Source organism: Erythrolamprus reginae, chromosome 5 (assembly GCF_031021105.1).
Source record: "Erythrolamprus reginae isolate rEryReg1 chromosome 5, rEryReg1.hap1, whole genome shotgun sequence".
NCBI lineage: Eukaryota > Metazoa > Chordata > Lepidosauria > Squamata > Dipsadidae > Erythrolamprus > Erythrolamprus reginae.
Window position 1 is genome coordinate 71,174,150 of NC_091954.1, and position 238,184 is coordinate 71,412,333.

Consider the following 238,184-nt stretch of genomic DNA (forward strand, 5'->3'; position numbering starts at 1 on the left):
TTCTGTAAATAATCTGGTCCAATGCCATGTAGGGCTTTATAGGTGATAACTAATACCTTGAATTGCATTTGGAGACTGATCGGCAACCATTGCACTCACGGAGTGCTGGACTGATATGGGTGTACCTAGGTACACCCAACACAGCTTGCACAGCTGCATGCTGGATTAATTGAAGCCTCCGAACATTCTTCAAGGGTAGCCCCAAGTAGAGTGCATTGCAGTAATCAAGCCTCGAGGTGATGAAGGCACGAGTGACTGTGAGAAGAGACTCCCTGTCCAAATAAGCCTGCAACTGGTGCACCAGGCGAACCTGTGCGAAAGTCCCCCTAGCCACACCTGAGAGATGTTGCTCTAACCTCAGCTGTGGATCTAGGAGGATTCCCAAGTTGGGGACCTGCTCTGAGGGGGGGGGCAAAATCCCCCTCAAGAGTGATAGATGGACAGTCTTTGGAAGGCAAAACCCACAGCCACTCAGTCTTGTCAGGATTGAGCTTCAGCCTACTCATGCCCATCCAGATCCTCACAGTCTCCAGGCACCGGCACATCATTTCAACTGCTTCACTGAATTGGCACGAGGTGGAAATGTACAGCTGGGTATCATCAGCATACTGATGGAAACTCACCCCGTACCAATGGATGATCTCGCTTAGTGGTTTTATTTAGATATTACATAATAAGGGGGAGGGAAACAACCCATGTGCCACCCCACTGCGAATGACCGAAGAGCTAGGAGGAGAATCACCACTTTCCATATTTGGTTTTATATTTTGCATTAAATGTAATATTCTGGTTAGAAATGCTCAGTTATTTCATGTTCAGAATCTGGGATATATGAGAAACCTTTGTGGTGCTTGCACAAAAGATGTCAGTATTGCAAGCATTTTGCAAATGGTATTTGCTATTGCCTTCTGCCTAGAGCTCAGAGAGATTGACTGGCCTAAATTCATCCAATGGTGTCTAAGACAGCAATAAAACTCATGGTCTCCTGCTTTCTACCTGGTGACTTAAGCCACAGCACAAACTTCTGTCTTTTATTTTAAAAACGAAGCATGCTATTTTTTTTATAATCACAGATTGTAACCAGATCTGAACTAAAATATAATTTAATTTACATATGGTAACCTGTACCTAATGCTTATTTCTGGTTTGTCCTATTGCAGTTTCTGTTTGCAATAGTGTTAAAATATTGCATGCCATTCTGAAATTAAGTTAAACTAATGTAAGTAAAGAAAAGAGTATATCGAGATCAAAACTTCCAATATACAGTATATATATCTCCAGCCTTCGTCAGATAAGATGTGACTAAACAAGAGCATCTGTCATTTGAAGGCAAGGGAAACTGTATCTGTGAAGTTGCAAAGACAATTTTTGAATGTGCCACAAAGTCACCAGGATTGGGATTTGAAGAACCCTATCGAGGATTGGGATTTGAAGAACCCTCTCTTTAAATAGTAACTCTACATAATTTACTAAATATAAACAGGAGAGATTATGGCAATTCTGAAATGAGTCAGGGAAGACTATTTTAATACAGAGCATAGAACTGTGATTACATGCTTAGGGAACAATGAGAAACAACCTTGAGAATTAGCTTTACTGCTGTGGCAGCTAAAATGTAGTGGTGGAAGCTTTTTCAGAGGATATCAGTGGGAAGGAATTAAATTGTCTTCTGGACATTTCCTAGACTTGCTAGACTGGGAATGATGGGAAGGGCCCTGGGCCTTGCTTAGAAACATGACAGGTGGAGATCTGTGTTTGCTTTGCCCAGGATGGTCTCTTAACTATTAACTATTACAGGAAATTGCTGTTGTTTTTACAAGAAAGATAGATACAAACACAGTAGCAGTTCGTAATACCATATGGTAGCGTCTAAGAAAAAGAACCACCTATCTTTATCTTTCCTTCTCTTATCTTTAATTGTGAATTTAAACAGGAACTGCCAGTGATTCAGGACAAGCAGGATGGGACTTTTTCTTTCTTGCCCTCAATCAGATTCTCATGCCTGTCTTTTCCCTATGATCCAAACTGTCTTGGACTCCTTACAAGAGCCTGCACATCTGCAGCAATTTCAATATTTGCTCTTCTTTAATCCTATTTTTCCTTGTTGCTATTTCTGCTCTTGTCTTAATATATATCTCTACAAATATGGAGACATGTATGATAGATGTTGGTTTCCAGTAAAGCTGTAATCAGTGATTTGCAATGCCATATTTTTCACTTTTTGTTATTTTTAATCTGGCACTGGGAGACAGGAAGTGAGAAATGGAGTGAGAGGTTTTTTCCCTTCATTAAAGCTCCACTTTGTCTTATTTAAAGTGCTGTGAACAATTTGATATAACAAGTAAATGTAGGCTTGAAGAACTGCTTTGGGGTGATTGAATAAATCAAGAACCCCACTCTATACGAATGGTCCTCAACTTAGGGCCATTTATCCAGCAATTCTTCAGAGGCACAGGGGTGCTGAAAAAATGGACGGAGGGCCAGCCCTCAAAGTTCCAGGCATCATGGGATTCCTGAAGTCACATGATTGCAATCCGAGTGCTGGTGTGCCTGGCTTGCAACTCTAGTATTGCAGAGATCCAGGGTCATAATCCCTGGATAGTTCAATGGATTTGCAGCTGGCTGAAGCGTAGACATCAGAGAGTTATTGTTAACGGCGAGTATTCTGAGCAGAGTCAGGTTACAAGCGGTGTGCCACAAGGGTCTGTTCTGGGTCCTATTCTTTTTAATATGTTTGTGAGTGACATAGGGGAAGGTTTGGTAGGGAAGGTTTGCCTATTTGCCGATGACTCTAAAGTGTGCAATAGGGTTGATATTCCTGGAGGTGTCTGTAATATGGTAAATGATTTAGCTTTACTAGATAAATGGTCAAAGCAATGGAAACTGCAGTTTAATGTTTCCAAATGTAAAATAATGCACTTGGGGAAAAGGAATCCTCAATCTGAGTATTGTATTGGCAGTTCTGTGTTAGCAAATACTTCAGAAGAAAAGGATTTAGGGGTAGTGATTTCTGACAGTCTCAAAATGGGTGAACAGTGCAGTCAGGCGGTAGGGAAATCAAGTAGGATGCTTGGCTGCATAGCTAGAGGTATAACAAGCAGGAAGAGGGAGATTATGATCCCGCTATATAGAATGCTGGTGAGACCACATTTGGAATACTATGTTCAGTTCTGGAGACCTCACCTACAAAAAGATATTGACAAAATTGAACGGGTCCAAAGACGGGCTACAAGAATGGTGGAAGGTCTTAAGCATAAAACGTATCAGGAAAGACTTAATGAACTCAATCTGTATAGTCTGGAGGACAGAAGGAAAAGAGGGGACATGATCGAAACATTTAAATATATTAAAGGGTTAAATAAGGTCCAGGAGGGAAGTGTTTTTAATAGGAAAGTGAACACAAGAACAAGGGGACACAATCTGAAGTTAGCTGGGGGAAAGATCAAAAGCAACATGAGAAAATATTATTTTACTGAAAGAGTAGTAGATCCTTGGAACAAACTTCCAGCAGACGTGGTAGATAAATCCACAGTAACTGAATTTAAACATGCCTGGGATAAACATATATCCATCCTAAGATAAAATACAGAAAATAGTCTAAGGGCAGACTAGATGGACCAGGAGGTCTTTTTCTGCCGTCAGACTTCTATGTTTCAAGTGATCACCATTTGCATCCTCCCCTGTCCTCTTCCTACAATCAAATTCAGTTGGGAAGCTGGCAGGGAAAGTTGCAAGTCACCTCAATAAGTCGCTTCCATTTTTATTTCCTCCTACAGCACCTCCCTGTTGATACATAATCTCTGCTGGCTCTTTCCTGGCCTCCTGTGATTCTCACATTCGATTTGCGCCAGTCTCTCCTGGCCTCCTGTGGCTTCTGTATAGCCTATCTCAGTCTTCTCAGACCCACTCTTGGCTTCTCCCCACCGCTGGTATCCCTGCATTCCCCCTAAATTCCATGCCTGTAACTTTACACCTCTTCACTTTTAAAAATTTAAACTGTCTTGAGTTATGATGGCAATCGGGACTGCCTGGGATTGCTGTCACTAAGTGATGTGTGTTAAATCACTGCACAGGAGAGTGCGGCAAGCTTGGTTTGTAGTGTGGACCATGCGACAGCTTCTAACGTGTCTGGGTCGATCAGCATGGAGGCTAAGCTATAAATTGTTGGTCCGCAATAATTTAAAAATAGAGCTCGCTTTCTGTCGTTGTCAGCATCCTGCAGGTTACTTGCTTGCAGAAAAATGTGAAATTTGGACATGTAAGACGTCCATGGCTCTGTGTCCGGATTGTAGAAAGGCGGCGGTTGAGCCATGACCGAGCTCATGGTTGTTCAGCGGGAGTTCGACTTCCTCATCGCCACTGTTAAATCACTGCACCGGGGACTGTTTCAATTCAAACACATTTATTTCGGAAGGCATAACATCGAACTGGTCCTCTCAACAATCAACTCCTAACAAGGGCAATGGCTAATCCGTTGCCCTATTTATATCTTTTCTTTAGCGCGGGAACTTTTCTGACAACCGTTTATTTTTGGCTGCAACCTAAACCTAGCCGCGTCTTAACCAATCAGTGATTTTCCCTTTATTTCTTTTAAACGAACATAACAGTATGGTCATGTAATGTTGCCCTTTACAACTGCATTGGTTAGCGATGGCAATCCTGGTCCCTATTTCTGTTATAATTCAAGGACTACCTGTACATCAATTTTGCATTCATATTTTTAAATTATTTGACTCTTTCTTGCCTGGTATTTTCCTTGGGTCCACGGGCATGTAAGCACTGTTTCCAGTAAATTGCGGATCAGCCCTTATTAAATCCATTTAATTGCAAAAGAAGTCACAAGTGAAAAGAAAGCAGTTGGAAAGTATATTCTGTTTTTAATCATTGCTTAGAAAACTGATATATTCCTTTGGAATTATGCCAGGGTTTATCGGTATCACATAAATAGACGCCTGTTAAAATACTATCTGAAAATTGCAAAAAAAAATTGCTTTTTAAGGACTTGCCAAACAGGTTGGAGATAAGACTAGAGTATATGAGGAAGCTAGCACTTAACCTTTTCAGTAAATCTTGATATTGGGCTAACTGCCAGTGACAGTAAGTGTACACTGTAGCAGGTTGAATTATTTTAAATCAACATAAGTAAGGAGAGAAACATTATTGCATGATGATAAAAATGACTATATCGCTGATGGATTAGTTTAATTATCTAGATATCTGTTGAATATCAAGTACAGGAAAAAAACATGAATCACCAGGATTTCCTTGCGCTAAACAGGAGTTATTTAATGATGCAAAAAATAGGAAGACAAGCTAAAAGAGAGATTACTCAGGTTCTTGTACCATTCTGGCAAGGAGGAAATGACCAAGAATGTGACTATAATGGAGATGGTGTGGAAAGCCAGCTAACAATTACATGAATTTACAATTTAATTATTAGCATGTGAAAATATTTTTGCAATTATTCTAAACAATTACATTTAAATTTCTTATCAGTATTCTGCCCTTGGGACCATGCCAGGAGCGTATATTTAATCCTCTTCTGAAAACCCGAATAAGTTTGATTAAATCTTACTTTAAAATATACCTGTCATATTCTGACCTCACATATTGACATTTTATCCTAGTGTTAATTCTTACTTCAAGGGAGTGATGGATTTCTTTTATCTCACTGGAATATTTTTAGAGGCATATAAATTGCTAACATTAGAATTAAAAATTCTACAGTTTGTTTCATAACTATGCAATTATGTAAGAAGCTACTTTATATAACATGTTACCCATAGTTAACCATGATTTTTTTTAAAAAAAATCTAATGTTTTGGGTTTTCATAAGATGCTATGCAATACTCCTAAACCATATGATTAAGTTCACACATTTACCAACATTAAAATGTGGTTAGCTAGTTTGTGGTTCAGTGCAGCTGATGATTGTTAATATTTTTATATGTTAAAGTTCTTCTGAGTGCCTTACAAAATTCCGCATGTGATATATAAAATTCTATAATCACTTAATTCTAGACTAGCCTCTAGACAAGTTGAGCAGCACACATATCTAATAAAGAATAATAAAACAAAATAAAATTTGTGGTGTGCTTGTTACTCTTTGACCTTGTTGGTTTTCTTGCAGATGTTTCATTACCAAGCTAGATAACATCAGCAGTGCACTGAAACTTAAAAATCACACATTTATAGGGTACATTTATAATTTGCAATTTTTGAAATATTGTTAGTTTTGTGCCAATTATGGCATTCCAACATTTTTTCAGTATATGGTTATACATAGTGCATTTCTCAACTACAGAATATAATGATGACAAGTGTCATATAGGCAATTATATTTAGCTGTTTGATGCTGTCATTGAATGTTAACAAGGATTTTGAGTTGTTTTATGTGTGATTGGAAGGGAAAGAGGGAATGCATCCCTGTTGCCATAGCAACTAGGGCATTCTTTCTTGCCTTGCCATTCTGTACTGGTAGCTTCATTGCTGGGAGCAAGACTTTTGTTTTGATTCAGTTCTAGATATTGATAGTTTGCAATAGAATGCAAGTATGTCTTCATGTTTGGACATGCAACCCATGAAGAGCATTGCATTCTAAATAGATAATTTTTCCTTTCAACATGGAATTATATGCAACCTTTATCTCAATCCAGAAAGTTTATTTTTGTGTACTGAGACAGTGTAATGCCACAATTATATCTAAAAAGGGTTATATGAAAATATTATGTGTGTATGTGCATGTGAGGCTGCTGAGCGAGCTTATTCATTGCCATGAGGTGAGATGATGATGCCCATGTAAATTAAGCAATAGTGTGAACATCTTATCCAGGTATCTGAAGGATCTGAATGGGCAGAAATTGATTAAGCTGAATTCTGATCCTGTAAGCAATCAAGCTTGAAGACCAGGTGGCTGTCATGCTTAGGAAGGTTTTTGCACAGCTTCAGGTCATGTATATATTGTGACTACTGCATGATGGGACTATCCTTGAGTATTCAGAAACTTCTGCCTGTGCACAATGCAGCATACAGTTATTTGTGCTCCTAAGAGAGCTTATATAAACCTCTGCTCTGTTCTGTGATTTGCATTGGTTGCCAGTTTGCTTTTTGGTCCAATTCAAGGAGCTGTTTTCATTTTTAAAGAGCTTCATGGCATAAGGGGCTTGCATAAGTGCACTAATAATAATAATAATAATAATAATAATAATAATAATTTATTAAATTTGTATGCCGCCCCTCTCTGAAGACTCGGGCGGCTCACAACAATAATCAAAAACAATATAACATTGCAACAAATCTATATTAAAAAAGAACAATATATAAAACCCCGACAATTTAAAACCCATGCAACAATTATGTGCCTAATGTCCCTGTCCTATTGTCTTATTATCCTTTCTATTACTACGTTCTACTTATAGTACTATAATACTATACTTGTTTGACAAATTAGATAGAAAGAAAGAAAGAAAGAAAGAAAGAAAGAAAGAACTGGGTGGGGACCACCTCTCCCCAATTATATTAACACATCCCATTTTATGGGTCCCAAGAAATAGGCCTTCTTTGTACAGTAGTGGGTTCTTGCTACTGGTCAGGTGCATACTCGTGCCCACTTGGGCGGGTGGACAGAGCCTCCCGGTGCTGACACTACCAATTCACAGAACTGGGCCAAACCGGGAGCAACCTACTGCTTCTGCGGTACCTGCCTTAGAGAACTTCCCTCCTTTTCCAACATTAAATTAGTTCTATCTCTTTTGATGTTCTGGAAGTCCCTCATGAAATGTGCAGCTACATGAATTGGATGGATGGACGGATGGATGGATGTAACTATGTCCAGCTATATTAGGCAAATATGATTCACATCAACTAACTCAATGCGGTAATTAAATAAAGGGCAATGTTTTAATGGTATTCAGAAAGGGAGAACTAGCTCATGTTTCAGTTTAGTACCGGTTATTTAGGATGGTTGTGCTGGAGTAAATCAAGACACCTTCCATTCTTGCTATCCATTTCAGAATTTTCCTTAAATGTAATTGAAGTGTTAAAGAAATGTGACATACGGTTAATATATATGTCACCGTTCAGACTATAAGATGCACTGGAGTATAAGACGCACCTTAGTTTTGGCGGAGGTTAGTTTCCTTAAACAGATTGGAACAGGTATATTATCCTTGCAAAGCTCCATTTGAGAGGTTGTTTTTTCAGCCTTGCAAAGCTCCATTTCAGAGGCTGTTTCTTTCAGCATCCCAAAGCTCTTTTTGAGAGACTGGGCAGTGCTACATTCAATGCACCAAGATTTTCAGCCTCTTTTAGGAGAGAAAAAGGTGCGCCTTATACTGTATACAGTAAATAATTTTCTGAAAGGGGTAGCTTGGAGAAACTTCCCCAATTATGAGCAATCTTATTTAATTTGTCTCTCAGATGCTTTGCTGATTCATTTTGTCTATTCTGTTATGAAACAGTATTCCCATACTGGAACTATCTGTTTTATGTGAATCCATGATAATTAAAAGCTGGCAATAATGCTAAAATGGAATGTTTATCTTTAGTCTATTTCATACAGCTTCTTTTCATAAGTTATGTTTTTTTCACTGTTACAACACTGCTATCATTCCCCTTTCTCTTTCAATTAAAACCCATGTAATTCTTATCCATTCACACAGTGACATTTTTTTTAAATTTAAAGTGTAATGAAAAACACTAAACAACAGACGTTTTGTATCCTAAGATTATATCTGATTTTGAAAATATTTTCAAGTTGTAAGAAAAAGTACATTGCTCTTTTAGAGCTAGAGAATTTGATTCAACTGCTTAAAAGTTCCTAATATGATGTTCTGTTTCATCTGTATAGATGAACATCTAAAGAAGTCTATGAGACTGGCTACAAGTGTAGATAGCAATAGCACTTAGACTTATATACAGCTTCACAATGCTTTACAGCTCCTTCTAAGCGGTTTACAGAGTCAGCACATTGCCCTCAAAAATATGGGTCCTCATTTTACCAACCTTGGAAGGCTGAGTCAACTTTGAGCCTGGTGAGGTTTGAATTGCCAAATTGCAGGCAGTCAGCAGAAGCAGACTGCAGTACTGCACTCTAACTGCTGTGTCACCACAGCTCATGTCAATCACTGGGCCCGAATAACAGTCTTTAGAATCTACATATTTATTCCAGTATGCATAAACCATGCTAGCAAGCTCTCATTTCTTCTGCCATTATTTATATGGGTTTTTTTATATATACAGTATATTTTTTCCATTGCTTTATATTCTACTGAAAGCAGCTGACATGGTAGTGAATGAAATATACTGTATACAGAGATTTGTTAAATTTTCCCTATCCCTCTGATAAAACTAAGTTAACTAACAATAATGGAGGGTTTTGGAACCATGACTTTATAATATAGTTTTGGAATTCTCCTACAGGCTATGTTTGAACTGGTCACTTCAGAAGCCTCATACTACAAAAGTTTGAATTTATTGATATGTCATTTCATGGAAAATGATCGACTGAAAAAGATTTTGCATCCTTCAGAGGCTCACATCCTCTTCTCCAATGTTCTGGATGTCATGGCAGTCAGTGAACGGTAAATCCTTAAATGGTTCTTATCATGGGTAGAATTGTTCTCATCTTCTGAAAGAGACAGAAATTATTAATAAAGTTAGTCAAATGTATAGTAGTGTTCAAAATTGCTTCTCTGACATAGTAAGATTGCTAAGTCTTATATCTTTTGCATCAGAAGCAAACACATTTTAAAAAACTACATCAGGTGAGTCCACTTTCTTGCTGCTGTAGAAAAGTTTGGATTTAGTATGTTGTGGAAATTATGGATGTTACTATGATGGTTGGAACCTCACTGCTTACTTCCACAGTCCTGTATCTTTTTGAACTACTCCTGTAGGCACTGTCAGAGGAGGCAATGTGTTTAAGAATAGCCCTGTTTATCCCATATATTATCTCTAGAATTAAAGACAGTGTGTCTTTTCAGTTGAACATTGTGGAAAAACAATGTTGGATTTGATAGATATCTCATTTGTCAAGGGTTAGATTCATACGACATAAATAATTCCAGAGTAACAATGTTTCAAATTAATTCGAACTAGAAAAAGCTATAGATTTTCTGGCTTTCTCAACCTTGGATTTACCAGATTTACTGCAGTTGTTATGTGAATATCAGTCATTATGTTATTCCTCATTATACAGCTACACCTCTTCCTTGGAATCAGAGGTCTAGCCCTGGATATGTGATTATGTATGCATGCTATTCCCTCTACTCATGAAATGAGGGCAGAAATCTTTAAAAAACAAAAATAAGAATCACTAAATTATTGTCACATTATTTTTTCACAATTTGTCTAGAACTTAGTTTGTCTCAGTATATTTTGCTCACATTTTGTAATAAATTAATTAAACTAAATTAATCAGATAAAGTAAAAATGATTAAATAGTCATGTTTTAGTTTGCACTGAATACTGCTTTTTTTTAAAATACAGTAATGAACTTTCAGATATAATATTCATATGACTCAAATGTGGTATAAAAGAAATAGAGATCTCCTTCAGCAATGCAAATAAAAATGAAAATATTTTAGAGATTATATTTTACAACTTTCTTTGCCTCTTGCTGGAAATAATTGAAGCAAAATACAAAAAAAAATATCTCCCTCTCTCTTTTTATATTCTCTGTATTGATCTTACAAATTTTAGTGTTTTCTTTTCTGTATTAGAAAGACTTCTATTTTGAGCAGGGCAATTGTAGCCCCTGTATATGTTCGATGTTTGTTTGTTTTGTTTGTCTTTTTATTAAAAATTAATAAAAAATATTTTAAAAAAGGGACTGAAGCGAAATATAAACTGAAGATTCCGTCATTTTCCCTCTTTGTTGACTATATGGAGTTTTTTTATATTTATTTGAATGATTATTATTTTGTTTAGATTTCTCTTAGATCTTGAGAAACGAGTAGAAGAGAACATTGTAATCTCTGATGTCTGCGACATCGTCCATCAGCATGCTGTTAGCCACTTCTCAGTATATGTCACTTATGTGTCAAACCAGACCTACCAAGAAAGAGCTTACAAGCAAATTCTGTGAGTGCAATTTCTCAAGCATGGCTTTGCTAATGAAACAATTTAATTCCAGCACAGCAACTGGATAAACTTCAGGATCTAAATAGTTAGCTCACAAGGGGAATTTATTTTGCTCAGGCTTTAGGTACTCATGTCTTTGTTAAGTTAAACAACACAGCCAAAAGACAAGCAGAAGTAGATGCAAGCATTTTGTATTGACTCATCAATATCTACATTACAATGACATGGCTTCAAATATAAGATCTAGCAAGAGCATTACTTAAGCCTATAACATATGCAGAAAAGCAACCAATGGCAAACCATATGTCCATGGGAGGCGTAGATTGACATAAAACCGTTTCTGCACACATAACAGGGACTTCAAATGGCAACCATCTCAACAAAACGCAGGAGTTCTGATGGCAAAGTAACACTTTATACGCAGAGTTTTGATCCACTGATGATCCGTAGATAATAAGTGTCTCACAATGGTTGAAGAAAGCATTTTATGGCCATGATTTGCTACTGTTGTTGGATTACTCAAGGCTGTTTGGACCCATTTCAGAAGATGCTCCTTTATTCTGAAAGCCAAACACCTTTGAGTTCTGCGGATGTAATTGTCTCTGCAATTACAAACGAATAATTAAGTGCTAAACACGAGGTTCATTTCATACCAGAATAAAAGACAAAAGATACATACCTTATCAGAAAGAGAGATATTTATTTATTTATTTTATTTATTAATCAGATTTGTATGCCGCCCCTCTCCGCAGACTCGGGGCGGCTCACAGCAATAATAATACAATGTAAACAAATCCAATATTTAAGTTTAAGTTACTTTAAAACCCCAATTTAAAAACCAATCATACATACTAACATACCATGCATAAATTTTATAAGCCTAGGGGGAGGGAAAGTCTCAATTCCCCCATGCCTGATGACAGAGGTGGGTTTTAAAGAGCTTATGAAGGGCAAGGAGGGTGGGGGCAACTCTGATATATGGGGGGAGTTGGTTCCAAAGGGTCGGGGCCGCCACAGAGAAGGCTCTGCCCCTGGGTCCTGCCAAACGACATTGTTTAGTTGACGGGACCCAGAGAAGGCCAACTCTGTGAGACCTTACGGGTCGCTGGGATTCGTGCGGCAGAAGGTGGTCCTGGAGATATTCTGGTCCGGTGCCATGAAGGGCTTTATAGGTCATAACCAACACTTTGAATTGTGACCGGAAACTGATCGGCAACCAATGCTGACTGCGGAGTGTTGGTGTGACATGGGCGTATTTAGGGAAGCCCATGATAGCTCTCGCAGCTACATTTGGTTGTTCTGTACCTCAGTTTGCATGGCACCATTTTTATAAGAGAGAATTAAGCAGGTGGAGAGAGGGGAATACACCTTAGTTGCCTCCCTTTAATCTTGGCAGGATAGTTTTTCTTCATACCTGCAGTATTGATGCAAGGACAGAATCTCTTTTGAGCAGTGAACTGATGAAATTATGAGATCCTTTTCGTTGTAAGCCTTTTTTGTGACTGATAATACATCTGATTTTACTACATTACCAATTAATGAAGATTGGTTCAGAACAGATATCTCTAATCTTTTAGGGGGGGGGAAATCTTTATTATATTAAGAAGTGAACTAAGAATTGTGACCACGCACATACAAATAATGATAAAAATACAGCTTGTAGGTTCCCCAATAATTACAGCAACTTGCTCCCCCTGAACCAAAATGTATCCTGATAAGGTCAGGAACATTTTTACCAAAGTCATTTAAGGAACGTTATGCAGAATCACATTAACAGTTAAAAATTGAATTATTCCTTTTGATTCATGCTGACGTCCTCTGTACCAAATTTATTCTGTAAAGATGGTTTTGTATTTCAGAAATTAAGTCAAATTAAGGTCCAGAGGAGGGTTAATAAATTATGGCCACTCCAAAATTATGCCTGCTTCCATGGCCAACTTGCTCTCTTTCCTCAACAACATATTTGCAGCTCATAGTCTACAGCGACCCAGCAGGATGGGATGGGGAGAAGATAGGCGAGGGATCCTTACGGGTTGGTCATTAGGGAAGATGAATTTGTTGGTTTGTTTTGTTCAGATATGTTGTAGCAGCTGCAACTTCAGGCAGGGGTTGTTAAATCATTTCATTCAGCACCATCGTAATTTTGAACGGTCACTGAATGAATGGTCTGAAGTAGAGGACTATCTATACAAGCAAACGTCTGTTTACTGCCATTCTGACTAAAACTTATTCCTGTGATTCAAGGTTAAATTGTTTCTTAGCAAGTACAGTGATACCTCGTCTTAAGAACCCTTCCTCATACAAACTTCTCGAGATACGAACCCGGGGTTCAAGATTTTTTTGCCTCTTCTTCTGAACTATTTTCACCTTACGAACCCACCACCGCCACTGGGATGCCCCGCCTCCGGACTTCTGTTGCCAGGCAAAGGCTCCCCTCGTTGGGAAACCCCACCTCCGTACCTTCCGTTGCCAGCGAAGTACCCGTTTTTGCACTGCTGGGATTCCCCTGAGGCTCCCCTCCATGGGAAACCCCACCTCCGGACTTCCGTGTTTTTGCGATGCTGCAGGGGAATCCCAGCATCGCAAAAATACTGAAGTCCGAAGGTGGGGTTTCGAGGACTTCAGTGTTTTTGTAATGCTGCGATTTCACTGAAGCTCCCCTCGCTGGGAAACCCCACCTCCGAGCCAGTGTTTAGGGTTTGCGTCAAATGTCTTCCAATGATGATTGCGCAGCCTGTTTGAACTTATAAACCTTTAAAATCAATCAAAAATCCCTGATAGGCTGGGATGCAGTTTTCAGAGATGTCCAAATTGTTAACAAATTGTAATTTTCAATTTGAACTAGGAAAGAAATTAGTAAATGCACAATTGAGGAATAAAGGCTTATCTGTACCTACTTTTACTTACATTTAAACATAAATTAAGTTTTTCTCCTAGTCCACCTGCTATTTTTTTAGATTCTGGCTTGTGACATAGGAAGTGCAGCCCCCACTGGAAAGAACTGTTTTGTGCTTTGGCTGTAAACCAGTAATTTAGATTTCATCTTTTTATTCCAGAGGCTTCCCTCTATTGTTCATTATGAACACAAAGTTCCCTTCCAATGCTGCCTTTTCTTGGCTGTGAGGAATCCAATAACATGACCTTCCTTGCAACATAAACAAAAATTGGAGCTGCTTTTCTGTACCACTGAATGACAGTAGCCATGTCACTGACAGAATATGCCTGAGCTTCCCATCTAGTGCATTCTTCATTTCAATATTTCCAGCAAGGTTTCCCTCAGTCAAAGCACCTTATAGAAAGTCGTCTTCTTTGACTATATGCACTTCACCGTACCACAATAATCTGACTGTGTAAAATGTATAATTAAGTCTCTGACTCAACTGCTTGGACACACTCTCCATTCACATACACCCCCACACACAGCATAGGCATCTAAGTCTGTGTATGTTTCACAAGGGAAGCCATTACTTTTGCTTGCACATAAAAAGTCTATTTTTCCATTCCCCAATACTATAAATAGACTCAACCATAAACCAGCATTCAGAGCTCTAATATTGTTTGCACCACAATTTTCAAAACAAGACCCAAGCCAAAGGCCAAGAGTATTGAGAAAGGTAGTGTCATGGATTAAAAGAATAACACAGAGCAGATCAGTTACTCCTACAGGTTTAAAACAAAAGGAAATAACAAATACTTCTCTCAATCTGTCTGTTTTGGCAGCCAAGACAAGCCAGGTTTCCGGGAGGTGATCTTACAGTTGGAACTGGATCCAAAATGCAAAGGCCTGCCTTTCTCCTCTTTCTTGATCTTGCCTTTTCAAAGAATCACAAGGCTGAAACTGCTGGTACAGGTACAATAAATTTATGTTCTTCTTTTTATTGTTATGTGGGTGCCACCAGTGAAGGAGATGACGTAACATTCAAATGGGAAATGGAAAATCAATAAGAAACATTTACGGGTATTTGATCCCAGCAAATCCCAGCGACCGATTAGGTCCCACAGAGTGGGCCTTCTCCGGGTCCCGTCAACTAAACAATGTCGGTTGGCAGGCCCCAGGGGAAGAGCCTTCTCTGTGGCGGCCCCGACTCTTTGGAACCAGCTCCCCCCAGAGATTAGAACTGCCCCTACCCTCCTTGCCTTTTGTAAACTCCTTAAAACCCACCTTTGTCGTCAGGCATGGGGGAACTGAGATATCTCCCCCGGGCCTATTCAATTCAATTTATGTATGGTATGCTTGTATGTATGTTTGCTTAATAATGGTTTTTTTTTTAATATTTTAAATTGTAAATTACAGTGATACCTTGTCTTACAAACTTAATTGGTTCCGGGATGAGGTTCTTAAGGTGAAAAGTTTGTAAGACGAAACAATGTTTCCCATAGGAATCAATGGAAAAGCGATTAATGCGTGCAAGCCCAAAATTCACCCCTTTTGCCAGCCGAAGCGCCCGTTTTTGCACTCTGGGATTCCCCTGAGGCTCCCCTCCATGGGAAACCCCACCTCCAGACTTCTGTGTTTTTGCGATGCTGCAGGGGAATCCCAGCATTTCAAAAACGAGCGCTTCGCTGTCAACAGAAGTCTGGAGGTGGAGTTTCCCAGCAAAGGGAGCATCAGTGAAATTGCAGCATCGCAAAAACACCAAAGTCCTTGAAACCCCACCTCTGGACCTCTGTGTTTTTGCGATGCTGCGATTTCACTGAGGCTCCCCTCGCTGGGAAACCCCACCTCCAGACTTCCGGTGCCAGCGAAGCGCCCGTTTTTGCGATGCTGGGATTCCCCTGCTGGGATTCCTCTGCAGCATCACAAAAACATGGAAGTCTGGAGGTGGGATTTCCCATGGAGAGGAGCCTCAGGGAAATCCCAGCAGCACAAAAACGGGTGCTTCACTGGCAACGGAAGTCCAGAGGCAGGGCATCCCAGCGGCAGTGGTGGGTTTGTAGGGTGAAAATAGTTTGTAAGAAGAGGCAAAAAAATCTTAAATCCTGGGTTTGTATCTCGAAAAGTTTGTATGATGAGGCGTTTGTAAGATGAGGTATCACTGTATTAGATTTGTCATGAACTGTTTTATTGTGTTGTGAGCCGCCCCGAGTCTAATAAACAAACAAACAAACAAATAAATAAATAAATAAATTTGGCTGTGAACAGAAGATTAGCACCAAAGTCTTACACCTGTATTCAAGTAGTATTGTTCAACAATAATATCAACTTAACAATACATACAGTATGTACAGACAAACAGACAGATAGACAATATTTGATCTGGAATTAGAACACATAAAATCCCTATTAAAAATATTGTACTGTATGTATGTATATATAATATAATAATATAATAATATAATAATATTATATATATATATACACACACACACACACACACACAGTGATCCCCCGATTATCGCGAGGGTTCTGTTCCAAGACCCCTCGCGATAATCGATAACTCGCGATGTAGCGGCATGGGAGTAAAAACACCATCTGCGCATGCGCGCCCCTTTTTCCATGGCCGCACATGCGCAGATGGTGGAGTTTGCGTGTGGGCGGCGGGGAAGACCCTTCGGCCGCCCAACAGTTGATCTGCTCCGCAGCGCGGCAGCAGCGAGGAGCCGAAGATGGGGTTTCCCCGTTGCCCAGGCAACGGGGAAACCCCATCTTCGGCTCCTCGCTGCTGCCGCGCTGCGGAGCAGATCAGCTGTTGGGCGGCCGAAGGAACCTTCCCTGGGTCTTCCCGCCGCCCAGGCAAAGGGGAAACCCCAAGATCGCTTGCCGCTTGCCCGTCACCCGCTCGCCCGGCTGCTCGCTTGCCGCTTGCCCGTTCGCCCGGCTGCTCGCTTGCCGCTTGCCCGTTCGCCCACCCGGCTGCTCGCTTGCCGCTCGAGAGCAAGAGGGGGAGAGATAGAGAAAGAGAGAGAAGGAAAGAAAGAGATGAGAGAGGGAGGAAGAGAGTGTGAGAGAGGAAGAAGCAAGATAGAGAAAGAGAGAAAGAAAGAGAGAAAGAAAGATGAGAAAGGAAGGGAGTGACGTCATCGGGTGGATAAATCGCGATATAGCGATTCGCAATGATCGGGATCGCGAAACTCGGGGGATCACTGTATACACACACACACACACACACACACACACACACACACAGTACCTTATAAAATATAAGGTTTCTATAAAGCAAGTTAATAACATTTCCCCTGGTCTTTGTGCAGAATATCCTGAAGAAAGTGGAAGAAAAATCTGAACGTGAAGTCACTGCTCTTGAGGCTCACAAGGAACTGGAAGTAGTAAGCTTGTTTAGGGTTTTCATTTTCTCTTTTAGGCAAATGCATTTTTTAATGGACTGAATCAGGAAAATGTCTGATAAAATATTCACTTCCTTTAGAAAACCAATCAAGCAGGTGTCTAAGCGAGAGTTGATTAGTATTGAATTGAAACACCTGTGAGGATCATTAGAGGAAATGCTTTTTCTGAGGAAAAACTAATTCAAACTTTCAGATCCAAAGCTTTTGTCAAACACTTGAAGGTGATAAAAATCCATGGAGAGCAGTTAATTTAATTAGCTGCCACTATTCAAAGACTGTTAATAGGTCAGATTTGCATCTAGAAGTGCAGAGTTACTTTTATGATTCCAAAATTGTTGAGTCACGGCATATATTTTTTAAAGTGTTTTATTTCATTCAAACTCCATTTTAGGAGTCCCCTGAGCATGTGTCCTTTCTGACTAAATGCATATTTCTGGGCTAGGCCAAATTACACATTTACTATTAAACTGAACCAATATATGATAAGAAATGAAATATGAAGGTACCTGCCCTCCCTTGTCTATGCAGGATGACAACTCTGCCTCTGGTTTAGTAGTCCATCCAGGTATACATATGGCCTACACATATAGAATAGAATAGAATTTTTATTGGCCAAGTGTGATTGGACACACAAGGAATTTGTCTTGCTGCATATGCTCTCAGCGTACATAAAATAAAATATACTTTTGTCAAGAATCATGTGGTACAACACTTAATGATTGTCATAGGGGTCAAATAAGCAATGAGGAAGCAATATTAATAAAAATCTTAGGATATAAGCAACAAGTTACAGTCATACAGTCAACATGGGAAGAAATGGGTGATAGGAATGATGAGAAAAACTAGTAGAATAGAAGTGCAGATTTAGTAGAAAGTCTGACAGTGTTGAGGGAATTATTTGTTTAATATGGGCAATTGGTTTGGGAAAGTGCTGGCCTAGACACTAGAAGACCCTGAATTCCGGTCCTGCCTTAGATATGAAAGCCAGCTGGGTTGTTTTGAGCCAGTCACATACTTTCATCCCAATCCAATCTAACAAGGTGATGGTTGTGGGGAAAATAGGAATAGGATGGAGTATAGTACTTTTGCTGCCTTGAGTTACTTATAATGTAATAAAGGCGGGATAAAAATCTAACAATAAATACAAATAAATAAAGAGCTAAACACATATTTCTATTTAAAACTTGCTATAAGCTTCTGTGTGGTTTTTACCATACACAAAAACCAATTATGACCTTACCTGGAGTGGGCGTACCTTATGACAGTGACTCATGTGCTTATCACCATTTGATTGAAATGCTACAATTTACTCTACATGAGCTGCTCTCAGAAAGCATCCGGAAAGTGTACTTGGTTCAAAACACAGCAACCCATGCATTAGCTAAGATGCTAGGCCCACATTCCCCTTGTTCTGCTGGCATTACTTTGATTGTCAGTCAATTTCATGGTACAATTAAATGGCTTTGACTTTTAGAGCTCTAAATTGTATCACTGCATATCCAGAATTTTCTTTAACTAGAATTAACCTAGTTAAAACCCCCATTACAAGTCAGAAACCAGAAGAGGATAAATCTTGTTAGCATTATGAAAGCAAATTAAAATGGAGCTCTTTTGGAAAGCTTTTGATTAGTAGAATACTATCATGTCTTATATAGTATGCACTCTCTATTTCAAATTTGATAGAATTATTTTATATGTTACCGGTTTATACGCACATGCTACTGACGACTGTATGATTGGGTCACTATAAAAACTATATTTATTTAACAAATTTATCTAGCCACCCAAATTATATATTCCGACCTTGGCATGGTTTGATAATGAGAACTAAATTGCAATTTGACAGAATCCCAGTATGGTGAACACATAACATAACAAATGTCATGTAGCAAGTAAAAATATATTTGAAACCATTCAAAAATGTTTTTTTGATTAACCCTCAATATCACTGGGACCAGGATCTTAATAGCATAAAGTATTAAGTCTTACAGTCAAATATTTTAGAGCAATTGAATTGAATTAGTTTGCCCATCCTGTTTGAATGGAACATTACATTTTAGAGGCATTATAGATTTTTATATGTCTTTGCCCATTCTTTAAGGACATATAGTCAGAGAATATGTTTAAATAAGTACTATTTACACAGTGAAAAAGAGTGACCAATCTGTAGCCAATCTAGGTTAGAAGATTTCTTAAATAAAAATGAACAAAAGAAAAAAATAAAGTTTCCCTTGAGTTGAGCTTAACTTTTGGTGACTCATGAACATATCCTTGTTATTTGTTTAACAATAATATGGAAGAGATTTACCACTGCTTTCTCCTATTGAATGAAATGACAATGGGAAGAATTTGAGTGACAGGAAATCCTTACGAGATTTTAGGGAGTTTTGATATCACTCCACTCCTGCATGTTGAATAGGCTGGCAAATGTTCCTACAATTATAGTAAAGTCAAGTAAACAAAGACTTACCTAAATATAAATTAATGTAAGTACCGTATTGCTCTACTTAGATTACCCTGTGTTGTTTCTTTATTGCTGTTATAAAAGGTTAGAAAGCCCCCTTCATTTTAACTGGTAAGCTCCAAGGCAGAATCTTTGGACAATAAACACTATTTCTTCTCTTTCTCTTTTAGATAGTGAAGGCATGTAATGAAGGTGTTAGAAAGATGAGCCGCACAGAGCAAATGATCAGCATCCAGAAGAAATTGGAATTTAAGATCAAGGTATAAATATAAGCTGGTAAATCATGATGAGCAAACAATTAGGTTTTAAAGATCCTACAGAATTCTAAGGAAGCAGGTTGTTATCTGGAAAGTAGCATTTGGGGCTGTCTTTGCTTGATGAAGATAAAATAATCTGATGAATTTTGAGAAAAAAATCTGAATGTAAGTGTTCTAGTTTGCACTAAGTAGAACATTATTTAGATCTTCTTTTGGCTTATATTACAAAAGGACTAGCTAGAGTGAAATGGGTAACATTTATAATGAATAATGAATTGAGGATTCAAATCTTGTCTTATTATTATTATTATTATTATTATTATTATTATTATTATTATTATTTATTGGATTTGTATGCCGCCCCTCTCCGTGGACTCATGCTGCTTTGAGTTCCTAAAGGAATTAGGGAATACAAATTCAAACAACAGATTCAGGATATATTTTGAGGAATTAAAAATCTGTTGGGAAATTCTAGGGAAATGGACTCATCATAAATCCTCCAGAGGTCCCTGTTACTTGTTCAGATCTTTACATCCCTGCTTAGTTGGCTACATCCCATATAATGTATATCTGTGATGGCAAACCTATGGCACATGTGCCACAGGTAGCAAGGGAGCCATATCGAAGGGCACACGAGATTTTGCCATGTTTCAACTCCAGCACAGATAAGTGCGCTGCCCAACTGATTTTTGGCCTTTGGAAAGGCTGTTTCACCCTCTGGACACTTCCCTGAAGCCCCGGAGGCAAAAAAAATGACCCAATGGACAAACCGGAAGTTTGCAAAAACATACTCCTGGTTTGCTGTTGTGCTGTTTTTTTGTACTCTGTAGGGTTTAGGGAAGCTTCCTGAAGCCCCAAAGTGCAAAAAAGCACAATGGCAAAACAAAATCGCATTTTTCCAAACTTCTGGTTTGCCCGTTTGGGCTTTTTCTTTCATTTCCCAGGCTTCAGGAAGGCCTTGTCAGCGAACCAAATAGCATCTGAGAAATAAACCACTTCCACGCCTGTGCTTCTTGCAGGGTACGATTTATTAACAGCCATGTCTGGATTCGACTTGAATCATTCCAACTCTGAGTCCCTTAGATCAGTGTTTCCCAACCTTGGCAACTTGAAGATATTTGGACTTCAACTTCCAGAATTCCCCAGCCAGCGAATTCTGGCTGGGGAATTCTGGGAGTTGAAGTCCAAATATCTTCAAGTTGCCACGGTTTTGGAAACACTGCCTTAGATTACATCCGGGTCAAAACCCCATATCACATCCCCACACCCACAAATACAGCTATGAGGACCAATCCTATGCAGGATTATTGATTCCTTCCTGTGTTTGTTACTATGGCATTAGCAGAAAGGAATGTGTGGTGGCATATACCGTGTTTCCCCGAAAGTAAGACAGTGTCTTACTTTCTTTTTACCCCCAAAAGCCCCATTACGTCTTACTTTCGGGGTATGCCTTACATTGGAGGCGAGGGGCGCGCGGGGAGCTGCCGGAAAGGAGGCGGGCGAAGGAGGGCGCAGCTCCGGCCGCTCACCTCGGAGCCGGTCGGCCGCGCGCCCCTCGCCTTTGCCTCGCCGCGGCGCCACCGCCTCTTCCCCTGCCAAGGCTCGGCTGCAAGCGGCCAGCGAGGCCAACCGGCTCCGAGGCGAGCGGCCGGAGCTGCGCCCTCCTTCACCCGCCTCCTTTCCGTCAGCTCCCCGCGCGCCCCTCGCCTTTGCCTCACCGCGGCGCCACCGCCTCTTCCCCTGCCGAGAATCGGCTGCAAGCGGCCAGCGAGGCCGACCGGCTCCGAGGCGAGCGGCCGGAGCTGCGCCCTCCTTCGCCCGCCTCCTTTCCGCGTGCAACCGAGCCTCGGCAGGGGAAGAGGTGGTGACGCCGCGGCGAGGTGAAGGCGAGGGGCGCGCGGCCGACCGGCTCCGAGGCAAGCGGCCGGAGCTGCGCCCTCCTTCGCCCACCGGAAAGGAGACGGGCGAAGGAGGGCGCAGCTCCGGCCGCTCGCCTCGAAGCCGGTCGGCCGCGCGCCCTTCGCCTCGCCGCGGCGCCACCGCCTCTTCCCCTGCCGAGGCTCGGCTGCAAGCGGCCAGCGAGGCCGACCGGCTCCAAGGCGAGCGGCTGGAGCTGCGCCCTCCTTCGCCTGCCTCCTTTCCGGCGGGCGAAGGAGGGTGCAGTTCTGGTCGCTCGCCTCGGAGCCGGTCGGCCTCGCCGGCCGCTTGCAGCCGAGCCTCGGCAGGGGAAGAGGCGGTGGCGCCGCGGCGAGGCGAAGGTGAGGGGCACGCGGGGAGCTGCCGGAAAGGAGGCAGGCGACGGAGGGCACAGCTCCGGCCGCTCGCCTCGGAGCCGGTCGGCCTCGCTGGCCGCTTGCAGCCGAGCCTCGGCAGGGGAAGAGGCGGTGGCGCCGTGGCGAGGCAAAGGCGAGGGGCGTGCGGGGAGCTTGGAAGCGACGTCATCGGGCTCCCCCCCGGCAATACCCCCGTGTTTCCCCGAAAGTAAGACATATGTCTTACTTTCGGGGTACGGCTTATATTAGCCGACCCCCCTGAAACCCCCGATACGTCTTACAATCGGGGGTGTCTTACTATCGGGGAAACACGGTATCACTCTCTCTCTCACTCCACCCCATTCCTCTATCACTACTAACTGTAAGGCCAACTTTTGGCTTCACATAATGACTTTGGGCCTGACAGGCCTGTGCGCATGTGTCTGGGACAGCGCAAGGGGAGTGAACATGTTTGGGGGGGAGGGAATGGATGTGGGCTTGTATGTGTATGCTAGCACACCTCCAAACACACCCCTTTTGGCACACAAACCAAAAAAGGTTCGCCATCACTGCCCTATATCATTATTTCACATTTATTATAAAAATCTTTAACAAAGGGTAATAAGAATAGCAGTAATGTTAAAAACTGACACTGCATCTTCAGAGAGTGTACCTCTTGTTAATACAGGTCCCATCCATTCTAGGGTAGAGATGAGTAATAGTCCTTTAGCATCATTTTGTAGCCATAAAGACCACAGTCATGCTATTAAAATTTGGGAGCTAACCGATTTTTAATACAAAACCTCCAGATAGATCACACTTTCTGATTATGTTGTTATCCCTCTGTTATACCCTATTGTTATTGTGCCTGAGTTATACCTATGAATTTCTTCAAGGGCCATAATGCCCAACAGTCTTGGCCCTTGTTTTAAGGGGGCAGCTTTCCTTTCTTAGCAGTAAATTCTGCTTGATTATGATCTCTGTTTTCTTTCCATCATTAGTCTGTGCCCATCATCTCTCATTCTCGCTGGCTGCTAAAGCAGGGAGAACTCCAGCAGATGAATGGCCCTAAAACCTCCCGTACACTACGCACCAAGAAACTCTTTAGAGAAATCTACTTGTTCCTTTTCAACGACTTACTAGTACTGTGCAGACAAATCAATGGGTAAGTCTAAATTAGACAAATTTAACAATTCTGGGAGAAATTATTCTTCATTGGCAATTAATGTTTATTAATATATTAATTAATAACAATAACAATATATTAATATATTGTTTATTTACAACAATAATACACTGCTCAAAAAATAAGGGGAACACTCAAAGAACACATCCTAGATCTGAATGAATGAAATATTCTCATTGAATACTTCTTTACAAAGTTGCATGTGCACAACAGCATGTGAAATTGATTGTCAATCAGTGTTGATTCTTAAGTGGACAGTTGGATTTCACAGAATTTGATTTACTTGGAGTTATATTGTATTGTTTAGGTGTTCCCTTTATTTTTTTGAGCAGTGTATTTTAGAGCCTGTCTATCATACAAAGGATCTCATGCTACTACAGTCCTAGCTTTAGGCATAAAGTATTAGACAAATCTTTTTAGCACTTGTTATTGTTTTAATTAAATTTGGTCTCTAGAATGAGATCCCTCCTTGGAGATTGGGGCTGCTCTTAGTTTCCTGGTTCTCTGCAAATTGTTGAAAACCTGATTCTTCTTCCAGGCCTTTGGTTCTTTTGGTGTCTTTTTTGTTATGGGTTAGTTTGAGACGCTGGGTGTGAGCCAGGGGTTGAAAATGGAGTATAGGTAGTCCTTTACTTAAGACTGATCACTTAGCAACCATTTGAAGTTACGACAGACTGCTTATGAGCCGGTTTCAAAGTTAAAACCTCTTTAGTGCCTCCACAATCATTCCACCTTATGACCAAGGGTAAAAGTGTTGCAACACCCCCTGCCTATCTGTGTCACCATCCCACCCACCAGACCCCTGGAGGCCTAGCTGGATCATGATCAGCCACTGCTTAATCAGAACTAAAGAAGCTTCTTGGATGAAAAGCGAAACGTCTTCAAAGAAAAACCAAAAAGTCCCATTGCCTTTTGAAAAAGCACCTTTGGGACAACCATGACTTGGGTGACTGAGAATTTCCATAGATATTGCTGAATCTGTTATCCCATTCTAATGGAAAACCAAGAAATTAAAGGCATTTTAAGTGCTTTACGTTTTTGGAAGCTATATCATAAATAGGAGATTGGACTAGTTTCCCCAAACCAAATCAAATCTATGTTATGACATGATCAGCATATATTTCTCATATTCCCAATACAGTGATACCTTGTCTTACAAACTTAATTGGTTCTGGGACGAGGTTCTTAAGGTGAAAAGTTTGTAAGACGAAACAATGTTTCCCATAGGAATCAATGGAAAAGCGATTAATGCGTGCAAGCCCAAAATTCATCCCTTTTTGCCAGCCGAAGCGCCCGTTTTTGTGCTGCTGGGATTCCCCTGAGGCTCCCCTCCATGGGAAACCCTACCTCTGGACTTCTGTGTTTTTGCAATACTGCAGGGGAATCCCAGCAGGGGAATCACAACATTGCAAAAACGAGCGCTTCGCTGGCAACGGAAGTCCGGAGGTGGGGTTTCCCAGTGAAGGGAGCATCAGTGAAATCGCAGCATTTCAAAAACACCGAAGTCCTCGAAACCCCACCTCCAGACCTCTGTGTTTTTGCGATGCTGCTATTTCACTGAGGCTCCCCTCGCTGGGAAACTCCACCTCCGGACTTCCGTTGCCAGTGAAGCGCACATTTTTGCAGTGCTGGGATTCCCCTGCAGCATCACAAAAACACGGAAGTCCGGAGGTGGGGTTTCCCATGGAGGGGAGCCTCAGGGGAATCCCAGCAGTGCAAAAACGGGTGCATCGCTGGCAACGGAAGTCCGGAGGCGGGGCATCCCAATGGCGGCGGTGGGTTTGTAAGGTGAAAATAGTTTGTAAGAAGAGGCAAAAATATCTTAAACCCTGGGTTTGTATCTCGAAAAGTTTGTATGACGAGGCGTTTGTAAGACGAGGTATCACTGTAATTACCTACATTCAGGAAACCTTCCCCCACCCCAATTCCCAGAACAATACAAGGTGAATTGGGCTACTTTCCAAGCTATGGATTCAGTCATAAACCAGGTCATCTGATTCTGGCTTTTTATTGAAGTAACCCTCAAGGAGAACCTTGCAACAGAGGAGGGATCTTATTATGTCCCGGTCTCTTTAATTTATAACTGAGATTAAATCATTTATTCTTCTAACCTCTAACAAGTATAGTCTGTTTGTTTCTTTGTCCGTTTAAAAAGAAAATGTAACCCAGCCTATAATAACAACAACTGTTTATTATTTGTCCCAGTGACAAGTACCAAGTGTTTGATTCTGCTTCTCGGGGCCTTCTTCGAGTGGAAGAGTTGGAGGACCAAGGACAGAGCTTGGCCAATGTATTTATTCTGAGGCTGCTAGAAAATGCAGATGACCGTGAAGTCAGCTATATGTTGAAGGCATTATCCCAGTGAGTACAAGAAGTGACACACATGCAAATGTGTGCATTCTGTGAGTGAACCCGTTCAGTTGATTCCATCTTAATGGATTATGAACGTTTAGCTTTTCCAAGCTAATTAGTGAGCAAACTGCTTATATGCAGCTCAGCCATATTCCTTTTTTTTCATTCGTATGCACGCAGGCACAGAAATCAGTTCAGAAATTGCTCTGTGTATAAATCTTAGCAGAAACTACCTTGTAATTTATTTTTATCATTTAAATTAGCTCCCCTTAATGTAATTGCCTGTTTTACAATCCCCATGATTAGGCATAGAAAAATTTAGTCTCTAATTCTTGGGCAGAACAAGAATGGTTTAGTTTCCTTCTCCCCCAAAATAATGAATTAAGGATAGGGCCATGATTTCCCCCCCCCAATACTGAAATTAGACAACCAAATGAAATTGCACCCCCCCTCCCCACTTTCTGCAAGCTTTTTATTCTCATTCTAGAATACATGGTTACAGAACATTCCTAAAATGAATATAAAATGTGCTAAGCTGGGTTTTTTTCTCTTTTTGGCTACAAAACTATTGTCTGAGGGTATGTTATTTTGTGGACATCTTGTATGCAAACAGAGCTAATGATAATTGAATTTCAAAAGAAAGGGCACATTGGGATTTTTTGTGGTAACTCCTTTTTAAATTTGTTATTGCTTTTTGCTTTTATATATAAAGGAACCTATTTAGGTTCCTTTTTCTGAAAACATAAGTAAGCTTTGACTACATGGAATACTATTGATTAATATGTCCACTGCATCAGTAGATAATCATCTCACACTCAGAAAGTGAACACACATCATCAAACATATGTTTGGGCAGGGGGTTGGACTAGAAGACCTCCAAACTCATTTCCAATACTTTGATTCTATGATGTATGTAATCAGTGGCTAATACTGAGGTTACTCTGTCCTTCCAGTGTTGAAACATAATCTCCATGCTTGGTAATTCCATGTCTTTTGGGGAAGTGATACATGTGTAGCTACATTCTTAGAGTATATTAAAGGATGTTTATCATATTAACATGTTATCAATATTAAGCCAGAAGGGCAGCAGTGGGTCTCTCTCAGATTCCACTATAAATTTTAGCCTTATAGGTTAATGAGACAGACAGATTTTTTTTCTGAGGTATTTAATCAACATGGACAAAAGTCTTTTGTGGAATTAATCTCATTTTAATGTCATAAGGAACATACTTGAAGCTCTTTGGTCACCATATACTTATTAATATGAGATACTACAACACTTTATTTCAGTTTTTTTGGCAAGCTAGCGTTATCCAAAATAAATTTCAAAGCTGACAATAATTCAGGGGTTTTGGAAATGGCTAAAGCATGTGGACCAGTTTTTTCCCAGGCTAATTTGACCATTTAATTTGCTGATGTCTGCTTCAAAAGGCAGAGGGAACATATTATGAGGGTTGAGAAATCTTATAGATTTAGTCTCATAAACGTGGTTATGATTGTTTATGCAGTTTTGTAGAGTTTTGCTTTTCATGATTAATTTTCATGTATAAATTATAGGTTTATTGTATCCTGTCTAATTTGAACCTGGGAAATAAAAACAACTGCTTTATTTTCAGAAAATAATGCATACTTTAAGCAAGAATTGAAAAGTAAGAGGAGTATGTAGTGGAATTTACATTTTTGTAGCCTACCAAACATTTCCGAAATCTGCTCAGGTTTTCACAAATATTTGTAGAGCTGCACCACTTATTGCATTACATTCTGCAAAGCTTTATAACAAATTATTAAGTTATTGTGAACCATCCAGAGTTCCTTAAGATGGGTGGCCATATATATCTTTTAAATACATAACTGCAAATGAGTCGTTTTGCAGGTGCTTGGCACAAGAAGGAAAATTATAGAGTGTCTATATATTTACAAATATGTTTACATATGTTGAAGCATTCAGTATTAACAAGAAAACCTAATGCTGTGTATTTAGCAAGAAAAAATATTTTAAATGAAGGAATGATGATGATGATGTTGAAGGCTGATGTGTATGGTAGATTGATATTGCTGTACCAGAAGATGCCAGAGTCGAAGAAAAAGAACTGGAAAAAATTACAAAATATCGCGACCTGGCCATTGAAACTACACAGCTATGGATGAAACATGTAACGGTGATACCCATTGTCATCGAGGTACTTGGTACTATGTCGAAGAATTTTATAAAACACATCAAGAAATTGAAGCTTCCTGCAATAGCACCAGCAGAACTGCAAAAAACTGCGCTATTTGGAACATCATATATCTTAAGATGGTTTGAAAACCTAAGTTGATACCTAGGATGCTGGCAGCAACCCGTATCAACCATCAGCACCAGTGAATGATATTTGTAACATTTTTTTTAAAATATTCAGTTGACTGAGTTTCATGTTTAATGAATAAAAAAGATATTATAATAATAATTCTTGTATGTATTATGGTAAATGGACATAGAAAGAAGTGTTATTAGCTTTCTGATTCCTCTCTAAATAGAATAAAATATATATCTAAACAAAAGAAAAAGGTTCAAATTGGCAGGAACAATTAATTGTAAAGTTGCATGATTTTAACCTTTCCAAAAGCTCACGGAAAACTGACTGCTGTGATCTCTTCCTGTATATGTCACATAGAAGTGAAATGAAACGCTGGATGATTTTGCTGGCTCCAAATCGACGAGCCAAGTTTGTCTCCTTCACAACCAGGCTTACGGGTAAGTGAAAAAGAAGGTGCTATCCAAACCAGTTGGAAAAGGATGCTATGCCTTTCTTCTTTTGTTGGATTTTAGCAATGTCAGTTCTTGTAGACTTTAAATCAGGATGGGTGTCATTGATTGGGAAAGCCAGTTGGGTGTAGTGGTTAAGGCACCAGGCTAGAAACCAGGAGTTGCTGAGTCCTAGTTGTTCCTTAGGCACAGAGCCAGCTGGGTGATTCTGGATCATTTTCACTCTAGAACGGCAAACTACTTCTGGAAACATTGAGAGAGAGATTCCTGAACACTATGTTTTGCAGCAACTTTTTCATACAAACCAGGATTTCATTATCTCCTAATTCTGTTAAAAATACACATGCAGTTCCCTCTCCTAAAGGATTGGCAAGCTCAATTAATTTCCTTCCCTTTAACAGATTGCCCTCAAGTACAATGTGTCCATCCTTATGTGGCCCAGCAACCAGATGAGCTTTCATTGGAATTGGCTGATGTTCTCACCATTCTGGAAAAGACAGATGATGGTAAGGTCAACAAGACTCATGCAGAGTCATGTCCCAGTTCCATTACAATGGAACACTATTTTATATATATCATTAAGGATGGGAGACTGCAATATATTTGAGTAATCTAGCAGCCGTGGCCCAAGGAAATGAATATGTGTATACTTTGTCATGCTCTTATTTAAAATTGCAGTAATACTAAGGTTCTTTGAGTGCTAATGAATCTGTATCCTTACATTTCCTTTAGTTGTAACATCTGCTTCATACTTAATGTGGCATAGCCAACATCGCAATGCACTCTAATTAATAAAATACTTTCTGCATGTTGAATTATTAAGCCAATATGAATTTGATCTCTATTAGTAAATTTCTTCCACCATCACTATCTTGTCTTTTACTCTAGGTTGGATATTTGGGGAACGTTTGCATGATCAAGAAAGAGGTTGGTTCCCCAGTTCTATGGGTGAAGAGATTATGAATCCCAAGATTCGATCTCAAAATTTAAAGGAATGTTTCCGAGTGCACAAAACTGATGAAAGTCAGAGGAGGAAGATGGGCAGCAGGAATAAACAATGATCATTGCTTAGTCATCTGTTTTTCAGAAGCTATTTATGGCAGAGGCTGAGAATGAAATGTAGTACCATCTTTTGGCAAGCAATTCCTTTCACCTATGAACTATTGGGCTTCCTTGTATTCTCATTACAAGACAGAGAGTCTTTCTGAAGACAGACTGAAAAGAAGAGGGGCTGTCATCCACCTGTACAGATGTAGAAGCTGTAAATGTCTTTCCTAATGTACTGCATACTCTGAAGATTGTAAATTCATTAACTCTGCATGATGAAGAAACTAATCACTTGAGCAACTGGGAAAATTACGTCATGGCCCGCAAATCCAGCAACTTGGTTCTTTAGCACCTTATCCAATGGCACAAAAAAGTGCAGCATTTTATTTTATGGGAAGATAATGAAGTTGTGGATAATGCTACATTGAAAATTTATGGTATAAACGGTCAGCTTCCATATTTCTATACTTAGGAAGTTTCTCCTAGGAACTGAGTTTGAGCTGCTCATGTGATAAACTAGTTTCTTCTTGTGTTTTGGAAGAAAGGTGGAGGTAACAAAAAGATTAAGAAGTGCAATGTTATGTAGTTAAAATGCACCACAATATTTATTTACCTGGGTGTCTTGGTTATGAACTTCAAAGTTCTAGAAGGTAAGATTGAAGCATGCAAAGTACATTTTCTAAAATAAGAAATGAGCTGGTTGCAATTGGGAACGCAACACCTGTGTAGTCTACACGTCTCAGAATGATGTATGCCAAACCACATTATGTAGGGGTGATACTGAATCAATTATTCTGTTTTATAGGGACCATTACTCCCTGTCTAAGCAATCACTAACTCCACTTTCTTACCAAGCTCTGGTCTGCAGCTTAGTAGTGGATTATTTGGAATTGGGACATGTGAGTGGCTTGCCAGAACCCAAGTGGTGTGTTGGCAGGCAATCACATGCATGTGTGCTGGCCCACTGCTTGTTCAGGTCAAGCTGCGCCCATGCATGTTGGCCTACCACTTGCACTGGGGCTGCGTGTATGCACGCACTGGCCTGTCATTCACACAGTTCAGTTTCCCTCCCCAACCAAGCCACAAAGATTGGGGACCGTTTTATTAACAGATTTGTCCTAAGCAAATGCTGCACTGAACTGTAGGGGAGAATGCAATATTTGAGAGAATATCCTTTGAAGAGATTTCTCTGCTTAAGGCTCTTGCATTTGCATATGTTGAAAAAAGTAAAATAAATGCACAGCCAAATAAGCTACTCATAACATTCCAGATGGGTGCTACATCTAGGAAGCGTCGGGAACCCATTCGGGGTGAGGAGAATAAAGTTCTGTCTTTTGCTCCTTTGCGCTGCGATTGTGCACCAACAACAGCCAATGCCCATGCAAAGAAATTCACTGGACCTGAGGCAAAAGGGTGGATGCTTGTACTAAATGTCTCCAAAGTTGTATCAAAGTAATAGAAACGTGTTTTTACTCATTTGTTGTGCACCCTTAGCAAAGTGCATGAAGTCTCTACTTTAAACTTGTGTACAGGAAAGCCTTGAGCCAAAAGAACAAGAAATGTCTGATCATTTAATACAGCCATAAACAGCATCAAGTTCCTTTTAATTTTGGAAAAGCCACATGGTCAGCTATGGGCCCAAGCCTAGTAGATTAAAAGGTGGTAAAGCATTTTGCATATTAAAAATGTTACAGAAGCAATTATCAAGACGTATTTATTTATATACTCCTAAAATAATTTATTAAATGTCCTTTCTGCAAGGCACAAATATAACAAAGGGTTAATTTGCCCCAAAATGAAAGAGTTTTGAAGACATGAAACTTGTATAATATGAAAGGCGAGTGGTCTAAAAATGATTCCGTTCTATCCTTATCAGTAACACCAATTTCCAGAAGTAAGACTTTTCAGCTTGAAAGAGGCAGATAATGAATATATAATCATTTTGTAATCATTATTTTAGGAAAAAAACTCACCCACTCACCTGTTTCTAGCCAATGTAGTTGTGACCAGTATTATTAAAATATGGTGGTAGTATTTCATTGCTCCCAAAATTAGAGTTTTCCAAATTGCATTAAGATTTTTTTTCTTGAACTATACTGATACATGTCTAAAAATACCAAAGTGGCTGAGTTTTGGAGGGAAAGCATCCATTCCCAATGTTAATCTAATGCCAATCATGTTTTGCCTGTGCCATTGCTGTGCCTTTAAATAATTTACTTGCAAAATAATAAAGGAGATAAGATTGTATAAAAACATGAAACTATGACCTAAAAATTGTAGCAATGTACAAATCAGTTCATATAATAAGTTGAGCAAGTATGTCTTTATAAAAGGGTGGCCTGGTAATGTCAGCTGGACTTTATGGCGATTTAGCCCCAGAGACATTCAAAGGGGTCAGGTTTGGGAAGAATCGTGTAAGCAATAGAAGAAAGCCATATTTCAAAGGATCTCTGATATATTAATATTTTAGAGAAGGAATAAGGAACCAGAATCCGTGACAATTCATCAGACTGGTTGGAACTGGGGAAAATTCGGAGCTCAACAATTGCGATCCAAGTCAACACACTTTAAGAACAATTTAATACTGAATACTCTGAGAAGCTATTCCAATATCTAAGAGAGCATAGCTAAATCATGGCAGGGAAAGCTCTTCGTAAATGGAAAGAAGAGCGCACTTTAGATTAGATGATGTGATAAAGTATACAATTTAAGGAGGATTTCAATCAAATCTACCACTGGAAAGCGTCAACCTTTTTCAGCCTACCAAACATATACAACCGAACTCTGCAAAAAGCTTATCTTAAGTGGCTACATGGCTCATAGGAACGGCCAGTGTGGTTCCAACCTCACAAGCTAGTAACCAAGTACCCCCTTGACACAACTTAGCCTGGGACAATATGCTACTTCACAATGAACTCTCAAAACAAATTAACCATTTGAGATGTGAGTAGAGGTTCATACTGATGTTTATAGTAGTTGCACTACTCTGTCATATATTATTGGTCAAATAAATAGAAGTGCATGTTCATAAGGGTATGCAATAAATGATGCTGTTGTTCTACACAAAGGAAAAGTTTGTATAGTTTTTTTTTTAACCTCAGTGTCCTTCATCTCTCCCCAAAATTATATCTAATGTTAACAAAACTAACTTGGCTGCTTTAAAAAAAAGGCCAGGGCAAACATAGTATTTAAGGGGGGAAAGGCTTGTTTAATTATAGCAGAACAGTATATAAAATCAGGCCATCTGAAAATAAATACAGAACAGCTTGTTCTTACTCCCCAGCACTAGTATTTCAGGAATCAAAAGCTAAGCTGCTGGTTATGGTTTTATTTTTGCTTTAGCAATCAAGCCTTCATAATAATTTTTAATACGTGCCTTTAAATGCATGCATGACCGTCACGGGGCCTTTCAGTAATGCATGGGCTTCATATTTGGGGGTGCAAAGTATTGTCTTGTCAGGAACCTGATGCTTATAGCAGCTTCTTGGTCAGTCTAGACCAGTGTTTCCCATCCTTGGCAACTTGAAGATATTTGGACTTCAACTCCCAGAATTCCCCAGCCAGCATTCGCTGGCTGGGGAATTCTGGGAGTTGAAGTCCAGATATCTTCAAGTTGCCATGGTTGGGAAACACTGGTCTAGATATACCTCCCACCCAACATCCAACTGTGCAATTATTTTCAAGGCCTTTTGTCTGAAAGGAAACAGGCACCAGAGCCACAGTCCAAGGTGGCTTGAGGACAGGTTGGCCTCTGAAATGCAGGTGTACCTTTGTTCTTCCTATTCTCTCCCAAAATAGGTAAGCATGGAGGAAAGAGGAAGGTTCGACCAGAGCGTACTTGGGGAGGAAAGCACTTTTTATTCATTTTAGGAAGCAGAACATTTCCGTAGCGTGATAACGATCAAGGCCACAATCACAGACGTTCCCAGCAGAGCAGCAATCACTATGGCACCGATAGCCCCAGGACCCAGAGACTCTGCAGATGAGAGGAAAGAGAACACAGGAGCCCTTAGATTTGGCATATACAGTACAGCAAACGGTGCAATAATAAATTACGGTAGTTAAAAATGAGATACACTCAAAGGACAAAATAATTTAGTAGATTATGCCTAAAACCGCAGTTGCAGGAACAGAATACAATGCAATTGCTCAACTATATCGAATCAAAATATTTTCTAAATGAATGGCTGATACCTACATTTAAGGGTGGGGCTAAAGAGCTATGGCTTTTTCCCTTCCATTTTTATATTGCTTAAGACTATAGTTAGTGGGGAAAGAAAGTTTCAGTCTAGTATGTTGCATTCCTAGTCCTGGGTTACTACCAGGTGGTCCTTAGTAGAGCTAAAAAGATTAGCAGCTGCTGTCCAAGATAGGGAATCATTACTCCCTCTGCAAAGTATGCCCATTTATTTATTTATTTTATTTATTAGATTTATATGCCGCCCCTCTCCGAAGACTCGGGGCGGCTAATAACAATATAAAAAGACAATGTAAACAAATCTAATATTAAAAATAATCTAAAAAAACCAACCCCCAATTTAAAGAACCACTCATACATACAAGCATACCATGTATAAATTCTATAAGCCTAGGGGAAAGGGAAATTTCAATTCCCCCATGCCTGACGACAGAGGTGGGTTTTAAGGAGCTTGTGAAAGGCAAGGACGGTGGGGGAAACTCTGATATCTGGGGGGAGCTGGTTCCAGAAGGTCAGGGCCGCCACAGAGAAGGCTCTTCTCCTGGGTCCTGCCAAACGACATTGCTTAGTTGACGGAACCTGGAGAAGGCCAATTCTGTGGGACCTAACCAGTCACTGGGATTTGTGGGGCAGAAGGCGGTCCCGGAGATAGTCTGGTCCGGTGGCATGAAGGGCTTTATAGGTCATAACCAACACTTTGAATTGTGACCAGAAATTGATTGGCAACCAATGCTGACTCTGGAGCGTTGGTGTAACATGGGCATACCTTGGGAAGCCCATGATTGCTCTCGCAGCTGCATTCTGCACGATCTGAAGTTTCCGAACATGGTCCTTGGAGAGGGGCGGCATACAAATATAATATAATATAATATAATATATTATTATTATTATTATTATTATTATTATTATTAATAATAATAATAATAAATGATTTATTAGATTTGTATGCCACCCTTTATTATTATTATTATTATTATTATTATTATTATTATTATTATTATTATTTTAAAAGAGTGCAGTCACATGGTTATGGTCATCCTTTTGATCCCCTCCACAGACAACCCTGATCACCTGCGAAGGCAAGTACTTTAAAACAGACCACAAAGTTGAAAGGATATTGCAGAACATTGCAATAGCAAGCCACTTCAGCATCATGCCCAGATAACTGCTAATATTCAGGTGCTTTATTATTTAAAAATATATATCTTATACTCCAATTCAATCGGAGTTGTAATATGTTGCCTTCTAGCTCCTTGAATTCAAATTGGCAGACCAGACTAAATTTTGAAGGCTTAAACAAGAGATGAAATAATATAAAATTGATATATAGTCAATACATGAAAAATAAAGATAATTGGATGACCTTTTTTGTGTGTGTGTGTTTAAAGTTGAGTCATAGCAAGAGTACAGTTGGAGTCCCTGAGCACAGCCAGATTATGATCTGAATGGCAGAAGCCTAGCTTGTATTAAATGTGATTGCTTCCTGTTTTCAATTTCTCATGGCTACTTACTATGATTAAAACTAAATGCATTTTGATTTAGGATAATGCATTTTAAAATCAAGCCAAAATAAAGGACAGTATGCTATTTGTTGATCCATACTGAGATACAGTGTTCCCTCGATTTTCGCGGGTTCGAACTTCGCGAATAGCCTATACCACGGTTTTTAAAAAAATATTAATTAAAAAATACTTTGTGGGTTTTTTCCTATGCCACGGTTTTTCCCAGCTGATGACATCATACGTCATCGCCAAACTAATAATTTTTGCAAATAAATAACAAAAAAAATAATTATTGTTAATAAAGTGTCTTATTCAATGGTGAGTACCAGTAATAATGGTGAGTAAATGGTTGTTAAGGGAATGGGAAATGGTAATTTAGGGGTTTAAAATGTTACGGGAAGGCTTGTGATACTGTCCATCAGTGTTCCCTCTAATTTTTGGGGGGGTTGGGCGGAAAAGTATAGTGTCTGAGCGGCAGTCCCTCCGGGACTGGGCGGCACAGAAACAATAAATGAATGAATGAATAAACAAACAAACAAACAAACAAACAAAAAACCCACCCTGTTTTGCCTCAGAGAATTTCAAAATAAAATACTGTACTGTGTGTCTATAACAGTGAGCTCATAATAGGGCAACTCTATCAATATCAAAATGCCACTTAAATAGTTGAGCTAGTTTCAAACTAGATTTTGATTTTCTTTCTCTCTTCCTTACTCCCATTCTTTTTCTTTCTCTTTTCCTTCCTCTCTTTTTTCTATCTGTTTCTCTCTCTTCCTCTCTTCCTCTCTCTCTCCTTCCCTCTCACTCTTTCCCTCTCGGCTTCTGGGCAGGTTTGGAAAACTCTGAGTTGATGATGATTTTTAAGTGAGTGATTGCTCACTGCTCAGCTTAGAGGGAACTATGCTGTCCATAGCCAAAAATGGTGTATTTACTTCCGCATCTCTACTTCGCGGAAATTCAACTTTCGCGGGTGGTCTCGGAACGCATCCCCAGCAGAAATCGAGGGAACACTGTATTCAGAATAACTTGAATCACTTCTAGCCTGGACAATTCATTCCTGGAAAATTGTCAACTGGCCACTAAAAAGCCTGGTTTAGAAGAGGAACAGCCTGGGTCTGAACAAGAGATCTCTCTCGTTCTCCAGAACATGCTATTCCCAAATCTCTCCCATTTTGCTCTTGTCTATTAAGATGATATTGTGAGTGGTCCATGTCTGGCTCAGCTGGTCACGGAGTTTGAGGACCAGGAGATGGAGGAATACAGGCATTGCAAGCCAGTGTTCTTGCCATCTGAATCTGAGAGTGAGAGCGAAGGGGAATTGGAGACTGGGGAACCATCAGAGACTGTAGAATCCCCAGTTAGGGCATTGTCTGGGACAGAAGACGATGGGGACTTTGAGGACCCTCTCTTAGATGTGAGGGTCAGAAGAATGAGACCCAGTCATGAATATCTCTCTAGAAGGGGTTCTAGACATTGATTAGATCTATGGGACATTTAGCCACACCTTGTCTGTATACAGTATATAGGACAGGCTAATGGGAGAAGAGGTGGAGCAAGCAACATTCATCTTGAAGACGGTGCCTTGAGAGACTGCTTCTGATTCCATGGATTTTGGTTCCTACTTTTACAGAACCTGGCTAAGCCCTCAATAGTGAGTGAAATACCAGCGATACCTCATTAGGGAACATTTATGTGTTAGTTATGACCTATAAAGCCCTACATGGCATTGGATCAGAATACCTCTGAGACCACCTTCTGCTGCACGAATCCCAGCGGCCGATTAGGTCTCACAGAGTTGGCTTTCTCCAGGTCCCGTTGACTAAACAATGTCGTCTGGCGGGACCCAGGGGGAGAGCCTTCTCTGTGGTGGCCCCAGCCCTCTGGAACCAACTCCCCCCAGAGATTAGGACTGCCCCCACCCTCCTTGCCTTTCCTAATTTATTAAAAACTCATCTTTGTCACCAGGCATGGGGAAACTAACACACACACCCCAATTGTCAAGGCTGGTGTATGGTTTGATTGGTTGTGTTATTATTTTATTTTATTATAAGGGTTTTAAATTGCATTTAAATTGCCATCTTCGGAGAGGGGCGGCATACAAATCCAATAAATTATTATTATTATTATTATTATTATTATTATTATTATTATTATTATTTTAAAATTGGATTTGTACACTGCTTATGTTGTTGTGAGCCGCCCAAGTCCTCGGAAAGGGGCGGCATACAAATCTAATAAATTATATTACTATTACTATTACTATTACTATTACTATTACTATTATTATTATTATTATTATTATTATTATTATTATTATTCCTCAAGCTGGCTTGCATCCAGACTTTTATCTATGCTCATTAGACAGTAATGCTGTCAGCCTAAAATTCCTGAGAATTCACTTATTTCTTGCTGGACTTTGTGTTAATAATAATATTTTTTGCATCGATCCAAGTTTTAAGCATGTGTGGGTTTGCTTTCTAATTTCTGATTCAGACAGACAGAACCGATAACAGGTGCATATTTGCTGATGGGAAGGACACACAACCAATCAGTTTGGGCACCCTCTGGACAGATTTTATTATTATTATTATTATTATTATTATTATTATTATTATTATTTATTGGATTTGTATGCCGCCCCTCTCCGCAGACTCGGGGAGGCTAACAACAGACTCGGGGCGGCTAACAACAGATTTCCACAAGCACAACTAGGTCCAGCTTTACCCCATGTCTGGTCCCATTATCCAGCACGTAAAACCATGCCCCACCCCCACCCCATTCTGCAGAAAAACCTTTCTCCATGGAACCGATGTCCCTGAACCCAAAAGGTTGGGGCCACTGCCTTAAACCACTCTATACTTAATTGCAATATAGGAACAAAAATGATCCTAAAAGATCCCCATTGGATTTATATAGCCAGCGAATCAGTGGGAAAGAAAAGTGTTATATGTACAAGGGTCACTCAGAAAGCAATGCACCATATATATTTTTCTTAGCCTACAGTAATGGTACAGATGCGAAACTTTAGATATACATTATTTGAATTGTCAGGAGTGCGTGTGTAAATGTTGTGTTTCTTCAGACAGATAGCGTAGCTGCAGCAGTGTTTCAAAATGGCGTCTGTAAGTGATGTACGTTACAAGCAGCATGTTGTCACGGAGAAAGAAACTGTTGGGAACATTCACAAACGTTTTATGGAGAATCTTCAGTTGACAGAAGTATGGTTAGTCGCGAAAACGTTTTGAGGATGAGGAAGAGGTGATTCACACAGTGCAGAAATGGCTTCAGGATCAGAACAAGGAGTGGTACCAACAGGACATACACGCCCTTGTGTCTCACTGGAGGAAGGCCCTAGAATGGAATGGAGATTACGTGGAAAAATAGGGAGTGTAGTAGAAACATCATTCTTGCTTGTGTGTAAGTTTCATTGTGTTCAATAAATAATTGTTGAAGAAAAAAAATGTGGTGCATTATTTTCTGGGCAACTCTCATATATTTAGGACCCACTCAACAATAATACAGTGGTACCTCTACTTAAGAACTTAATTCGTTCCGGGACCAGGTTCTTAAGTAGAAAAGTTTGTAAGTAGAAGCAATTTTTCCCATAGGAATCAATGTAAAAGCAAATAATGTGTGCAAACCCCTTTGGGAAAGAAATAAAAGCTCGGAATTTGGGTGGGAGGAGGAGGAGGAAGAAGAGGAGGAGGACAGTCACTGCTGAAGGAAGAAGGTGAGATGAGGGGAATTTTAAAAAATCCAAAACTTTAAGGCTTAAAAAAAAAAAGAGGGACTCTGAGGTGGCGAGGAGAATGCTCCTCCAATACACCCAGCGTTAGGCTGCGTCCCATACACTGCGCCAGAGAAAGAAACCCAGGGGGAATGGCAGGAAACTGACCAGGCCTTCGTGCTGCTCTCAAATATTCTGGGAGATTTTCCTGGGCTCAGGTTCTTAAGTAGAAAATGGTTCTTAAGAAGAGGCAAAAAAAATCTTGAACACCCGGTTCTTATCTAGAAAAGCTCTTAAGTAGAGGCATTCTTAGGTAGAGGTAGCACTGTCCATGGTTTCATTCTTTCCTTGATAGGCAAGTGGCCTGAATGGGGGATTCTTCCACCCTTCATTAGAAGCCCTGACAAGATGTCACTAGGACCCGCCCAATCAGCCTCACAGCCGCCAAGCACAGATACCATTGTCATTTTCCAGCTGGTGGAGATGGGTTGTGTCCTCTAGTTCATAATCAGATGTGTACGATGGGAATCCTGTAGAATCTGAGAAGTGAGCAGGAGGGGTGGTTTCCAAGGCTCCTCCGCCTGATGGCAGCTCTGGTGAATCGTTCCACAATGTCGGGATTGGTCCTTGTGAATATCCTGCGGGGACAAAAAAAACCATACAAGTCATGTGGTCTTTTGGCAACCCAGAGCAGGCCAAAACCTGTGTTTAAAAGTGCTTAGTACAGCTGAGTGTAAACAAGCGGAGAAAATGGAAAGAACTGAATTTGTCCAAGGGAATAAGGTCTTCTCTAAAATAATACTTTTTGAAAGTAGCTGTCTCCTTGAGTAGCCCTTGCAGCAGAGCTACAGAAAAAAAACCCTGGGAGGACCCTCCTGATGAGGATTTCACTGGATTTTTTTTTTTTTAATAAAAAGAAAAGTCGGAAAATTTGCTCTGCCTGTCCAAGCCAAAGATCTCCAACCTTGGCAACTTTATGAGATGTGGACTTCAAATTCCAGAATTCATCAGCCAGCCAGCCATTTTTTTAAAAAAATTATTTATTTATTTATTTATTTATGTTTGTTTGTTTGTTTGTCAAACAATTATAGGGTGATAATTTGTACATATAAAACATTAGATGAGTAATGTATGCCGCCCTGAGTCTGCGGAGAGGGGCGGCATACAAATCCAATAAATGAATGAATGAATGAATGAATGAATGAATGAATGAATGAATGATAAAAAGTAGACAATAGGACAGGGATGGTAGGCACAATGGTGCGCTTATGCACGCCCATGCTGGCTGAGGAATTCTGGGATTTGAAATCCACACCTCATAAAGTCAGCAAAGTTAGAGACCTCTGGTCTAAGCCACAATCAGTAATGTTGTACCTCAACAACTTCCAACAGGAACTGCTGTAAAAAATAGAGAACACTGCCCTCTGCTGGTTAAAGTCTGAAAGGCTTTTATTAACTCAGCAACCGGTGTGCAGAAAGAGATGTATAACAGATGATAGATGATAGAATGATTGTTTTGAAGAGGGAAACGTGGCTGATACTCAAACCTGTTTGATTTGAAAGTAATTTTTGAACAATCCAATTATATTTTATGGAATGTTTATGTACTTTATATTTTCATCTTACTATTATATCTATCACATGTGGACTGCTTTAGATTAGAGTTGGCAAACAAATATATTAATTTTAAATAATTAAATGGCAATCTATCTAATAAATAACACCTTGCAACTTTATGAAATAAATCTTTATTAACGGGAAAGCAATCATGGGAAATTATCAAAATTTCAACACTTTTTTAAAATGGGAAAGAGGAATTCCTTAATTTTAATAGTGAATGAGTGGAATAGGAGCATTATTAGGTCATTATTCTGTTTTGTCAGCACAAACTCAGGAAAAACCAGTTACTATATGTTGTGGTTAGCTCTGGCCCAGATCCTGCCCCAAGGACTGTGGATGTGGGGGAGACATCCACATGCTGCAGGCCTGTTTTGCCCCCAGCCCCCGGTGGAATCTGCTGATGAAGGCTCCTCTGACCAAGAAGACATGAGTGATAGGGAGGAGAGTGTGGCAGACAGCTCAGAAGGAGATCAATTATCTAGCTCCTCCTTAGATTTAGAACAAGAGTTAATGATACAGCCATGCATGCGGAGAGCGATGCATAGGAGGCAACAACTGAGATTATTATCAAAGAAAATGAGGCCACCTGTGGTTGGGTGGGGCTGTGGTAATTAGTGAGGCTGCTATAAATAGCAGCCTGTGGGTTTGGCCATTGTGGAGGATTATCTGATTGTTGTGTTTCGTGACTGCTTTACTGACTTTGACCTTTTGACTTTGACCGGGTTGGGGGTTCGGGGGGGTGCTGGGAAGCCCCCCAGGCCGGCTGCGACCTTTTAAAACAGTCGCGCCGCTTCCCAGCTGAGTCCTGAAGCCAAACGCGGAAGTTCGCCTTTGGTGTTTGGCTTCAGGACTCAGCTGGGAAGCGGCGCGGCTGTTTTAAAGGGTTGCAGCCGGCCTGGGGGGCTTCCCAGCACCCCCGAACCCGAGTTGGGGGTTCGGGGGGGTGCTGGGAAGCCCCCCAGGCCAGCTGCGACCTTTTAAAACAGCCGCGCCGCTTCCCAGCTGACTCCCGAAGCCAAACGCGGAAGTGGTTTTTTTTTTTTTAATTAATATTTTTTTAAAAATCACGATATAGCATTTCGCAAAGATCGAGATCGCGAAACTCGAGGGATCACTGTACTTTGGAAGTTATCAGGCTGGGGACAGTTGACACAAAGGGAAGCAACATTTTCAAAAATGGCCATCACCGATAACAACTTCAATCTCAGTTCAGGCATCTGCAGTGGGGATTAATTTTCACTGCAGGGTTTCTGAACACAAACCCTTATTTCTCGTTAATGACCTGCAGTGTTTCTTTATTGGCTGTGCTAAGCAGGCATGTCTCTGATCTTTGCTTTCTTGGAGAACTCAAATGCAACCAAAGAGATTGTGACACAAATTTCTAATGAGTGGGATTTCCCCCCCCCCCTGCATGTTAGTGCAGTTCCTGTTCAACGCTGCTTTAAATCTCCAAAGAACTTAAGAAAACTTGGGTATTTCCATGCAAAAAGCTCATGGAGCTTCGTCCCCATACCTTTTGATTTGCTAGATTAGAGATATAATATTTAGTTTGATTTGATTTGCTCTCCGAAAGCCTGTGTTTGCTGATAATGTACAATTGGAAAAGCCATCTGGCCCAGGGAGACAGCAACACCGAGTACAGTGGTGGGCTTACTGAAACATCTGCCCTCACATTCTCTCCCCTCTTCGTAATGGGTCTTGCCTTGGACAAGCCCGTTCAACTGCCAAGAAAAATCAAGGCAGATGACAAAATGCTAGAATCAGGGAAGACTGGGGGGCAGAGTTCTCCTCCCCCTTTGCAATTATGAGGTGAGCGTCCAAGAAAATTGCATTTTCTATGATGCTGTAATTCATATCCACCCGCCCCCGCCCCAAAGCACCCCTGAAGAAACTTAAAAACCACTTGTGTTTATATTTGGGTAGACCCAGAAGGCAGGAATGAAAGCTCATTTTGTTGGGCAGCTTGAAACAGAGGCCGTAGCAAGAACGCGAGACATTCTACAGGGCCCTGTTGAAGCACTGGGAATATCACACCCAGATGAAAAACTGGAACCACCCTTAGGAACTACCTAATCATGTTACAAAACCTGTGTAAAAATAAAGGCCTGGACCAGACGTTTGTAGGAGGAGCCAAGGAACATCAACAAAACAGGAACACAGGAAGGAAGGAAGGAAGGAAGGAAGGAAGGAAGGAAGGAAGGAAGGAAGGAAGGAAGGAAGGAAGGAAGGCAGGAAGGCAGGCAGGCAGGCAGGCAGGAAGGAAGGAAGGAAGGAAGGAAGGAAGGAAGGAAGGAAGGAAAGAAGGAAGGAAGGAAGGAAGGAAGGAAGGAAGGAAGGGAAAAATTATTGTCCTATTTTTTTTAGGACTTGCTTAATATGCTAAAACACAATACGCTTTCAGTTGTTAAAGGTTCTCTAGGAAAAAAGTCTCCTTTGATGGTACAGTGATACCTCTCCTTACGAATTTAATTCGTTCCATGACTAGGTTCTTGAGTAGAAAAGTTTGTAAGAAGAAGCAATTTTTCCCATAGGAATCAATGTAAAAGCAAATAATGGGTGCGATTGGGGAAACCACAGGGAGGGTGGAGGCCCTGTTTCCTCCCAGGAGATTCCTAGCTATGCAGCCAAGCATCGTACTTGCTCTTCCTACCCCCCAACCACACTGCTCACCCATTGGTTTTGGGAAATAAGTAGATGTGCTGAATTTAAATGGACGAAGTATCAAGGGTCAGCTTTTGCTTAGTTAGAAGGGCACAATTGTGAATTGTGATTGTGTCTTCTCTGAATCAAGAATACAACTCTCTGCATACGTTAAGCTCACTTATTTTTAGGCAGCATCAAGCCTGTTTACTTCAAGCTGGTCTGTATTAGCCCAAAGAAAACGGATAATACAACTATTATTTTATGATTTGCTTTGACACACATTTGACTCAATTGCTTCCATGTCTCCTTTGGGGCTGAGTGGAATATCTCCTTGCTGTTGGATGACTCTGCTTCGAAAAGCCGAGCAATCGACACAGAAAAGCAAGGATCAAAATGCTCTTGGAAACCAACAGTGGGCTGTCTGGATCCAGGTAGCCACCATGGGCAGGTGGCCAGTGTGTGGATGAATGAAGCCCTTCTTCAGAAGCACAAGGGAAGATTGTGGCACAGTTCTCAGTGCTGGGTCAGCAGAGGCTGAACTTGTTAAACAAAACTTGTTTACAAGAAGTCTGTCTATAATGCCCATCTAGGCCACCGGGGGGGGGGTGTCCTCCCAGTTCGGACCAGATTGCCCAACTTGCTGGTGATTTCATTTATTTATTTATTGTATTTATATGTTGCTCACTCCAAAAGGACTCTCTGAGCGGCTAACAATCGGAATAAGTACAACAATAAAAACAATAATAACAATAATATAAAAAACATACATACTTACAATCAGCCTAATTCCAAGCCTGCCCAAAAAGCCAGGTCTTAACGGCTTTCAGGAAGACCAGTAGGGTGGAGGTAATGCGGATCTCTGGAGGCAGTTGGTTCCAAAGGGTTGGAGCCACCACAGAGAAGGCTCTTCCCCAAGGTCCCGCCAGCCAACATTGTTTGATGGACGGAACCTGGAGAAGTCCAACTCTGTGGGCCCTTACTGGCCGGAGTGAGGTATGAGGGTGGAAGCGGCCCCGTGAATAGGCCCTGAGCCATTTAGGGCTTTAAAGCTGATAACCAACACCTTGAATTGCATTTGGAGACCGACTGGCAACCATTGCAGTGCACGTAAAATTGGAATAATATGGGTGTACTTTGGTACACTTGTTATTGCAGGCGCTGCTGCATTCTGCACCAACTGAAGTCTCTGAATGCTCTTCAAAGATAGTCCCATGTAAAGCGCATTGCAATAGTCAAGATGGGAGGTGATGAGGGCATGAATGACTGTGTGGAGCGCCTCTTGGTCAAGGTAGGGCCGCAACGGGTAGACAACACAGACTTGTGCAAAAGCCCCTCTAGCCATAGCTGAGAGATGTTTTTCTAGCCTCAGCTGTGGATCTAGGATGATACCCAAGTTGCGAGTCTTATCCGAGGGGGAAATTTCTTCCCCTCTCAGTACCAAAGATGGACAGATCGTATCGCCTTTAGGAGGAAAGACTCACAGCCACTCAGTCTTGTTAGGATTGAATTTTAACCTGTTGACCCCCATCCAGACCCTAACGGCTTCAAGACATTGGCACATCACTTCCATCGTAATGCCAGAGACCAATTAGGTCCCACAGAGTGGGCCTTCTCCGGGTCCCGTCAACTAAACAATGTCGTTTGGTGGGACCCAGGGGAAGAGCCTTCTCTGTGGCAGCCCCGGTCCTCTGGAACCAACTCCCCCCAGAGATTAGAATAGCCCCCACCCTTCTTGCCTTTCGTAAGCTTCTTAAAACCCATCTCTGTTGTCAGGCATGGGGGAACTGAGATATTCTTTCCCCCTAGGCTTCTACAATTTATGTATGGTATGTTTGTTTGTATGATTGGTTTTAAAATAAGGGTTTTTAGTTGCTTTAGTATTGGATTGTCGCATGTTGTTTTTACCACTGTTGTTAGTCGCCCCGAGTCTACGGAGAGGGGCGGCATACAAATCCAATAAATAAATAAAAATAAATAAAATAAATGGTGTCATGGACCCGGTTCAGTCAGTGCCGGTCTGTGGGCACCACTATCTTTTTTTCAGATTTTTTGACAACTCTATTTGTTTAGATGTTGTGGGCCCCACCACCTGCTCCTAGGTTTAAACTGGCCTTTATTCCTTTGCCGGAAGCACATCTGATCAGCTCTTCAGCTGTGTTTCGGGCCAATTCCAGCTGAGCATGCATTGAAGCCAAATTGCACGAGGGAACGCGCATGCGCGTGCAAAAAGAGTGTGCACGTGTACACACAAGTCACAATACAAAGCGGTGGCAAGGGTAAGTGGAACTCACCCCTGATCTAGGTGTATCACCATGCTGGCCTTACCCTTCCCATCATTCTTTTTGAGCTAGGCAGCATTCCCCCCTTGTCCCCCAGAACCAAGCTGGAAAAATTCATTAAAAAAAATCAAAACATAATGGGCAAAAAATAATCTTAACACATACTATACAGGTAGCTGTCAACTTACAGCCACCATTGAGCTCAAAATTTGCTGAGAAATTTATTAAGCGAGTTTTGCCCTATTTTACAACTTTTCTCGCCACATTTGTTAAGCGAATCACTGCAGTTCTTAAATCAGTAACATGGTTTGTTAAATGAGTCTGGTTTCCCTTTTTGACTTTCCTGGTCAGGAGGGCGCAAAAGGAGATAGCATGTGTCTTGCATATTGCAACCGTCACAAATACAAGTCGGTTGTCAAGCATCCAAATGTAAGTCACGTGACCATGAGGATGCGGCAATAGTTCATAACTGTGAAAAACGACCGTAAGTCCCTTTTTTCAGTGCTGTTGTAATTTTGTAATTAATTTCATTTAATTTTATTTACCGTATTTAACTTTTAAGCCACCCAACGCCTTGCGGACTCTGGACGGCGTACAGTCATAAATATAGTATAATACAAAATAAACAAAAAGAAACAAAATAACAAAACAACAATAATATGAAACAGTTAAAAAGAACCCCAAAATATAACATTCATTCAACAAGCATTCATATCTCTTGGGCAGGGCTATTTGTTCAGCGCCCCCAGGCCTGCCAGCCGAACCATGTTTTCACAGCCTTCCAGAAGGCCAGGAGCAATATGGGTCCCTGGGGGTAGTTGGTTCCATAGATAAATGAGCTGTTGTAACTCGAAGACCATCTGTATAACCTAATTAAACTGATTATTACTACTCATATCATTGTTCATGAAGATGTGCACTGGTAAGGTTGAATTGAAATTAGTTAAATTAAAAACATGAACTGAAATTAGTTACGGTAAATTAAAAACAGCCAGTTGGTAAAGGCATGCTAATGATATTACTGTATTCAAATGCTGTATGAACAAAACAGGAAAAAAAACCTAGACACATTCATTTATTCCCCTACAAATAGAAATATTTTCCATTTGGTTGTGGAATCTTGTATGCAGTATTAAAACCTACAGTGTGCAGGAAAAACTGTGGAGCAGATCATAAACTGATCGGCCTAAGTACCTTGAAAACAATGCAGTTGCTTGCCAGAATTTAACCCAGATTTATAAAAAGCAACACTTGCCAGATTAGCTTGATCTGGGTTTTTTCCTTAGATAATTTTAAGATCTGTTACATATATTTCAGCATACAATTTCATACACACACAAAACATTTATTACAAAATTCTAACTCCTGTTTGATCAAGATTAGGTTTAGAAGCTAAGAAAGGATTTATACTTGGTCAAAACACCACTAGTAAATATAAAGGCTGTCAGCAATGGCAGACCATGCCCATATTGCTGTAAAGAAAATTCATGATTATTTGCCTTGAGTGTGAATCAGGGTGTCTTTCCTTAATGGAAACAAACAAAAATAACTTTCTTCTTGAGCATCTTGTAAATCATCCTCATATTTTTTTTTTCTGCTGCTGATATCCAGTTTTTAGAGACTTCCTGGGAAAACCCTAGTTTTCTTGGCAAGGTTTGTCAGAGGTCATTTACCATTGCCTCCTTCCAGAAGCTGAGAAAAAATGACTGGCCCAAGTTATGCAACAAGGTTTAGGCCTAAAATGGAACTAAATTCAGTCTCGTGGTTTCTAGCCCAATGCCTTAACTGCTACATCAAACTGGTTCCCATTCATTATCATGATTTTCAAATATTTAAGAAACATTTCACAAACAACTTTGTTTTTGTTTTTTTAAAATGTCATAATTGTACACAAATGAGTTTTTTGTGTTATTTTTCCTATGTGAAAAATAAAGATTAATCTTCTTTGCTGTTTAATAGAAAACTGTCCAATTTTTAAGAGTTCTAAAAATAGCAAGACAAATATACAATGCTGAATTAAAAACTAAGTTGCTTAACCTCTGTCGAGCTTTAATTCCAAATGACAGAAAAAAGATAGATCTCTTCAACTATATTTACTATGATATTCTGAAATTTCCTCCACTTCCATATCCTTCTCCCACTTGTACTTGTAATTGAAATAACATTTATTTACAGCCTATATTTTTTGCACTGGATGGAGAACCTTGAAATCAGAGTCTGCAACAAAATTCTCTTGGACACAAGAAGCTGCAAAGGACTATGGGTCAGTGGTACAATGCATATTCTTTTATTTAAAGATTTCAGGTGTGATTCCCACCAAATAATTCAAGTAAAGAAATCTCAAACATCAGTGCAAGAACATATTTTTGTCTAAAATCTCTGAGAACTATGTACTTCAAATGGGAGAGAGACAAGGCACTGGAGTTTGGTCACTAAAAGAGAACCCATTATTTCTCTGAACGTGAGTATTCATTTTGCTTGGAGGAATATTTTCCGCTATCCTTAATACTTTCAGCAGTTGTAATGGTTCATGGTTAAGATCTGAAAGCATATTCTATTCTACATTTATTTTCCAGGAACAGACATCCACATCCAGATACCTACATATAGAACCTTCTACTATTACTTTTTATAGTAATATGTTTCTATAAATTTTTATAATACTGAATCTCACTGATATTTGAATTATAACTTTCATAGTAAAAAAATTGGAAAAACTATTCCATCCACAAACCAGTTCTGCAATCTACTATTCAAACAAAGCATTCTGAAATATATCTGGCATCATAAATTCATAATTTTTTCTGCTCACCATGTGGAGATAAAAACCCCAAGAATGTCACAGAAACTTGCATGTGGTTCATACATCTTAGTATTAAAAGCTTCCATTAAAAATGGAATAATTCCCGGGGTAAAATATACCCAAAACCATGTCCTGTGTTTATATGATGACTTTTTCTGAACACACCCAAGTTAACTCTATCAATAAAGATTTAAAGAGTTCCAGCCTCTTCATCCAGAGTTTAAATCTGAATTATGTTCCAGCTGATCAAATTGAAACGAGTTACACAAACTTAGTCTCATAAATATGTAAATTTTAATCCTATTTTTTATTATTATAACAGCCTGTTAGTTATCCATATACTGTCCTTATAGAAAAGAAATCTAGAATTCTGAGAATGCACAGGGAAAGGAAAAGGAGGGAAAATGATATTTGAAATATAAATTTGGCCAGAAAGAAATTCAACTTACCAGTTTTTACGAAAAAAGAGATCAGGACTCCAGACAGTGTCAGTAGGATGAGGTGAAATGTCTTGGTATGGGGCATTGCCTCTTTAAAAAGTGAGACGCTTCTGAGAAAGCTCAAACTCTCTTAAATTCTTAATCAGGAATCAATTTTCTGAAGCTAAATCAAAACCTTGTCCAGTCAGTTCTCAAATCTCTAGACACATAGAAATACACACAAGCAGAACGGCCAATACTCTACAGCCTCATTTACGCATTCAGTCTGGCTGATTAAGTGATTTAAGTCAGAAGGCAGTCCCACCTTCTAACAATTTTGTCTTATTCCTCCACCCCCAAATTCTACAGTTGGCCCTTAGAAACTTAATCCTCCCCCAACAGAGTAAAGCATACATTAATTGGCAGTTAACTGCAAAACCCCAAAGGCTGCACTAGGGCTTCCAATAACTGGACTACATATTTTAAGTTTAGGATAGCAATGAATAACTCTATTCATTCAACCGTTCTATACTTAAAATAGGCATGTGTTTGCATAGGGTGTGAGAGTGCAAAACAGAAGGATGCCAATCACATAATGTTTAAAGTAACAGATGTTAGAAGTTTCTGAATGTTATCTACTAATTCCTGATTGAGGATAAAATATACCCCAGGTATCAGATCCATGTTTATTCACCATTCTCTGATTTAAATTGCAGATGTTTTGTGAAGGATCCTTTCCCGTTTGCTGAATTTCTTTAACCTGAAAGAATCATATAAACGATAAGGGGATATTTGAATCTTCCAGAAATGTTTAATGCCTTGAAAACCAGATTTCTTATGTTCAAATATATATCAGACAGTATTTTTGAATAAATTAGAGGTAGAAATCAAATTATCATTAGGAAGAAAATTGCTTCAGCATACTTATTGACATGAGCACTTAGAAAATCAGCTAAGGTGAGTTAGGCACTTGAAATTATTTGCAGCAACTTTACATTCAAACTGCAGTGAATGACTTTTGTTTAGCTCGATTTACTGGAAAAACTATGAATTGTTCAAATAACCTAGTTTCATTTTGGTGAAATTTAATTTCTGAATTTAACTCTATAATTTTTTGATGTAATTTTTTATAAAATGTAATTTGGTCGTCATTTGGGGCATATATAGAAACAATAGCAAGAGGTCTAGGTTCAATATTAACTTGGACAATAAAAATTCTACCTTCGTTATCACTAAATAATTGTTTGGAATTTATAGAACTCTCAACATACATTGCTACTCCTCTTTTCCTTTGATCTGCTAATGTAGCATACATATTTCCAATTTTAGTATTTAGCAATAAATTCCGATTACTTTTTTTTATATGTACTTCTTGAAGTATAACAATTTGAGCCTTTTGGTTCTTAATTTTAGAAAATATTTGTTTTCTTTTTTTTGGTTCATTTAGTCCATTAATGAACCAAAAAAAGAGAAAACAAATATTTTCTAAAATTAAGAACCAAAGGCTCAAATTGTTAATTATTGGAGATTTTAATGCAATAACAAATAGACAATTAGACCACTCAGGGGAGGGAAAAAAATAGTAAAAAGAAAAAGAAGAATTTATTACCCTCCACTTTTCAGAAAATGAAAGCAGAATTACTATTGAGTGATATTTGGAGGGAAAGACACCCCCCAAAAAGGCAATATACTTTCTATTCAAACCCCCACAAAATTTGGACTAGAATAGATATGGTGTGGGCTTCTAAAATAACAGCAGAATATATACAAGAGGTGGAAATAGATGTTAACACATGGGCGGATCATAACCCAGTTATAGTCTATATGAGAAATAGTAAAAAGCATTACAATTGGCAAATGAATAGAAACATTCTGAAAGAGAAAGAATACAAAGAATGGATTGAGAAGGAATTAAAAACATTTTTTGAAATTAATAAAAATACAGATACTACTCCCCAAAACCTATGGGACGCAACTAAAGCGTACATAAGAGGATTAACAATATCTTACACAGCAAAATACAACAAAGAAAATAAAAGAAAATATGAACAATTAACGAATGAATTAAAACAACTAGAATTTATATCACAACAAAATATGAAAAATAAGGATTTGGGGGGAAAAAATTTAATTAAACATAAAATTAGATTGGAAGAACAGAATCAAATGCTGGAAAAAATAAAAAGAGCTAAGCAACAATATTTTGAACATGCCAATAAACCAGGTAGATGGTTAGCATATAAACTGAGAAAACAGAGACAATCTAAATTAATTAAACAATTAGAAGATAAAGATGGAACAATAAAATATGACACAGAAGGAAAAGCAAATATAGTACAATTTTTTTTTTAAAGAATTGTATAAAAATGATGATATAGAGGAAGATGAAGTATTTAAATATCTAGAAAGTTCAGAATTACCCCAATTAACAGAAGAACAACAGGAGAGGATGGAGAGTCCCATAACAATGGAAGAACTCCTTATAACTATTAAGAAGCAAAAAAATAACAAAGCCACAGGACCAGACGCTATTCCAGCAGAGTGGTATAAAATAGAAAATGAAACATTAAGAAATAATATGCTGCAAATCTTTAATGAATGCAGGTTAGATGGCAAAATTCCTAAATCATGGTCTGAATCTTTGATAACTTTAATTCACAAACCGGATACAGCAATGGAAAAAATTAAAAATTATAGACCAATATCGTTATTAAACTTTGATTATAAAATATTTATTGCAATATATGCAGATAGGTTGAAAACGGTTATAAATAGTAAAATTCATTCAGACCAGAATGGTTTCCTGCCAGGCAGACAGATTAAAAACAACCTTAGAACAATTATTAATGTATTAGAATATTATGAGCAACATCCAGATAAAACATTATCATTAATGTTTTTAGATGCTCAAAAAGCCTTTGACAACGTTAATTGGACATTTATAAAAATGCAACTAAATAAAATGAGACTTGGCCCTAAATTTGTCAACTTAATAAATGCTATTTACTCAGAACAAACAACAAAAATTATATTAAACAATGAGCAATTGGAAGCGTTTAAAATAAATAAAGGAGTTCGACAAGGATGTCCTATTTCACCCCTCCTGTTCATTATGACCTTAGAAACACTATTAATAAAAATAAGAACAGATCCAAAGATAAAAGGGTTAACCGTTGGAAAAGAGATACATAAAGTTCAGGCTTTTGCAGATGATTTGACCTTTATAATGGAAGATCCGATAGTTACAGCACCAAGATTAATCCAGACAATAGAACAATATGGTAAGGTAGCAGGTCTGAAAATAAATAAAAATAAAACACAATTTATAACAAAAAACATGAATAAAGTACAAGAAAACAATTTAGAACGTATCTCTGGAATACAAATAGTTAAAAAAGTAAAGTACTTGGGAATATGGTTAACAGCCAAAACAATAACATTAAAAAATGATAATTATATAAAACTAATTAATGAAATCAAAAAAGATTTAGAAATATGGAACAACTTAAAAATATCTTTTCTGGGAAGAATTGCCACAATTAAGATGAATATCTTACCTAAGGTTTTATTTTTATTTCAAGTGATCCCAATAAATCCAGGGGCAATTTTTTAAAAAAAATTTAACAAATGTGGTTAGAAAATTTCTATGGCAAGGCAAAAAGGCAAGAATTAAGATAAATATGTTAGAAGATATAAAAGAGAGGGGAGGTTTTGCCCTCCCAAATTGGAAATTATATTACCAGGCAGCCGCCTTAACATGGATTAAAAATTGGATAACCTTAGAGGATAAGAGAACAATAAAATTAGAAGGACATGACCTTATGCTTGGCTGGCATGCCTTCGCATGGTATGATAAAGATAAAAACCATTCTTATTTCAAAAGACATTCACTAAGAAAATATTTATTTGATGTATGGAAAGATATAAAGAAAAAACACTTTTTAACAATTCCGGATTGGGTTGCCCCATTAGATGCAATAATACATCCAAATTCTATCAAGGATACAAGAATAATAAGATATAAAGACTTGTTAGACGATCAAATGAAATTAAAAACTAGAATTAAATTACAAGAGGAAGGGATACAAATTGATTGGTGGCACTATGCACAGATCACATCTAGATACCAGAAAGACAGCATACTTTATATATTTAATAAAAATAAAAATTTATTAAGTAACTTAATTACTATAAATCAAAACAGAGTAATTGGGAAAATATACAAATACTTGATTGCTCACAAGAATATTGATTTAACTTTAAAAGACAGTATGATACTGTGGTGTAGAAATATAGGCAAAGAAATAGATATAGACACATGGGAGAAAGTTTGGATGCACAACTGGAAAATGACAAAATCAGTTTCTTTAAAAGAAAATCAAATTAAAATGTTCTATAGATGGCATCTCCCACCAAGTAGAATAGCAAAAATGTTTCCCAAGACATCACCTTTGTGTTGGAAATGTAAGAAAGAAATAGGATCCTACTACCACCAATGGTGGACATGTAACAAAGCTAAAATGTACTGGAGAATGATAGAGAAAATGACAAAAGAGATAGTAAAGCAAAACATAGAAATTACCCCGGAGTTCTGCTTACTAGGAATTACTAACCAAAATTACAAAAAAGAAATTTTGTATTTAATTATACATATTTTCACAGCGGCAAGGATTATTTACGCGCAAAACTGGAAAGGGGAAAATATACCCAAAGAAGAGGAAGTTATTACAAAAATATTAGATTGCGCGGAAATGGATATGATGACAAGACGCTTAAACGATCAAGAAGAAATGAAATTTTATGAAACATGGAACAAAGTTTATGTATGGATAGATAAGGAAAAAAAATAATAGAAAATTAAAAATAAATATAGATGTTTTGGTTTAAATTTTCCTTTTTCTTTTTAAGAATAATACTAGAATTAGTTTATATACATAGAATTGATAAGACTGTTTGGTTTTATATTAGTTACAACTATTTTTCTTTTTTATAATATCAATTTTTCCTTATTAGATATCTTTGCATTAGTAGTATTGAATTATGTATTTAACTACGTATTCCTTTTTCTGTATCTGCATTTATACTTTTGAGAAAAGCGGGGAAGATACATCCCCACACTTTATGTTGAATGTTTGTAAGTCTGTGTGTTAATTTTAAGAAAATTAATAAAAAAATATTGGGGAAAAAAATTTAATTTCTGATAAAAGTGTGAAAAATTACTCTAAGAACTAATATACATCCTTCATCTAACTTCAGTTTATAGGAGTCAGTTTTGAAAAGTAGATTGTTGTAAATTGTTATACAAAGGCACAATGGTAGTTTTTAAATAAATGTTTCATTTTTTATTTATTCCTATTAAAGACCAATTATTTTGTTTTATAAAGTTCCATTAAGAGTTTTATAGGCATTTTCCTTATATATATATATTATATATTATTAAATATAATTATATTTCTTTCCCTTGCAAATTTTGCATACCAGTCCCAGTTCAATAGCTAAACTACTACACTGTACTAATAGTCAAAGAGTCACTGTACTAATAGTCAAATGATAAAATCACTATTACCTTCAAATGAATTTAAATTACTTCGTGCTGAATCATAATTTATTTATGTCAGTATGCATATAAATGCTTGGGTACTTTTGCAAGGAAAATTTTCATTGTGTTTCTCTGGTCAGTCTGAAATCCAAGCCTAAGATGCACTCTGCCATTTGAGTCACTCAAACTGCTTTGATTCAAATTATTTGCATGCGAAACTGTAGACTTTTCCATTTCATAGGTAAAACTACTGTTTCAAGCATTTTGGAAGTGCTTTGGATTTGAAACACTTCCAAAATCCTCAAAACAGCCTGTTTTGAACTCACAAAGTTTCAGTCAAAAAATTTCCACATTTCTAACTGCCATATTTGTTCCCCTGGCAAATACTCACTTTTATTCACACCTGACCATAACTGGAAAAATGTGAAAAGAGGTTTCTTATTACTTGGCACCAAGAAGACAGGCAACAGTTAGCCTAGCACAAGCTGCCACTGCTGTATGTTAGTTTGGTCAACTGATATTTTAAAAGGTAATACATAAATCTGTTTGGTATATTGGCACAAAATCAATGTGGCTTATAAAATTAAAAAAATGTAAAGAAATAAACAGTAGCAGCAAAAACCATAGCACATCCTACAATGCCATCATCTGAACATCTTCGATCGGGAGCATTGTTCCTTTTTTCAACAAAATAATATTTCTGAAATGAGTTGCATTAAAACTATTTAAATCAGGGGTCCCCAACCACCGGGCCGCGGACCAGTACCGGGCCGCGGGGCATGTTGCACCGGTCAGTGGAGTCAGCAGCTGCTAGTCCTCCTGCCGCCGCCCCTCCCTCCAGTGCTTCATCTCCCGCTGGGAAAGAGGCCTCGGGAGGCAGGTTCTGCCGGCCACAGGGCGATGGACGGGACAGAGGGGCGGGAAGGACCGGGAGGCTCAAGCCTCTTTTGGCTTCTGCCGTGGCACGCCTTTGCGTTTTTGGCTGGGGGGGGAGGCAGGAGGGCCGGCCTGACCCCCTCCCTCCAGCGCTTCACCTGCCGCCGGGCAAGAGGGTTTGGGAGGCAGGTTCTGCCGGCCACAGGGCGATGGCGGGAAAGAGGGGCGGGAAGGACCAGCACCCCCATGCTTAATCCCGCCCCCAACCACACCCCTTTCCGCCCCCACCGGGCCATAGAAAAATTGCCTTGCTGAAACTGGTCCCTGGTGGAAAAAACGTTGGGGACCACTGATTTAAATGACCCAGCACCATTGTAAATTGAAATACTACTTAATAGTTTTATCACACTTGCCAAGATTATTATAAAATGATTCAGTTCAAAGCTCTGTTTGTACCTGTTAAGGGAGAAACCTGCCTGTGTGATGAACATTATGTTAAGGTAATTAATTGGCATTTGGATAATTGTAACTACTAGTATTAATTCTGCAGAGAATTGACTTTAAACATTAAAATCTGTCCAAACTCAAATTCAAGAAGTTTCTAATAAATCACAGCTTATGACAGTCTTATCCATTATAGCAGAGTGTTCAAGTTGCAAACATTCATTTTCTTCAAGAATCTTAAGACCACCAACTACAAATGGTGGCTCGAAGAAAAATATTATTTTTATTAAATTATTAATATAATTTAGTTCCAATCCTACTTATTTTACATCTTTTAAATGTGCTATATTTTTATGACCTATTCTTTGTCTCTTTTACTTGCTCAGTATTGAATGTTGTATGTCTGTATGTTTATGCTTCTTACATGAATAAATAAAATCATTTGTTTGATTTGTAATATATTGGGTTTTTAGCTTATGTAGTTTTTAATTAATTAGATTTGTCTTTGTATTTACTGTTTTATATTATATGCTGTGAGCTGCTCCGAGTTATACAAATCTAATTAATAATAATAATAATAATAATAATAATAATAATAATAATATTAATCATCATCATCATCATCATTATTTTACTGGACTCCACAGGTTCATATAGTGGAATGTTTTGCATAGATAAGTATCAGTCTACTGTGTCTAATTTAAGTCTGAGATCTTTGTCAATTGACTGCAAATCAATTAGGTTCTATTTAGAGATCTCAATCTGTCATCCGTCTCTCTATGAATTACAAGATTATACAAAAGAAAGGCTATTATTATCATCATCAGTGTAGTAGTAGTAGTAGTAGTGATAGTATTCAAATAAGGCAGTTGTTTCCTAAGCTTCAAATTTTACCCATGCCAATTTTTACTAAAATTAATTCAATTTAGAATTGGCTTCTTACATACTTAGAATTGTTTATATACACGTTCTTCGATTAGCAAACTGATCTAACATAAGGACAACATCCCCATTTACACAATTTATTTACACTTATAAACCTCACTTTTAAAAAATTGAGGTTTACATGAAGACAGCAAATTCTAAGACACATATTTGGAAGTAAGTCTGATAAAATTTAAGAGGACTTACTTTTGAGATGAGATGCACAGAACTGTTCTATAGGACTCTATAAAAATATTCGGTTACACTAATCAGACTAATTGTGGGAAATGGAAATTCTAAAATGTTTATACAAAATTTGAAACATACCTAATCTGATTTTTTTTATTTCCAAAAACAGTTAAGAAGTGTAGACTTAAGTGTTAACTCTACATTTAAGAGTCACATAAAATCACTTCTGTTCCCAAAAGACAGCATCTTTTCCAAGTAGATTAGAGCGCCTTTTTTTTTTAGTTTGAAAAAAACCCAACAACTGCTGTTGGTACATTACTTGCCGTTTTGATCACACTGAGCTTATTAAAGTCTCTATTCTAGATGTTTACAACTGTAAAAGGAACTACACAGACTTGGTCTCTTGCATAAACAAAACAAGAGTGTGAATAAGCGAATGCCTTCAAATGGAAAAAAAGTGAAGAGTGAATCTTTGTCAAACATTTGCAGCCTTGATGTTTATTTCCACCTCTAAAATTATCAAGTAGAAAAACCAGTAACATTCCTCTAGGATTACAAAATAAAGCAACTGCTGTCTCTCCAGCTTCTGTGTACTCGCTTGTCAATTAAGCAAATGGGCATTTGTAGCACTTCAAGGCTGAGATAAGCACCACAAAAGATTGCCAAAACTGGCTTTGACAAAAGCAAATAATATGTGCAATAATACAACCAGGTTTTATTTTTTTTAAAACTTCTTGTCCCCCCATACACCCTCTTACTATGTAGAGTTCAGAGGGAATTTAAAATTCTATTGTAAACATAACGACCCTTCTCCCTGCTTCATAAGTGTACAAAGTAAAGGAGAGCAGATTTGTGACAGGTTTCTCTGTGCTAGTAGATGCAAAACTATTTACAAGTCTACAACCATCTCTATACAGTTATTGTACAAATTGGCATTTGAAAGGTGAGGAAGAGAAAGGAAAATCAATTGAAATAAAAATTAAAGCAACTTCAGTTGTTTTCTTCAGGGGATGACACAAAAAAATTCTTCACACAGCAAGTTCACTGCGCAAGTGGAAAATTGGGATGGGGGACATGGGTGGAGGTACCTAAGTGCACTGAATTCTGGAATATAATTGAGTGAAGATGGATGGTGTGGGCACAGTGAAAGTATTGGGAGAGTGTACTATGTAACAAAACCCAGCATACTGCATTTTATTCATGTGATTTTTCTTTTTTTACAAACATAGACACTGCCAATGCTTAAATTCCTTGTGTCATTTATTTTGCTTTGAAGACGACATCTCCTGTTCCTTGGCATAATGCTGCTGCAGAACTTACAAAATCCTGAATCACCATCATACGTAACCAGATGAATACCTGGCTACATTTCATGCTCCAAAGGTAGTGTCAAATCCTCATACAAAGCCAACTGATGAACATACATATGGTAAAGATCCTATGTGTCTCTGAAACGAGACAAATTCACAGCAGAAGGGTCCAAAATAACTGGCCCAATCACAATGGAGGAAAGAGAATTACAGGAGAAATTCAGCCTGAAGTAAGTGCCTCCTCCCACAACTTGAGTCCCCAATTGTTCAAGAAGGCTGGATGCGCCGAAGCCTGAACTCAAGTAGTGTTGACACCACCACTTAATGAAGGCAGACTTGAGCTTCCCCAAATGCAATGTGCTGAAGATAGGCTGACAGGGATGTGCAATGCCAGACCAATCCAAGCTCTGGATGCTGCCAAACACAAAAATTTTCTGCTGTTGGCAGTTTTACAGTTCATTTATGAATACACCTCCTGAAACTGGAAGGCATGGAAGTCAGTATCTGCATGGCATTTTGGTTCTGAATGACATGTGTTAACCATGAGCTCTCCACCATGATTGCACGGGCTTGTTTGTTGTGAAAGTAGTGACAGAAGGGAAGGTTACCATATGCTTTCCAAATAGCTTGGGAGAAAACAAAAATCACTCACAGTGTTTTGAATTCAACCTCTGAAAAAAAATCTTCTTTTCTACCCAGTACAAAAATCAAAAGACCAATATAAAGGAAGGTGGCTGTGCAATCCTGGGCAGAAAGCATTTGTTGAAGCTAAAAACAGCAGCCTGAGATGATTGATTCTGTGATCCATTTGCAAGGCAAAGATGACAGCAGTGAAGAGAAAGGACTCTGTCCGGCAGTGGAGAATGCATGGTTAACAGACACTGAAAAGCCCGGTGAGTGGTATTTACTCAGTAGTCATCCAAAGTCTCTATTTCTCCCATATTGAGCCGTTCTGATGAAGCATTGACTGAGAAACCTGAAAAAGACAGATCTGAGTTTACAGTTTATCAGTTCACAGATCAATTATGTTTCATACTTGCCAATTTACATGTAATTAAACAACCATATAAAATTATAGATTGTAGTTAAGAAAAAACAGTTCAGTACTTTTAAAACATTGCTTCGTGTAATAAAAGTATTATCGAAGAATTCTCTTGATAATCACATATTTTATAAAAACAATACATACCCACTATCTACTGTTTTTTAGGCATCTAACAAATCATCAGTATGGAGCACATGAAGTTTAAATGCACAGTAAGTACATAACACTTTAGCAGCTGGTTTTTTTGCATACATCTAATTGCAGAAGTAATAAAATAATCTGTGAAGCAAACTTTGGAGACTAAAAGGGTGTTGACTGATAAATAAAACTGCAATCTCAAGAGGAGAAAAAATAGTTATCATCAATTCTTCTATCTTAGTTTCTATTTACTGACCCCTCACATCCTGGACACAAACTGTTTCAACTCCTACCCTCAAACGTCGCCACAGAGCACTGCACACCAAGACAACTAGACACAAGAACAGTTTTTTTCCGAACGCTTTCACTCTACTAAACAAATAATTCCCTCAACACTGTCAGACTTTCTACTAAATCTGCACTTCTATTCTACTAGTTTTTCTCATCATTCCTATCACCCATTTCCTCCCATGTTGACTGTATGACTGTAACTTGTTGCTTATATCCTAAGATTTTTATTAATATTGCTTCTTCATTGCTTATTATTGCTTATTTGACCCCTATGACAATCATTAAGTACCACATGATTCTTGACAAATGTATATTTTATTTTATGTACGCTGAGAGCATATGCACCAAGACAAATTCCTTGTGTGTCCAATCACACTTAGCCAATAAAAAATTCTATTCTATTCTATTCTATGTTCTTTGTGGGACTCCATTTATTTAACATACCATATTCAATTTCTGTTTTATTACAGAAAAATGTAGATGTTTAGAGTAATGATGTTACATCGTGAGAGCCAGTCTGATGTGATGAATGTTTCAGGCTGAAAACTGGTAAATACCTGCCTTAGGCCCACAGACACCTGGATAACTTAAGGCCATTGCTCTCCCTTAGCTCTAGGAAGAGGGAAGCAGCAAACTACTTCCAAAAAGTTTTGCCAGGAAAACTGCAGGGATTAGTCCAGGCAGCTGTCAGAGGTTAAGGCTGATTTGAAGGCACACTAATGTTACAAATTAATTATAATTTGAAGGTTCTAAAACTCACCTAACAAGCTTGGATCTGCACGAACCATTTTTTGTTTCTTCTTCTTTTTGCCACTCTGCACTGCTTCAAAACTGGACTGCTGATTGTTGCTCTGATTAGTTTGAAAGACTGTATGCAAAGAACTATGGTTCATCTCCCATACAGAATCCTGGAAATAAAGGACAGATTTTAAGGTAAAATTAAGCTTTGTGAGCATGCCTAAGAAGCATTCCCCCTATTGTAGGAATGTACCAGAAGATATTTTCATATACTATCAGTTATCCCGATAAGATTTTTTCCATATGACCATGGTTTATTCCATTTACTTTTTATCTAATCGTTTTAAGAAAAGCTTCAAGATGAATAGTTTCTATATTAATTCATCCATGCTCAAACAGGTTCACCTTTTTTAGGAACAATTCCACATCCATCTAATGCATTTTTCTCTGCCTGATTAATATCAACTTCTGACTTAGAAATAGTTTCCCCCAAAACAGAAATATGAACCTGCTGCTGCCGTTGTTGGTTGGCTTTTTGTTTGGCACGGCGCTCAAGAAACTGCTTGGCAAATTCCTTGGCTTCAGGAGTGTCCCCGAGATAAGCTCTGATGTAATCATGAACCTCATAAGGAGATTCCACTTCTTTCAGGAAAGAAACAAATGTGGGAACTAGAACAAGAAGAGAGATTCAATTGTGAGAACTCTGTAAGGAACGTTAGGTAATGCAATGCAATGGACGAGAGCTTTCCAGTATCAACTATTTGATAAAAGGCTTTAAAAACTATGTAAAACGGTTATTTCTGCTTGAATAAAAAAAAAATGTGTTCCCATCATCACTGAATTTACTTGCTAATGAAAAAAATCAAACAGGCTACTCCCACTTAATTTAATTTTTCAGTAATGCAGAAAGTCCTATGTTAAGATCTATGATTCAAAAACATAAGTGGTATTATGCAACACAATTTATATATCCACTGCTCAAGGATACTGGCCAATGAATATTGGAACTTCTATAATTTTCTCATATTTATTTATACTACAAAACGGTACCCTGAATTTATAATGTAACTATGATACAATTTCCTGTAATATGTGGTTAGCATGCATGGTATATGTTGTAAGATTCTTGCACCTTTTACTACTGCTTACCATCCAAGTTGTTAGCTGTGTTGAGCGCATGAAGCATTTGTTCACACCACTGAGTGAATCCATCCTGAGATTTATTAGCTCCCTGAAACAATTTCAATAACTTTTCTTCTTCTTCTACCTTCTTATTATGTCTGCTTGTAACACCTATAGATTTACTGAGACAAAGAAAAACACTATCACTGCAGAGTATGAGGAATAGTATAGGGAGCATGTAACTCTAGAAAGCAGAAAACTTCAGTAATCTATCTATTATATTTAAAAAATCTTATGGGTGTACAATGAGGTATAATCTTAATAGATGCAGCCAGCTGGAGACTATCTATCCATTTGCTCCTACTCATAATTACTTGGCTCCATACTGGGCTGGACTATCCTTCTCCATCTGTTCAATGACTATCTTCCATCCAGAGGCGGGCTGCTAAGGTGGATCGGTGACGTGTGCTTGCCCCAGTGGCATGCGGAAGTAAAAAACCGTGTTGAAACATGGGTGCACCGAGGAAGTGATTAAAGGCCTAACAAGATACTGGCAAAATGAATTACAGATCAATGAAAACGAGATGGAAGAAGTAGTAGAAAATATATATAAGATAAAGAACACAAGAATTAGAGAGATGAGAAGGAAAATTTTACATAAATGGTACTTTACGCCAGTAAAACTAGCACACTTCCGGAGGAAAGGAAAAGGAAATTGCTGGCATGGTTGCCAAATAAAAGGAGTTTTTATGCATATGCTCTGGGAATGTGTTGAAGTTCAAAAATTTTGGAAGGAAGTACAGAATGAAATTAACAATATGCTAAACATTAATTGGATAACCACGAAAGAATTAGCAACACTAGTTAAATATGGGGAATTACGAGAATTTAAAGAAATCAAAACAGCAGCTTTGAAAAGCGCTCAAGCAGTAGTGGTACTAGGATGGAAGGATAGTAATAAATGGACAATCCAGAATTGGTACTGGTATATGGTGGACCACATCCACTTCGAAATTATGGAAATAAGTTTAAATAACTTTGATGAAAATAAATTGGAGAAGCTGATGGCACGATGGAATAAGGTGAAAAATTATATCTTAAGTAGAATTTATGATGACAATGTGAAAAATAAATTCCAATCACTTTTTGTATGTAAAGAAATGTAAACCGGAGCTAAGGAAGAAATTGAAATTTATTGGAAATAATTTAACCCCCTAAATGTTGGTGGGGTTTATTGGTGTTGGGCACTTTTTCTTTAACATTTGTTTGTTTGTTGTAATAAAAATTTAATAAAAATATTTTTAAAAAGAAAAAAAAAGAAAAGAAACACGGGTGCACCTGCATGTCCGTGCGCAATTTTGCTACCCACCCAAGTCCAGTAGCATAATTGCGCTGGACTCCGGTAGCACTCAGAGCCATGGAGGCGAGCACACTGGTCCACCTTAGCAGCCCACCCCTGCTTCCATCTTTTTATCTTGAAAAATGTGTGTTACAGGGAGGTAATCACGGCAGAAGTCTTGCCCCGTGTGCATCATCATGGATATTACTGAACTTAACATATATGCTAGAGCAAGTTGTAAGCCACCCAAAGTTTAGTATTAAGATGGGTGGCTATGCAATGTTTTAGGCAGGCAGGCAGTGCCTTGCTAGAAACCAGGAAAATGTGAATTCCAGTCCCATCTTAGTCATGAAAGCCATGAGGAAGGCTTTGGATCAGTACTGTCTCTTAGTCCAACTCACCTGACAGAGTTGGTTGGTGGTAGGAATATAGGATGAGGAAGGAAAATATGAGATGTTTTCTGCTTTGAGTTATTTATAAACATAATACAGGCAGAATAAATAAATATTTTTTAAAAGCTAGGCTTAATTTTTAGAAATGCATAAATAACTCCAGGTTCTTCTTAAGATAAAGCTGGATAGCCCACTGCATGTAATGGCCTTTTACCCTACCTAATGCTTTTCCCAGTTATTTATACCAGCTAACCTAAAGTATGATCAAATAAGCAATCCTGGCTGTGTTGTGGTTTGATAGAAAACTTTCATCCAATCAATCAGATTCAGGGTGGCTTACAATAAACAAGAATATTTATAAGAAATGCTGCAAGCTTTGGCATTGTCTAAGAGAAGAAAGAAAAATTCAACCACACACATCCTTACCTGATGCTAGCATTGTTCTTGTTCTTATTAGTTGCATTACGAGGGCCCACTTCTTTGATTGCGTCATCCCAGAATCCCATGTTTGAATTTTTTGTATCGGCATTACTCCAAATACTACTGACAAGATCTGATGCCCACTGGCTGCTATGATTTGTGCTTAGAGAGCCCCATACTGAATTGCCAATGCTGGTAGGCCGATTTGAATGTTGCTGGGGAACAAAAAGGACGAAGTATTTAAATCTGCCTTGGCGTAAATGAGAAATTAAAAAATATTAAAACGTAGGAACTACTCACTGTCGTGCTGCGGGGTCTGCTCTGCTGCTGTTGCTGCTGCTGTTGTTGCTGCTGCTGTTGTTGTTGCTGCTGGTGGTGTTGCTGCTTCTGCATCTGCCTAGCCTCTTCCTGCTGTATCTCCAAGAGAGATTTTGTAGTGCCGGCAGACTTGGCAACATTTCCCCAACCAGACAGCTTCTGTTGTTGCTGCTGCTGCTGTTGCTGCTGGAGAGCTTTCATTAGTTCACGCTGTTGACGCCTTTGCTAGAAGACAGGAAGTGCAAAACCTGATTGCAAAAGATCACAGGAGTGCCCTCTAGTAGCCACCACTCATATTAGCAAGCAACAGTAGATTTTTCAGAAGCAGGAAAAAATGGGTAATGTAATCCCAATGCACATCCCAAGCTGAAGGAAACAAATTCTGAAGTTCTCTCTCAGCAGCTACCCAAAACTATTTATTGTTCGAAAACATTTATAACATTTACCTCTTCTCGAAGTTGTTTCTCTCTCTCTTCTTCAAGCTTTTGGATTTCTGCTAATGATAATGTGGCCTGTGACTGACAAGCTCTTGAACTGGATTGCTGACCCCATGTTGAAGAAGAAGGGAGCTAGGAACAAATGTACACAGAAAAATCCAGTTAGTCTCCTAACAAAGACAAGAAATACATAAAAATGTAAAGAATAAAGAAAGGGTAACAACAAGACCACAGGTATTAACTTAACCACAACTTGATTATTGCTCACTTTTACTGTAAAATTGCAATCTTTTTCAGTGTGACACCCAAGCTTGTAGCTCAATAGAAATTTCATATTGTCGACAAAGAGAAATAGTTTCTACAGCAGTAAGGTTCCGACTAGAGCTTGAGGAAGAGAATTGTGAAAAATAAATGGATTTTATTTTTACATATCCTATGTAAACGAAGGGAAAGAGCTAAAGCAGTTGAAGAACCACCAGTAATTCAGAAGGGGAAGCCAAAAAAGATGTATTAACAAAAGTAAGATCATAGAAATATTCCTGAGACAGAGCCTTTGGACAAACTTTTTATTTATAATGATTAAATGTGAAATGATCTGCCCTACAGGGCAGCCTTGAAAAACAGGGGAAAATACCCCAAAGAACCAGTGTAGTATAGCATATAAAATACAGTATTGCTTATTATACACAAATAACTGACGCCCAGCTGTTGAGTGACTATTCACAGTGGCACTAAATGAAGGGACTTATGACTGGTCTGCCAGGTTATAGCTGTTGCAGTGCTCACATGATTCAAAATTAAGACAATTAGCAGCCTGAATCACTTAACAATCATAGGGATGCTTTACCTCCCGCAACTCACCTACCTATCCCTGGTATTTATATCCTTTTGACCATCTGCACTCCGTGGTCTTTACCCTGACCCTTCACAAGGCATCTGCTGGCTGCATGAGATTTTCTTTCCCAGGTTATACACAGCAGTTTCCTCATGAGACCTGGGATAGATCAACTCACGTGGTTGGAATTTGCTTAACAGCAGCAATGGGCAGTGTCAGGATTGCTGTTGCTAAGCGATGTAGTCAGATGACATCAAATGTTATGATTGCATTGCTTAGCAACAGAAATTCTGGACCCAACTTTGTTCATAAGCCACGGAATTCCTGTATTTGTTTTGCTGGAGTTGTAGATTTCTTTACTAGATTACTTTTCTTTAAAGGTAGCATAGATTCAGAAAAGAATTACAATCTGTCTTTAAATTAATCACATTCTGTAAATTATATAAGTTTGCATCTTTTGCGTGAACTATTCAGTTTCAGCTTCTTGTAGAAAAAAATACGGTGGTATTAAAACCTAGTGTTGTGACTGCTAGAAATATTGCACAAGTAGTCTTTCCTTATGAGCCAAATAGGGGCCAGAATTTCCATCGCTAAGAAAAGTGACTACAGGTGAAACATGTGACCATACTGCTTAGCAACAGCTGCTCCACTTGTTCCTGGTTCTGGTCATTAGACAAGGACTCAGCTGTTGTTAAGACAAGGAGCTCACATAGGTCTTAGTCTGCACAAATTACCAGTTCTATCCTGCTACCTTCTCCTCATCCAGGCCTGGTGAGCCCCCTTCAGTAAATGAGGTTCTGCTGTCCTGCCAAGCTTGCCTCTCATTCAGTTCCCTCCATCTGCCTATCTCCCCTGCATTTTTTAGATGTCCTCACCCCACCTCCCACCCACAGTTGACCTTCTGTGTCTTCTTCCTCCTGTTGCTACTGCAGGAGGCTTTGCTGAGGGTCAGCAGTTGCCTCAGCTGAAAGGGTCTTGTGAACAGCAGCAGGAGGAGGATGGCAAAGGTCAGCTGGGGGTGGGAGCCGAATGCAGGGCAAGGGGCCAAGAGCTGGATCAGCTGGGTGCCCTCTATCAGTAGCAGGAGGAAGAAGAGGGCAAAAGGTAGTTGGGGTAGCAAAGGGCAGAGCAGCAGAAATGGCAGAGACGGGGAGGGAGCGAAACAAGTGGGGGGGAGCTGAAGCACATGCTGTGGCTGTAAATGCAGGAGAGCTGCCAAATGTATGGATTTTGATCAGATGGTGGTGCGGCTGCCATAGGCTGATAATGATAATGATGATTTATTTATTTAGATGATTTGTATGCCACCCCTCTCCATAATAATAATATTGATAATGATGATGATGATGATGATGATGATGATGATGATGATGATAATAATAATAATAATAATAATAATAATTATTATTATTATTTATTAGATTTGTATGCTGCCCCTCTCGGGGTGGCTCACAACAATAATAAAACAGTGTGACAATGTAAACAAATCTAATATTAAAAAAAAAAGCATCTAAAACCCCCATCATTTAAAAACCATGCAACACAAGCATACCATACATAAAACTATAAAAGCCTGGGGGCGATGTCTCAATTCCCCCATGCCTGGCGATACAGGTGGGTCTTAAGTAATTTGCGAAAGACAAGGATGGTGGGGGCAGTTCTGATCTCTGGGGGGAGTTGATTCCAGAGGGCCGGGGCCGCCAAAGAGAAGGCTCTTCCCCTGGGGCCCACCAAATGACATTTTGTAAATGGTTCAATAGTTCACAGACAGACACACACGGGGGGGGGGGGGAGGAGAGGAGACAGGGATGGAAAAAGAGAGGAGAAGTGAGAGAGGGAGAAATGAGAAACAAATGAGAGAGAAAAGAGGGAGAGACAGGAGAGGTACCCAGAAATGAGAGTGGTAGAAATTTGAGAAGGGGTGATTAATTATTAAATATGGATTGACTATGGAATATTGGTAAAAGATATATTTAAGTGTTGTTTAATATTAGGATGTATTAATTTAAAAAATTGGATTAGAATTTTAAAACTATACAATTACATAGGTAAAATTAATGGAAGATGCATATGATAAACAAGGGGTTTATGATATGTACTGTATGATTTTATGAGTTTGCATTATGCATTTAAAATATACTTGGAAATGTAGAAGATTGATTAAAGCTAATAATAGTAAATGCTAAGTGCCTGAAAATTAATTGAGCTTGGAAATATTGAATGAAATTATAGAAAAGTATAATTTATGGAAATATATTAATTGATGCATTATTTTTCTATTGGTATTTTACTTTTTCATAGGTTTCTTTTATACTCCGGCCCTCCAACAGTCTGAGGGACAGTGAACTGGCCCTGTGTAAAAAGTTTGGGGACCCCTGGCCTAGATAATCGGCTTCTTCCAAGGACCGCTGGTGTGCCACCACCTTCTCAACAACCTTCCCCATAAAGGGGAGGCTGGAGACTGGACGGTAGTTATTAAGCATGGCTGGGTCCAGGGAAGGCTTCTTGAGGAAGGGGCGCACAAATGCCTCCTTGTAAGGAGCCAGGAAGGACCCCCTCCCCAAAGAAGCGTTGACAATCTCCTGGACCGAACTCCTTGTAATCTCTCAGCGGGCTGAAATCAACCAAGAGGGACACAGATCCAGTAAGCAGGTGGCGGAACTCACAGCTCCAATGGCCTTGTCCACTTCATCAGGTGTCACCAAGTCAAACTCCTCCCAGAGAGGTGGACAAGGACGGGCCCCAGTCACTTCAATTGACTCGTTGTCAGCTGACACTGCTATCCAATTGGAGTCGAGGTTCACCCGGATCCAAGCGACTTTATCAGCGAAAAACGAGTTAAACTCCAGTTGACCTTCTGTGTCTTCTTCCTCCTGTTGCTACTGCAGGAGGCTTTGCTGAGGGTCAGCAGTTGCCTCAGCTGAAAGGGTCTTGTGAACAGCAGCAGGAGGAGGATGGCAAAGGTCAGCTGGGGGTGGTAGCCGAATGCAGGGCAAGGGGCCAAGAGCTGGATCAGCTGGGTGCGCTCTATCAGTAGCAGGAGGAAGAAGAAGGCAAAAGGTAGTTGGGGTAGCAAAGGGCAGAGCAGCAGAAATGGCAGAGACGGGGAGGGAGCGAAACAAGTGGGGGAACTGAAGCACATGCTATGGCTGTAAATGCAGGAGAGCTGCCAAATGTATGGATTTGGATCAGATGGCTGTGAGGCGGCTGCCATAGGCTATAACTTCTAAAGCGCCATTGTGGCTAAGGTCACTAAAGTTAAAAACAACAACAATTCTACAATTTTTGCAGAATTAATAGGATGGATGCCTAATCTTGTTATGAGCGTAATTCATATTTCTCTGATAATAATAGTCATTATTCATTTGACAATAATCCAAAAGTTACACTTAGGAGCATTGGTACCTTCATCTGCGCAAGTTGCTGCTGCTGCTGTTGTTGCTGCAATCGGCGTAAAGCTTCCTGCTGCTGCTGCCTCAGCCTCATTATTTCCTTCTGGCGTTGGAGTTCCAGCTCTTTCCGCTTGCGTTCTTCTTCTTGCTGCTGCTGAGCTGCTTCTTCTTCCAGGCGCAGTCGATTTTCTTCCACCTGACGCTTGGCTTCTTCTTCCCGTGCCCATTTGGTGGCCTCCTCTTCCTTTCCAGTTCGGAAAAAAAAAAGCAAAACCTCTAAAGTTCTAGATTAAAATATTGACTTTCAAAGCAATTACACAGGCAGGTAGATATTCTCTGCTTCAAATGATGCAACTTGCTCCAAAACATAACTATTGGGTAGAATAGAACTAATTTCAAATAATTCAACTAAACAGTCCTCAAAAATGCATTACAGTGTTCCCTCGATTTTCGCGGGGGATGAGTTCTGAGACCGCCCGCAAAAGTCGAATTTCCGCGAAGTAGAGATGTGGAAGTAAATACACAATTTTTGGCTATGAACAGTATCACAAGCCATCCCTTAACACTTTAAACCCCTAAATTACCATTTCCCATTCCCTTAACAACCATTTACTCGCCATTATTACTGGTACTCACCATTGAATAAGACACTTAGTGATCCTGATATTTATAAACATAATTGTTTATTAACAATAATTATTTTTTTTGTTATTTATTTGCAAAAATTATTAGTTTGGCGATGACGTATGATGTCATCGGGCGGGGAAAAACGTGGTATAGAAAAAACCCCGCGAAGTACCGTATTTTTCGCTCCATAAGACGCAGTTTTTTTCCTCCCAAAGTAGGATGAAAAATCAGCCTCGTCTTATGGAGCGAAGATGCAGGCAGGGAGGGGGGGGAGGCTGCGAATTCGAAAGCGCCATCCCGCCGGCTGGCTGGCTAGCTGCTGCCTGGCCCACCGTTCCCCGTAAGCTACGCCCGTGAGCAGGCGTGCACCCCCAAATACACCCGAGCGCCCTTTTCCACAGGCGCGTGCTCCCCATCCCCCTGCCAGCCCGCGGGGAGGTGGGCGGGGGCAGCCGCCCCTGCCTCCCCACGGTGCCTCCGGCCAAATGCGCCCCTGGCTTCTCCACGCTGCCCTATTGCCCGCCCGAACCGCCTCCTCTGCCACCTCCTGCGTTTGGGCGCGATCTGCCTCCTCTCCTCTGCTGCCTCCTCCTGCCTTGGGGCGCAATCTGCCCCCTCTCCAACGTCGCTGCCTTCTGCCTTGGGGCGCGATTCGCCCCCTCTCCTCCTCCGCCGCCGCCTTCTGCCTTGGGGCGCGATTCGCCCCCTCTCCTCCTCCGCCGCCCCCTGCCTTGGGTGAGCAATCCGGGAGTCCGGGACAGGGTGGCTTTACGCCATGAAGAGAAAACGGCCGACTTTTCCCTGCTGCCGGAGCCGTTTCCTCTTCATGGCGCAAAGCCACACAGTCCCGGACTCCGGGATTGCTCGCCCAAGGCAGGAAGCGGCGGAGGAGGAGAGGGGGCGGATCGCGCCCCAAGGCAGAAGGCGGCGGCGGAGGAGGAGAGGGGGCGAATCGCGCCCCAAGGCAGAAGGCAGCCATCTGCCCAGACAGAAAGGAAACAAGAGAGAGAAAGTGAGAAGAAGAGAGAGAAAGAGGGGGGGAGAGAGAGAAAGAGAGAGGGGGAGAGAGAGAAAGAGAGGGAGAAAGAGAGTGGAAGAGGGGGGAGAGATAGCAAGAGAGGGAGAGAGAGAAAGAGAGAGGGAGAGGGGGGAGAGAGAGGGAGAGGGGGAGAGATAGCAAGAGAGAGAGAGAAAGAGAGAGGGAAAGGGGGAGAGAGGGGGGAGAGAAAGAGAGGGAGGGAGAGAGAGGAGATAAAGAAAGAGGAGAGAGAGAAAGGAAGAGAAAGAAAGAAAGAGGGATAGAAAGAGAGAGAGTGAGAGATGCTCAGTGAGCCTTTCTTTGAAGTTGCCTTTCTTTCTTTCTTTCTTTCTTTCCTTCTTTCTTTTTCTCTCTTGCTCTCTTGCTCTTTCATTCTTTTTTCCTTCTCTTGCTTTCTTTCTCTCCTTCCTTCCCTCATTCCATTTCTTTCATTCCCCCTCTCTATTTTTATTTCTCTTTCATTTTCTTTCTTTCTCTCTTTCTTGCTTTCTTTCTTGTTCTTTTTCTTTCTCTCTTTTACCTTCCCTTCCTCTATTTCTTCTTTTCTTTCTCCTTCCTACCTTCTTCCCTCCCTCCCTTCAGTCCTTCCTCTCTTACTCTCCCCTTTCATAAGTTTCCTTGCTTCCTTCCTCTATTCCTGTCCCTTCCCCCTTTCTTTCTTTCTTTCCTTCCTTCCTTCCTTTCCTCCCTCCATTTCTTGCTTTCCTTTTCCTTCCTCCCTTCCTCCCTTCTTCCCTCCCTCACTCCCTTCTTTCACTCCTTCCTCTCTTCCTCTCCCCTTTTTGGCTCAAAATATTTTTTTTCTATTTTCCTCCTCTAAAATCTAGGTGCGTCTTATCAGCAGGTGCGTCTTATAGAGCGAAAAATACGGTACTTTTTAATTAATATTTTTTGAAAAACCGTGGTATAGGCTATTCGCGAAGTTTGAACCTGCGAAAATTGAGAGAACGCTGTCTACCCTAGTGTATTTATATATTAGTTATATATCTCATCCATCTAACCCCAACTGGGTGACTTGAATGCAAAAACAGACACAACATTTGAAAAAAACCAGAGATAAACAAAAAGTAAACATGAGAGTATTTGTAACAGGGAGAAAAAAACACACTCAAACTAAAGAAAAAGTGCACACTAAGGGAAAACAGATTTTCAAAGTTCATTTAAATGCTTGTCCAATTGAGGTAGTATCTTCATTTATCAATTTTGAATTGCTAAAAATCTTGTATTTAATCACTAACCATCTCTTTTCTGTTTCATCTATAATGACCTATTAAAAATATAATAATTACTGGGGAAGGGAAATGCAATATCTATTGCCATGAAGGCAGCAGAGACCATCAGGTCTACTCAATCTAAACAAACCAGCATCTTTCTTTTCACCTGTTTGCGAAGCAACTCTTCTCGCTGCCGTCTTTCCTCTTCTTCTCTTCTCCTTTCTTCCAACCTTCTAAGTGCTTCTTCCTGTTGTTGCCGTTCCTCTTCCTCTCGCTGCCTCCTTAGTGCAATTTCTTGTTCCCGTTGTCGCCTGAGAGCTTCCTCCTTGCAGAAAAAGAAAAGTTAAACTGCACCATTAGTACCCAGTAAGACTGTGTAGCCATGCTTCTTTATTGGTAACATAATCATAAGATTTAAAGTATGAGACATCCTCCTAATCCAGTTGCTCATAGTCAAAGCTGAAGTGAGAAATCTTGGCTACTTAAAAGGCTGGTAGCATCCTGAAACTCTGTGTTGTTATGCATCTTTTATTGATTGCACCCCCTGCAATCAAGAAGGCACAACTGCTGGTGCTTGCTAGACAATTCTGTCTACTTCATCAAAGTCACTTATTTCAGGCAAATCTACAAAATCATGCTTTGGGCACCTTAATTAGTCTTGCCCAGTCAGATTCAATTCTGAGTGGATCTGAACATCTTTAAGAGTAGTAGATCCTTGGAACAAACTTCCAGCAGACGTGGTAAATCCACAGTAACTGAATTTAAACATGACTGGGATAAACATATAACCACCCCAAGATAAAATACAGAAAATAGTATAAGGGCAGACTAGATGGACCATGAGGTCTTTTTCTGCTGTCAGTCTTCTATGTTTCTATGTTTATCTGATAGATAGTTACAATATTCTTCAGAGTGGCCCTGAAGATGTTTCTATGGCTTTAATGATATAAGGTAGAAAAATGTAAGAATAAAATTAAATTCTACAATGTTTCTTTCTTACATACATGCACAATACTGCAAAAATTGCACCTTTTTAAACATGGCAATAATTATTGAACACATTTGAATTGTCACCTGCTTCCTACGAGCTAACTCCTCTTCTTCTCTTCTTTTTCTTTCTTCTTCTTGTCTCCTAATTAGTTCTTCCTGTTGCCTCCGGAGCTCCTCCTGCCTGTTACGCTCTTCTTCTTCTCTTTTGGCCCTTAATTCGGCTTCCCTCCGTTCCTGCTCTAGCTAAAATTCAAGAGCAATACTGGAAATATGACAACAGAATTATCTCTATAAATAACTGCATGATTCCTGCTAGTACATGATTTTGCCTTAGCATCCTTCCCTACAAGTATAGCAATGAATGTCTTCCCAATATTTTATCTTTATAATGTGCTAAATCAATATCTGCTCCAGAATTATCTATTTTTTAATGTTCAACCAAGAAAACAAATAGATCATTGAACAAATCAACCCAGAGTTCAAGCTCAAGGCAGAAATGACCAGGTTCAAATTATCCTACTTTGGACACATAACGTGACAATCTAATTCTCCCATAAAAGCTCTGATTCTAGGACAGGTGGAAAGAAAGAGAAGACAACCAGAGGAAGGTTAGGATAGATTGTCATGGAGAAAATCTATCTCTGTGATCACTAAGAGTCAACATCAATTTGAGCACATAGTTAATCAACCAATTGTAAATGTTGCACTCTAATTATGGCAAATAGAACTTGCCACATCACAGTAAACTGCTATAAAAAAATAAATTAGAGGTTGAAATAAAAACAATTTCACCCCATATAGTAAAATATACACTGCTTCTTACCTTTGCAACTTTGGCCTTTTCAAGCTGCTGTAACTGTTCTAAAGCTGGTCCCTGAGCTGCAGGTTCGATTGGGAGATCCCAGACACTACTTCCTTCCCAGACTTCAAAGCAAACAGAGAAAAAAATAGACACTGCAGGTATGTAATGTATATAACTCAGGTATATAAAAATAATAAACATTTAAATTGGGAATAAGATTAAGTTAGTACCAGTAGTAGTATATTCTCTAGTCAATTAATTGAATTTACAGTACATGGCTTTGCCAAATTCTTACATTGGACACCTTTTTTGTTCTTAAGGATTGGGTTCCTATGTAGTCTAAAGGTATGGGACATAAAATCCAGCTGGATTTCTCAAGGAAAAAAATGTAGAAAGTGGTTATTGTTGAGCAAAATGCTGAGACAAGGGTAGAAGTCAATCAGTGGCAACAAAAATGCAGAAGAAATCAAATCCAAATAAATATTTAGAAAGCATTTTATATTAAAAGAGACATACTAAAGCCAATCAGTTGAACAATATATTCAGTGATTCATTTTCTTTCTTAAACTACTTAAAATCTATTTATATAAATCTAAAACAGCACAGTATGTTACACTAGGTAACTTCTAAGATCACAGAATGCCTCAGTAACAATTTATTATATTATAATATAATAAATATATCCAAATCTCATAAATCATTGTTTCATCATTGCTTAAAATTATGGTTGAAGCTCTTGGCTTGCTATGAATTTCAAACCACAGCTTCAGAATTTATGTTACTGGCAATTTCACAACTTTAATTTATAAATAACTTTAATAATCAATCTAAATGCAGCCAATATAAACACATTCAAAAACTGTTTCCTACCAGTAGTTTGTGGAGCAGTTGACTGAAGTTCCCAAACTGAACTAGTGTCTGACATTGACCTTGTTACAGGTGGCACCATGTTCTGTTCAATTTTTCTATAACATAAAGACTGAGAGTAAACACACTCTCTCAAGACAAAAGTTATCTTGTTTTAATAAATTTGTTTTGTTTCCTTCCAGAAAGCCAGTTTTCAGCTGGAAATTAAGTACAAAATCTAAATTATTGAAAATAAATATATTGCAGGAAGATACAAATTAATATGAAATAAATGGTCCTCCAAATCCCAGATTTCTAGTACAGATTTCTATTCAGATAGTCCTTAACTTATGACCAGCCACTCAGTGAAAGTCAAAAAGACACTGAAAATGGGACTTACAACAGTTTAGTTATTAGAATTTATGAATTTACGTCCAGCAAAAACTGACCCAGAGTGAAAAATGAATTTGCTTAACAGCAATAGCAGCATTTGCTTACCAACCAGCATAAAAAAGTTTATAAAATCAGATCCAGTCTTAGGGGGACCTGCTTTATAACCATCAGTGCTGTAACTGCTGGTTCAATTACAGGAATAACTCAAGGACTACTTGTAAAATTTTACCCCCATTCCATTTGAGGAAACTGAAGAATCTTGAAAGTACATGTTACCCTGTGATTTGGTTCTGCACAGGCTTCAATGGAATAAGGATATGATATTCAGGAAGATCTCTTAACCACAGCCCCCTGAACACCAGAATATGAACTCTTTTGAGAGAAAAGGAATTCCAGGAAATTCTACCCATCCCATTTAGTGGACAAAATTATCTGCTGGATCAATAGGCATTCCTTTAATAGTATTGTGAGCCGCCCCGAGTCTGCGGAGAGGGGTGGCATACAAATCTAATAAATTATTATTATTATTATGATACACTGGTAACATACAAAGTAAATAATTTAAAGCACAAATGAGACAGATGGTTGCATGCAAATAAAGAGATGTATTTGTTGAAGAAAACACATCAGTGGCCTTAGAATCTGCTTATTTACCTCATTTTAAGTGCCTGGAATTGTTGCAAAAGGAGAGCCAGCTGTTGCTGCTGCTGTGATGAGATAGCTGCTTTTTGCTGTTGTGCCATCACCTGGGCATATTGTTGTCTTCAAAAAGAAATGCAAAAAAGTCATTCTAACTTACAAAATTAGTTTTTTAAAAACTTTTAAAACCTTCATTATACATTTGTTTATTTACTTATTTATTTATTGGATTTGTATGCTGCCCTTCTCTAAAGACTCGGAGTTGCTCACAACATAGCATACATGCACATATAGCACACACATGTAATCTGATTCTGCAAACATACAATGATCTGACTACGGAGAGAGGCTGCATACAAATTTAATAAATAAATAAGTAACTTAATTAATTATTTTTGCATCTCCCCTTTGCAGCCCTTAGAGAATCAAGAAAACCCTGATAAATGCTATGGAATATTGGGATGGAAGTCACGTTAACTGGTATCTTAAAACAAAGAATACTACATTAATGTAAAGACTAATATCAGATCATAGAACTATATTGGAGTTCTGAAATAGTCTGAAGTTTCCTTTTATTTATGATGTTTCTTTATCTCATTTCTTTATCATCATCTTTATATTTAACTGTCAAAAAATACATACTTGAAATAAGAAATTTTTTTAATTATTACAAAAGCTCAAGATGACTCTCCTCCATCTTATATATTTTTAAAAAATGTATTATGTATAACATATTGCATTGTATTCTTCGGTGTAAATAAAATTTTAAAAAATGAGGTCTATGTTATATGAATTGCGATCCCCAATTTTTTTAATAAAATAGGAGCAAAATGTGTACTTTCAAAGATTAACAATAAATGAGCTTACCAAAAATTACAAATTGGTCTGAATGAATAGATAATTAACAGATATGACTTACTGTAACAAAAATTGCTGGTACTGGAGATGCTGCATTTGATACATGGCTGTAAATTCCTGTTGTCTAGTCAGACGTTCTGGGTCCAACTCACCCTGAGGGTGTAAACAAATCCATTACAAAACTTGGAGAAAACTGTTTGATCATAAGGTAGTCCTCATTTAATGACCAATCTTTCAGTGACCATTCAAACTTGCAACAACTCTGAATGGATAGTATATTTGACTGGTCCCTAAAACTATGGCCTTTGCAGCATCTGGTCTGCAGAGGCACTTAAATTCTCTTCCTCCACTTATCTCTCTCCATCTCAGCCCTTTTCTCTCTGCACAGTGGCAATTTGTGGTGGCAGCAGACCCTGAAATAGAGGCCTGGGGTCTTCAACGATCTCAGTTGGCCTCCACTGATCTACTTCAGAACCACTGCCACCAAAGAGTGCTGCCTTCAACTCCGCACCATGGCCAGCCAGCCCAGTGCCACAATGTAAAGACCCAACTGCCTCCGCCACTCTGCTATGCACAACTGACTTTCCTACTGCTGATGAGGTGTACCTATCCTGGGCCTATGCAAAGCAGTTGCCATCATGTTAGGCTTTCGCCCCCCAAGGCCATTTACACCATTATTACAATGTTTCAGAAAGACTTTAGAAAGTTTCTCAGGTTTCAGAAGCATTATGAGAAAACTGCTTCCACAGTTCCCGCAAAGCTTCAAAAAGCTTCTGAAACATCACAAGAATGCTGCAAGAAAAGGCCTGGCACAGTCAGCAGCTGCCTTGTATAGGGCCAGATCAGGCACACCTCATCAGTAGGAGGCATATGGCCAAGGTCAGCAGAGTGGCAGGACCTGCGAAGCACAGGGCAGTGGGGGCTGGCTGCAATGTTTTGCTGAAGAGGTTGCCATGGCATGGAGATTGAGATGGCACTCCTCAGCAGTGGCAGGGGAGCTGGTTCCCACTGGGTGGGCTGCTAAGACTGCTGATGGGTGTGGGCTTCTATTTGAGCCCCAGCATCACTATTGCCAAGAAAGACCACTGTTTGTGGCAGCTGAAAGGGCAGAGTTTGGGGGTGGGGGGGTGAGAGAAATAGTCAGATGAGAAGAGTTCAAGAGGAGGCGGTCCTTTGCCTTGCAGGCACTAAGGTAGCAATAGAAATTCTGATCCCAATTACTGTTGTAACCTGAGAACTAGCTGTATTAAACATGAAATATTTAATAGAGCTAGAGAAGGAAGGCTAACTTTAGTTCATTTTCTGTGTATACATGTAAAATGATAAAGACATTCACAAATTAACAAGAGTTTTAGACATGGCAACTAAAATTCTTCAAGTAGAGTTAATAATAATAATAATAATTAATAATAATTTATTGGATTTGTATGCCGCCCCTCTCCGTAGACTCCGTAGAGTTGAATTGTGCACAGTGTATATATTAAGCAATTTAAATAAATATGCAAATATTTGCTATATCTGATTTAGATTAATGCAATGCTCTTTAATTGAACTTAATCTTGAACAGCATTCTCTAAAATCTGGTGGCCAAGTTGTTCACTCATTCACACTTTAGTGGAAATACGCTTTCTCTTATCAACAGCTGCTAATTTGTTTTTGGGTGCAAGCCACGTTTCTCAAATATTTGCTCATTTTAAAATAACTGTTTCATAGGGACTTTTTGAACATTTAAAGTAGGATTACACTGGTAGGAATAGGAGAAAGACATTTCTTTCAGTTGTAGCACAACTGTTGAAATTTTCCATTAATAGCATGGATCTACTTTACTTTCAAAAAAATTGTTAAAAGCAATTTGGTTCTAGGTTATTGTTTTATTAAACATTTTTAAAAAAATATAGTTGCATGTGAAAAAACAAAGATTGAGGTATAGGTTTACTCAGCAACAGTTTTTGAACCCATAGTCAATTCAGAAATACTTCTATAAAAATAGGAATATAAAATAAATATAAAATGAGTTCATTCAATGAAAAGTAGAAAAAAATGTAAATTATACCATGGTATTGCCAAGAAAACTACACTGGTATAATCACATAGTCACTAGGAATGATCAGGTAAAGTGCCATATCTGAACCCAGATAGGCTGTGTTTCCTACAACTATCCATATATCCCCTTCCTGAAAATTTTGACGAGGGCCATCATAATAAAGCTAGGAACACTGTACAAAGCTCAATGCCCTAAGTGTTCAATTTCCAGCACAGGCATTTGAATCACATAAGATATAATACAAATGTAATCATTGTGTGTATCTCATGAGTTCCCATATGGATAAAATCATATATTGCCTTGTGTTTTTCAGGTAATGTGTAAATCTATAAGAACATATACTGAAATGGTGCCCTCTCTATGGTATGGAATCAATCTCTAGTATGTGTGCATGTTAAAAGGGATCATTCTAGTTTGAGAGCCCAAATATGAATGATACATATCATTCATTGATATCCAAGGCAAACTAATTCCTGAAGCAATTTTACTTAAAAGCTTATTGAATAACAGCTTGGAAAATCAGTGAAAAGGAAAGCTGACTCTGCCTTAAATAGTAAGTACCATGCACATAACTCTCTTGCTCCACACGAGGCTTTTCTCACTTCTCTCTTAAAAATAAACAAGGAAAATTGAGGCAGTCTCCCTAAAGTTCACTATAGAGCAATTCCTACAATTGTCTTGTCTTGTCTAATTATTTTAATTCAGTTTATGAATTTACCATATGCAGAGGTGATGCTGGCCCTGGAGTAAAAGGGACCCTGCCCCATATTTTCATGATGTCTCCAAGGGGCTGAAAGCTGTCATCACACGCTCTTTTCACCAATAATGACATTGTGAAATATCCAGCTTGGAACCACTCTGTCATCTCCTGATTACTGAATGGACCTGCAAAATTCCCCACCAACATATATACAAAGTTGAAATCCACTGAAATAAGTGAGAAAATATACAATCAATGTTGTACGAACAATCACAGATGCATGCACATTTATTAAGGATCATTTTACCTATTCATTTACTGGGTGCCCTTAAGTCAGTTTTGACTCATGATGACTTTCTGGGTTACTAGTAACCCTTGACTTACAAATAGTTACTTAGTGACCATTCAAAGTCCTGACATACAGTATCTACCGGGAAAAGATGGGGGGGAGGGGAGAAGATACTTATAACCTGGATTCAAAGTTTTCATGGTCACATATTCACATATTTCAGACGTTTACATAATTACATTTTTTTAATGACAGTTTTGCCAAAACTGGCATTTATTTCCTGTTTTCAGCAAAACTGTAATCTTAATGAACTATTAGTTCACATAACTGTAGTGTTTGCTCAACAAGCACGGTGACTTTCTTAATAGACACCACAGAAAAGGTCATAAAATTAGATTGGCCATGTGAGTGATCCGCTTTATGACTATAGCAAGTTAAGATTGCGATGGTCAGGCTTCATTATGGTTGTAACACAAGGACTACCTGTATGCAGTTTTCTTGGCAAGGTTTTTTCTCAGAATTGGTTTGCTATTGCCGGCTTCCTAGAGCTGAGAAAGAACGAATGGCCTAACACAGCTTTAGAATACAGTATATGTATTTTTATCTTGACTTTTCTTCAAGGAGCTACTTACTTCATTTTTATGTTCACAATATTGTGAACCAGATTATCAAAATGCATGACTAATCCAATGTCATCTCCTAAACAGTATTGGCTGGAGTTTCAAACCAGATTCTCACCAGACCTGTTCTGATATTCTAATCACTACAACTACACTGGCTTTCAGAAATTGATAGACATGCCACATTTAATAGTAATAGTTGATCATCTTCCCAATGGAAAGTCTGTCCGTCCGTCCATCCGTCCTGTATGTGATTTCCCTCTTGTTTCTAACTAAACAAAATGAAATAAAATCTCCAAACCAAACCAAACTAAACCAAACCAAACCAAACCAAACCAAACAACCCCAACCCAACCCACTTACCCTGAATTTCTCCTTGAGGATCTTTATAGAACCATTTTTGCATGGACTCATGGTGTAGTGGTATTGAAGTACCCTTTCCTCTCTGCTGTTGAAGTTTGGCTGCTAATCTTTCATCATCCAAGGCACTATCTTGCAAATACGCTACCATTTTTTCGGCTTGCTATAATGAAAGAGAATTTGCTATGAGGAACATAGCTGGTAAGCAATCACTGAAACATAGTGAAAATACCTTTGTAATTAATAAGGTTGGAGATAGAAAAGAAAAAAAGCTATTTAAAATCCTTAAGACTTGTTTTATATTGTGCATAATTATACAGTATGTCATAGAAGTGAGTACACCTTCTCACATTTTATAAATATTTAAGTATATCTTTTCATGTGACAACACTGAAAAAATGACACTTGGCTACCATTGTATACAATTGTATATAACAGCGTAAATGTGCTATCTCCTCAAAATAACCCAACACACAGCCATTAATGTCTGCATGTAGACAACAAAATGTACAAAGAGTACACCTCTAAGTGATAAAGTCCAAATGGGGCCAAGAGTTTAGACATTATAACCCATCTCTGCCGTCAGGCATGGGGGAATTGAAACACCTCCCCCGGGCATGTTCAATTTATGCATGGTATGTTTGTGTGTGTGTCTGTTAGTATATGGGGTTCTTTTAAATCTTGTATAACTTTTAAAGTTATTTGGATTATTTATGATTTGTTTTATCTTGTTGTGAGCCGCCCCGAGTCTTCGGAGAGGGGCGGCATACAAATCTAATTAATTAATTAATTAATTAATTAATTAATTAATTAATGGCTGTGTGTTGCGTTCCTTAATCTCACTTAAGGTAAGTGAAGAAAAGCCTACTGAACCCTCATCTACCCAATATCAGACACTGGATTAAGGAAAGTTGGATCACAACTACTACAAATGCAAACTTCTATGAAAGAAGATGAAAGGATTGATAGCTGTTATTTTGACATCAGTTTAGGGTAAATTAGAGAAATAAGAGACTAGAAGAAATATTGTTGGGTAGACACAGACCAAGTCTTTCATGATTTATACAACTGCAGATTTATTTTAAAGAAATACCTTCCACTGGAATATAAAGGAGAAATGCTGAAAGGTATCACTTTGAAAGTTCAAATGTAAGAGAAATACCAAAGTGTATAAACCTGATAGTGAAGAGACCATGTTTAATATGATCTCCAAACAAACTGTTTAACTACATAAGAAATTTTTGTGGAAGACTTACAGGAAAAAAGAGATGATATATTTATCTGAGGCATAAGGGGTGCTGAGGCTAGACTGAATGGCAAAATGCAAATAAATAAAGATAAAGTAGAAAAAGGTATAATACATCACTATAGGATTATGAAACAAGCAAATTATAGATCAATAAATGAAAACAAGCAAGACACTTCCAGGAAGTAATTAAAATACAGATGAAGAATCATTGTAGATCTGAAGTCCCTTTCCTTTTGGTCAGAGTGGTGAGATCATTCCATTTTATGTAGCACAAGTATATATACTTTTTAAAGGCTATTAAAATGGCATAATCACAACTGCTATAAATGTAAAAATCACATTGAGCATGGGGGGCGGACATTCTCCCCAACTTTCTGAGTTAGCAAAACCTCCCTTTTTCGAGCTCTGCTATCTTCTCATATCGCCTAAATCAGTGATGGCGAACCTATGGCATGGATGCCACAGGTGGCACACTGAGCCATATCTGCTGGCACATGAGCTGTTGCCCTAGCTCAGCTCCAACCTGCATGTCTGTGCCCGCCAGCTCATTTTTGGCTCATACAGAGGCTCTGGGAGGTGTTTTTGGCTGGTGGCGGAGGTTGTTTTTACTGTACTCCAGCTCCAGGGAAGCCATTGGAGCCTGGGGAGGGTGAAACATGAGCCTACTGGGCCCACCAGAAGTTGGGAAACAGACCATTTCCGGCCTCCAGAGAGCCTCTGGAGGGTGGGAGAAGCTGTTTTTGCCCTCCCCAGGCATTGAATTATGGGTGTGGGCACTCGCGCATGCCCGATAGTGCATGCCCATTTTGGCACCTGGGGAAAAAAAGATTCGCCGTCACTGGCCTAAATTAATTAAAGTTGGATGATGGTTTAATACTTTATTTATTCTTGAATATTTTAGTTCTATATCAAGACTTCATTGTTAATATTTCATTTTTGCTTTGCCTCTTTGAAATCTCTACTTATTTTTATATGCTAAGTGCTGGCATTTAATTATTTTTCTATCAGAAGTCCTGGGTTGGATACAGGAGCCAGAGGGAAGTGGGAAACAAGGCAGTCTTCCCAACTTTCCCTTGTGCTGCACCACCTACAGGTTTCTGGGAAGAGTAACTGAAAGGTACACTTGCACTGGAACAGCCACAACCCAAATTTCATTGCCAAGGGATTATTCTGTAAATTAGCTCATTTGAGTTACTATGGTTTAATAATTGTTGCCCTTACACCTTTCATTTTCACCCAACTGAACATTACAAACAGACCTGCAAATTTTAGGGGGGGTTGATAGATGTATCTAAGGGAAGTACAAATTAACTTTAAAAATTAATAATTTATACATATTTTTACCTGTTCTAAATGTTTTAGCCCCTCTTCATCATCAGGGTCAGTAAGAGCATTTCCCATACCAGGAGCAGCCATAACTGATGCTTGAACACACCTTAAGGCTGAATTAGAATTAGAATCTGAAGGGGGAATAGTGGAAACTGCTTCTAAAGGAATTTGTGGCAAAGACTGGACAGTAGAAGGAGAGTCTGGAAGGAGGAAAACAACAGATACAAAATTATTTTGGGTAGTATTACATAATTCATAAATATAGTTAGCGTCTCAAAATTTATAATTTTTTGCAGCACATGTCATCTATTAAATATATTAAAATTCACATTAGCTTTTCAAAAGTCTATCCAAGACTTTTGAACTACTCAAGAAATATATTTGAGTAAACAGTTACAATGAAGCAGTTAATGCTGTTGGTAATCACTCAAAAAAGTGCTTACACCATCTTTTCATTCTTTCAGAACCACTTTTCAGATGGTTCCAATTTCAATGGCATTTAAATTTCTCATATCTTCCACATTTATTTAGATTACCTTCTTTATTGGGCACTTTGGATAGTGGAATATTCTCCATTTGGCTTTCTTCAAATTCTGATTTTTCTGTTGCTACTGGAACAGAGTCTTCCTTCCTTTCAACGAGGCTTATTGATAATGGCTCCTGTGACTGTGATTTTGGTGAGGTACCTGACCTGGTGGATGGTGAAGATTCTTTCCCTGTTTCTTCTGTTTCTTCTGAAATGGAAAAATTAAAACCTATGTAACTAATTTGACAGTTTGAAACAACAGATGAAGCATAAACCTGATAAATCCCTTACCTGGTATTATTCGGTCTGTCTTAACTCCTTCTCTCAAAAGGGCCTTATCTAATTCTTTGGCTTCGTCATTACGACTTTCTTCTGAATCTGACTGGTCTTCCATTTCCTCTATAGCATGAAAATCCATTTCCTGTTCCTCGGGAATTGGTTCCTTTTGCACTTTCTAAGGATGATATGTACATCAAAATTTATTCTACCAGCTACACATAATTATTCATGTCACATATCAAATCAATACAAAGCTCCTTACCTTTAAGGACAGGAATGCACCAGATGAGTCAAAAGTTCCCATTTCCTCCTCAGCATCTTCTAAGCACCATTCAGGAAGGTTATCCCTATCATCCTCCATACTGCCACTGCCACATCGTACTCTTCGGTAACCCCTTTCATCATCTCGATCTCGAAAATCAAATTCAAATCTTCGCCGTCGTTCCATCTGCTCTCTCCAGCCTGCAGAACGAGGGCCGTCTAAGGGGGTGGGAAAGTAACTTTACAAAAGAGTTCCATAGGGCAAGAACTTATTTGGAAGGAGAAAGGGATAGAGGAAAAAAGGACAGGGAAGAGAGAGGACAAAGTGACAGAACTTCAGAACGCCACTACAGTCTATGGTCCATGTTGACAGAGGCAGTTTATCAATGATCACTGTACCATTCCAAAAAATGCTACCCTAAAATACTACTGTTTAAAGTCAGCCATGGTTGCTGCTGGGATTAAAGGCCTTCAATCCATCTATTTCATTCTTGTTACACTAACAATAATGTCTTCATCTGTAACAGAAACATAGTTTACTATCTCTAATGAAATAATACAATCCCTTTTTAAACTACTCATTAATTTTCAAGCTTTAAGTGTCAATTTATCAAGCCCCATCACATAGCTTGGTAGCAAAGCATCGGTATCAGCTAATTCCTGATAAGAGAAATAAATAACATTCATCTGGAGGATTGTGGTGATACTTACTGTTCTATAATTATCTACTTTATGATTACTGTATATTCTATTGTGAAAAGGAAGGACTCTTAAGTAAAATACAGTGACTTTTGATTTGTGGAAGCTGCCTTGACTACTTAAATGGAATTGATTAATAATCCTGAGATGTAAAAAAACCTATGATTATTGAAATTTCTGAGGAGCAACATTGGACTTGAATATATTGTTTTTGGACTATTTAGTAAGAGCTAAAAAAAAAAAGATTCTAAATAAAACAAGATTCTCCATCAGGGGAAATGAATGAGTTTTCAAAAGAAATGTTGATGGGAAAACAGAAAATATCCTATAACTGATAATGAATGAAGATCAAAGAGTTCAAGAAAAATGAGACAGCAGAAAGAATGGAAGAAAACATAGAAAATAAAGAAAAACAAAGCAGAAAACAAAACAAGAATATGAGAAGGAGAAGACGATAAATATAATAATGGCTGATGAAATATACCAAGGGAAAAGTACTATAAGAGATTTAAAAATGGAACTGAATAACCTGGAAGATACCATATTTTTCAGACTATATATATATGAAGGGATTGGATACTGTAGCTTAGAGGTTAATTCTCTGCCTAACAAGGCAAAGGCTGCACGTTCAAGTTCCAGTGAGGGTATGGCTAGCTGATGAGGCCAGAACAAGGCCGAAATAGATGTCTCCTTGTCTCCCTTAATTTTCAAATTCAGCAAAAACATGTGACATTCATACATATATATATAATTACTATTTATAGAGTTGAAGAGTGCAGTACTGCAGATTACTTTAGCTAACAGCTAGCTGCAGTTCAGCAGTTCAAATCTCACTGGTTCAAGGTTGACTCAGCCTTCCACCCTTCCAAAGTGGATAAAATGAGGACCCAGATTTTTGGGGGCAATATACTGACTCTGTAAACAGCTTAAAGAGGGCTATAAAAACTATGAAGAGGTATATGTGATATTGCTATGGCTGTAAGATGCACTGGACTATAAGACACACTTAGATTTAGAAGAGGAAAATAAGGGAGGGGAAGGTTTTGGTTTCCGCATATCCCATTTTCACCTGCTCTGGCCCCTAGAAACACTTTGCAAACCAAAAACAGGCCTGAACCCTCCATATGTTCTGTTTTTGTAAAAAAAAAATGTGCCTGGTTTTGGCCTCCCAAACCCTCCACATGTCCTGTTTTTGAAAAAAAAAATTATGCCTGTTTTTGGTCTATTGAACCCTCCACATGTCCCATTTTTGCCAAAAATGGGCCCACTTTTGGCCTGCAGAGTACTTCTGGAGGCCAGGCACAGCAAAAACAAGATGCACAGAGAGTTCGAGAGGCCAAAACCAGCCAATTTTTTGCCTACAGAATGCTTCAGGGGTCCGGGGAGGGCAAAAATGGGAGGATTCATTTTTTTATGGACTTTATTATTCACTACCTTGTGTTACTTAATTTATCAGATGGTTAGCCAAACAAATATGACAAATAAGTTAACAACATTAATATTTCATAAGGAAATATATCCAGTTCAAGACCCATTATCAGCAAAGTATGCTAAAATGTTTTATAACTAAAAGAAAATGTCTTTATTATTCTCTATAATGGAGTATTTTCTATGACAAACATGTATCTGATTTTTTCGATTAGATAATTCCCCCCCCCCCCCCCCCCCCCCCCAATTTTTAACCCCGGAATCGATCTTTGATATTTAGGTTTCACTGCTTAATAAATGAGATTCATTGTTTGTCTTTGTGTTAAATTATATGATGCTAAATGAATTGCTCAAGTCCTAAGCCAAACCTTTCATCTGATCATCATGAGGTGCTGATTCAGCTCTTTAAAGTTCTGTTTAAGCTAAGGAAGACTGCTGGCTTTATTGTATATTTACTGTTCATATTTGACGTCAGGAGGAACACAATGAATTATTCTCTTATCACGAGTATTTCTCTCCATGCCAAACCAAAAGCTAACTGAAAATACTCATATCTCAGGATCTAAGGTAAAATAAATGAGTTTGAGAACACCTGGAAGAAAATGAATTTTAAAGCTAAGAAAGCTATCAATGCCTAGTTATTTGTGTCATTTGCAAAACATGATTTAATCCTCTACTAGATTACCAACGGTCATATTTTTTTAATTCTCTTTTTCTCTTGGATCATTTCTAAATTACGTACTAACTTATTTATTAGCCTGAACTGCCTCACCTGGACTATGAGGTCGCCACCTCTCACCGTCTCTTCGCGAACCAGCAAGTCGCCAACCTCCATCATCATCTTCACCATTTTGTTCTTCTCTGAATATGCGCCAATTTTCACTTTCAGAGCGTATAAATTCATGTTTCCTTCCTACTGTTGCAGTTCCAGCTTCTTCAAAATTTGGTCTCACTTTTAAAAAAAACACACATATTTTGTGATAAGTATATATATATCATGAAAGAAATTTGACATATAAACCAGAAGTGTACAATCATCATAACACCTTTGGCGTTGGCCTTACCTGATATACCTGATAGGAGTGGAGGATATAGCAGGCAGGGTTAAATCTGTCTGCTCTCTGATTGGACTGAGACTGTGAAAAACTGTTAAGTGATTCATTGTTGCTATATTATTATTTATTTAATTTATTAGATTTCTATGCTGCCCTTCTCGAGGCGACTTGAAATGAAGAAGCAAAGTGACAGACTCCGTTGTGCCATAAAAAGGTAGAAGTTCCTCTATAAAAGTGTCCCGAAGTCAACAGTCTACACCGACTAATTGGCAGGGCCGGCTGCTATATCCACCATTCCTAGAAGAGGCATATCAGGTAAGACCAATGCCCCTTCTAGGAATGGTAGATATAGCAGCCAGGCATGGGACACACCAAAGCTGGCTGTCCAACAGGACGGTGACAAAGGTTGATAGACTGCTGCAAAGGCCCTAGTCCTTACAAGACCTGATGCAATACTCTCCTGCCAAAGCAAAGACATCGATTTTATATCGACTGCACAAATGGAGAAGATGAAGACTAAGTAGCCGTGCAGCAAACCTCCTCAAGAGATGCCTGGGTAGCCCAAGCTACCAAAGTGGCAGTGCTCTTGGTTGAGTGGGCAGTGATACAAGACAGCGCTTGGTACAGATGTAATTCATATGCCTTCGCTATGGTAGAACAAATTCATCTGCCGACCATGGATCGCGTCACCTTATGACCTATAGAAGCTGGCCGAAATGAGAGAAACAATAGTTCCAACAAGCAAAACCCAGCGGTCTGTTTGATGTAGATATGTAGTACTCGTCTCACATCCAGTGTATGCCATCATTTCTCTTTATGATGAACAGGTTGTGAAGAAAAGCTTGGGAGAACAATCTCCTGAGTCCAATGGAACTAAGTATTCACCTTCGGCAGAAATATCTGATCTAACTGAAGGACCACTTTATCAGCATGGAATACAGACAAGTCAAACTAGTTGACGTGATAGTTGACGTGCACCTTGGCCGTAATGTTGTTGGCCATTACCAACACATGATGACCAGTTACTAACGGGCTGAAAAAGTGGAGCACCAGATATATCGCCCTTAACTCCAGCCAGTTTATGCTGCACTTGCAGTCGTTCCCAGTCCACTAACCTTGGACCATATTCAAAGCAATGCTGCCAACTTGGATACTCTCCCAGCTGACATAATGGCCACCAAAAACACCCCCTTATATGTAAGGTGCTGCAAACTGACCTCCCTCAGCAGTTCATAGAGCGAATCCATCAGGGACTGCAACACCTTAGGAAGGTTCCAGGTTGGGTAGCGGTAAATGATCGGAAGAGCAATGTTAGTGGGACCCCACAAAAACCATATATACGGGTGATGTGAAAACAAACCTTGGCAGCTACCAGACAAAACTGATGCCAAGACTGCTACCTGTCTATTTGTTCAGGCTAAACCCCCTATCTAGGCCGTCCTGGAGAAACTGGAGAACATTAATAGACAGCCTTAGAAAGTACAATGACCAATTTTGCACACCACCCGCAGAATGTACACCAGATAGAACCGTAGAATTGGGTAATGGAAGATCATCGGGAAACCTGCAATGACCCTGGCTGGAATCTTGTCTTTCCTTAGGGTGACCCACTCAAGCGCCAGACAGTCAGTTTGAACTACTGTGGGTCTGGGTGAATCAATGACTCCTGGCTGAGCAAATCCGGCCTCTGAGATAATCTCCAAGGTGGAGACACAGAGAAAGTCATCAGATCTGCAAGCCATGGTCTGCGAGGCCAGTAAGGTGCTATGAGTATGACCTCCGCCTTTTCTTGTGTCTTCCGAATCATATGTGGTGTCTTCCGAATCACATGTGGTATGATCCAAAGTGGTGGGAATGCAAAGAGAAGGTCCTCAGGCCATGGGATCTGGAGAGCATTGGTTCCCACTGTCCCTGGAGTGGCAAACCAGGTGATATAACTGCTGAGTTGTGCGTTGCTCAGTGGCAAATAATAACGCCGGAAGTAGTCGCCATTCTGCCTGGTCTACGAGGCCGGCTGAGCCAAGTGGCAGTGCCCAAGATGTGGTCCACCCACAGGGAGAGAAGATGTTGTTCCCCCCAAAAGGTGAGTTGACCTGATAGTTGACGTGCACCTTGGCCGTAATGTTGTTAGCCATTACCAACACATGATGATCAGTTACTAACGGGCTGAAAAGGTGGAACACCAGATATATTGCCCTTAACTCCAGCCAGTTTATGCTGCACTTGCAGTCGTTCCCAGTCCACTAACCTTGGACCATATTCAAAGCAACATGACCATCCCAGCCTGTCAAACTTGCATCTGTTGTCAGGACCAATCAATCTGGTTCCCAAAACAAACTGCCGTTGGAAAGAGCCCGAGATCTCCACCAATTGAGACTTTCAATGACTTGTGTTTCAAGATGCAGCCTGGCTGTAGAAGTGCCTCTGTTGGACTTCTGAAAAGGCAATAGAAACCACTGAAGGTCTCGTGAATAAACCCAGGCCCAGGGAATGATGAGGACACCATCTTGCCTAGCAACTTGGCCAAGGCAGATATTTGTGCCAGTCTCTTTGAATGGTAGCCCCTAATGGTTGAATACAATCCTGTTGATCAGAAGAGAGATATACCTTACCCTGTATTATGGTTCCTAGATGTAGTCTCAGGACCTGGATAGTTATTTGTAAGTCAATCTGAGCCCACAGAAGAGGAAGATAACTGAATATATCACCCAGGTAGGGGTCAATGACAACCAAAACAGCATTGCCCTATATTGGTAATGAGTTCTGGTGAACTGGAATCTCAGAAATTTCCGATGATGAGGTGCAGTAGGAACATGCAAATATGCCTCAGTAAAATCAATGGAAGATAAGAAATCGCCATCCCTAACATCCTGTAAAATAGTGGAAAGTGAGTGCATCTTGAACCGTTTGTAGATGACATAACGGTTCAGTCTTTTGAGATCTAAAACTGCTCTCCATCTACCCGAGGCTTTTGGGACTACAAACAAGATCTAATAGTATCCCTGTCTACGTTGATCCTCAGGGGTGTCCTCAATGGCCTGGATATCCAGCATTGTCACCATGAGGATCTTTTTGGACGGTGCTCTAGAAACAGGACAGCAGGTACAAGACTGCGAGAGAATGGAGCAATATTCCAGTCAGACACCCGATCAAATCGTCTCTCAAACCAAGCACCAAACAAGTGGTCTCCCCCAAAACCAGCCATTGCCAACCACCACTTATGCCGGACATCTGCCTGCCAATTCTTCAAGCACAAAAGTCTGCAAGCTGTGAAAGAAGCACCAATAGATTTGGATGCAAAACAAGCTTCATTCAAGGTTGTGTATACCATCAGCTGCAATGCAGCTATCAACTTGTTGATATCTGGGCAAAGACGAACATCCACTGGTGGAGTCCTCTCCTGTAACTGACGAAACCATATCAGGGATGTCCGAGAGAAGAAAGATGCCATTGTCGACTCATGGATCGCCCATGCTGCTGACTGGTATGTCCGTTGAAAGGATTACTCTGACCTGCAATCATCCGGTCGAAGAGATTCAGCCAGATCCTCAGGTAAATTCAACCAGTGTAAAGCTGCAACTGGCCCATCCACCAATGGCACTTGTAGAACCTTGGCTGGTTTGGAGCCACATTATAGAGTTATGATTTGAGACCCGTGCCAGAAGAATCCCACTGCCTGGAAATAATCTTCAGTGACAGAATCATTTGGTGTGAAGCTGTTTGTTCCAGTAAGAGTGGATCTGTCAAGTCCTGCACCGATGACTGATCCAGTTCTGTGTTGAGTGGCGCTAATTCCACAGCAATCTTTGCCTTATGTAACAGGGGACGGAAAAGATGTAGTGGAATTCTTATTCTTATGTCAGTACAACACAGCAAACAAGATCACTATGCTGGATTCCGTATTTCATCACCAGTCGGGCGCTTCCCAAGCACCTAGGACTGCGTGATGTAGTGGCGAATTATGTTTGCTGATCCCAATAAAGCGGCCTTTTGCAATTGACAGATGGAGATTTTGTCAATTCCAATGGTTTTCAAATGTCCGCTGAGATCCTTTGGTACTGCGCCCAGCGTGCCAAGTACCACTGGGACCACTTTCACGGGCTTATGCCAGTCGCTGCAGCTCGATTTTTAGATCTTCGTATTTCACTAATTTCTCTAGCTGCTTCTCCTCAATTCTGCTGTCTCCTGGGATTGCGATGTCAATGGTCCATACTTTCATTATTATTATTATTATTATTATTATTATTATTATTATTATTATATAATAATAATATATTATTATATATAATAATAATAAATTATTATTATTATTATTATTATTATTATTATTATTATTATTATTAATTAGATTTGTATGCCGGCCTTCTTCAAAGACTTGGGGCGGCTCACAAAATAGGCCAATGCATCAAGTTGGATGCCATTGTCCTCAGAAAGTTCTAAATCAAATCCAGCTTCTTCAGCTGAAGTCTGGGATTGAGCATTATCTCTATAGGACTAGTCAGACTCCTGGATCAATAAGGGATCATAATCCTCTTCTGGAGCATACTCCTGACGTTTTCTGTGCTGAAAAGGACTCTTGGGTTGCAAGCAGTCCTGTTGTCAAGCCTACTGAAGGCCCTCTGCAATTCCCTGTCAAATTGCCTCTGCCACAATGACTTCATCTCGTTGGGTAGGGCCGATCTGGGTTCCTGTTGGGGATTTAGGTTGACTGCCGTGGGAGTGAAGGTAGCCTCAGGCACTGTTACCCATTGGCCGGGAATTGACGGAGCAATGTTCATCAGAGGAAGAAAATTCCCTCTAAGTCTCCAAAGTTGACAATCGGAGTCGGGGACGATGGAACCCAGCATGGCGCTATCTATGCTCGATGTTGCCCCTTCCAAAATTGCCGCCATAGTATGTGCCTCTTATGAAGTAGTTGCTGTGGGGGGGTCTCTCAACACCGCTTTGTCGCATAACTTATCTAGCGCCTTGTGGCAATGGTTTTCGGCTGCCTTCCCTGCCCTTGAGCCTTTAGTGGCAGTCATCTCCCTTTTGGACTGCTAAAATGTGGATATTGGAGAAGCCCTAGAAGCCATAATAATGGCTATGATTGTGGGCTGGGCAAAGATGGGTCAGGCAATGTCATGTGCAATAATCGGTCAATAATCCAATTAGTGACCGTTTCTAGGCATGAATTAAATGTTATTCAAATAGTATTGGCCAGTAGCAGCACACATGAAAGCGGGTGTTCTGCCTGTTGGGCCGTGCCTTGATGTAGTGTGCCCCTTGAATGCCATGCCCTTGTAGGGCATGGCAAGCTGCTCATCTGGAGGCGCCCACACTGCACCTATGTGGTCAACAGCTAAGTATGGCCAGTTAATTTCTAATCACTTCAAATGGCACTAGCACCCCATATTTATGATAAGAGAGGGCCTCCCAGTCCCCGCAAGGTAAGCAGCTATGTAGAAGGCTGTCGAGCTATTATTATTATTATTATTTATTGGATTTGTATGCCGCCCCCTCCGCAGACTCTGGGGGGCTAACAACAATGATAAAAACAACATTTATTTATTTATTCAATTTTTATGCCGCCCTTCTCCTTAGACTCAGGGTGGCTTACAACATGTTAGCAATAGCACTTTTTAAAAACAGAGCTAGGCTATTGCCCCCACAATCCGGGTCCTCATTTTACCCACCTCGGAAGGATGGAAGGCTGAGTCAACCTTGAGCCGGTGTTGAGATTTGAACCGCTGACCTTCAGATCTAGAGTCAGCTTCAGTGGCCTGCAGTACAGCACTCTACCTGCTGTGCCACCCCGGCTCATCGCATGTAACATGTAACAATCCAATTAATAAAACAACTAAAAACCCTTATTATAAAAACCAAACATACACACAAACATACCATGCATAACTTGTAATGGCCTGGGGGAAGGAATATCTTAACTCCCCCATGCCTGGCGATAAAGGTGGGTCTTGAGTAATTCGCGAAAGACAAGGAGGATGGGGGCCGTTCTAATCTCTGGGGGGAGTTGATTCCAGAGGGCCGGGGCCGCCACAAAGAAGGCTCTTCCCCTGGGGCCCGCCAAATGACATTGTTTGGTCAACGGGACCTGGAGAAGGCCAACTCCGTGGGACCTTATCGGCCGCTGGGATTCGTGCGGTAGAAGGCAGTTCCGGGTGTATTCTGGCCCAATGCCATGTAGGGCTTTAAAGGTCATTACCAACACTTTGAATTGTGACCGGAAACCGATTGGCAGCCAGTGCAGGCCACGGAGTTTTGCAGAAACGTGGGTGAATCTAGGAAGCCCCACGATGGCTTTTGCGGCCGCATTCTGCACGATCTGAAGTTTCCGAACACTTTTCAAAGGTAGCCCCATGTAGAGAGTGTTGCAGTAATTGAACCTCAAGGTGATGAGGGCATGAGTGACTGTGAGCAATGACTCCCTGTCCAAATAGGGCCACAACTGGTGCACCAGGCGAACCTGGGCAAACACCCTCCTCGCCACAGCCGAAAGATGATGTTCCAATGTCAGCTGTGGATCGAGGAGGGCACCCAAGTTGCGGACCCTCTCTGAGGGTGTCAATAGTTCCCCCCCCCCCCCCGGGTAATGGACAGACAGATGGAATTGTCCTTGGGAGGCAAAACCCACAACCACTCCGTCTTATCAGGGTTGGGTTTGAGTCTGTTGACACACATCTAGACCCCAACAGCCTCCAGGCATTATTGTTGTTGTTGTTGTTGTTGTTGTTGTTATCCAGTAAGGTTGCGAAATAGTCCAGGAATGGAACGTACCAAAGTCTGATATCCCTAAGGGCTAGTAGCCGTCGGAACTAGAGCTCCCAAGGCTAAGACTCTCCTTCCAAAGGAAGTCTCCACTGAGGTGAACATGTCCAATTTGTAATGTTTAATGAAAGGGGAGGGGTGGTCCAAGTGGCCAACTTGGAAACATCTTCCAGAGAGGCCTGCGTGGCCCATGCAGTGGTGATAGCTGCACTCCTAGAGGAGTAGGCGGTGATGCATCTGGGAGCCAGGAAAGACTCTGCCTAATGGTTGGATCTCCAATGGAATTAACTGCCAGGGGAAAGCAAACATCACTGAGTGAAATGGTGCTTTGCTTAGTGCCTGTGTGACAAACTCTGAATTTGGAGCCTTTGAGAGGACCCTAGGCACACCAAGCCATGGTAGAATAGTACCAGTAGAGTTGCCAATAGCTAAAGGTCAATGGGGATATACAGTGGAAGAAAGCCTCCTTCGGACTAGTTTAATGCCTCCAAAATGGCCACTGAAAGTAAGGCTACGGCCGGAGACATGCTTGTCTGATGGGAAGGTGCCTGATGTCCACCAATGATCCCAGAGATCAGAACCAGCAGGGTTCTGTAGCGATGCCAACTGCTGCCAAATGTCCCAAGGGGCCTGCACTGTCTCTAAAAGGTCTTTTTTTTTAAAAGGATAGGAAATAATTAGGAGTGGCCGATATGAAAAGAATAAATCTGAATCCAGAGGTTCTGATGTCCAGGAATGGTTTTGCTAGAGAAGAAAACTGCCAATATGACTGTTTCAGAGATGACTGAGTCGGAAATGAGTGCATGTGCACAGGATGGAGGGGTGGACAAAAAAAACCCTAGACTCAGTAACTGGGCTAAGCTCATTCCTGGATTATATTACAACCTTACTGGAGAATAACACCATTTTAGGAAAAGTTTCAGTGCCACCTTATTCAGTTAATCACATTTCATTAAAATTAAAAGAAATTTGGAGTGGGCTTAGCCTATATTCATAACTAAAGCACTAAACAATAAGTCACATTAAATTTATTGTAAATGTCTTCGGAATAAAAATGGATATGGCTGAAATATATGACTCTTAATTGTGTAGCAATACAAATTTATCCATCAACAGTATAGGAGCTTTATAAAACAAATATAGAAAAATTGGTATGGATAACATAATTTTTCAAAATCTATTTAATAAGATTCAGATGTATTATGTTGTGAAGTTCCTTAAAAGTGAGAGACCAACAATACTTCAGTGGCTAATTAACTTCAAATATATATACTTAAAATTCTGAAAACATCCATGAATTTTATATTCCTACTATGTTCATTTTATTGGGCTTAGATTCTTTGGCATGTGGTTGGTATTTCGCCATGATTTCCCAGGATGAAAAGAAAAGAGAAAAAGATCTGTGACTTTGCCTCCAACTAATTGACTGGACTTCCTGAGGAGAAGGAGCAGTTAAAGGGCACCTGCATTCCATGTCTGACCCAAAGCCTGTGATGGTGTTTATGGAAAAGTTCAGATACAACAAAGACATCCAGCCAACAAAGTCTACCGCTATGTAATTTGAAGTTTTAAAAGGACCAACTTCAAAGTGTTGTATTTTGGAATACAAACCTTCGAGAACTTGTTTTTTGAAGGTTAAAAAAAAACCTAGGATAGCAAATAACAGTGTCATCAATCTTTCTATAAGATATATAAACACCCATTCTTTTTCCACTATAGTAAAAAGGAGGGTTTCCTGAAACTTTCTTAATTTAAGATAATAGCATTAATCCAAGGAAATATACGAACAACAAAGCAATTTTTAAAAAAATTAATTGGAAAATTATATTTTGTACCTATGAATCCATGCACACAATTATAATTACTATAAATATAAGTGCATTCAACCACATTTTAACATATATACCAGCTTTGTTCATTTCCGTTCCCGAAGAGAGCACAACTTTTCAACTATAAGTGTTTTTCCATAGAATTATTGGGAAGTGGAAGTTGTTCCATAGTATAATCTAATTCTATACAACTTTCATACCTTGCACAATAGCCAAGCCTTACCACATATACAGATCAACATTTCACAGTATCTCTCAAACAGGATTAAAGATACTAGTGTATGGAACAAATTGTTAAGGACATATGTAAGGAAAAAACATATTATATTAAAGTTAGGGAAGTAAATCTGTTGTAGCTCCATATGCTTTAATATAAATTATCTCCTTTCCTTGTAGATACAAAAGTTATTGTGCCTGCCTCAGTTTTATAGTGCTATGCCTCAACATGTATTAACACATTTTCTACTAATGAAATAAAGAATTAATGATTTATATTTTTTGGATTTTTAAAGGAAATACATGAGAGAGATTTTCAGTTTCTAAGTAGCATTATATTGGTCTACATTAATAATTTTCACAGCGGGTCTTCCGTAGTTTTACTGCAAACAATCACAGTCTTTGTTTCTCAGATCCTCTTAGGTCTGACGTTCGATCAAAGTCCCTACATCAGCAACTAACTAAAGAAAAATGTGAAATGCATTATAAAACTGACAGATCATACAAGTAGTTCTGGGTTGATAGGAACCTCATTGTAACTATTTCTTTACTATTCACTAATTAATTAGACTTAACTAATTCCAGATACCACAAATTCTAAATACTGGTACTACATAAAAATATCTCAAGAAATCTTGTCAATGTTTCTAGAAAGTGGCCATTGTGGGCCTCATCTGAGCTATTTTTTTTTTTTTACTAATCAGATTACTCCACACTAATTCCACACAGTATAAAGTCCGAATGCCATAGATTTGTCCACTGTAAATTTGTGCTTCGTTTTGGTTATAGCAATTACGTTTCATCCTGATAATACTTTTCTGTTACATCCAGTAAAGACAATCTTATGAGCAAAGGTGATTTAAGGAGCAAAATATAGAACGATTAGATACTAAATCTTGAATCTTTGATTATAAACTATTTAAAAGTAACAGATCTGTATCAATTTACAGATGATATTATTTTCCAAGTCTAAGATAAATGACATTTCCAGCTCCAAGATTTTTTTTTAAAATGGAAGAAAGTGAAACGGAAAGTACATCTTCACCTGCCTGCCTTTTTTTTTGGAAGAAAATATTTTTAGTAGTGTGAACTTTATGAACAGCACCTCAAGAAAATGAATAGAGAACAATTCTGAGGAATGTCGTTCCTTTGAACCAGCAAGTAAAGCTTTAAGTAAGATTATGCAAACCTAAAAGCCCCATCCCGATTAAGAGAAAAAAATGCACTCCTTTCTCCAAGTAAGGTCTTGTGGAATTCTCTGTTAGCAGCTAGGCTATTGTTGGGTAAAGAAAGTTCTAACAAATCAGCATTCTTTTCCACATGACCACAGATAATTGGCCCCCCTGCAGATGAAATGACCAATCAAATCAGCTTCATATGAAAACCAGCCCCCCACATTATATACTGTGAAATGAGATCTGAATGCCCATTCTGGACAAATATCCTTCCAAACTAGAAAAACTTGGTGTTTTTTTCCCTTCCTTCCTTTTGGACCACTGTATACTGACAGATACAAGATCTTGGTGCATACTCCATATTCAAGATACCCACCTTTCTCCCTTTCCCTGCCGCACAGATAAAGCTACAAAAACACGGGTAAGTACAGAATGCTAACTATTAACTTTTCCAATTCTGTGTTTTAATTTTCCCAAAGGAAAACTTAACAGTATTTAATAATTTGCTGAATCAAAACTTATAAAGATGTTTTTCTTGCAAGTCATGATTGCTGATAGAAACATTGGGATTAAAAACATAGCTTTCCAGTTCTACCAAAGTGTAAAGCTGGGCAATTATCAAAATTGATTACCCGAATTAAATTGACTTTATATGATAAAATTGCCAGTGAAATCTATAGCCATATGAGCATTCTTTTATAGTAAGATATAAAGTATATAGGTCTTAAATAAGAAATCTAAACACATACAACTATTTAACAATTATGTGACTAAATATTGGAAATGAGATTATTTTCAGAAAAGCTAGAATTTTATATAGTATAATAGTACTTAATAGTTAAATTTCAAGCTCTACCCAGTGAAGTTTATCTGCAAAGGATTGGGAATCTTTACATTTTTATTTGAATTCCAATATGTCTTGAAGAAATTCACTTAGCAAAGAATTTCCCCCTAAATCTTAGCTATTTCTTTTATTTTCATCAATAATAATTTAACTGACTTTGGAAGAGGTTTTTTAAAATCACATATTATTCTTTACTAAACTGGATGCAAAAATGTGGAAGATGTGATGCAGATTTAATATTTGGCTATTCAAATGACCTCATATTATTGACTTGAAATATCCCATGCCAATCTGTTGATAGAAAACTTTAAAAATAAATCTTCAGAATATTATAATTCAGTTCACAGATCATCTATATAGATCATCTGTACATCTTAAACCATATTGATGGTTAAGGAACATTGAATATATATTAAACTTCCTTGCTCACACAAAACAATTAGTTTCTATAACCATACAAATTAACATTGCACATATTTTAATTCTGCATAACATCATTCTCTTGGGGGAAATTACAGCCTTTGGAGTAAAAAAAGTTTTAAATATATGTATTTGGTTTAAATCTGATGGTAATAGATTAGTATAATACTGGTTATACTACTGAATGTGTAAATTTGCTTACCTTTTTATATTAAAAGGATATCTTACATTTTTCTTTGATCTACAATACTAGACTGCAGATTACATTTTCTAGGCTATTTAGAAGAGATTTCTGTTCTAAACATGTGCAAGGGTCTTATTTTCTGCTTTGCTATTCTCAAGAGTTTATCCAACACAACAAATCATTAAAAAGTCAATGAGAAATATACCATGTAAGACTAATGACATGTGAATGTATCTTGTTTACCTTTTAAATCTATACACTAATAGATTCACTTGTTGTGGATTTGCACCAAATTAGATTAATTTCATCTCATTAGGAGAAGCATCTAGCTGAAACTTGTCTGTGCTTTGTGCTTAGTGAGAGTTATTTCATGGTTATTATTTGGATAGACCACCACAAAGAACTGAAGTATTGGGAAAAGATTTGAGGAATAAAGCACAGGCTGCTACCATTGGTTTTAAAAAAAAAAGCAGCATAGATTTGAAGATTCAACTTCAAGACAAAACTATGCCTATATCTACTTTATCTGCGATGGCTCATGTATTTTATAAATTACTACCCCACATATATGGGATAAGAAAATAATTCAAAATGGGATGATGATCTCTAAGAATTTGTGCATACATACCAATGTCTGGTTTTATTATGCAAGATTATTTAATGCAATTTAAATATTGCATTATTTATTTAATGCAATATTTAGTACCAGCTGAGCAATGTCAGGAATGGTAAATGGGGTGACAATAAGAGAAACAGCACCCTTGCTTACTTCCTGTAAGCCATGCATAATATCAATAGGTTTTATTATGGAGTTGGTAGTGGAGGATGGGGAAATTGAGTGTGATATATCACTGAGCAAATTTGTGAAAATGTACAGTATTATGTACAATTTACATAATAGTAATGCAACTTATATTCAGAATAACACGACAGGCCATTAATAAATAGCATTTACTATAACACTTATCCTTAAAATTTTGTAGTAAAACTCTAGTCCAAAGCTACAATTTTAATTACTTTCTGTAAATGTTGTTTCCAACCAATTTTATTAAGAATTATACATGTAATAAATAAAAGTCAATACGAAGTACAAGAATTACAAGCAAAAACTGAAGCAAGAATAACAGATCGTATTTTACTGATGTAGCTAAATAGGCTTAGATAATTCAGAACAGCACAATATTTTAAGAAATATAATACAGCTGTTCATTTTAATAGTTTAAAGCATTTTGTACTCAAAGTGTTAGCATCATTTAATTAGTAACAAAATATGATTTTAAAAATATCATAAACTGTCACTTTGAAAATAAAATTATTTAGATGCTACACTGTTTTGTGAAGCCAATATTTTTCATAGCATGTGAAATTACGTTTTCTTCAGCATGTAACATTTTAGCTACTATACATTATATAGTTTGTTGACATATCCAGTTTTTGTGTATTTATGCAAAATTCAAAATGGCTTTCTCCCAATTAAAGTAGAAGACAAAATAGAAAACAGAGTTAATGACAAGGAATGGCATTCAATTATTATTTGCTGAAATTCTTTTTTGTTCTATCTATGTTTAGCATTTGGTTATATGTGAAAAATGTTCTGAATGTTGAGCTTTTAACAAAAAACAAGACAGAAGTGTAACATCTGGTTCCAGCAGATCATAGCTTGAATTTAAATCACTATACATAATGGTACTATTAGAAACTGCCTTCTTTGCTTAGAACTCTACCTACAGTCTCCTTACCTATGAAAAATCTCCTCCAGTTTTAGATGATCCTGTTGAATGGCGCTTATTGTACAGGAAAAATTACTCAATATTGAAAAATAGAGGAGGAATAAGTGGTTTAAATAGTAAAGGAAATACTCAGGGGGTTCCCAAGAATCTGTATTGGGAATAATTAATTTAAAGAGGCAATTTGGAACCAGTTTACAATAAATGCTTTATGTCTTTAGGATTAGTGTTCTAGTTTTTTCCCTTGAGAACATTACATTCAAAACTGGAATACTTCAAAACAAAAACTACCTCCACTATTATAATACATGAGATGAATGGCTACCATGTCAGCCATTTTGTAAAAACAAAATTTAGCGTTTTATACAAGGTCAATTCTCAAAATTCCAAATGTGTCAAAAAGATAGTGTTTGCAGACCCTGCTCAATTATACACAATGATATAAAAACTGTGAAGAATATTGTGAGGAATGTCCAAACTGAATGCATAATTTAAAAACTGGCAGTATCATTTATAATCAATATGTATACAACAAAATAAACACAAAAAAACACCAATTACATATCTGCTCCACAACCAAAAACTTAAGATTATGTTAGAGGTTTCAAAGAAAGCATCAACTGTCTGGGGCAAGTGAAAATGATGAGGGGAAAAAACTTGTTATGGATTTTTAAGATAAAAATAGCATTTCTGTATATCTGAACAGATGAAACAGATGAAAGTGAAAGATTATACAGAATTTTAAGAACTACTTCTCAAATCATGTGTAAAAATGCAGTCATAATTATCCTTAAATTAAGCTACTGAAATGATTGAAAGCTATGAGTGATGGAAAATGCTCACTTATTCAGATGCTCTTGGTTTCCTTTCACTATTTAAAATAATATTCTCTATTAATTTGTTTCTGACTCATACTAGTGAATCTCAGAATTCTGCTAAAATTTTAGATAGCTTCTGCATGTCTGAAGTTGCTTAAAGGGGGCATTTTGTAGAAGGTATTTATTATTCATTTATCTTGCCTTAAGGCTGGCAAAGATGTACCAACAGTATGTTTATATGCACACATTTACTTCCCAAAGAAAATTCCTAGCGCTTATCTCTGTCCAGCCCTTCTCCTTTACCCTGTTCACATCAATACAAACCAATAGATACAGGTACAGGGGGGGGGGGGGGGGTGTTTAAAAAAAATAGAGGGACACAAGTGAATATTAGAACTCCTTGTTCACCTCTGAGAACAGGACCACTAAAATATCACAATTCACTTAACTGTTCCTAGGATTTAATGAAAAAAATGTTACTATACTATAGGGACCCTGTTGTATACCTCCAGATCCTACAAAATGACTTGTATAGAAGCAGCTTATTGGTCCATTGGAAATACAGAGTGCATGATTCTGCCTTATCTATGTTTGGCCTACCATGTCTGCTAGATAAAGAAACCAAAATCTTGAAAATTTCATTGTGCTATATATTAATTTATCCTCATTTATGACTAGTCTAGCTAGACAGAACTCAAAGTGAATTTAGTAAACTGCACATTTTAATAATTTCATGACTTATCTTAGTTTTAAAATAGGTTTTTACTAGTTTCATTTTTCCTCCATCTTTAACTACAAAAAAAAAGCAGAACATACATTTACTACATAAATAAGGTAGATACAAATTTTAATAGATTAAGTGATATTCAGATGTGTGGTTTAAAATATAATTGATGAATTTCAGATGTAAAATTACAAACACTTGTCACAAAGTAGTAGTTCCAAAACCTCTTTTATCAAGTGTCCTAGTGGCATTAGCTAGATCCATCTGTTGTAATACAATACACACTCTGATAAGAGCTTAATGGAGATGGCTCGTTTAGTTCACTGAATGTTTCCATATTACAATTTTAAAACTATATAAACTCATATTTTGTTTTATTTATTTATTTATATTTCGTATTCCATATTTCCAAACCAACTATCTCCCTCACAGAAGGGCTCTATACGGGGTACAATGTAACTGATAAATAAAACAATGCAAAAAATTAATGTTAAAGTTAGGGTTAATATTTTGAGATTTTAAAACACTTTTAAATCCATACCATTTCTCAGTAGAAAAAGACTTTTTAAATCAAGGGGCATAATTTAACCTCAGATGAAATTGAGGCACAATTCTAAAGTCAATTTTTCTGACTTTAGCATAATATATAAAGGTACGGTGCTGTGAATTGTGTAACTTGTTAATCTTGCTTTTGCTACAAGTGCAGAGCCCTCACCTGTAACATAGTAGTAATAATATTGACTTATTTTATATAATGGTTGCAAAGATAACAGTCTCTGAGATACTGTATTAATACCCAAACAAATAAATATTGCTGTTATTATTTTCATTGTCCCATCAGATGATCAGTAGGCCATGGTTTTGCCTTCAATATTGCCAGCTAGAGACCACTGACATTTATGGATACATATTCATTTTTTAATGAATATGTATTCAGAATTTTAAATCTTCTTTGCCATTCATGTAAAACAATCTTTTTTGTGATTATAGCAGATCAGACTTCAAAAGCACTATATGAGGCATTAATGGCATCTAAGCAACTGCTTATATTTTGCAGTTATTGCTATTCCTATCTTTAATAATGTGTTTGTATATAGTGAAATTAGTTTTTTATAGATTTACTCATAAGATTGATAAAAATATGTTTATATCTATTAACCACCACCTTATGCCTCTATAAGATTAAAATATAATTTAGATCTACTGAACATAAAACCTTTCATATTTAAAGCAGGTTTAAAATATGAACATGAGATGAGCTATATTCAGCTTATGTTCATAACAAGCTATTCTTTAAAGAATAAAAAGAAAGGACAATCAATGGATGTTTCTAGATTAGTCTAGTACTGCAGAGGGAAATAAAGAGCAAAATATTAAACATTATATTTCAAAAGAAATAATCATGGGGAAACACAACAATGTGATTTACAGGGTACTAAGTCTTTCTAAAAGTATTTCATTTAGCCTCACCAAAATCTCTTAATTTTGAGTTGACACCTAGAGCACAAGCAAAATCTATACACTGCACTGTGTCTAATTACCACACACTATTTATTTACATGCATATGTCATTCATTTAACTGATGACAACATGGAAACAATGTTTATTCCAAAGTCTCTAAACACAAGAAACCCGGATATTTCTTATATTTCCCAAATTATATGAGCTCCTTTTAAAAATGTGAATGAGCTTATGCCATAGAAAATTATGTTTAACATCTATAGGTCCCATAGGAATGAATTTGCTTTGAAAACCAGACTAAATTTTAAATACATATATATATAAATAAAATATAAGAGAAGCCACATTTCTGTTTCTCTTTGACAAATTTGGAATTTAGCATTGGCATTTTTTTCCTCAGGACTTCTTAATAGTTTATATAATTGCATAATATTTTCCGTATTATTCTCTGTCCCTTTTAATACAGCTTTACATCAGCAGTGGCCTGAGTATGTTCAGCAGAAGAGGCTACATCCCAGGTACCACAATTCTAGACAATAAGAATACCATGGTTGGAAAGTGAAAATGTAGACAGAAACTCATAGAAGTTTGTGAGGAAAATTTAATGCGACAGGTGTGATATAACAGCCTTAAGATTGACACCAAAAGAACAGAATTTATAATATTAAAAATAGCTATTATAGAATACTTTGTTTCGTAAACACATTATTTAATTCAGATGATGAACACTTGCAATACTCCTTTTCTACTTTAGAACTAAATTTTTAGTCACACAAGTAAATCTAAATTGGCTAACATTTCTAAATTGAAGTCTGAAAAAGCCCTCTGACATTTAGGATTTTGTTTTTTAAGGTAACAATTATTCCATCGTGACTAACCTGGCTCTCCAAAATTAATTTTCTCAGAAGTGCATGTTTAAAAACTTCCTTGGCTAGCTGCATGTGGCATCTAGTCCACTGCCAATATGTCAGAATCTCTGATCGTCATGCGAATAGATAAACAAGTGTCCCACAGTTTTTTACTTTTCATTTTCAGAAGATGAGGACAGAAAGGATAGAAGTCAACAACACCAAACCTAGTGCTCCTCTGCTGACTCAACGGTACCCAAGGATGGTCACTAAAGATGGGCATAGCACGCTCCAGATAGATGGTGCCCAAGGAAAAGGAATTGCATACTTAAAAGACGCTTGGGGAATACTAATGGATATGCGCTGGAGATGGATGATGTTGGTATTTTCGGCTTCTTTTGTCCTCCACTGGCTTGTTTTTGCAATTCTCTGGTATTTCTTAGCTGAAATGAATGGGGATCTGGAGATTGATCATGATGCCCCACCTGAAAACCATACTATTTGTGTAAAGTATATCACTAGCTTTACAGCTGCTTTTTCCTTTTCACTGGAGACACAGCTCACAATCGGTTATGGCACAATGTTCCCAAGTGGAGACTGTCCAAGTGCAATTGCTCTACTGGCTATACAAATGCTACTGGGTCTAATGCTGGAGGCTTTTATCACAGGTAAATAGACATTACTTCAAAACTAAGTGTTTCAATGGTATGGTTCATATGAAAATTGTGTTGTGAAGTTAGAAGAGAAAAAAGGAAATGGCTGTGCTGCTGACTATTAAAAAATTATTTTCAGAACAGCTTGACAAGTTATATTTCCATTTTATGTTAGTAAAATAATTGTACAAAGGATTTTAAATTAGCACTGCTATCTATTGTACAGATGGGGTCCGCCCCCACAGAATTAAATGATTTTAAACTTACAAGATGCCAGGCAGCTGTACAAACAAAGTAAATCCTACTTAGTTCAATAAGACATTTCTCTGTAAATATGCTTAGTACATCTGTTTTTTTAAGCTTAAAAGATAGTTATTTTTGAGGGGTTTTGAACCCAGTGTATATTACAATATAGGTAAGCATATTTCCATAAATTCTACTGCATAGCTATATATTTTTTGGTATGTAATTTTCTATTATACATATATTCATTGTAAATGTATTTATAATAAAAACAATAGAAAAACATATTCATATTACCAATAACTAAAAAATGGTTTACCATAATAAAATTTATTGCAACTCAAATCTATTGAGAGATGATACAAATATTAGCTTGAAATATTACATCATAGGAAATACTAGCTCTTGTCCTAAAAATAAATATTAACTTATACAGTATTTTAATCAACATTTAAAATTGACATTCATTCATATTATTCTGCTTCAAATAATGTGATATACTTATTTCTGCTTCATTCAACTGGCATGAAAACATTACATCTACATGCATGATCTACATTTAAATTCTTTTTTTATCTAGGTGCATTTGTAGCAAAAATTGCACGACCAAAGAATCGAGCTCTATCCATCCGATTCACCTATCTTGCAGTGGTGACACATAAAGAAGGAAAGCCATACTTAATGTTCCAAGTGGCTAATACTCGTCCAAGTCCACTCACCAGTGTTCGGATCTCTGCAGTTCTTTATGAAGAACATGAAACTGGCCAATTGCATCAAACTACTGTGGATTTTCATTTGGATAACATAACTACTGAAGAGTGTCCATTTTTTATTTTTCCCTTGACATATTATCATTCTATTACACCATCAAGTCCTCTAGCCATTCTTCTACAAAGGGAGGCTCATCATCACTTTGAGCTAGTAGTCTTCCTTTCAGCCATCCAAGAGGGCACAGGGGAAACATGTCAAAGGAGGACATCCTATCTCCCATCAGAGATTGTATTGCATCATCACTTTGCCTCTATGTTTGCTCGTGGCACCAAAGGGGAGTATCAAATCAAAATGGAAAATTTTGATAAAACAATCCCAGAACTTCCAACAACAAGCACTAAAAGTTCAAAAAGGACTGCAATGGAGATTCGCATCAATGGACAGCACATTGACAGCTTCCAAATCTGTGAGACACAGATGACAGAATGAACTCTGAATGTGTGCCACTCTTTAAACACAACGAAATGGCCACTATCACATCAATGCCGTCTTTATCCTCTCTAGTTTCTCGTGTTGTTTTATTCCATGACTACCTTTGGCTTCAGAATAATGTGCAGAACAAAGAGCATATTATCCAATGTACTGGATGAGCCACTAAGAACTGCACAAAAAAGTCAGGGACAAGAACTATTGCACAAATCCTTAAAAAACAACAAGAAAAACACTTCCTGCCAAATCCAATGGACTATGATTAAAACTGCACTGACACAAAATAGAAGACTGTTCAACTCAGAGAGTTGTTCAAAGAATCTAATAAAACGACATGGGGATAAATACTATGGAAAAATGGACACAACTTCAATTATTAAAGATATCTCCTCTAAAAAGAAAGGTCACCTGAAATTCTCAAGGTCCCATAGGACCTCAAATTAACCTTTCCTTGCTATACAGTTACAACAGAATATGCTGATGCCTAAACATGCTATGAAGAATGTTGCTAGTATTTTCTGTGGCACTGAAATTGCAGCCCTGCTGTGCTTGTTTATTAAGGAAAATCGCAAGCATTTGCCAAATCTCTTTGTTCCAGCAGCTAAGAACAAGTTCAACATCCCTAGGCTGTTTTGTGATGAAAATGAACGATAAGAATTTTAAGACACATTGGACTCGAATACTCTGCATTGGGACATTAGCAGACATCAGGAAACATCAATCTGTATTAATAATTCTTCTGTCAAGAATGAGTCTTCTTTTTCTGTCTTGCAAGACAATTCTATCATCAGAAAGACCCGCTATTTCCCACAATTATTTATCTTTTCATACTACTATGTTCATTAAGTGCAGATAAACATTAGACTTGACAAAATAATTGTGCAAACATGAAATCTAATTACCAGACTTTCAGCATTAGACTTTATGCCAACTGATTCATTATTATTACCAGAACAGATTATCAGAACTAAAGCTGTTTCTGTTTCTAAGTTTAAAAGAACTATTTTGTGGATTTTCAACCTTTTTTCAGCTGGAGAAGTCAATTCCTATGTATACATGTGTGCATAAGAAAGACTACAAAGCATCATCAAAACTTCCAAGTGCTCTTATGTAATGTATGTTTAAAAGATTCTTCTCAGAAGAATATGGTATAAGTTTTAATAGTTTTACTTTCAAATGGCTTCATTTCTAACAGTTATGAAGAGTTTAGCTTTTTTGCTCTTGAACTTGGATAAATATATTTATATGTATATAAATGTTGCTGTTGAGATTTGTTTTACCGTTGAGATTTGTTACCAATTATAAAGTACTTTTTATGAAGCTTATTCTTATTCCCCCAAATCTAAGGAATGGTTTACAGTATACCTGATAATTATGGAAACTATGGTCATCTGGGAACATGGTAGGGCCCTGGACAATTAATTAATTTCACAATGATATTAGCTGTCAATTCAAAGTTGCTAAGTTTTTAAAGTATATGAGATCCAATATTTTATTAAGGTTATTAAAGATATTCATGTATATATTTTTAAGCATAATCATACCATATTCTCAGGATGGAAAAAATATGTTTCACAATTGAAAAAAGAGATGTGAGAATCATGACAAACCATGCTTTCGAAAAAATGATATGAAATATCATTACAATATAAGCACTAAACATGTTCTCTTATAATATTTTGGAAGTAATTTTTCTCTTATCTGTGCTGAGATTTTAATCTTTTCATTTACTGAGTACACTGATTAAGGCTTAGCTCAATGCAAAACCCAAACAATAGTAATTATCACTTTGAAAAAAACATTAAATTGCATTTGTACTTTACCTTTTTATCTATCATTTTAAACAACTGTCTCCCTAATTAAGAAAAGCAACTTGCTCTTGTAATACAACATTAGCAAATTGAGATACTATTAAAAAAAGTTTTTGTAGAAAAGTGTTTATGCTGAAAACAAAATACACATTTGGATTGATAATTTCAGCATTAACAAGTACAAACGACATTCAGATTTCAAACATAAACTGATAATTCTAATTCTAACATCAGATTTACTAATCCCAGTTATAATCTACTTTGAGTGCATTATTTGGAGATTAATGCAAACAGCCACTGATATTTATATAATTTAACTCTGTTATTGAAACTAGTTAAAATTCTAACTCAAGCTTAAAGTTTTGACTTTGTGCCTTATAACTTTCCAAATTAGCCTATTATATAGGACTGATATGGGAGGAAAATAGGAATGTTAATTCTTAAAAAAACATCAGTCCACTAAATAATTAGAAGAAGTATTTTTAAGATGCAAAAGAATTCAGAATTACATCTTAAATAATTAATTACAACACTTAATTGAATTTAAGATGATCTTGGATTTAAAACAATCCTTTCCACAAAAGAAATATTACACACAAAAATACTTCACACTGCCCAACTTTTTCATCTTGTCAACACACACACATACAAAAAACATGTGCATACCTATATATAATACATGTGCCCACATACAGCTACATACACACACACACACACACACACACATTATTATTATTATTATTATTATTATTATTATTATTATTATTATTATTATTTATTCGATTTGTATGCCGCCCCTCTCCGAAGACATATATACATATAAGCAAAAAGAAAATAAATTAATTTTACAAATTGAATATATTATATTACAGTATAGCCAAATAACTTTAATCAGTAATTATTTAAGATTCATTTTAAAATAAAATAAAATAAATATACTTAAACAGAAAAAAAGAACTGTTTATAGTAAACATAAAACTATGTTTTATGGTTTTTTACTCCCACATACAGAGAGCATTGCTATAATGGGGATAAATCTGTTTAATTCATTTTATTCTATTGACAGTTGGGAAGATATCATTTTTCTCTTCACAACCCCCCCCCCCAAAAAAACAGATTAATAATAGTGGATGGAAGCAAAAAGAAACATGCATGCTTATTTATAAGTCCCAATGAGCTCAGTATCTTTAATTCTCTGATAACAATGTGTAAGAGCATGCTACTTTGTTTCTTTTCATTTATCATCTCCATGTAACTATAATCAATGTTCTATCTTGCCATCAAGATTTTCTTTTGACTATTGTAATCTTCCTGATTTGACAGTCTTCACCTGGCAAGTGAATCTGCACTTAGCCTACACTTCGAAATAGAATTGAGTGAACTAATTTTCATTCTAAAAGGAAACCAGTAAAATTTCTCCCTCAATCCTGTCTCCATTTCAGCCCCTTGTTTTCTGACTTTCAGGTATAATTATTAATGGAAAAATTCTCATTTATCTTTTAGGTAATATGTTCTTGGTCCAGTATTTATTCTAGAAACTTTAGGAGTGATTTTTTGTTGTTGTTGAAAAATCAGATGTTGAATATTTCCTTTATTCAGTTTTTCAAATTTGCATTTGTCAGAGATTTGTATATTTGTATATTTGATTAACAAACAAATGAAATATGGGTTGAAAACTCATTTTATTAGAACGACCATAGTAACAGAATCTTAAAAGTATGAGTGTGCTTTTCTCCTCCATCTCTTTATGCTCATATAAATTAGGAAGGGGCTGTATGAGATATTTTCTTAAGTTTGTTTCTTGGAATGGGTTCAACCTATGCTTGTCTGAGCATTATCTTAGTAATGGATCTTCCAGTTGTCCTTCAAGGGCATTCTGTCTTTGCCTTTCCTCTTTTTTTAATCAACTGTGTCTCCCAAACACACTCTTGTCTTCTTTTTTTTCAAAAGGACAATATACAATTTATTTAAATGCTCCGAAATTTAATATTCCCTAATCTGGGAAGGCTCCAAATAAAATGAAGTGCCCAGATGGGAAGGTTGTTTGCACAAGGAAACTATTCCTGGCTTGGATAATTTCATATTCAAATATATGAATTTAAATAACAATTACTGACTACAGAAAATATTGACTGTTATACCTCTAAAGTTTTCAGAGAAAAGATCCTACATACCTGGTTCTTTTCTTCCTGGTTTTTCAAACCTTCTGTCTCCTCTAAAAAAATTAGAAAAACAAGTATACAAGAATGCTTTTTAGAAGAAATTCTTCCTTTTCACAACTTAAAAGAAAATTCAAGTTGGAAATTCAAGAATGTATGAAGGACAGAATAATGAAAACCATTCTGGGGATACACTCTTAAAACACTTGCATTATATCGATATGTTCAATATTTAGTTATATTAAACAAGTTCTTAAAATTAATCCATGCCATTAATACATTTATCCTATTTTACTGCACATTAATGCATAACATGCTTGTTTGTGTTTTTGCATGCTTTTATAAAATCAAATGTAACCAATGTGAACAGAACTCTCCACCAATTACTCTTTTCTCCTTATATTTAAATTATATATGGTTCAATTATTTTCTCCCATAATATAACTGTTGGTTCCTTTGCACTACAAATTCACTATAAGTTTCCAATGCCACAATTATATTTACTATTGAAACAAACCTAAAGCTAGTTTGAGTTTGCATGCTGTTCTGTTAATTGAATACCAACATACAGTAGATTTCCAGGATACGCAAGAATCAATGCTATTAGCAAGTCAATTCTTGTTCATGCTCTTGGATAAACATGAAAGCAAGTACTAATCTATGTTCCTCAGAAAACCATCAATAATATAATTTCTAAAGAATAACATTTTAATGTAATTAAATGTAATATCTTCCATTTTAATATAGTTATTTAAGTAGGTAATATTTTGTATGTTGTTAAAGCAATATATTTTACAAAATAATCTGGATCTCATGATTCCATATTTCTCGAGAATAATAAGAATCTTAGGGCTATTTATAATATTAACTTAGCAAAACAATTTATTGCGAATATTCTCTGTGATAGCATCTGGTACTACTGTAATGCTAAATCTAAAATTCATTCATTTCTTCATTTGTAATTTGAACTGAAGTAAAACTACTCAGTATAATATACATTAAAAGTACAAATGTTGTAGTAAAATAAAGCATACTTTTATATACACAAATAGAGACCAACACTGGTCACATTCTGATTTAATATTTTAAGAAATATATTCTTAGAAATAGTTCCGACTGAGGCATAAACATTAAAGCACAGCCAGGACTGCTCCATTAAAAAAGCAAACAATTTCATTATATTGTATATTATTTTAGAATTACCTTTCCTCCCAGCTCTGTGACCTATGCATTTCTCTGCCGCCTCCTCTTCCAAATCCACCTTCCACATCATCAAAACTTCTTTGGTAGAAAGCACTTTCTCCTCGACCTCTACCTAAAAGATAAAATTGAACTCTTTCCTCATTATCTTTTACAATTTTCAAAACTAAATTCAAATATTCTTTTAGCAGATATACAATGAAACATATTAAAACGTACAAAATGTTATATCTTCCTACCAAATTTAGTGGAGGAAGGGTGTGAAAATATAATCCATCTCAATCATCTGTTACATTTTCCTACACAAGTCTTTCTTAATTAGGTGCTCTTTGGATAGGGGCTCAGCTCTTAGTAGTGTCCATTTATTCAAAAGGCACTCAAATTGGGAAAGTGTGGCATAGACTCCCTATCTAGCACTACACACAGTCTATGTGATTTCCTTGTAGATATTCTTCATATAGATACAGAACTCTCAACTCCTTTTCTATCAATCGAGTCATATGGTGAATTTAATGTTACCCAGCTAACCTATATGAGAGACAGCCAGCCACTGGGCCATGCCTGACAATTTATCAAGGAAAAGTATTTGTTGGCATTGTAACAGTGCTGAGATCTCAGCACTTCTCCCACCATTTTATTTTTATAAAAATTTTCAATATATTACTTTTCCATTTTTCAAACCAAACATCCCATCTCATTCTTCTATATCTGATGAAACAAGCAAATAGCACCATGCCCTGCAATATCAACATGCCAGCATATAAAGAAGACTTCGAAATCAACTTTCTTCTGCCTGACTTGATATAATATTTATTATTTATCTTTAAAGAATGATAAAGCATCTGGGTTATATTTGTGGTTTTGAGCACCATATGAATAGAGTTAGAGAAAGAGGCAAGTAGATAAGCATAGATGATTCAATGATGAACTGAAGTGAGCAAGGTGGCGGCGCTGCAACTTCATAGGAATTGGGACTTGGATTTTAAGCTATATTTCTTTTCCATTTTATATATATGTCAGACTTGTTAGATGATTTGGCAAGCATTTCATTTCTGCTGGAAATTATAGAGAAGGGGTTTGTCGTGGTGATCGACGGGAGAGTCCAGGATGGGTAGCTCTAGCACCTTAGCTCTATGACAGAGGTGGAATTCTGAAGACAGCCTCTCTATTAACAGTCCCTAGTTCTATAATGAAGGCAAAGCGACTTCACAGTTCCTCTAGAAACTGCTAGGCCATACAAAGTCCGCCAATTCCATCAATAGCCACCCAGGATCAGATAGATCACTGGGTGGGACTGGACTCTTCTGTATCACCATGGCAAAAAGTGTATCCAGTAAGACCAAAGCCCCTTCCCCATAGCCGCTCCGAGTCCCCGGAGAGGGGCGGCATACAAATCTAATAAATTAAATAGTATCAGCGGAAGAGTCCAGGATGAGACATACCAAAACTTGGCTGTCCTATGGGCAGGTATCGCCCTGGTCCTGACAACCCTTATCTTCATGCACCCATTGCAAGATATGCCTATCAAAGGCCGCCTTCACTAAAGGGTGTCCAGTCTGTAATAGTGATTGAACGACGAATGTGATGTCCATGTCGTCGCCCAACAAATTTCCTCCACAGATGGCTGAGTACACCAGGCTGCTGTTGTGGCCGCACTCCTAGTTGAATGCACCATAGTTTGTAGGTGCGGGCAATACACACCTGTAGCCAACGCCCCACCATGGAAGGTGTGACCCTGTGGCTCAGAGTTGACAGCTGAAGAGATATGAACATGGATTTGGTCTTCCTGAGGGAGGCAGTCCTGGAGATGTAAATGCAGAGGGCCTGTCTTACATCCAGAAAATGCCAGGTCTGTTCCAAGGTGTGACGAGGCCTGGGACCAAAGTCTAGCAAGATCAACTCCTCTGCCGGGTGAAATAAGGTGTTGACGTTTGGAAGGAGGGCAAGGTCCAATAACAGAACCATCTGCTTGCATAGAAAACACAAATAATGCCACCAACTTCGAAATCCATCTGGTAGACATGACGGTCACTAAGAAAGTCACTTTGCATGGGAGGAGATGGAGGCTGGCATCCCTTAATGGTTTGAATGATGGCTTGGTAAAGGCTTATAAAACCCTGGTCAAATCCCAAGTGGGGTAACAGTGGACCACAGGTGGCTTTACATTGGAGGCCCCCAAAGGAAGGCTCGCACTCTAGAGTGATGAGTCAGAGATGCTAATTCTCCCAACTGCAAAACTGAAGCTAATGTAGCAACCTGGAGTGGCAAGGTATTAAGGGAGAGCCTCTTGTCCAAGCTCTTTGGTAAGAACTCTAGAATGTCCGCCACTGAAACCATGGAGAAGTCCAAATGGAGGGGTCCAAAGAACCGTTGAACTTACCTGAACGGTCTTCTCGATGCCCTGGAAGGAGAGTCCAGCATGGGTTTAGCTCAAGTCTTATTGGTAGGACTGAGTTTTAAATTAACATAATTACATAATAATTAGGTACCGCCCCCTTGCTGCCCCAAGAAGCCAGTTTTAAAAAACGAAGGTAAGAATAATCAACAATTTATTGAACATCAAGAAAATTAACAAATAACTGAACTGGAACTCCCCATGGTTCGAAGGGAGGGTATGGACTCTCCTTCCAGGGCATCGAGAAGACCGTTCAGGTAAGTTCAACGGTTCTTCTCCCATGCCTCTGGAAGGAGAGTCCAGCATGGGATATACCCAAGTTTAATGTTCAAGGGCGGGAGATTGCTGAACCATGGGCTGTGGTTCCTCGCACACCTTCTGAAGCACACGTCTGCCAAAAGCAGCCTCGGCCGAGGCAAAGGTATCTAATTTGTAGTGACGAATAAAGGTTGTGGGCGTAGTCCAAGCCGCAGCCCTGCAGATGTCTTCAATGGGTGCCTGTGTTGCCCAAGCTGCAGATGAAGCCGCGCTCCTTGTTGAATGCGCCTGGATTCCACTAGGTGGACTGGTCGATTTTGCCCTGTAAGCCTCGACTATGCATAGTCTCACCCATTGGCTAATAGTGTTCGAAGAGACCTTGAGACCCAGTCTAAGGGAACCAAAGGCCACAAACAAGGCCTCAGTCTTACGTATCGCATTTGTACGACTGATGTACAGCTTCAAGGCTCTGCGGACATCCACTTTGTGCCACTTAAGTTCCAGAGAGTGATTGTCTTGGGCACAGAAATCCGGCAATACCAATTCCTGTGCTCTGTGGAAGTGTGTATTTACTTTTGGAATGAACGTAGGATCCAGCCGTAAAACAACTCTGTCCGGATAAATTTTACACAAATCCGGTCTGACCGACAGAGCAGACAATTCGGACACCCACCGGGCCGAGGTAACCGCTACTAAAAATGCCGTCTTAATAGAAAGGAAACGTAACGAAACTGTTCTCAAGGGTTCAAATGGGGGTCCTGTGAGGGCCTGAAGAACCAAAGTCAAATCCCATGTGGGAAAGCGCCGTACCAGAGGAGGGTGTGTATTTGTAGCCCCCCGGAGGAAGTCTTTAATCCAGGGATGATGGGCCAAGGGGCCCCCATCTTCTCTTTTAATAATGGTAGCCAAGGCCGCCACATGTCGTCTCAACGTGTTCGGTGCAAGGCCCCTTTCCAAACCTTTCTGTAAAAATTCCAGAACAGTAAGCACTGAAGAATCCTGCGGTCGTAAATGTCTAGTGGTACAGAAAGAGGCAAAGGCGGCCCATGTCGCCTGATAAAGACGGGTCGTAGAAGGGCGTCTAGCCGCTTGAATCGTGGCAATAACGTTGTCCGGAATTTGACAGTTCCTTAAACAGTCCCCCTCAAGTGCCAAACGGTTAGGTGGAACCATTGTGGGTCTGGATGGCACACAAACCCCTGGCTGAGGGAAACCTGGTCGTCCGGAATCCTCCACGGTGGGGAGACGGAGAGCCCCATGAGGTCCGCGAACCAGGGCCTCCGAGGCCAATGTGGCGCTAACAGGATCACCTCTGCCTCTTCCATCAGGACCTTCCCTATCACTTTTGGAAGAAGCGGAATTGGAGGGAAGGCATACAATAAGGTCTTTGGCCATGGAAGGTGCAGTGCATTGATTGCCTCGGCTCCCGGCGATGGGAACCGGGAGTAGAACCTTGGGAGCTGGGTGTTTTGGTGTGTTGCAAACAGATCCACCGCTGGCTCCCCAAACCGATGGACAACCTCTTGAAAGAGAAGGGGATCAAGCCTCCACTCTGCCGGATCCAGCTCCTGTCGGCTGAGCCAATCCGCCTGTTGGTTGTCCTCTCCCGCTATGTGCTCTGCATGTAAGGAGGCAAGGTGAACCTCTGCCCAGTCGAAAAGCAGAACAGTCTCTTCCATCAGCCTGAGTGACCGCGTCCCTCCCTGATGATTTAAATGTGCCCTGGTGGCTACATTGTCCGTGCGGACGAGAACATGATGCCCCTCTAGCAGTGTTGAAAAGGCCTGTAGTGCCAAATGGACAGCCCGCAATCCTAGGAAATTGATATTGACTGGGTGTAAGTCTTGGGGTCTCCAGAAGCCTTGTGTCACCTGAGAGTTGACATGGGCGCCCCACCCCAGGAGACTGGCATCTGTGGTAAGGATGGTATAAGAGAGGTGGCCGAAGGGGGAACCCTGACGCAGTGCCGGGGATCTCCACCATCGCAAAGAGAGTCGTAGTTCGTGTCCCAAGGAGATCAGCCGATGTGTATGGCTTAGACGCCGTCGCTGGTAGGGAAGTAAAGTCCACTGAAGCATCCGGTAGTGGTAACGGGCCCAAGGAACAATGTCCACGCACGACACAAGCGTTCCCAGTACCTTGGACAGGAGGGACAATGGGACCTTCCGTTGCCGTTGTAGTCTGTTCACCAGTGAGCAAACGTTGAGCTGCCTCTCTGGAGAGAGATACACTCTCTTGGAGACTGTGTCTATTACTGCACCCAGATGGATGAGCCTGGTTGCAGGTACCAAGTGACTCTTTGGTACGTTGACCGTATAGCCGTGACGTTGTAGTAAGGCCAACGTGGTCTGTAAATCCCGATGTGCCGACCTGCGGTCTCCGGAAAGGAGGAGGATGTCGTCCAAATATGCTAAGATCCGGATCTACTGGGATCGTAGATGTGCCATCAGCACATCCAAGAGTTTTGTGAAGGTGCGTGGGGCCGATGAAAGGCCGAATGGCATTGCCCTGTATTGATAGTGAGCGGTGTTCAGGCAAAATCGAAGGAATTGTCGATGAGCCGGGTGTATAGGGACGTGCAAATAGGCCTCCTTCAGGTCGACCGAAGTAAGGAGATCCCCTGACCGAATGGCGGCCAGGATGGAACGAAGGGAGGCCATCTTGAACCTTCGGTAGACAACGTATTGGTTCAAATGTTTGAGGTTCAAGATGAGCCGGCAACCCCCTGATGATTTGGGAACGAGGAACACACGGGAATAGAATCCCGTACCCTTCAGGTTGCACGGTACCAGCTCGATTGCTTGAATCTCCAAGAGGTGCAAAATCCCTTGCTCCAAGAGAACCCTCCGTGTGGGATCCCTAGGTACAGGGCAAGCTACAAAATGTTGAGGAGGGCTGCAAAGAAATTCGAGTCGCAGTCCCCGAGACACGGTTGCCAGCACCCAGGAGTCGGAGGAAATGTTTTGCCAGGCTCCGCTGAACTGCTGTAGCTTGCCCCCCAAGGGAATGTCGGGTAGGCAGTCACTTCGAATGCCGGAAGTTTCTCTGCTGAGATCCCCTGAAGGGGCGTCTGGTCTGGTGGAAACCTCTATTCCGATCCTGGAAGTAGGACCTGTCACTCCTATAGGGAGTTGAGAAGTTACCCTGGGAGTAAGCTCTGACCGGTTGTGTGGTAGGTGGAGTTTGTCCCACCGAAAGGACTGACGCCAAGAATAAGGCCCAGTCCTACGGTCCTGGCGGGCGGTACGATCTCGGAAGGACCTTCCTCTTGTCCTTATCCTCCACCAGGACGGGGTCAAGAGCCTCCCCGAACAGTTTTGAGCCCTCAAAGGGAGCTGAAGACAATGCCCATTTTGATTTGGCGTCTACCTGCCAGTTCCTCAACCAAAGGAGGCGCCGTGACGATATGGTGGACGCCACAGCCCTGGAGGCGAATTTAGCTGCATGTAGAGTAGCGTCTGTAGAAAACTCTGCCGCTGCCAGAAGCTTGTTTAAATCCTGCCGCAATCGGGTCTCGTCAGAGCCCAGCCGGGCCTGGACCTCCTGGATCCACATGATGGATGCACGATTGAAAAAAGAGGCAGTAGACGCAGCCCGAAGAGCCCAAGCGGCCATCTGATGGGTCTTCTTCAAGAGAGTCTCTGCCCTTCTCTCGTCAGGCTTGAGACTATCCGCATTGTCCGTAGGAACAACCGCATTGGAGACCAATGTGGCCACCGGTTTGTCCACGGAGGGAAACAGCAACAGATTTTCCATGGCATCATCGAACGTATAAAATCTACGCTCCAAGTTTGAATGACCCTGCGCCGCTGCCGGATGTTGCCATGGGCGCTTGATGTTCTGAAGGAATATGTCTAGCGCAGGGACCTTGTCTGATTCTTTGGTGGGTTCCTTGCATAACGTGGCTGATGTGCGTAGGCCATCTCCTGGTTCCACCGGAGCCGTCGCTCCCGGCACATCCAAGGCCTGTTTTGCCTTGTGCAATAGCACCCAGAATAAGGATGGCTTGAAGAGGCCTGCCACTGCTGGTTGCTCGGGAAAGCTGAACTCGTCGTCCGACAATTCATTCCCGTGGTCGCTGTCCTCCTCCAAATTTGAATGGCCACCTGTCATCGAACCCAACCCAGTAGGGGCGGTGGAGCTGACCAGAGATCGGTGGGTTGAGTGGCTTGAGAAGAAAAGGCATGAGAGCGCTGGGTACCTGCCGCTATCGCATTAGCTATAATATCCTGCAACGCAGGTGAGAAAGCCTGCCAAGTGTCTGTGTGCTCTCTCAGACCAGCAGCCGTGGGCGTAAATGTAGCTGAGGGAGCGTAAGCTGTTGGCATCCCAATCTGTGGCATGGCCTGACTATGTGATGAGGAGGGCCTGTCAGGCCTGGTGATAGGCGAAGGCAAAGGTGGAGGAGGAAGATGTGATGCCTGCCTGTCAGGTGACCAGTCCCTCTCAGTTGCAGTCCCTTGAAAACCCATTGGCATAGGAGAGATAGCTGATGGAGGAAGGGGTTGAAAGGGACATATGGTCAATCCCCCTTGAGTGGGGGGGGGACAAGGCCGCTTCTAGACGTTGTTCTAAAGCCTTGATTTTCCTCTCAGCCTCACGGATAGAGGCGCCCGACTGGGAAGACTTGGTCTTGGTTTTGCCCAAAGACTTTTCCTTTCCCTTTGAGGGAGCATTCGGTGTTTGGGCCGGCTCCTCCCTGGGCTCAATTTGATCAGCCATGGTTTTATAAGGGGCAGCGTACTCACAAGAAATCCACAGATCAATAACCGGCTTTGCACGGAAACCTCGCTCGCAAGTGAGGTCTGTGAGTGCCACTGACAGCAACTGACAGCCAGTCTTCCATTGGCTGTTGAGGCATCACGTGACCCGCTCTCGCTGTAACCGGGCAAATTACAAGCCCCACAGTCACTGGCAACTTGCCCGGTTCACGCCTTTTTAAAACGCTGGGTTAACGGCGTTCGCGCCTTTGGGCGATCAAAAATGGCGAGCGGGAGAAACCTGCGCCTCAGAAGCCGGAGCGTGATGGCCAGCAAGGCAGCGACCCCTCTACCCGACTCCGGGGGTCGCTCTCCTTCAGGGGGAATCCCTTATGGCGCGAGGAACGCCGTCGCTGTGCTCCGCTCCCAGAGCCGGAGCGATCAGCTGTGAAGCGGCAAGAAAAAAAGCGGCCGCGGTTGCGGCGCCAGCATCTTGCCGCCCCCGTCAATGGGGAGGGATGGACCCTCCCCACCTGGGGTGTTTGGGCTAGGTCTGGCCACGGGGGTCAGGGACCTAGAGCCCCGTTGCTCCTTCTCAGGGCAGTACCCGCGGAGAAAAGAGGCCCCATAAGGAGGAAGGGTGGGGGCGCTGCCCGTGGAGCGCAGAAAACCCCAAGCCGATCATGAACCTGTGTGAAAAGAAAGAAAAAATTACAAGGTTCAAACATCAATTTATTTTACAAACTAAACTTATACTTATCCCAGAGGGGAAAAAAACTCAAGTCCTTATCCTCGACTGAGTTTTTTAAAACTGGCTTCTTGGGGCAGCAAGGGGGCGGTACCTAATTATTATGTAATTATGTTAATTTAAAACTCAGTCCTACCAATAAGACTTGAGCTAAACCCATGCTGGACTCTCCTTCCAGAGGCATGGGAGAATGGTCCTTAGCATCCTAGTTACTGAAAGTCTTCCATGTTGCATTGTACCGTATTTTTGGAGTATAAGACGCACCTTAGTTTTTGGGGAGGAAAACAGGGAAAAGAATCTGCTTACCAGGTATTCATCTGGCTAGCGTCCTTAACCAGCACATTATTTTATCCCCCGGTTAGGGCTTAAAAAAAAAACTTTATTTGCAGAGAGTAACAATGAAAGAGCTTGCAAGCCAGTAGGAGCTGGGAACATCATTACCATCTAGAAAGAAACATTAGGAGAAAATAAAGCAATGGAAAAAGCCCTGCAAAGACTTAGGTCTTGGGAAACATTCTTCACAGAGAGTAACAATGAAAGAGCTTGCAAGTTGATAAGAGCTGGGAACATTATTAGCACCTGGCTGGGGCTGGAAAGAAACTTATTCAGAGCAAGTTAGAGCAATGAAAAAAAATCTGGAAAGTCTTAGGACTTGAAAAACATTCTTTGCAGAGAGCATCAACAAAAAAGCTTGCAAGCCAACAAGAGCTAGGAACATTAATAACACCAGGTTAGGGTTGGAAAGAAACATTCGGAGCGAGTAGAGGATGAATAAATACCCTACAAAGACAGGGTTTGGAAAACATTCTTCAAGAGAATAACAATGAAAGAGCTTGCAAGCCAGTAAAAGCTGGGAAGATCGTTAGAACCTGGTTAGGGCTGGAAAGAAACTTATTTGGAGCAAGTTAGAGCAATGAAAAAAACCCTGGAAAGACTTAAGCTTGAAAAACATTCTTCGTAGAAATAATGAAAGAACCTGCAAGGTAAGAGCTAGGAAGATCGTTAGCAGCTAGTTAGGGCTGGGTGGGTGGGTGGAAACAACCCAAATTATCAGCCTCTTTCAGGGAGGAAAAAGGTGCATCTTATACATCAAAAAAATACAGTAAATGCACGTGGTGGAAGGCCACCTGTATCGTCCAAATGACCTTGTTAGAGAACATCTCCCATTTCAGGAGCCTCTACTCAATCACCAAGTGGTCAAGTGGAACCACTGAGGCTCCAGATGGATGACGTGATCTTGGCTGAAGGAAACTCGCTTCAGGGGAAACCTCCACAGTCTGATGATGGACAGACCAACCAGGTCGGCAAACCACGGCCAATGGGGAAGTCACCAATAGTATTCGCCCTCTCCGACAGAACCTTCCTGATAATCCTTGGAATCAGAGGACATACAAGAGCCCCTTGGTCCATGAGCCTCTTTGTGCATCCACTCCTTCTGCTCCCAGGGCCAGAAATTTTTTGAAGAACCTGGGAAGGTGAGAGTTTGACAGAGAGGCGAAGAGATCCAGGATCAGATGGCCAAATCGATCTGACTGTTCTGCAAACTCTGCAAACTGGTGCCACTCCAACTGGTGCACAGTGGTCTTGCTCAACCAGTCCTCCTGTACGTTGGAAGGCCCTGCAATGTGTGCTGCCTTGATTGATAACAGATGGGTTTCTGCCCACTGGCACAGAGACTCTGCTTCTCCCATAAAGGACTTCAACCTTGTCCCCACTGCCTGTTCACCTGGGCTTTGGTGGCCACATTGTTTGTGAGGAGGACGACGTGTCGACCCAAGATCCCCTCTTGGATAGCCTGAGGCCCAAATGGGCTGCCCAGAGTTCCAGCCAATTTCTGCTGGAGCTCCTGCCGAATCCACCGTCCCTGGACCCCGTGGGAGCCGAAAGGAGCCCCCAACTGAATAGGCTGGCATCAGACGTTATTGTTAGTCTGTCCGGCTCCTTGAAAGAATAGTCCCGTGTGATCTCTCCGAGGCTTCTGTTAGATCTACTAAAGCCAAGAAGCCCCCCTCCCAGAGCCCTATAGGATAGATCCAAGGGAGTGCATCTCGAATCTCTGGTAGACCAGATGCTGGTTGAGTCCACTGAGATTCAGAATTAAGTAAGGGGGGGAGTGGAAATCAGAGTGCCTGCCCTGCATAGGTAGAACATTCCACTTGTCCCTGGTCTCTACTAAAAAGGGTTTGAGGGACTGGACAAATGGACATTGCCTCTCAAAGGGGGCAGCTGCCAACTTCCATTTGTTTTTGGTGTCCATGCGCCAGTGTCGCAGCCACAGCATCTGATGGGCCATTATTGAAGATGCAATGGTGGGTGCCAAAAATTTGGCTGCGTTCAGGGACGCATCTGGGGTATATTTGGCCACTAGGATGATCTTACTGATGAGCTCCCAGGTCTTCCGCCAGAAGCCGAGCTTGCAATTGCCAGAGCCATTGCAGTGAAGCTCTCAAAAAGAAGGAGGCTGCCGTAGAGATCTGAATCACCCACGAGCCCGCCTAATGGGCTCTGTAAAGGGATATCTCCTCCTTTCTCTCCTCAGCCTTCAAGGCATCTTCCGCATCTGGTGGGGGGGGGAGGATAGGAGGATGGAGGAAGATGCTTAATGCTGCTACCAGTGTGTAAATCTTGGGGAACTGAACCAACCCCATAATTCGGAATCCATGATGAAAAGAGCACACACACAAGGGGGGGGGGGGGAGGAGACAGAGATGGAAAAAGAGAGGAGAGTGTCCTAGAGTGTCATTTTGGTTGGTGGTGTGCCCCAGGATTTTGTAAATGTGAAAAATGTGCCGCAGCTCAAAAAAGATTGAAAATCACTGCTCTAAGGTCACATGAAATATGGCTTCAAGGTCCACAGACAAAATAAATATGGGGAAATACTGATGCTTACCACCAATAGGCAGGCTTTATAGTGGTTTAAACCCTTTTCTGATCAGCTTCATCCCCTGTAGAATGCCAGTAATATTCTATATTTCTCTTATCTCATTTCATCTGCTTTAACTTTTTGGGTCATTCCCGTGGTTTATGGAAGAGGGGATAAATTGCATACAATCTGATCCAAAGCCTCAGCCACTATCTTATTTTGAAGCAGCAACCAATGCTTTAGATTAATCATGCAACCCCCATCTCCTTCTGAAACCCATCAGGGTCCATCAGTTACTGTGGGCAGACTCATCTAATGGTCTGGCCTCTCTGTATTGGATAGTGGTGCCAGAGAAACCCATGGTAATCAGGGTGGGATCTAACCATGACAAGGGGAAGACCAAAACCTCCCCCAATTTCAGATATCATAAGCACTGCTCTGACAAGAATACCAGATCATTTGGCAGGTTTTAGATCACTATGCTATCGAATGACAGCAGAAAGGGTTTATTTCCACATTATAACTGGAGCATTTAGGAATATGTTGATGACATTCCAGATATAAAGCCATTTCATTTTATCTTCATTTCTAGATATATCAGATGTTTAATATTAGTACATTAGAACAATTGAGCATTTGCTAGAAAAATTATGAATTATTCTTCAGAACTATAGCACTCATTTTTTTCTCGTATTATAATTTTTTTAACTTTCCATTACAAATGTTTGGGGTACATTCTCTGTGTTGGTTTATATTTATTGTTTTTAACTTTTCATTTTTCTTTCATTCAAAACAGAAAAAAATCTATAGTATATTTATGGCAAATTTATTTATTAGATTTGTATGCCGCCCCTCTTCGTAGACTTATATAAATATAAAGAATATATATATTCTTTTAAAAAACCATAATATTTTGTTTATTAATAAATCTCACCTCGACCTCTAGAGGAACTTCGACCTCGAGGAGCCCCTACCACTGTTCCTCCTCCTCCTCCTCCTCCTCGTCCCATCAATCGTAGGACAGCAGTACTATTTACAGATAATGAAAAATTTCTCTGCCAAAAGAAAGAAATAAGTAACAAAAACATTTCTGAAGCTATCAAATGAAAACATATTTCATACTCAACTCCAATATTATTCTGCAACTGAAAACACAATGAAGCACCAAATCAATCTCAGAGAAGTAATGACAAAGCAGATGAGTAATGATTGATTAAATATTAAACTTTTTAATTAAAAATATTTTAAAGCATTTAAGACTGAAATAAATTATTGCACATAGAAAAGTACAGGTGAAACTAAAAAAATTAGAATATCATGCAAAAGTTCATTTACGGTATATATCAGTAATGCAACTTAAAAGGTGAAACTAATATATGAGAGGGAAGCATTACATGCAAAGCAAGATAGTTCAAGCTGTGATTTGTCACAATTGTAATGATCATGTCGCATAGCACACGAAAACCCCAAATCCACAATCTCAGAAAATTATAATATTGTGAAAAGTTGCAATATCCCAGGCTCAAAGTGTCCCACTCTAATCAGCTAATTAAGCCATAACACCTGCAAAGAGTTCCTGAGCCTTTAAATGGTCTCTTATTCTAGTTCAGTAGGAATCACAATCATGGGAAAGACTTCTGACCTGACAGTTGTACAGAAAAGCAGCACTGACACCCTCCGTAAGGAGGGAAAGTCTCAAAAAGTAATTGCAAACAAAATTGGATGTTCTCAAAGTGCTGTATCAAAACATATTAATAGAAAGTTATGTGGGAAGGAAAAGGTGCACAAGCAGCAGAGATGACTACAGCCTGGAGAGGATTGTCAGGAAAAGACCATTCAAAAGTGCGGGGGACTTTCACAAGGAGTGGACTGAGGCTGGAGTCAGTACATAAAGAGACACCACACACAGACAGATCCTGGACATGGGCTTCAAATGTCATATTCATCTTGTCAAGCCGCTCCTGAACAACAAGCAACATCAGAAGCGCCTTACCTGGGCTAAATAAAAACAGACCTGGTCTGTTGCTCAGTGATTCAAAGTCCTCTTTTCTGATGAGAGCAATTTTTGCATCTCATTCGGAAACCAAGGACCCAGAATATGGAGGAAGAATGGAGAAGCACATACTGCAAGATGCTTAATGTCCAGTGTGAAGTTTCCACAGTCTGTGTTGATTTGGGGAGCCATGTCATCTGCTGGTGTGTCAACGCAGCCATCTACAGGGAGATTTTGGAGCACTTCATGCTTCCTTCCACAGACAATCTTTATGGGGATGCTGACTTCATTTCCCAGCAGGACTTGGCACCGGCCCACACTGCTTAAAGCACTAAAACCTGCTTCAAAGACCATGGGATTGCTGTGCTTGATTGGCCAACAAATTCACATGACCCGAACTCGATAGAGCAGGGGTAGGCAAAGTTGGCTTTTCTATGACATGTGGACCTCAACTCCCAGAATTCCTGAGCTAGCATGATTGGTTCAGGAATTCTGGGAGTTGAAGTCCACAAGTCATAGAAGAGCCAACTTTCCCCACCCCTGCCATAGAGAATCTATGGGGCATTGCCGAGAGAAAAATGAGAGACGTGAGACTGAATAATGCAGAAGAGCTGAAGGCCGCTATTGAAGCATCCTGGTCTTTCATAACACCTCAGTAGTGCCATAGGCTGATAGCTTCCATGCCATACCACTTTGAGGCAGTAATTGCTGCAAAAGAGCCCCAAACCAAGTACTGAGTACATATGCATGCTTATACTTTTCAGAGGTCCAGCATTGTTCTATGTACAATCCTTGTTTTATTGATTGCATGTAATAATCTAATTTTCTGAAATTGTGGATTTGAGGTTTTCATGAACTGTACAATTATGATAAATCACGGCTTGATCTATCTTGCTTTGCATGTAATGAATCTTTCTCATATGTTACATTTCATCTTTTAAGTTGCATTACTGAATAAATGAACTTTTGTACAATATTCTAATTTTTTGAGTTTCACCTATAGATTAGAGAAGGCACTGTATAGAAGATAAAATATCAATAAACAAAATGTATAATTATATTTAAAATTCATTGTTTCATTATTTGAATAATGAAATAATTGACTATACAAAACACATAATTGCAAATCATTGTAAATCTTAAAATATAGCTAATGTTATTAATATCACCACTGTTTATCATTATCTGAAATAAATGCATATGATCTTGGTTTTAAAAATGAAAGAAAGAAAATACTAACACAATAACTGTGAACTGGTGATGAGAAGTGAAATGTCTTTAAGGGGAGGAAAACCCAAAGGAAGTCCAACTGCCTTTTGAAAAAGCATCATGTCATGACCTGGACGACTGAAATTCTCCGCAGTCTAAAACAGTGGTTCTCAACCTGGGGGTCAGGACCCCTTTGGGGGTCGAATGACCGTTTCACGGGGGTCGCCTAAGACCAGGGGAAAAGACAAATTCCCCATGATGTTAAGAAATAAAGCTTCTATTCTGGTGCCTTGGAACATATTTTTACAATCTGACCAATCAGGCGTTTACAGTGGGGGTGTCCCTCTGTCCTTCCTACCAATCAGCTTAAAGCTCTGTTGGGAGAATTGGCGCTAGACTTATGATTGTGGGGTCACCACAACATGAGGAACTGAATTAAAGGGTCGCGGCATTAGAAAGGTTGAGAACCACTGGTCTAAAACAATAAGTAAAAACAATATTGAGTGCTCGATTATTTGTACCCAAATGGTGATTACAGGTAGTCTTGGACTTACAACCATTTAATTAACAGCTATTTGAAGGTGCAATGACACTGAAAAATATGAACTATGACCAGTCTTCACACTTACAACCTTTGCAACATCTCCTTGGCCATATGATCAAACTTAGGCATGTATTCACAATGGTTGCAGCATTGGGGGGGGGTGTTTGTCACATGAACACCATTCAAAATCTTTCCAAGGGGTGTCTTATAAGTAAGTAAAGTCAAAGGGGAAGCCACATGATTTGCTTAACAGCCGTGGTGATTAATGACCAAAGCAAATAAAGTCATAAAATCAAGCATGACTCACTTAATAACCATATTGCTTAACAAATGAAATTCTGATCCCAAATCTGGCCGTAGGTTGAATATTACCTGTATATCAAAAACAAACTGTGTATGTGTGCACGCATGAGCATCAAACCACACCCACACATTTTCCTGAACATAAGACCAGGTCTTATATTAATTTTCTCTCCAAAAGACACATTAGGGTTTATTTTCCGATTAGGTATTATTTTTGGGAAAATATGGTACCAAATGTGTCCATCTGGCTGACAATCTTAACGGGGCTAGTTTTAGGTTAGGGCTGGAGACTTACTAAATAGAATGAGACTGTAAAATCAGAACTACATTCTTTTTTTACTCTGTGATACCTTAATAAGTTTAAACAAGAACTTTTCTGAATATTTGAAAATGGTATTTAAGACTTCTTAGGTCAAAATATATATTTGAAATATCATTTACAATTCTTTAATTTTAATATTGGCCAATATGAAATTTGGTAAGTGACAGTAGATGTATTTAGAATATATGGTAATACTTAATGTTTAAATTCTAAAATATGAACGTGGTATATACTACAGGGGTGGGTTCTAACTTACCTTTCTGTCGGTTTGCTTCCTTCTATGCTGTGTGGCCAGGTGCACATGCACAGTGGCAAAAAATCCCAAAAATTACCCCCTCCAAAAAAAGCCGAAAACAAGATGGGCGACTGCATGTACAGTGCCAGAAACTCGGCTTCTGCGCATGTGCAGAAGAAAAAAACACAGGGGGGAAAAATCCAAAACAAATAAGTTAGGAGGGGGGAATCCTCCCTCCCTCCAAAAAAGGCAAAAACAAAATGGTGACCGCATGCACAGTGCTAGAAACTCAGCTTCTGCGCATGTGCAAAAAAAAAAAACCTAGCGGGGGAAAAAATCGATGTAAAAAAAAAATTAAATATGGCAGTACCCACGGACTGGCACCGACCGAACCAGTTCTGTGTCATCACCAGCAGGTCGCTACTGGTTCGGGTGAACCAGTCATAACTGGGAGAAACCTGTATCTTATATACACGGGTGGACTACTGCCCGGATTGGGGGGGGGGGGAATGCAGTGGGGTAGTAAAAATGGAGCTCTACCCCAGAGCACCCAGTTTGCACTGAAACATGTTGAAAGAAAATGCAGGGCATCCTGCATAAGCCACGTCCACAGTATGGTAGTAAATATTTTGGTAGCCTGCTTATACACTACCATGCATGATAACAAGGAAATGTTTTATACGAGCTGAATTGACTCTATTAACCTGAATGGTAAATGTGCTATAATGAATAATCTACTTTTCTATCATTAAATTCTCATAAAAATGCCCATTTTTAAAACTAACCTGTTCTTCTTCTGTAAAAGGTACTAGTGCCAAAGGTAGTAGGGGCTCCTCTTGTAGAATGGGTAGAAATTCCTTATCCAGAAGGTCTGAGGGTATCTAAAGGGGAAATTAAAAAAAAAGAGGAGAGGTTGCAGACCTGTAACAATAGATCTTTGAGTGGTCATCTATACCATCATACACATATGGATTTTAATGCTGTACATCAACTTCTTGACACTATTTTACAACAAATGGAAAGTTTGAGGGAAACATGCCCCTGGCTCCCAGTGTGCACATCCCAACAACACAATTCCTATTTTCTCCTGAGTTCTTAACAACTACCACAGCAGGTAAATAGGGAATAGAATGACCAACAGAAGAAAACATAAGCAATAGGGGGGAAAGAAAATTGCGTAACTTCACAGATGACCATTCAGAGAGCTATAATTTCAGGTAACCAACCTATCCTTCTACTTTGGGGTCTCTGCTAACAAAATGTGAATGGGTAGGAACCTTATTTGCTGGGCAAATAGGCAGATATATAAGAAAGAAAGAAGACCAGGATCAAACCATAAAATATGTCTATTTTTATTTGTATACCAAGTCAACAATTTTAAATAGGGAGGAGCGTTATGACAGAATGATTATAAAAGCTCTCTGGCAGAAAACCTATGGAGAACATGATTGCTGTATTGCTGTCCATTGTCTCAGTGTTTCTATTCGAACAATGGAACACTCAAAACTTGCCACAGAGGACTCACTTTGCAAACTATTTAGAAAATATGACAAAAATCCCATAAACATCTGCAATAGCTAGTATCTATGGCTTACAGAAAGATCTTATCTAGTCTAGATAGAAAACCCTATACATCTTCAGACAGTAAAGAGAAATTTCTAATAGAATAGTCAATATTGAACAGAAGGATGGAAGAGAAATATCCAGATTCAACTGAAAAAGCAAAGTTGCTTGGATAACTAGGGTGAAGCACAGCAAATCCAGTACTGCAGAAAGGTTCTTTTAATTGCCTGGATTGGTTACTTAAGCAAATATAGCTTGAGCAAACCTTTTAGAAACATTTAAGCTATTTGCTGAACATGGTAACCCCATCAACAAAATGGGAATCTAAGTTGGCTCTTAAAATCTGAAGAAAAGAAAAGAAAGGCCTCCTGTTTCCAAGGAGAATAGAAATTGGAGGATGTTTTGCAGCAAGCAAACAGCTGATCTAATATTGTGCTTATCTGCAAAAGCCATAAAATTTCATTTTGCATGAACTAATACTACTATTTACTAGAAATGAATGTTATCTGCTGATCATCAAGCAAAACAGGTTCTCTAGAACTTCCCAAATGTTGTAATAGGGCTGGCTATCATGAGAACCTGATATAGATGTCTTGGTTCATAATAATACCATAGAGTGCAAAATAAAATCAGTGTTGTTCTTCTGCACTTATTCATACAGGAGACAATTCCTCTGGTTACAGAATTTAACGTTCTAATATTTTTCTCTAAATAAGAAGACATCTATCTATGAAGCTTATTTGCTACTGATGGATATTATTTGGTTTCGAAAAATGCTGATATTCCCCTTAATAATTAGATGAAACTACTTGGAATATTAATGATAACGGCACTAATCCCACAGATTGTAATCATAAAATACATAAGGGCCAGGCCTTCACAAGGTTACACAGAACAATTTGAGCACTACAACAGAATAGGCGTTGATTGCTTACCTGAACGCCTCTTCTCGTACGGTGAGCGGGTACAGCAGTCACATGGGTTGCTCATGTCCAATCCGGTGGAACTGAGCCTAGTATTAAAAAAGCTTGCCGGATCCGCCCCTTCCCCAGAATTCGCGAATCCATAGACTAGGCTCAGTTGTGAAGCTCTGTAGTGTTCAACTCTCATTGTTAGAGGAAGAAAGATATAGAAAGGTAAAGAAGACACATACAAGGGCGGGAAGTGACTGCTGTACCCGCTCACCGTACGAGAAGAGGCGTTCAGGTAAGCAATCAACGCCTATTCTCCGTACTGAAGGAGCGGGTCCAGCAGTCACATGGGACATACCCAATAGATGGTCCCTAGGGTGGGATTAGCTTGCTATCGTGTGAGATAACGGATTGGAGTACCCTTCTGCCGAAGGCAGCGTCCGCTGAAGCGTAAGAATCAATCTTGTAGTGCCTGATGAAGGAATTTGGCGAGGCCCAAGTGGCTGCTTTGCAGACCTCCTCCAACGGGGCTTGAGTCGCCCAAGCGGCCGAGGTGGCTGCGCTCCTGGTGGAATGCGCTGTGATGTTCCTTGGAACTGAGAGGGAGGCCGACTCATAGGCCTTAGATATAGTCCCTCTGATCCAACGGCCTATTACTGTTGAAGACACTTTGGCCCCCATGACTCTGGGATGATAGGCTACAAAAAGTGCTTCTGACCTCCGAAAGGGTCCTGTGCGTTGGATATAAATTCTCAGCGCTCTGGTGAGATCCAGGGTGTGCCATCTAATTGCCAAGGGATGGTCTCGTTGGAGGCAGAAGGAAGGTAGGACAATATCCTGAGATCTGTGGAACATGGAACTGACCTTGGGTAAGAAGGTGGGGTCCAGTCGCAAGACTACCTTGTCCTGATGGAATTGACAAAGGTCCTGCCTGATTGAGAGGGCAGCCAGCTCCGAAATGCGTCGGGCAGAGGTAATAGCCACCAGGAATGCTACCTTAAAGGATAGGTACCTGAGGGACGCCGATTTTAGGGGTTCGTATGGTGCCTGCGTGAGGGAATGGAGAACCCGTGGCAAATCCCAGGATGGATACCTGTGGACCTTGGAAGGTCTGAGGTTGGCTATGCCCTTGAGGAATTCCTGAACTTCAGGGAAGGATCGGAGAGGCTGTCTGCGGGGACCCCCTAGGACAGATGAAATGGCTGCCAGATGACGCCGGAGGGTGCTGGTGGAAAGTCCTTTATGGAAGCCTTGCATAAGGAAGGAAATTATTCTGTGTATGGGAATGCACAGAGGGGAGAGACCTTCCTGTAGACACCACTGGTGAAACTTGGACCACGTGTGGTCGTAGATTCGATTGGTCGAACCCCTTCTGGCCTTTAAAATGACCTCCACTGAATCGGGGTCATGACCACGCAGTTCTAAATCTCTCCTGATAACAGCCAGGCGGTGAGGTGGAACCACTCCGGGTCTGGATGGAAAGAGGCCCCCTGCCGCAGCATATCCCCCGAAACGGGGAGTCGCCAAGGGTCCTGGACGGACAGCTGTTGGAGATCCGCGAACCAGGGCCGGCGGGGCCAGTGAGGGGCGATTAAGATTACTCGGGCCCTCTCGGTGAGGACCTTGTAAATCACGTCCGGGAGGATTGGAATTGGAGGAAATGCGTAGAGTAGGCCTGGAGGCCATGGACTCCGGAGGGCATTGATTGCTTCCGCTCCCGGGGATGGAAATCTGGAATAGAAGCGAGGGAGTTGGGCGTTCGCATTGGTCGCGAAGAGATCCAGGATTGGTAGGCCGAATCTGAGGGTGATTTGATGGAACAGGTCTTGATGTAGGTTCCACTCTCCTGGGTCTATCGTTGCTCGGGATAGCCAATCCGCCTGGACGTTGAGACTCCCCGAGATGTGATCGGCTAGGAGCGACTGGAGATGTTTTTCCGCCCAAAGGCCCAACTTGAGGGCCTCCCTCATGAGAGCTTTGGATCTCGTGCCCCCCTGTCTGCAAATATGGCTTTTCGTGGCAATGTTGTCGGTGAGAATGAGAACGTGCCGGTTGGGAATGCGAGGAGAGAAATGCTTCAGAGCCAGGGAAACGGCTCTTAACTCTAGCCAATTGATTGGCCTGGAAGCTTCCTCCGGGGACCACGTGCCCTGGGCTATCATCCCCTGGGCGTGGGCGCCCCATCCCGATAGACTGGCATCTGTGGTGATGACAAATTGATCCGGGCACCTGAACGGGGATCCTCTGTCCATGGCTGGAGACTTCCACCACTTGAAGGATCTGCGAACACTCAGTGGGATGACAATGCGTCGATTTGAGTTGCTGTGCCCTGATCTCTGAAAAGGTAACAGGAGCCACTGGAGTTCCCTAGCATGAAGGCGAGCCCAGGGAATGATGCCTATGCATGACACCATCTTCCCCAAAAGGGAAGATAGAGTAACTATGGAAACTGAAGAATTAGATAAAATGTTAGAAATTAATTCCACTATACTGAGTTTTCTCTCGGGAGAGAGAAAAACCTGGGAGGATTCTGAATCAATAATGGATCCCAGGTGAGAAATGGATGTGGAAGGTTGGAGGTGGCTTTTATCAAAGTTGATGGAAAATCCATGGTCCTGAAGGACTGACATGGTGACAGAAAGGTCTGTTTTCACTTTCTCTAGGGAGTTCCCATGAATCAAAATATCATCAAGATAACATAAAATGTGGATGGGAGACGCCCGGATATAGGCCGCCAGGGACCCCAAGAGCTTTGTAAAGACCCGAGGGGCCGAGGAAAGGCCAAATGGCATCGCCCTATACTGGAAATGCCTGCCTTGAAAGGAAAAACGTAAAAATTTTCTGTGGCATTTGGCTATAGGAATGTGAAGGTAGGCCTCAGTGAGGTCTAAGGAGACCATGAAATCTCCCGAGTGAATGGCGGCCAAAATAGAAGACAAGGAGTGCATCTTAAATTTCCTATATTTGATGAATAGATTTAGTTTCTTTAAATCCAAAATAGCTCTCCAACCTCCGGAGGACTTTGGAACCATAAATAGGATGGAGTAAAAACCTAGGCCCTTCTGACCGGAAGGGACCGGTTGAATGGCTCTGATGGACAATAGATGAGAAATGGCCTCCTCCATACGGTTACAATCTGAGGATGACCTGGGAGAAGGGCAGGAAATAAAACGTTTAGGGGGGGGAGAAATAAATTCTAAAAGAAGGCCTGTTTGAACAGTGTCAATGACCCAAGGGTCCTTGGAGGTGAGACGCCAATTAGAGGCGAAATGAGCTAGGCGACCCCCTATGGGAATAGAGGTAAGATTACCATCTAGGTTTTTTTGAAGCCCTGCTAGAGGAAGCTCCCCTTTGGAAGCGAAACCCTCTACCCCTGGAGTTCCTACCTTGGGAACGAAAGCGGGGGGAATACTGACCTGGAGATCTCTGGTAGGAAGCCGCTTGATCTTGCTGGCGCCCTGGGCGACGAAAGGACTGCGTTTTGGTAGCCTTTTTTGTGGTTGGACCCAAAACTTTCTTCTTGTCCGTGGTTTCCGTGAGGAGTGGATCCAGAAGATCACCGAAGAGAAGGTCGCGCTTTAAGGGACCCTGGGATAACTGCCACTTTTGGCGAACTCCCGCTTGCCAAGGGCGAATCCATAGGAGTCTTCTTGCCGTTGTAGAAGCTGCAATAGACTTAGCAGAAAATCTAGTAGATTGCAAGGTGGCATCAGCCACGTACTGGGCAGCTGCAAAGACCTTGTTGAAGTCTTGTTGACCTCTCAAGTCATCGGGAGGAATATGCTGTTGAAGTTGGCGAAGCCACAGCAGCATGGCTCTGGAGAAAAAGGAAGCCGCTGCAGAGCTTTTAGTGGCCCAGGAATCAGCGGTGAATCCTCTTTTGAGCATTTGCTCAATGCGCTTGTCCTCTGGGCGGAGGACTTCCTCCGCCTCGCCTGGCACAGCCGCTGCCGAGTGAAGAATCTTGACAGGTTCATCCGGTTTGGGAAAGGATAGAAGCTCTTCATAGGAAGAGGAAAGTTTGTACAACTTTCTGTCCTTGGTGGAGGGATTAAGGCCAGAGGCTGGAAATTCCCACTGTTTGAGTAAAGCATCTTTAAACAACTTAGGCATAGGAATTACCTCGTTATCCTCCTGTTCCTCTGTGAAGTAAGGTAAATTCTCCTCCGGGGGATCAGTGGAAGTGGAGGCTTGTTTCTCCTGGGCCGCTAATCCCGTAGAAATTCTAGCTTTGAGGAGGAGAGATTTGAATAATTGAGAAGGAAAAATAGTAATTGGAGGGGGAACCTTTATTTGGGATTCCTCATCATCTGATAAGCCTTGGAAAGGCTCCTCATCATCCTCTATATCCTCATATTCATCCTGGGAGGAATCTGAATCATCCTGAATAGGAGCTCTGACCGCTGGGGGAGAACCCAAGGGGCGGGAGGAACGAGAAGGAGGAAGAGGTAAGGGAAGCTCATTGATGGTGGAGAGCTTGGCATCAATGGCTTTGGACAACACAGCAAAAATAGATTGGAACTCAGGAGGTAAACTGGAAATATCAGCAGAAATGGCAGAAGAATCCCTAAAGGCCTGGGAGGATCCTGGCTGGGGGGAATCTTCAATAATATCTGGTTCCTCTGGACCTATGCCCCATAGGTTAGGTTGGGGTCTGTCTAGGTTTGGCTCATCCAGAGATAACACAGGGACCCCAGAAGGAGGAAGACTAGAAGCCTCTGGGGGGTCTTGACTACTGATTACTTGGGCCTGCACTTTCAAACGTTTTGCTGATTTGTCATGGATTTTTTGTAGGGCTAGGTCCCTTCTCTTCTCGGCCCTGGTGACCTTGGTCGAGGGGCGGGCCCCTGGAGAAGAGGAGGAAGAGGCCTGGGGGATACTAGTAATCTCATCGCCTGTAGGCCTGGCCTCTCTGGGACCTTTAGTTGTGCCTCTCTTGGGAAAAGTAGCCATAGTCTGACAATTAACAGAAGACAAGGCTGAGCCAATAACTGAATAATAAGGAGAAGAATTTCAAGGACTTCCCAAGAGGAATGGATCCTGCTTCGAGGCCTCGAAGCTGCTGAAACTTGAGGACAATCTGGGCAAACCCAGAGTTCGTGCCCCCAAATCCAGCGGGGCCAGCCTCCCTAAACTTTATAATTAAGTAAACCAAGGCACTCTGGTTGGAGGCTTAGCCGGTGGAGAATTTAGCCTGGGACCCCCAAGGCCCGCTCCGGGATCCACGCGGTGGACTGAGGCCTACGCGGCTGGCAGGAGGCCAACACGAGAGGCCTAGATTTAAAAAGGGCGCGAAGGCCTTCGCGCCGAAAAAATCGCTCCGTAAATTTCTTAAAGGGGAAGCGATCGACTAAGTCCAGGAGACTAGAAGGCGTCTCACTCCGCAGGAGGTATTTCTTAAGCCCTTAAATATATTGTATACAATAAATAATCAATAATTCAATAGATTAATACTTGCACTAGGACCTCCAGGCCAAAGGATTAGAAGAATCCACAAGCGGCCGCAGGAATCGTAACCGGCAAAACCGCCGGGGGAAAACGAAACCGCAACTTCTCCAAAGGAAAAAAGCCGAGCCGCAAACGGCTGGCGCTATTAGTGCAAGTAAATAATAATGATAAAACAAATCTTACTACTTTTGAAGAAAGGAATCGAAGGGAAGGTGTTAGAATGTTGAACGAGCTATCACAATACAACCGCAGGATATGCGAACTGAGCGAATTCTGGAGAAGGGGCGGATCCGGCAAGCTTTTTTAATACTAGGCTCAGTTCCACCGGATTGGACATGAGCAACCCATGTGACTGCTGGACCCGCTCCTTCAGTACGGAGAATTGAACTAATCCGAAGGTATAGAAAACCTTTCTTATTGCTAACTCTGCATATATTTATGAGCATTTGTCTACCACTATTTGTATGTTAAAAACCAACTGTTTCTTCAAACATTATATCTATCAGAAGTAAAAGTCAGAGGAGATAAGGAACACTCCCAGTGTGACTATTCCACCGCTGCATTTCTTTTTTAAAAAAGAATGGGAATTTAATTCCCAGAAGAAAACCATAAATTAAAAGGAAATTAAAGCACACTGAATTCAAGGTCAAGTAAATTGGCTGATCATCAAAATATATATTGAGTCGTGAAGTCCTGAATTCATAATGGTAAGTGTGTGTGTGTATGTATACATATACCATAATGTGTGTGTACGTACACATAGTCTTCCATGTACAACAATTGGAAATAGGACTTCTGTTGCTAAGTGAGGTGGTCATTACATGAGTCGCACCAATTATACAATCTTTCTGCCTTTAAGCAAATCATATGGCTTTCAAGCAAAACTGGCTTCTCCCATTGACTTTATTTGTTGGAAGCCCCCCTGAGGTATAAATAAGAATCACATGATCCAGGATACAGTAATTGACATAAATACCTTACCAAGCACACAAACTGTAATCATGTGACTATAGGGATGGTACAAATGTTATTAAATGTGTGGACTGTTCATTAGTCACTTTTCTAGTTACATCCTAACTTCAAACAGTCATTAAACAAATTGTCACAAGTTAAGGACTACCTGCATTTTAAATAAGAATGACCCCAACTCTCATAGTTTTTCATAAGCTCTTAAAAGAGCTGTGCCCAGGCCTGGGGCCCCAAGTATTCGCAGGGACCTGTTTCTTGGTTAATTTAAGGATTATGATGGGTGATTTATTTTCAGTTGCCATATATTTTTTATTTTATTGTAATTGTTTTATTTTTTAAATTTAATTTACTTTTTAAAATTTCTAAACTGTCACTTAGTGAGAGAGGCAGCCATAAAAATTGAATGAAAACATTTCTCTCCAAGAAGCACCCAGTAGTTTAAAAAATGATATCAACACCCGCAAAATTCACAATCAAAATCAGGTCCACTGACACAACACTCATCAGTACCAATCCTGATTTATAATTCCTGGAAATTGTATTATTTATCATAGTGGAAGACCTGGGCAACAATCAACATAGGTACATTGTGAACTATGGCTGCTTGGTAAAAAATACAATCTGTTGCTAGGATTTGAAGAGTTGGGTCAGCTAGTGCAGGGGTCCCCAACCACCGGGCCGCGGACCAGTACCGGGCCGCGGGGCATGTTGCACCGGTCCGTGGAGTCAGCAGCTGCCGGCCCTCATGCCGCCACCCCCTCCCTCCAGCGCTTCGCCTCCCGCCGGGCAAGAGGCCTCGGGAGGCAGGTTCTGCCGGCCACAGGACGATGGATGGGACAGAGGGGTGGGAAGGACCGAGAGGCTCAAGCCTCTTTTGACTTCTGCCGCGGGGCGCTTTTGCGTTTTTGGCTGGGGGGAGGCAGGAGGGCCAGCCTGACCCCCTCTCTCCAGCGCTTAGCTCCCGCTGGGCAAGAGGGCTTGGGAGGCAGGTTCTGCCGGCCACAGGACGATGGCGGGAAAGAGGGGCGGGGAGGACCAGCACCCCCATGCTTAATCCCGTCCCCAACCACGCCCCTTTCCGCCCCCACTGGGCCATAGAAAATAGGCGTTGATTGCTTACCTGAACGCCTCTTCTCGTACGGTGAGCGGGTACAGCAGTCACATGGGTTGCTCATGTCCAATCCGGTGGAACTGAGCCTAGTATTAAAAAAGCTTGCCGGATCCGCCCCTTCCCCAGAATTCGCGAATCCATAGACTAGGCTCAGTTGTGAAGCTCTGTAGTGTTCAACTCTCATTGTTAGAGGAAAAAGGATTATAGAAAGGTGAAGAAGACACATACAAGGGCGGGAAGTGACTGCTGTACCCGCTCACCGTACGAGAAGAGGCGTTCAGGTAAGCAATCAACGCCTATTCTCCGTACTGAAGGAGCGGGTCCAGCAGTCACATGGGACATACCCAATAGATGGTCCCTAGGGTGGGATTAGATTGCTATCGTGTGAGATAACGGATTGGAGTACCCTTCTGCCGAAGGCAGCGTCCGCTGAAGCGTAAGAATCAATCTTGTAGTGCCTGATGAAGGAATTTGGCGAGGCCCAAGTGGCTGCTTTGCAGACCTCCTCCAACGGGGCTTGAGTCGCCCAAGCGGCCGAGGTGGCTGCGCTCCTGGTGGAATGCGCTGTGATGTTCCTTGGAACTGAGAGGGAGGCCGACTCATAGGCCTTAGATATAGTCCCTCTGATCCAACGGCCTATTACTGTTGAAGACACTTTGGCCCCCATGACTCTGGGATGATAGGCTACAAAAAGTGCTTCTGACCTCCGAAAGGGTCCTGTGCGTTGGATATAAATTCTCAGCGCTCTGGTGAGATCCAGGGTGTGCCATCTAATTGCCAAGGGATGGTCTCGTTGGAGGCAGAAGGAAGGTAGGACAATATCCTGAGATCTGTGGAACATGGAACTGACCTTGGGTAAGAAGGTGGGGTCCAGTCGCAAGACTACCTTGTCCTGATGGAATTGACAAAGGTCCTGCCTGATTGAGAGGGCAGCCAGCTCCGAAATGCGTCGGGCAGAGGTAATAGCCACCAGGAATGCTACCTTAAAGGATAGGTACCTGAGGGACGCCGATTTTAGGGGTTCGTATGGTGCCTGCGTGAGGGAATGGAGAACCCGTGGCAAATCCCAGGATGGGTACCTGTGGACCTTGGAAGGTCTGAGGTTGGCTATGCCCTTGAGGAATTCCTGAACTTCAGGGAAGGATCGGAGAGGCTGTCTGCGGGGACCCCCTAGGACAGATGAAATGGCTGCCAGATGACGCCGGAGGGTGCTGGTGGAAAGTCCTTTATGGAAGCCTTGCAGAAGGAAGGAAATTATTCTGTGTATGGGGATGCACAGAGGGGAGAGACCTTCCTGTAGACACCACTGGTGAAACTTGGACCACGTGTGGTCGTAGATTCGATTGGTCGAACCCCTTCTGGCCTTTAAAATGACCTCCACTGAATCGGGGTCATGACCACGCAGTTCTAAATCTCTCCTGATAACAGCCAGGCGGTGAGGTGGAACCACTCCGGGTCTGGATGGAAAGAGGCCCCCTGCCGCAGCATATCCCCCGAAACGGGGAGTCGCCAAGGGTCCTGGACGGACAGCTGTTGGAGATCCGCGAACCAGGGCCGGCGGGGCCAGTGAGGGGCGATTAGGATTACTCGGGCCCTCTCGGTGAGGACCTTGTGAATCACGTCCGGGAGGATTGGAATTGGAGGAAATGCGTAGAGTAGGCCTGGAGGCCATGGACTCCGGAGGGCATTGATTGCTTCCGCTCCCGGGGATGGAAATCTGGAATAGAAGCGAGGGAGTTGGGCGTTCGCATTGGTCGCGAAGAGATCCAGGATTGGTAGGCCGAATCTGAGGGTGATTTGATGGAACAGGTCCTGATGGAGGTTCCACTCTCCTGGGTCTATCGTTGCTCGAGATAGCCAGTCCGCCTGGACGTTGAGGCTCCCCGAGATGTGATCGGCTAGGAGCGACCGAAGATGTTTTTCCGCCCAAAGGCCTAACTTGAGGGCCTCCCTCATGAGAGCTTTGGATCTCGTGCCCCCCTGTCTGCAGATATGGCTTTTTGTGGCAATGTTGTCGGTGAGAATGAGAACGTGCCGGTTGGGAATGCGAGGAGAGAAATGCTTCAGAGCCAGGGAAACGGCTCTTAACTCTAGCCAATTGATTGGCCTGGAAGCTTCCTCCGGGGACCACGTGCCCTGGGCTATCATCCCCTGGGCGTGGGCGCCCCATCCCGATAGACTGGCATCTGTGGTGATGACAAATTGATCCGGGCATCTGAACGGGGATCCTTTGTCCATGGCCGGAGACTTCCACCACTTGAAGGATCTGCGAACACTTGGTGGGATGACAATGCGCCGATTTGAGTTGCTGTGCCCCGATCTCTGAAAGGGTAATAGGAGCCACTGGAGTTCCCTAGCATGAAGGCGAGCCCAGGGAATGATGCCTATGCATGACACCATCTTCCCCAAAAGGGAAGACAGAGTGACTATGAATACTGAAGAATTAGATAAAATGTTAGAAATTAACTCCCCTATACTGAGTTTTCTCTCGGGAGAGAGAAAAACCTGGGAAGATTCTGAATTGATAATGGAACCCAGGTGAGAAATGGATGTGGAAGGTTGGAGGTGACTTTTTTCAAAGTTGATGGAAAAACCATGGTCCTGAAGGACTGACATGGTGACAGAAAGGTCTGTTTTCACTTTCTCTAGGGAGTTCCCATGAATCAAAATATCATCAAGATAACATAAAATGTGAATGGGAGACGCCCGGATATAGGCCGCTAGGGACCCCAAGAGCTTTGTAAAGACCCGAGGGGCCGAGGAAAGGCCAAATGGCATCGCCCTATACTGGAAATGCCTGCCTTGAAAGGAAAAACGTAAAAACTTCCTGTGGCATTTGGCTATAGGAATGTGAAGGTAGGCCTCAGTGAGGTCTAAGGAGACCATGAAATCTCCGGAGTGAATGGCGGCCAAAATAGAAGATAAGGAGTGCATGTTAAACTTCCTATATTTGATGAATAGGTTTAGTTTCTTTAAATCCAAAATAGCTCTCCAACCTCCAGAGGAATTTGGAACCATAAATAAAATGGAGTAAAAACCTAGGCCCTTCTGACCGGAAGGAACCGGTTGAATGGCTCTGATGGACAATAGATGAGAAATGGCCTCTTCCATACGGTTACAATCTGAGGAGGACCTGGGAGAAGGGCAGGAAATAAAACGTTTGGGGGGAGGAGAAATAAATTCTAACAGAAGGCCAGTTTGAACAGTGTCAATGACCCAGGGGTCCTTGGAGGTGAGACGCCAATTTGAGGCGAAATGGGCTAGGCGACCCCCTATGGGAATAGAGGGAAAATTACCATCTAGGTTTTTTTGAGGCCCTGTTAGAAGAAGCTCCCCTTTGGAAGCGAAAACCTCTACCCCTGGAGTTCCTACTTTGGGAACGAAAGCGGGGGGAATACTGACCTGGAGATCTCTGATAGGAAGCCGCTTGATCTTGCTGGCGCCCCGGGCGACGAAAGGACTGCGTTTTGGTAGCCTTTTTTGTGGTTGGACCCAAAACTTTCTTCTTATCCGTGGTTTCCGTGAGGAGTGGATCCAGAAGATCACCGAAAAGAAGGTCGCGCTTTAAGGGTCCCTGGGATAACTGCCACTTCTGGCGTACTCCCGCTTGCCAAGGGCGAATCCAGAGGAGTCTCCTTGCCGTTGTAGAAGCTGCAATAGACTTAGCAGAAAATCTGGTAGATTGCAAGGTGGCATCAGCCACGTACTGGGCAGCTGCAAAGACCTTGTTGAAGTCTTGTTGACCTCTCAAGTCATCGGGAGGAATATGCTGTTGAAGTTGGCGAAGCCACAGCAGCATGGCTCTGGAGAAAAAGGAGGCTGCTGCAGAACTTTTAATGGCCCAGGAATCTGCCGTGAATCCTCTTTTGAGCATTTGTTCAATGCGCTTGTCCTCTGGGCGGAGGACTTCCTCCGCCTCTCCCGGCACAGCCGCTGCCGAATGAAGGATCTTGACAGGTTCATCCGGTTTGGGAAAGGATAGAAGCTCTTCATAGGAAGAGGAAAGTTTGTACAACTTCCTGTCTTTAGTTGAGGGATTAAGACTAGAGGCTGGGAAATCCCACTGTTTGAGCAAGGCATCTTTAAATAATTTAGGCATAGGAATTACCTCGTTATCCTCCTGTTCCTCAGTGAAATAAGGTAAATTCTCCTCCGGGGGATCAGTGGAAGTGGAGGCTTGTTTCTCCTGGGCCGCTAATCCCGTAGAAATCCTAGCTTTGAGGAGGAGAGATTTGAATAATTGAGAAGGGAAAATGGTAATTGGAGAAGGAACCTTTATTTGGGATTCCTCATCATCTGATAGCCCTTGGAAAGGGTCCTCATCATCCTCCATATCCTCATATTCGTCCTGAGAGGAATCTGAATCATCCTGAATAGGAGCCCTAACCGCTGGGGAAGAACCCAAGGGGCGGGAGGGACGAGGAGGAGGAGGAGGTAAGGGAGGCTCATTGATGGAAGAGAGTTTGGCATCAATGGCCTTAGACAACACAGCAAAAATAGATTGGAACTCAGGAGGTAGATTAGAAATATCAGCAGGAATGGCAGAAGAATCCCTAAAGGCCTGGGAGGATCCTGGCTGGGAGGGATCTTCAATAATATCTGGTTCCTCTGGCCCTATGCCCCATAGGTTAGGTTGGGGTCTGTCTAGGTTAGGCTCATCCAGAGATAACACAGGGACCCCAGAAGGAGGTAGACTAGAAGCCTCTGGGGGGTCTTGACTACTGAGTACTTGGGCCTGCACTTTTAAACGTTTTGCTGATTTGTCATGGATTCTTTGTAGGGCTAGGTCCCTTCTCTTCTCGGCCCTGGTGACCTTAGTCGAGGGGCGGGCCCCAGGAGAAGAGGAGGAAGAGGCCTGGGGGATACTAGTAATCTCATCGCCTGTAGGCCTGGCCTCTCTGGGACCTTTAGTTGTGCCTCTCTTGGGAAAGGAAGCCATAGTCTGAAAATTAACAGAAGACAAGGCTGAGCCAATAACTGAATAGAAAAGGAGAAGAATTTTAAGGACTTCCCAAGAGGAATGGATCCTGCTTCGAGGCCTCGAAGCTGCTGAGACGTGAGGACAATCTGGGCAAACCCAGAGTTCGTGCCCCCAAATCCAGCGGGGCCAGCCTCCCTAAACTTTTCAATTAAGTAAACCAAGGCACTCTGGTTGGAGGCTTAGCCGGTGGAGAATTTAGCCTGGGACCCCCAAGGCCCGCTCCGGGATCCACGCGGTGGACTGAGGCCTACGCGGCTGGCAGGAGGCCAACACGAGAGGCCTAGATTTAAAAAGGGCGCGAAGGCCTTCGCGCCGAAAAATCGCTCCGAATATGCCTTAAAGGGGAAGCGATCGACTAAGTCCAGGAGACTAGAAAGCCGTCTCACTCCGCAGGAGGTATATTTTAAGCCCTTTAATATATATGCAATAGAGAATCAATAAGGCAATCAATTAATACTTGCACTAGAACCTCCAGGCCAAAGGATTAAAAGAATCCACAAGCGGCCGCGGGGATCGTACACGGCAAAACCGCCGGGGGAAAACGAAACCGCAACTTCTCCAAGGGAAAAAAGCCGAGCCGCAAACGGCTGGCGCTATTAGTGCAAGTAAAACCAATAAGGATAAACAGTCTTACTATTTTTGAAGGAAAAGATCGAAGGGAAGGTGTTAGAATGTTGAACGAATGTTGAACGAGCTATCACAATACAACCGCAGGATATGCGAACTGAGCGAATTCTGGGGAAGGGGCGGATCCGGCAAGCTTTTTTAATACTAGGCTCAGTTCCACCGGATTGGACATGAGCAACCCATGTGACTGCTGGACCCGCTCCTTCAGTACGGAGAAATTGTCTTGCTGAAACTGGTCCCTGGTGGAAAAAACGTTGGGGACCACTGAGCTAGTGGAAACACCAATATCTTCAACACAGTATCAGGCAGTATTGAAGAAGTGATATTTGGAAGCATTTATGAATAATGGAAGAAAATTGTAAATGTAACAGGACAACCACAAGGATTAATTTTTAATATTCACGTTAATATTTTTTTAAATTTTCTCTGCAATAAGTTCCATTACCTCAATTAGGTTGAATTATTTGGTGAATGTCACCATAATAGTAAGTTCTATAAACTAGTAAGTTATACTTTTGAGAACTCAAGACATAACTGGTTGTGGCCTATCAGCAATATAAACAGATGTACTGTACTGCAACAAATGGCAAGTGGAATTAGGACCAGAATGTCTGTTCCTAAGCAGAGAGATTGTAAGTGAAACATCGCGAGAACATACCTCTGGGACTATAGCAAAGTATTTGACAAAATATCATATGAGATTCCAGTGGAGAAAATATCAAAATATGGATAGAGTATTTATCATTAGACGGATAGAGCTAGTTGAACAATTGTAATTGAAGGAGTATTCATTAACATCTCCATGTCAAACTCAAAGAAAACTTGAGTGGTGTACCACAAGCTATGTTCTATGCCTATCCTGTTCAACACGTTTATAAATGACTCAAATTAGAATTTAGAAAATATGACTATTAATTTTACATGATAGAAAATTAGGAGAAATAGTCAACATTAGAAAGACAGTGCCAAGATACAAAAAATGTAGACAAGGAGGAACAATGGGTAGAAGTCAACAAGATGAATTTCAACAGGAAGAAATAGGTAGGAAAAATCTATATTAGATAGGAAAAAATCAAAGGCATGAATATAGGATGAAAATACCTGTATTTGGCAGCAATACACATGAAAAGAAAACCAATTTGGTATCGAGTTAAGGCACCAAACTAGAAACCAAGAGATCATGTGTTATAATCCCACTTTAGGTATGAAGTCGCTGGGTAACTTTGGATCAGTCACTCATATTCGGTCCTTGGAAAGCAATAGTAAACCCATTTCCAAAAACCTTCCCAAGAAAACTGTAGGGAAAACTGTAGCTAGGAATCAACCTGATTTGAAGGTACGAAAGCAAACAAAATACATGAAAGGCACCTATTATCTTGGTGGATCACAAACTGAACATGTGCCAACAATTTACTGACTGTTACATTTATGTTCCACCCATTTCACTATCAAGCAATTCAGGTATCACTGGCACATTTTCAAAATACAAATGAAGTGTTAGGCTACATCAGCAGAGGTATAATGTAGTGCGAAAGGAAGTCATTACAGTGATCTCTCGATTAGCGCGGGGGTTACGTTCCAAGACCTCCCGCGCTAACCGATTTCCGCGTTATACTGGATGCGGAAGTAAAACCACCATCTGCGCATGTGCGCCATTTTTTTCATGGCCGCACATGCGCAGATGGTGGAGTTTGCGTGTGGGCGGCGGGGAAGACCAAGGGAAGATTCCTTCAGCCGCCCAACAGCTGATCTGCTCCGCAGCGCGGAAGCAGCGAGGAGCCGAAGATGGGGTAAAGGCAAAGGGGAAACCCCATCTTCGGCTCCTCGCTGCTGCCGCGCTGCGGAGCGGATCAGGTGTTGGGCGGCTGAAGGAACCTTCCCTTGGTCTTCCCGCCAGATCACTTGCCGCTTGCCAGTCCACGCCCCCCTGGATGAGCGGCCCCGCATGGCCCCAGCGCCGGACTCCGTTGCCGAACGCCGAAACCGGAAGGGGCGAGGTGGGGGAGAACGGGAGGCTCAGCATTCCGTCAGTCGCAGCGCTGGCTGTCAACTTTTCTTTTTAGCACTGGGGAGGCAAGTCAGCTCCTGCCCAGTTTTAAAAAGAAAAGTTGACAGCCAGCGCTGCGGCTGACGGAATGCTGAGCCTCCCGTTCTCCCCCACCTCGCCCCTCGAGAGATCACTGTAATCAAGAAAGTCCAGTTGCCTTTTGAAAGAAAGCACTTTTGGGACAACCATGGAAGACTGAGAATCTCCAGAGACATCCTGTCACTCTTGTCCAAGTCCTAAAGCTACCATCCATAACAGGGAGTCTCCCATTCCCTCAAGGGAGGAGAAATCAGCCCGCTGCCAGAGAGGCTACTCGGCTCTCTCCTTTGGGAGCTCCGTTGCCCACCGAGATGCAGCAACTCAGCAGCGATAGCCTTGCCGATGCCCGTGCCTCCGCCCGTCACGATGGCCACGTGACTGCGAAGGAGACCAGCCGCCAGAATCCCCCTGCCACCAAACGCCGCCGCCGCCATCTTCGCAGCTTTCCGTGGTCCTCCTGAGCCTGAACCCCCTTTTTAAAAAAGTCATTCATTTCGCCGGGAGCGCTCCGGGTCACGTGACTCGAGCCGCCCCGCCCCTTTCCCATCTCTTTCGAAAATCGGAATGCCCCCTCTGGAATAGCGGCAGTCTTTTGTCTGCCACGCCCACCCGCGCGCGACGAGATGGCGAGAAGGGTGCGTCTCTTGCTCAGTGCAAGTTAATGGCATGTGAATGGGTTGCCTGAGAGGGAGGGGGGGAAAGAAGAGAGGTGTCGCAAGAAGGTTTCGCAGCGCTGGCTGTCAACTTTTCTTTTTAGCACTGGGGAGGCAAGTCAGCTCCTGCCCAGTTTTAAAAAGAAAAGTTGACAGCCAGCGATTGTTCCGCTGCCGCCAGCATGGCCTGGCTGGCAGCGGAAGATGTAACCTTCGCAACCTCGGAGAGCTTCCTGGGCATGAAAGCTCACGAAAACCAGGAAGCTCTCTGAGGTTGCGAAGGAGCCCACGATCACTCGGCTGCAAGCGGGAGGAAGGCGAATCCCACGGGGCTGGGCTCGGTTATCCCCCCCCGGCTCCCCTCCTACCAGCCCCGCCGCGGAAGGCTCCATTCTGTTCCCTGAATGGAGACCGCGGGCCGCTCAATCGGGTGGCAGGAAAGCGAATGTCACGGGGCTGGGCTCGGCTCCCCCAGCCCCGCCGCGGAACGCTCCATTCTGTTCCCTGCCGGCCCGATTGAGCGGCCCGCGGTCTCCATTCAGGGAACAGAATGGAGCCTTCCGCGGCGGGGCTGGTAGGAGGGGAGCCGGGGGGATAACCGAGCCCAGCCCCGTGGGATTCGCCTTCCTCCCGCTTGCAGCCGAGTGATCGTGGGCTCCTTCGCAACCTCAGAGAGCTTCCTGGTTTTCGTGAGCTTTCATGCCCAGGAAGCTCTCCGAGGTTGCGAAGGAGCCCAGGATCACTCGGCTGCAAGCGGGAGGAAAACGAATGTCACGGGGCTGGGCTCGTCTCCCCCCCCATAGCAGCCCCGCCGCGGAACGCTCCATTCTGTTCCCTGCCGGCCCGATTGAGCGGCCGGCGGTCTCCATTCAGGGAACAGAATGGAGCCTTCCGCGGCGGGGCTGGGGGAGCCGAGCCCAGCCCCGTGACATTCGCTTTCCTGCAGCCGAGTGATCCTGGGCTCCTTCGCAACCTCGGAGAGCTTCCTGGGCATGAAAGCTCACGAAAACCAGGAAGCTCTCTGAGGTTGCGAAGGAGCCCACGATCACTCGGCTGCGGGTGGCAGGAAAGCGAATGTCACGGGGCTGGGCTCGGCTTCCCCAGCCCCGCCGCGGAAGGCTCCATTCTGTTCCCTGCCGGCCCGATTGAGCGGCCAGCGGTCTCCATTCAGGGAACAGAATAAAAAAAATTTTTTTTAAAAAAAAAAAATTTTTTTTAAAAATTTTTTTTAAAATAATATTTTAATATTTTATTTTTTAAATAATATTTTTTGAAAAACCGCGTTGCAGCGTTTCGCGCTAATCGAGAACGCGCAAGTCGAGGGACCACTGTATTGCTCTCTATTTAGCATTGGTTAAGCAATAGCTGGAATACTGCATCCATTTCTGGCACCACATTTTGGAAAGAACTTCAACGAACTAAAATGTGTACAGAAGTAAGAAACCAAGATGACAAGGGACCTATGTAAAAAACATATCTGGAATGGTTGGAAATTATGCTTACAGAAGAGAAAATTGCAAGGAGGTACGATTTCTGTTTTCAACTACCTAAAAGGCTATCATGTAGATGGCATGGCAGAATTGTTTACAGCTGCTTCATGAACAGGATCAGGATATGGTTAAATTATAAAGAAGTAGATTTTGGTTGAACATCACAGGGGAAAAAATCCTAATAGTAAGAGCTGTTCAACAATAGAATAGACTTCAAGAGTTGGTGGACTGACTTTTTCTGTAATTTTGTAGAGAGCTTAGATATACATATATTAAAGATGCTGTAGTAGGATTTCTGTACTGGATAGAAGCTTGGACTAAATTATATTCAAGTCCTTCCTATCTTTTCATTCTGTGTTTCAATAACCTGTGATTTCAGCAGACAAGTATTCCAAGGCCACCAGTTTTGTTCAGTTGGTCTATAACTATCATCAATAATAGAAGAATTGGTGCTCCTGATACAAATCTCTCTGTTATTAGATGGGTGTGTCGAGATAATCATTCCAGAAGCTGCAGTTACAGCTAAAAAACAAATTTATGTGAGTTCTCTTAGTGAATTTTCGAGGTAGTGGAGCAGTATCACCTAGTATACAAGATGGAATACTAGTAAAAACTAATGATGGCAGCAGTGGAGCCAGCCCACAAAATATATACCTTTAAGTGGATTAGTCCACATATTAAAGTAATCAATGTGATGAATAATTTATGGAATAAAAGAAAAAAAACATGAGTGGATGAATCTAAATAATATTTTTATTCAATTTATAAAAATAAAATATTTTTATTTAATTTCTAGTATTTTCAAGTGTATTAGTCATAACACAACTACACAATCTTTAAAAAACAAGCAACATAATGTTGTTGATTAGAGGATCATAAATCTTTTCAATAGTTTAATCAATTATTATTTAAAATCTCCCTTTAGCACATTTGAGTTTAAGGTGTTTACTCCTGTATTGTAGTAACAAAACCTAATAATTACACATAGATTTCAATATAACCAGATATGACTATTTTCCTGTACTTACCTTATTATCCTTCAGAAAAAGTGCTAACATTTCTTCTCTCCCATAACGATAATCGGCTAACTTATACTTTGGCAAAGCTGGAGAGAGAGGAGGAGATGTCACGCTCCCACCACTTGATAGAGCTCGAAGCCTAGAGGGAAAAGAAATCAATGAAACTAGGTATTTTATACATGTAATTTTCTCATTTGAACAATGAATGTTAAGATTCACGTTACATCGGAATCCTGTTTTTATTTTTTTGCCCTATTTGGAATCATATGATGCAAACTTATATGAGAATCACCCAGAAAGCAATGCACCACTTTTTCCCCCCTCAGCCTACAGTAATGGTACAAATGTGAAACTTTAGATATACATTACTTGAATTGTCAGAAGTGCATGTGTAAATTTTGCGTTTCTTCAGACAGATAGTGTAGTTTCAGCAGTGTTTCGAAATGGTGTCTGTAAGTGATGTATGTTACAAGCAGCATGTTGTCATTGAATTTCTCACTACGGAGAAAGAAACTGTTGGGAACATTCACAAACATTTGTGTACAGTTTATGCAGAATCTGCAGTCGACAGACATTTTGAGGATAATGAAAATGTGATTTGCCCAGTGCAGAAATGGCTTCATGACCAGAACAAGGAGTGGTACTGACTCCTACATACATTCCCTTGTGTCTCACTGGAGGAAGGCCGTAGAATGGGACGGAGAGTATGTGGAAAAATAGGAAGTGTAGAAGAAACACCATTCTTTCTTGTGTGTAAGTTTCATTGTGTTCAATAAGTAACTGTTGAAGAAGAAAAAATATGGTGCATTACTTTCTGGGTGACCCTCGTACTTTGAGTCCTTTGTAGGCAATTTCTGTAGGAGCTTGCATATTTTGAAACACGCGTCTTGTAAGGTATGTTTTGTTCCACCTTCCATATTACAAATATAGTAAAAATTATATTATGCCAGTATACCTTGCCCTGAATTGATTGTGAGCTTCCATCTTGGTTGCATATTTTGTTTTTTATATTAGAATTATTGCCATTTATGTTTTTCTTTATCTGGAATATTAAGTAATCTAGAAGTTTAACACTACTAAATAAATAAATGCTAGTGATAGTGGCACACATCGTGCAGAATGCAGCTGCGAGAGCTATCATATGCTTTCCTAAATATGCCCATGTCACACTAACACTCCGCAGTCTGCATTGGTTGCCGATCGGTTTCCGGTCACAATTCCAAGTGTTGGTTATGACCTATAAAGCCCTTCATGGCATTGGACCAGAATACCTCCGGGACCGCCTTCTGCCGCACGAATCCCAGCGACCAGTTAGGTCCCACAGAGTTGGCCTTCTCCGGGTCCCGTCGACTGAACAATGCCTTTTGGCGGGACCCAGGGGAAGAGCCTTCTCTGTGGCGGCCTCTGTGGCGGCCCTCTGGAACCAACTCTCCCCAGATATCAGAGTTGCCCCCACCCTCCTTGCCTTTCGTAAGCTCCTTAAAACCCACCTCTGTCGTCAGGCATGGGGAAATTGAGATATTCCCTTCCCCTGGGCTTATAAAAAATTTATGCATGGTATGTCTGTATGTATGATTGGTCTCTTAAATTGGGGTTTCTTTTTAAAATTAACTTAAATATTAGATTTGTTTATATTGTTTTATTACTGTTGTTAGCCGCCCCGAGTCTGCGGAGAGGGGCGGCATACAAATTTGATTAATAAATAAATAATAAATAAATAAATAAATAAATATCCTTTCTCTATAATGAAGAATTTGATCACCATAATATTTGTAGTATATTATACAGTGATCCCTCTATTATCGCGAGGGTTCCGTTCCAAGACCCCTCGCGATAATCGATTTTTCGCGATGTAGGGTTGCGGGAGTAAAAACACCATCTGCGCATGCGCGCCCTTTTTTCTATGGCCGTGCATGCGTAGATGGTGGAGTTTGCGTTCCCCGCCGCCACATAAAAGGGAAACCCCGATTCAGCTCCTCGCTGCTGCTGCGCTACCGAGCAGATCAGCTGCTGGGCGGCCGAAGGAACCTTCTCCTGGGTCTTCCCCCTCTTGCTGGCGGGCGGGCGAGCGGCGGGCATCAGCGAGGAGCCGGGGTTCCCCTTTGCGTGGGCGGCCGGGAAGACCCAGGTTGGGGGTTCGGGGGAGTGCTGGGAAGCCCCCCAGGCCGGCTGCGACCTTTTAAAACAGCCGCGCCGCTTCCCAGCTGACTCCCGAAGCCAGTGGTTTTTTTTTAAATTAATATTTTTTTTAAAAAATCGCGATATAGCGTTTCGCGAAGCTCGAGATCGCGAAACTCGAGGGATCACTGTAATGATATTTTAGCACATTGCAAGAATAAGAATTTAAAGGAAGAATAAGAGCTATAATAGGTTTGTCACTCTTAAACCTTGTCACCAGACAATGGCTTGTCAGTGCAAAGACCAATGGAAATTCTTTCAAGTCTTTTCAGTAGATAAATAACAGTGCTTATAATAATTTTAATAAAGCAGGAAAATAATCAGAAGGAGAACAAAAATGCTGATGATACTGCAGTGATCAGAAGTTGAAATGGACTGATTCCCAATTGCATAGTATGAGTGAAGGATGTGACTCTTGCTAAACAATGTTTTAAATTGTAGAAGGCTCCAAACAGGCCTCTATATAAACATAGGATTCATGTGAGCCAAATACATCCTGACAAAACATTATAACACTGTAAGATTACTGAAAATCTTCTTGCCCACATGTCCTCATATCTGTTATCTTGTCATATCTATTATATTGTATTCAACTGAAATGTTTTGTGATCAAATATAGAAGGGGAAATGATGAAATATGATGTTGCTACAACTCAGGGCAGAGAAAATTAATGAAACTGGCTGTTAATCCAGTCCACCAGCACTCCAGACCTGCTTTTCCATTCATATTAGTTTTACAACTATTTTGTCTGACAAAGCTTTGACAATGTTCTGTAGTATAGAAGCCATTTGAAAAAAGTTACAGGAAGTCCTTCAAAAAAATCTCTACCTTTGTTTTTACCAAACAATAAGATTAAATTGAATTAGAGTGTCACAGTGTTGTAACGAGTCTGCGGAGAGGGGCGGCATACAAATCTAATAAATAAATAAATAAATAAATAAAATAAATAAACTAACCTATTTGTTTCCCAGTCATTTCTATATTGTCAAAGTCTATGTTTTCGATATAACTTTTTGAGTCTAACACTAGATACAGGAAGACTACTATACTTTGGATTGATTGGGCTTCTAAAGGCTTCATCATTACAAAAGAGCCTAACAAAAAGATCTTTTTTAAAAAATTCCATATTGACTCTTAAATTAGAGGTTAGTACTAAGAACTTCCAACAGCATCTTGTAAAAGTTAGTGACAAGCTGAGCACGCAGAAAGCATTCCAGAGCAAACCTCTTCCCTTCCTTTATCTAGCTATTTATCTTCACAGCCTGATCTTCAATGGACTGCAGTATTAAAGCAGCAGGCTTCCATCATGCCTGCTGCTTTCGTAGCATTTGAAGACAGCAGAATATAGACCTAAAATGTATATCGAGTCAACTATCTCGAATATGCATATTTAGTCCATTATAACTAAGACCTGCATAGAAGAACTACTTTTAGTCTGAACTATTAATGTGAATAATGTGGTAAGATCAGGTAAGTTGTTTTAATTGAACACAGTTTTTCAGTAATAATGTTTGAAGCTTTGAAATAATCATGTACAATCATTATTTCAAAGGCTGAGATAATTTTCTAAACAGTCTCTTAAGTTTTTGTGTCCTTCTTATCTCTTCCATTTCAATGTTGCGCTAAACATAATCTCTTTAATTGGATTAGCAAATAATATACAGTGTTCCCTCGATTTTCGCGGGTTCAAACTTTGCGGAAAGTCTATACCATGGTTTTTAAAAAATATTAATTAAAAAATACTTTGCGGGTTTTTTTCCCTATACCACGGTTTTCCCCACCCGATGACATCATATGTCATTGCCAAACGTTCGTCTGCCTTTAATAAAAAAAATTTTTAATAAACTTTACGAAATAAACATGGTGAGTAATAATCTGAATGGTTGCTAAGGGAATGGAAAATTGCAATTTAGGGGTTTTAAGTGTTAAGAGAAGGCTTGTGATACTGTCCATAGCCAAAAATGGTGTATTTACTTCCGCATCTCTACTTCGCGGAAATTCGACTTTCGCGGGCGGTCTCGGAACGCATCCCCCGCGAAAAGCGAGGGAACACTGTAATAAGCATGAGTACAATAAAAAAAAATCTTTTTGCGCTTTGTATTTTGACAGGCCCTAAGTACATAATTTTCTGACTTTTATAAATGTCCCATTTTTAAAAAACTGATTAAAAATTACTTATATGATAAATTTAATAAATATATGTCTAATTTAAATTAAACTATGGATTTAAAGAAGTTTTAATTGGAAGTTCATCATATAGACCAGGGGTCGGCAACCTTAAACCCTCAAAAGAGCCATTTGGACCCGTTTCCCACAAAAATAGAAAACACTGGGAGCCACAAAACCTTAAATCTAAAATGAAGATAACACTGCATATAGCATTTTTTACCTTTATGCTATGTATAGAAAAACTATAATGTGTTCTATTTATGAAATTGATGACCTGCTACAAAGAAAACACATTTGCATTTCTGCATGCAACAAAAACATTTTGAACTCTGGGGAAAAAAAGATGGGTCGAAAAGCTCCATAAATCATGTGCCGGCAGGTGTTGCACACTGGATGTTGTGATGCATATTTTGAGCGACAGGGTACCCAAACTACCCAATTTCAATTTCTGAATTATAGTGAAAGTATGCTCACTAATATTTACTTATCATTCCATGTTGTCAATGAGTCTTCATTAATCAAATTAAATAAGCTGTTACTATATGGGTTCTTAATAACTTATTCAGATATTAATAATAAAATAACAGAATAATAGAGTTGGAATGGACCTTGAAGGTCTTCTAGTCCAACCCCCTGCTCAAGTAGAAAATCCTATACCATTTCTGACATAGTATAGGTCAGTGATGACGAACCTATGGCATGGGTGCCACAGGTGGCATGCAGAGCCATATCAGATGGCACGCGAGCCGTTGCCCTAGCTCAGCTCCAACATGCATGTGTGTGTCGGCCAGCTGATTTTTGGCTCGCACAGAGGCCCTGGGAGGGCATTTTTTTGCTTCCAGAGAGCTTCTGAGGGGAGGACGTTTTTACCCTCCCCGGGCTCCAGGGAAGCCTTTGAACCCTCCGGCGGGTGAAAAATGAGCCTACTGGGCCCACCAGAAGTTGGGAAACAGGCCGTTTCCAGCCTCCAGATGGCCTCTAGGGGGCAGGGGAAGCTGTTTTGCCCTCCCCAGTTATTGCTGTCTCGGCATCCCAGGAAAAAAAGATTTGTCATCACTCGTATAGGTTGTCCAATCTCTTCTTGAAATCTTCCAGGGATGATGTGCCAACAACTTCTGAAGGCAAGTCATTCCACTCATTAATTGTTGTAACTGTCAGGAAATTTCTCCTTAGTTCTAGGTTACTTTTCTCCTTGGTTAGTTTTCATCCACTGCTTCTTGTTTTGTCTTCAGGCACTTTGGAGAATAGGTTGACCCACTCTTCTTTGTCATAGCCCTTTAGATATTGGAGTACTGATATCATTCACCACTAATTTATCATGAATGAAAGAAAGAAAGAAAGAAAGAAAGAAAGAAAGAAAGAAAGAAAGAAAGAAAGAAAGAAATTGTGGGTCCCCATGTACAAAGGATATAGTTAAGACAGTCTGAGGCTAGGTCACTATAGGAGTGCAAGCTTGCTTTTGCATCTGTTATTGTTCTAAACTAGCATATTGCATCTCTGATTGTTCTAAACTAGCATTCATTCCTTGATTCTTCCTCCCCTCCCCATCAACATTCTCAGTAGATAGGTGCAGTCTGATATCTAATAATTTAAAAAAAACTTTTCAAAACTATTCTGTGAATCATTAGACCATGGTTTTGGAAAATTTGTTGAATTAAGTATTTATCTATCTATCTATCTATCTATCTATCTATCTATCTATCTATCTATCTATCTATTAGATTTGTATGCTGCCCCTCTCTGTATCTCAAGGCAGAGGCAATGCAACCACAGAGAATTAGAAAACCATCTTTGTAACATCAATTACAGAGAGAAGGACATTTAATCCTTTGACCACCATGTAACTCAATGTCCAAAAATCCTGTTTAGACAAAAGAAGAGGTGATGCATTTGCTTATTGCATGGCAACAAGTCTGGCATAACAAGTAAAATTCATGACATCTACTATAAAGGAAATCTGTCTAAAGTCAGGAGGAGATACAATCTTTAAATACTCTAAATTTTCTGTTGGTTGCTGTCATGACAGAAATAATTTTCTGATATACAATTTTCCTTATTCATAACCACTTTCATGTCATCATTCCACCAAGCATCTTTTCTATACATCACACTAATGGGCTAAATATTCTGACCTCTCATTGTGGATATTAAATAAAAGTTACAAAATATTGTTGAATAATACAGTAACTATTAAAAGAAGATATATTAAAAGTATCAAGTGACATTTCCTCTGCTATTAAAATAAATGAAGATTTAGCAAGCAAACTAGAATTTTATCTTATTAATCTGCTGCCACCTTGTGGCCACTGTTTTCATGGCAACTAAATAAAAATAAAAGCAATGTTCAATTACTTGAATATTAATTCTCTATATATTCAAATAATCTGTCTAATATTTTATTCCAACCTTGAAGCTTTGAAATACTTATAGGATAGCTTAATTCCAAACACAATGTAATATTTATTTACTTATTTGTTAAGTTTCTAAATTTGCTCCACTCAAACAATGTGACTCAGAATGATGTGTAACAACAACAAACATACTCCCCAGAAAACCATATAAGAATAGAATAGAATAGAATTTTATTGGCCAAGTATGATTGGACACACAAGGAATTTGTCTTGGTGCATATGCTCTCAGCATACATAAAAGAAAAAGATACATTTGTCAAGAATCATGTGGTACAACACTTAATGATTGTCATAGGGGTCAAATAAGCAATGAAGAAACAATATTAATAAAAATCTTAGGATACAAGCAACAAGTGACAGTCATACAGTCCTAAGTGGGAGGAAAAGGATGATAGGAATGATGAGAAAAACTAGTAGAATAGAAGTGCAGATTTAGTAAAAACTCTGACAGTGTTAAGGGAATTATTTGTTTAGTAGAGTGATGGCGTTCGGGGAAAAAACTGTTCTTGTGTCTAGTTGTCTTGGTGTGCAGTGCTCTGTAGCGACGTTTTGAGGGTAGGAGTTGAAACAGTATGCCCAGGATGCGAGGGGTCAGTAAATATTTTCCCCGCCCTCTTTTTGACTCATGCAGTATACAGGTCCTCAATGGAAGGCAGGTTGGCAGCAACTGTTTTTTCTGCAGTTCTGAAGTCTGTGTCGGTCCTGTTGGGTTGCAGCACAAAACCAGACAGTTATGGAGGTGCAGATGACAGTGATTCCTCTGTAGAACTGAATCAGCAGCTCCTTGGGAGGTTTGAGCTTCCTGAGCTGGCGCAGAAAGAACATTCTTCGTTGTGCTTTTTTGATGATGTTTTGATGTTAGGTGACCATTTTAGGTTTTGAGATATGATAGAACCTAGAAATTTGAAGATCTCTACTGTTGATACTGTGTTGTCTCTTATTGTGAGAGGTGGAAGGGTTTCTTCTAAAGTCTACCACCATTTCTACGGTTTTGAGTGTGTTCAGTTCTAGATTGTTCTGGTCACACCACAAGGAGAGTTGCTCAACTTCCCATCTGTATGCGGATTCATCATTGTCTCGAATGAGTCCAATCACTGTTGTATCATCTGTAAACTTCAGTAGTTTAACAGATGGATCGTTTGAGATATAGTCATTAGTGTATAGAGAGAAGAGAAGTGATGAGAGTACACAGCCTTGGGGGGCACCTGTGTTAATTGTACATGTATCTGATGTGATATTTCCTAGCTTTCCCTGCTGCTTCCTGTCTGTTAGGAAGCTTGTGATCCACTTACAAGTGTGTTCAGGTACCACTAGCTGATTTAGTTTGGTTAAGAGACTATTCGGTATGATGGTATTGAATGCTGAACTGAAGTCTACAAAGAGGACTCATTGGAGATTCAAGATGTTGAAAGATGTAGTGTAGAGCCATAAGTTAAAACATGTACAAGATATAAATATAAAATTCAAACATAAAAATGATGGCCACACAGTATAACAGAACAAACCAAAGGAAACTACACTCAAATTGGCCAATTGCCTAAAGCAATAGTCTAACTCTAAAGCACGCTATCATCAGCATGGCTTTGTTACCAGATTAGACCAACTATCTCAAGAAATATAAACATTTGAGAGTTCAGAAATGTCTCTTTAGGACATTTCAAGGCACCTGGATTGATCTCAATGCAGCCACCCCATAAGCAAATAGGAGGTAAGCTAGTGGACACAAAATATTTTTTTTCTGGGGAATATCAGTGCCTGCCTGCCACCTCTACATTACTGATCTTCCCCCAAAAAATGTAACGTAATGATTTCCTTAATTCCAAGACCAATACAATACAACAATGGCAAAAAGCAGTCGTAGCAACCTTGTTTTTACACTCTTTTTTCTAAAACAAACTAGTTTCCTTATAAATATGAGACTGGAATATGATTTACCATATCTTTGGAACACAATTAAAAGAAATCTGGTTTGCATTAACTTTGATTTGCTCTACTACCCAGTATATCAGCAAAGGTGGTAGAAACTTGTTCCAGAAAAAGGACAGAGCTTACATTCCCAAGGCTGATTGCTGACTTTCAAAGCAGAATTTGCAGGGAGCCAGTTACATCTGTACAAGACCAGTATGTTTATTAATAACAGATGGAACAGAAGAGAACAGGGAACATATCCTGTAGAACTGCAAAATATTTACTTTCTGAACAACACATAAGGTATGCAACTCTGCCTGGAAATAAGTATATTAAAAATACAACAGTTAAATAATATATGAATTAGGCATTAAGCAAACAATAACTTTTAATTTGATCCAAGAAGGTGCTAATCTCTGCAAACACACAAATACATAATGGTGCATTTAATGTGTAAGTGCAATTTGGGTAAATCTCAAACTTTATAGATACATTATATGGGAGCTAAACAAAAAATGAAGGATTAAAAAAAGTTATTGAACCAGTGCCTGAAATTTCAATCCGGTGTGTGTTTTTTTTTAAAGAGACAAATTTGGAGTATTTTTAGATAATCTCTGACGAGAGCAGAATGAGGATTGTGGATTCATCCTTTCCTCTATGCAGCTTTCAATATCTAGGGATGACTAGGGAAGGAATGCCGCTTCTCCCCGGGGAGGAATTTGAATGTCTCCCCTAGGCAAGGCGCCCTGTTTCTCTCCCCTCAGTGACTTAAGGAGCCAGCTACAAGTCGTGTGTTAGGGCAAGAGTTCTCTCTCTCTCTCACACACACACATACACATTCAATTGGCCAGATGGACAAATTGATCGAAGAAATACTACTTATTCAGGTCTGATCGTAGCGAGCTGATGGAAGACTAATTAGGGCAAAGTGCTCTCTCTCTTGCTGCTCTGACAGGAGACACAAAATGGCCATCGAAACTGTCTCTATCAGAAAGGTGGAAAACCGCATGAAGAGTGGTCTGCTCAGATATCTGTCCAGCTGTCCACTTGGGCCAGAGACCTCCCAGCTGGGCAAACACCCTGGATCTTTTGCAAATTGTTGATTTGCTCATAGACACTGAACAGAAAGTCAATTAAAGACCCAGGCAGTCTGTTAGAGCGAAATGGAGCCTAGTGCTGAAGGAGGACAATTCAGCAGCCCTAGCAGCCACAGCTGCTGCACACACACACACACACGTACACACACTCCTGAGACTCAACCAATGGAGAGGAAGTCAAGTAGGTAACACTCACTGTTAGAAGGTATTAAGAATATAGCAACCAGGAATCAATCGAACCAACTGGGAGAAATGTTTGGCACAACCATCCTAGCTGAGTGACTGAGTCAGAAGCTGGCAAGGGTAGCAAAAGAGGTGGGACCTAAACAGCTTTGACAGACACAGTCCAATCAGTTGTAGACGGGGTTAACCCATTTCTGGAGGCTATATCCACCACTATGGAGAAGGGGGAAGGAGGTGAATGATGCAATGGAGTCTTCAATGAGCCAAGTATCAGCCAATTATTTTACTACCTCATTAAACTTCATTGCCTATCAATATCATTTTAGGGTAGCAATATTATTTTATCGTAGCAAGGCTATTACAGTGATCCCCCGCGTTTCGCGATCCCGATCATTGCGAAAGGCTATAACGCGATTTTTCAACCCGGAAGTCAAAACACCATCTGCGCATGCGCGCCCTTTTTTTTATGGCCACGCATGCGTAGATGGCGCCGGGCAGATCAGCTGCTGGGCAGCTTCCCTGGGTCTTCCCTCTCTTGCTGGCGGGAGGGCGAGCGGCGGGCATCAGCGAGGAGTTTCCCCACCGCCCACGCAAACTCCTCGCTGCCGCTCGCCCGCCCTTTGCCCGCCCACGCCGTTCGCTCGCGCCGCTTCCCAGCTGAGTCCTGAAGCGAACTTCCGCGTTTGGCTTCAGGACTCAGCCGGGAAGCGGCGCGAGCGAACGGCGTGGGCGGGCGAGCGGCAGCGAGGAGTTTGCGTGGGCGGTGGGGAAATCCCAGCGCCGCTTCCCAGCTGAGTCCCGAAGCCAAACGCGGAAGTTCGCCTTTGCCTTCAGGACTCAGCTGGGAAGCGGCGCGAGCGAACGGCGTGGGCGGGCGAAGGGCGGGCGAGCGGGCAGGCAGGCGGCGGACAAGCGGCGGGCGGACAAGACAAGCAGCGGGCGCGGCAGCAGCGAGGAGTTTGCGTGGGCGGCGGGGAAACCCCAATCTTCGGCTCCTCGCTGCTGCGGCGGAAGTAAAAACACCATCTGCGCATGCGCAGATGGTGTTTTTACTTCCGCACCGCTACTTCGCGAAAAACCGATTATTGCGAGGGGTCCTGGAACGGAACCCTCGCGATAATCGGGGGACCACTGTATTTGGATTTCATTCATTTTAGAACTTCTCTTTCCCAGCTTTTAATTTTTCAATGTCATCATCCCTAAGCACTGCTTTTCTGCCATTATAAATATGATATACCTCTGTCTGGGTCTGCCAGCACTTCTGGAATTCAGCTCTGTTACATTCAAGGCAAATAGACTGTGATTCTTTCTTCTATCAAACTTTACATTTAAATTCTGAATGACTGGGGCAGATGTCTCTCAAAAAAAGAGTGAACATGTGTCAAGGGGCTGACATAAATGTTTTTAAGAACAAGAGATGGCTAGAGTTATGATTGTACCTTGTGTGTCAGCCTCTTTCTCTATTTTGTGGAACTGTGCTCATTATCAACCTGCTTTTGCTACCTTTCACTAATAACTAAAATAGAGAAATGTCAGCAAGCCATAATTTTATTACAGTGGAATACTGCTACTAATAACTGGCAACTAATTATGCCAATTATGTAGAGGAAGTTCAGGATAAGAAATGTAGGTGAAATTAAACATTATTTGGGTCTTGATATAATAAAGACAAATAGAGGATTCAAAATTTCAAAGCTAAGAACATTAGCCAATTGTTAAAAAGATATAATATGGAGAATTGTAAGACTACTAAGACACCAATGGATCAGGGTTTTACACATAGTGATATTAAATGTCCCTTATTTGATAAGGAAATATATCAATCTCTAATGGTAATCTCTCATATTTGAGTAATTGGTCTAGACCAGATATATCATACAGCATAAATCAATTGGCTGGATATAATGCTGAAAAAAATGAAAGGTGAATATTTATCTAACGCCCACAATACATTATTCTTTATATTTAGAACCAAGAAATGAACTAGTGTTAACTGCATATGCCGATCAGTCTTCAGAGAGGGGCGACATACAAATCTAATAAATTATTATTAAATTATTATTATTACTGATACAATGACTCATAAGTCAATATCAGGTATAGTGGTAATGCTTTAATAGGGTGGAAATCTATTAGGCAACAACCTATTAGTTTATCTACTATGGAAGCAGAATTCTTCAGTTTATCATTAATGTGTACATCATTGGTTATTATTGTTAATTAATTAATTGCAATTGTTTAAGGATATAGGAATTACTATATATGAGGCATTTACTGTGTATGAAGACAGTCTGCCATTAGTATGGCTAATAGTTTAGCTGTAAAGACAAGATCAAAACATACAGATCTAAGGTATCTAAATACACTCTGTTTTTCTGCTGATTCACTGTGACTGATGTAGTAAGATCTACGTGTTCGATGGTAATCTGATGTATTTCTAAGCTGTAATGTATGTCTGATATGTAAGACAAAGATAGGCTTGCATTATTATTATTGTATTGAGAGATATTGACTGATTTCAATGTGTATGATCGGACTGTATATCTTGACTGTGCTATTTCTAAAGTAAACACCATTTTATAAACTTTAATGTATCTGTTTTGTATGACTGAATAATTACTCATATCTCCTGAATATCTGCTGGAATCCCACTTTTTCCTCGGTATGTCCTTGATAACTCAAGGGTTCTGCACACTCCTTAACAATGTCCATAATATGCAAGCCTCTACTTGCTGATTACCACCTCAAGTAATCTCCTTTTATTTAGAGTGACAACAAAAGAGGGCCATCATCCTATTGTATTCTATGTGACTTTCAGAATGCACTTGACTGGCCTTATACAGCACAAGAATGCTGAATTAGATAGATAATTCAATAAGGCTCTCATTTGATTACTGACTACTGTGAAGCCCAAAACCAGTCAGATTTTTAGATTTAATACAGAACTGACTCATCACTTTTTTTTTCAGATAATGTACAAGTAACAATGAGAAATAAGCATAGGGAAATACACTGATCTCACAGGTTGCCCTATCTTGCATAATGCGGCAGGAAATAGCAAAGTGAATATCAATAATTTCTTCAAGTAATAAAGACGGATAAGGGGAAAGAATATTTAATTATATCACCATTGGACAACATATAATTGATTTGAGATTTCTCCAATATAGCACAACACAATTCAAATTAAAAATCTGATTTAGAATAGTCTCCCACCTGATATTTGAGGGCCCCTATTCTTTTAGCCCTCTGAAAGGCCATGAACCCTAGCTCTTCTTCTCCCCTCCACAGGATTGTGTTGAGTTGGGGGTCAGTAGTGTGGATGGTTATGGAGTCTTGATGAGAAGGTGCTTTGTGTAATGTTTTTGTAGTTGTTGGGAGCAGCCTAAGATCATTATGTGAGATAGAGAGCCATATAAATTCTTTAAATAAATAACTTACATAGTTGCAATTTTTAAAAAAGAATTCAACACCTTATGTAATTTTTCCAAGCAGCTATTTGAAGCAATATATTGATAAACCAGCTTTTATCAACATTCAGAAAAATAATCTTTTGGAAAAATAAAGAGACAGAGATACTTACCATTCAGGCCCAAAGTTAAGTGTCTGAGTTTCTGCTGCCATTTTTGAAAAATATTAACCTAAAAAAGAAAACACAAACTATGAATACATTATAGTATATATGAGTTCTAGTGCCACCTTAGAGCTGGAAGGGACCTTGGAGGTCTTCTAGTCTCATAAATGCATAAACATTCTTCTTTTAAAAGAACTCACATTAGCTTGGAAGAACTCAGCATTACTCTGAATATGGTCTATAATGAACACCTAATTTTTTATACCAATCCAATTCTCTCTACCTTAAAACCTGGGAAAGGGATGGCAGAGAATGTTTGTCAATGTTTGAGTTAGGAGAGCAGAAGTAATTAACCATTTTACTAACTTTGTATTCCAAAATATAATAGTAGAAGATTCAAGTCAGAAGGCAGATGTCCCATCTTGTGTGACAGAGAAAGATTCTTGGCTTTTTTTTCTTTCTTTCTTTCTTTCTTTCTTTCTTTCTTTCTTTCTTTCTTTCTTTCTTTCTTTCTTTCTATCTATCTATCTATCTATCTATCTATCTACCTACCTACCTACCTACCTATCTATGCATAATTACAAACAAATGTCTATTTCACACACTTCACAAATAGCCCCTGATCTATGACCTCCAGAGTTTCTAAGAATTTTTCTTCTAAGACAAATGGGACAAACAATATAAACCATAGGGATATATGGATTCACTCATAATTCATCACATAGTCGGAAGCCGCATGACTCTGTTAAATACTTTTAGAGGAAATATTCTCTTAAGATACAACTTGCTGTCATCCATGTACAAGAGGTGGCTGATGGTAGTTCCACTCTTGAACTTGTATCCATATCCAGCCCTGGATCTTTAAAAAAAATCATTCAAAGAAAAAAAATATATCCAAAGTGATGAGATGAACCTTGACTAAATTTAAAGTCCATATAGATGACATTAGTGGCTATAAGCATGAAGAAATCATGCAAGTCCCAACCAATCACAAGCCAACTACAAAAACATAGTTCCTGCTTCTGCATATGATGGGCTATATTGCACTAAAATATCTTTCTCCCATGGATCAGTGTAATGATACAAAGGCAGGAATAGTCTTTTAATCTGTCCCTCTCGGTGGCAAATTATATCCAAACAAAGGAGCAAAAACATTCAATGAGAAAAGAATACAACACAGTTGAAGAATATTTCAATTGTTATGTTGCTTTGAGTGAATGCTTACACTTATATTCTTCTACAAATCTACACTAACATGAGTTTGGAGACTTCTTAAAACAGGAGGACACTAAAACACTCCCCTAGCAACTGTGCCTTGCTAACACACATGCCTCTCTTTTAACTCACTCAGAAAACATCGCAATAGGTACTAATGAGACGCGCATGGAAAGGAGAGGGAAAAAGAGGGGGAGATAGGGAGGGGAAGGGAAAACACCATACTTAGAAAGTTAAGGTACAGCTCCATTTAACTTTATAAAAAAATAAAATCTACAATTAAATTTCTCAAGTATAAGTATTATTAAACAGAAACTAACAGACCTATCATTGTGACCTAGGGAGGCAGCAAGATAGGACACTTTTCAATACCAGAGAGAGAGAGAGACTGCAAAAAGATGAAGACTTATCTATATAGGAGATTACATTAATATCCACAGAAAGTAAGAATAGCATTAATAAAAGGTTGGTGATACATTTTAAAATACTCTGGAAGTGCGAAATAACTACCGTATATACTCGAGTATAAGCCGACCCGAGTATAAGCCGAGGCACCAGTTTTTGCCACAAAAACTGGGAAAACCTATTGACCCGAGTATAAGCCGAGGTTAGAAAATGTAGTGGCTACTGGTAACTTATAAAAATGGAAACTAATAAAATTACATTAATTGAGACATCAGTAGATTAAATGTTTTAGATTATTTATTTTAAAGAAAACCAGTAAACTAGCTCTGTAAATTTAAAAGAGGGTAAACAAAAGCAATCTGGTATTAACAATAAAGTAAAAAGTAAAAAAAGTAGCTCAATCAGCAACCAAGCTAAAACCTAAGAGTTAAAATCCTTCAAAACTGGATTCCTCATCAACTGTATGCCCATCATCAACTCCCAGAATTCCTGCACCAGCCATGCTACCTCAGGAATGGGAGTTAAAGTCCACAAGCCTTAATCTTGCCAGGTTTGAAGACCCTTGCACTTCTAACCCTAACCCATGGGTCTTTAAACTTGTCTTGTTTTTGCCTTTTTTTGCTATTTTTTGGTTGTATTTGCTTCTGCGCATAAGCCAAGTTTTCAGCACTGCGCATGCATGCAGCCACATAGGGTACAATGTGCGCATGGCCACACGGCACAGGAGGAAGCAAACTAGTGGCAAGGTAAGTTAGAACCCATCCTGGTGCGCACACCAAAAGCCCAAAGACCAGGTGGCTGCTGCACAGTTTCCAGGGCTGTGGTACACACACATTCCGGTTTGGGCACTCAGTGCAAAAAGATTCGCCATTACTGCTCTAGACCCTTTCAGTCTTCTTAGATACACTTTTTGGCAATACAATCCTCATTCATTATGTTTATGTTACAAAACCATCTCAATGTATGTATGTATGTATGTATGTATGTATGTATGTATGTATTATGTATGTATGTATTTATTTATTTATTTATTTAATTTGTATGCCGCCCCTCTCCGTAGATTCGCGGCAGCTCACAGCAATAATAGAGACAATGTAAAAACAAATCTAATAATTAAAAAAAACACATTTATTTCATATTGGTCACTAAGTTCATTATTCAATCCATATACTGTATATTAGAAACATGGAAGCATAGAAGATTGACGGCAGAAAAAGACCTCATGGTCCATCTAGTCTGCCCTTATACTATTTCCTGTATTTTATCTTAGGATGGATATATGTTTATCCCAGGCATGTTTAAATTCAGTTACTGTGGATTTACCAACCACGTCTGCTGGACGTTTGTTCCAAGAATCTACTACTTTCAGTAAAATAATATTTGTTTACGTTACTTCTGATCTTTCCACCAGCTAACCTCAGATTGTGCCCCCTTGTTCTTGTGTTCACTTTCCTATTAAAAACACTTCCCTCCTGAACCTAATTTAACCCTTTAACATATTTAAATGTTTCGATCATGTCCCTCCTTTCCCTTCTGTCCTCCAGACTATACAGATTGAGTTCATGAAGTCTTTCCTGATAAGTTTTATACTTAGACCTTCCACCATTCTTGTAGCCCGTCTTTGGACCCGTTCAATTTTATCAATATCTTTTTGTAGGTGAGGTCTCCAGAACTGAACACAGTATTCCAAATGTGGTCTCACCAGCGCTCTATATAGCGGGATCACAATCCCTGCTTGTTATACCTCTAGCTATGCAGCCAAGCATTCTACTCACTTTCCCTACAGCCTGACTGCACTATTCACCCATTAACAGCACCCACATTCATCACCTATATATTCCTGACTCCATCTCTTTCTTTATTATCACATACTGTATACTCTTAAGTATGACATTCCACTTACTTTTATGTTTCTCTTGGCATACACAATTAATACTTTCATTTAATTAGATGACAGAAGCATGCTCTTATTAACAGCTGTTTTCATTTCTTCATTACTCCTTGAAATAGACAACATACCACCCACTACATTTCTATCAGCATTTGTCCACCTTAAAATTTCTCCATCCATGCCTTCCTATATAATAAGCATCCTACAAAAATATAAAAATTACACTCCTTTAATTTTTCACCATTTTTATTTAAATTCAAATGTGCACTCATGGTCAAGGACATGAACTGAGAATCTGTTTTTTTGCTAAACATCTACTATAAAACATTAACTTCTCAGCCAACAACATACTACTGTATAGTAAAGTACACATATGTTCAAGTCCCCAACACCAGTACAATTCTAATATTACCACCAACTTTTCTTATATATTCATTTTTATATCCATGCTTTTCCAAAGGGACAGCAATATACTGTATGCTTATTCCATGCTCAATCTTGAGCCATTCTATTTATTCCTGTGCATGCTTTAGTTTCATCACATATTTCTCTCATTCGGCAACCAACTTCCAACTTTATATTTACATAAATCGTACCATATTTCAAGCATATTTACTATTCTGATTTATTTAAACATGCCATGCATTTTCCACAATCACTGATACCTTTTTCAATGCCAATAAAAAGCAAAAAAAACCTATGTTGGAAATCTTTCCAAATTTTGCTCATTGGCATTTCTCAAATATTTTCACCCCCAGTTTTTGCATTCATCTTTGCTCCATTTATCTTCATAAAATGGAATATGATAGTCCTTGACTTGAACCACAAAATTTCCTCAAACTACAATTGAGCCCAAAATTTCCATTGCTAAGTTTTGTCTCATTTTATGACTTGTCTTGACACAGTTGTTAAATGTATCACTGCAGTTGTTAGTAAATAACACTGTTAAGTGAACAGTTTCCCCCATATTCTCATCTGCTTCCCACACATACATTCATATCATCTAAAAGAATTTTCTTTCAATATTGTAATTATTCACAAAGTTGTTCAATTTGGGAGTGGGGGGGGAGTCTCAATTACTGAACTACCTCTGAATTAAAGTGAATTATTACTAATGAAACATTTGATTCTCTTAACAAGCCTAAGTTAGAAACCATGGGGTTTTTTTTAGTTTCTACTTCTTGTTATTACGGAAAAGCTAAACATTTTGTTTTGACCATATCCAATGAACCATGGAAGGAGCTATCATTTATTAAAGAATCAAACAGGTGTAGTCAAATTTGTATGATACAAAACGCCGGTACAGTATACTGTATACACGTTTTTAAATAAACCTTGCTCATAGCTTCCTTCTGAAATTGTTAAGAAAATATAACATACATTCTCTGCAAAAGCAAAAAAGAAAATATTGTCTGCTGTTTTTTTAAATAACTGAGGATATTTTCAAAAATAATTTATAGAGCTCAGGATATTAATCTAAACTAGCCGTGGACAACTGTAACTTCATGTAGTCACCCGGTCACTTCTGCATCCCTTGGAGCCATATGATATTGTAATATCAAAATACAGAAGCAAATTGCTTAACAGTTGGGCAATTTCCTGCTGAAAATTTTCTTTCCTTTTGGAAGAAGTGAAAGAAAATGCATATACAGTATTAAGGCTCTAACAGAATTAACATCCCTGTAAAATGTTAAACCCTCCAAAAATATTAAAGAGTATGTAGCCCGGAAAGTTAAATCAAGATGATTTTTTAAAGTGTGCGTGTAAAGACACATAAAGACACTAAATCATTTATTTTCCTTTTAATAAACTGTTTATTTTCTCTTGGAAAGATTCTTCAACCAGTCACCTGAAGATTGGGATAGCTAGTGCAACACACTCTACATGGGGCTATCCTAGAAGATCATCTAGTCTGTTCAAAATTCCAGAGGTGCGAACAGTAACAGGGGTTTCTCACTATGCCCATATGTCACTGTTGCTGCATTAGTTGCTAGTTGGCTTTGGATTACAATACAAAATTCTGGTTGTTAATTGTGAAGCCCCCAAGGCATATAGCGTGGTTGTCTGAGGGACCGCCTATCTCTCATTGTTGCCTGCCCAGTATGTTCAGGCAAGTCTCTTCTATGAAATGCTGCCATGTTTTGAGACCAAGGAAGTATGGCTTCTCTGTCACTGAATAGCATTTTACCAGAGGAAGGAGTGGTAGGAATCCACTCTCCTTGGCTTCCAGAAAACCCTTAAAACCTGGTTTTCTTCCTGGGATTATTGAATTTGTTGGGCCCCCATTTTATATTTATTATTGGGGTTGTTTTCAGTCCGGGCTAAATCTGGGGCCATTATCTGCTGGCACGCGAGCCGTTGCCCTAGCTAACTTCCAACATGCATGTGTGTGCCAGCCACCTGATTTTTGGCTTGCACAGAGGGTCTGGGAGGGCATTTTTGGCTTCCATAAAGCCAATGGGGTGGGGGATGGGGGCATTTTCCCCCTCCCCTGGGCTCCAGGGAAACCTCTGGGGCCTGGGGAGGGCAAAATACAAACCTACTGGGCCCACCAGAAGTTGGGGAATAGGTAGGGGGCGGGGGAAGCTGTTTTCGCCCTCCCCAGGCATTGAATTATTGGTGTTGGCACTTACGCATGTGCAATAGTACGTACTCATGTTCTTTCAGCATCTGAGGGGAAAAAAGGTTCACCATCACTGTTGCAGGGTATCCAGGGTCTACTGGATTGCTTGGCTGTTCTATGGATACTGTATTTTTTTGAGTATAAGATTTCCCCCCCCCCCAAAAGAGGGTGGAAATGTTGGTGCATCTTATACACTGAATGCAGCCATTTTTGCTGTCCCGAAGCCCCCACCACCACCTGCAGAGAGCTCTTGGGTGCTGAGGGATGGCAAAAATGATATTTTTTGTGAAAATTTGGCTCTTTTTTTCACCCATTTTTTTTTTTTTGCAAAAATGGGATGGGCAAAGGGTCTGGGGAGCCTGTAAAGACCTTCTGGGGACTGGGGGAAAGGCAAAAATGCTTCCATTTTTGTGAAAAAATGGACAAAAAAGGGCCTGTTTTTCACAAAAGCAGGGCATATTTGCCATTCCCCGGCACCCAGGAACTCCCTGCAGATTTCCCATAGATTACCCAATTTTTGTGGGGGGAAACAGCTGAAAAACAGCCCATTGTTTGAAAAAATGAGGCTGTTTTTCCCTTCTAATTACCCCATCTAGCATGACTGGAGGAGGAATTTTGGGAGTTGAAGTTCACTAGTCTTAAAGCTGTCATGTTTGAAGTTTGTAAAAAATGTACATGGTTGTAAAAAGTATGCACGTTTGTAAAAAGTATTCTGCTACACTGGTACTTTATTAAATAATATATTATTACACCTTTGGTTCAGAATACTTTTTTCCTTGTTTTCTATCTCTAAATCTATAGTCCTTACAGCAAAATTGATAAAGTGTTTTAAAAGATATATGCTGCTGTACATATATCTTTTATATACAATATAATGGCATATGGTATCAAACTGGAAGAGACATCTGGTATCGAACTGAAAGATTTTATTTATTTTTTTGGATTATCAATACTTTGCAGGAAAAACAAAGTTTCACTTTTTTACAAGCAGGCAATAGTTAGAATTATGTTTAGGAAATTATGCACAACCAGGTAAAGTGAATGAGTGTATGAGAATGAAGAGTCTTAAGGCTTTCAAGATGAGTCATTACACGACAGCATTATTAGTTAAGACTATTAATCCTTGCAATCATCTCTAGCTTTGTTAGGTCACTATAGTTTATTACACTGATTATTTTATGAACAAAGGAAAAACTCTTAAATGCTTACATTCACAGATGGACATGCTTGTGTGCAGTTCTGTAATAGGCTCAAGCATGTTTACTGACATAGATCACAGATTATGTAATTAATAAGTTCAATTATTGTAATTCATATTTTTGTATAAAGCAGATAAATGAATAAACTATGGAGTATGCTTAATTGATATGAAACAGTGTTCATTAAGAACCTAAGAATATTTGAGGGTATAGTCAAAAAGATATTAACAATTTTATATAGGTGGCTGTGGACAAGCTTGATGTATTCTTGCAAACATCACAATTTTGACTACATGGAATATGAGGTTCTATTAAGAAGTATTTAGCATCAACAGATTTCTGGAAAATAATAACAATTTGAAGAATGTTAGCTATGCTTTTGGAATCTGAAGGTTTGTAGCAATGGATTATATATTATATATATATATTATATATTGGGTTGAAGACTGAATGCTGCTTAGTCTTCATAAACAATCCAATATACACTGCTCAAAAAAATAAAGGGAACACTTAAACAACACAATATAACTCCAAGTAAATCAAACTTCTGTGAAATCAAACTGTCCACTTAGGAAGCAACATTGATTGACAATCCATTTCGCATGCTGTTGTGCAGATTCAACTTTGTACAGAACAAAGTATTCATTGAGAATATTTAATTCATTCAGATCTAGGATGTGTTATTTGAGTGTTCCCTTTATTTTTTGAGTAGTATATTAGTAATGTTAGTAGTAGTAGTAATGTTAGTAATATTAAAATCTACAGTGTAGTAGTTTATGTGGAAAGCTAAAAGTATTTCACTAAGCATTTTACTAAATTCCTGATGTCTACAAGTTTGCAGAAGGTATTTTTTCTTTGGGCTCTAGGAGAAAAACAACTGCCAACACTAGGCCACCACGCTATTCAAATTCCCTTCAGGATAAATAATTTTTTAAAAAATTAAAAATCCAGTTATTTGGATTTGTCAAGTATTACAGAGTTAAAGCTTTTTTGCTGGAAGAGTACTGGGATATATCAAGGCCACCATGCCAACCAAGTTTCCTTTCTGTAAAACTTTAAGGTGGTCAGTTAGTACCGATGTTGGGATAAACAAACTTGGTTACTAATTTTGCGTGCTGAGTTTTCCTTTCCCAAACCCTATGGAACCTGACATGCTCTGCTTAAGCATGGTTTAGGTCAAGGAGAAGGCCTTCTCAACCACCACACTTTGGAATATGTTCTTGACTCTTACCCTTCCCTCATTAAGGAAAGTCTTAGACACCATTTTGTATCAATAGACATTTGGCCTACAAGTCAACTGTTGCCATCTTCTACTTTATGATAAAAGCATAATAACTTGAAAGTTTGCTGTAGCCTTTAACACTGAAGATTATGAAACAAAAGTAAAAAGGTATTTTAAATAGATTGAACAGGAAATAATACAATCTAAAAATAAACCTGAAATTATTTTGTTCACACCATTCAGTTTAAAATGCTAACTTCTAACCATGGTTTCTAAATTTGCTCAGTTCAATTATATTACAGCTAAAGCTCACCTCAATTCCAAATCATGACACAGCAATCTGTGATAAACTGAAACAGAAAATACTGTACTTCTAAACTTTTCCTTATAGCACTAGTAAAAAATAACAAAGTTCATTCACATATCTACACACTATACTATGGTTTAACAGTCTCCACACATGTAGCTAAATATTTCATACATCTGCAACTACAATGTGAGAAAAATGTCACAGAGAGCTAGCTTTGCACTTATCTCACATACTTTACATTAAAAAGGAACTAATTCCTCCATGTTTTAAAAACCATATAGTTCTCTCACTGTTCAACCACATTTAGTCATACTGTTTCCCGGAATTGCATTGATACCCTATCTTCCAAACCTATTTGTTTTCCTATGTCATATTCTTGATCATTATTTAATCAAAGATGGAATTATTTCAACAATCAGTGCTGCTATGTCTTTGTGGCAAATTCCCTGTAAGCGCCTTCAGTATAGTTAGTGCACTACTATTATTGAGATAATAAATCAATTGCTGTTATTTATTAAACAAATACAGCCACCCAACTCACACATGGATAATTCTTGGCAGCTTTCAAAATTTTTAAAAATCTACCATATGATAAAAAATCTTTAAACCCCACCCATCTACCCACCCCCATAACAGCAACAACACAATCAAATTAGTAACTTCATTCAATTTATCTTCAACAGAGTGGAGATCATTTACCAGATTTTTATTTGCCTATACAGTATTACTTTTTATGTAAACAAAGGAAGCAAACATACATAATATCCTTCCCATTTTCCTAACAAGGCTGTAAAGGTGGTCAGGCTGAGACAATGTGACTACCCCAAAGTCATCCAGCCAGTTTTCCATGCCTATGGTGGAACTATAACTCAGGTCTACCAGTTTCTATCGAAAAGTGGGCCAACAGTCTTCATACCTATTCAATCAATAATGATTTTACACCTACATCTTGCTGCCAATTCACAGCTGACTAAGTTCACATACTGTAACATAATTTGCTTTTTTTCTATCTTAGTGTATTGGGTGAATCCATTCACTGAGATTTGTAAGCTATAGTACATGATTTTGTGTAAACCCAACCAGTGGTGAAATCCAAACTTTTTTACTACTGGTTCTGTGGGCATTGTTTAGGGGGTGCGGTGTGGCTTAATGGGCGTGGCAGCAAAAACATGTGACATATATATACACACACACACACACACATACACAATCCTGTACGTAAGTCTATTATATATATATATATGTGTGTGTGTGTGTGTGTGTGTCATATGTTTTTGTTGAATTTGAAAATTAAGGGAGACTAGGATAGATCTATTTCGGCCTTATTTTGACCTCATCAGCTAGCCATACCCTCACTGGGACTTGAACCTGCAACCTTTTGCCTTGTAATGCAGAGAATTAATCTCTAGGCTACAGTATCCAATCCTTTCAGCTCTGTACCAGGGAAGGGTTACATTTTGTGTCCAATATGTATACCCAATTCCGTACTGAAGAAAAATAAGTCTATAATGTGTGAGTGTGTGTGTATGTATAGACCCAATCCCATACTGAAGAAAAGTAAGTCTATAAAGTAAGTCTATAATGTGTATGTGTGTGTGTGTTGTATAGACCCAATCCTGTACTGAAGAAAAGTAAGTCTATAATATATGTGTGTCTATGTGTGTGTGTGTATATATAGAGAGAGACCCAATCCCATACTGAAGAAAAGTAAGTCTATGTGTGAGTGTATGTGTGTGTGTGTGTATAGACTCAATCCCGTACTGAAGAAAAGTAAGTCTATAAAGTAAATCTATAAGTCTATAATGTGTGTGTGTGTGCGTGTTGTATAGACCCAATCCTGTAGTGAAGAAAAGTAAGTCTATAATATATGTGTGTCTATGTGTGTGTGTATAGAGAGAGAGAGACCCAATCCCATACTGAAGAAAAGTAAGTATAATATATAGAGAGAGAGACCCAATTCCGTACGGAAGGAAAATAACACGAGTTAAAAGGGAGGATACACAGCAATTGGGAATATAAACACGCTTCTCCGTGAAGGCAGAGTCCAGAGTTTCATCCACCCACCCAGCCAGACTCAGAAATATTGTCGATATGCCGCATGGAGAGGGAGAAGAGCTTGGGGATCTGTCAGAGCCAAGTGAGCCTTCCCCTCACACCGAAGCTTCGTTTCGCTCACCCGGACCCTGCAAAATGTCTATGTCACTCCTCTGCCACAGCTAAATAAACCCCAACGCCATTTCTCAAGCCCGTTTCGCTCGTCTCCGGGCGCTTCCTCGGATACCAGACATATGGGAAGCCGGTGCTCAGCGAAAGGCCTAGGCGTGTTCGGGCCAAAAAACCCCCCGAAACCCCGTGGCAGTGAGTCAAGCACAGACCGGGGAAAGAAAACTAAACGCCTCAGCAAGGAGCCGCGTCTGAAAGAGGTGAGGCGAGCCTCACCAACAGCCGGTTTACCTGAGGTCGCGGACGGAGAGCCTCTCGGATCCAAAGCCAAACCTCAGCACCGACAACACAAGATGGCTACCGCGCTACCACGCAAGGTCATGTGACCTCACTGCCGTGGCCCCGCCCTCTCTCGGAAAGCTGGGTAAGAGGAAGCGCCTCGAGGAAGAAGGAAAAGCCTGCTGATGCGGCGCTATATATCAGGGGGTCTCCAACCTTGGCCACTTTAAGACTTGTGGACTTCAACTCCCAGAATTCCTCAGCCAGCTTTACTTTGCTGGCTGAGGAATTCTGGGAGCTTTGCTGGCTGAGGAATTCTGGGAGTTGAAGTCCACAAGTCTTAAAGTGGCCAAGGTTGAAGACCCCCTGATGTAGATTGTCCATATAAGTAACTATAAAGCTCATTATAAGCGGTGACTTAGCTTCGTAGAGGCCTGGTTCACATAATACACTACGCCAAAGCAAAGAAAACCGACTGGTTTATCGATGTGATCATATTGAAGAGGGAATGCCTTGCTCTGTCGCGTTTTTTAAAATCTGTAATTTTATTCCTCCTAGCCTATCGGGCTGTTAAAAAAAACGAAAGTGGCGTATATCTGGTAGTTTTAAATATATATATATCTATATAACGTTGTGCTAGGATTTATTTTTCATTGTAAACTTCATGTAAGGTAGTTTGTTTTCAACGCACCACAAAGGATTTGTTGTATTGGAAAACTCAGATTACAACAGCAAAGACCATCAGATACTTCCAAAAACATCTCAGTAATTTATTTGTTTGTTTTGCCATGTACATATTGGTGGTATACAAAGATACAGTGTAATATTTACATACATAATACTAGTAAGAGAGAAACATTAGGACAGGGGACGGAAGGCGCTCTGGTGCATTTATGCACACCCCTTACTGACCTCTTAGGAATCAGGAGAGGTCAACGATGAATAATCTAAAGGTAAAGTTCTGGAGGTTAGGAGATGATACTACAATCTGGTAGTGAGTTCCATGCATCAGCTACTTGGTTACTAAAGTTGTATTTCCTGCAGCTGAGTTTAGAGCCGTTTACTTTGTTTGCACCCGTTGTGTGCTCTTGTGTTGTTGTGGTTGAAGCTGAAGTAGTCATTGACAAGGAAGGACATTGTAGCAGATGGTTTTATGGGCTCTTTAAGAGGACTGTAGTTCTACCCTTTCTAAACCTAGGATTGTAATCACACAGGGCAGCTGCAAATTATAAGGTTCAATTGGAATGTTGGTCATCCATCCCAGCAAAATGTCTATCTAGTTGTTCTTGCTTAGTTTCTGTCTTCAAGCAAGAACAGCCTGTAATTTTATTTCAGGACAGATGGAGTCAGGAACTCAAATTCCCCACACTTGGTTACACACCCAATTTGCCCATCGCACCTTACTCTTTCCTATCGCTTGCCAGGTTGCTCCCTCTTTACAGATACCGGTGTTAATACTGGGGTTACAGCTCTATCTCTTTATTTTCTAGTATGCCATTTGCCAAGTTGCTTCTTGTTTGCATATTAAGAGTGGCTTTTCTGTCCTCTGTAGTCTTTTCTGTACTTTGGGCTGCAAAGGGAGTAAATAGACTCAGAGAGATATGGTAGGAAAATCAGGAATATTCAAAATTATGAACATTTGTAGTTAATTAAGATTCAATTAAGATTCGCCCACGTTTCTTCAACACTCCGTGGCTTGCATTGGCTGCCGATCAGTTTCCGGTCACAATTCAAAGTGTTGGTTATGCCCTTTAAAGCCCTACATGGCAATGGACCAGATTACCTCCGGAACCGCCTGCTACTGCACGAATCCCAGCGACCCATAAGATCCCACAGAATTGGCCTTCTCCGGGTCCCGTCGACTAAACAATGTCGTTTGGCGGGCCCCAGGGGAAGAGCCTTCTCTGTGGCGGCCCCGGCCCCCTGGAACCAACTCCCCCAGGAGATTAGAACTGCCCCCACTCTCCCTGTCTTTCGTAAACTACTGAAGACTCATTTATACCATCAGGCATGGGGGAGTTGAGATAGCTCTTCCCCCTAGGCCATTACAAGTTATGCATGGTATGTTTGTGTGTATGTTTGGTTTTATAATAGCGGTTTTTAGTTGTTTTTATTATTGGATTGTACATGTTGTGTTTATTATTGTTGTTAGCCGCCCCGAGTCTGCGGAGAGGGGCAGCATACAAACCCAATAAATTATTATTATTATTATTATTATTATTATTATTATTATTATTATTATTATTGAAAGTTTACACACTGTGCTCAAATATATTTTTCCTGTTTTGTTGTTTTAAAGCTTTTATTAATAATTGTTAATATTTCACTTACCATTGTTGTATGCTGCCCAGAGTCACTTGTTTTATGAGATGGGTGGCCATATAAATTTGACAAAACCATGGGTAATCATGGTAGTAATGGGTTGCAAATCCTGTCGCTACTAGTTCGTGTGTGCGCTCAAACACATTCTTGTCCGGGGCAGGTGGGCCTCTCACTGCTGGTTCATAGAACTAGGCCGTACAGGTAGCAACTCACCGCTGAACCATGGTTTGGATAAAGGTCAGCAATATTGCCTAAGTTCATAATTGCATTAATCAATGAATATTAATTTATAAGATTTCTAGCTATTTGAATTCATTTCTAGCTGAATTCAACTAGTATGTTGTGTCAAAACCAAATGATGATTGGATGTGTATGACCCTAGTCTGTTACTGAAATACTTCAACATTATTATCATGTATACAGATAGACAGACAGACATAGAATATAATGGATACTCCTTTCTACCTAAAACTTGAACTTGATGTTGCAATAGATTGGGTGTCAGCAACCCATAATTCCAAAGCTGTGTGCAGCTTTCACCCCCAGGCTGTGGCTCCTTCAGGTGAATCCATCACTAGCTGGCCGCTCCCCTCACCCTCCCGTCAGTCACTTCTCGCCTGGCCTCAGAAGGTAAAGGCAACAGCAGGGGGTGGAGACTTGCTCCATATTCCAGAGTGGGGGTAAAGCGGCCCTATACTTGCTGGGTCTGGAAGGCGCTTTTCTAGTGCAGTGTTTCCCAACCTTGGCAATTTGAAGATATTTGGACTTCAACTCCCAGAATTTCCCAGCCAGCATTCGCTGGCTGGGGAATCCTGGGAGTTGAAGTCCAAATATCTTCAAGTTGACAAGGTTGGGAAACACTGTTCTAGTGGCTCTCTCTCTCTCTCTTGCCTCCGGATGTCAGTTGCTGTGATGCCCGGCCTCCCATCTGATCGTCAGCACCCTGCTAGTCTGTCATCCTCAGTGGCCTTCGCAGTATGCACAAATTCAAGACATACACGTTTCTCCCAGCCTCCTCTGGTAGGGGAGGCAACAGGCCTGCTGTGGCCAGTGTTCCCTCTAATTTTTTTTTTGGGGGGGGCAGAAAAGTATAGTGTCTGAGCAGCAGTCCCTTCGGGACTGGGCGGCACAGAAATAATAAATAAATAAATAAATAAACAAACAAACAAATAAATAAAAAACCCACCCTGTTTTGCCTCAGAGAATTTCGAAATAAAATACTGTACTGTGTGTCTATAACCGTGAGCTCATAATAGGGCAACTCTATCAATATCAAAATGCCACTTAAATAGTTGAGCTAGTTTCAAACTAGATTTTGATTTTCTTTCTCTCTTCCTTACTCCCATTCTTTTTCTTTTTCTTTTCCTTCCTCTCTTTTTTCTATCTGTTTCTCTCTCTTCCTCTCTCTCTCTCCTTCCCTCTCACTCTTTCCCTCTCGGCTTCTGGGCAGGTTTGGAAAACTCTGAGTTGATGGTGATTTTTAAGTGAGCGATTGCTCACTGCTCAGCTTAGAGCAGGGGTAGGGAACGTTGGCTCTTCTATAACTTGTGGACTTCAACTCCCAGGATTCCTGAGCCAATCATTCTAGTTCAGAGAATTGTGGACTTCAACTCCCAGGATTCCTGAGCCAATCATTCTAGTTCAGAGAATTCTGGGAGTTGAGCCAATCATTCTAGTTCAGAGAATTGTGGACTTCAACTCCCAGGATTCCTGAGCCAATCATTCTAGTTCAGAGAATTCTGGGAGTTGAAGTCCACAAGTCATAGAAGAGCCAACGTTCCCTACCCCTGGCTTAGAGGGAACTATGGCTGTGGCCAAGCATGCGGCTCATGCCTTGGATGGAAGGAGGAAGACACTAGTTGCCAGCACGCTTCTTGGTTGCTTCGTCATCTGCTTTGGAGATGCTGTGGCTCCTGTCACTCCATTCGCGCAATGGCTCATCCCGGAAACCGAGTACTGGATGAGCCTAACGATCTGTCTCTATCTGTGCCTGGACCAGATTCAAGAGCTGTCTTTTAGGATCCGAACATTCAAGGAGCTGTCTTTTAGATCCAAACACATATTCTTGCCGCAACCTGCTTTTGCACATGGATGCAGAATGGCTGGGCAGGGGGCTGCTTTACAAACATGCACTAACTGTGTAAATGTTTTTAAATAATCAGAATAATGAGCATAGTACAGAACAAGATTTAAACAGTGGGCTCTTTTGTTGTTAATTTTGTTAATTAAAGTTTCAGCAAGAGAAAAATACAGCTTACAAAAAGAAAGAAGAATTTCATTTGCTCTAATTGTTTCTCCCATTCCATTTATTTATGGTACGGTATTTATGACAAATTTCTACATAAAATAATACAGTATTTGCAGTTCAAACTGAATGCAGAAATAATCCACTAGGTGGAGCTCAAAGAAAAGAAGTTTAAGCATCTTTCAATGAAATGTGTTATAATTTCCCATTTATATTTTGACAGACTATCTTCCTGTCTCCGTTTTCTCAAAGGCATTTTCAATAAACAAGGACCTATCACAGACTTTAAAAGAAAAAAATTCCAAAAACATAAACTCTTTGTTAGCTTTTTACAAAAGGATCTCTGAAGTTTTGATGCCTGTTACCTCTGAAGTAAACCAAATTAAGAAGGCTAGTTATAGACTCTTTCATTAAACAAAAGTTTCATCATGGTTGCACTAATACACACTCATTCAGATCATGTGAAAGCAACTTTATAAACTCTGGAAATACAGTAGTTGATGTTACAGTCAAATTCTAAATAGGAAAGCAAGTAAGAACAATTTAGTCCTGGGTTCATGAGTATTAAGAAGTAACCTTTCTAGGATTCATATCAGATATATTCATGTGATCATAGCAATAATTTAATGTGATTGACAAAACAACAGACTTAGTGGGTATTCCACAAAAGTTAGTTTTGATCTTGATAATAATTATTGGTTCATATTTTGCAGAGCATAAATGTAAACCCATTTTCCCTAAAGGAGGCAAACTTTACTTTGATACAGGATTTCAAATTTAGTCTCCACCATTTTTTAAAAATTTATTTACATATACAGTATAACACAACCCCCCCCCCCCCAAAATTTGTGATGTATAAAAACATTTATCATAAATATTTTAGCTACAACATGCAATTTTTATCAAATATAATCTGTGGATTTGCAAATAGAGTTTCAATTACTAGCAATTCTTTTACCCACTATGATATATTCAACAGGCTGTTTTTTATTATTATTTTGCACTCACAGTTTAGTATCACAGTATAAAAAGCTAAACGTGAAAACAAAGAAATAGAGACTATATTTGTTTGCAATCTGATGGCAAGATTAGTAAAGCAGCAAGCATTTTTCTTCTCTAGGTATGTAGACGTACACATGTGGAAATTCTGTATACAACAGAAGCTTGTTGAACTATATTACAGGTTCTGCTTTGAAAACTAGTTGAAATCTAGTTTCTCTTGTTAACAAACTGTTGGAACTGGCAAATAATTTCACCATCTTATGAAAGTGGTAACTCTGCAAAAAGGAGTTTAATTCTTAATGAGGATCCATAAGTAGTATGAGGATTTCCAGAATGGAAAGCTAATGTGCCCTAAACTATACTGTTCCCTTAATTTCATAAGATAGAAATTTCGTTATTTGTTAAAAAAATATCTGAAATAAACAGAAAGGGGGAAAAAAGATTCTGGTCCCCATGCAAACCATATAAAAGAATGTGACCACCAAGTACAGAACTAAGGCAGAAGACTTAAGATCAGAACTGTTCTTGCTTTGCTACAGAGAAAAGAGGAAAAACTGAAGGTTGAAGGTTATATTCTTGATATGTATTCAGCACTCTTAAATAGCAGCTTGGATTCAGAAAAATACACTTGGAATTTCACTTGTGCAGTTTGGATTTCCTGTCTCCTCTTTCCCGCTGTAGCCTGTGGTGTCCCTTAAACATTTTCTCATGACCGTCATGGAAAAATTGAGAGGTATCTAAGTCTAACCTGGGGGTGAAATTGAATCGGCGGAATGAGAAAAAGTAACTGTCATTCAGATAAGAATATTTTTGGATTGCAGCAAAAATTCAAGAGCTAGAAATTTCCTTTATCTCATCCTCCCCAATACCACCATCAGCTTGGTTTTCTAATATACAGAGCACTTGGAATTAGAGCATTCCAGTTTATCTGAGAAGCAAGGTCTTGTTGTGAAAATAAAGTGGAGCCAAGCATTACATAGAAAGAAATTCTGAAGAATATTTTATAACTATTGAAGCAGGATTGCTTAGATTGACAAAAAAAAGAAATTACCAGTATTTGGTTTATTTATAAGGGGTTTCAGCATCTGCCAATTAGGACATTTAATTCTTCTAAGCAATTATTATTAGAGTATGAGGTCTATTGGAATTACATCTAGCATTTTGCAATTTCTGAATGCTACCATTGGTGGCACATCCTCCAGCACCTAAATTGGAGCTTCAAAGTAAAAGAAAACAAAAGAAAGAAAGAAAGAAAAAGAGGCATCATATCACTTCTGTTTCCATTTAGGTCAATGTCTAATCACAGACAAAGCTTGTACACCAATTTCTGGTGACAGATTGTTTCCACTACGGATTAAATGCCGACTTGAGTTCTTGGAAGGCTGCTCTGCGGTGCTGTCTTTTCTCTTCCTCGCGTTTTCGCTCATCTTGTTCTGCTTTAATTTCTGCTTCAAACTTGCTTGCTGAAGACAAAGCTTGAACCTAAAATCCAGGTATAAAGTGGTAATATTGTTATTATTATTTCTTCATTTATTTATTTATTTTGTCCAATGCACAACGAGGGTTTTAGTGGGTATATATCTATATACACATAGTAAAATACATGATGAAGGTTATAGAGGAGATACTCATAGTAAAATATATCTAAGAAATAATAGAAAAGAAGGTATAGTAATAGAACATATCAATGAAAGAATAGAAGAAGAGATATAGCAATAGAAGAAAGGTATAGGAGATATAGGAGAGCAAATTCTAATTTGCTTTTAGTATTGAATTTTATTGTATATTTTCATGATTGTTGTTAGCCGCCCCGAGTTTTCGGAGAGGGGCGGCATATAAATCCAATAAAACTTGAAACTTAAACTTGAAACTTGAATAGGACAGGGGACGGAAGGCACTCTAGTGCACTTGTACTCGCCCCTTACTGACCTCTTAGGAATCTGGATAGGTCAACCGTAGATAATCTAAGGGTCAAGTGTTGGGGGTTTGGGGATGACACTATGGAGTCTGGTAATGAGTTCCGCGCTTCGACAACTTGGCTGCTGAAGTCATATTTTTTACGGTCAAGTTTGGAGCGTTTAATATTAAGTTTAAATCTATTGTGTGCTCTTGTGTTGTTGTGGTTGAAGCTGAAGTAGTCGCCGACAGACAGGACGTTGCAGCAGATGATCTTGTGGGCAATACTTAGATCTTGTTTAAGGCGTCTCAGTTCTAAACTTTCCAGGCCCGGGATTGAAAGTCTAGTCTCATAGGGTATTCTATTTCGAGTGGAGGAGTGAAGGGCTCTTACAATTGTAAAACACACTGTATTCAGTGGGGCTTCTCTCATTATAGAGGTACACACAGCTTGTGCAGAGGAAAAAAAATCACTTCATTTGTGAGTAGCATTACAATGGCCAAATTCCAGGGTCAAGATACATATTTGATTTGATTTAAATAACAAAAATTGTTCTGTGTCATTATTTTCTTCACATTTAACAATTTGCGGTAACTTTTGGAAAACTCTGAAACGCCTGACACATGTTTTTACCTTTGCTTCAAAAAAGTTTTTGGCTCCTTTTACTCCTTCAAGAGCCACATCGATTTCAGAAAGCTTTGCTAAAGCCATCAATCCACTGTCTTCTTCAAGTTCTCCAGCTGCAGCTTTGCGGAAAATCAGAAGAAACTAGGGAAAATAAGATAATGGAAATTTTATTTATTTATTTATTCATTCATTCATTCACTCACTTACTTATTTATTAGATTTGTATGCCGCCCCTCTCTGAAGACTCGGAGTGGCTCACAACAAGAAACAGTACAAATCCAATACATTAAAACAATTTAAAACCCTTAATATAAAAAACAACCATACATCTCATACAGACCATACATAAAGCGGAAACGGCCCAGGGGAATCAATTTCCCCATGCCTGACGACAGAGGTGGGTTTTGAGGGGTTTGCGAAAGGCAAGGAGGGTGGGGGCAGTCCTAATCTCCTGGGGAAGTTAATTCCAGAGGGTCGGGGCTGCCACAGAGAAGGCTCTTCCCCTGGGTCCTGCCAGACAACATTGTTTCGTCGACGGGACCTGGAGAAGGCCAACTCTGTGGGACCTAACCGGTCGCTGGGATTCGTGCGGCAAAAGGCGGTCCCGGAGATATTCTGGTCCGATGCCATGAAATTACTTAGAAAAAAAATAAATGAATAAAAATTAAACTCTAAATTTAAGATTGGAGATTCAAAATTCAAGCTCTGCATTTATTCCAAAAATGAATTTGTTTATGGCTCCAAGTAGATAAAGATTTGTGGCTAGATCATCCCCTATTTAAATGTTTATTTAAAAGCTCCCATAATTGTTGTGATTCAGCCTGAGGCTCCTCAGGGACCGGCTGGATCTCTGCCAGATCCATGCCCAGAGGAGGAGGACAGTGAACAGGAGGGGGAGGACCAGGCAGACAGGGGAGAGGAACGTCAGGAAGAGGAGGAGGGAGAGCAACCTGAGACCCCCGGGGGGGGGGGGGGCTCTCCCCAGCTAGTAGCCTGGATTCATTGGATGAAGACGCACAGGCTATAATAGACATGAGGCAGCGACGAGCAGCTCAAAGACGGGGCCAATTAGAAAGGTATTTCCATTCCTGAATTGGCAACAGCTGGGTTTGGGTGTGGTTCTCCTCAGCAGGGTTGAAAAGGCAGGCCCGCCCTTACAGTCTTGTGGAGAGTTATCAATTGGGAGTCCTGTGACCTTGCTTTGATCCTTGGCGTCTCTGATCTTGGCTTGTGGCCTAGAAGTCTGGAAGACTTGGGGGAGGCATGGGTTTTATTATCTCCAGCGTTGTTTTTGCCAGCAAGAATCCTGTTTTATTGCCTGGCCTTCGTGAAACCCCTGTGAAGCTTCATAGTGTTCCTGTCTGTAAGAACAGTTTTTGTTACCTGTGTTTGCTTTGAATTATATAAACTGCCTTTGCTTTTTACCAGTGTGTCTGGATACTCTTTTTGGTTGGTGTTGGCGTCTGGGGGGACCCAGACAGAACACATAATTATAGCAACTGTCGACATACACACACAGTGACACTACACTGGGGAAAATTAGCTTAACATTTTTCTGCAATGTTACTTCCCTTACTCCTCCCACTCAAAAGTTGGCAGCAGCAATTGGTATCTGTGAGCAACTACTTAGTACTTCAAGCAGCACCAAATAGCTGTGATCATATAGCCAACACCATAGAATAGTTCCCATTAATGCCTTCATGGCAACATTGCTCTAGGGCAGTGATGGCAAACCTTTTTTTCTTTGGGTGTCGAAAAAGCACGCATAAACACTATCATGCATGCACAAGTACCCACACCTATAATTCAATACCTGGAGAGGGTGAAAACAGAGGCCCTCTGGGAGGCCAGATATGGCCTGTTTCCCAAATTCTGGTGGGCCCAGTAGGCTTGTCTTTCACCCTCCCCAGGCTCCAAAGGCTTCATTGAAGCCCTCATCCCCCGGAGGCTCTCTGGAAGCCAAAAACACCCTCTCAGAGCCTCGGGGCGAGCCAAAAATCAGCTTGCCGGCACACACATTGCACTTTGGAGCTGAGCTAGGGCAACAGCTCGCATGCCAGCAGATATGGCTCCGTGTGCCATAAGTTCACCATCACTGCTCTAGGACATTGGGTTTTTTTTTAAAAAAAAGCCCCATTCTGCTGAAACATTGCCATTACAGTCTGATAAATCCACTAGGGCCTACTGACAGAGGAGGAGACCCATCAGATAAATGTTTTGTCCCAACTTCCCCACAAACAACTAAGAAGAGCATGTAATCTTACAGCTTCTCTAAAGAAGGCTATTAAAAATAAAAAAATTATGAGATTGGAACAAAGAATGCACTTTTTATCTCCCTTATTCCGATGAGAAACCCAAGACCAAAGAGAAGTTTAAAAGAAGACCAAAGATCCTATTAAATTTTAGAGATGTTTTATCCAAAGTTATTGCTTCTAGTTAGACTATATTCCAAATTTCAACATATCCATATACTCAATGGATTCAATGGTATTTCCATTTATGTTTTATCTCCTAAGGGTTTATAATTTGTCTCTACGTAGAGACAAATTATAAAACCTTAGCCGATAAAACACAAAATAATTTATCAAGTTCTATAGACAATTCTGGCTGCAACTTTTACTACATATAATTGATAGCACAGATTTCACTATTATTCTGTGCAGAATTCATATTTTTTCACTAGGGGACAGTAGAATCTAATGACACCAATAATGATACTTTTTAAATCAGGAAGTTAAGCATCTGGCAGAACTGTTTGTTCCCAAGCTTTCATTCTTTTTCCCAGTAGCTTACTAATATAGCATCTGAAATAAAATTTTTAAAACTCCCTAAATGCCCCAGGGATGGGTGGGAGAAGATTACAAAACTGCTAAACTGTTTCAGGCCATAGTTAGAATGGGTGTATTCATCCAACCATGTAGTACTATTTGCTAGGACAGTACTTAACAATTCCTCAGTGAGTCACATTCTCTGGCTCAAATTGCCTGTAAACGAAGACCTTGCCATGATGATGAAGTCATTACTCACTGCAATTCAGTACAGAGACTAAAGACAACTGTAGGATGGAGGGACTCAGCTAGCGCATCAAATCTCTAGATTTTTCCTAATATTATACAATCTACAGAAACTTTCATGCAGTGGGAAAAACAAACAATTACCGGTATTATTTTTATTTATTTATTAGATTTGTATGCCGCCCCTCTCCGCAGCTCACAACAACAATAAAACAATGTACAACAAAACTAATAATTTTAAAAACACTAAAAAACCCTTATTAAAAGCAAACATACACTCAAACATACCATGCATAAATTGTATAGGCCCGGGGGAGATGTCTCAATTCCCCCATGCCTAAGGGCAGAGGTGGGTTTTAAGGAGTTTACGAAAGGCAAGGAGGGTGGGGGCAGTTCTAATCTTGGGGGGGGAGCTGGTTCCAGAGGGTTGGGGCCGCCACAGAGAAGGCTCTTCCCCTGGGTCCCACCAAATGACATTGTTTAGTCGACAAGACCCAGAGAAGGCCAACTCTGTGGGACCTAACCGGTCGCTGGGATGTTTAAATAACATGGTTGAGAAAAAAGAGCCAGGGTGGTGCAGCAGGTAGAGTGCTGTACTGCAGGCCACTGAAGCTGACTGTAGATCTGTAGGTCAGCAGTTCAAATCTCATCACCAGCTCAAGGTTGACTCAGACTTCCATCCTTCTGAGGTGGGTAAAATGAGGACCTGGATTGTGGGGGCAATAGGCCGACGTTGTTATGAAGATCTTCTTTGTTGAGTTCAGATACTGAAGAGGCAGGAGACTGGCCGTGAGACTTCAGCTCTTTATTGGTTATACGGTAGTGAGCAAACACCAGCCCCTGCCTGCTTTTGCCAAGGGTTTAAATAGGGAGCCCTTTTGGGAAGGAGCCAGTCAGAATTTTCCTGTTCCACTTCCTTGTCATACCGAAGTGGAAACTTCCCAGCTTCTCAGGACATAACATTCTTCTTGGGAGGAAATTTGCAATTTAATCCCCTTGCGTATTTTGGAGGACTTGATGTGGTGTCTTATTTCTAGAGAAATCATGAGTCATCCTATCTTAATGTTGTGCCTTCTTCACTGGCTTGGTTAAGTTACAGTACCATCCACCATTCATGAGCTCTCTGAAAATTAAATTTGCATAACATGTCTGTATTGGCAATATCTATCCTGCCTCTATAGCAACTGTTCAACCTTACTGCCAAATGGTAATGCCTTAATTCCAATTGCGCAATAATGGAAAGCCATTAACTGAGTCATAACCCCACCTCTTTCTCTCTCCCTCCCTCTCTCTCTCTCTCTCACACACATGCACACAACATTTTTTCTGTATGATAAAAATATACAAAATTAATATATTAAGAGGGTGCCTGATAAATGCCTAGATGGCTAAACTATCAGTTAAAATCTGGTATTTCTCAAGACATTAAATGGTGATCAGTAGAATGAATGCATCATCAATAAAATGGGAGAGACTCTGTAGTCTTGCTAGATCAGTCCCCCAATCCGTGGACCTGCACCAGTCCGCACTACGTCGCCTTAAACACAATCTAAGCATAGCCCATAAAATCATATGCTACGTCCTTCCTATCAACGACTACTTCAGCTTCGACCACAACAACACGCGAGCACACAACAGATACAAACTTACTGTAAACCGCTCCAAACTCGACTCAGGAAATATGACTTCAGTAACCGAGTAGTTGATGCATGGAATTCACTACCAGACTCTGTAGTATCATCGCCCAACCCCCAAAACTTTACCCTTAGACCATCTACTGTTGACCTCTCCCAATTCCTAAGAGGTCAGTAAGGGGAGTTCCTTAAGTGCACCAGCGTGCCTTCTGTCCCCTGTCCTAGTCTTTCTCTATATTTTTTACTAATATCATGTGTATGAATATTATTATATCTAATGTTTCGTTCTATTTTTTTACTAGTATCATGTGTATGAATATTATTTATTTATTTGTTTGTTTGTTTATTTAGTTATTTATTTATTTTGTCCAATACACAATAATATACAATGAAGCTTATATAGTAGAGAAGATATAGGAGATATAGGAGAAACTATAGGACAGGGGACGGAAGGCAGTCTAATGCGCTTATGTACGCCCTTTACTGACCTCTTAGGAATCTGGAGAGGTCAACCGTGGATAGTCTAAGGGAAAAGTGTTGGGGGTTAGGGGATGATACTATGTAATGAGTTCCACGCTTCAACAACTCGATCACTAAAGTCGTATGTTTTACAATCAAGTTTGGAGCGGTTAATATTAAGCTTGAATCTGTTGTGTGCCCTTGTGTTGATGTGGTTGAAGCTGAAGTAGTCTTTGATAGGCAGGGCATTGCAGCATATGATCTTGTGGGCAATAGTTAGATCATGTTTTCTAAGCTTTCAAGACCCAGGATTTTAAGTCTAACTTCGTAGGGAATTCTGTTTTGGGTAGAGGAGTGAAGGGCTCTTCTGGTGAAGTATCTTTGGACATTATATCTAATGTTTGTTTATTTATTTATTTATTTATTTATTTTATTTTATTTTATTTTATTATTTAGATTTGTATGCCGCCCCTCTCCGCAGACTCGGTTATATTATATTATATTATATCTATTACAATTACATTATATCTAATGTAAACATTATATCTAATGTTTCTTTCTATTTTTTTTACTAGTATGATGTATATGACTATTAACAGTTTTTTCCCGAACACCATCACTCTACTAAACAAATAATTCCCTCAACACTGTCAGACTTTCTACTAAATCTGCACTTCTATTCTACTAGCTTTTCTCATCATTCCTATCACCCATTTCCTCCCATGTTGACTGTATGACTGTAACTTGTTGCGTATATCCTAAGATTTTTATTAATATTGCTTCTTCATTGCTTATTTGACCCCTATGACAATCATTAAGTGTTGTACCACATGATTCTTGACAAATGTATATTTTATTTTACGTACGCTGAGAGCATATGCACCAAGACAAATTCCTTGTGTGTCCAATCACACTTGGCCAATAAAAATTCTATTCTATTCTATTCTATATGTATTTGACAAAACAAATAAACAAACAAAAAACAAACAAATAAACAAAGCCCCATCCATGAGATGCAGGCAGCATATGAAACCACATCCCCTTCAGTCAGCAGAAAAACCTCTCTCTGTGGAACCAGCCACTGTTGCCCAAAAGGTTGGGGACCGCTTTGCTAGATACTTCCCCGCAATGACAATATGCAGGGTAGCAGGTTTCCTTTGATCGTAGGTTTGATTTATTTTTATTTTTTTAAAGAGAGCTCAGCCTGCCTCAAAACAAGCTTATCAAACAGCCAATCTCCCACCTTTCATGCAACTCTGGCAGTTAGGCTTCTGGGAAAGCTTGTTTCTGCTGCGGAACCTGGCAGCTGATTGTCCGAGCTGCCCAATGCAGCCTCCTCTTGCCTTACTGACAACTCACCTAATCCATCAGATGACAGGTTGTATTAATAGTAAGTTTTATAGTCTTTTAAAACTGGAGTTTCTTTCTGGAGGATTAAAAAAAAAATAGAGCAGAGGAAATTGCCCAGAGCCAAAGTAAAGTGTGTCAGAATATACTCACCATTATACTGTCATGGATCACTGCTGGCTTAATGGACAAAAAACTATTTTACATCAGAGCAGCTAAAGATGATTTTCGACTGTTTCGTTCATGGGCTGGAATGTGATCAAGGCAAAGTCAAGGGAACTTGGCAGATAGTCTAGTGGTTAAGGCACTACATCTGTCTTAAGCATGAAACCCAGATGGGTGAATTTGGGTCAACACTTTCAGTCCAATCCACCTCACAGGGTTGTTGTTGTGGGAAAAATAGAAGGATGTAGGAGTATTACATAATGTATGCTTGCAACCTTGAGGATACTATCATTACTAAGATCAAGGTGGCTGAGCTGGGAAGGTAATTTCTAGCAATTGTACACACCTGGAATTCTGGTGTGGTATCAATACAGACGTTTGAAGAGAGGGAATTTTGAAGTTAATGGCTGACAACTATATAGCTACTGAATCATCTCAACCCTTGTTTCAGATTTTTATCTTCTTAGCATGATAAAGATGTTCTTGACTAAGGGAGTTGATTTACTGCCAGAGCTGCGATGACAAGCCCATGGAAATAGAACAATATGATTTATTTCTTGATATAATGAGGTCAAGAAACTGCCTTTTGTAATAAAACTAATTATAGAATTGACTTGGAATTTTAAACATTTAGGCCAGCTTCTGAAACGCTTTGCTGAAGAACAGAATACATAGCTGGCCAAATTAAAGCAATTTTGCTAGTTCCTTAATCTAAATCATGTTCATTATTCCTGAATTGATGCATTTTCTCCAATTCATTGGTCTAATTCATGAATAAATAGAACTTCAACGCAAGGAAGCTGATACAAATATAAAGTTTAGCATCTTACCGATGATGCCAATCTTGTATCAATAACAATTCATTAACTGAAAAATGGTACAGAATTTAACTGAGAAAGCATCCCGATTATATTACATAAGTCCTTGACAATAAGGACTTGCGTAGTGACTTTCAACGTTATGGTGGACTCCCCAAAAGCTACTTACACCCAGTTCCAAAGATATAGCTGTTGTAGGCTGCATGAAGTCGTTCACCCTTGAATTGCAGGGATGATATATAGTGTCCCCCCCATCTCCCTCCCTCATTGGGTTTCGGTAGATTTGGGGCCTGCTTCACCATTGGGCCCCCAGCCTCCTTCCTCATTTGCCTTTCAAAGAGATGGGGGGTGACCCTATATAGAATCCCTGCATGGATTAGGGAAGGGGGGCAGGACACTCTGTTCCTGGGTCATGTGATGCATTTCCAGAAGTGGCCACCATTCTTAGTATAGCCTCATTGAATTCTGGCTGCTCTGAAAATGGCGGTTACTTTCAAGATCTCACTACATGGCCCAGGAACGAAGCAGCCTGCACTCTTTCCTTAACCCAAGCTCCAGAGATCTTTGAAACGTAAATGCATAATTAGTGACATGGGACCTCTACCTCTGAAGAACGTTTGGAGACTGCAATTGGTCCCAAACGCAGCTGCGCAAGCTGTCAAGGGCCTTCCCAGATATGCCCATGTTTCGCCATCACTCCGCGAGTGCATTGTTTGCCAACTAGTCTCCGGACGTGTTGGCGTTGACCTTTAAAGCCCTACATGGCTTACGACCTGATTACCTATGGGACCGTCTTTTGCCTCATGTATCCCATTGACCGGTTAGGGCCCACAGGGTCAGCCTTCTCCAGGTCCCATCAGCCAAACAATGCCGGCTGGCAGGCCCTGGGGAAGAGCCTTCTCTGTGGTTGCCCCTGCCTTCTGGAATCAACTCCCCCCAGAGATCTGTATTATTCCCACTCTCCCGCCCTTCCGGAAGAGCTTAAAAACACATCTATGCTGGCAGGCGTGGGGCTGCTGAACTTGGTTACTTTGTGCCAGTATTGACTGACTGTTGGAGATATGACAGAGTTGCATGACGTGGGCTGTCTGTGATATGTTTAAGTTAAGGAGGTTTTTTATATGGATGTTTGATAGTGTTGTTTTATTTAATTTTAATTTCTTGCATTGTTACGTATCAATGTGTTGTAAGCCACCCTGAGTCTTAGGAGAAGGGCGGCCTAGAAAACAAACAAATAAACAAGTATGTCTGTATGTATGTATGTATGTATGTATGTAGAAGGAGGGAAGGAAGGAAGGAAGGAAGGAAGGAAGGAAGGAAAGAAAGAAAGAAAGAAAGAAAGAAAGAAAGAAAGAAAGAAAGAAAGAAAGAAAGAAAGAAAGAAAGAAAGAAAGAAAGAAAGAAAGAAAGAGAAGGGTGTGGAGCTTGCTGGGAAGGGAAGCAGACACAAGGCCTGGAGGGACCCTGAGGAGCAGGAAATGGAGCATAGGGTGCCTCAGGGGTAGAAGACCTGGCATAAATCAACATTAACACCTTCATATAACACCTTCACAAGAAAGCTTCCTTATACTGTATACCATATTTTCCGGTGTATAAGACGACTTTTTAACCCCTGAAAATCTTTTCCAAAGTGGGGGGTCGTCTTATAGGCCGGATACTGCGCCCATTCCACAGCCGCGGGCGGGAGGAGGCCGGGAGCGGGATTGGGGGGGGAGCGGACCCGCGCTCACTTTCGGCTCCGGGGACTGCGGGTGGCTATGGCGCCGAAAGGAAAAAGCGCTGCTGTTGCTGCTGTCGCTGCCGCCTGAGGCGGCGGCACTCGAATCTGGCGTGGTGGAAAATCTGGAGGCAGGCAAAGATTTTCCACCACGCCAGATTCGAGTGCCGCCGCCTCAGGCGGCAGCGACAGCAGCAACAGCAGCAACAGCAGCGCGTTGATGAAGCCGGCGAGGGAGCTCCGGAATCGGTTGGTGCTCGCCCGACGCCTTGTTTTTTTATTTCCCCTTTTGGTTTCTCTTCACAGGCGGGAGTTCGGGAGGCAAGGGAGCGCTCGAGGAGACAGCGTCTTGCGGCATCGCTCAGCAACTTCTTTTTCCTTTCGGCGCCATAGCCATCCGCAGTCCCCGGAGCCGAAAGTGAGCGCGGGTCCGCTCCGCCCGCCCAGTTTGCAAGCGGCAGAGATCCCGGAGCGAGGCTTCCATTCAGGACGGGGGCAGGAGGGAGGGAGGGAAGGGAAACGCAGCCCTTTGCCTCAACCCGCCGGCTCCGGGGACTGCGGGTGGCTATGGCGCCGAAAGGAAAAAGAAGTTGCTGAGCGTCCCTTCGTCGTAAACCCGACGGGAGGCGATGCCACAAGACGCTGTCTCCTCGAGCGCTCCCTTGCCAAAGGGGGAAATAAAAAAACAAGGCGTCGGGCGAGCACCAACCGATTCCGGAGCTCCCTCGCCGGCTTTGCTGGGGTGGAGCGCCACTCCCGGCGGCAGGAACTGCGGGGGGTAGCCGGCATAACGAGCCCTTGCTGCAGCTATCCGCCGCTTCTTTCTTCTCCGCCTTGCCTCTGCTACTCCCGCCGCCGCCTTTGCCTCTTGCCCGGCGGGGAGAGCAAAGGCGGCGGCGGGAGTAGCGGAGGCGAGGCGTTCCTGCCGCCGGGAAGCAGCCCCTTTACATTAGCGGTGGCTGCAACGGCACTGGCGATGCGGCCGCTAGCTGCTCCGAGCGGTGTGGGGGCTGCTTCCCATCCTCCTGCCAGCTTGCTCAGAAGGAAACCTTCTGAGAAGGAGGATGGGAAGCAGCCCCTTTACTGTCAGCTCGGGACCGGACTGTGAGAGGGGTGGGCGTTCCCACAGCGCTCGGAGCGGCTAGCGGCCGGATCGCCAGCGCCACTGTAGCCACCGTTGTGGGAGGAGCCTCAGAAAGAAAATAAGAGAGAACAAGAGAGAGGGAGAGAGGTGATTCTTGAAGCATATGGTAAAAAGCACCCAAATAATAAGAAACACCCCCCCAGCCCACACCTGTGTTTGAAAAGAATAAAAGAGAAAAAAACCCCAGCCCTCAACTGGTTTTGGAAATGGTTCGAGTGTGTATACACACACACACACACACACGTAAGGGGGGGGGAGAGACAGGGATGGAAAAAGAGGAGAAGTGAGAGGGAGAAGGAATGAGGGAAAAAGGGAGGAAGAGAGAGAAATGAGAAACATGAGAGAGAAAAGGGGGAAAGACAGGAGAAGAACCCAGAAATGAGACAGTGGTATAAATTTGAGGAGGGATGATTGATGATTGACTGTATTTATAAGGGGATGTTACATGGGATTGTATATATGAGGGGGTTATTTATGTGTGTGTGTGTGTGTGTGTGTGTGTGTGTGTGTGTGTGTGTGTATGTATGTATGTATGTATGTATGTATGTATGTATGTATTTATTTATTAGATTTGTGTAATTTTGGTTGGTGATGTGCCCCAGGATTTTGTAAATGTAAAAAATGTGCTGCGGCTCAAAAAAGGTTGGAAATCACTGCTCTAGCAGGTGGTAAATCAGCACTCCTTTTAACTGACAAGGGACCCATTTCCCAGACTTTGATAATTTCCCCAGGTATTTTTGTACCTACTTGACCAACATTATTAGTGGTTGCAAAATTGAATGTTAAACTGGATGCATTTATTTCTGCCTGTTTGTATTTGTTCTTATGTTTAACCATTGAAAATGTACTTTTCCTCCAAAAAGAATCATCTTTCCATATTTCTTAGGCAACATTTTAAAATAACTTTAAAAGCTGAGGTCATATTATTCACCCTGCTCTGTATCATAGCACACTGCACAGTACTGAAAATTGGCAGGGTCACTAATTAAACCCGACAAGTTAAAATCTGTTTAAGTGACATTGCAAGAGGATAAAGACAGAAAGTGCGGAAAGAGGAAAAAATGGATGGGCTGTTTGGATTGCCATATCATGATATCACATACAGATTCTCATTCCATAATAGATTCTCACATAGGTGTCAGCATGCTGCATGTTAGACTGAAAGATACCTGCAGAATAGATGGTAGGAGAAAGAAAAATAGCCAGGTTCACCTTTTTGTGTTGACAAATTATGATGAGTTATAATAATAAACTTAATTGTGGTGAGGAGAAATATGAGAGGCAGACAAGACAGATAGACAGAGACATATGGAGAGATAGACAGAAGAGTGTTCCCACTTGGCTCTCTCTCTCTAAATAATTCATTCATAATTTTAACAATAAGATCTTCATCATTAGTAATTAAAATATTGTGTTATCATGTTCAGAAATGATTTTTTTCTCAATGCAAGTACATCATAGACCTAGACTCAGTCAGGTCTATGATGTACAGAAGAGGGGTAGTCTTATACGGCGAGTACTGTATATCTCAAATTCTATATTTTAACTGGAAAAGTTAGGGGGTCGTCTTATACGCCCAGTCGTCTTATACGCCGGAAAATACGGTATTTATTATTAACAAGAAGCTCTTCAAATTCAATGACACTCTAGTTCACGGAATACAAATGTAGCCCAGTATGTGTTGTACATACTCCTGGTCAGTTGGAGGATGATAAAGAAATTCAGAACTCTGATACAGATAGTGTTTATGAATTAGTGGTGGGCCCGGGGTTACAGGTAGTAGAACAGGTGGGAGGCCGGCCACAGGATGTAGCTATGAGTCCAGAATCTAGCGAGGAGGAATCAGACGTTCGCTGGGTCAATCCTAAATTCAGAAGGGTCCAAAAACGTAAAGAACAGGTGTTTGGAAGAAGATATTAAGGGGAGGAATGGGTTAAATACTGTAGTGATGTATTTGGTACATCAGGGGGTCAGTGGGGGAGAAGGGTGGAGTTTCAATGTTGCAGGGCGAAAATGAAAGGTTTCCGTTCAGCTCCCAAGCAAGCAAAGGCATTCTGTGTTATTTTACAGTCATTTCTGCTGTTTTTGAATCATGCTGTGAGTACATAAATCGTGTTAAACGGAGAAGGCTGGGAGGAATGTATGAGGAATGCAATTAGGAAAGATAACGGGAGGAAGAGGAATGTGCTAGTATGAACTGTATTTTGAATACGGAAGGGAAGAGAAATAAAGATGGAGTTTCTTTGTTTATGAAATACTGCATTTAGTAAGAGTTATTTGTAATAGCTAAAGTTCTACCAGAAACCAGAACAGTATGTACACAGGCATAGCTGTTTGTAGGGGGATTATAGTTCTCAGAATTATTGGGCAGATTTCCCCCACTTGGCCACAAGAATTGAGAAACACATTGTAATACCCGTTGACAGAGCAAAAAAGAACGGCACATGGGAATGACTCATCTAAACAGCTGGAAGAGGTCAGGTGGGAGCTGCCAAATCCAGATCATCTCTATGCACAGCAATATAAAAAGTTCTCTCTAGATAAGTAGCTGGTAATTTCACCATGTTCACAGTGACGACTTTTTAGAGATTCTTCACAATATTATACCAGTATTTACGGATATAATTCGTACCATCTGTATATGTTCAGGTACCTCGGAGAGGGGCAGCATACAAATCTAATAAATTATTATTATTATTATTATTATTATTATTATATTATTATTATTATTTTATTATTATTATTACCAAATAAAATCTCTATTCATAATCTCTATTCATAAAATAAAGAAACAACATATCTGTAGCAAAGCTTCAAATGAAGACACATCATATTCTAGTGTTTAAAGAGACTATTTATTTATTTATTTATTTATTTATATATTTATATATTTTTATTGATTGATTTTGTCCAATACACAATGAGGGTTTTAGTGGGTATACACATAGTAAAATACATGATGGTTATAGAGGATATACAGTACTCATAGTAAAATATATCTAAGAAAGAAGAGAAGTTGTAGGAATAGAATAAGATACCCTTTAGAATTCTCAAGAGAACAACTGTCATTCCAGAAACCTCTGCCATGAATAAATTCCTCTTGAAAGAATCTTAAAAAAATTGCATTTGTAAGTCTATATATTACTAGGTTACAAATGCAGATTCCATTTTACTCTGCTAGTACAGTAGTCCCTCGCTATACCGCGCTTCACCTACTGCGGCTTCACTTCATCGCGGGTTTCTGAGGAAGTCGATCGGCAGATTTAAACTGCCCGCCAAACTCGATCGGCAGGTTTTTCAAAAATATATATATATCTAAAATTGTAAATACTGTATTTAAATACTGTATCTAAAATAAATACTGTGTGGGAAGGGTTTATAAACACTTAAAACAATGAAAACTTACCAAACAATTACAATATAAATACTTAAATAAGTACTATCAGTCGATAAATTCCCCATCGCGGATTTCACCTATCGCGGCCGGGTCTGGAACGTAACACCAGCGATAGGTGAGGGACTACTGTAATGTTACAAATTCTGCACTGCAAAATTAAGGATGACCACCAGGTGGTAGTAAAATGCTTTGCAAAATCTAGTGTCTATAGCCCAGATCTGGTAGGCCTAGGGGTAGTGACAATCTCTTTAGGGGAAAAAAGGGAAAGCCCAAAGACCAAATCAAATATTTCACAGCAAAAAAATAGATGTTTAGATGAAACATAGAACAGGAGACTAGCAACAAGGAAAAACCATGGATATGTAGTCTTGATTCCTGATGAAATAAATTACTTGTTGCAAGTTTGTTCTTTTGTATGCATGTTATTTACTTTGAGAGCTGATCTGGAATGGCATGTGGCAATTAGTTACACATTGATAGAGTGATAATTGGAAGAAGGAAAAATTAACTATATTAAATACTAGATGTAAAAATAGATTGGAATAAATTACCATTGCAAAACATAGAACACAACAAAACAACTCAGGGAATTTCCATGCCTTTTCCCTAGTAGCACACATTTAATGCTGGTGAAATATAAAGCGCTTGCTGCTTTCATCTCATCTTTAACCCACATCTGACATACTCCTAAATTTCCCTTAAGTGTTCTGATGCTAAACTGGCGTTTTTCGCTTAGCAAGCCTTGTCTACCCTTCCATGTGTGCTTAGTGTTCTTTCAAAATTGCACCCCTATTAACAAATGTCCTCCCCAAGGCTCATGACAATTATAAAGAGGAGGAGAGCAAAGACTTTACCTAACCTGCTCTTCATATCCAAAATTAGGATTCTACCATAGGAAAGAAAGAAGGACAGGGATCAGCAATAAGGTACTATTAATGTGTAATATTGCCATTCCAGTTTTATTACTTACTCAAGATCAACTGAATAATGCTTTTGATGAACTACACTGAAAAGCTTTAAGAGTTCTTTTTATTATTTACAGTAACACATGAACATAAAGTTGAAACTTTCAATAACTTTGACTATTACAGTACATCTCAAAATAGTCATTTATGAATTAAAGCAAAAGATGAGAAATAAATATTCAGGTTAGTTGACAATCCAATTGACTAATCTTTTTATTTGCTCCACATTAGCTCTAATATTGTAGCCCTGTTTCAAAAAATGATCTATCTTTTTATTATACCATTCCCATGCTGCATAACATCTATGCTACAGCTATTATTATTATTATTATTATTATTATTATTATTATTATTATTGTTTGTTTGTTTGTTTGTTTGTTTGTTTGTTTATTTATTTATTTATTTATTTATTTATTTGATTTGTATGCCACCCCTCTCTGGAGACTCGGGGCAACTAACAGCAATAATAAAACAGCATATAATAATAATCCAATATTAAAAACAGTTAAAAACCCATTATTATAAAAACCAAACATACGTACAGACATACCATGCACAAAATTGTAAAGGCCTAGGGGGAAAGAGTATCTCAATTCCCCCATGCCTGGCGGCAGAGGCATTATTATTATTATTATTATTATTATTATTATTATTATTATTATGTCAATACAACACAGCAAACGAGATCACTATGCTGGATTTCGTATTTCAAGCACCTAAGACTGCGTGATGTAGCGGCGAATTATGTTTGCCGATCAAGTAAAGCGGCCTTTTGCAATTGACAGATGGGATTATTATTATTATTATTATTATTATTATTATTATTATTATTATTATTATTAATTAGATTTGTATGCCGCCCCTCTCCGAAGACTCGGGGCAGCTCAAAACAGCAAAAACAGTACAAATCCAACAATTAAAACAGTTTAATATAAAAAACAATCATACATCTCATACAAACCATACATAAAACGGAAACGGCCCAGGGGAATCAATTTCCCCATGCCTGACGACAGAGGTGGGTATACCAGAGTGGTAGGAATTTCCTTGGTCCTTCAAGGTAGATCAATTAGGAATGCTATTTATGTGGATTAGTATTCCTTTTATTATAAAGTTACAGTAACAGAATCTTTCAAGTATGAATGTGTTCCGCCTCCCACTTTTCTTTTACAGTATCTCCTTTCATTTGACTATCATCCGGATAGTAGTTCTTCCTCCTGTGCCTCAAGATAAGGCCGTCAAACTGACGGCCCACAGGATGGAGGCGTCACATGCAGGCCACATCCACGCTAGCTCCACAAAGACAAAAATTGTCGCAATACATCACGTGATGCGATCGAGGTTGACACCCGTGTTCAAGATCATTCTCGCTATGTCTTTAAATCACAAGATTTAAACCTGCCTCCTCTTGTGAAGAGTCTGATCAGCCAGAGAACATTTCTGATATTTCTGAAGAGAATTTCCTAGAAGAATTTGGATATTCTACTCTTAAACCATTCAGGGTTTTATTGATTATGGGAAATATTCCCAGAAACAAACTAAAATCAAGTGAAACTTTTTTAAATCTAGAAAGTTATTCAATAGCGTCATGCCAATAGTTCAAAAACAGTTCCATGCAGAATTATTATAAATATTAAGCATATTTATGGCCACACTTGGAATACTGCATCCAGTTTTGGTCACTACGATGTAAAAAAGATGTTGAAACTCTAGAAAGAGTGCAGAGAGGAGCAACGAAGATGATTAGAGGACTGGAGGCTACAAAATATAAAAAACTGTTGCAGGAACTGGGTATGTCTAGTTTAATGAAAAGAAGGACCAGGGGAGACACGATAGCAGTGTTCCAATATCTCAGGGGTTGCCACAAAGAAGAGGGAGTCAAACTATTCTCCAAAGCACCTGAGGGTAGAACAAGAAGCAATGGGTGGAAACTAATCAAGGAGAGAAGCAACTCAGAACTAAGGAGAAATTTCCTGACAGTTAGAACAATTAATCAACGGAACAACGTGCCTTCAGAAGTTGTGAATGCTCCAACACTGAAAGTTTTAAAGAAGATGTTGGATAACCATTTGTCTGTAGAGGTGTAGGGTTTCCTGCTTAGGCAGGGGGTTGGACTAGAAGACTCCAAGCAGGTCCCTTCCAACTCTGTTGTTCTGTTCTCTGGTATCGGTACAAAACAAGTAATTACCATTAGATTATCTACGGTTGACCGATCCAGATCCCTAAGAGGTCAGTAAGGGGCGAGTACAAGTGCACTAGAGTGCCTTCCGTCCCCTGTCCTATTGCTCTTCTATATCTCCTATACCTTTCTTCTATTCCTATATCTCTTCTTCTATTTTTTCATTGATATGTTCTATTACTATATCTTCTTTTCTGCTTTTTCTTAGATATATTTTACTATGAGTATCTCCTCTATAACCTTCATCATGTATTTTACTATGTGTATATGGATATATACCCACTAAAACCCTCATTGTGTATTGGACAAAATAAATAAATAAATAAAATAAATAAATACTTATTTCCATGTTACCTATTAAAGTTGAGAAAGGGCACTCCAAAACAGCACTTTGAAAATGTTCTCTGCAAAATCTGATAACAAATAAGATTCTTCCCAATTGAGAGGGAAACGATGGGCCTCCTCATATTTAAGATCTAGTCCTAGAGTGAAGGAACCTGTTGATATCAATCTGCCCTTGCCCCAAACTGTTCCTTCCAGATTACAATTCATTCAGTACAACAGGCTACATATCCATTTAGCGAATTACCTGAGTATACTATTTGCAACTAGACAAAATCAAATAATTTCTACATCAGTTTCCGGTCACAATTCAAAGTGTTGGTTATGACCTATAAAGCCCTTCATGGCACCGGACCAGATTATCTCAGGGACCGCCTTATGCTGCACGAATCCCAGCGACCAGTTAGGTCCCACAGAATGGGTCTTCTCCAGGTCCCGTCAACTAAAAAATGTCGCTTGGCGGGACCCAGGGGGAGAGCCTTCTCTGTGGCGGCTCCGGCCCTCTGGAACTAACTCCCCCCAGAGATTAGAATTGCCCCCACCCTCCTTGCCTTTCGTAAGCTTCTTAAAACCCACCTCTGCCGCCAGGCATGGGGGGACTGAGATACTCTTTCCCCCTAGGCCTTCACAATTTTATGCATGGTATGTCTGTATGTATGTTTGGTTTTATAATAAGGGTTTTTAACTGTTTTAATATTGGATTGTTTATGCTGTTTTTATTACTGTTGTTAGCTGCCCCGAGTCTACGGAGAGGGGCGGCATACAAATCCAATAAATAAATAAATAATAAATATATATACTGCTCAAAAAAATAAAGGGAACACTCAAAGAACACATCCTAGATCTGAATGAAATATTCTCATTGAATACTTTTTGTTCTGTACAAAGCTGAATGTGCGCAACAGCATGGTGAAATTGATTGTTAATCAATGTTGCTTCCTAAGTGGACAGTTTGATTTCACAGAAGTTTGATTTACTTGGAGTTATATTGTGTTGTAAGTGTTCCCTTTATTTTTTTGAGCAGTGTATATCTCTGGCTTTTTATATTCAGGGAGATCCAGGGATATTTATATTCAGGGATATTCATAAGAACTAATGCTTTGGGCATCTTCACAAAGTTTGGTCATTTTCACAAAACGCTTCTTAATTATATAACAAAAATGTATACCTCATAGCATATTGCCAGACTCCTTGACTCTCTGGGATGCGTCAAGCAGTCTCTTATGGACATCTGACTATTAATTTGGGAGTCAGTTTAACATTACAAATATTGAACAATTAAAATCATTATCGTAGGTGCATGTCTATGCAATTTCACTAATATCAGCTTGTTGCTAATTTTTAATATATGCCTCCAGAGGGATTTTAATATATGCCTACGCAGTCTGCATTGGTTGCCGATCAACTTCCGGTCACAATTCAAAGTGTTGGTTATGACCTATAAAGCCCTTTATGGCACTGGACCAGAATATCTCCGAGACCGCCTGCTGCTGCACGAATCCCAGCAACCGATTAGGTCCCACAGAGTGGGCCTTCTCCGGGTCCCGTCAACTAAACAATGTTGGTTGGCGGGCCCCAGGGGAAGAGCCTTCTCTGTGGCGGCCCCGGCCCTCTGGAACCAACTCCCCCCGGAGATTAGAACTGCCCCTACTCTCCTTGCCTTTCGTAAGCTCCTTAAGACCCACCTTTGTCGTCAGGCATGGGGGAACTGAGACATCTCCCCCGGGCATATACAATTTATGAATGGTATGTTTGTATGTATGTGTGTTTAGAAAATGGGGTTTTAAAAAAATTTTAGACAGTAATTTAGATTTGTTGTAAATTGTTTTCACTTTGTTGTGAGCCGCCCCGAGTCTGCGGAGAGGGGCGGCATACAAATCTAAATAATAAATAAATAAATAAAATAAATTTTGAGTGAAGTTCTTTTGTTCCCACATACAGTACAAAAAACATAGCATGCATTGCTTAAAGTGGGTGATTCTCTTAAACTTTTGTTCCATAAAGAATGGCTTTCACAATGCATGTACAATATCTGACTGAAAGAGGCACTTGTTTTGTGCAGGACTATCCACTGTGTACCATGCCATAATATTTGAAGCTGAAGAACGTTATTGGGATGTTTTTGGGTAGTGCCCAGCAAGTGAATATTGCCTATTTTTGTAGGGCAAGAGGTTCTTCCTGTTCTCCTAAATGTAGATCAATCCAAAATGCAACTTCACAGAAGGATGAGAATGATACTTCAATGTAGGCTAAAATAACAAAATTTCACAAGTGTGATTGTACTTTTTCCTTCCTTTCCTGTTGCATTCTACTGAGTCATGCAGGGGCTAACCTGATTTTTTCCCCCTTAATATTATTTCTGTTCCAAAGACTTAAGTAACGCTTTTGTCTTTTTTTGCTTACAAGATGTTTCTGAACATTTCTTCCAAGTTAACCCTTCCTTGACTATGTACATATATACAATTCATCTCTTAGTTCTTAATTTCAACAAATGAATGGCTCCGATATGGATAAAATATTATGTAAGTGCCAAATATGGTTCAGAAAACATTATTTGGATTGTCTTCTGATTCTGTTTTGGATATTTTATTTATTTATTAGATTTGTATGCTGCCCCTCTCCGTAGACTCGGGGCGGCTCACAACAGCAATAGAACAATTCATAACAAATCTAATAATTTAAAAACATTTAAAAAACCCCATTATTAATCAGACATACATACAAACAAACATACCATACATAAATTGTATAGGCCCGGGGGAGATATCTCAATTCCCCCATGCCTGGTGGCAAAGCTGGGTTTTACAGTACTGTAATCCCTATTGTGTTCAATACAGAATGTGCCTGAGTGATTGGAGCATACAAGGGGAAAGAGGAAGAGGAGGAGAACAGGAGGCTTATAAATCCATAGCATGTTCCCTACAGTCCAATTATAGTTCTTACCCAATATACTGAGTCAAAACCAAGCAAACTGGAACATATCTTACTGTTTAGTAAGAACAAAACCAATATTGTATTTATATTCCACTGTTATTATTTGTATAAATAACTCAAGGTGGTAAACATATCTAATATTCATTCTTCCTCCCGTTTCTCCCACAACAACCCTTTGAGGTGGAAAGGGCAGACAGAGTGACCCAGTCACCTTTCATGTCTAAAGTAGAAGTAGAATTCACAATGTTCTGCTTTCTAGCATGATGCCTTAACTCCTGCACCAAACTGGTTCCATTGCATTTTATAGTCTATTGTTTCATGCATGGCTCAGTGCAACCGGTACTCTCCCCACTTAAAGTACATTTTAATCCTCCCTTGGGCATGGAAGCCAGTGGGTTGCTTTGGATCACTTTTTTTCAGCTCAATCTAACTCACGTGGTTCTAATTGTAAGGAAAATAAGAATACGAGCACTATGCATTTATAATGCATGAATCTCACAAAATAAAGGCAGAATATAAAGCTAATAAATAAGTAGATTACTACCAAGTAAGCATTACTTAACATGCTATACAAGTCAAATAATATTGCAGAGTTTGGATTTCAGCATCTTTAAAGCATAAGACTTCCATAGTTTAAAGTTTGGGCTGGATAGAGGAGATGTATAAATAGAAAATTCTAATTCTTTATAATTCCTTTGGGAATTTATGTCTTTTAATATCCTCTTGTGTTATTCTAAATAGGGTACTGAAATCTTATTCTTAATGTACTGCACATTCTCTATTTTTTTTTCTAAAAGCTGAAAAGCAGAAGTAACAGCTAAGTTCCACATTCTTATTGCATTGCATATATTTCTTACTAGCACGTACCTCACGGAAACTGAGCTTGCCATCGAAGTCTTCGTCGACTTCTTTGATCATATTTTTCAGACCCAAATGTGTCTGAGGTGCACCAAGTTTCTCCATCATCAGCTTCAATTCCATAAGGTCAATGTATCCATCCTTTCCAGAGTCATACCTAAACAGAAAAAATATACATCAAAAGGCCACTGTTAGGCTGCCTGGCTGACAAGGTGAAGTGCACACAAGACACAACACAAGCACAAACTAACCAGCATAAATCCCAAATATTCTGTCAAAATCAGTCCAAATACCACTCTCTAATCGGGGCCAATTGTGTGCATTGTTCAGCCAACAATTCCTGTGTTTTATCTATCTCTCCCACTTCATGGTTGTACCTTAGCAGGATCAGACTTGAAGCAAATTACTCCGTATAGTAACTCAGTTTTGTCATTTGTTTGCTTTCTATGCAGAAAGGTTGGGATTTTTTCTTTTTTAGATTTTTTTAATCCCAACTTTATTACTTTTATCTACCATGGGCACAAATCCAGGAGATGATTTAGAGCTAGCCACTTTCTTTCAGTCCTAAGAAGGAGGACTTCTGAATATGTTTGCCAAGAAAAATACAGGGACTTGTCCAGCCAGTGTCAAAGAATCGAACATGTTTGAATGAAAAGGGGAAAACGTCCTTAAAAATATGACATTTGAAAAATGATCTGCATAATTAAACACATCACCTGGGATTTAAAAATGCAGCACAGCCTGACATTCATACATAAAGTTACAAATGTTTTCCTTGGTATAATTAAATCCTATTCATATCTTAGTCCTCAATATAGTATCACTCAGTGTCATCCAAATTTTAACTGAGTCAGAAAAAGATTGACAGGAAGTGAAAAAAAACCACTCAGTTCTGATGTGACTGTTGGCAGAAACTTGGACAAGAAGGTGGCTTTAAAAGGATCCCAAAATTATACCAAGTAAGAAAGCCACATAACAAGGTAGCCCTGCACTGAGAGCCACTGTAGAACAAAAGAGTGGTTCAGGTACTTCCAAGCTCTAAAAAGAAACTCAACTCTGTACCTTTATCTGTTCATGTAGAAGTTTGTATACAATAATAAGCAATTTTATTGGCATGTCAACTCCATGAAAGCCTGGATTAATTATTATCATTGGACAGACATATGTAAAAGCAGAGATAGAAACTAACCATATAAAAATATCATTTTTTTAAAAAAAGAGGCATTTATTTTTGAAAGACGCACCATACTAGTATTTTGTTGGATTTCTTTTTTAAAAATATCCTTTTATTTTAAAGTGCTTTCTCTCTATTTGAGAACATTGAAAACAATGTTTCTTATTATTGAAAGAATTTTGACTTCTTGATTTAAAATGTTAACAAAGAATCCTTGGCCTACAACATAATTAGCACATGCACATAGATTAGCTTGTGGGTTTCTAGATAAACTTAAATCTAAAATTGGATGATATAAAGTTTAGCAACACAAAAGCACTTCACATGCTTAAAATTCCTTGCCACTGGCAGCCAAAATAAGATGAATCATTATTACTACATTTTTATTGTTCCTTTTTAGTCTGAATGTCCCTTTGGCTACACCCCCCCACCACTTCCTGTAACTGAAGGGGGGGAAAACTACAAAGAGAAAAACCAGTTTTGTAGATAAGAAGGGCTGATTTCACAAGAAATAAGAAAGCTAAGTGGATCAGGGAACAATTAAGAAACAGATAATACTGTATGCACAAATGAGACAGTCAGGGCAAACATTCTAGGAGTCATAAAATCAGGTATTATTCTTAGACGAATTCTTTCAGATGTTTGCTACTGAAATATATTTTAGGATAGAAAACCCCCCACAATTAACTACTTTTTAGAGAGCTCTAATTTTGGCTAATAGGAAATTCATTAAAATGTTGATTTATTTGTAAAACAACTAATATATCTTAATGTAAATAGAAGAAAAACAATCTAAAATAACCCCCAAAGATGACACTAAAATCAATTAAACATCTGGCAAAAGACATGCAGCTCTTTTAAAAACAGATTTTCTAAATACTAAGAGAGCAGCATCCAAATGCAACACAGGAGCACAAAGGCAGCAAAGCCAAAGGAGGTTTTCTTTGGCTTGTTATAATGACAGGTCTTTCGACAGCAGAAACATTTTCAAAAAAGCTTCCTCTGCAGAACTTAAAACCTGGGTGTATTCATAATGGAAGAGAGGATCCTTTAAACAATTATCCTTTAACAGCCTTAAGTCATTTAAGGTTTTTAAATTCAATGCTCCACTACAAAAATTGTGCCCAATCAGCAGGTGGTAATCAATGCAGATCCTACATTAAAGATGACTGAATTTTTGTAGTGGAAGAGGTGATCCTTTAAACAATTATTGCTACCAGTAAGCAGCCTAGTTGTCCCAAATGCAACTTAGAGACACTTTTCTCTACTTATAATTCCAGTCACAACTGAAAACCAAGGAGCACTCCGAGACTGAATACCTTTTCTTTCGAGGAAAGTACAACTTCATCCACAACTGGCTGAACCTCAAACTCCAAAATCTGATTTTTATTTACAAATGGTGTGCTATTTGCTCTCCCTTATCCAGCCCACTGTCATACAGAGGCAATGTGCAAGAGTATGGATTGCTTATAAGAAAGAACAGCCACAAAAAACAAAACAATTTTCCAAACCAGTTTCTAGCACAGGCTATTCACCAAATAACCAGAACAATTTCAATATAATACCCTGGCTAAATCCAGATAATCTGTGTGTCTCAGTTGTATTTGGAACTATAAAATGACTATTTCTTTTTCAGTTACCTTTTCCAGAAATGGAATAATTGAAACTGGACTACAATTGTATAGATTTCCTGGGCCAATGACAGTTGTATCGGAGATAAAATCTACATTCAGTTTGATCTGTCTGAATAATTCGTCAATCAGACGATCCATTTCAACACTCTCAGGTACCTAGTAAATCAAATGGTTTATTCTGCTTAGTGGGAGAGAAAATGTCACTTGAAAGCAATACTGTCAATCACTTGAACTATCTTTCTCTTTCTTCCACAAATCAGCATGGTTCAAAACATTTTAACAGTGTCTTCATCCTGAAGAGGTTTGTTACCTGAAATGTAAACTTGACCAGGGAGTGATTGTCTATAATAATGGAATCAACAAGAAATTTTTCAAAATTCAGGTCCTAACTACACTGAATAGAATACAAAATCCAGCATATGTCTTACTGGATGCATAGAAGCAAGTATAGTTAAGATGTCCGTGGTGTCATCCCCAAACCCCCAACACTTTACCCTTAGATTATCTACGGTTGACCTATCCAGATTCCTAAGAGGTCAGTAAGGGGCGAGTACAAGTGCACTAGAGTGCCTTCCGTCCCCTGTCCTATTGCTCTCCTATATCCCCTATAAACCTTTCCTCTATTCCTATATCTCTTCTTCTATTCTTTCATTGATATGTTCTATTACTATATCTTCTTTTCTACTATTTCTTAGATATATTTTACTATGAGTATCTCCTCTATAACCTTCATCATGTATTTTACTATGTGTATATTGATATATACCTACTAAAACCCTCATTGTGTATTGGACTTTTATATCCTTTCTTTATATATAATAACTCATGTCTATCCTCTTCAATATGCATTGTGCATTGGACAAAATAAATAAATAAATAAATAAATAGATATGTCCATAGTGGTCCTAAAAGACATAAAATCCTAATCTATTCCTAATTGTGCAACCTCAGCAATCCCCAATGGAAAGGATCCTAGAGCAGATAACAAATACAGTACAGTGATACCTCATCATACAAACTTTTTGAGATACAACCCCGGGGTTTAAGATTTTTTTGCCTCTTCTTACAAACTATTTTCACCTTACAAACCCACCGCCGCTGCTGCGATGCCCCGCCTCCAGACTTCCATTGCCAGCGAAGCACCCGTTTTTGCGCTGCTGGGATTCCCCTGAGGCTCCCCTCCATGGGAAACACCGCCTCCGGACTTCTGTGTTTTTGTGATGATGCAGGGGAATCCCAACAGCACAAAAATGGGCGCTTCGCTGGCAACGGAAGTCCGGAGGTGGAGTTTCCCATCGAGGGGAGCCTCAGTGAAATTGCAGCATTGCAAAAACACAGATGTCCGGAGGTGGGGTTTCGAGGACTTCGGTGTTTTTGCGATGTTTCGTCTTACAAACTTTTCACCTTAAGAACCTCGTCCCGGAACCAATTAAGTTTGTAAGACAAGGTATCACTGTACATTGTTATGCATGAGAAAATACTGTTAGGCAGTGCATGCTAGTCTGTTCAGGACTTCTTCAAAGTAACTCTATGCATTAGGGTTAAAATAAGAGAATAAAAAAGAATAAAATAAATATGAAAAACCAAAAACAATAATAGAATTAAGATCCAAATACCAGCAATCAATACATTGCATTGGGACAGAATACACATAATCAGCAGTCATAATTAACAATCAAAATATAATATTCAATACAATAAAATATTCACTTCAGAGGAGGGTCAGGGCTATGAGGACTTCAGGGGGAATGCTATCATACAAAACAAACACAGTTACAACGTAGGCATGTTTTCTTGTTCCTACACGATGATAATGTCTTACACTGGGATTTGCAAGTGTTTAAAGCACACAAGGAACCTTAAACACTTGCAGAACACACAGAAAAATAGAATACTTCCCTGCTCCCTTATAACAATGATGCACTTGCAATGATAGAAGAATTGCAGTAAGGTTTGATATTTCCTATATTCAAAGACACAGAAGTAGTCATTACAATCCCAGGAAATTTCGTTCTCATTCTCTCTCCGCCTACTGGGTCACTGGCCAAATCCAAATTTCACAAACAAAAACTACAAAAGCAAAGTCTGGCACCCTGCCACTCTGAAAAAGAGGATTCTTAGGGGAGCTGCACAAATTTTAAGGCAGTTTTGCAAGAACAGCAATAGCTCCAGAAGGGTTAACTGACTTGGGATCCACAGCCAGCAAGCAGTCTCTCATATCCATCATTCCAGCACAGAAGCAACACAAAGCAAGGATTGTGAGAAACTGGGTCTTGCCAGAAGTGGGTTGAGATGGCAAAGCATTGCTCTATCATAGTATTACAATAGGTGTTCAGTATGCTGTGCCAGATCTTTCCTTCAAAGCATAGCTTTCCAAAGTTACGCTGCCACAAAAAGCAAAGTGGCTACAGAATATTCAATCTGTTTTCAATTCAGCAAGAGCAAGCCATAGATGAAACAGCTCAGCAGTATACAAACACAAATTAAAGGAGCACTTTTTGTTTTCTAAGACCATTTTAAAAAGTACAAATCTAGCCAGTCACAAACTTGTTTTTCGAGACAAGAAAGAGCTCAATGATTATCTAAAGTAAAGGGTGAGGATTTCATCATACTTCAGTAGCAGCATTCGGCCGCCCATTTTCTTTTACTTTTTAATCCAAAGTATTTTTATTTGGATTAGTAATTTTACACTTCTTTTCATACTAAACCTTTAATACGCATAGGACAGGATATGTCAAATAAATAAATGGAAATTTTATAATTTATTATTATTTATCTTACCATAAATTGCCTGTGAAAATATCTGAAAACAAGATAAAAACAAGAGCACACAAGAGATACAAACTTGGGGTAAACTGCTCCAAACTTGATTGCAAAAAAAAGACTTCAGTAACAAAATTGTCAATGTCTGGAATACATTATTTATTTATTTATTGGATTTGTATGCCGCCCCTCTCCATAGACTCGGGGCAGCTAACAACAATGATAAAAACAGCATATAACAATTACCTGACAAAAAACCAGCATATAACAATTACTTGACTCTGTAGTTTCTTCCCTAAACCAACTTTAACCTTAGATTGTCTACTCACTCCATTCCTAAGAGGAGTTTAAGAGATGTGCATAAAAGCGCCAGTGTGCCTACCATCCCTGTTCTAATGTTGCCTTTTATTCTAATCCATTTCATGTATTCATAATCATGTTATACTATTGTATATGCTTTCTAATACATGCTTGATGAAAATAAAAAAATAAAATAAAAACAAACTACCATTCATTATCCTCAGTACAGGAAGCTGTATTTTTTTGTAGACAGAGGACATATAAAAGATAATACAGTACCTCTTTGAGTTTCAGTAAAGGTAGTTATGAATTCCAGAGATGAAATAAATTGCAATCAAGTAAACTTGAATGAGTGGCACACATTAACTGTTCCTTAAGATTGATCACTATCCAAGAACCTCATTATAGATTACCCATACCAAATTAAAAATACTGACAAAAATTAGAATTTTAACAAAAGTCAAAATTGGGGGGATTATACTAAATTACTGTGGAGGAGGAAGTAAGTCTAATAAAATATAAAAGCAAAATTATAATTTATCAATTTAGCAACCCTCAACAAAAATCATCACTCTTGTTTCAGTATATATACAGTGTTCCCTCGATTTTTGCGGGGGATGCATTCTGAGACCGCCCGCGAAAGTCGAATTTCCGCGAAGTAGAGATGCAGAAGTAAATACACTATTTTTGGCTATAGACAGTATCACAAGCCATCCCTTCACACTTTGAACTTCTAAATTGCAATTTCCCATTCCCTTCGCAACCGTTTAGATTATTACTCACCATGTTTATTAAATATTTATTAAAGGCAGACGAAAGTTTGGCGATGACATATGACGTCACCGGACGGGAAAAACCATGGTACAGGGAAAAAACCCGCAAAGTATTTTTTTATTAATATTTTTGAAAAACCGTGGTATAGACTTTTCGCGAAGTTCGAACCCGCGAAAATCGAGGGAACAATGTACACAGTTTCTAAGAGGGATAAAAAGAGGCAAGCTAGTAGACAGACTTGTTTCATCATAACCTTTCCTTCTTTGTTTGTTCCCTTTGCCTGCTTCCCAAAGCTGAGAGAGCAACGGGCCAGTTCTCTAGCTGACTTCATGTCAAGGCATGACTACAATTCAGGACTACAACGGCATCGGACAAGAATATCTCCGGGACCGCCTTCTGCCGCACAAATCCCAGCGACCGGTTAGGTCCCACAGAGTTGGCCTTCTCTGGATCCCATCAACAAAACAATGTCTTCTGGCGGGACCCAGGGGAAGAGCCTTCTCTGTGGTGGCCCCGACCCTCTGGAATCAACTCCCCCCGGAGATTAGGATTGCCCCCACCCTCCTTGCCTTTCGCAAACTCCTTAAAACCCACCTCTGTCACCAGGCATGGGGAAATTGATTCCCCTGGGCCATTTCCGCTTAACGTATGGTTTGTATTTGATGTATGATTGTTTTTAATATTAAGGATTTTAAATTGTTTTAACCATTGGATCTGTACTGTTTTGTTGTTGTGAGCTGCTCTGAGTCTCCGGAGAGGGGGGGCATACAAATCTAATAAATAATAATAATAATAATTCATGGTCTCCTATTTCTAGCTTTGTGCCTTAACCACTATACTAAAGTGACTTTTATTTCTTTCCTTAGGAAAATATAACCGTTAAAAGAAATGTATTATTTAAAAAGAAAGTTTATATTTAATTTATATTTAATTGGTTTAACTGAAAGAAAAGGCAGTAATTATGTTTAGTCTCAGGATATATGAAGGATTCATGAAATCCTGACAGAATAGTATATATAATAACAAACAAGAGATTTGAAGGAGTAAGTCATTTATGAAGGAGTTTCCTATAGAAGTTAAGACAACACAAAAGAAAACAATTGAGCCCCACAGAACTATAAACAGACCAATCAGGCATTCAGTTGATTTCCCCCCCCATTACCATTGACTGAGTCGGCTCACTTAAGTAGGAACATGACATTGTAAAACAGTACTTCCATTCCAACCCCTGGGAGATAGTTCAAGTGGTTATCATATCAGTGGCATTGAATACCTTTGAGAGATCCAAAAGGAGTAGGAAGGCTAAACCTTCCCTATTCAAGCTTTCCAAGATGACCTAAGCCCTATGGAATTTCAGTCCCATGCCTGGACATAAAACTCATCTAAAACTAATCTACATAATTTGTTTCATCTACATAATTTGCACTAAGATTCTTTGTAGTTGTAAACTTAACACCCTCTCCACAAATTTTCCAAGGGTAAATACTAATTGGAAACTATTTAGCCTGGTTGAATCAAGAGATGACCTTTTTGCAAGTGGTGTATTAGCAGCCCATCCACTCCCTTTCAAATGAGCATTTACTACCTCTATCCAAAAGTATGTGATTCACCCAGATTTCTGACTTCTGCTGTCTGTGCAAACATAGATAGACCCCACAGATAGCAGAACTCATTTTCGAGAATCCTATCTATATTCTCTGAAAGTACAAAGATAACCCCACAAAATGTTGCCTGAGTTATCCAACTTGTTTCTGTAAAAGTGGGATCTACATTTGAGCAAACACAATAAACTGTTGATAAATTGTCTTGTAAACGTATCTCAGCAGGCTTAAGATATAATATCCTATCTATTCTTCCCTAATAAGGTATGAGGCATCTTAAGAGCTGCCACTGCCATTGGACAATTTTCGATCAAGGCAATGAGATACAAAAATACTGGCATTTTGCTATTCTCATAATGTGGTACAGGTTCGAAGTTGGGCTTGTATCTCTACAGTAATATTTATTTTTCATTTTCCAACAAATAGGTTAAGGCAGTGTTTCCCAACCTTGGCCACTTGAAGATATTTGGACTTCAACTCCCAGAATTCCCCAGCCAGCATCTGCTGGGTGGGGAATTCTGGGAGTTGAAGTCCAAATATCTTCAGGTGGCCAAGGTTGGGAAACACTGGGTTAAGGCATTATTTGTGGTACTTTAAATCTCCTTATTAAACTATGGAGTGTCCCAGGAATTATATTATTAGTATACTTTATATTACCACATATTTCAAGAATTGCATAAAAATGATATGCCACACACAACAAAATGATAATAATATGTGTATATTTCCAAAGATCTAAGCCCTAGAGCTCACTGTAACAGCATCGCCAAAATAGCATTAACCTAATTAAGCTTTTTCTTCAGTATGATTGTACTGCAAAGCAGGGCATAAAAAACCTTTGCCATACCAATTCTCAGATACAGCTCATCTGCTTGGAATCTACAGTGTATATCAGACATTAATACAATTGAACAAGTCCAGAAGTATTTCACTCAGACCTCCACTCCTCACAATAAAATACCTTATGCCACCAGGCTTGAAATTTTGGGCCGGGACAACCTAGAACTGAGTCCGTTTTGGAGTGAGTGGCATATAAATACAATAAATAAATAAATAAACTATGCTAACTATGGTTTGACCTAGTGTTAGTGCTAGTGTTCTACCTGTCAATGACTACTAATACAGTAATCCAACCACAATAATACATGGGCAAACAAAAGATATAAACCCATAGTAAACTGCTCCAAATTTGATTGCAGAAAATACGACTTCAGCAACAGAGTGGTCAGTGTCTGGAATGTACTACCTGACTCAGCCTTTACATCATCAAACCTCCATAAATTTAAACTTAAACTGGACCTCACCCCATTCCTAAGAGGTCTGTAAGAGGGTGTGCATAAGAACACCTGCTAAGAAGTGAGAAGCCTGAACACTAGAAAAAAAGAAGTTAGGGAGATGGTTGTAGTCTGGAAAAACTTTTGCTATGTTGCTCTTATTGATAGTAATTACAAAGAAGACACACATTTTTAACAGCTTAGCTTAGTAAAAAGATTGCTCCAAAATTATGAAAGGTAGTTAAAACACAATTAGAAGTGCCAAACAATTTTTTTAATGAAAAGAAATGTCTTTTTGGCACACAACCAACATTCTATGAGATATATTGGGCTGAAGAAAGAGTAACTCGCTGAAAATCATTCATTTAACATTCATAGCTAAGGAAAGCCTAAATTCAGTCTCCTGGTTTCTAGTTAAGCATCTTAGCCACTACACCAAACTGGACTTTCATGTAGGCACTGTTCAAATACATGGCAGATGTCTCACAGAAGACCTGGATCAGATACACAATAAAGGATTTAAGTTAGAAGACAGAAGCTGATATATGTTAGAAAATCATGGGTTTAATTCTCCCTCACTGGAAGTTCAACGAAGGTTAATTCCTTGCTTTGGATATCTGCCCTGAGCAGATACGGCCTAATTTGCTTCCTTCCAAATCCATGAGAAAGAAAATAAAAACCAGAACATTTTTACCCAATCTAGAAAAAACATGAGTTAATTGGAAATACAGGGAGTTGCTAGAGAGAACAAGGTTAGGGCAGATAGTTTTAAGAAAATGATAAGTAGGTGAATATGTGCATATTTATTTTATTTATTTATTTATTAAATTTGTATGCCGCCCCTCTCCGTAGACTCGTAACTTTAAGGGAAGCTCATTTTATGCAAAGCAAATGTTAAAATCTAATTAGAATAGTAGAAACGTAGATGAAAAAAATTTCAAGAAACCAAGGTAGGCCTATGGATTGATTATGAAGAGAAAATATTAAAATAAAAAAGACATACGTATTATACCTATAAAGCCCTTCATGGCATCGGACCAGAATATCTCTGGGACCGCCTTCTGCCGCACGAATCCCAGCGACCGATTAGGTCCCACAGAGTTGGCCTTCTCCGGGTCCCATCGACTAAACAATGTCGTTTGGCGGGTCCCAGGGGAAGAGCCTTCTCTGTGGCGTCCCCTACTCTCTGGAACCAGCACCACCTGACTCTCTGGAACTGCCCCCACCCTCCTTGCCTTCCGTAAACTCCTTAAAACCCACCTTTGCCGCAAGGCATGGGGGAATTGAGATATCTCCCCCGGGTCTATACAATTTATGTATTGTATGTTTGTATGTATGTCTGATTAATAATGGGGGTTTTAAAATGTTTTTAAATTATTAGATTTGTTATGAATTGTTCTATTGCTGTTGTGAGCCGCCCCGAGTCTACGGAGAGGGGCGGCATACAAATCTAATAAATAAATAAATAAATCTAATAAATAAATTATGGCAAACCAAAACATTTTACAGTTAAGCGTTCAAGTTCTCCAGAATTTTTCATTGGACATACAGATAGGCCTTAACTTATTATGATCATTTGTTTTGTGACTGCTGGAACAGCATCCCTAGGGTCACATGATCAAAATGTAGTCATTTGTCAAGCAGTATATATTTACAACAGTTGCATCAAGGTCTCATGATCTCCACTTGTGACCTTTCCAGATGGTTTCCAATAAGCCAAGCCATTGGAGGAAGTCATATCTGCTTAACAACTAAATGATTAGTTTAACATCTCTAGTGATTCACTTCACAACCACGGCAAAAAAAGTTATAAAATTGGGTGAGCCGCTCCGAGTCTCCGAAGAGGGGCAGCATACAAATCTAATAAATAATAATAATAATAATAATAATAATAATAATAATAATAATAATAATAATAACAACAATCTCACAGCAACAGAAATTGATTGTCAGTTGAGGACTATGTGTATTTAAAGAATTGCAATATATGCTGCTCAAAAAAATAAAGAGAACCCTCAAAAAACAGATCCTAGATCTGAATGAATGAAACATTCTCATTGAATACTTTGTTCTGTACAAAGTTGAATGTGCACAACAGCATGTGAAATTGATTGTCAATTGGTATTGCTTCCTAAGTGGACAGTTTGATTTCACAGAAGTTTGATTTACTTGGAGTTATATTGTGTTGTTTAAGTGTTCCCTTTATTTTTTTGAGCAGTGTATAATATGAAATGCCTGCATGGGGGTGGAGTAGTGGTATCAGGGCAGAAGTTCAGTATGTGCTTGAATCTTCAGTTAAAATACTTTTTAAAAACCCTTTGAGATAAGGGATAAGATTACAATGTAATATTATTATCTTTTTCCTGCCCTGAAGTAGAGCTGAAATTCTAGGTAAATCTTGATTTACAACTAAGATCCAGCCCAAAATTTATGTTGTTAAGTAATAAATTTGTTGGTTTTTGCCACATTTTACGACTTTTCTTGTCACTTTTGTTAAATCAGTAACATGGCTGTTAAGAGAATGTGATTTCCCCATTGACTTTGCTTGTCAGAAGGTTGCAAAAGTTGCTTAAATAGGCCACGACACTGCAACTGTCATAAATGTGAGTCAGTTGTCAAGCATTGAATATAAATCACGTGATTATGGGGATGCTACAATACTCACAAGTGTAAAAAATGGTCATAAGTCACTTTTTAGTGCCATTATAACTTCGAATGGTCACTAAATAAATCAAGGATTACCTGCATTTAGATTTTGGGTCTATGGATTGAATACATTCCATATAATTGAAGAGAGCTGTTTCATCAAAACAAAAAGGTTAGGAGATTGTAGTAATATATGGGCATGTTTCAGAGATGGGTTCCTCCCTGTTTGCCCAAACCAGTAGCAACCCACTGGTGATGTTATGATGACATCATGGAACCAGTTCAGTCAGTGCTGGTCAGTGGATGCCGTCATTCTTTTTGTTTATTTATTTGTTTGTTTCTTTGTTTCTTCTGAGCATGCGCAGAAGCTGAGTTCCAGCACTGCGCATACATCGCCATTTTGTTTGAGTTTTTTTAAAAAAAATTGGCATGTGTGCTGAGACATGGTCACACAGCGCAGGAAGAAGCAAACCAGGAGCGAGATAAGTTAGAACCTACCCCTGGCGTGTTTATATATATTTCTTTTTATTATTATAATAATAATAATAATAATAATAATAATAATAATAATAATAATAATAATAATAAAAAAAAATAAATAATAGATTTGTATGCCGCCCCTCTCCGAGGACTCTGAGCAGCTCACAACAATAAAACATCATATACAAATCCAATGTTAAAACAGTCTTTAAAAAACCCCTATTAAAAACAGTCATACAGCCCAAACACACCATCCATAAAATCAAAGGCAGCTAAGTACATATCAATTCGTCCATGCCTGGCGACATAGATGAGTTTTCAAAAGTTTGCAAAAGGCAAGAAGGGTGGGGGCAGTCCTAACCTCCGGGGGGGGGGGAGCTGATTCTAGAGGGCCGGGGCCACCAGAGAAGGCTCTTCCCCTGGGTCCCGTCAGATGGCAGTGTTTTGTCGACAGGACCCGGAGAAGGCCAACTCTGTGGGGCCTAATTGGTTGCTGGGATTCATGCGGCAGCAGGCGGTCCTGGAGGTATTCTGGTCCGATGCCATGTAGGGCTTTATAGATCATAACCAACACTTTGAATTATGACCGGAAACTGATCGGCAGAGTGATAGCTCTCGCAGCCGCATTCTGCATGATCTGAAGTTTCTGAATACTTTTCAAAGGTAGCCTAATACATTAATTCTCTCTCTCTCTTAATATAGATTCTGACTGAAAGAATTGCAAACTACACTTTATAATAATTAACAACTCAGTTAAACAGCAGAAGCATCTTTATAAAAATATATTGCTTTTTTACTAGTATATTTGCCAGATTGCTGATAGCTGTGAATAAAGAAGATTACTGTAACAGAAAATCCAGTTCCCTTTTTGATTGAGGGATATTTTTTTTTCATTTTTCTTACTAGATTAGCCAAGAAAGAACTTCATACCACAGAGACTAGCTGACTCAAAAAGCACAAAGACAAAGGAGACAAGCTACAGCACAAGAGATTGGATCACAGCCAAAAACAAAATAAAAAGATGAAGTATGGCTCCATTGCCAAAACTATGCAGTAAAACAACTGCATAGAAAACAAAAACCATATCAAAGTTCCATCTAACTCACTCCCTATTCCTAAAGTGGGTGTGTTTGTTGACTGTGCATCATACACAAGGGAAATTGCTGCTCCCAGAAAGCAGGTCTTACTGACTGCTGTAAATGCTGCGCCCAACGCTAGAATTTTGTATCAGATCCCAAAGACAGTATTTATTTCACTTGGCTTGGCAAGGAAATCCTAGTGTTCCTTTCAAATGGGCAGTATTTTCTTCTTGCTCCTTTGTTTTTATTCCCATTAAAGAAGAGACTAATTTTCTTTGGCAAAACGCCTCCAGCTAATCAGACTGGGAACTGTTACTGTAATTGTATTGGTAATTACATTAGTCAGCCTCATAGCCAACCCAAGGTATTTGAATTTCACCAGGATTATTCATATTCCCAGTTCTGAGATGGCACATGAAGAACATGTGTACTAAATGAGAAACAAAGTTTCCCCAAACAAGTATTTGGAGAAATAAATATGAAACTACTCTATTTCGGGACATTGCAACTGTCAGAAATATAACTCAATTGCAAAGCATCTGAATTTTGATCACATGCCCATGGGGATGTTGCAATAGTCATAAGTGTAAAAAAACAGTCATAAGTCACATTTTTCAATGCTGTTGTAACTTTGAACAGTCATTAAATGAACCACTGTAGGTCGAGGACTACCTGTACATATTTATCCCTTGTCTCAACATTTCCTATTTTTTAAAAATAAGCATGTCAAAATATTTTTAAAAGATATACAGTGGTACCTCTACTTAAGAATTTAATTCGTTCCATGACCAGGTTCTGAAGTAGAAAAGTTTTTAAGTAGAAACAAATTTTCCCATAGGAATCAATGTAAAAGCGAACAATGCGTGCAAACCCATTAGGAAAGATGGGTTAAAGCTCGGAATTTGGGTGGGAGGAGGGGGAGGAAGAAGAGGAGGAGGACAGTCGCTGCCGAAGGAAGAAGGTGAGGTGAGAGGACTAAAAAAAATCCAAAACTTTAAGGTTAAAAAAAAAAGAGGGACTCTGAGGCGGTGAGGAGGAGCATGTGCCTCCCATACACCCGGCGCGAGGCTGCCTCCCGAACACTGCGCCAGAGAGGGAATGGCAGGAAACTGGCCGGACCTTCGTGCCGCTCTCAAATTTCGTGGGAAATTTTTCTGGCCTCTGGTTCTTAAGTTGAAAATGGTTCTTAAGAAGAGGCTAAAAAATCTTGAACACCCGGTTCTTATCTAGAAAAGTTGTTAAGTAGAGGCATTCTTAAGTAGAGGTACCACTGTACAACAAATAGATTACAGCCATTCAATGCTTAGCCTATTTAAAGATTAAAATGGTATCTTCATTCACAATTTCTATATGACTGAAACATTCCTAAGTTCATAGTCATGGTCTTGCTGTGATTACATGCAACCTAATATGCCACTAAAAATGAAAGAAGTGTTGGTTCTTCAAACTCTTTTCCTGTGTATCACACTTGATAAGAAACAGAACAACCAAGCTATTATTTATTATGTTCTTATTTCTTAAATAGTCTTAAATATACCTATTTTTTAAAAAATGTTCTTCAGTCTGCCTTAAGTACCCCTTTCGTTATTCAAAACAATTTAAAAACTTTATGCACAGAACTTATGTTCTTAGAACAGAAAATGAAAGTTTTAAATTTAAATTTTATGAAAGTATTCCAGCAGAAAAAGAATAACTTACCAGGATATGTAAACGCACTAGAATTAACATGCATAAATGACATCGGATCTGTATTAGGAATATTACAGACAATAAAGCCATTTTCCTATGAACAGAAATATTTATGTTGAAGCTAGAAAGCTACTGATGTTTTTTTTTTAAAGCAAACTCAGCATTTTGCTAGTTAAGATAGTATGACTCATAGAGAAATCACCATGCTGTGACTAAAGAGCCTAATCGATACAAAATGTTGTGAATTACAGTGGTACCTCTACTTACGAACTTAATTCGTTCCATGACCGGGTTCTTAAGTAGAAACGTTCGTAAGTAGAAGCAATTTTTCCCATATGAATCCATGTAAAAACCAATAAAGTCTGCAAGCCCAATAGGAAAATCCAAAACTTTCAGGCTTAAAAAAAAAAAGCGGCAGGCAGACCAAACGAAGCCAAATGGAATGAAGAAAGGCAGTGAGGAGAAATGGGGGATAGAGGATCAAATGAATCCAAACGGAGTGAAGACAGGAAGTGTCTGGGGAGGTGATTTTAGAAGCGAGATCGGGAAGCGAAGGAAGCGGCTGGAGAGGTGATTTTGGCAGCGAGATGGGGTGAAGGAAGCAGTAGACGAGGGGGGATTTTGGCAGCGGGATGGGGTGACTGAAGAAAGCTGAGGAAGCAGAGGGAGAGAGGGGAATTGAAATGGGGCAGTTGCGGAGAGCTCGCCGGATGCGCCGTTTTGGCTGCAGCAGCCGAGAGAGAAGCGAAGGTTCATAAGTAGAAAATGGGTCATGAGTAGAGGCAAAATAATAATAATAATAATAATAATAATAATAATAATAATTTATTAGATTTGTATGCTGCCCCTCTCCAAAGACTCTTGAACACATGATTCATATCTCGAAAAGTTCGTACGTAGAGGCGTTTGTAAGTAGAGGTACCACTGTATATTACAAGGCTCTTCTATAAACAAAAAAGTAAAGAAGGTTCAGTGTAATATTGCCATTGTTCAGTTTCTTATTCTATTATTTACATTCTTTATAAACTAAATTGTCCCATGAACACTTTAAAAAGACAGGGGTAGTAGTAGCAGCAGCAGTAGTAATAATAGTACAGTAGTTGTTGCTGTTATACATTCAGGGCTGAAAATAATCCTGAGCAGTAGTCCCAGGGACTAAAGTGCTCCAACTACAGTCCTCTGTTATCAGTAATTTCTTCTAAATCGATCAGGTTGTTAAACTTAGGGCAAGTTGAAAGTCCAGATCTCACCTATCACCATTTCTTGAACACAAAAATGGCTGTTGCCTTTCGTCCACTCCAAACCTATCACAAATTCTCCTCTCCACTCAACTCCAATAAATAAATTGATGAAGCTCTGCTTCAAAATTACTTTTGTCATCTTAAATCCCTTTGTGCTATTAATCTACTGTGCTTTATTCCAATTTAGCAAAATCTCCCACTGGGATCAGGAATCGTGCCTGGCATGTCCCCTCCCTTCCAGCAGTTGCTTGCTGCCCTACATGGCCATTTCATCTTGGACTGCTATGTCCCCTGCTACTCAGCAGCTTCTTTTTTGATTCTTCCAGTTAATTCAGGGAAGTTCTATAAAAACCATGGAGTCCAATAAAGTGACATGGCCATTATATTTTCTTCAACCCTTCTGCCAACATATTTCCATTCTACCCTTAATATCTGCCAAGAAGGCAGCTTTTTGGTTTCTATCCACTATACTTTCTGTTTTTTTAAAAAAATGAACACAAATCACATTTAGCTTGTGGAATTTCGGAATAAAGCGCATAAGACCATATGCTACCACGTCCTCCCTGTCAACAACTACTTCAGCTTCAACCACAACAACACACGAGCACACAACAGATTCAAACTTAATAATAACCGCCAGTGTTCCCTCTAATTTTTTGGGGGGGGGGCGGAAAAAAGTATAGTGTCTGAGCGGCAGTCCCTTCGGGACTGGGCGGCACAGAAATAATAAATAAACAAATAAACAAACAAACAAACAAACAAAAAACCCACCCTGTTTTGCCTCAGAGAATTTCAAAATAAAATATTGTACTGTGTGTCTATAACAGTGAGCTCATAATAGGGCAACTCTATCAATATCAAAATGCCACTTAAATAGTTGAGCTAGTTTCAAACTAGATTTTGATTTTCTTTCTCTTTTCCTTACTCCCATTCTTTTTCTTTCTCTTTTCCTTCCTCTCTTTTTTCTATCTGTTTCTCTCTCTTCCTCTCTTCCTCTCTCTCTCTTTCCCTCTCGGCTTCTGGGCAGGTTTGGAAAACTCTGAGTTGATGATGATTTTTAAGTGAGCGATTGCTCACTGCTCAGCTTAGAGGGAACTATGATAACCGCTCCAAACGTGACTGCAAAAAATACAACTTTAGTCATCGAGTTGTCGAAGCATGGAACTCTTTACCAGACTCTGTAGTGTCATCCCCTAACCCCCAAAATTTGACCCTTAGACTATCCATGGTTGACCTCTCCAGATTCCTAAGTGGTCAATAAGGGCCGTGCATAAGCTCACCAGCTTGCCTTCCGTCCCACCTCTTATGTTTCTACTAGCTCCATGTATATGAACGCTATTACTCCCAATGATATTTCTTCCATATTATTCCTTATGTCTTATCTTCTATTTTTCTATCAATGTATTTTACCATGATTATATCCTCTGAAACCTATACTGTATTATGAATTAGACAAAATAAATAAATAAATAAATAAATAAATAATAAAGTATGAAGGCACACAGGTGCACAAATAACTGGGAAAGCAAAAGGAAAGGCAAAGAGATCACAAAGGAGGGAACAACTACTGAAAAGAAAAGACAGACTTTAAGACAGTGTTTCCCAACCTTGGCAACTTGAAGATATCCGGACTTCAACTCCCAGAATTCCCCAGCCAGTGAATGCTGGCTGGGGAATTCTGGGAGTTGAAGTCCGGATATCTTCAAGTTGCCCAGGTTGGGAAACACTGCTTTAAGAGATCTATACACACAGAAAACTGACTTTCTTATATGAATTGGTAGGAGAAAAAGCAAGAGAACTACCAGCCAGGGCCTACTGTGGCTGCTATCCTGTCTGAACATCAACTTAGCCCCATTACAAAACCAGTACAATCCAGATGGAATTTTTTAAGGCAGCTTAGGAACAGCTAGGAGCAGCAGGGGAGACAAGCAGCTTAGGTTGTCATGCGGAATTACCCTTACAGCAAAAGTGCTAGGCTTTATACAGCAACATTTTGATTACATAAAATAAATGTGTACATTATCATTCTAAAAAGTGTTCAGTTAACATTCTACAGTATAAAATGCTTTATACTGAAAAGATATAAAATACTGAAGTGGTCGGTGAAAGTTTAAGCCATGGTTTGGCTAAAATTCTAATTATGTGCATTTTTGAAGCTTATTTCTTTATTTCATTATTCATTAGTGGTATTTATATACCGCCCCACTCCAGCAGGACTCTGGGTGGCTTTTTCGTACTGACACTAACAAAAACTCTTGTGGAATTCTCACGCTGAATAATAATTAATTTGTTTTGTCACATGTTATTTCACCTGGAAAAGACTCATTAGCATTTTCCCTCTTGGAATTATCTACCACCACCACACCACCAGTTTGTCTCTAGGCCATGAATAAGTTTAATTAGTAACTTTATGGGGGGTTTTTTTCCTAAAAAAGTCCTCCTTTTAAGTTAAGGTTGACTATGAGCAAAGGTTATGTATATTTGAGGTTCTATAGAGTCCCTCGGGAGATGGGCGGCATACAAACTGAATAAAATAAATAAATTAGGATCAAATAATGAAAGTTGCATAAGCAGCTATCTGCATAAAAAGGCCTCTTTAGTCTGTTTCAAATAAGTTTTCCTTACTTTTCTTGTACCTTCAAATAGCCACCAAACTGGCAGTTTAGCTTTTTAGTTGACACAATGTTGGCAATTTGACTTTCCATCCATAAAATGAGGACCAAGATTGTTGGGGGCAATATGCTTACTCCCTTAGAGAGGGCTGTAAAGCACTGTGAAGTGATATATAAATCTAAATACTATTGCTAAACGCTATTACTATTCCCCACTGACTTTCTAGGGAAACCAGGAAAAAAAATTGATAGTAAATTAATAAGAGAACACCTATCTGCTTTCAATGAATTCAAATCTCCAGAACCAAAGGGTTTATATCCCAGGATAATGAAGAAGCTGGCAGATGTGATCTCAGAACCACTGAATGAAATCTTTCAGAGTTTCTAGAGCAGGGGTGGAACTGGAAAAGAACTAAGGTGGTTCCAATATTTTTAAAAAAGCAATAAAGTGGATCCAGGAAATGATAACTCAATCAGCTTGATACGAATACCAGGGAAAATCCTGGAAAAAAAAAATTAAACAGTGGATTTGTGGGCATCTATAAATAAACAAGGAGAATACAGGAAGCCAGCATGGATTTGTGAAAATCAGATCATGCCAAACCAACTTTATTCCCATATTGGACAAAGTGACTAAATTAATGGTTCAGGGAAACGCTATGAATATAATACACTTGGATTTCAATAAGGCTTTTGACAAAGTAAACTACAGCCTACAGCTTGGTAAGGTAAAACAATGTGGGATAGACAGTGCTATTAGCAGCATGCAGTTCTTAATTGAGCTATATCTACATGGAAAGAAGCATGGAGTAGGATATTTCAAGTGTCTGTCTTGAGCCTGGCTCTTCAACATTTTCACAAATGATCTAGATGAAGAAATAGAAGGGGAACTCATTAAATTTACAGACAACACCAAACTGGGGAGAATTTCCAATGCTTTGGACAATAAACTCGAGTTTCAGAAGAATCTTGATAGCCCTGAACATTAGGCCCTATCCAACAAGATGCAATTCCGTGATGACAGAAGTAAGGTCCTGCACTTAGGCAGGAAAAACTGAATGCACAAATATAGAATAGAAGGTGGCTGGCTCAACATTAATAACTAGGTGAGGGAGTTAGGTATCTTGGTGGATCACCGCTTAGGTATGAATCAGCAGCATCTGCTAAAAAAAAGCTAGCATAGTTAGTTAATTAGTTAGTTAGTTAATTTGTTTGTTTGTTTATTTATTTATTTGATTTGATTTGATTTGTATGCCGCCCCTCTCCATAGACTCGGGGTGGTTAACAACAGTAATAAAAAACAGCATGTAAATCCAATACTAAAACAACTAAAAACCCTTATTGTAAAACTAAACATACATACAAACAAACAAACATACCATGCATAAATTGTAAAGGCCTAGGGGGAAAGAATATCTCAGTTCCCCCATGCCTGACGGCAGAGGTGGGTTTTAAGGAGCTTACGAAAGGCAAGGAGGGTGGGGGCAATTCTAATCTCCGGGGGGGGGAGTTGATTCCAGAGGGCCGGGGCCGCCACAGAGAAGGCTCTTCCCCTGGGCCCCTCTAGGCTGCACCAACAGAGAAATAGCATCAAGGACATGATAAGTAATAATACTGCATTGGTGAGACCACACTTGGAATACCGCATCTAGTTTTGGTTACGACAATTTTAAAACGATGCTCACAATCTAGAAAGAGTGCAGAGTAGAACAACAAAAATGATAAAGGATCTGGAAGCCAAATGAACTGCTATAGGAACTACAGTAGATATGCTTAGCCTAGTGAAGAGTAGGCTCAGAGAAGAATGATATCAGTCTTTCAATACTTGAAGGGTTATCCTAGGAAGAGGGTGTTGGTTTACTTTCCATAGCACCTGAGGGCAGGACAAGAAGCAATGAGTAGAAACTTGTCAGAGGGAGATTCAGCTGGGAAATAAGAAATAATTTCCTAATAGTAAGAATGATTAATCAATGGAAAGCTTGCCTCCAGGAGATGATGCTTTTCAAGGTTTTCAACAAAAGATATGACATCCATTTATTAGAAATGGCATAAAAACCTTCTGCTTTGGGCAGAGGTTGGACTAGAAGACATCCAAGATCCCTTCCAGCCCTATGATTCTATGAAAAGATTGCAATAGTGATCACCCAATCATAGAGGGGCTTGGCAACTGGTCATAAGTGCAAATAGTTTGCCAAAAAAATCATGGGATCATGGATACTGGCACAGCATTTTACAATAGCTGGAAGTGCTTTAAGAGGCTATTAAAAAAACTTTTCCGGAGCTATTGTAACTTTGATGACTTACATGTAGTGATTTTATTGTTTTATTTTACTTTTAAGTACGGTATGTTTTAAGAAACATACACATAAACATATGCATTCAATAATTGGAAAGAAAAAGTGACAGGTTTTTTTTCTTTTCATATGAACTTCTCTTTTTGGTCAACCAAGGGTAGAAACATAGAAACGTAGAAGTCTGACGGCAGAAAAAGACCTCATGGTCCATCTAGTCTGCCCTTATACTATTTTCTGTATTTTATCTTAGGATGGACATATGTTTATCCCAGGCATGTTTAAATTCAGTTACTGTGGATTTATCTACCACATCTGCTGGAAGTTTGTTCCAAGGATCTACTACTCTTTCAGTAAAATAATATTTTCTCATGTTGCTTTTGATCTTTCCCCCAACTAACTTCAGATTGTGTCCCCTTGTTCTTGTGTTCACTTTCCTATTAAAAACACTTCCCTCCTGGACCTTATTTAACCCTTTAATATATTTAAATGTTTCGATCATGTCCCCCCTTTTCCTTCTGTCCTCCAGACTATACAGATTGAGTTCATTAAGTCTTTCCTGATACGTTTTATGCTTAAGACCTTCCACCATTCTTGTAGCCCGTCTTTGGACCCGTTCAATTTTGTCAATATCTTTTTGTAGGTGAGGTCTCCAGAACTGAACACAGTATTCCAAATGTGGTCTCACCATCATTCTATATAGTGGGATCATAATCTCCCTCTTCCTGCTTGTTATACCTCTAGCTATGCAACCAAGCATCCTACTTGCTTTCCCTACCGCCTGACTGCACTGTTCACCCATTTTGAGACTGTCAGAAATCACTACCCCTAAATCCTTTTCTTTTGAAGTATTTGCCAACACTGAACTGCCAATACAATACTCAGATTGAGGATTCCTTTTCCCCAAGTGCATTATTTTACATTTGGAAACATTAAACTGCAGTTTCCATTGCTTAGACCATTTATCTAGTAAAGCTAAATCATTTACCATATTACAGACGCCTCCAGGAATATCAACCCTATTGCACACTTTAGAGTCATCGGCAAATAGGCAAACCTTCCCTACCAAACCTTCCCCTATGTCACTCACAAATATATTAAAAAGAATAGGACCCAGAACAGATCCTTGTGGCACACCGCTTGTAACCTGACTCTGCTCAGAATACTCGCCATTAACAATAACTCTCTGATGTCTACGCTTCAGCCAGCTGCAAATCCATTGAACTATCCAGGGATTAAGTCCAATCTTCACTAATTTATCTATCAGCTCTTTATGTGGAACCGTATCAAAGGCTTTGCTGAAGTCCAGGTAGGCAATATCCACGGCACCACCTTCATCCAACACCTTTGTGACATAGTCAAAGAAATCAATGAGATTAGTCTGACATGATTTACCTTCAGTAAAGCCATGCTGATTTGGGTCTAATAAGTTATTGTTTTTTAGGTGCTGATTTATCCTCTTTTTGAGTAGAGTCTCCATCATTTTAACTACAACTGATGTCAAGCTAACTGGCCTGTAGTTACCAGCTTCTTCTCTACTGCCCTTCTTGTGAATAGGCACAACACTGGCCATTCTCCAATCCTCAGGAACTTCTCCTGTTAACAAGGATTGGTTAAACAAATCAGTCAGGGGGGTAGCAAGGACAGATCTGAGTTCTTTAAGAACTCTGGGGTGGATGCCATCTGGACCCATTGCCTTATTTATCTTTAATCGTTCAAGTTCTTCTAAGACATCGGCTTCTAAGATCACTGGTGAAGTTTTTTTACCACAGGCAAGTACAATAATATGGAATGTTTAACAGACTCTGGGAAGATGAAAGCAGAAATGAAGGCAGAGCAAGATTTTGCAGTTTTTAAGACTCTGTTATATTATCTACTAACAATAAATGCACTCCAGAAATCCAGGTAGGTTTTGTTTTTGAGTTTTGTTTGTGAGAATTTGAAGGAAAGTATGCTATTTTATTATCAATTCACTATTTGCATATTAGCATAGAGTCCGCAAGGAATTAGGTGGCTTATAACTTTAATAAATTAAATTAAAATTAAATCTGTATGTCTGGGTGAAATAAAGGCACTGAAACCAAGACCTTTTAAAGTGACTTTCATAAAACAGTGCAAACTATGAAGTAAAAGGAAAAACATGTCTGAGCATTTGTCCACAGCCCACTTGTGGTCTACAGCTACAAACACAGACCACAATTGAGCCCAAGACATATGTTGTTAAATGAGACATTTGTTAAGTGAGTTTTGTCCCATTCTATGACTATTCTTGCCACAGTTATTAAGTGAATCACTGCAGTTGTTAAATTAGAAGTCCAGTTGTTAAATTAACCTAGCTTCTCCATTGACTTCGCTTGTGAGAAGATTGCAAATGGCCTTGGGACACAGCAAGTTATAAATATGAACCAAAAATCAGCATCTGAATTTTGATCACATGATCAAGGGATGCTGCAAAAGTTTAACTGTGAAAAATGGTCATGTCACATTTTTAGTGCCATTGTAACTTTGAACAATCATTAAACAGACTGTTATACCGAGCCAAGGTGGCGCAGTGGGTAGAGTGCAGTACTGCAGGCCACTAAAGCTGACTGCTAGATCTGCAGGTTAGCGGTTCAAATCTCATCACCGGCTCGAGGTTGACTTAGTCTTCCATCCTTCCAAGGTGGGTAAAATCAGGACCTTAATTGTGGGGGCAATATGCTGGATCTGCTAAAAAGTGCTATTGCTAACAAGTTGTAAGCTGCCCTGAGTCTAAGGAGAAGGGAATGAATGCCCTGAGTCTAAGGAGAAATTGAATGAATAAATATTCAAATAAATAAATAAATAAATAAATAAATAAACGGTTGTAAAATGAGGGCAAACTTTCACAAGTTGTTGAAAACTCACCTTTGCCATCAGGCATGGGGAAATTGACATCTCCCCTAACTACTTTGGTTTATGTATGGTCTGATTGTGTTGTGTGATTATTTTATTATAAGGGTTTTTAAATTGTGTTTTTAAATATTGGATTTGTACATTTTTATTATTGTTGTGAGCCACCCCGAGTTTTTGGAGAGGGGCGGCATACAAATCTAATACATTGTTATTATTAAATTATTATTGTTGTTGTTGCTATTATATTCTCAATGAGAAATTTCAATCAGGATGGCTACATATGGAAGCATTTTTAACCAACTACAAATACACTGTAATTGTATTGGCTGCTGAAGGATTGGAGGGGGGAGGACATCAGTTTCAGTTTCTCTAGGAGAGCTGAGCACACAATATTTTTTTTTCCATGAGTAGCACAGATTGCACAATTTTCCTTCCTTAAGCAAGGAATGTGCTTTATGAGTCTTGATGTCTATCTCAAAGGTGTGCATTTAACTCCTAACTCAGCAGAAACATCTCCTGTAAGATACAGGTCAGAGAGGAATCTCTGTATTATTTGCAATTGTCATACCACGTGTTGTAAAGCCATTGATTCTGGAAACTCATAAGTTGTTTCATTTTTCCCTTCTGGGAATCATTGTCCCTGCAACTGCATCGAGCAAATTTTGATAATGTTAACATAAAATTTCAAAAGCGGCCACTCGCTTATGAATTAGATGGCCATAAGTCAAATAAATAAATACTGTACTTTCTCTCGCCTCCACAGGCTAAGTGAATAATGGTAACAGTGACTGGCTTAACACATCATAGTAAACTACCGATAACTAGGACATATAATAATTTAATGCAACATGTTTAGTTTAGTTTAGTTTATTTAGATTTGTATGCCACCCCTCTCCGAAGACTCGGGGCGGTTAACAACAATAAAAAACAATGTAACAAATCTAATATTAAAAAGTAATCTAAAAAACCCCAATTTAAGAGACCAATCATACCAACAAACATACCATGTATAAATTCTATAAGTCTAGGGGAAAGGGAGAAAAAATTTTCAATTCCCCCATGCCTGACAACAGAGGTGGGTTTTAAGGAGCGTGCGAAAGGCAAGGAGGGTGGGGGCAACTCTGATATCTGGGGGGAGCTGGTTCCAGAGGGTCGGGGCCGCCGCAGAGAAGGCTCGTCTCCTGGGTCCCGCCAAATGACATTGTTTAGTCAACGGGACCCGGAGAAGGCCAACTCTGTGGGACCTGACCGGTCGCTGGGATTCGTGCAGCAGGAGGCGGTCCCGGAGATAATCTGGTCCGGTGCCATGAAGGGCTTTATAGGTCATAACCAGCACTTTGAATTGTGACCGGAAACTGATCGGCAACCAATGCAGACTGCGGAGTGTTGAAGTAACATGGGCATGCCTTGGGAAGCCCATGATTGCTCTCGCAGCTGCATTCTGCACAATCTGAAGTTTCCGAACACTTTTCAAAGGTGAAAACTGCTATGATCAGGTTTAGCTTAGTAACAGCTAATAACAGTTCATTAAAATCTGAATTAATTCACTATTGTATGATCTGTAAATCATTTATTCAAGAAGCCAATGGCATACCACAATGTGTATGCTCAGTCAGGGAGCGGCCCAAAGGAACTGAGTGACTAAGTAGACATCTGAACCAGGGTTTTCCCAATTCCAGTATCATAAATCCTTATACTCCTATTAAAATGTAGCCAACTATATCTGAGTCAGCAAAAAAATTACTATATTTCAAAACCTAAAATTTGCCACCCCCATTGCTGATCCATATTCTGACACTACCTCTGTTCTGAATCACTGCAGAAAGTTGTATCCTAATTTTGTGCATTCAAGGCCATCAAAATGACAGGTTCATTCCTCCAAGTTTTCTGTTCTCTCTTTTCTGCCTATCACCAGACTACAGGAAAAATATCCACCAATCACAGTGCTCCAAGAGGAATGGGGAGGGTCTGTCTCCTTCCTGTGCCTCTCCACCTATATCTCATTTTGAATAAAGTTTGAGAAAACAATCATGAGAATAATTAAGTCACAGGCACTTAAATTTTTTATTTCCTTTCTTTACATGGTTGATCAATAGTAACTTACAGTTTCCTTATTAGGTAGCAATGGAAGTGAAGCATATCAACATTTCTCTATATTATGCTATTTCAGCCTGTTATGCCATTTCACCTTGATATCATTCTAAGCCCTGGCAAGAAGTTATTTTTCCTTATATTCCATGCACCATCATGTCCAGCAGATTGACAGCAGAGAAATAGATTGGGAAATGGAAAGAAAAAAATAGCTTCAAACAGGCAGTAAACAAGTGATGGCAAACCTTTTTTCCTCGAGCGCCGAAAGAACATGCTACCGCGCATGTGCGAATGCCCACACCCATAATTCAATGCTTGGGGAGGGTGGAAAACAGCTTCCCCCATTCCCTGGAGACCCTCTAGAGCAGTGTTTCCCAACCTTGACAACTTGAAAATATTTGGACTTCAACTCCCAGAAGTCCCCAGCCAGCATTCGCTGGCTGGGGAATTCTGGGAGTTAAAGTCCAAATATCTTCAAGTGGCCAAGGTTGGGAAACACTGCTCTAGAGGCCGAAAAGTCCTGTTTCCCAACTTCTAGTGGGCCCAGAAGGCTTGTTTTTCGCCTTCCCCAGACTCCAGAGGCTTCCCAGGAGCCGGGGGAGGGTAAAACAATGACCTCCTCCACCCCCCCACCCCCAGAGACTCTCTGGAAGCCAAAAATGTCCTCCCAGAGCCTCTGTGCGAGTCAGAAATCAGCTGACTGGCACACACATGCACATTGGAGCTGAGCTAGGGCAATGGATCATGTGCCAGCAGATTTCGCTCTGCATGCCACCTGTGGCACCTGTGCCATAGGTTCGCCATCACTGCAGTAAACACTTCTGTAATCCCACTTACTACCAGTCATGTGATTCTATCTCTGACATAGTGGGTGGCAAAGCAAAACAGATTTCACACAGCCTGCAGCCTCCACTAGATGCTCACAATAATTTAAACTTGTCTCACTCCTGGGGTTGGGATGGGATGAAGACATCCCAGGGATGTCATTATAAAAAGATGTCATCAAGACATGTCTGTATTACAGTTGGAAAAAGGATGAAAAGGACCAGTATTTAGAAGCCAATCCCATTAAATTCAATTAAACACAGACTACACTATTCATTTAGCTTACTATCCCATTAAACCTAGGACTTGCTTTCTTGATAGCAGATATGTGACTACATAGTTAATAAATTGGAATAGCAATCAAAAATGTTCAGCAAATCAGGCCAAAAGTCTTTTTCAATTCCTCTTTTAGTAACATAATTGGAACAAGTGACAAATACTTCATCTTTTATTACTTAAAAGCACAAGCTAAATTTAACCATGGTTGACTTTGCAGGAGTGGGGAAGGTCAAGTTTTTTGTTGCAGTGTGATTTTTATGGCCAAATATAAACTGCTGCTCCAATCCACAGAGATAAGATACCAAGCCTAACAATAGGAAGACTTTTAACAGGTCAAGTTCTGTGGACTGAAGTTCTTTTTAATTTAGGAAGTAAATGTGGGGGTTTTTTCACAATACAGAGAATTGGCAGAAAGAAATACTACAGGTTTTCATTTTGCAACAACAGCAAAAGAAGGAACTGGAAATTTGAAAATTAACTAATATACATGAGGGAAAAGATTGGTGAGGTTTATATTTTTAAAATGATAGGCACATAAAAGCAAACAGCCACACCAACATTTTGAAAATAGCTACGGGATCTGCAGAATTTGATTTAAATTTTAGTCTGCAATCTTGGGCATGCTAATTAAAATTCCATTGAATCTAGCCAACTTTATTGTGATTTTTTTACATTACCTTTCAATTTATCAGAGCCCTTGAGGAAAATGTGATACACAACTCTGTAAAAGTTTACTCAAAATTAACACAACTTTTTCCTGGGAAGCATTTATCTAGCACAGTGTTTCCCAACCTTGGCCACTTGAAGGTGATGCAGGACATGCTTATTTTAATAGTATACTTCTATAAAAGCAGGTTTTTAAACATTAATTTCCCAAAATCTTTTGCTTACATAAGATGGATTGTATTTATAAAGGTAGACTGCAAATGAAGATAAAGTAAGGCAGTGTTTCCCAACCTTGGCCACTTGAAAGTATCTGGACTTCAACTCCCAGAATTCCCCAGCCAGCATTCGCTGGCTGGGAAATTCTGGGAGTTGAAGTCCAACTATCTTCAAGTGGCCAAGGTTGGGAAACACTGATCTAGCATATAGGTATTATGCACTCTCCTATTCTGGAATCAGTCATACTCTCATTAAACATTGACCTCAGTCAGTGCACATAGAGTTATAAGCAACTTTTTCCAACTCGTTCTTCTACTGCCTCATGGTTGAGTCGCCTCAGAAATCTTGAACTTCCGCATAAAATGTTTGAAATTTTAAACGTCAACGATTCCACCGACTTCTTCGCTACGAAGAAACCGCCGTTGGAACCGAGCTGCCACGGGCGGTATGCTATTAAATACACGTGGAAGCTCGAACCCGCGAAGGATTTGGGAAATACTGTACATACTACAGAAAACTACTCAGGCGTTTCAAGTTCGCCGAGATGGAAAACGACAAAGAGGAACAGTAAAGGGATAGTGCGGGGGCTGAGGCGATGCTTACAGTCTAAAGGAGCCCTCCATATCCTTGATCTGCCGGCGAGTGAACTCTTTAAACTCCGTATAGGGGTTGAAGACCTGGGCGAAGCGGGGCTGCGCCGAGCCCGCGTTGATGTCCTGCCTGTGAGTCAGCTTGGCGCTCAGCTCCGGGTCGGCGGCGGCGTTCAGGGCGCTGAGGTCCTCGGCCGGGTCCTCGGGGCTCGCTTCGGAGCCGGCCAGTTCAGGGACGAGGCTGTCATCCTCTTCCGCGGGAAGCGCCTCAGCGGCGCTGCCGTCCCGAAGCAGTCGCCTCTGCAGCTTTTGGGCCAGTTCGGACGAGGCCATGGCCGAGAAAAGACCGAGCACGCCTTTGCAAACCGTCGCCGGCGGGCCCGCTTCCTTTCTTTTGCCTAAAAGCTTTACCCGCCCCGCTAACAAGCAAACTTTATTCTAGGACTTTGGCGAATTGGCGGGGAAGGAGGGCCGGGGGCGGGGAAGCGGCGAGAGGCCGGGCTGAGACTTTAAGGAGGCGCCGGGGATTGGTGCGCCATCGCAGTAAAGTCTCCGGCCTTTGGGGTTGTCCCTACCGCGGAAGCTCAGACTCTACAGACAGAGTTTCCTCCATTATTATCCCCCCCCCCCCCCGCTGCACCTGTCACCGAATCCGGTGTTGATATTTTATTTCTCTCTGGCTGTCGCAAACACCTGTTGTTGCACTTTTACGATAGCTGAGGAAACGCTATTCCACCTCCTAATAAAAAGTGGATTGGCCTGGGTCTTCGCTTAATAATGAAAATGTATAGAAACATAGATGATTGACGGCAGAAAAAGACCTCATGGTCCATCTAGTCTGCCCTTATACTATTTATTGTATTTTATTTTAGGATGGATATATGTTTATCCCAGGCATGTTTAAATACAGTTACTGTGGATTTACCAACCACGTCTGCTGGAAGTTTGTTTCAGGCATCAACTACTCTTTCGGTAAAATAATATTTTCTTACGTTGCTTCTGATCTTTCCCCAACTAACCTCAGATTGTGCCCCCTTGTTCTTGTGGTTTACTTTCCTATTAAAAACACTTCCCACCTGAACCTAAGTTAACCCTTTAACATATTTAAATGCTTCAATCCTGTCCCACCTTTCCCTTCTCTCCTCCAGACTACAAATTGAGTTCATTAAGTCTTTCCTGATAAGTTTTATGCTTAAGACCTTCCACCATTTTAGTAGCCCATCTTTGGACCCATTCAATTTTATCAATATCTTTTTATAGGTGAGGTCTCCAGAACTGAATAGTATTCCAAATGTGGTCTCACCAGCGCTCTATACAGCGGGATCACAATCTTTCTCTTCCTGCATAGCCTCTAGCTATGCAGCCAAGCATTCTACTTACTTTCCCTACCACCTGACCATACTGTTCACCCATTTTGAGACTGTCAGACATCACTACCCCTAAATCCTTCTCTTCTGAAGTTTTTGCTAACACAGAACTGCCAATACAATACTCAGATTGAGGATTCCTTTTCCCCAAGTGCATTATTTTACATTTGAAAACATTAAACTGCAATAATTTAGAACAGTGATTAAAGCTACACTCTAATGTGCATTTGGTTTTCCCTTTCTCTGTTGTGATTCAGCCTGAGGTTCCTCAGGGACCGGCTGCGTCTCTGCTGGATCCATGCTCAGAGGAGGACAGTGAACAGGAGGGGGAGGACCAGGCAGACGGGGAGAGGAAAGTCAGGAAGAGGAGGAGGGAGAGCAGCCTGAGAGCCCCGGGGGTGGGGGCTGGCTCTCCCCAGCTAGTAGCCTGGACTCATTGGATGAAGCAGCACAGGCTATAATTGACATGAGACAGCGATGTGCAGCTCAGAGACGGACCAATTAGAAAGGTATTTGCATCACTGAATTGGCAACAGCTGGGTTTGGGTGTGGTTCTCCTCAGCAGGGTTTAAAAGGCAGGCCCGCCCTTGCAGCCTTGTGGAGCGTTATCAACTGGAAGTTCTGTGACCCTGCTTTGCTTCTCGGCGTCTCTGATCTTGGCTTGTGGCCTAGAAGTCTGGACGACTTGGGGGAGGCGTGGGTTTGTTATCTCCAGCGTTGTTTTTGACAGCAAGAATCCTGTTTTATTTCATGGCCTTCGTGAAACCTCTGTGAAGTTCCAGCGTGTTCCTGTCTGTAACAACAGTTTCTGTTACCTGTGTTTGCTTTGAATTATATAAACTGCCTTTGCTTTTTACCAGTGTGTCTGGCTTCTCTTTTTGGTTGGTGTTGGATTCTAGAGGGACCCAGACAGAACATTTCTCTTTCCATCTCCTGCCTTCTAATTGGGGGCTGTCAGATGTCAGAAATGCCTTTTCAGATTTGATGGAAGAGAGGAAAAGTATACAGTGGTACCTCGAGATACGAGTTTAATTCGTTCCGGACCTGGGCTCTTAAGTCGAGCAGCTCTTATCTCGAACGACTTTTCCCCATAGGAATTAATGTAAATAATTTTAATTGGTTCCAGCCCTCAAAAAACTCACAAAGTTAGTCTAAATTATGCAGAAAGACATGTTTTTAATGAAGAAATGTACATGTACATATAAATGAATAATGAAGTTTCTTTCACTTAACTTGTAAACTTTCTTAAACTTTTAAATTTACATATGTTCAACTTCTCTGCCACCCAATCCTGTAGGACAGAGGTCCCCAACCCTTTTTGCACCAGGGACTGGCTTTAAGCGATCAAGAGAGGAATGGGTGAATGAATGGACGGAGGGTGGGAAGGAAGGAAGGAAAGAGGGAAGGGACAGGAACAGAGGAAGGAAGCAAGGAAACTTATGAAAGGGGAGAGTAAGAGAGGAATGAGTGAAGGGAGGGAGGGAGGGAGGGAAGAAGGTGGGAAGGAGAAAGAAAAGAAGAAATAGAGGAAGGGAAGGTAAAAGAGAGAAAAAAAGAGCAAGAAAGAAAGAAAGAAAGAAAGAAAGAAAGAAAGAAAGAAAGGGGGAAGGGACAGGAACAGAGGAAGGAAGCAAGGAAACTTATGAAAGGGGAGAGTAAGAGAGGAATGAGTGAAGGGAGGGAGGGAGGGAAGAAGATGGGAAGGAGAAAGAAAAGAAGAAATAGAGGAAGGGAAGGTAAAAGAGAGAAAGAAAAAGAGCAAGAAAGAAAGCTGCAAGCACCCCCCCCCCGAGCCCCCCAGGCCGGCTGCAACCTTTTAAAACACGCGCGCTGCTTCGCAGCTGTCTCCTGAAGCCGAACGCGGAAGTTAGCGTTTGGCTTCAGGAGACAGCTCCTTGGCGCTTGTATCTCGAATTTGGGCTTGTAAGTAGAACAAAAATATCTCTCCCCTCCCAGCTCTTATCTCGAGTTGCTCTTAAGTAGAGCAGCTCTTATGTCGGGGTTCCACTGTATAATAAAATCTGCTTGGGTAGATTTAAGATAAAATTGTAAACAGGATATTTTAAAACAGGAATGCCATACTCTCGGGGTGAAATTTTGGGAACATGCTCTCCAAATAATAGTTGGAAGGGTTTGCCTCTTCACAAAATGGCTGACAACACTTGCAGAGCTCCGATTCTCTAAAATGTTTTGCAACTAATAGTAGAGCAGTCCCACTTCCTCATGTTTTACACTTTCCTTTTTCAGTGTATCTGGGAACACTTCCAAACAAAGCACTGGCCTGCAGTTATCCATTTTTATTCCTTTGGAAATCTTACGGGATTCTAAAACATACATGGAAATAAATGTTATGCCAGGTTCCCATTTCATTTTGCAACATGCCAACACATTTTAAATCAAATGGAATAGGAAACCTGGTGCCAAAATGGCTCTTGGACTCAACATCAGCCATTCTGGATAATGATGGAATTTTTTGTCTTAGAAAATAAATGCTCTTGTTATATCATTATTTTTGGTCTACAGCCCAAAGAGCCTACAACTATAACCTCACTATACATTGTATTCACTCCTGTTCAAAATGTTATGTGAGAAACTAACCAGATATATCATTGCCATTTGTCAATGCAAGCTATTTTTTGTTCTAATATTCCATATATGACATCTTTAGTGAATTGTATATGTTGATATATATATAATATTGGCTTGTGACATGTACATTTACCTAACAATAAAGTTAAATAGAGTAATCTTAGAATAAATTCACTGGAAATTACCACCAGGTAAATATGTATAATATGGTATTTATGGTCTTAAATGTTTTAGCCATATAAATCAGTGGAAAGGTTGCAATTTGATGTACACTATCTTGGAATTTAAATTTCACTGAACTCGTTTGATTTATGTCTCATGTAGCAATATTACTATTTAATGGAAACTTCAAACTAAGGCCCATTGCAATAACATACATAAGAGTGTTCAGAATGTAGTTGTCTTTATTCCTTTGGACCTATTTGCCACATATAAGAAGAACCAATCGTATCCTATTCATGTTTTAATGCTTGTTCTATTTTATATGTCTTCCCTTGTTCTGCATGTAACATTTATTGTAATCATTTTACAAGTGCAGGACATATTATTATTATTATTATTATTATTATTATTATTATTATTATCATTATTTATTAGATTTGTATGCCGCCCCTCTCCGTTGTAATAAAAATAACCATATTTTATATTTATGCTTTAATAAGAAAGAGAAGGTTGTTTTCCTTTTAAGATTAGGCTTCGTAATCCCAAACGATGTGGGGGGGGGGGACAGTGATACAACAATAAGAACTATTTTTATACATGTTTAAAGCTATTTGTCCTTTTAGCCTGTTCTTTACTATGGAAAATGAAAGTGTTTGAGAATAATTAGGATAGGAGCTAAAACTACACACTAAATTGTGCAGCAGAATATTCTAGTCCCTACTTCTGCTTTTGCAGGCATGTACAGACATTATGGAAAGAGAGGAAATTGCATAAATTTGCATATGTGTACATATACCCACATATACACTCTAATAGCAATGTAAACTAAGTGGTAACTTTAAAGTAGTACCCTTTATTGTGAATGTTATTTTTAGCTAAAAAATTACCATCATAATTCTGATCCATAACACTACTTGGGAAAATAATTAAAAATCTAACTAAAACAAATTTTGAAAAAGCAGGAACGTGTTCTTTTAGGAATGCTCTTTTGTAATTCATGCTTTTACATATTAATCCAGATTGATTATCATTCAAAAATATGTGCTTGTGTATAAAATCTCTGCAGTTTTAAATTGTTACTAATTGTTTCATGTGATGTTGGTATTAAGCAATTAGATCTTGATGTTAAACCCTCAAAATGGCATGTAATTTAGATTTTTCTAACTTCCTTACATTTTTATTAAGTTTCTCAATAAAATGTTTTACCATCATTTCCTTTAAATAGCACACAGGTTCTTTAATTTGTCCAATGTACCCTTTCATATGGACATTATTGTGACTAGAAGAGAACAAAGATTATCAGTGGGTTCTAGAATAAACTGTTATTTTGTCAGAAGATAAATGAAAACAATCTTGTTATAGATAACATACTACAGTATAGCTATTCAAAAAATAATAATGTGCTTCAGATATCAGAGAAAAGCTTTGTTTTCTAAAACATCTATGGAATTGTTTTAATGTGAATTTTTGCACTAAACAAAAAACTGGCCTTAGCCTAAATGGCTCCTATTATACTTTTCAAGGCAACAGCTTGCAATTTGTCTAGCCCAAGAGAGAACTTCCTTAAATTTACAGAGGCACATCTCTCACATTTTTCCTGAGATCTAAAATAATCTAGAATGAAGTCACAAATTTAATATTATTAACACTATGCTTTGACTGTCTTCCAGAAGAAATTACCAGAAATTTCCTGTTCTATATGAAACGCTTTCATTCTACTGGTACCTTTGTCACAAGAAATCAATCTGATAAGGCACTAAATTTTCTGAAGTACATTTTTTTCCTTTAAAAAAAAAGGAGTTAGCAGTCAGAACTGGTAGAAAGTAATGCCTTCATCTAAAATCCTGTTAAATTCCTGCTTCAAACAGTAATGACAAGCTTGTCCACAATACTGCCTGATCTTGATATTTATTTTTGTTAAGATAACCAGAATTTCTGAAAATAAAAGCTGAGTATCAGAAAAGCCCACACAGCAAAAAACAACAACTAAGTATTCAGATTCAGGTTTCTCTTCTTAGTAATTGTACTAGTTTTCTTTTTTAGCCCCAGAGCACGAGTGTTCATCATAAATAATGCTGATCTTGAGGAAGTCCAGACGGAGAAAAATTCCAAAGCAGTGGAAATTCCGAAGGAGCATATTTTGACCCCTTTTCTTTTTCCACATAATAAAAGAGTTTTGTTAAATGAGCCCTTAAAGTCTTTGTTAAGACTTTACATATCTATAAGGGCATAAGCAGAAGGGTCAGAGAAGTATAAGAAAAGAATAGACATATGTAGTCATTGCCTGAAGAATGCTTTTGAAAAGTTAGTTCTAAACTGGGTGAGTACATGCACACAAGGCTTATCTGGAATATGTGAAGAAAAATAAACAAAATCTTCGAGATCGTGGTGCATGTGCTTTAGCACTGAATAACATCCTCCCTGCTTCTAGTTTGATTAAGAAAGCACAGCCTTTATGTCACACTTGCATCAAATAGTGTTTAATGAATCATATAATGGTAACAAGATGTGATACTATCTCCAGCTGAAACTAAAGTCAACTAGTCAGCCCTTTTGTTGTTTTGCCCATGAGCCAAGTATTAATAATTTGCCAAATTATTGAAGAACATGTTTCTATTTCGTGGCCACAGGGGTTGTGTGTGGATATGTATGTGTAAATAATGAGACTTTAATTCTAACTCTCCTCCAACTTAATTGTCATGTAAAAAAAAGTTAAGAGAAATGATAATAAAAAAATGATATTGTTTTTAAATACAGGGTCATCAGTTCACAATTTACATCCATAACTTCTACAGAAGTTATGAAAATGTATGTGGTTTTAGCAACCCTTAGGGAGGGGCAACTAATTTTGTGCAAGCAGGTCATAATCCAAGTAATTTACATCATAATTCTAGAGTCCAAATCTTTCACACAAGTATTGGCTATAGCCTATGTGTATAACCAATCATTCATTTTCAATATCATTTTGTGTCCCCCCCCCATTGATTAAAAAGAATATTATCAGAACCTAACAGGTCTTGAGTTCTCTCCTCAGTCTCCAAAAGCTATGGTATTTAGGTAGTTGTAGGTATTCATTGCAGTATCATTTATCCCCATATGGATTTACGCAAATATGTAATTTTCAGAAGACTTGAGAAGTTTCAAGAGTTTATTCTGTTACATCTTACTTTGATCCTTGCTCCATATAGAAGCACATTTCAAAAGGCGATAGGCCTGGCCAGCACACATTTGCTCTGATTTGTTTTAATAGTGAACAACCAATTACTACAACTGTTCTCTTTGTCTTCACAGCCCACAGCTGCATTTTCTCTGCCTTTTACAGAATCAGAATCCTATGTCCTGTTCTAGGGTGTATCTTTTCTTCCCCTGAAGGCTCAGCAGCTGTTTCTCCTGCAAGGGTCTAAATCTTTCCACTGTGAGAAAGTATTTTTCAAAAATCTTGACAAAAATCTTTTAAATATTACTGAAAATTACAGGGAATCCTCATTTATCTGCTTAGGAAAAATTGA

The 238,184-nt window shown here is 39.8% G+C and overlaps 5 protein-coding genes across 9 annotated transcripts in view; 2 read left to right on the plus strand and 3 right to left on the minus strand.

The window, feature by feature from the left end:
* Positions 1 to 32,738, plus strand: part of NGEF (neuronal guanine nucleotide exchange factor) — an 89,916-nt gene extending 57,178 nt beyond the window's left edge. For all 4 annotated transcript variants that reach the window (XM_070753046.1, XM_070753047.1, XM_070753048.1 and 1 more), the window contains 10 exons: positions 9,421 to 9,581; positions 10,930 to 11,082; positions 14,803 to 14,932; positions 17,275 to 17,349; positions 20,002 to 20,091; positions 23,342 to 23,505; positions 25,732 to 25,887; positions 28,533 to 28,612; positions 29,026 to 29,130; positions 29,513 to 32,738. In XM_070753046.1, the coding sequence (XP_070609147.1) occupies positions 9,421 to 9,581; positions 10,930 to 11,082; positions 14,803 to 14,932; positions 17,275 to 17,349; positions 20,002 to 20,091; positions 23,342 to 23,505; positions 25,732 to 25,887; positions 28,533 to 28,612; positions 29,026 to 29,130; positions 29,513 to 29,685 (1,287 nt within the window). In that variant the 3' untranslated portion in view covers positions 29,686 to 32,738. The remainder of the gene's footprint in view (positions 1 to 9,420; positions 9,582 to 10,929; positions 11,083 to 14,802; positions 14,933 to 17,274; positions 17,350 to 20,001; positions 20,092 to 23,341; positions 23,506 to 25,731; positions 25,888 to 28,532; positions 28,613 to 29,025; positions 29,131 to 29,512) is intronic.
* Positions 32,739 to 33,462: 724 nt separating this feature from the next.
* On the minus strand, positions 33,463 to 49,510 carry SNORC (secondary ossification center associated regulator of chondrocyte maturation). Its single transcript, XM_070754036.1, has 3 exons — positions 48,893 to 49,510; positions 39,557 to 39,736; positions 33,463 to 33,647 (listed from the first exon to the last, which is right to left on the minus strand). Exons 1-3 carry the CDS (start codon positions 48,966 to 48,968, stop codon positions 33,538 to 33,540), a joined length of 366 nt encoding a protein of 121 aa, XP_070610137.1. The 5' UTR covers positions 48,969 to 49,510; the 3' UTR covers positions 33,463 to 33,537.
* Positions 49,511 to 58,076: 8,566 nt separating this feature from the next.
* Positions 58,077 to 172,560, minus strand: GIGYF2 (GRB10 interacting GYF protein 2). 2 transcript variants are annotated; one of them, XM_070753040.1, is made up of 28 exons: positions 172,405 to 172,503; positions 161,095 to 161,152; positions 147,574 to 147,703; positions 127,492 to 127,587; positions 123,035 to 123,155; positions 111,140 to 111,251; positions 109,952 to 109,992; positions 86,576 to 86,755; positions 83,678 to 83,895; positions 83,428 to 83,590; positions 83,147 to 83,344; positions 82,626 to 82,810; positions 80,036 to 80,195; positions 78,782 to 78,948; positions 76,081 to 76,172; positions 75,177 to 75,284; positions 74,154 to 74,248; positions 73,305 to 73,405; positions 72,566 to 72,724; positions 71,658 to 71,816; positions 68,625 to 68,855; positions 64,394 to 64,516; positions 63,930 to 64,172; positions 63,636 to 63,844; positions 61,506 to 61,660; positions 60,865 to 61,025; positions 60,379 to 60,526; positions 58,077 to 59,120 (listed from the first exon to the last, which is right to left on the minus strand). In XM_070753040.1, the coding sequence occupies exons 2-28, from the start codon at positions 161,133 to 161,135 to the stop codon at positions 59,053 to 59,055; spliced, it is 3,864 nt and encodes a 1,287-aa protein (XP_070609141.1). In that variant the 5' UTR covers positions 161,136 to 161,152; positions 172,405 to 172,503; the 3' UTR covers positions 58,077 to 59,052. The 2 variants fall into 2 exon arrangements, with proteins under 2 accessions (XP_070609141.1, XP_070609142.1); XM_070753041.1 differs by lacking the exon at positions 127,492 to 127,587 and having other exon boundaries at positions 172,405 to 172,560.
* On the plus strand, positions 104,061 to 105,966 carry KCNJ13 (potassium inwardly rectifying channel subfamily J member 13). Its single transcript, XM_070753061.1, has 2 exons — positions 104,061 to 104,538; positions 105,347 to 105,966. Exons 1-2 carry the CDS (start codon positions 104,061 to 104,063, stop codon positions 105,964 to 105,966), a joined length of 1,098 nt encoding a protein of 365 aa, XP_070609162.1.
* A 4,442-nt stretch (positions 172,561 to 177,002) lies between the features above and the next one.
* Positions 177,003 to 231,190, minus strand: EFHD1 (EF-hand domain family member D1). The gene is made up of 4 exons (XM_070753060.1): positions 230,571 to 231,190; positions 201,468 to 201,615; positions 180,492 to 180,626; positions 177,003 to 179,443 (listed from the first exon to the last, which is right to left on the minus strand). The coding sequence occupies exons 1-4, from the start codon at positions 230,888 to 230,890 to the stop codon at positions 179,309 to 179,311; spliced, it is 738 nt and encodes a 245-aa protein (XP_070609161.1). The 5' UTR covers positions 230,891 to 231,190; the 3' UTR covers positions 177,003 to 179,308.
* Between the last annotated feature and the right edge of the window lie 6,994 nt (positions 231,191 to 238,184).

Coding starts and splice junctions, on each gene's coding strand:
- SNORC (XM_070754036.1), bottom strand. CDS start 48,968: ATGCCCCATACCAAGACATTTCACCTCATCCTACTGACACTGTCTGGA. Junction 39,737..48,892: donor CTCTTTTTTCGTAAAAACTG/GTAAGTTGAATT, acceptor TTGTCCCCGCAG/GATATTCACAAGGACCAATC. Junction 33,648..39,556: donor CCAGCTGGAAAATGACAATG/GTATCTGTGCTT, acceptor TCTCATCTGCAG/AGTCTCTGGGTCCTGGGGCT.
- KCNJ13 (XM_070753061.1), top strand. CDS start 104,061: ATGAGGACAGAAAGGATAGAAGTCAACAACACCAAACCTAGTGCTCCT. Junction 104,539..105,346: donor GCTGGAGGCTTTTATCACAG/GTAAATAGACAT, acceptor TTTTTTATCTAG/GTGCATTTGTAGCAAAAATT.
- GIGYF2 (XM_070753040.1), bottom strand. CDS start 161,135: ATGGCAGCAGAAACTCAGACACTTAACTTTGGGCCTGAATG. Junction 74,249..75,176: donor TTCCAGGCACTTAAAATGAG/GTAAATAAGCAG, acceptor TTTATGTTATAG/AAAAATTGAACAGAACATGG. Junction 59,121..60,378: donor TGCAGATCCAAGCTTGTTAG/GTGAGTTTTAGA, acceptor TGTCTTTTTCAG/GTTTCTCAGTCAATGCTTCA.
- EFHD1 (XM_070753060.1), bottom strand. CDS start 230,890: ATGGCCTCGTCCGAACTGGCCCAAAAGCTGCAGAGGCGACTGCTTCGG. Junction 201,616..230,570: donor ATGGAGGGCTCCTTTAGACT/GTAAGCATCGCC, acceptor TTTTCTGTTTAG/GTATGACTCTGGAAAGGATG. Junction 180,627..201,467: donor GCAAGCTCAGTTTCCGTGAG/GTACGTGCTAGT, acceptor TATTTTCCCTAG/TTTCTTCTGATTTTCCGCAA.